This window comes from Tamandua tetradactyla, chromosome 1 (assembly GCF_023851605.1).
Source record: "Tamandua tetradactyla isolate mTamTet1 chromosome 1, mTamTet1.pri, whole genome shotgun sequence".
NCBI lineage: Eukaryota > Metazoa > Chordata > Mammalia > Pilosa > Myrmecophagidae > Tamandua > Tamandua tetradactyla.
The window spans coordinates 34,921,747-35,154,310 of NC_135327.1; the positions used below are offsets into that span (position 1 = coordinate 34,921,747).

At 45.1% G+C, this 232,564-nt stretch overlaps 3 protein-coding genes, 2 long non-coding RNA genes, 1 other non-coding gene and 3 pseudogenes across 13 annotated transcripts; 5 read left to right on the forward strand and 4 right to left on the reverse strand.

Moving 5' to 3' along the window:
• Positions 1–229: 229 nt before the first annotated feature.
• Positions 230–22,794, reverse strand: ENTPD6 (ectonucleoside triphosphate diphosphohydrolase 6). 7 transcript variants are annotated; one of them, XM_077114217.1, is made up of 17 exons: positions 22,655–22,794; positions 22,192–22,225; positions 21,390–21,490; positions 20,367–20,452; positions 16,748–17,069; positions 14,598–14,674; positions 13,354–13,497; positions 12,207–12,282; positions 11,513–11,548; positions 10,629–10,714; positions 9,816–9,895; positions 9,192–9,256; positions 7,137–7,238; positions 5,331–5,468; positions 3,762–3,818; positions 2,799–2,911; positions 230–2,542 (listed from the first exon to the last, which is right to left on the reverse strand). In XM_077114217.1, exons 4-17 carry the CDS (start codon positions 20,385–20,387, stop codon positions 2,444–2,446), a joined length of 1,416 nt encoding a protein of 471 aa, XP_076970332.1. In that variant the 5' UTR covers positions 20,388–20,452; positions 21,390–21,490; positions 22,192–22,225; positions 22,655–22,794; the 3' UTR covers positions 230–2,443. The 7 variants fall into 7 exon arrangements, with proteins under 7 accessions (XP_076970332.1, XP_076970324.1, XP_076970306.1 ...); XM_077114209.1 differs by lacking the exon at positions 230–2,542 and having other exon boundaries at positions 2,549–2,911; positions 5,331–5,465; XM_077114191.1 differs by lacking the exon at positions 230–2,542 and having other exon boundaries at positions 2,549–2,911.
• Positions 22,795–34,123: 11,329 nt separating this feature from the next.
• LOC143684024 (allograft inflammatory factor 1-like pseudogene) lies at positions 34,124–34,480 on the forward strand (annotated as a pseudogene).
• A 46,132-nt stretch (positions 34,481–80,612) lies between these two features.
• On the reverse strand, positions 80,613–81,933 carry LOC143680496 (uncharacterized; annotated as a pseudogene).
• A 29,925-nt stretch (positions 81,934–111,858) lies between these two features.
• LOC143644794 (uncharacterized) lies at positions 111,859–128,274 on the forward strand. Its single transcript, XR_013156874.1, has 3 exons — positions 111,859–112,128; positions 124,554–124,741; positions 127,911–128,274. It is a non-coding gene; the product is annotated as an uncharacterized LOC143644794 (long non-coding RNA).
• On the reverse strand, positions 118,473–123,531 carry LOC143678253 (RNA transcription, translation and transport factor protein pseudogene; annotated as a pseudogene).
• An 81-nt stretch (positions 128,275–128,355) lies between the features above and the next one.
• VSX1 (visual system homeobox 1) lies at positions 128,356–135,244 on the forward strand. The gene is made up of 5 exons (XM_077114248.1): positions 128,356–128,869; positions 130,985–131,063; positions 131,649–131,772; positions 132,713–132,893; positions 134,165–135,244. The coding sequence occupies exons 1-5, from the start codon at positions 128,443–128,445 to the stop codon at positions 134,434–134,436; spliced, it is 1,083 nt and encodes a 360-aa protein (XP_076970363.1). The 5' UTR covers positions 128,356–128,442; the 3' UTR covers positions 134,437–135,244.
• A 9,410-nt stretch (positions 135,245–144,654) lies between these two features.
• On the reverse strand, positions 144,655–180,090 carry LOC143644808 (uncharacterized). 2 transcript variants are annotated; one of them, XR_013156882.1, is made up of 4 exons: positions 179,397–180,090; positions 167,726–167,827; positions 167,027–167,148; positions 144,655–148,041 (listed from the first exon to the last, which is right to left on the reverse strand). It is a non-coding gene; the product is annotated as an uncharacterized LOC143644808 (long non-coding RNA). The 2 variants fall into 2 exon arrangements; XR_013156879.1 differs by lacking the exon at positions 179,397–180,090 and adding an exon at positions 172,432–172,539.
• Positions 145,435–145,541, forward strand: LOC143653133 (U6 spliceosomal RNA). The gene has a single exon (XR_013161119.1). It is a non-coding gene; the product is annotated as a U6 spliceosomal RNA (small nuclear RNA).
• ACSS1 (acyl-CoA synthetase short chain family member 1) lies at positions 172,448–218,608 on the forward strand. The gene is made up of 14 exons (XM_077114269.1): positions 172,448–172,757; positions 181,402–181,498; positions 198,786–198,985; positions 199,222–199,397; positions 200,314–200,466; positions 203,706–203,853; positions 205,062–205,199; positions 209,809–209,901; positions 211,012–211,124; positions 211,896–212,022; positions 212,668–212,795; positions 212,904–212,967; positions 216,012–216,130; positions 217,197–218,608. The coding sequence occupies exons 1-14, from the start codon at positions 172,469–172,471 to the stop codon at positions 217,371–217,373; spliced, it is 2,022 nt and encodes a 673-aa protein (XP_076970384.1). The 5' UTR covers positions 172,448–172,468; the 3' UTR covers positions 217,374–218,608.
• Positions 218,609–232,564: the final 13,956 nt, after the last annotated feature.

Here is a 232,564-nt window from a genome sequence, read left to right on the forward strand (position 1 = left end):
GAGGGTCCCTTTTGTGTTTTTACATGGCGCTGCCATGTGTACTTGTAGCTGTTTTTAAGAAACAAGAGGCTACTTTAATTATCCACAAAAGACAGAGTGGAGTGACTTGCACATTTTGCTGGGCCCCAAAACATTCCACGACTTATTGGGTGATCTTTTGAGGAACTTCCAATTATTTATACTTTTTCAGAAGTGGGATCACGGACATCCTTTAAATGCACCAAATCAATTTTCACTTTCGCCTAATGCATTTTTTATTTCCCAGGCCACAGAGTCCTTTAAATACTTAAACTGTTAGGCATTTTGGAAGGAAAGGGGCTGGGGATCTGCCAAAGCAGAGTGGCTAAGTGTGGGTGGGAAGAGAGGCTTTGCATGTCCTTGGCAAAGGGTTCATCCTACTGGGTGTTTAAACCTGGGGGAAGGCTTTTTCTGCTTCGTCATTCCCTGTATGGATTGTCCTCTGCCCGCCAGGTCTGTTTTGGAGAAAACCACCAGCAGGCTTTGCTGGCTATGGTTTGCATCCAGGGATCTCCCTCCCTCCCCTGGACTTGGGGTCCTGACAACCGCAGGCCTAAAAGTGGATGCCCCCTTTTCCTGTGCACCCTGCAGGCCCAGAGATGCTCCACCTTCATTTAGAGCCTTCTCCTGCCTCTGTCCCCAGGAAAGTTGAACTTCTGGGAGGTGCAGAGTGGACTCTTCCCTTGTTTCTCACCTGCAGAGCCTTTCTCTTCTCTGAAGGCCTCTCTTATGTGTGCTTGCTCACCCAGTCCTACAGTCCTGGGCATCCTGAGGTCCCAGCCAGGCAGGGTGCTGTGGGCTCAAGGGCTCAGCTTGGGCCTGGGCCCTGGGCATTCTGGATATACATCCCCTTCTGAATAAAAGCCAGGCCCCTGCCAAACACAAAGGGCCTACAGCACGTGCTCCACTGCTAGTGGAGAAAACCAAGCCTCAATATGACCCAAGGAGGTTGCTATCCCCAGAAGGGGGAGTCCGTAGAACCCAGAGGCTGGCTCTAGCTGCTGAGCAGCCTGTCCCCCATGGGCCCTGCTGGCTGTGCAAAGCAGAAGTACTCAGTGGCCAGAGGAGGATGCTGGGAGGGATAGATGGCCTCCTCCTGAGACCCCCATGAGGTGAACCAAAAGGCCTGAAAGTCACGGCACCCTCCGCCACACAACCTGGGCAGGGCTCTTCAAACGTGAGTAAACTGGGCCTTGCGTTCCCATGCCGTGGAAGGGACAGAATGGGGCAGCTGTTTGCACTAAAAGGGGTAAGAGAGCAAAAGACCCTCATTAACCTTTATTGGAGTGGAGCACACAGGCCTAGCTTATTCTGGGTCCCGGACATTCACAGCACAAGTGACCAAACAGGTCCTGGCAGAATTCATCACATCCCAGCCTTCTCCCGCTGTGGATGGACAGACTGGTCAGCCAAGGTCAAGATACCAGGGAGAGGTCCGGGAGCTGCAGCCCTGGCTTAGGATAGCAATACATTCACTGGATGAGGAATCGGGCAGCCTGGGGGGCTCAGAACAGTTTTACACAAGTACCCACACTGCAGAGACAACAGCCAGACCGGGAACCGGGGCAGCGTGGCTGTCGCGTACAGTAAGCAGCTCTCAGCACCTGGCATACGCTTTGAGGCTCTGTGGAAGGGCTGGGTGTGGCTCAGTGAGGACGTGGTGTGGCCCCAGCCCCTCTTCCTTTGTGAGCATGTGACTCTACCAGTCAACCCCAAACAAACCAGCCAAGGATTCCAGAAAAACAGACTCGGGGCATCTTGCCTTCCATACCCAAGGAAAAGTCAAACATAGTCAGTTCCAGAGCTCAAGGGGGCAACTCCTCTAGGGAGCCGTCTGTCTCAGGGTGGCTTTTCACCTGTCTTTCCCCAAGAGCAGCAGGGCCATCCATACGGCCTCCCCCCAGTGGTGGAGCTCGGCCCCTCAGGGAGGAAACTCCAGGGGCAGCATCCCAGCAGGAGCACCCCATGGACAGAGGGGCTGTGTTGGGGAGCCTGCCCAGTAGGGCCTAGGGCCTGCACACCAGCCTGGACGTGCACCCTTCATCCCGTCCACCTCACGGCCCACCTGGCGTCAAGGCAGGTAGAGAGGCATCAGGCAGGGGGCCTGCTCTATCTCCCACCGGGTCACATAGGGGTGCAGCCCTTGCTGCACAGGTGGTGCAAAGGCGCAGGCGGGCCCAGGAAATCTGAGCAGGGAGCGCAGGGAGGTCACGGGGGCCTTCTTCCTGCACCCTGGCAGCCCAGCCAAGGATGAAATCACAGCACTGTGGAACCAACCAGCCGGCCACAACGAGGAGGCTGTTCACAGGGAGATTGTCGCCATTTGGGGAAGATGCTTGGGGGTAAATCTGAATGTCCCACCATGCAGACTAGAGGGGCAGGAGCAGGGCAGCTTGGTGGCAGGACACCCCGCTGAGCTGGGCTGCTACAAGGCTGAGCTCTGCTGTCGGCTCAGGGAGTCGATGTAATGAAAAATGGCACCCAGGGCCCAGCTGGTCTCAACATCATTGATCTTCCGAGTCAGCTTGAAAACATAAAGGAGGGCAGACAGGGCAGTCACACACAGAGAACTTGGGGCAAGAGGCCATCATGCATGGAGGTGGGGGCAGGACGTCTCACATGCCTGGAAGCTGGGGTCAGGCGGGAGTGCACGAAGCAGCCCTAAAGCTACTCTGGGCCACTCCTTCTGAACTAGGAGCATGCTGGGGGACACAGCTCGGGGCCCCTTTCCCGGATGCACCATGCAGGTGGGAGTTGGGTGCTGAGAGGCCAGTCTGTACCTTCAGCTCTTTGTCCCCTGGGAAGCCGAGTGCGTGCAGCAGCAGGCTGATGTAGGTGAGGTCCATGCACGCGAAGGGGCTGCTCTGGGGACGGGCTTCCATCGTGCGACACACTGGGGGAAGGAAGGCAGGTTCCATCAGCGTCTAGAAAACCCATTCCCTGGGGTTGGGGAGCAGGCAGCAGCTCGGGGTGGGATGCTGAGCCCAGAAGGGACCCCAAGATGAAGTGGGCCTTGCTCCTTTAGTCTTGGTGTCCCAGATGCAAGGCCACCTCGCCTCTGGGACTCATCTTTGCCTGGTGACCCTGGTGGGGCCCAGCCCTTCTAGAGGAGGGGAGCCCAGGCTGGGTGAGGGATCCACTGTGGTGCTTGAAGATGACAGACAACCCACCCCAAGCCACCCTAGATTCTTCTGAGAAGCTGTCCCATGATGGAGTTGGTGTGGATGAACCTGAAGTGATGGGGAAGTTTCAAGAAAACTTTCCTTTATGGAAGGTGAACTTCAAATGAGAAATACACAAAGGAAACCCTTTTGATCTGTGAACTGGGAACAGTGGTCAAATGGACCTAACTCCTTTCTGGCCTTGGGGTGGGCGTGGGGGGACAGGGGCAGGGGAAGGCGGAGAGGACCCTGGGTGGCTTGGCTGCATCCTGGGATGCCCAAGGGCACAGCCTCCCCGTGACTTTGCTGGGACACCTGAGCAGCCTGACAGAGCGGCAGGAAAAACAGCACCCAGGGAGACTGTCCTTCACCCCAAGAGAGGCCCGGTCGAGGGGTGCACACAGCTGCGAGTCTGAGGCAGAGTGGTGGAGTCCTCCCCTGGTTAGGATGAGGTGGCAGTGCCCTGGAGGCCCTCGGAACATCCCCGCCCACCCCCCACCCCCACAGTGCCAGAGCGCCCCTGCCCTGAGTGGGAGGTCTCCACTGTACCTGCCCCTCTGAGAAAGAATCGCCGCCACTCACCATACTTAGCTGCGACGTCGAAGTCCCCGACCACCAGGTGGCCTCCTTTCTCAGCGTCTGTGGGCGAGAACAGACCCTGTAGCTGCCTGAGGACCACGACCCAGGCCCTGTGGCAAGCAGCCAGGGGTTTCATGGCAATGCCTCCCGCCTGGGTCACCAGGACGGGGTGTGTCCCATCTGCCGCAGGGCTACCGCACTGGCTGATGGAGGCTTGGAGCAATGGGGTCAGGGTGGGCGGGGTCTGCACAGGACTACCCGGGAGGGAGGGTGCCCTGAAATGTTCCTGAGAAGAGACCCACGGACCCATTGGTCATAAGGACCAAGCAGTCTGAAAGTTAAGAAAAGTGAAAGCAGAGAACTGCAAACGTTTCTGGAAGCCATGGCACTGCACTCAGAAATGCAAACCCAGATGGGTTTTCAAGTTTGAGAAAAAAAATTGAAGAAACCATGACAGAAGGTCTTCCTGGGAGGTGGCTGGGCTGCAGTGAGGGCCCTGCTGTCCAGGTGGGCTGCGGCATTTTCTTAAACACACCCAGAGCTCCTACGCCTGAGAGGATGCTCGCTTCCTGGTGGGTCTGGGGAGGCTTGCCCATGTATTTTTGGGCCATTCAACAAAATGCTGAGAAAAGGCAATCTCCTCCTGACCCCTCCTGGGCTTTAGGCACTGTCAGCTTAAGAGTGGATTTGACTTTTGCATCCCATGGTCTGGGAAGGGAGGGCCTGCTGCCAGGGCAGGCTGTGGTCCGACCAGATGCCAGGATGCCTCAGGTCAGGCGAACCCAGGGTTGCTAGTCCAGACCGCCCTGCTCCATCCTCTGGATGATGGGCAGCCCTTCGGGGTCTCACGCCCTCAGAAGGGAGCAGCAGAGCCTGGAGACACAGTGGAGGGGGCTCAGGCCTGGGGCAGCCAGGGAAGGCCCCTTCCATGCCATCTGCCGCTTCTGGGAACTTTGCATTTAAAACGCTAATACTCTGTCCTGGCGTCTGGTGTTTGCAGACACACATTCACACTGGTGTCTGCAGATCATTCTGTTAAAAAAAACCCTGGTTATAACATACTACAGGGACTTCACAGCCCTGTCAAGAGCTCCCACCCCATGTTTGAAGATTCATGGCCAGATGCTAAATAACTTTCATGCCCCCAGGTGGTCTTGTGCCGTGTGGAGGGCTGGGAACTAGGCCCTGGACCCCTTGGGGAGCCTGTGGGTGGTCCGTCCTCCAGTCTGCAGGGGACCAACTAGGCCTGGGCCCAGGGGCCCAGGTGGTGCCCGTCCTGAGGCAGCAGGCTCTGTGCAGGCCATGGCCAACCCACCAAAGGGCCAGGACAGTCCAGCAGGCCTCGCTCAGCTCTGTGGCTCCAGCTCACCTGGAGCAGGCAACATAACAGGGAGTCATTGCCCCTGCACTGGATAGAGTACGAGGCCAGGATGCAGGACATGCCTTCTCAGCAAGCAGGGCCTCCCACTTCCTGACCAGGCAAAGGGACAAGGAGCTCCAGGCATCTGTAGGCCGGACCCACAACACATCAGGCCCCACCCTCCTGCAGCAGAGCCCCGGGCAGCCCCCTACCTATGAGGCCAGCGCTGGCTGCGAGGTCGTGGTAGTAGGAAAAAGCATAGAAGTCCAGGTCCTTCACCTCATCTGCTGTATGTACTTTATTCCGGAGGACGTTTGCTACCTTGCTGGCGCACAGCTTGTAGAGACCTGCTGTAGGGGACAGAGGGAGGCCTAGAGCTGGTGGGCAGGTCAGTTCTAAGTACCTCAGGCCTACACAGCCCCTGGGGGCCACCCAGTGATCCCGACCTAAATCCGCAGGGGAGGTGAGACAGAATCTGTACCCCTGCACAGATCTGTACCCCAAGCACCACTCACTGGCTTCCACAGCTTCAAACATGAGCTCTAAAAGCTTGGGGAAAGAAGACTCCCTGTATTAGAGTGGCTGGAAAGAACATACCTGCCACAACTGGTGGCCTCCAGCTCCATGCCCCACCAGGGCCCCCCAAGGGGTGGCCTTGAACCCACTCAGCCACACTGGCATCTCCCTCAGCTGAGCCCCACCAGCTCAGCTCGGACCACATCAGCACCTCTGGAGATGGGTACTTTCCCTCCCTGCCTCCCAGGGGAGGACCCTGGGAAAATGGCTGGCCTGCTGATACCAGGCTGCCCTTGAAGTCCTTGAAGGATGGAGAAGGCCAACACGATGGGCATCACAGCTCACTGAGCCTCACCTGCAGTACCCAGCCCCCAGCTCCCGACCTGCTTCACACTGGCCCTGTCCAGCCAGACGGCAGCGCCATCCCTTGACTGAGTAGGCCAGAACCTCAGAGACTGTCTCCTTGCTCACACCCCACACCTGGTCTGTTAGCAGATGCTACCCTTTATAGTCTGCTCTAACAGCTTCCATTGCCCCAGTCTGGTCTCCCCATACCCTCCCCTCACCCCATCCCTGTCTCCCTCCCCAACTCCTTCCCCCAGGGGCCTAAGGTCTGCTGGCCCCTACCGCCTTCCATTCTCCTGGTCAGACGGGCCATACGGTCCCCTGTGGCTCACTAGCCCTGCGCCAGCCCGGCCACTGCCCCGGGGGTGTTGCATGTGTGGCCTGAGGTCTGCACAATACGCTCTCAGCCTTAGCACCTCCTGGCTCAGCATCACTGATCGAGGGCTCCCTCAACCGCCCTATTTAAAACTGCAGCCACCCCTTTAGGACTCCCTTCCTACTTCCTGGTTTATTTTTCTTCAAAGTGCTTCTCTGACGTCTAACCAAATGCACACTTCCGTGTCCAGCACGGCTGCCCCACTCCACTGCTGCTTTTTAAGTTTTCACTGTCCATCTCCTCCCATTAGAACATCAGCTCCACAGGACATAGATGTCACCCTATCACTACTGGGTGCTCCAGGCCCGAAAAAGGGCCTTGGACACCCAGTTGGAAACACTCCAGAGACCACAGAGCACAGGGAACACAGACGGTCCCCATGAGAGAAAGACTGGAGTGAGGGCTGGAGATAGGAGGTAGGCTCTGTGCCGAGGACTAAAGTCTATTTTCTCCTCCAGTCACCAAACTGGCCATCTGGGCATCCTGGGCTGACGGCTCAGAGATGGCTGTTTGTTTTGAGCGCTGGTGCTGTTCAGGCCCCTCCCAGGAGAGCTTGATAGGAAATCCAGCCTTTGGGAGGAAAGTATTGGGGGACAGCCAGGCAGGGGCTCCTGAAGGTGGGTGATCCCAGCATGCAGGCTGAGGTCCCGGGGAGCCTGGAGCATCTGCAAATCCAGCTCATCTGCATCTGCCCTGTCTGCCCAAGGGCATCTGGAGAGCAGTGGGCAGGGTGCCACTGGTCCCAGCCTCCCCAGGCTCCGAGGCAGTACCCACACCGTACCTGCTTTCTGGCCCGCAACTCTGTATGTCACCTCAGCGTGCTCCCACTCTCCTCGGAAACTGGGGGCCAAGCAAGGGCTGACCAATTCCCTCCCATCCTGAGCTGAAAGAGGATGAAAAGAGAAGGCTGTGAAACAGGAGCAGGCATGAGGCTCACACTCAAGCACCGCCAGGAGGGTGTGCTGCCCCTTGTCAGACGTAGTTAGACTTGTGGGTGCGTCCATCAATGGGGAGAGCCGCCCTCAGCTCGGATGCGACAGCCAAGCTGTGACTGGCCAGTCACATGGCCGAGCTGTGAGCACCCACATCCCTGTCGCTGATGACCTTTGGCCCCAGGTTCCAGCCCACTCATTACGCCTAGAAGGTGGGCGCTGCCAAGCCCCGACCTCACAGGTGAGGTGGCTGAGGCTGAGGCATTGGCCCCGGAGCCTGCACCTGGCTCTAGCACGAAGGAAGCTTGGAGTTGCCCTCCTAGCATGTCCTCCTGATTCTGGCCTGGACCTGTGTTCATGAGTAAACAGTTCAGGAAATGAGGTCATATGATTTCATGCAGGCACCATGCCTCCCTCTGGGCTGCTCTGCAGGAGAGGTTGTAGGGAGTCGGGGCCAGGAAGCCACATGGAGTGGCCAAGTTTGTACCGGGAAAGGCTGAGCTCCGTGGAATCACATGCCATGATAAGGTGACGGTTGAGCTGAGGACGATGTGCCATGTGACACGAGGTAGCCAGCCGGGAGATGCATCCCCAGGCAGAGGTGGCTCCATATCTGTGGCTTGGGATTGGGCTGTGTCAGTGAGACCCCTATTGTTGTAGGCTAAAACACAGGTGCCTTCTGTCCCGGGGTGTGGGGGAGGGTGTTTCTGAGACTTGGGCATATTTCCAGCTTACAACATAAGAAGGTATTGTTATAAGTCTAACCCTAGAATTGGAAAGAAACACATTGAAACAGGATGTGCAGGGAAAAAACCAACTTCCAGCAGAACATTCTAGTCTTGTCACTTGGGGGTATTGCACAGACCAGAGAGGGGCGTGCAGTGCCCAAGGGTGGGCGTGGGCTCCTGGGCCTTCTGCAGATGTGCTGTGGGGCCTTGGTGTCCACCAACCAGTGGGGTCAGCGGACAGGCCAAGGTGGTGGCAGAGTGCCCCAAAGAACAGAAGCGCCTCTGCTGGACAGGCATGCCCAGTGACTCCCTGTTAACCGGGAACCTGGGCCAACACTAAGCGCGGGCTCTTCTTTACACGGCCTGGCCAGTAGACGGAGAAGCCCTGGGACCCAATCCTAACAACACAACCAGGAACCGGCTTCACTCCAGCCAAGCACCATGTCCAGAAGGGCCAGTTCACGTTTATGATCTTCCACAGGGCAAGAGATAAGGAAGAGTTATCATGACACCGGAGTTATACAAACGAGAGAAATTTCTTGTGACTGCCCCACCCCAGCCCAGCCCCTCAGGGCCCCCTGTCAGGTCATGAGGAACAAAGTTCTCTCAGCAGCTCCTGCACATCCTTCAAGACAGGTCAACTCCAAACATTTTGCTGTGCTTCAGGCCCCCAAATTCTCCAGTTTTGTCCAGAAATGATGTCACCAGCAGGTCCTTCTTTTTAAAAATTAACTTAAATGTGCACAAAGAACACACACCCATTTTAGAAGAAGGAGAGGTGGATCAGTGGTTGCCCTTTGTACCTAGCACAGTGTCCACTGAGAATCCCAGGATCATCCTTTTCGCCCCGGCCCATGGGATTCTCTGAACCCTGCTCTAGGCCCTCTGTGAGCCCAGGGCAGGCCTTGCCATCTGTCACAGCAGGTGACAGGCAACCCCACACCCTCTGGGTGGCCAGCCCCACAGCCTGTGGGTAATAGGCAGCCCCATGCCCTGGGGGTGACATGTAGCCCCGCGCCCTGGGAGTGATCAGCCCCATTCCTCTAGTGGGGACCAGCAAGCTGCTAGGACAGCTGAAAGGGTGAAGGCAACTGAAGACCTCTTCCAAGGACTCATCAGTCCTGCATATAACAGGGGAGAGCTGCAGGGCAGGCCCTGGCCTCTGCTTTCACTCACCAGGCTTCCCTTCCACACCGCCCAGAATCGCCAGCCGTGCCGACATCAACCCGAGCCCCAGGTAGCTGTAGGAAAAACCCCAGTGAGGACCCTTGAGCTGCCTCAAGCCCTGCCTCCCCTAAGCTTTTCTGGCTTGGATTGAGAGAGGGTGGGAGAAGGAACCCTGGGGACAAGGCAGCAGGTCTTTCTGTCCTCCAGGAGCCTCTCTTGGTAAACTTAAGGGCACTCGATTAATTCATTCTACAAATGGAAGCTAATTTATGCGGCAGGAACTGGCCCAGGAGATGGACACCCTGTGTTTATACAGCATGTCACATTCCCAAAGAACCCACTTAAGATGCCATGTGGCAAGTAGACACTCCAGAAACTTCTTGCCAATCTATAGGCTCCTTCCTGCCCTCTCCAATCTCCTCCAGAGCAGGACAGTATAAGCACAGAAAAAACTGAATTCTACTGTGAGTAACATTTAAAGAGGAGGAGAGAAGAAGAAAGAAGAGGGGAAAAGGGTCTTTGAGGCCTCAGGTGGGTTCCCAGCACAGAAGACTCCCTGGTCCCTCCACAAGCACGGTCTGAGAGCATGTGCCTGGATGGCCGACCTCCCACTCCTTATTTCTCAGAACAAACCTGTAGGAATAGAGCCTGTAGGTTCTGTTGAACATCTGGAAGGATGTTATGTAGCCGGCTGGAGAGGTCTGAAGGGTGCGCTGGAGAGAACACACCATTACTGCCTCCTGCTTGCCCTTCTAGACAATCGTCCCCCACTCCCTTAGTCCATCGGGGGGACACAGCTGCTCACAGAGGTTACAGAGTTAGCTTTCACTAAGTCACATGCGGTGAAAGAGTCTGATGCAAGTGATGAAGAAGAAAACATCCAGAATGAAAAGCTACGTGTTCCTCCTTAGGACGTCACACATTCTCTCAGATAGAGCCCACCCAAGACAACTATACCAGCAGTAAATTGTCCTTCCCCTGAAAACTAAAGGGAAAAGAATACAAATGGGTGGGTGAGGAGGAAACATTTTCAAAGCACAGCCGCTCTCGATGGGAAGCACCTGCATCTCTTTAGAACGTGGCTTTGGAAAGGACAAGGAGTCCTTCCCCCGGGAAAGGGACCAGGCAACATCCACCGCTGCTACTTCCAGAGCCCTGTGGGAAGGAGCCTTGTTCTGTGGCCTCAAGGGGTCCAGTTACTGTCTAATTTTTCATCCCACTAAAAGCCCAAACAAAATTCATCTGCCAAATGGATGAAAGCCCGTGTTTCCTCATTGCAATTTCTGTTTTTTTCCAGGCAAAGCTAAAACTGAAGTAAGATGAGGTCACTGAATCTGTCCTATAGGAGAGCAGCTGACGGGGCTCGGATGGGCCCAGGTGGTGGGCGCCGCAGCGCCACATGCCCTGTGTCGCGTCCTTCTTTCCCATGCGGGGCCCTGGGCTCACCTCGGCTCTGGGCAGGAAGGTGATCTGGGTGGAACCGCCGCCCAGGTCCAGCATGCCCACGCCACCGCCGGGGGCTTTCAGACTGCCTGGAGCACAGGGAGCAAAGACCGACATAACTCTGCCACGTTCGCAGGCAGCCGGGAGGAAAGAGAAAGTCAAAGGGCCATTCAAAACTGGACCCTTTAGCAGGAAGGAAACTGAGGCAGAGAAGGGCTGCAGAAATTAAAAAATCTCCATCTAATGACAGTTACTCTTCATTACAGAGTGGACTGGACATACTGGCCTTGGGCAGACGCTGGAGGGAAGACCCGCTCGCTGTGCCCCTCCAGGTGGGCCCGTGGCACCCTGGTGGAGGCCTCTGGTCTACCTCTAGCACTGTCTGTCCACCTCCCCCGAAAGGGGGCAAACCTGCCAGTAACCTCCTTTTTCATACATGCACTGGGCATGCCGTTCATTTACATAACACAGATGTAATTTTTCAGTAAAGGAACAAAAATGTACAGGTACTGAAAATAACTGAAGAATATTACTCCTTTTGGCCAGTTTCCAAGTCCCCTGTCCTACTATTAAAAGGTGATCAGCCTTCACACCACATTTCAAACACGAACATGTTTTTCTCGCTGCTTCTCTCAGAAACATGGACAGCAGAACTTAAGAGGGAAGACAGGGCCCTGTAGGAGCTGTGGCAGGTAGAGGGGCAGGGGCACGCCCGTGGGGTCGACTCCACAGAGTGGCGGCCCTTTCCTAAGCTCGCTCCATGAGCCAGGTGGCCCTCCATCCCTCCCTGAGCTGCCTGCTTTGACCAAAGTGTGCAAAACCTGGGGGACTGACTTTAGGGTGGAAAAGAGGCCCCGCTCCCGCGGAGGTGGGAGGGACCCACGCACCTGTGAGGAAGTTGACGGTGATCCACGCAGAAACGCCTACGAGAGAGTGGTCACAAATGGGCAGTTTAGTCACTTGGGATCCTGCGAATGTACCCAGGGGGCCCTCAGGGGTTCTTTTCTGATTTTGGGGGTGCAGAGAGAACAAGGCTGACCCTTTCTCACCCACTCAGTGCCATATCATTTACAGAGCTGAGCAAGCTTCAGGAATGCACTCAGTGGCTCCTGGAAGACCATTCTAGAAAAGGCCATCAGGAAACTAGAGTCCTCTCTCCTAGAATTCACAGTCCCTCCCTCTTGCTCTTCTCCTGTTTCCATTTTTGGAAGAGGCAGGAAGTTCACATGCCGCCTCCCCAACAAGCCCTGTTTATGGTCAGGGGCAGTGAGGGGCCTGTGTAGCGTCTCCCTCTTAGAATTAGCAGGGGCAGCAGCTTCCTGAACATGCAGCAACTGGGGATTCCCTCTAAGTGTTCTTAACACCGGAAAGGTGACTTGTTTTCGGAAACTTCACCTGGGCCTGCCTCAGAACAGGGCAAGACGAGGGAGTGTCTCTGACATGGGGCCAGAATGGGACGGTAACCTTCATGGTTACTGGCCACTCGGCTGGCCAAGGGGAAGCTCCTGTGCATGGAACCCCAGAGAAAAGCACTTCACAGTCAGCGTGAATGTGGCACCCCTTGTCATGCCCTCAACCTACCTTCATCCGTTCCATTCATGATGGAAACACAGTCATCCCGGACAAGGAAAGGCGAAGCCTCAAATACTTCCTTCACCTACAGGCCAAGAAAGACACAGATTGAGCCTTTAGAATTGAAAATCAATGGTTTCCAAGAGTACCGGAGGGGCAGGTAATGAGCACAAGACCAAAGCTCTGTTTAAGCTCCCCTAATCCTGTGAGGGTCCTTCTCAGTTGACCTGACTCCTGGGTGAGCTAAGGCGGCTGCAGCCCTGGATGGGAAGCTCCCTAGGCCAAGGGTTGGGGTGGGCAGCATGCTGAGTGTGACTCTCGAGCTTCCTGGGCACCCACGAAGAGATGGGAATTGTACAGAGCAGGGAGCACCGAGTGTGGCCTGGCAGCACTGCCTCTCCGGGACACAGGGAACCTCCGGTGGCTGAGGGCAGGTGGAGGGGCTGTGGCACTGGCATGGCGTGCATGTCCTCCTTCACTTTCTAGCAAGTTCAGTGCAGAGGAACTTGACTGCAGCTGTACCTCCCCACTGCCCGTGTCCTGTCTTTGACAGGGGTACAACAGGCCATCATTTGGCAGATAGCTTACAAATGGTGTAAAGGATGAGGAAGCTCACTCTGATTGAAGCCGTTTCCCTAATTAACCCAAGTAAAACTCACCTAAGCATCTGGGAAAAACAGATTCAGGGAGCTCCTGGGAGCGTGAGGAGCACGGGGGTGGGGGGTGGGGGTGGTGGGGGGTGGTGGTGGTGGTGGTGGTGGTGGTGGTGATGGTGGTGGTGGTGGGGCGAAGTTCTTCAAAAGTACCACATACTTTAAAGTTGAAGTTGTTTTTCTTAATATGAAAAAGCCTCCTATTACCTAGAAATTATATTTATGAATTATATGCAAATATATATATATATATATACACACACATATACACTGTTATTTAAAATCTTATTTCTAGATTCATTCTAGAACAGCCCTAGATGTCAAGGAGAGAACTATCACTTGCCCAGGACCCCTCCATGCGAAGGGGGCGAAGCCTATGCTCACGTGTTTCTCTCGTAGGCAGCTTCTATGTAGTCTAGTCTGCCTGGCACATGCAGATGAGCTGAGGGTTCAGGGTTTGGGGTTCTGTTAACCACCCCCAGAGGGGAGGAGGGTGAGGTCACCTTTTGCAGTAGCTTCTGGGCCTTTTCTCCCGGTAACAGGCGTAACCCGGCCGTCGCCTTGAGGACCAAAGGAGTGGCCTTCCAGAAGTCAAAGGGGATTTCCTGTTTAGCGACATCCAGCAATTCCTGGATCCCCTGGGTGCTCTGTGAACATGGAGAAAAGAGAGTGTGGCTAACACACAGCCCCAGGGTAGCAGAAGCTTCCCCTGCCCTTTCGGCTTTCATTAATTTATAAATATTATTATTTTCCAACTAGAACACAGTGACTGGAGTGGTAAGGGTGGGAGTGGGCAGCCTCCGGGATGAATCCCACCCACGAGGGTCACCTATGGAAACGAGGAGGATTTAGGAATCCTGTGAGTCTACTCGGAAGGGAGCTAATTTAAGGGTTTAGCATGGCCACTCTAGAACTGCAGCCTTACTATGTCCTTTAACCAGGGAAGGGAGGCTGTAAAGACACCGTTTGGGTGCTGAGGCATCTGTGGGCCAGCATGCTAACTGGCTTACGATCGCAGGGTAGCTCAAATGAAAAGGAGCCTGCAGTTTGGGATGTAAGCAGTTTCATCCGCCCCAGCTGGAAATTCAGGGCACCCAAAAGCCTTATGGCAGTTTAAGAACTTCAGAAGCATAAATGCTACCAACGAACGAAAATCATTATTTGACAGTGTAATTAAATTTCTTTTAAGCTGTTTGGTTTTGTGAACTTTGCATAGTACACTTTGAATGTTTCATTTCAGTCATCTTTTGCCATCTTCCATCAGAGAAACTAAAACAAAAAATTAAAATAAAAATGCATCATGCAAAATTCACAGAACTGCATTTAGGTATAAAGGAAATTTAATTTAGTATAAATTTAAATTTAGTATTAAATTTAAAGGAAATTTAAATAAACTTTCAAATAATGCTTTCCATAAGTTTGTCATGTTACACTTCCAAATGGCACAGAGAGCTCTGGGGCAGCCTGTGTGTGTGTATGTGTGTGGGAGGGGGAGTGGGGCACACACGCTGGCAGGGTAAGACCCCGAGGCGTCTTGAGTGGGTGGTTGGGGGCTTGTCTCCTGTGGACTTTCTGGGCTGTGTCACTTTCCTCTGCTCTGTCATTTTACACGGCATGTAAATGCCCCAGGTGACTGTTGTCCCTTTGAAGATGGGCTACTGCATTTCAGCAGAAAGGGAGCGGACTAACCAATCAGATAGAAGACACATTTTATGAACAAAACTGACATCAGAAAAATCTAAGTTACCTTCTCTACATCATCAGCATAAGCAGAAAGGCCTGGCTTCAGTGCCCTGAAGGTTTCGTGGGTTAAGGTGGGAGTTTCTAAAAGGAAAATATCAAAAAGAAGGATCCAGCTAGAATTTTCTACCAAGGCAAAGCTGCATGAACAGCCAGGTATTTTAGAGGCACCTCCGACAGCACAGAGCCAACCCCAGGGTGCCTCCCAGGAGCAAACAGGATCTGATTTCTGAATTGTCTCAATTCCACCTCTTCAGTATGGCTAAATAAGGTATTGTGCCTTCCCTGAGGTCCTTAATGTTTTGGCCAGAATTTCACTTAAAAATGAAATAAAACACAAAAGAAACTTCAACTCTGTTGAGGTCTAATTTACATACAATAAACTATACCCACTTAAAGTAAGTTTTAACAACATTAATTCTTCTTGACTTGGGAACAGGGGAAGCACAGTAAATGATTCCACAATGCAAATACGAAAACCGCTTCCTCCACCCTGGGATGGATATATTACAGAGTTCTAAAGATTCTTCTTCTTCCTCTTCTTTTTTTTTTTTAAACTGAGTGTTTTAAATTATTAGGAGTCACTTAGATTCCTGTGCAGGCTGAGGGAAAGTGTTCAGGGGTCCTGTTGGCCGAGGAGACATGAAGACCCAGGAGGGAAAACTGTGCTGGAAAACCTCAAGGGGCAAACACCTTTTTCTAAGGACTTCCCTCCAAAGACAGAACACTGGAATAATTTGTGAACATGCAATGCCACCATGTGCTGAACACAATTTTATGCTCAAACTATTAAAGTAACTTAAACATACAAACAAAAAAACCTTTATGAAACTGGCATGCTTTCTTGGGAAAACTTTCTGTTTTCCCAAGAAAGTTAACACTCCCATATCAAACGAGTTTTCCTGATAGGACACTGCTTATCACTATATGAAAAAAGGTGCAGAACCGACTACACAGCATGCCACCAACTGGGGTCCAAAAGGAAGGGAAGGGAAGAAAACACATATATTTGTACTTATTTGTATATGGAAAAAAAAAAATCTGTGGAAATGGCAGGATGCTTTTATGCCTGATAATTATAAAACAGAGGCAGCTTTGTCCAATTCATACTTGTTAAATATTATGTAGCAACCTCTATGGCTTTTAGAATGGCACTGACTGTAAGACACAGTATTTTTTTTTTATGGACCACCAATCAAGGAAAAAATGTTATTAAAACCTATCTCTGAGAAGACACAGAGGAAACTAATAACAATGCCCACCGTGAGAAGGGGGTGGAGAACAGACTGCAGGGGCAGGGGAGACTTGGCCCCGCACATCTTTCCATGCTTTCTGATTTCTGAACCCTGTGAATGTGCTATTACATTTAAATAATTAAATAATACATTTATTATTTAAATGTATTAATTAGTAAGTAAAAAAAGCTGCAGATCTCGGGTCATTAAAGGACTACTTGTGCTGTCTTAAATGTAGCTTCCAACACGTTTTTAGAGGTAGGTACAGCACCTAAATATTTAGCTATTTTAATAAGTTGAAATATAAGGAATAGTAAAAAGTAAAAAGTGAATAAAATTTGCCCCATTAACTCTGCAAGGTGTCCAGGGCCACTACCTCAGTTAAATGCCCAGAAGGTCAATGGGATCAGCAAAGGAGCAGAGAGTCAGGACCCAAAGGAGCAGAGAGTCGGCACCTGGCTAACCTCACAGTGAGGGCAGGAGAAGCCATACCAGGAGACCCGGCCCTGGGCTGGCAGCACGGATGCGGTTGCTCAGGCATGTCCCAGCCCTCCTGGGACTGCAGCTCCCTTCTCCCTGAGCTGCCCACCCTGCTACCACTCCTCACTAAGGCTTGGTGATGTACCTGTTTTCCTGCTCTGACTCCCACCAGCCTGAATCTGGGGTGACTTCTTGCCTTAGCTCCCCATACACAACTTCTGCCCTCAGCCACGGCCCCCCTGGGGGACCCCAGTATAAGCACGAATAGCCTGGGGGTCCTGGAAAGCCTGGGCCCCACAGCACACATTCTCTCGGAAACTGCCTTTGAGTGGGCTCCCAGGTGAGCCCAGCAGGAGGTCACAGCACACTGAGAAGTCTCGGTCTTTAAAGCGCAAAAGGAAACTGCAGACCCTGTGGCCTGCGCCAACCCCGCCCTGGGTACCTCCAGGCTGCTGGGTGAACTGGAAGATGTGCACACGGGTGCCAGTGCTCCCTGCATCGAACATGATCCCATAGAAGACCCGGGGGCCCCGCGTGGCGGTCCCAGGGGCGCTGCGGGCAGGCTGGCCCCTCCGGGCCCCAGCGGCCACCTCGGTGATGCTGAGAAAGGCCTGCGTGGCAGAGGCCCAGTGCCACTTGATGTAGGCAACGTAGATGAAGAGGCACACGAACAGGCCCAGGGGGTACGCCACCCTCGTCATCTTCAGGTTCCCGCTGCTTGGTGTTCTTCTCATCTCCGCGTCCCGAGGTCTGTGGTCCCGCAGCTGGAGGAGAGGGAGAGGGCAGTGAGGACACGCTGGGCTGGCGGCACAGGCCACCACCCACTGCCCTGAGAGCCAGAGCTTCTTTCAATCGTCCAAACCATTTGGACGGCACAAGTCCCGTGGCCTGGAAGAGGACCCGAGGCTAAGGACCAGGTGGCCTGCCCCAGGTTTCAGGATGTAACAGGAACCTGGCTCTGAGGCTCAGTCCCCGTTGAGGGCTATTCCCAACAAATGGTGCTTGGACTTGTGCCTATTTATGTAAAAAAAAGCCATTCATAAGCTGGAGCCCCAAATGTGATAACAAATGTGTATCCAGTGCTTTCTTTCAATCCTCTTTTCCACTTTCATCTGTGTAACCTGTCAAAAGGTTTCAAACCCTGCCCCTGGGAATGACAGAGAGGTCAAGACAAATCTGAGAAATGAAGCTTGCTTTGGGATGTTTCACAAGAGGCCATTTTTCCATCCATATGGCACATTCCTGCCAGAGGAAATAATGACTATTTCAAGTCCTATACAAATTCTACCCAATTACAAAAATGAGTTAATTCAATACCATTATTTTTGGTGCCACACACCCCAAGATGGAAGCCTCTGTTCACGTTTCATGAGCAGCTCCTAGCTAGATACTGCCTGGGGACCTAACTCCCAGAGCCGCCCCAAACCCAGGAGCGGGTCTATCTGCCCCTCCGTCCACTGCCATCCTCCTGGGGGGAAGGCAATGGGATGCGGCTAGGCATGTTGGCTGAGCTGTAGGTCATGGGCAGTGGACACCGAAGCTGCCCTCACCCCGCTGGTGGGTGGGTAGGGGACGACTGAGAGGTGTGTTGTGGTCAGAACAGGTGCCTGGAAATGCATGGCTAGGTTGGTTGTACAGAGTGCAGTGGAGGCAGTGCCCATCAGAACTGGGCAGTGCCGAGCAGGTGTCACAGCCACACTACCTGGGGCAAGACTATGGGGCCTTGATGCCAACCTGGATACTTTCTAGGCAGAGGATGGAATCCAGGCCCCAGCCTGACCTGGATGCTCACAGGTCCTCGGGGGTCAGCCAGATTAGGGCTGCCACCTCTGGCACCACCTCTGTGTTCCCCACCCAGGAAAAAGGCTTTGCCAGTGGCCTGGTCATCCAAGTTGGGTCAGGAACAGGACAGAAGAGCCTGCTTACTTGTGCACCCACCAGGTATGGTGCCGTGGGAAGGGCACTCTCGGCAGGTGGGAGGTGCCAAGGGGCAGGGCAGCGTCTCTCCCCCACTCCCACTTACCTAGGCCCATCACTTGGGTGCCTGCCTGACCCTCACCCACGGTCAGCACTGCTGGTACCTCTAGCTGTGTCTCACTCGCTCACCCTCGCTCCCAGCACTCCATGAGCACAGTGCCTCTTTAGTACGCAGCTCCTCTCTGCCACAGGCCCTTTGCACACACTGTCACCCATTTCCCGATCTAGTCAGTGCCCCTCACCTCCAAACCTCAGCTGAAATGTTAATGCCACCATCTTCCCTGACCACCCTGGCTTGAAAGATGTTCTCCCAACCCTGAGCTCCAGCTCCCCCTTCCCAGCTCCACCACGACTTAGGATGATGTAGGAGCTTATGGGATCAGCTCCTGAGGATCCCTGTCTCCCCTCCAGGCCATGAGCTCCACAGCCCCCAGGCCCTGTCACACATGGGTAGCAGCTTCAGCGGCCTCTCCCCCGACCGTCCGCTCCCTCACCAGACCGGAAGCATCCCCTGCTCAGAACCCTTCAGTGGTTCTGAGGGTGGGAAGTGGCATCAAGGAGCCATGTGGGTGACAGAGGCAGAGGTGGGGAGAAGACCAGGAATGCATTGGCCCGAGGGTGCTCAGGTTCAGATCCTTTAGGCTGCCAGACATGTGGCACTCTCTCAACAGGGGGCAGGGCCAGGCCTGGTGCAGCTCCTTCTGTCGCAGAGGTTGTTTTATTACTATTTTTAAGCATCCTATTCTTTGGCCATTTCTCTGAACCCCTGCCAACCTCCAAGGACCTCCCCTACCTCTCTGTACCCTCCCCTTGGGGGCTCTCTGGAGGCTCCACGCACCTCTGCTTCCTCAGCAAATCCTACACTGAGTTCCCAGTTTATGCCTTTTCCCTCTGTGCACAGACAGAGCCTCTTGGGGAATAGGGATCAGACCACTCCTCCTGGAACCTCCAACTCCCAAGACAAGGTCTGGGCCCAGCAGCTGCTCAGCCAACCTGTGCTGCTGATGGAAGAGTCTGCAAAGTTGGCAGATGGCTCAGCAAATGCCAGGGCAAAAGGGGCGGCAAGAGAGAGACAGAGGCACCAACGTCTGGAAATCCAGGGGCCACGAGCAGGATCTGCTATCTGGGAGGGGCTGGGGTGGGAGGGTACAATGACCAGGTTTTCTACAGGCTGTGGAGGAGAGCAGGACATTCATCAGAAGTGGGACCAAGCCTCATGAGATGACAGGTTTGGGGCTGGGGAATGGTCTGAATTAAGGGAGTTGGCTGAGATCTGGAGAAAGAAACTGATGACAGAGAGAGGACCAGGGAAAGAACAGAGGCCAAGACATGGCCCTGGGTGTATCCACCCAGCCAGATTGCTTTCACTGTATGCCTGCTCACATTTGCTATAATATATTGCGGACCAAAGCTCTGCATTGCTATGTGATCATTAAATGTCAAATTAAATGGAAAGGATTCTTCAAGAAAGTTCCAAAGCAGCTATTTTGCAGGATGAATAGTGAGGACACGAAAGCATCACTAAAACCTTAGAAGCATGACAGTCAAGTTTTATCATGTCCCACACTAACTCTATGTGGTCAGATGAATGGGTGGTATATCAGTATTAGCAGGGCTTGAATTGCATATTCCACAGAATGCCTGTCCAATCCCACCCTGGTCCTGGGGTGGGACCCTTTGTAAACAGGACCACTTGAAGATGTTAGTTGGGTTAAGGTGTGGCCCAGGTGAGTCAGGATGGGCTAACCAGATTATTGTAGTCCTTCATAAGCAGAATGAAATTCAGAGAGAGACAGAGAAGCCAAGGGGAGCAGTCACAAGATGGAACCCGAAAGAGAAGGGACCATGTGCATTGCTACATGACAGAAAAGTCAAAGAACCCCAAACACAGCTGGCCAGAAGACAAGGACGCTGGGAGGAAGCACGTCTTCCAGCCTCTGAAACAGTGAGCCAATAAATTCCTGTTGTTAAGCCAACCCATTACATGCTATTTATTTTAGCAGTCAGGAAATTAAAACAAGAGGCAAAGGTCGCTCTTAATTACGGAAACAAACCAAACCCGGAGTGTTAATAAGTGGACTTGCCTGAGACTGCGTGGCTGGCATGGGCAGAACAGATGGAGCCCACAGCTATTGCCTCCAAATCCAAGACGGACTATCACTTCACTTCCCTAGAAATACCAAACTTTGTTTTTGGCAACCCAAAACTCACAGGACATTACATATGCACATGTTTTCCAAGGAACAGTCTAGCCTGGTGGCCCCCTGTCCAGCTCAGGTTCTCTTAATGGCCTCTCCCTCCCTTGGCCTGGAACACAGTGGTCAGCTGATGAAAGCTGAACACCAACAGGCTTAGGAGGATATAAGCAGAGCCCAAACAGAACACATTGAGGGATGGTAAAATCTGGAGCAGTTCGGTCACCTCTGTGCTGCTCCCCAAGACCCAAATGTAAAAGCCAACATTTCTCGGGGTTAAGGGTTTGTCCAGAGCTAAGACACCTGCAGGAGAGGCCCATCACGTTTCCACATGTACCACAGGACACTGCAGTGGGCACATGTTCATCAGATCCTCACAGAGGAAACAATGCAAGTTTAGTTGAATTTTGTGCTTTAGAGCTAGAATAGAGCCAGGTGTAGAGTGATGGGTGCACTGCAGATGTACAAAGGCAAGGAGAGGGGTCCGGCGGAGTAAACCCTGCTTCTGCCCTGGTACCTGCCATCTACAGGCAGTTGCCCTTTGACAGGGTGAGGCCTATGCCAGGAGGATGCCCTGGGTCTTGGAGCTAATGTTGTGCGAGGAATGCGCCTTGCCCCCTGGCTAGCTTTCTAGGAGTTAGGGACAGCAGGTCGGTTCTCAGAAACACAAGCTGGATTGGCAGCCACCTCATTTGCTGGCCACTTTCTTTAAGGTTTTCAGTTAAAGTTTATGCACATAACCCTCACACATGCTTTTAAAACGTACCTAAGAACAAAGGACACTAATAAACTACCACTCACTCTCCTGGCAGGTTTAAGCGGCTTTTCTCCCCTCATGGACAAAAACCCTACATTTCATTAATGATGTAGCAGGAGAGGCCAATCAGTCATTCACGGCCCATGCAACCCCACCTGTGGTTTCCAAAGCCTTTTCACAGAATGTGGTGACCCAAGGGAAGCACCTCCAGACTTCACAGTTGGGGTCCACTCCTCTGGTTCTTCACATGAGGCTCCTAGAGGAAAACACACACACGTATTTGCCAACCGACTCTTCTGAAAGCAGCAGTAGGAGGACAAAAAAAATGACTTCTGGGTTTCTGACATTACTCTTGCCAGATATCTCATGAACACCTATGTCACCAATACAATGCTAACACCAACGGGACAAATTCTAACCCCCTCCCACCCCCAATACACAATGGCTCTTGCCTGGTGGGTCTGAGAGCCTCTGTAGTGGCCATTCCCTCTCCCCAAGAGACCTCCCATTGGGGGTTTGAGATCTTCACTGCTGAGCTACAGGCTGGGACTCCATGGGTATCCTGCACTGCATGGGCAGGACATGAGGCTGAGCACACATATCCTGGAGGGACACCAGGACTGCCTACGAACTTCCAACAGACAGATTTACTATCAAGCAATTCATCCCCACCCCACACCCTCCAATGGCTTCTAGCTGCCCTTCAATTAGAAACTACTTTCCCTTCTGGGGTCTCCTGGCCCCTTTCCATCTGTCCCTCTTCTTCCCTACTCTCTACTGAACTGTTTGTTCCCCTCTATTCAGTTCCAGGCCTCTCCCTCCCTCCACCTGGAGCACTGGTGGTCAGCTCACGATGAAGGACCCTAACCACCTCACAAACTTTTCTCCTGGCACTGCTCCAATGTCAGAGATAATTGCCCTACCATCCTCAGGATTGTATGAATGGCATGTTCTTACCTGTTCCCTGGGCTTCCCAACTGCCCTCGGAGACCTGGGAAGGAGTGGAGGGGCAGGTCAGCAAATGCTGTTGAATGAGTGAATGAATGAATACAGCGGGTTGGACACTCCCTGCCGGTAGCTATCTTTGCTGCTTGCACCATACTGTAATCCAAAACACTGGACAATAATTCCCACCCCACCTGCACCCTCAAGGGTCACCTGCACCCTCAAGGGTCAGACGTCCAAGGGAGACTAACGCAGGGCGGACAAAAAGGCGGCAGAGCAGAGGACCTGTGCATGTCAGCGGCCCCGAGGCCGCCCTGCAGGCACTGGAATTCTGGACGGAGGCCCTGACGCTCTCAAGGCCCCGGTTCCCCGCCCCAAGGAGCCCTGGCTCGGGGTTCTGCGCTCGGGGAGGCCACGTGCACGGTCCGCCGGCCAGAGCACACCGCCCCCACGTAGGATCCTGCCAGCCGCTTACCCCGCGGGGGGCCACTCCTCGGAGGGGCGGTCGGGCAGCGTAGGCGGGAGATTCCTGGCCCTCCCGCCCCGTGCCGGCAACGCCACGGCCTCCACCTGCAGATTGCGACCCCGCCGGATCCAGGCAGCGAGCCTGGGCCCGCCCACGTGTGCGCCGCGTCAGCAGCCGGGCGGGGCGTCGCGGGCGCGGGTGCGCAGGCGCGGCGGGAAGGGCGGGGCGCCGTGAGCCCGGGTGCGCGGGTTCCGAGGTGGGGCGGCGTGTTTGCTCTGGGTTGGCCCGGTGACTCTCTCGGCGTTCGCTGGCCTGGTGGTGGCCGAGACATGGTCTCTCCTGGCCTAGGCCCTCTCCGTGCCCCTCTGCGTCCACACTCGGCTTCAGGCCCGGGGTCCGGGGCCTCCTTCGCGCCTGGTGAAGGGAGTGCCACAGTCTCACAGCCGCGACTGGGCCATGGAGCCCGCACCCCACGTTAAATTGCCCTTCTAAAAAGACCCTACTTGTAGGAAATGCAGTCATCACAAAGAGGTAGCACTGCGGTCCAGGCTCGCCCTCTTCCCGGGTCCCGGCGGTGAGGGAAGAAGTCTGGGGATCCGAGTGGCCGCCTGTGTGATCGTCGGAGAGTGCGGGCGGGAGCCGACGGGGGGGCGCGGGGCTGGGGGCGCCCTGCGGGCCGGCGTGGAGCCCGCTGGAGAGGCCTTCCTGGGGCGGTTGGGCGCTCGCTGCAGATCTAGCCTCCTCGGTCCTTTGGGGGGGGGCCTTTACGTCCCTTCAGTTGTCTGTTAGGGATAGTGCCAGAGGGCCCGGGGACCGACTCTGCACGTGTGGGTGTGTCCAGGAGGAATTCTCAGTATTGGTAAAGCAGGTGTACAACTCCCTTTTAAAAATAGGATTCCTGTGCCTGCACTGCTCCTCTTGAGTCACACCCACACTAGTAACGTGTAAGAGGGTCCATTTCCCCCATCCTTACCGAGGGTGTGGTTCCAAACCTTTGGATCATTGCCAGTCCATTAGTTAAAAAATTATAGGCAGTTTTAATTTACATTCAGTTCTCATTTTGGAACTTTTATGCAGGGGATTGTGGTGGTCCTGCTCTGTCCACCTGGCACTCCCAACATCTCGTCACTTGTGCCCCTTTTCTTCTGATTTCATTTTTAGAGTTTTTAGACTCTCAAAAGTTTTGCTAATATGGCGTTTACATATATATTCAGTGCCCTAAAGCTCTTCCACCACGTGCTCCCTTAGTGGTTCTTTCTCAGATGTTCCCACCTTAGGCCACCCTGTCAGGAATGAGTAGGTGACCTCCCTGCCTAGTCCCTGTTTGTTTATATTTCCTACATAGCACTTATTCCTACCGTCATCGTTTTATTTGTTATTTGCTCATTGGTAATTAGTTTTTAAGCAGGGAAATGGTCTGTCCTAATCGTATCTGGCTCAGAGCACATGCTTGTGGGGCACAGCCAGGTGCCTTCCCCCTCAGCCTACCTCTGACTCCAGCTCTCCAGCCATGGTGGAGAGGCTCCTCCATGCTCCTCCAGCATCTTCTTAGCCGCTGTCTTTAGAGCTCACTTTAGGACTATCGCTAGAAGCCCTGGGAGCAGGCACTGCTTGAAAGTCCAGGGAAGTTAACCTCCACAGGGGCAACCTTTAATCAGTTGGGGATAAATATCTCAGCCCCCACCCTTCAGAGGACCAGTTCTGAGGTGCATTCCACACCGGTTCTTAGAGAGTCTTCAGCAGGATTGAGCCTCAGCTGCCCACAGAGGTGACTAGCTCTGGTAGTTAGGTTCAGGTGTCAACTTGGCCAGGTGATGGTGCCTACTTCTCTTGCTTTGGACTGGAATTGTTAGCATGTGAAACTCATCCATGACTGATTGTATCTGCAGCTGGCTAAGGGGAGTGCCTTCTGCAATAAGTGATATTTAATGAGCTGGAGGCTTAATAGAGAGAGGTCAGAAGAAAGCTCCATGCAGCACAGCCCAAGCAGCTTGGCATACCTCATCTCAGCACTTGCCTCTCAGCCCAGACATTTGGAGATACATAAAGGAGTTGCTCCAGGAAAAGGTATTGGAACACAGAAGCCAAGAGAGAGTGTCAGCAGGTGTTCAAGTTTGCTACCTGCCAGAAGGCAATATACCAGAAATGAGTTGGCTTTTAAAAAGGGGAATTTAATGAGTTGTCAGTTTACAGTTCTAAGGCTTAGAGACAATGTCCTAATTAAAGCAAGTCTATAGAAATGTTCAATCAAAGGCATTCAGAGGAAGATACCTTGATTCAAGAAGGCCGATGAAGTTCAGGATTTCTCTCTAGAGTAAGAAGGCACATGGCAAACAGTCATAGTTTCTCTCTCATCTGGAAGAGCACATGGCAAGCACAGTGTCATCTGCTATCTTTCTCTCCTGGCTTCCTGTTTCATGAAGCTCCCCAGGATGCGTTTTCTTCATCTCCAAAGGTCACACTGGCTGTGGTCTCTGCTTCATGGTGCTGCAGTATCCTCTGCTCTCTCCGAATCTCCTTCCTTCTCCAAAATGTTTCTTCTTTTATAGGACAACAGAATCTTATCAAGACCCACCCAAATGGGTGGAGACGTGTTGTCACCTAATCCAGTTTAACAACCACTCTTGCTTAAATCATATCTCTGGGGAGATGATCCGACTACAGCTTCAAACATACAGTATTGAATAGGGATTGTTCTGCCTTTATGAAATGGGAATTTGATTAAAACATGGCTTTTCTAGGGGACATACATCCCTTCAAACCAGCACAGCAGACATCACCCTATGCCTTTCCATGTAAGAGAGAATCTCAGATGAAAGCTGCCTTTTTTCTGAAGAACTAAGTTTTTAACTAAATAAATCCCCTTTTATTAAAAGCCAGTTCATCTCTGGTGTGTTGCATTCTGGCAGTTTGGCAGACTAAAACACCAGCTCAGTAACATACCTTTGGGTTGGCTTCCACTTCTTCCTTCGTCCCCTCTCCCTTTTCCTCATTCCTGCTTCTGGGGACTGCTTCCCAAATAAAATCAACTGCCTACACTTATGCACTTGTCTTGGACTGTTTTGGGGTAGACCCAAACTATGACAACCGTTGAGTAAATACTTGTGGAATGCATGGATGAATTAATTCTGGTGTTTCCAAAGGAGTTTTCACTTGTCAACCAGAAGCAGCAGCTCAGTCCCACTGGCAGAAAATGATAGAAGCTGTTACTAAGGTATAGGTTCTAGGAGGACATGTGCACCAAGTGAGAGCAGTGAGGTATGCCTAGCCTGGATTTGGGGAATTGAGAAACGCTTGAAGAGGTGTCAGCTACTTCAGTTTACCCAGTGTGGCTAAGATTGGAGGGGAGGAAGCCCACCGTTGTATGTGGGTACCTGCTCAGATTTGCTGGTCTGTTCTCATCAATACAAGAGGATAGCTGCAAAGGTTGTTTTTTAAAGGAAGCAGTGTAAGTGGGCCCCATGGTATCCCTGGGAGCAGTTGCTGCTGGTACCTTTCTTGCCTTTGTATTTTTCAGTTCATGCTTAGGCGACCCCTGCAAACACCTGTGATTCGCCCCTGAGGGCTTTCTTTTAGCCTGAGTGTGCCCACACACTGGAGGTGCCGACGGCTGCCTTGCCTTTCTCTCCTTTGCCTCTCAGATAGGGTAGCTGTCTGGCAAGTTCCACAGTGGGATGGAACCCCAGTTGCCCACAAGGGATAACCTGTGTTGACTTGCTTCCCTTCCCTGTCTCACTTCCCCACTCTGCTGGTGTTTCCTGAAATCACCTCCCAAATACTATTTGCATTCAAATCCTTTCTCGGGATTTGTTTTGGGGGAAACTTGACTATAGAACCAGTATCTCCTAGGTCATTTTGATAATAACCGCAAATCAAATATCTTAGTTTCCTCCCTCCTTTCTCTTGGTTCCGGTTCCCTGAAGGCCCTAACCATAAATGACTGCCTTCCCCTTACCTGCTGATTTTCTTAACTGTTCTTGTGCAATCGACAGTGTGCTAACCTGCTTTTCTCTTTTTGTAAACGTTTTGCATTGTAAACTGTATTTCTTGCCTTACTGTATAGGAAAAGAAAAAAAGCTGGGTTTATTATTGCACATTTTAAGCTTTTATACCTTTATCTTTTGGAATGGTCAGATTCTAAACCAGACAGCCAGAACCACAAGTTTGCTGTTAAGGGATTTTAAATTGTGCATTTTTAACACTACAGTGAAATTATTTAAGATGTTCCTTGTGTTCATAGTATGAGGGGCTATTTTATGTCATGTTGGCATAAATTGTTTTGTAAAAGGGAAAGTGTAGTGGTGTCTCAGTGTTTTTGTTGATACAAAGTAAGTTATCACTTTGCACTAGGTGGTTTGGCCACTGAAAGAGAATTGCAAGAGAAATAATCTGATTTGTTTAGACAACAAACTAAGTTTTTTTCTTCACCTCTGTTGACTGATTTCTAATTGAGTATATGGTTCAGAGACTGGGAATCAAGAAGTTATTTAAGTAAGATAGGTAAACCTCAGCAACATGCACTCAGCTCAGCTGCTGTGTTAAAGTAAACATTTTAAATCCCTCTTTACAGACACAAAGGTACAAGTACATCCTTCTGGGTTGTAAACGTGTGGTAGTACCAGAGTATTATATAGTCAAAGTTAAATAAAAGCCAAAACTGGAATGTGCAGAAAATAGGATTTGGTCAATTTGTGGGCTCATCTTTATTTTTATCTTTGTTTAGCTTTTTTAAAAACAAGATACCTGAAGTAGATTGGTATATTCTGTTAAAGACTTATAGTGATCCACTCTGCTTACACTGTTGCATCACAAGGGACTCGCCCAGGGACCATGAGCTGCTGGTAGGTGTATATATTTACAAAAACAAAACAAACTGCCCGTTGGGATATAAGGTAGCAATCACAAACTAAAGACCGTGGCTTCTTGTTTAGGTGCAATATCCTGATTCCCAAAGTTAGTTACAGTGGGTCTTATTGTTTTTGTGACAGAAGGATTTATTCAGACTGCTGTACCCTTCATTTGATGTAACAAAATGTTATTAATCTAAATATTTGTAAATAAAGTACTTGAATCTAGATTAAATTAAAAAAAAAAAAGACCGCCTTCCCATCCAAATCCCATATCTTTAATTTCCCAGAAAAATCAGACTCCCTTCCATCATGCCTGGTCTTCTTATTTTCCGAAATTTAGTACACACAGAAGAATTTGAAGGGAACCTTACCTTGCCCAGGGAAAGCTGGCTTTTATTTCTGTGCTGCTGAGTTGGCCATTATCTGTGTTTTTCAGCTTCCTTGTGGAAAGTGTGATAGAGTTGACTTTGCATTGCAGTGATAATGTAGTTGGGACAAGAAGAGGTGCAGCTGTGCCAAAGTAAGGTAAAGTTTTGAGCGGCTGTTAAACATTAGAATAGAAGAGACTAGTGGGGATGACCACACTAGTGGTCCTGTTTAACATCCCGTTCAGTTCCTAGACTACCTGTTTATTTGCTATTCCACAAGCCCCTGCCCCACTCCACCCCCGTGCTCTCCCGAAGGCTTTTCACATTTTACCGTTAAATACGATGGTACCTTTTATCAGATTAAGATAATTTTCTTCTATTTCTAGTTTGAGTTTTGAGAGTTAATGGCCATTGAATTTTATTTAGAGCATTTCCCACATCTGTTGAGATGATTGAATGACTTTTCTTCATTCATTCGTGAATGTGGTAAATTAATTTCTAATGGTGAATCATTCCTGCCTTCCCAGGGTAAAGCACTTTTTTTTTTTTTTTTTTTTTTAACCCATTGCTGGATTTGATTTGCTAATACTGTGTTCAGGCTCTTTCCTTTTATGTTTATGAGAGAGATGGGCATCTACTTTTCTTTCTTATATTGTCCTTTTTAGGATATTAAAGTGCGATTGATTAGCCTTCAAAATGAGTTGGAGAATTTCTATTTTAAATAAGTGTTTACATAAGGCTAGAATTTTCTATTCTTTGAATATTTTCTGTGTAAACAATTTTAACTGCTGATTCTATTTCTAAGCATTCAGGTTTTCTATTTTTTTCCTAGGTAATTTAGTATTTTTAGAAATTTGCCCATTTCACCTAAGCTTTTAACTTTGGTTATTATTAATAAACACTGTTCATATCTTCTTACCATCTGTAATAATAGCCTCACTTTCACTCGTATTATTTGTGCCCTCTCTCTTTTATTTCTTGATCAACATATCGAAGAATTTGTAAATTTTATTACTTTTTTTTTTTTACCCCAAGATTTAACTTTTGGCTTTGTTGAACTCCTTTGTAATAGCTTTATGTTTTATTAATTTTGGGGATATTTATTATTGCTCTTTCTACTTTTTTTAGTCTATTGTTTTTTTTCTGTATCTATTGTAAGTAGAACCCTTATCTCATTAATTTTCAGTCTGTCTTCTTTCTTAATAAATTAAAGCTTTAAGTTTCCCCCTAAGTAACACTTGAGCTCTAGCCCACACAGTTTTTTTTCTGCATTGTATTTTGTAATTTGTTTGAAATTTTGCTAAATTCTATGAGTTATTTAGAAATGTGTTTAAGTTTTAAATTAACTTAAAATTAACCTTTTAATTAGTGAATTCTCACTTGATTGCATTGTGGTCAGGGAATGTAATCTGTATGATCCCCATTCTTTGAAATTTGAAACTAGCTTCATATCCCAGTTTGTGTCTACTTTTTGTATATTTACCAGGTTTATTTGAGAAGAACGTGTGTGTTTCAGCTCTTGGGTGAATAAAGTGTCCATTAATCACACTTAAGTGTCATATTTTAAGCAAAATCACAGAAACAGACCCCCTTGGCCTAAGGAATATAGAAGATGATTGCTCTCCGTATAATTGACGCAGGAGTGCAGTTCCAAGGTTGGGCAGCCCTCCTAGGACCCAGGCACATGAACTCTGCCGTGGTCAGCATCTTGGTGTAGATTCTGAACTTCCAGAAAGCAAGGAGTGTGCCTCTCTTTTTCATGCTTGTTCCTCAAGACAGTGCCCGGCACATAATAAACATTTAAATTTTTAAGTGTTTGTTAAGTGCATCAGTGAGTGAAGGAAAGATGGTCCTTTAATCAACCTAACAACAAAATTTAATTAACAGAATTTTTTCTTTTTTAAAGTTTTAATTTCTGTTTTCCATTGGAAATACATTACTTGGTTCAGAATTTAAAAGGTACAGAATAATATACAGTGAAAGTTGTCCCAGTCATCAGTTAAGGTTAACTGTTTGTTTGTATTCTCCAGTGGTATTTTATACATATGCAAGCATATATGCATATGTTTATAGCCTGGTTTCTAATATATTTTTAAATCGTGATAAAATGATTCAGTGTCAGTCTTATGTATCTGTTGTATTATTTCTGAATTTGTGCCATCAGCCTCTCTCAGGAGAATGTGTTCGGTTTCAGTTTCGTGGAGGAACACTAGGTGGCAGGATATTACCACTAGATGGTATGGGGGCATGGTTCAAAAATCAAATAGCAATTACAATTTTCCCCTGCTTAGCAGGTCTCTGAACTTCTCAGGGCTGCATGTGTCTGTCTGTATATTATATATATCTAACATAGAATTATATAATTGCATAATACATATTATATGTAAAATATATGTATAATATATATTAATTCCCACCCCCCATTTTCATAAATTAACAATATTTGACAGAGTTTAAAATCTATTATAAAATAGGGCTTTAGGCTCAGGTATGAGTTTGAACTGAACATGTTTACTTCTACTGAAGAAAACACAATTTAAAAATAGTTTCCAATCCAGACTGATTAATCTTTCTTAATTATGTACTTGTATATGCCGCATTCCTCAAAACTGTTAGCTTCAAATGACTTAAACCAAAATAAAAAATGTAATTTGTGATGTTAAAGTAACAATGGAAGCATGCTCCACTTTCCACATGCCCACACCCATTTAAAACACATAAAATGTAAATTTAAACAAGTATCTGCCTTTTTGGTCCCGCTACTTCTTCCTGTCATCTCTGTCTTTTATTTTCTGTTCTAATTCCTTTCCCTCCTTTGAATTCCTTTTGTTCTTCTTGTCTTACCAATCAGTACACTACCTCCACTGTTGCTTTTATATTTAAAGTTCCCCTCAGCCTCTTACACTAAAGTAGAGACCCTCTGAGGCCTGAACCTCGGCCTCATACCTCTTTGCATTCTGGTGCTTGGCACAGTGGCTAGAAAGTCCAGGTGGAATGAAATGTCTGTTGGATAAATAAATTTGTATGTTGACATGCTATACCCTTATGGGTATTAAAAATACCCAATGTCCTCAAGGATCAACTGTCCTCTGAACAGCTAAGCGACAACATTATATATAGTAATAGACTGTGTGGGGCAGACTTGAATTGCTTAGAAGTTTTATATAACTGTAATTAGCCTTCTTAAGGCATTGTGCCAAGAATTTTATGTACATACTCTTCCATGTTTTTATTCTTTTAAAATATCTAAAAAATTGCATGAATAATACAGAGAACTTCTGTATATCCTTCCCCAGATTCCTACATTTTATTACATTTCCTATCATGCTCTTTTTGTTTCCCCTCTATGTACACACACACGTACACGTGTACCTTCTTTATTTTTTTTCTGAATCATTTGAGAGTAAATTGTGGCTATGATGTAACATTATCCCTAAATACTTCATTGTTTATCTACTAAAACATGGGTATTCTTCTACACAGCCATAGCGTACTCAAAACATTCAGGAATTTAAGTGATACCATACTACCATCCAGTCCACATGTACCATTAAAATTGTACTGGTCATCTCAATAGTGCATTTTATAATGAAAGCAAAACAAAATTTTAATTCTTTTATCCCCCCTTTCTGGTCCAAGATACAGTCCTTGGTTGCATCTAGAACAGTTCCGTAGTCTGCCTTTATATTTCCTATCTTTGACATTTTTGAAGACTATGAACCAGTTACTTTATAGTGTATCTCTCAGTTGGGTTTGTAAGATGTTTCTTCATAATTCAATTTGGGTTCTCTATTTTTGGCAATAGTAACCCAGAAGTGATGCTGTGCTCTAAGTGTGTCATATCAGGATGTCGTTTTGTCCCATTATGGTGATAAGTTCAGTCACTTGGTTGGGAGTAGTATCTGCCAGGTTTCTTCACTTCTATTTTTGGTAAATGTATTCTTCAAATACGTTTAAAGATAGTTATAATCTTTATTTTACAGATGAGAAAACTGAGGCATAAAACCATAAATACCTTACCCAAAGTCATAAGTGAGAATGCTAACCCAGCTTGTCTGGCTGCAGAACAAATACTCCTAACTACCACACTGGAGAGCGATTTTTAGGGCTGGAAGACTTAATAGAGGTCTGCCTTTTGGGGAGCCTTGAAGGATGGTTAATTTTTGGGCAGGCAGAAAGGCTAATCCTGGAGTCTGCTTATCAGTGTGTCTGGCTTGGGGCATTGTGTCCTCCTGGACTACAGCATTACTCCATGGGTAATTTTTGCTAAGGAAGAATCCAATGTATGGCTGGTGCTGATGTGACCTTATCTCTCTGGAGTGCCGGGGATGGGCTGAGTTGAGTTTACTGCCTCTCCAAATCTCCATCCTGAGTGAAAGTTTCTTGTGGCTCTTGGGAGGATATTATGTGCTCCAAATCTTGAGTTTCTGTCTACATCAATGTGCAGCATTGTAAGAGTGTGGTGAACTTGCCATTATTAGGTTCATGAACAGAAAGAGTTGATCTGTATTTTGGAATGCCATGTTAACAAGAGCTACAGACCTGTTTCACAAATAAGTCCATGTCTTTTAGTGTCTAAGCTGACCAAGTTCTAGAGAGGCATTCCCTTGTGGATTTGTCTGAACAGACTTACTCCTGATTCTTTGTTCTTCTCTCTGATTCTTTTTACCTCTGTCCTTGCCCCTACCTTCCTGACCTTTGAAAGGCTCTTATTCATCTGCTCCCTTGCTACCCCGCTGCTGACCCATTGTGCTAATGTTGGGGCAAACTCTTGGCTATGCCCTCCTTTTCTAGGCCTGACATTCCTCAAGCTTTCTACTCAATCAAGTTTCCTCTGCTTCAATGTCTCACCAAATAGAGAATATTAATAAAGAAATATTAATTATTAAAAAGAACCAAGTATAAAGTCAAGAGTTGGAAAAGTACAATAACTAAAATAAAAAATTCACTAGAAGAAAACAACAGATTTGAATGAATGGAAGAAGGAATAAGCAAACTTGAAGATAGGTCAGTTGAGATAATCCCTTCTGTATTAGTCAGGATTCTCCAGAAATACTTCCAACAGGGTGTATTTGTAATATATCTATGCAAGTATGAAATTTATTATGGGAATTGGCTCACATGATTATGGAGAAATTCTATAGGACAAGTTTCAAGTTGGGAACTGTGATGAAAGTTTTGATGAATTTCCCAGGAGAGGCTGACTGCCTGCAGCAGAGATAGAAATTCTTTATGACTGCTGAAGTCATTATTTCTCCCTTTAAGACCTTCAACTGAGGAGATTTTTTTTTTACTGCTGAAGGCACTCTCCTTTGTTAATTATAGGTATAATCAGCCATGGATACAATCAACGGGCTAGTAATTTAAATCCACAAAATACCCTCACAGTAATAATAGGACCAAAATTTGCTTGACCAAACAACTGGACAACATAATCTATCTGAGTTGACACATGAAAGTAACCACCACACCTTCTGAGGAACAGCAACAGCAAAAAGAACGAAGAAGAATAAACAGAGCCTAGGAGAGTTGTGGGATACCACTGAGCATACCAACAAGGGAGTCCCAGAAGGAGAGGAGAGAAAGGAACAGAAAGAATATTTGAGGGAATATTGAATTTTATGAAGAACATTAATCTGTACATCCAAGAAGTGCAATGAATTCCAAGTAGACTTGAAGAAACACATCATAATCAAACTATTGAAAGACAGAGACAAAGAGGGAATCTTGAAAACAGTGAAGGAGAAGTGACTCATCACCCACAAGTGATTCTCAATAAGATTAAAAGATGATTTCTCATCAGAAATTATGGAGATGAAGCAGGCAGTGGAATGATATATTAGAGTATGAAAGGATTAAAAAATACAAACTCTAGATCCAGGAAAAGCATCCTTTAAAAATGAAGTGGAAATTCATATACTCCCAGATAAACAAAACTGATAACATTTATTGCTACCAATCCCTTAAAAGAAATACTAAAGGTAGTTCTTCAGGTTGAAATGAAAAGACACTAGACAGACTCTTGAATCCAAAGAAGAAATAAAGGATACCATTAACGATACCTACATAGATAAATAAAAGAGAGTATAATTATATTTTAAGTCTTTTCTTCACTTACATGATTTAAAAGAAAATCACAGCCCTAGGGTCCTGCCGCCACACACGGCAGGAGCTCGGACCAGGCACCTGTCCGTCTTCCTCGCCTTTCGTCACCCCCGTTGCCGCCATGGAGCCGGGAGCCAGTGGGAACCCAGCTCATCATGTTGATCATGCTCAGCAACAGGTTCTGAGGAGGGAAGGCTTTTGGCTTGCTCAAAGCCCGGCAGGAGAGGAGGCTGGCAGAGATCAACCGGGAGTTTCTCTGTTACCAGAATTACAGCAATGAAGAGAATCTGCTGGAAAATCTCACAGTCTTCAAGAAGTACATGGAGTTTGACCTGATGTCTTTAAAGATGATGATGGAGAAGCTTGGGGTCCCCAAGACTCACCTGGAGATGATGAAAATGATCTCAGAGGTGATAAGTGCGTTCAGCAACACCATCTCCTGCTGAGACTTTGTGAATATGATGCTGGGGAAATGGTCAGCTGTTCTTAAGTTAGTCGTGATGTTTGAAGGAAAAGCCAATAAGAGCAGCCCCAAACCAGTTGGTCCCCCTCCAGAAAGAGACATTGCCAGTCTACCCTGAGGACCCCTGCTGGACCTGAACCTGCCTTTTCTGGCTGCCCCACTCCTTACCCTCCCTCTGGACCTCCCTGGTCTTCTTGACTCGTTGTGATTTGTCTTGTTTGCTTGGTCATTGTGGGTTGGTTGGTTGTTTTTTTTCATGAGACAGAATCAGTGATCTTTTTGTAAAGCACAAATTATCTGCCTTGAAGAAGATTTAGATGGGGGGATCCTGAGCCTTCTGTTCTCTCCCTCTCTTCTCCCCTCCTTTCCCTCTCCTTGTGCAGAAGGGCTGACATCCAACCAAAAATCACAGGGGATGGGGACAGGACAGGGAGGCTGGGAGGCTTTGTTCCCCTCCTTTGAAGCTGGCACTGTCTTTCCTTCCAAGTCTCTAAGCCAACCCCAGACTTGCTGGCCTGGCACTGGTGGGGATCCTGGTTCACTTTCAGAAGGTCCTAGGGGAGGGACAAGGCTACAGGGCCTCATTAAGCTTCCTTTAGATAGCTCTGTGGTTCTAGTGTTCTTAGGTTAGCCTGGCCTCTATGGCACAGGCCTCTCAGTGTACTGCCATTTCAGCTAATCTCCCCTCAGTCCAGGTCTCTTCTCATCCTTGGTGAGGGTCCTCAGAGAGGTGACAGGAGGAGGGAAAGAGAGGGGTTTGACAGTTTGAGCCCTTTGAAGAAGGTACCAGAAGGAACCCCTCTGGCCTTGCCCCCCTGGTGGCAACCATACTTTTATCAGCAACTCAGTTGCTTACCATTGGCCCTTGCTGGGGCAGGAAAGGGCTTCAGAAGGAGAGGTGAGAGCAGGGACTTTGGGGGAGGGGTCAGCTCAGCCTAATTCCACCTTTAAGGGAGGATGCTGAGCAGGACAGGAGAATGAACAATAAAATACTCATGGCAAAAAGTCTGCCCCTGAGCCAAGAGCTGAAAAATAGAAGGTTGCCTTTCTGATCTCAGTCTGCTAAAACTTGACTACATTTCCTCCATTTGCCTTCCACCATTTAGTCAACAGATATTTATCAACAACCATTATTAGCTCTAAGTCTTCCCATTTTATCCCATGTGCAGTGTCTGCTGTGTAACTCATTTCTCCCTTTCCCAAACATCCAAAACGTTGAATCTGGAGATTGGATTGGGCACATCTGTATTTTTTATTAGACTCACAGGATTTAAGAGCCCAATCCACCTTGTTGGTTAGCTGAGCCAATCATCTTGCTTCATAGGTGAGAAAATTGGCAGTCCATAGGGACTAAGTGCCTTGCTCCAGGTCAGGGAGTTAATTTGGAGATGGAAAAGTCCAGACTAGAGGGTAGGTCTCATGATCCCCCTGCCCATGCCTCATGTCTTTTTTGGACTGCCTCAAGGATAAAAATAAAGAAAGGGGCAGTAGGGGCAGTCTCCTAGGTCAACACTTGGGTAAGATGTCTCTCTTCTGAAGGTCCTCTGTGAGAACTAACCCTCCCCATCCTTGGAGTTTGAGTCAGTGTCAGAATTTTTATAAAGACCAGGCCTGCCTCTGCAGTTCTGCATTCTGTCTTCAAGTTTCAAAGACACTTTCCTGTCAAACTTATCCCCTATTGGACTGAGCAGAGGCTTCAGCCTTGACTCCTCTTGTGTTCTGGAGTCCTTTACCCCTCCCTGTGCAGGGCTTATACACACTCATTCATTTAGCATATTTATGAAGCACCTGCTATGGGCCAAGAACTGAGACTCCAGCAGTAAAATAGGACAGACCCATGGAATTTAGAATCTAGAGTCAGATACAGGCAATGATGAATGTTAGGAAAATGGAACATTCTGGGATAATTCTGTAATTCTGGGGTGCCTAGGCCAGGCCCAAGACTGAGCTAGAATCTTGGAGAAGCCTTTGCAAAACCTTAAGTGGAATGATCTGGGAGCTGTTGGAGGTTGGGAACCCTGCAGGCTCCTCAGTAACCAATAATCAAGGCTCCAAGGTGCTGCCTCTATACCTTGAGGGGCTAAAGCACCTGGAGATTGGAAAATAGCCCAGTTGGATTAGTCCGCTAATCTCAACCAGTTCAGGAGCTAGGCTACTTGGCCATGACTGGCTGATCTTCAGCCTAAGGAGCTGCTTCAAATGCACAGGCCTAGTTGAAGATTAAACCTCAGCAAAACATTCATCCCTATAAATGTAAAATCCTACCCCCTCCACCTGCTGGCCTTTTTTTTTTTTTTGCTCCCTGAGATTATTAGATGAGCAACTGCCTGTCCTCATCTCTTCCCACTACCTCTCCTCTCTGGGACAGGTTGGGACCTCTGAACACAGTAAAGCCTCCCTTGACTACCCATTACATCCAATGTTCCTGTTTTACTCAGAGGGGAAGACAGAAATAACTTGGCTTATTTTAGTGGGTTCCATAGCTTGCAAGACAGCAGGAAGCCTTATGGAAGGAGTGCAAGCAAAGGCGTGTCCTGGCTTCAGGAAAGGGCAGAAAAGAAGGTGCTCTTATTGGATGGGGAAGAGCCTGGGAAATCTCACCAGTTCCTTTACCACTTTTTTGAACTCAACCCCTGAGGGTAGAGAGTCTCAAGAGTGGTCCCTGGGAGAGGGGGTCCGTATGTATTCCAGGTTGCGGCTATCAGTTCAAGGACTGTTACTTCTCTTGGTAAAGGCTCAGTTTGAGACCTCAGCTGTCTTATTTCTAAAAGACCAAATCTAACTAATGTAACCAATAACTAGGGCATGGGCAATTATGGTTTTGTCCCTATGACTCAAAAGGCAGGAGTTTGTCAGGTAAATTCAAGTGGATAAAGTATGTGTGCATGTGAGAGTGTGTGGTGTGGGAATATCTGCTCTATAGATTGGAAATAAACTAGACAAACTTAAAAAAAATCACATAAAGGCAGATATTCTATGACAAGTATAGCACAAAAGAGGGATGTAACAGAGCTGAATAGGAACAAAGTTTTGTATGCTAAAGAAATTAGTTGACATTAATCTGAACTAGATTATCTTAATATGTTGTAATTGCTAAGGCAACCAGTTAAGAAAATAACTCAAAAACATAATAAAAGAAACAATAGGGATTAAAATGACATATCAAAAACAAATAGCAAAATGGCAGGCCTGAATCCTACCTTATCAGTAATTACTTCAAATGTTAATGTAAATGGACTCAACACATCAATAAAAAAGGAAGAGATTTCCAAGTAAAGCATGTAAAGTGCAGCCTCATTTCTTTTTTTTCTTCAATAAATTGAGGATTCAACTATTGAGCAAAAAAGGAACCAGCACTTGATGAACTGAAAATTTCTCAGCCCATCCAGATAGCATGTCCAGAGAACTCCCTGATTTCCTGAGAGGTGAGTTGCCAGTGAACAGGGCTCTGTGAGAGGATGTGCCTGAACAACCATTTGCTAGAGAGATTAGGTATATGACTTATGGATCCAATCAGTCGTCTCAAGGTAAGTCAGGAATGGAATGCAATTATCCAGAAAAGATCTGTGGAAGATCCTTTGGTCTCATGGCTTGGGACCCCTAAATTTCATGGATGACTGACCAGGTGTTTGAGAATTTTTTTATATTGACCAAAACCACTGCCAGCCTGGACTGCAAGGAAAAGAGGTAGTAGAAAATTAAAGGAAAAATGATCTCAAGACAGGACGCAAAGATCTGGGGTAAAGGGACCTCCTTGGCGAGGGTACTGCAGTTATGAATGTGATTGATCCCATTGAATGATATGCTTGGGAGGGGGGTGGTGGGAAGATTTATGTCATATATATGTGTCCACAATCAAAGAAAAAGAGAAAAATAAAAGAAACTAAAAGAAAATGACAAGTGTAGTACATGATACTGAATGGGCTCTAGGAATGGAGGAGAAAAGCTCAAAGAATATACCTGGGACATAAGAAAATGGAATGAATAGTGTATGCTTTATGTCAATGTTAAATCTCTTGAATTTGGTAAGTGTACTTTAAAGTGATTATGTAAATGAGTGTCTGTGTTCGTAAGAAATGTGCATGGAGATATTATATATTCATGGAGTATGATGTGTGCAATCTACTCTCAAATGTTTAGATATAGATAGATGGATGGATAGATAGAGAGATGAAAGGTAAAATGATACATCAAAGGTGGAAGGCAGTTTGGCGGTTCCTCAAAAAGCTGAATATAGAATTGCCATATGACCCAGCAATACCATTGTTAGGTATCTACTCAGAGGACATAAGGGCAAAGACACAAACGGACATTTGCACACCAATGTTTATAGCAGCATTATTTACAATTGCAAGGAGATGGAAACAGCCAAAATGTCCATCAACAGATGAGTGGCTAAACAAACTGTGGTATATACATACGATGGAATATTATGCAGCTGTAAGACAGAATAAACTTTTGAAGTATATAACAACATGGATGGACCTTGAGAACATTATGCTGAGTGAGACTAGCCAAAAACTAAAGGACAAATACTGTATGGTCTCACTGATATGAACTGACGTTAGTGAATAAACTTGGACTATGTAGTTTGTAACAGAGACCATCAGGAGATAGAAATAGGGTAAGATATTGGGTAATTGGAGCTGAAGGGATACAGACTGCGCAACAGGACTGGATACAAAAACTCAGAAATGGACAGCACAATACTACCTAAATGTAATACAATTATGTTAAAACACTGAATGAAGCTGAATGTGAGAATGATAGAGGGAGGAGGGCTGGAGACATATTGAAATCAGAAAGAAAGATAGATGTTAAAGATTGAGATGGTATAATCTAGGAATGCCTAGAGTGTATAACAATAGTGAAACGTACAAGGTACAATTTTAAAAATGTTTTTGCATGAGGAAGAACAAAAGAATGTCATTATTGCAGGGTACTGAAAATAGATGGTAATTAATATTTTAAAATGTCACCTTCTGTGTGAGACTAAAGCAAAAAATGTTTGTTTGTTACAAAATTTATATTTTGACTAGTGCATTTCCTAATATAACTTATGTAGATAGTTTGATTGAACACCATAAGTACTTGGAATCTCAGGTAGGACATGAGATTTTGTTGGTTTGTCCAGAGTGATGCCCCGATGAATCCCAGAGTGATTCAATCAGTGAGTGGAAAAGTATCTGCAAAGCCCCCTTCGGGGAGTGATGAGAACGGGGAGAAATTCAACTTGCCCAAGTTGAATTCTTGATATTCTCACAAGCAGTGTGGACAACCAAAGCTATAGGCTGAGCCCCCAGTCTTGGGGTTTGTTCATATGAAACTTAACCCCGCAAAGGATAGGTCAAGTCTACCTAAAATCTAGGCCTAAGAGTCACCCCCAAGAGAGCCTCTTTTGTTGCTCAGATGTGGTCTCTCTCTCCAGCCAACACAACGAGCAGTCTCACCACCCTACCCCTCTCTATGTGGGACATGACTCCCAGGGGTGTGGACCTTCCTAGCAACATGGGACAGAGATCTTGGAATGAGCTGAGACTCAGCATCAAGGGATTGAGAAAAACCCTAGAATGAGCTGAGACCTAGCATCAAGGGATTGAGAAAACCTTCTCCACCAAAAGGTGGAAGAGGAAAATGAGACAAAATAAGGTGTCAATGGCTGAGAGATTCCAAACAGAGTCGAGAGGTTATCCTGGAGGTTATTCTTATGCATCAAGTAGATATCATCTTGTTATTCAAGATGTAATGGAGAGGCTGAAGGGAACTGCCTGAAAATGTAGAGCTGTTTTCCAGTAGCCATGTTTCTTGAGGATGATTGAATAATGATACAGCTATAACAATGTGACTGTGTGATTGTGAAAACCTTGTGTCTGATGTTCCTTTTATCTACCTTGTCAACAGACTAGTAGAACATATGGAATAAAAATAAATAATAGGGGGAACAAATTTAAAATAAATTTAGTTTGAAATGCTAGTGATCAATGAAAGCAAGGGGTAAGGGGTATGATAGGTATAATCTTTTTTTTTTTCCTTTCCTGTGTTCGGTTTATTTCTTTTTCTATTGTCTTTTTGTTTCTTTTTCTGAATTAATGCAAATGTTCTAAGAAATGATGAATATGCAACTAAATGATGATATTGTGAATTACTGATTATGTATGTTGTTTTGTTTCTTATTTTTTTAATTAATAAATTAAAAAAAAGATTGGTGGATTTGGGTTTCTGAGGGTAGTGGTTGAGGATATGTTGGGGTATTTGGAGCTTTTATTTGCAACTGTTGTGTGTTTGAAATTATTTAAAAATAAAAGTTAAAATAAATGGTATGTGTTAATGTTTGCATTTGATAAGAAAATACCTTTAATATACCAAAATGCAGAATATGAAGTTGTGCCATTCACAAGATATAAGATATTAAAAAGATTAATTTTTAGTGTCAGAGGTGTAATATGGTAATGGGATACAAACTGAAAGTTGATAAAGGACTTAAAAAAACTTATGATGGTGAACTCAGAATTACACTGTTTTGTACATAAGCTGGTGATCTCTGGAAAGTAAGAATTTAGAGGCCTGCAATGAGAGGCCCCAGCTCCCTGTAAGCTCTGACAGGGAGGACTCAGTGTGGATGGCCTCCCCACCATGTTTCACGAAGGCAAAGCGACAAGGCGAGGCCGTGTGTGTCTCCAGATCCCTGACCTGCCAGCCCCTTTGCCAGGCGCCTGACTCAAAGGCCCTTCCTTTCTCTCTGGTGCCTATGAATAACAAAGCTTCAACATTTACCAAGCGGGAGGTGACAGGTCCTTCCCATCTCTTTCTATTCATGACTTCAAATTAATAATTAGTTGTCTGAAAAATGAGCCAATCTGTTTCATGGAGGGGAAGAAGCATGAGCCAAGCCAATTAGCATCGGGTTCTGGCTGCCTGGGGAATCTAACTGGTCACACGGCCCATTTGAGGTCTCCAAATAGTGTTCGCCGAGAGGGCAGTCACGATTGTGAAGGGAGGGAAGCCCCTGGAGGCCCATATGCTGAGATGCTGCTTTGTTGTGTCCACATGTCCGTCCTATTCTTCTCAGAGGACCCAGCAGCTGGCTCTGGGTAGCCCAAACCTCAACCACCCGCCGAGGGAGTGGCGGCTGCCCCCAAATAGCTGCACACTTGAGTGGGCCTTTTGTCTTCTTAAAAGACATTCCAACTGCCCATTACCAGGCGGCTGCCCCACTGTGGGGGCCCTGGGCGGACAGCATGGCTGCACAGCCTATCGCAGGGAGATCTGGGTCCATCCGTTGTGAGGAGCAGCCGCAGTGCCAGGGAAGAACAGAAGCCGCGGCCAGGGGCCAGGGGCTGGGGGTGGGACTCACCTGGACAGTTGACATTAGGAGATCTAAGAACTCATCCAACCAACACCTTGGAGCTCCAGGGCACTTGAGGAGTCACTCTGGCCTCTTTTTGTCTCTCTCCAGAGCCCCATGATTTGGAAAGCTTTTGGAAAAGAGGCCTCCAGGTTTTAACTGTTGCTGCAAGAACATTCTTTGAGTCTGGCCTATTTAAAAACCTTCTTCTCTTTCAAGAGGCCATTAAGAACACCCTGAGAGAGCAGTGAGGGTGAGACCCTGTTAGAGGAAGAAGCCGAGAAGCCACCTCTCATGTGAAGATGTTTAGCTTGACCTGCATGTGCCAGCTGCCCACAGGACATATCCATTACCACTTCTGGAATTTAGGCTTGGTCGTAGCAGTGTTATCCCATACCTGCTGCCCCCTAAGTCTTCAGAGATAAAAAAAAAAAAAGGTAGTTGGTGACATGCGTGAGAGCATGACTGACAGAGCTCTGCTTGCAGGCCTGCCGCAGACTAATGTAGAGCCCCAAAATCTTCACAGCAGTCCCGGGAAGGTGCTATTATTATCCGCATGTTAGAGATGAGAAACTGAGGCTTCAAAAGGGCCAAGTGACCAGCTTACAGGCACAGAGAGAAGAAAAGCCCTGGGGGACCCCCACTCAAGCCTGACGGCACCCCCTTTATAGCTGTCTCCAGCTGCCATCTCTGTACCAGGGTATCATCTCAGTTGTCTGCAGACCTGGGAGTGGCAGCCCCAACTGTAGGGCTCTTCTGGGGGGTGGCACCCATGCCACAAGGGCTGCAGAGGTGCTGTGGATCATGGGCTTTGCGAAGACGCACCTGGCATAGGCCAGTGCACCCTGGCACACGAGCAGAGCCAGTGGAGCCATGAGGCTGGGCAGGGGGCTTCGAAAAACTCAGCACCCTCTCGGTGAAAGTGAGCCATCACAGAACAGTTTCAGGTGTCAACAGGTGGTGGAGGGATCTGTAGGCGCCAGATTTAGTCCCTAACATGTCTTGTCAGAAAGAGCAAGATAACATTATAGGAGAGAGGTGAAATCCAGGAGCTGGGAAGAAATGACTGTGGATCCAAGGTAAGGCAACAAGACAGAGGCAGGGGCAGGGTCCTATGGAGAGTGGGGCCCCAGCAGGCTGTGGTGGGGCAGAGAGAAGAAAGAGCATGGAGAGAGGGGACACTGGGATGTACATGTTCTGGGCTCAGGGAGCACTGCTTGGAACTCTAGACCACCGGCACCATCTGTGACACTCGGGAAATATTTGCCTCCAGTTAGTTGTGGGGGAAACCTGGGCATCAAAGTGGGTCCACAAACTCTGTGGGCGGCAAGTGCCTGGGCTTCTCTCCTCCTGGATGGCTTTGCTTTCACTGGGCAGTGCCCTCCCTAGGGAGGGGCTTGAGACAGCCCCTCAGATTACAGAGGCAGTGCTCAAGTAGTAGAAGTCACAGCATGGTCCCTTTTAGCATCCATACTTATGTGATAGCACCAGCAGCATTTCTACCTCCTCCAAGGCATAATTCACCAACACTTAACAAAAGCCAGAAGTGTCTATTACCATGACAGCTGTGCTTTCTCTCCTGTTGGCTTAACGAAGGGCTTCTTCACTGGAGAGCAGGACAATTTTGGACGAGAAAGGGAGTGAGGTGGGAGGCCTGCCCATGTGGATGGAGGAGGAGGAGGAGGTATGGAAATCTCTACTCTCTGGGCACCATTCGCCCTGAGAGAGCAGTGAGGGTGAGACCCTATTAGAGGAAGAAGCTGAGAAGCCACCTCTCATGTGAAAATGTTTAGCTTGACCTGCATGTGCCAGCTGCCCACAGGACATACCCATTACCACTTCTGGAATCTACACTTGGTCATAGCAGTGTCATCCCATACCTGCTGCCCCCTAAGGCTGCCACATGGCCCCCCATGCACTCAGCTCTGTAACTAATTTTTATCTGGGGAACAATAAAGAAAGGGGGGGCCATGGGGCAGTTTGGAGCCCCTGGGATGGGTGTGGGGCAGGGCCAGCTGTGTGTGTGGCAGGGACGTGTATGTACTGAGAGATGCAGGATGGAGGCAAGAGAGGACAGCTTCCTTCCTATATGGTTCATTAGGCCTCAAGAGGCAAAGATGATGCCTATGCTCTCGGGCACTCATTTCTGCTGAGGATGGCCAGGTGCCAGCTGGAGTAGGAGGCAGAAGATGGCCTGCAGTGCTGGAGGTGGCACGCATATGTCCTGTGGCCTGTCTACAGCCTCCACCTGCCAAGTCAGATCCGGGAGTGACCTCCCTGCAGTGAAGGACAGCACGGTGGGTACACATGTGGGTCTGAATCAGACTGTTCTGGGTTAGACTCTCGCTCAGTATGGTTTCAGTTGAGGGTTCCTTTAAGGCGGCATTGAGACAAAGGGTTTGGGTGCACGTGGTCAGTTGGAAATGATCCTGGGAAGCACTGTGAGAGATGGGGAAGAAAAAGGAGGCCAGGGCAGGGCACAGTGATGAAGAGATGGTTGGTGCGGGCAACTGGGGTTCAAGCCTTTCAGGGCCCCATGAGAGAGTGAGTTGGACAGGCTTAGTGTCGCTGCTCCTGGGGGGCAAGGGAACTGGGATGTATATTCACAGACAATGTCTTCTGTTGATTGAGGAACACAGTGGTGTTGGCTTCTTGGCACGTGCAGCCTGCCCTGTACAGGGCAAAGAGTGCCCTCTGTTGAACTCGCAGGTCCTCTGGTCAGGGAGCTGGGGGAAGCACCAGGCAGGGTGTCCACTGCACGGCTACAGTCATGTTCTTAGGTCCTGGATTCTGCCTGGCACCGAGGGAAGCCTCTCAGCCCCCAGGACAATGCCGCAAGCTTTGTGCAGGAGTCATCCCACCGTGTGCCTCTCTGCCTTCCTTCCTCAGCATCTCCATATAAAGTGTGAGTTTCTGGGTGTGTGTGTGTCGGGGATGGGGGTGGGTATGCAGGTGCCTGCTTGATGAGTGATGGTCAGGAACCAAAGGGGAATATTCCCTTCTTTCCAGGAGGCTCCTTCGAAGGCTGTTGGGGAGCTTCTCGCTGGCAGGATAGACAGAGGCATCCGGCTCAGTACTCGGCCCCTTCCTGTCCTTGGGACCCCTTCCCTCACACCCCACCTGCCAGCCTTGGCCGGGCTCTGCTCTTTGAGTACCAGCCAAAGTGGTGTTGACAAGGCCAGGTGTTTGCCTTGAAGTGGATAGAGGGGAGGCTTTGTGGGTGTGGAAGGAACTGTCTTCAAAGTCTTAAATGGTCTAAAGACCTCAAAGCTGGGTCAAGAATAATCAACATGACTGGTGGGATGTTCAAATCCTCCAAAATGTGTGGACAAAATGCCCACATTCACTTCAGAGGACTTTGTCAAAAGGGTAAAAAGGCAGCCAACTCAATGGAAGAAAAATTTGGAAACCATGCATCTGATAAGGGTTTGATATCTACTATATTTAAAGAAATCCTATAACTCAACGATAAAAGGACAAACAACCCAATTATAAAATGGGCAAAAGATACAAATAGACATTTCTATTAGGCAAATGGCTAAAAAGCACATAAAAAGATGATCATCTTCATTAGCTATAAGGGAAATGCAAATCAAAACCATGATGAGATATTCTCTCACACCTGCTAGAATGTCTGCTATTAAACAAACAGGAAACTACAAATGTTGGAGAGGATGTGGAGAAATAGGAACACTTCTTCACTGCTCATGGGAATGTAAAATGATACTGCTGCTGTGGATGACAGTTTGGCAGTTCCTAAAAAAAACTAAATATCAAGTTGCCCTATGACCTGGCAATACCCCTACTTGATATATACCCAGAAGAACTGAAAGCAGTGACATGAACAGACATTTATATACCGATGTTCAAAGCGGCACTATTCACAGTTGCCAAAAGATGGTAACAAGCCAAGTGTCTATCAACAGATAAGTGGGTAAACAAAATGTGGTATGTATATCCAATGGAATATTATGCAACCATTAAGAAGGAATGAGGTCCCATAGCATATGGCAACATGGATGAGTCTTGAGGACATAATGCTGAGCGAAATAAGCCAGACATAAAGGACAGATACTGTATGATTTCACTAATATGAATTAACTAGAATATGTAAACTCAGAGTCTTAAAATGTAGAATATAGGGTACCTAGAGATAGAAAGAAGCTAGAGAAGGGAAAGTGGCTACCTAATATGTACAGAATTTTTAATGAGGTTGAACTTAAATGTTTGGAAATAGAGGTGATGGTAGCTCATTATTGGGATTATAATAGTGCCATATTGTAGATGGATTTGGTTGAAAGGGAATGTTTAGAGTCATGTAATATCACCAATTAACACTACAAATATAAGTAAGTTCTTGCATGAACTAGTACAAATATATGCCATGTGTACAAGAAGTTAATAATAGAGTGGTATGTGGGGAAAATTACCTATTGCAAGCTATGAACTATAGTTAACAATAATACCTTAAAATTCTTTCATCAACAGTAACAGGTGCACCACACCAATACTAGGGGTCAATTGTGGGGATGGGAGGGATAAGGGATATGGCGTGTTTTGGCTTTTCTTTTTTTGTGACTGTCCGATATTATTTTTGGGACAATGAAAATGACCTAAAATTGAGTGTGATGATTATTGTACAACTAGGTGATAATACTGTGAGATATTGATTGTATACTTTGGATGGAATTTATGGTATGTGAATATATCTCTATAAAATCTACAGATAAAAAAAAATACCCACATTCAGAAGTCAGCAGAGAACAAAAAATTGCTGAGGGCTGTTGACAGGCAGCACTGCTTTGCAAGTTACAGTGAAAATTCAGGAAAGCATTGCCCGTTTGTTTTTTCCTGCACTGAATTCACATAATTCCAGGGGTAGGCCAGGGACTTGGAGTCAACACAGGAAGAACCACTTAGGGCCCTCTGTGATCTTCACAGGTTACGTTCAACACTGTTGAAAAGAGACCCAGTTGTTGGGTTTGTACCACTGCAAAGTGTCTACTTACTTTTTAACTTTTTATTTTGGGATAATTTTAGCTCTCCAGGGGTGTTACAAGGATAGCACAGAGTATTCAAATGTCCTTTACTTTTTTAGCTTCCCCAGATGCTGCAGGTTACATAGCTATAGTATGTTAGTCAAACTAAAGACTTTACGGTGTCACCCACTATTTAACGTTGGTTTGGGTTTTACCACTCTTCCACTCATGCCGTTTGTCTGTTTTAGAACCCACTCCAAGATTCATCCAGTCATCATGTCTCCTTAATCTCCTTCAATTTCTGGTAGTGTTTCAGTCTTTCCTGTTTCTCATGACCTTGAACTTTTGAGCAGTGTATGTTCTAAATAAAACTTTTTTAAAGTAGAGAAGTTGTAGGCTTACAGAAAAATCATGCACAAATATGAATTCCCTTATACCACCCTATTATTAAATCTTGCGTTATGTGGTATATTTGTTCAATTGACTAAAGAACATTTATATAATTGTACTGTTAACTGTAGTGCATAGCTCACCTTAAGGCTCACTGTTTGTGTTGTATTGTCTTATAGAGTTAAAAAAATTATTCCAGCATCATATAAACAACCCCCAATTTTCCCTTTTAACCTCATTCAAATATATAATTCAGTGCTGTTAATTGCATTCACAATATTATAGTGCCATCAGCCACCATCCATTACCAAAACTTTCCTATCAGTCCAAATGGAAACTCTGTACAACTTATGCATTAATTCACCATTTTATACCCTCACCCCACATTCTGGTAACCTGTACTCTAGCTTCTGACCCTATGAATTTGCTTATTCTAATTATTTCATATCAGTGAGATAATACAATAATTGTCATTTTGTGTCTGGCTTATTTCACTCAACATGATGTCTTCAAGTTTCATCCATATTGTAGCATGTATTCCTTTTTACAGCTAAATAATGTTCCATTATGTGTATATACCACATTTTGTTTATCCATTCATTAGTTGAGGGACACTTGGGTTGCTTCCATCTTTTGGCAATTGTGAATAATGCCACTGTGAACATCAGTGTACAAATGTCTTCTCATGGCTCTGCTTTCAGATCTTCTAGGTATAGACTGAGTAGTGGAATTACCAGGACATATGGTAATTCTTTACTTACCTTTTTGAGGAACTGTCAAACAGTTTTCCACAGTGGCTACACCATTTTACTTCCTACCAACAATGAACAAGTGTTCTTTATTTTTCCTTTTTTTAGTAGTAGCCATTCTAGCAGGTGTGAAATGGTATCTCATTATGGTCTTGATTTGCATTTCCTTAATGGCTAACGATGTTGAGCATCTTTTCATGTGCTGTTTGGCCATTTGTATATTTTCACTGGAGGAATGTCAATTCAAGTCTTTGCTCAGTGTTTAATTGGGTTGTCTTTTTGTTGTTGAGTTGTAAAATTTCTTTATGTATTCTGGATATTCAATCCTTATTGGATATATAGTTTACAAATATTTTCTCACATTGAGTAGTATGTCTTTTCACTTTCATGATAAAGTCCTTTAATGCACAAAATTTTGATGCAGTCCCTATTTCTTTTCTTTTTTTTTTTTTTAAATTTTTTTATTAATCAAAAAAAAGAAAAGAAATTAACACAACATTTAGAAATCATTCCATTCTACAAATGCACTCAGTAATTCTTAGTATCATCACATAGATGTATGATCATCATTTCTTAGTACATTTGCATCGATTTAGGAAAAGAACTAGCAAAACAGCAGAAAAAAATATAGAATGCTAATATAGAGAAGAGAATTAAAATAATAATACTAATAATATATATATATATAAAAAGGAAAAAGAAAAAAAACAAAAACAAAAGATACAAACACACAAACAACCAAACAAAAAACCATATTTCAGGTGCAGCTTCATTCAGTGTTCCAACATAGTTACATTACACTTAGGTATTATTGTGCTGTCCATTTTTGAGTTTTTGTATCTAGTCCTGTTGCACAGTCTGTATCCCTTCAGCTCCAATTACCCATTATCTTACCCTGTTTCTAACTCCTGCTGGTCTCTGTTACCAATGATATATTCCAAACTGATTCTCAAATGTCGGTTCACATCAGTGGGACCTTACAGTATTTGTCCTTTAGTTTTGGGCTAGACTCACTCAGCATAATGTTCTCTAGGTCCATCCATGTTATTACATGCTTCATAAGTTTAGTCTGTCTTAAAGCTGCATAATATTCCATCGTAGGTATACGCCACAGTTTGTTTAGCCACTCGTCTGTTGATGAACATTTTGGCTGTTTCCATCTCTTTGCAATTGTAGATAATGCTGCTATAAACACTGGTGTGCAAATGTCCGTCTGTGTCTTTGCCCTTAAGTCCCTTGAGTAGATACCTAGCAGTGGTATTGCTGGGTCGTAATCCATTCTGCCATTCTATGTCTTTTGATTGGGAAATTCAGTTCATTAACTTTTAGTATTATTACTGTTTGGATAATATTTTCCTCTACCATTTTGGCTTTTGTATTATATATATCATATCTGATTTTCCTTCTTTCTACACTTTACTCCATACCTCTCTCTTCTGTCTTTTCGTATCTGACTCTAGTGCTCCCTTTAGTATTTCTTGCAGAGCTGGTCTCTTGGTCACAAATTCTCTCAGTGACTTTTTGTCTATAAATGTTTTAATTTCTCCTTCATTTTTGAAGGACAATTTTGCTGGATATAGGAGTCTTGGTTGGCAGTTTTTCTCTTTTAGTAATTTAAATATATCATCCCACTGTCTTCTAGCTTCCATGGTTTCTGCTGAGAAATCTACACATAGTCTTATTGGGTTTCCCTTGTATGTGACAGATTGTTTTTCTCTTGCTGCTTTCAAGATCCTCTCTTTCTCTTTGACCTCTGACATTCTAACTAGTAAGTGTCTTGGACAACGCCTATTTGGGTCTAATCTCTTTGGGGTGTGCTGCACTTCTTGGATCTGTAAATTTAGGTCTTTCATAAGAGTTGGGAAATTTTCAGTGATAATTTCTTCCAATAGTTTTTCTCCTCCTTTTCCCTTCTCTTCTCCTTCTGGGACACCCACAACACGTATATTTGTGCGCTTCATATTGTCATTCAGTTCCCTGATCCCCTGCTCAAGTTTTTCCATTCTTTTCCCTATAGTTTCTGTTTGTTTTTGGAATTCAGATGTTCCATCCTCCAGTTCACTAATTGTAGCTTCTGCCTCTTTAGATCTACCATTGTAGGTATCCATTGTTTTTTCCATTTTTTCTTCTTTGTCCTTCACTCCCATAAGTTCTGTGATTTGTTTTTTCAGATTTTCTATTTCTTCTTTTTGTTCAGCCCATGTCTTCTTCATGTCCTCCCTCAATTTATTGATTTGGTTTTTGAAGAATTTTTCCATTTCTGTTCGTATATTCAGCATTAGTTGTCTCAGCTCCTGTATCTCATTTGAACTATTGGTTTGTTCCTTTGACTGGGCCATATCTTCAATTTTCCGAGCGTCATCCATTATTTTCTGCTGGTGTCTGGGCATTTGATCAGATTTCCCTGGGTGTGTTACCCAGCTGGTTGAAAGCTTTTTCTGTGAAATCTCTGGGCTCTGTTTTTCTTTTCCTGCCCAGTAGGTGGCGCTCGTGGCGCTCGTCTGTCTGCACCCCAGTCGGCCCGGGAAACCGCGCGTGGAGGTGGGGGTCGCTGGCCGCCGCGGCTTGGGAGAGTGCCGGTCCTAATTGCCCAGCTGGCCCGAAACACCAAGCGTGACAGGAGGGCCCCGCTATCCAACGTTCCCAGTCAGACCGGGGAGCCACGTGCGTGGAGGGGACCCCAGTCGCCAGCCGCCCCGGCCGGGAAAACGCGCGCCCCTCGGGTAGCTCACCGCAGCAGATTCTCCCTGCCCGTTCAGCTGTTCCAGAATGGGGTACGCTGTCTTTTTGGTCTCTGTCGTGACTCCGGGAGCTGTTTCGTATTGTTTCTGTTTCTTTAGTTGCTTTTCTGGAGGAGGAACTAAGACCCGCGTGTCTTACTAAGCCGCCATCCCCTATTTCTTTTCTTGTTGTGCTTTGGTTGTAAAGTCTAAGAAACCAACAAGATCTTGAAGATGCTTCTGTATGTTTTCTCCTAGTTTAATATTTTCTCCTATATTTAGGTCTTTGATCCATTTTGACCTAATTTAAATCCTTCTGCAGAAGGATGTGCCTCCTATTCTCTGATTCCCCATGTTCCAGCCTGGGGTGGTTCTCCCCTCTAGCCACCTGTGCAGCTTGCACACACTTTCACCAGGGAAGTCCCTCTTGGTTTACACTCCCTGACAGATGCCGTTGTAGGTCCCTTTGTGCTGGGTGTGAAGGTTGCTCCTGCCCCCTGGGGCCCCCTTTCCTCCACATGCACTGGAACCCACCTGGGTCTCTTGTGGCCAAAGTAGCTCTGCAGCATCTGCCGAAACCCACTTCCTTGGGATAGACCAGTTCTCAGTCTCTTAGAACCTCAGGACACCTCTTCCTTTAGTCCAGTTGCCCCAAAACAGAGCCTGAGACAAGGGCTCTGGGTCTCTTATCTGGGAGGCGGTCCTGGGAAGCAGTGGGACTTGGGGCAGGACAAAGCCCATTAGCAGTGTGATGGCAAGGAGTCCTCTGAGGGGTCCTGTGGAAGGTCACTCGGAGTCCTCTGGCCAAAGGATGGACCCCTTCCCTGGTCAGTGAGGCTGCCCTTAGGTGAGCACTGAGGACAGGCCCCCAGGCAGAGAGGCTGTGGAGTGCATTCCCCCACAGGTGGGCCAAGGGTTACAGCCCTGGGGTACAGTGCCAGGATAATCCGACATACTAGCTAGACTTGAGGGGCGAATGGCCACAATGACGTAACTGCCCACAGCTGCCATCCAGGGCTGGCTGGGGGGCCTCGGGCACCCATTGCGCTGTTTAGGCCACAACAGCCCACGGGCTCAGCTTCACCTGCCTGTGCTTTTCCAGAAGTTTTTACCTGAATCTAGTCATGAGGAAATACCAGACAATTCCAGAATGGGACATTCTGCAGGAAAATGTCATGAAAAAGGAAGTGGAGGTGAGTAATGCCCTAGATTAAAGTGACTGAGGCATGAGTGGGTGGCAGTGAGTGGGAGAGGAGGTAATGCTTAAATGGCACTGTTTGTATTTGAGGTGACGGAAAATTTTGATAAGGGGTGGAGGTGATGGTACATTGTGAATGCAGTTAACACCATTGAATTGTATACTTGAAAGTGGTTAAAACAGGAAATTTTAGGTTGTGTGTATGTTACCAGAATAAAAAAAACACCAAAAAACCCATAGAACTGTACAACACAAAGAGTGAAGCCTAATGTAAACTATGGACTATAGTTAATAATATAATATTGCTTCATCAATTGTAACAAAGTTACCACAATAATGCAAAATATTAATAACAGGAAAAAGTGTGGGTGTGGTACATGGGAACTCAGTACTTTCTGCATGATTTTTCTGTAAACCTATGTGCCAGTTTGAAGCTGTTGTGTACCCCAGAAGAGCCAGGTCCTTTTTCCTGATCCAATCTTGTACGGGCAACCATGTTTCTTTTAATCCTGAAGCAATATAGTAGGGTGGAAACTTTGGTTTGTTTCAAAGGAGATGCAACAATCCCAGCTGTGGGTATGACCTTTGATTAGATGGAGATGTGACTCCACCCATTCAAAGTGGGTCTTGATTAGTTTACTGAAGTCCTTTAAAAGAGGAAACATTTTGGAGAAAGGTCAGAGCTGACAGAAATGCAGATATTTGGAGATGCTTGGAATGGCAACAGAGAGAACCCAGACAGGGACATTTGGAGAAGCAGAGCCCAGCAGACTTTCCCATGTGCCTTCCCATGAGATGCTGAGTAAGTCAGAACCCAGAGTTGTGTCCTGGAGGAGCTAAGTGAAGGCTCACAGACATCTAGGGAGGAAACCACTGGCATCAGAAGCTGGAAGCTACAGAACCGAGGACAAGGATCAGCAGATGCCAGTCACACGTCTTCCGGTGTGGCAGATATTGGCTTTTCTTGAGTCAAGGTATCTTTCTCTGGATGCCTTTGGACATTTTTTATGGCCTTATAACTGTAAACCTGTAATGTAGTAAATTCCCTTTAGAAAAGCCAGTCTATTTCAGGTATATTGCATTTGTGGGAGTACTAACAAACTCAAACAACCTATAACTGCTCTAATTTAAAAAAAAAGATTAAAAAAGAGAGAGATACTGAAGACATACAACAACCAAAAGCCTTGTGTAAATCTTCATTGGCTTCTGAATTGAAGAGAAAAACAAAAGCCTATAAAATCCATTTGGGGGAAGTTTGGTTATGGAACTGAATTAGTATTAATTTCTTAGGTATGGTAACTAAGAAATATTTAAATGTCAAAATGCCCACAACTTTCATATAGTTTGCAAAGAAACACGTGGAGAGTGAGGGAGAGAGATAAAGCAAATGTGAAAAGAATATTAAGAAAAAAAAAGACTGGGCTCTGGGTGCAGAATTCTGAGTTGGAATCCTGGTTCCACCCATCAGCTTCTGTAACCTGAGACCTTGGTTGCAGCTGTCTCAAATGAGAGTGAGAGCAGCATCTGCTGGAGAGAGATGTGACGGAGTGAGGCAGTGGTGGCAGAGTACTTGGGCTGGCCCTGCTTTGTCACTGAGCCCTCCCAGATGTAGTGTTCCCTGTGAGCTCTGTTTTGGAGATGGTGTGAGTAAGGCTTACAAAGGGACTGTAGAGTCACAACTCCTGGCAAGTAGTGAATGGAGTTCGGGTGTGAACCCAAATCCAGAGATGAGGTTCTTAATGTTGGTATTTGCACTTTGAAGGGGAGCATCAGAGCTTGATCTCAAAAAAGTAAGCCATGGTGGAGCTGTGAGGGACGAAAAGAGACAGGGACAGGGCAAAGAGAGCAAGCAAAGGCTTTGCTGTGGGCCAGTCGGACAGCTGAGTCCAGACCATCCATATTCCTTACTAGTTAGCAAGGGAATTGACATCACTGAGTCTAATTTCTTCATCTATTTTATGTCATTTTTGTGAGGCTTAAATAAATAAGAATGTGTACCTAAACTGCCAGCATGTAGAAAGTGGTGGAATTACGGTGGTTTTGCCCTCATGTAACTCCCAACCCACAGCTATGTACTGCCTGTGTGCTATTTACATCTGGTGCTAGGGCACGTCTTCCTCAGTTCTTCCTTAGTGTTCATGTCTCTGAGGTATAGAGACCAGGCCTTGTCTTTTACAGGAGGAGCCTCACCCTGGCTCTTCCAGATGTTCTGAGGCATACAAACTTGGCAGGAACCCACATGGGAGATACCCTGTTCTTTTTGGTGCCTCACCTTGGTACATGTGATATGTTGGAACAGCCCATTCTCTAGTAGAGTCCTCAGAGAGGGGTCACTAAAACAATGTTCCCTGAGTGGTCTTTTTTTTTTTTTTTTGGTTCCTTAAACTTTTTATTTTAAGATAATTTAAAACTGATAGGGCAGTTACAAAATAATACAAAATCCATACAGAGAACTCAAATATAACCATCTGAAAATATTCAGATCTACCAATTTTAACATGTAAAATTGACTCATTGTTTGAGTCATTATTATAATGAGTCACATTTGACTCATTATTCCACCTATCCATCCGTCCATCCATTTATATATTTTCTAATATATATTTTCTAAACATTTAAGAGTAGATTGCATGCATAATGCTCTTTGGGCACATAATACTTCCATTTACATGTCCTAAGAACAAGGTTACACTTATATAGCCACCTGAGTTTTTGTATGTTGATAACAGTTTGCCTGTAACCTTTATATTTAAAAGCAATTCTACTGGGAATAAAATCCTTGACTCACATTTTCTTTCCTTGTGCCTTAAATAAATCACCCCATTTCCTTCTGGTATTAAGTGTTTCTGTCAGCACTGGTGATGATCTAATTTTTTTGCTTTTAAATCTCATGTTCTTTTTGCCCAGATGCTCAAAGGAATGATTTCTTTATCTTTTCAAGTTTAGTAATTTTACTGATGTGTTGGTGTTAGTCATTCTGGGTTGATATTCTCAGGCATTACAATGTGCTCTTTCAAGGTATTGTTTCAAATTTTTTTTTTTAATTTCAGGAAAGTTTTCTGTAATTATTAATTTCAGTGTTTGTTCTGTTCCTTTATATATTCCAGTTACACATATATTGGATTTCTTTTTTGCCAACTTGTCATTTATAACCATTTTTTGTCTCTTTATTTCCCTTTAATATAAAACATTTCCTCCTATATCTCTTGAGGAATTAACTATTGTGTTATTTGCTTTAATCCTCTTCTAACTTAGCCTTCATTCCTAAATGATTTTCTTTTATTTTGAATTCTTTCTTGAGGCCTTTATTTTCTGTGTTTTCCAATTTCCATTGCTTCCCTTTTCCCTATCCACTCAGATGTTGGTACCAGGAAGCTCTTGCAGCTACTGATGATTTGCCCTATTCTCTTATAATTTGAAGTTTGGGGGTACTCTATTACTCAATTTTGCAATGAATTTTCCCATGTATTTTGGTGTTTCTATCTAATTGCCATTTATTTTTGGGTAGGATTCAGGATGATTAAAAAATGATGTCGCTGCTGCTACCTCCCAGAACCCTTTAATCCTTATAGGACTGAAGACAGAAGGAGTGTCCCTGAAAGCCAGTCCCACGCTAAGACAGATACACATCTCAGCCACAACCAGAAGCAATAGTTACAGAGATGTGTCTTCCACTCACCTTCCTCCCAATGCCTGTGACCTCCCATTGCAGCTCAACCCTTGGGGACATGAGGGAGGCAAGTGGGAATAGTCTTGAGTGATTGTGGTGGCAGTAAATGCTGTTGCAGATTTTACAAAAACAGATGATCAAGCCCTAGGAAGGAGCATGTGTCCACCATTTTGGTAAAGATCGAGTAAGCCAGAGTACATCTGTTAGGTGGAATAGTGTGCAGCCATGGCAAATAATCTTTTTGAATTAAAGAAACATTTTCATAATAATAAATGTATATTACAGAAAATTAGAAAATAAAGACAATGGAAAATATACAAAATGAAAACATTGTGTTACTACCACTCAGAAGTTATCTCTGCTCGTGCCTTAGTATATATCCTTCCAGATTTTGAAATATTTTGATGAGTTAAAACTGCATGAGTTACTTAATGAGTACAGAGTTTCCATCTGAGATGATGAAAGAGTTGAGGTAATGAATGGATGTTGGTGATTATAGTACAATATTGTGAATGAAATTAATACTATGAACTGAACACTTGAGAGTAATTAGAATGGGAAATTTTGAGTTGTATATATGTTACTACAATAAAAATTTTTTTAAAGAAGAAAAAGCACATGAATAATGCAAAATGACAAAATCAGAAAGAAGTTGTACCTATGATATGATAGTGAGTTACAAAATTATGAATACATCATAACATTAAAAGGAAATGTACCAAAAATGTTAAAAGGGCCTATTTATACATCATATGTTTATGGGTGATTATTAATTTTTTTGTTTTCTGTGTTTTCCACAATAGAGATGCAGACTTTCATAATCAGAAAAAAATGAATTATTTTAGAATGCAGTTATAGTTATTCCAAAAGTGAGATGCAATTGTGAGTGTATATAAAACCACATAAACAGCTTATTTTGTGTCTGATGATTATGTGACTGCATTATGTCATTTCGGGTTTCCCCCCTTAAAAACAGATAAAATCCAATTGTGATTTTATTCCCTGATATTAAACATGAGCATCATAGGAAGGCATAGGTTATATAGGCAATTCGTTGGCATGAGGATTATGTCATTGGGATAAAATTGAAATTCTCAAAGTACTTTGCTCTAGTTATGAGGACTTTATATATCTGTAAGCTAAGGAGGGGATTGAATTCTCTAACAAAGATCAGAAAATGCTTTTAAGAAGATTTCTTTCCTATTAAGAATTTTCTTAAATTTGCAGTAAACTCTATGTTATCTGTCCATGCCAGGTGAAGCCTGCATTCAGGAAAGAATGCAACAGGATCCTTGGAGGAAAACGCTTTGCATGAGGACAAGGTTGAACATGGGCAGTCAATGTTACTGATGACATATTGGCAGGGTTCCTGGCACACGTCCCCTAAACCGTTTGAGGAATTTAGGTCTTTAATTAAAATCAGGGTCATGTAATTTGATTGTATTTAGCAGGCTGAATTTAAATGCAAATTCTGTGTTTGTAATGTAAGAGTTTGACTGGTTTTTTAGTAATGTAAATTGAAAGGGTTGGTACTTACCACCTGGGGGCCCTGGCTGGCCTGTATGCTTCGATGAAGACACCAGGTTGCTCCAATTAGCCCTGTGTTCCTTTCTTTGGGGCCACCTATAGTACCACACTGTGAGCAGTGAACTTGTACTAACAGACCCTTGACTTAGAGTTTCTTGAACAATTTGCTGCGCATTCCTGAGTATGATCTACCCCTTTAAGTTACTGGGGATGAATTAAAAAACCTGAAAAGCTCATGAATGAGAATTTCCGTACAAACCTCACTCTATCCTTAAGTTGCCCTAGAGATTTTCTAACCTGTAGGGGACCTCCTGGTAGTAATAGCGTCTCTTTATGGTCCTTTAAAAATGGGATCTCAATGGCATTGTAAGGGAAGTAGGTTTAGAGAATCCTGTGTTTGAATACTGTGTGTCTTGAGCACATCATTTAGCTTCTCTGAGCCTTAGATGCATCATCTTTAAAAAGAGGGTAATAAAGTGGGGTCACACTATAGGGCCATTTAACCTTTGTAAATATAACTATTCGGGCTTGCAAAAAGAGAGGAAGAGAGAGAAGAGGACAGGGAGCGGGAGACAGAAAGAGAATCAGAACCAACAATTTAAATAGTGGTGGCTTGAGCAGCACCCTTTCTAATGAACATGCCCCCAGAAAAACAGTGCTTTTCACTTGTTCATTCTCAGTTCCTGTACCAAAGCCTGTCATCACTGAATGTGACTCTAGCCTTTTTTTTTGTATGTGTGAAATATGCTGAGTGCATACTAATATTATAGTGCATGGAGAACTGTCTTCTTCACGGTTGACTTCGCGGAAAGATGGCATATCAGTCTTCCACATGGTGACCTCTCAAGGGCAGTTTTGACCATGTATGTTCTACTTAACTCAAGCCCTTTGGGATCCCATCTGTGGTAAGGTCTGACAGCACTATCTTGTCAGAAGCCTGTGCGCATACAGTTGTACTTACAGACGTAAGTGGCCAATAGATGTATGCTTTTCCTCCTAGGGCTAATTTTTTTTTAAATGTTAAAGGTGAAAGGATCACTAGCTAGGACTGTGGACTTGCACTTTGGCCCACCGTTTTAGTAGGCGGTATCTACTAAAACTGACCCTGGCCTGCCCTACGACCTAATGGTTCTTCTCCTAGAGCATGTGGGAGTTAGGCAATAGAAACACAGATGTGTTTACCCCACACTTCTTGGTGGCCCCAAACTGGAGAATGGTAAATAAACTGTGAAATACTGCTCTTAAGTAAAGTAAAATGGCTGTCTACCTCGGCTGTGGCCAGGAGGGACCCCTTTCCAAGAAAGGATTTTCCAGAAGACAAACAGCAATTGATCTGCAGAGGCCTCAGAGAACTTGAAAAGATGGAATGCACCCTACAGAACTGCAGATAAGCAACACCTGATGAGAGACCAGTCTCAGTCCTGTAGACAGAGCTGATCAGAATGAACATTGTAGCATACTTATCAACGTATAATTGCCTCCCATTTTGTAAGATCCCCCTCTGTAAAATGGAAAATCAATGTCAGCCAATCAGAACCTTTCCTCATTGGCTTCTGGGTTTGCCCAGCCTAAGCTCCCCCTTTTTACCCTCTTGGTAGAGCTCTTTTCCACATGAGCTGTGGATGCTGCTAGATCCATGAAATGTAAACTGCTCAAATAAACTCCCCCAAATAATATCATTCCTAATATTTTACCTCTTCATAGCAATGGCAATGAATGAACTACAGCTACACGCAAGAACATCAATGGATCTCACAAACATGGAGCCAGGAGGAAAATAATTTAACTGCATGATTCCAGTTATATTATATTCAGAAACTGACAAAACTAATCCGTGGTATTAGCAGTCAAGATAGTGGATTATCTGGGGACAGGTGAGGGGGTGCTTCTAGGGTCATGGTGATTTTCTATTTCTTTATCTGGATGTAAATTTTTTGTGAAAATTCAATGAGCACAAATTTGTGATTTGTGTACTTTTGTATAAATGTTACACTTTAATGAAATTTTTCTATAAATATATGACTGTGGCTCTTCAGCATATTTCCTACCAATTATAATTGTTTTTATGTTGCTTTTATTGGTTTTGACTTTCCAGTTATACTGTCCTTACAAATCCTTAATAAACATCTGCTGGCAAATTTATGGCCATTTCTGTAATAATGGAGGCATAGTCATTCCTCAGAAAAATAACTGTATATTGAAGCTTGATGAGTGGGAAGAAATAAAATGACAAAGCAGTTGCTTCTCTGAAATTCATTCCTGGAGCTTCTCCTTGGCTGAGCCCTCACCTCAACTAGCCATCTAACATGAACAAGGCAAGGTGGAAGAAACCAGATCAGACATGGAGAATTTCTAAGCTGGCAGGTTGTTAAATACTTTGTGTATTTACCTGTGAACACGGTGGCATGCTTTTTATTTGTGATCACATGAGGATAGTTACTCAATTTCACTTCACGGAGTGATTGTGGTGTGGATTTTGGAAAAAGACAGTAGTAACAGTGGTTCCAGAAGCTCTAGAAACACATGCCACAATGCCACTCCTTCCACTAAGAGAACTGATGCTGGATGCATCCCAGCTCTTCTGGCTCCTCCAATACTCTCTGTGGCTGTCTCCAAGCCAGGGTGTGTAGGCAGCAAGAATTTATGTCACCATTTGGGGGCAGTCGCAGCATCTGCTCACTCACCTGCCCTTTCCTGCTGATGCTTCCTGCACTGTGCGGGGTGCTGAGAGCTTCATGATGGACTGAAATAGATGTGGACCTGCCCTCTAGTTGCTGTGTGAAGACTTTCCTGGTGGCACTTGCCCCACTTTTGCCCATCTCAGGTAGTCATGGTCCTCTTCATGGCAACCAGAAGGGTCTTGAGACATCCCACAGTCATTTTTTTTGTGTAAGTCTATATAGACAAGGGAGCTCCAGGATCTTGGGATGTGGAGTAGTTTGCTTTTGATTGAGAAATGTGACTGTCTTACTATTTCTTTGTGCTGATGGCCAGTGTTGCTCCTACATCACTCTGTGCTACCCACAACTGAATCACATTGCATGTCTGTGATTCCTAATCCACTCAAAAATCTAGCCATATTTGTTCTCTGTCTATGACAACTGCATGGCACTTGTATTTACTGATTTTTCATTCCATAAATATTTCATTCTGTAAATATTTCCTCAGCCAGAATCGCTATCCAGATTCAAGCCTAGTGTGTGGTTAGTTTTGGGAAACTCATTAGGTCAGAAGGAAGGTTTAAGTCATCATGAATCCACTTGTTTGATGAACTTAAAAGCAGCTCTCTGGGTATTTCTGCATGCCGCATTTCAGTTTACAGAGTACAGACACAGCCCACGACATCAGATTTAGGCTGAATACCAAAGTTGAAACCAAATATTCGTGCATACCCAAAATAATAATTTTCCCTTACAATTTAAGTGGAAAGTAGCAAAAGTCACATTTATTATTGACAAAATGTACATACCACTAAGAAGATGTGTCACAAAGCTTCAGGGACCTAACTGGTTGTTGTCTGAAGACCTTCCCTTGACACTCTTTGGTAACATCAAAGCAACAGTATTGAAATCTACAGAATGGATGTGAACACTTTAGAAGAAAATCTAGGTGACATTAGTGGAGCACTTTTAAAGAAAGTCTCTATCACCAACACTGTTGATGGAACAGAAGATGAGATGTGTGGAAAAACATGGACATCAATGGCTCTAATCCAAAAAGAAAGTCAGAAGTTATATATCAAAGGACATTATCAAGAAAGTAAAAAGGCAACTGACAGAATGGAAGAAAATAATTGCTAACCATATATCTGATAAAGGTTTAATATCCAAGATACGTAAAATCCTACAACTCAAACGAAAAAACAAACAACCCAAATTTACAAAGGGCCAAGGACTTGAACAGATACTTCTCCAAAGAAGATATACAAATGGCCAATAGGCACATGAAAAGATGCTCAACATAACTGGCCATCAGGAAAATGTAAATCAAATCCTCAACGAGATACTACCTCATACCCAATAGGGTGGCTATTGTTTAAAAAATAGATAATAATAAGTGTTGGCAAGGACGAGGAGAAATAGGAACCCTTATACATTCTAGTGGTGTTCTAGTTTGCTAGCTGCCAGAATGCAATATACCAGAAACAGAATGGTTTTTAAAAAGGGGAATTTAATATGTTGCTAGTTTACAGTTCTAAGGCTGAGAAAATGTCCCAATTAAACAAGTCTATAGAAATGTCCAATCTAAGACATCCAGGGAAAGATACCTTGGTCCAAGAAGGCTGATGAAGTTCAGGGTTTCTTTCTCAAGTGCAAGGGCACATGGGGAACACAGTCACAGTTTCTCTCTCAGCTGGAAAGGCACTTGGTGAACACGGTCAGGGTTCCTCTCTCATCTGGAAGGGCACATGGCGAGCATGGCATCATCTGCTAGCTTCTTCTCCTGGCTTCCCGTTTCATGAAGCTCCCCAGGAGGCATTTTCCTTTTTCATCTCCAAAGGTCACTGGTTGATGAATTCTGCTTCTTATGGCTATGTCGTTCTGCTCTGCTCTCTCTGAATCTCTTTCATTCTCAAAATGTTTCCTCTTTTATAGGACTCCAGAAACTTATCAAGACACACCCTAATGGATGGAAACATGTCATCACCTAATCCAGTTTAACAACCACTCTTGATTAAATCACATCTCCAGGGAAATGATCTGATTACAGCTTCAAATATACTGTATTGAATAGGGATTATTCTGCCTTTACGAAATGGGATTTTGATTAAAACATGGCTTTTTAGGGTCCATACATCCTTTCAAACCAGTACAAATAGTATTGTAAATGGTATAGCCACTGTGGAAATCAGTTTGACAGTTCCTCAGAAAGATGAAAATAGAATTACCATGTGAACCAACAACCCCACTTCCAGGTATATTACCAAAAGAAATGAAAGTAGGGACTTGGATAGATATTTGTACATCAGTGTTCATAGCATTACTCACAATAGCCAACAGGTGGAAGCAACCCAAGTTTACATCAAGAGATGAATGGATAAATAAAATTTGGCATATATGCACAATGGAATATTAATCCCTATAAAGGAATGAAGTTTTTTTTATTAATTAAAGAAAAAAAGAAATTAACACAACATTTAGAAATCATTCCATTCTACATATGCAATCAGTAATTCTTAACATCATCACATAGATGCATGATCATCATTTAGGAATGAAGTTTTGACATATGCTACAACATGGATGAAACTTGAAGATATCAGGTTGAATGAAAGAAGCCAGACATAAAAGGACAAATATTGTATGTTCTCACTTCAATGTATGTTCCTATATGTTCTCACATATAGGAGAAGCAGATTTCACTGAGGCAGGCAGTAGATTATAGGTTTCCAGGAGGGGGAGGGAAGATGAGGGAATTTTTGCTTAATAGATACAGTTTCTGTTTGAGGTGTTGAAAAAGTTGGGTTAACAGGTTTTGGTGTCAATTACATTCACAATATTGTGAATGTAATTGACACTCCTGAATTGTATACTTGTAAGTGGTTAAAAATGGGAAGATTTGAGTTGTACATATGTTACTACAATAAAAAGTTTAAAAAGTAAAAGATGAAAAAAATTTAAAAGCTCACAATGAGATACCACCTCGCAGCTACTAGAATGGTTATTGTCTTAAAAACAGAAAATAATAATACTGGTAAGGATGAGGAGAACAGGAACATTTTTACCTGGTTGGTGGGAGTGTAAAATGGTGCAGTTCCTGTGGAAAATAGTTTGGTGGTTCCTCAAAAACTTAAATATAGAACTACCATGTGACCCCGCAATCCCACTTCTTGGTACATACGCAAAATAATTGAAAGCAGGAATATCTTGGACAGATTTTTTTCACACAAATGCTCATAGCAGCGTTTTTCACAACAGCCAAAAGGCGGAAGCATCTCAAATATACATCAGCAGATCAATGGATAATCAAGATGTACTATATCAACAAATGGAATTTTATTATCCAGTCTCAAAAAGGAATGAAGTTCTGATACATGGCTTACATGGACGAAACTTAAAGACATCAGTTTGAGAGAATTAAATCAGACACAGAGATAAATGTTGTATGATTACACTTATATGAAATAGCTAGAAGATGCAAACTCACAGAGCCAAAAAATAAAGCAGGGGGGCAGGGGTGTGTGTGGTACAGAGAATAGGGAGTTAATGAATAATGGGGTAGAGTTACTCTTTGGGGTGATGGGAAATTTTAGGTAATGGATAGTAGTGAGGGTACCACGATCTGCAACATTGTGAGTGTGATTAATCCCTCTGAGTGATATGCATGGGAGTGGTAGAAAAAAGAAAATGTATGTTGCATATATTTCCATAATTAAGAAAGAAAGTAGCAACTGAGGAGATAATGACAATTAAATGCAACACGTGATTCTGGACCAGCTGGAGAAGAAAAGCCTCAAAAGGACATTATTGGGATATATGAAAAACCTGGAATATAGACTAGTAAGCTTCATATCAAAGCTAAATTTCTTTAACTTGAAAAATGTATTTAACATGGTTATATAATTGAATATCTTTGTTCATAGGAAATTTACATGGAAGTATTATGTGATCAAGGAACATGATGTATGTAACCTACTCTCAAATGTTTGGAAAATAGATAATAAGATACATAGATAGATAGATAGATAGATAGATAGACAGATAGATAGAATGATTCAGCAAATGTGGCAAAATGTTAAAATGTATGGATCTGGATATCTGGGGGAGAGGGGTGGGTTGATTCTTTGCATGGTTGTATGGGTTTTGTATTATTTTTGCAACTGCTGTGTAAGTTGGAAATTATTTCAAATTACAAAGTTTAAGGAAAAAAATAATTCAGAGGTTTGAGATTATGAAGGAAAACAAATCTTAAGTGTCCTTAATCAATTTATTTCACTTCTGTTTTTTTTTCTTGTATGTTCAAGAGAAATATATGACACAAATGATTTATAAATAAATCTAAAAGAACTCTTTTTAATAAGCATAAAAATTTTCATGATTAGTAAAGCATGTGTCATAGTCATTTTTCTTCCTGGCAGTACATAAAATAATGGTGGGTGTCAATGAAAACCGGTAGTTATTGTGGTTAAGAGCTCACACCTCGGAGCCATTGTGTAGGAGCTTATAGTTCAACTCTGCTACCTTCTAGGTGTACCTGGTGTTTCTCTTTGTCTTAGCTTTGTCACCTGAAAAACGAGGGTAATAATGATGTCCCCCTCATGGGGATGTTGCAAGGATTAAATGAGATAATATATACAAAGTCCATTCACAGGGCCTGGCACACAGTAGGCATTGAATGAATGTTATCGACTTTTATATCTAAAATAAAAAAGAGATGGAAATACAAAGAGAAATGGACAAACCCACTATCATTTGTGAGATTTGCAGTGTACATCTCAAAAGTGAAAGAGATTGAGAAGATTAAAAATAAGCAGAGGGGCGGGCCGCGGTGGCTCAGCGGGCAAAGTGCTTGCCTGCTATGCCGGAGGACCTCGGTTCGATTCCCGGCCCCAGCCCATGTAACAAAAAACGGAAAAACAAAATACAATAAAACAAGAAAGTGTTTAAAGATGTTTCCCTTTCTTCCTTCCTTCCTTCCTTCTATCCTTCCTTCCTTCTCTCTGTCTTTCCTTTAAAAAAAAAAAAAAAAAAAAAAAAAAAAATAAGCAGAGCACCAATTGTGGATGTGACCTTTTGATTAGATGAAGAAAAGAAGAAAAAAAAAATAAGCAGAGCACCCAAATAACAGATGACAAACTGCATGTAATAGATAATACGTCTTTTATCAAGAAAGACATATCGATTTCAACCATACATAGCCATAGCAAGTCACAAAATTGGCCATATATCAACCCATAAAGAAACTGTCAACAAATTCCAAAAAGCAGAAATCATAATGTAGGTGCTACTCAATGACCACAAAACAACAAAATTAGGGATTGACCACTGAAGATAATACACACAGACAAAACATGTATATGATCAGAAATGATAAACTATCTAGAAGTAAATATACAAAGATGCAGATACAAAATTCATCATTGCTAGTAACAGAAAAAAACAGAAACAACCTAATTCTCCTTCAGGGAATGGTTGCATACAATGGTGCAGCCATACCATGCACCTCTGTGGAATGAAGAATTAAGAGGAATGAACTAGACTTATGTACATAAAAATGGAGTGATGTCTAGGACATAGAGAGAGGTGGAAAAGTAGTTAGAAGAGCAATGATACATTGATGATAAAATATATGTAACCCCCCCCACCCAAATGAAAGTACATTTCTCATTAAATGAAATCCATTTCATGCCTACGCATACGATATGTAATGTAAAGAGAAACTGTGAAGGAAAATCTTGGAAAATGCCACCACTGTGATAACAGCGGTTTGGTTAAGGAGGGCTGTTCTCTTCATCTATATTGTTAGGTATTCTCAGAGTGAGAATTTATGCATGCATTTCTGATGACATTTTAAATAGTTTTTAGTTAAAGAAGGTGAGGAAAGAAAAAAAAAGTTTGGGTACCACTGTCAAATGGGAATATGAGAAGATTTGGTTTTATTTTTCCTCTTCTTCTTTCTAATTTTCCTCCCTTATTGTCCTCTATCAATGCTTACAGAGTATCATGGGCTTGACCTGCCCGCTATTTCACATTTCCATAGAATGTTTTGTTTCTCTCTGTCTGTGGCAGCCAATCTCTATGATAGTCATTGTGCTGGTTTGAAAGGATTTATGTGCCCTAGAAAAGCCATGTTTTAATCCTAATCAATTTTATAAGAGCAACAGTTTCTTCTAATCCTATTCAGTACTAAATGTTGGAAACTTGATCTCCATGAAGATGTGACTCAATCGATTGTGGGTATTAAACTTGATTAGATGGAGGCGTCTCCACACATTCTGGATTAGTTGATTCGTGGGTATTGATTAGTTTACTGGAACCCTGTAAAAGAGGAGACATTTTGTAGAGAGTCCCTTTGAGAATGAGGAGAGAGCTGCAGAACCACGACAGAAGGACGAGAGAACCACAGAGTCCACCTGCCAGTGACCTTTGGAGATGAGGAAGGGAAATGCCTCCTGGGGAGCCTCATGAAGCAAGAGTCCTGGAGAGAAAGCTGGCAGACGCCACCGTGTTCACCACGTACCCTTCCAGCTGAGAGAGAAATGCTGAATGTCATCGGCCTTGTTACACCAAGGTATATTTCCCTGATACCTTAGATTGGACATTTCTATAGACTTGTTTTAATTTGGAACATTTCACAGCCTTAGAACTGTAAACTAGCAATTTACTAAATTCCCCTTTGTAAAAGCCATTCCATTTCTGGAATATTGCATTCCCGCAGCTAGCAAAATAGAGCAATGGTCCTGGACTGGTAGTAAGACCCTTGCACAGTCCCTTCCTCATTGAATAGGACTGATTCTCGGATCAATAGAATACTGTGGGAGTGATGGTGGCAAGGTTATAAAAGGCACTGCAGCTTCCATCCAGTTCTCTGGGCTCTTTCTGGGGGAAGCTAGCTGCCCTGATTGGGCATAATCCAGCACCCCTGTGGAAAGGCTCGGGGGGAGAGGCACTAAGGACCCGCAGCTAGCACCAACGTGGCAGTCACATGCATGAGCCATCTTAGGAGCAGGTACTCCAGCCACAGTCAAACCTCCAGATGATGCCAACCAGGCTGCTGTCTGGCCACAACCTCATGAGACCCTGAGGCAGAAGGGTCCAACTGAGCCACTTGTGGATTCCTGCTCCACAGGGAGAGATAATAAGTGATTATTGTTGTTTCAAGACATTACTTTTGGGGATGATTTGTTACGAAGCAGTAGGTAACCAATATGCTGGCTTTCTCTTTGGGATATACACTTTCCTTTCCATTTCATTATTTTTCTTCTGTGGGGCATGCCCTCCACCGCCATCCATTCATGGGCATCTATTTTAGCAGTCCTTGAATTCTCCATTCTCCAATCAGCATCTTCATTCTTGGACTCAACAATTCCAGGATCTACCTTCATTAACTCTGTTCTTGGCTCAGTGTTCTCATGTCACCCTGCTCACCTCTCTTTCAATCCCTCTGTGTGCTCTTTCTCTCAGCCAGGATAGGTTTGTAGACCAATCCTAGTGCTATTTGGGAGCTGGAAAGGGAGTTCCAATGAAGATGCAGCCTAGTCTTTAGGATTTAATTTTCTTTTTCTTCTCTAAGGGATGGACCAGTCTGGTGGGATGAGGGGGGACCTTTTGATCCAAGCATTTGCTTGAATGCATTTGAGTGTTTCATGGAATCAGCTTGGTGGTGGCCCTCATTTGGCAAGGGTAGACTTGACTCTGCATGTGTTTGCCCAGCCTTAGAAACAAAACCTTATTCAGGCCTTGTTTGGTTGCCAAGTTGCCCTCTGGCTGTAAAATGACCATCCCAGGTCTGATGTGAGAAGTAGTCTGTTTAGTGGGGGGTACTTCCCAGAGCACCTCTGGGTGGGGGAGAGATGAGGCTTCCTGGGTGATAGGGATGCCTGGCCTCAACCCACCTTGGGCAGGCTGAAAAGCAAGTTTGAATGGATAACTTGGATTTTTAGAGCTGGAAGGAACCCTGGAAGCTGCCTAAAATTACAGTGTATCCATACAATGGAAGAATTTTCAGGTCTTAAAAAAATTAACAAAAATTTACTGAGTCTGCTGATATAGAATAATCTCCAAGATGTACTACTGAGCAAAAAGTGCAAGATGTAGAGAAGTGTGTGTGGAAGCTCCTGTTTGTATCAATGCAGGAAACGATGTTTGTTAGTGAACGCAACACTAGGTGGTCACCCCTGGTGGTGGTGGGCGTAACGGAAGCGGGGTTGGGAGAGCAAAGACTTATGGAACATCCTTTTATAATTTTTTAAAAAAAACTTTTTGCATTGGATAGTATAAAAGAAAAGAAATTTAAAAAAAGCAATAATTTTTAAAACACTCTTCAACAAGCAGTTACAGGACAGATCCCAGAGTTTGTCATGGGCTACCATATAATCCTCTCAGATTTTTCCTTCTAGCTGCTCCAGAATATAGGAGGCCAGAAGGTTTAAATATTTTTTTATCATTACAATCAACTTTTTCCCTTCCTTTTTTTGTGAAAAATAGCATATATACAAAAAGCTATAAATTTCAAAGCACAGCACCATAATTAGTTGCAGAACATACTTCAGATTTTGACATGGGTTACAATTCCACAATTTTAAGATTTTACTTCTAAACTGCTCTAAAATACTGGAGACTAAAAGAGATAATAATTTAATGATTCAGTGTTCACATTCATTTGTTAACTCCTATCGTCTCTGTATAACTCCACCATCACCTTTGATCTTTCCATCCCTCTCTTTAGGGGTGTTTGGGCTATGGCCATTCTAAGTTTTTCATATTAGAAGGGTCTGTCACTAATATGGGGTAGGGAGATGTAACTATCCAATGTTCTGGAGAGGCTGGGCTAGGTTTCAGGATTTTTCTGGACGAGGGACTCATCCAGAGGCTATAGGTTTCTGGAAAGTTACTCTAGTGCATGGAACCCTTCTGGAATTTTATATATTGCCCTAGGTGTTCTTTAGGATTGGCTGGAATTGTTGTGGTTGGGGGTTGGTAGGTTATGATAGGTAGCAAGGTCTATGTGAAGCTTGTATAAGAGCAACCTCCAGAGTAGCCTCTCGACTCTATTTGAACTCTCTCTGCCACTGATACTTTATTAATTACACTTCTTTTCCCCCTTTTGGTCAGGATAGGATTGTAGATCCCATGGTACCAAGTCTGGATTCATCTCTGGGAGTCATCTCCCACATCGCCTTTCACCCCTGGATGTCATGTCCCATGTAGGGGGGAGGGCAATGATTTCATTTGCAGAGTTGTGCTTAAAGAGAGTGAGACCACATCTGAGCAACAAAAGAGGTCCTCCAGAAGTAATTCTTAGGCATGCCTATCGGTAGCCTAAGCTGCTCCACTACTGTCATGGTTAGGAACAGGTGTCAACTTGGCCAAGTTGTGGTACCTGTTCATCTGATTGGGCAAGCGCTGGCCTGTCTGTTGCAATGAGGACATTTCACAGGATTAGGTCATGATCACGTCAGCTACATCCACAGCTGATTCCATTTGTAATCAGCCAAAGGGAGTGTCTTCTGCAATTAGTGATGCTAAATGCAATCATGGGAAGCCTTTTAAGGAGGACTCAGAGGAGACAGGTTCCATTCCTGCTTTGGCTGGTGAGCCTCTCCTGTAGAGTTCATCCAGGCCATCCCTCGGAGTCATTGGCTTCACAGCCTGCCCTGTGGAGTTTGGACTCTGTGTTCCTACGGTCACGTGAGACACTTTCATAAATTTTATATTTGCAAGTGTTCCCTGTTGATTCTGTTTCTCTAGAGAACCCTAACTAATACAACTACTTACATAAGCTTCACAAGAATAAGCCTCATGATTGAGGGCATGGCCTATTGATTTGGGTGTCCCTAAAGTTTAACATGGTATTAGGGGATTCCCTGATGGTAAGGTTTAACAGTTCCATAATTTTCCTCCCATCCTTCAGGGGACTTTGCCAATACTTTTTGATTATCTGCTTAATATACTTTAGTATGTATCCAGGCATTACAATAATCTATACAGGATTAAAGGACCTCTTCCTTGTTCTGTGCTCCCTGTGTTTCAATTGTTCAAATGAGCTATACAGAGAGGTTGAGTTAGATTGTGCACCACAGAAAATTTCAATTCCAGGTCAAATAAACCTTTCTTCCCTTATCCCAAAGACCTAAAATCTAAGATATAGACATTGTCTTCCTTACCCTTATGTTCTGAAGTACTTTAACCCAAAACTGTTCAGCTTTGTTCTTATCTCTAAATATCATGTTATATATATATATAAAACAACCTCTCAATATCCAGAAATAATAATCACCACTCTGGACTTAATGTGTCTGCTCTAAAAACTAGATTGTAATCTAGGCCACTGTTTTCTTATAAGCATTTTATAAAGGTGACCATACCATTCTTGTTCTTTTGTTTCTGGCTTATTTTGTCTCACCAAATGTCCCCACATGTTCATTCACATTGTTACATGCCTATGGCTTTGTTCTTTTTTGTAGCAGCACAACCTTCGTTCATAAGTATACACCATTGTTCGGCAATCTACTTCTCCATCAGTGCATCCTTCAGCAACTGCCATCCATTGGGCATCATATATAGGGCCCAGAGTCCACAGTCCATCAACATTCTCAATTTTAGATAATTTCATTGTTCCCAAGAGAAAGAAAACAATAAGCACACCCATGCCAAATAGGAAATCTAAACCTCCTCTGAACTCTGTCCCTCCCCCCATTATTTACCTCTGCTGTCGCTGTGGTAGTGCTGATCGTTTCCTTTTGGACATAGCACATAGCATGCAATAGCAATTTTCCCCCTGACCCTGGACTTAAACACTCTTTATACAAGAGTCATATCTTTGAAGTAATTCTTTTGAGAACTAATTCACATTTCTAGTGTTAATTGGTGGGACACGTAGGTCTATACAACCCCTTTCAGTCTTGTTGATCTTCAAAATGGGAATATTACTTATAGATTAACTAGAGAACCATCTTCACGCCTATCAATTCCCTTACACTGGAGTTCAACCTCATTAGCTAATGGTTCATCCATCTCTAACTTCTATGTATCTCTAAGTCCCTTATATTCTGTATTACAAGCCTCTGATTATACCTTTATGCTGGTCATAAAAGTGGAATCATACAGTATCTATCCTTTTGTCACTGGCTAATTTCACTCAGCATTATGTCCTCAAGGCTCATCCATCTTGCCATGTGCTTCAGGATGTCATTTTGTCTTACAGTTGCATAATATTCCATCATATGTATATACCACATTTTGTAGATCCACTCGTCTCTTGATGGGCATTTGGTTTGTTTCTATCTTTTGGCGATTGTGAATAATGCTGCTATGAACATCGGTGTGCAAATCTCTGCTTGTATCACTGCTTTCAGCTCTTCTGGATATATACCAAGTAGTGCTATTGCTGGGTCATAGGTCAACTCGATATTTAGTTGAACCGCCAAACAGTCTTCCATAGTGGTTGTACCATTATACATTCCCACCAGCAATACTTAAGTGTTCCAGTTTCTCCACATCCTCTCAAACATTTATAGTTTCCTGTTTGTTTAATAGCAGCCACTCTTATAAGTGTGAGGTGGTATCTCATTGTAGTCTTGATCTGCATTTCTCTTATAGCCAATGAAAATGGTCATCTCTTCATGTGCTTTAAACTATCTGTATTTGCTCTTCAGAAAGATGCCTATTCACATCTTTAGCCCATTTAATATTTGGGTTTTTTGTTCTTTTCTTGTTGAGTTGTATGATTTCATTGTATATATATAGGAAATCAAACTTTTGCCTGATATGTGATTTCCAAATATTTTCTCCCGTTGAGTTGGCTGCCTCTTCATCTTTTTGACAAAGTCTTTTGAGTTGCAGAAGCAGTTGATTTTGAGGTGTTCCCATTTATCTAGTTTTTCTTTTGTTGCTTGTGCTTTGAGTGTAAAGTTTAGGGAACTACCTCCTATTACTAGGTGAAGATCTTTCCCTACATTTTCTTCTAGAAGCTTTATGGTGCCAGTTCTTACATTTAGGTGTTTGATCCACTTTGAGATTTTTTTGCATAGAATGTAAGACAGGGGTCCTCTTTCATTCATTTGGCTATTGCTATCCAGTTCTTCCATGCCCAATTACTGAAAAGACTATTTTGTCCCGGTTCAGAGGATTTGGGGGCCTTGTCAAAAATCAGTTGACTATAGATTTGGTGGTCTTTTCTGCACTCTTGATTAGATTCCATTGATCAATGCTTTTATCTTTGTGCCAGTATCATGCTGTTTTGACCACTGTGGCTTTATAATAGGTTCTAAAGTCAGGGAGTGTTAACTCTCCCACTTTGTTCTTCTTTTTTAGGATGCTTTTAGCTATTTGGGGTGTCTTTCCCTTCCAGATGAATTTGGTACTTAGCTTTTCCAAATCTTCAAAATAGGTTGTTGGAATTTTGATTGGTACTGTGTTGAATCTGTAGATCAATTTGGGTAGAATTGACGTCTTAACTATATTTAGCCTTCCTATCCATGAGAGTGAATATCTTTCCACCTATTTACATCTCTTTTTATTTCTTTTAGCAATGTTATGTAGTTTTCTGTATACAAGTCCTTTATGTCCCTGGTTAAGTTCATTCCTAAGTACTTGATTCTTTTAGTTGCTATTTTGAATGGAATTTTTTCCTTAACAGACTCCTCAGCTAGGTCTTCGCTTGTGAATAGAAACATTATTGATTTTTGCACATTAATTTTATATCCCACCACCTTGCTGAATTTGTTTGTTAGCTCAAGTAACTTTGCTGTAGATTTCTCATGATCTTCCAAGTATGTTATCATATTATCTGGAAAAAAATGACAGTTTTACTTCTTCCTTTCCAATTTGGATGCCTTTTATTTCTTTGTCCTGCCTGATTGCTTGAGCTAGAACTTCTAGTACAATGTTGAATAATAGTGGTGACAGTGGGCATCCTTGTCTCCTTTCGGATCTTAGGGGGAAAGTGAAAGCTTTCAGTCTCTCTCCATTGAGTACAATGCTGGCTCTTGGTTTTTCATGCATGCCCTTTATCATATTGAGGTAGTTACCTTTGATTCATATCTTTTGGAGTGTTTTTATTAGAAAAGGATGCTGAATATTGTCAAATGCTTTTTTAGCATCAATCGAGATGATCATGTAATTTTTCCCTTTCAATTTGTTAATGTGCTGTATTACATTAATTGATTTTCTTGTGTTGAACCATCATTGCATTCCTGGTATAAACCCCACTTGGTCATGGTGTATAATTAGTTTAATGTGTTGTTGGATTCAATTTGCTAATATTTTATTGAGAATTTTTGCATCTATGTTCATTAGGGAGATTGGCCTGTAGTTTTCCATTGTTATAGCATCTTTACCTGGTTTTGGTATTAAAATGATACTAGCTTCATAAAATATGTTAAGTACAGTTCCTTTTTCCTCATTTTTTTTGGGAAAAGAGCAGGATTGGCATTAGTTCTTTTTGGAATGTTTGATAAAATTCCCCTGTGAGGCCATCTGGCCCTGGACTTTTCTTTGTAGGAAAATTTTTGATGACTGATTGAGTCTCTTTACTTGCCATTTGTTTGTTGAGATCTTCTATTTCTCCCTGAATCAGTGAAGCTTGTTTGTGCGTCTTCAGAAGTTTGTCCATTTCATGTAAATTGCCTAGTTTGTTGGCGTATAGTTGTTCATAGTATCCTCTTATGATTTCTTTTATTTCTTCAGGTTCCATGTTAATGTACCCCTTCTCATTTCTGATTTTGTTTATTTGCATCCTCTCTCTCTTTTTTTATTTGTAAGTCTTGCTAGTGACCCATCAATTTTATTGATTTTCTCCAAGAACCAACTTTTATTTTTATTGATTCTTTCTATTGTTCTTTTGTTTTCCCATTCATTTATCTCTGCTTTAATCTTTGTTATTTCTCTTCCTCTATTTGCTTTTGGGTTAGTTTGTTGTTCTTTCTCAAGTTCCTCCAGGTGTGCTAAATCCTTGATTTTTGCTCTTTCTTGTTGTTTAATATAGGTATTTAGGGCAATATATTTCCCTCTCAGTACAGCCTTTGACACATCCCATAAGTTCTGATAAGTTGTATTCTCATTTTCATTCATCTCCGGATAGCTACTGATTTCTCTAGCAATTTCTTCTTTGACCCACTGGTTGTTTAAGAATGTGTTATTTAATCTCCATATATTTATGAATGTTCCAGTTCTTTGGTGGTTATTGAGATCCAGTTTCATCCCATTGTGATAAGAGAAGGTGCTTTGATTAATTTCAATCTTATTAAATTTACAAAGACCTGTTTTTTGCCCCAGCATATGATCTATACTGGAGAATGTTCCATGAGTGCTAGAGAAGAACGTATATCCTTGTACTTTGGGGTTCAATGACCTATATATGTCTGTTAGGCCTAATTCATTTATCAAGTTATTTTAACTTCTTTATTTCCTTGTTGATCTTCTGTCTGGTTGTTCTATCTATAGAGGAGAGTGGTGCATTGAAATCTCCTACTATTATTGTTGATACATTTACCACTCCCTTCAGTTTTGCCAATGTCTGTTTCATATACTTTGGAGGTCCTTGATTGGGAGTGTTCTGGTTTGCTAGCTGCCGGAATGCAATATACCAGAAACGGAATGGCTTTTAAAAGGGGCAATTTAATGAGTTGCTGGTTTACAGTTCTAAGGCCGAGAAAATGTCCCAATTAAAACAAGTCTATAGAAATGTCCAATCAAAGGCATCCAGGGAAAGATACCTTGGTTCAAGAAGGCTGATAAAGTTCAGGGTTTCTCTCTCATCTGGAAAGGCATATGGCGAACAAAGTTTCTCTCTCAGCTGGAAAGGCACATGATGAGCAAGGCATCATCTGGTAACTTCCTCTCCTGGCTTCCGGTTTCATGAAGCTCCCCAGGAGGCGTTTTCCTTCTTCATCTCCAAAGGTCGCTGGCTGGTGGACCCTCTGCTTCGTGGTGCTGCAGCATTCTCTGCTCTCTCTGAATCTCTCATTCTCCAAAATGTTTCCTCTTTTATAGGACTCCAGTAAACCAATCAAGACCCACTCAAATGGGTGGAGACATGTCATCCCCTAATCCAGTTTAACAACCATTCTTGACTAAATCACATCAACCAGGGAGATGATCTCATTACAGTTTCAAATATACAGTATTGAATAAGAATTATTCTACCTTTATGAAATGGGATTTATATCAAAACATGGCTTTTCTTAGGGGGCATACTTCCTTTCAAACCAGCACAGGGAGCATAAACATTTATGATTGCTATATTTTCTTGGTGAATTGACCCTTTAATTAGTACATAATGTCCTTCTTTGTCTCTTATCATATCTTTACATTTAAAGTCTATTTGCCTGATATTAGTATAGCTACTTGTGCTTTCTTTTTCTTACAACTTGCATGGAAAATCTTTCTCCATCCTTTCACTTTCAATCTATTTGTATTCTAGTGTGTAAGATGAGTCTCATATAAGCAGCATATAGCTGGATTATGTTTCTTAATCCATTCTGCCAATCTGTATCTTTTAATTGATAAATTTAGGCCATTAACATTCAAAGTTATTACTGAAAAGGCATTTCTTGAATCCACCATCATATCATTTTTAATTTTATTTGTCAGATCTACATATTCTTTTCCCTCTTTTTCTTTGTATTCTTTAAATTACCCTTAGTGGTACTCTTCAATGCTTTGCTCTCCTCCAGACCTCCTTCTCCTGCCTTTTTTACTCCAGCTGGCACAACTCCTTTTAGTAGCTCTTATAGGGTGGATTTCTTGATGACAGATTCTTTCAGGACTTGTTTGTCTGTGAAAACTTTAATCTCTCCCTCGGTTTTGAAGGAAAATTTGGCTTCCAGAATTCTTGGCTGGAAGTCTTTCTCTTTCAGGATCTTGAATATATCATCTATCATGGAGACCTTCTCATCCCCAGGGTGCTAGTTGAGTAGTTTGAACTCAGTCTTATTTGATTTCCTTTGTATGTAGTAGATTGTTTTTCTCTTGCCGCTTTCCAGATTTTCTGCTCCTCTTCAACATTTGACAGACTGATTAGTATGTGCCTTGGGGAAGGCCTACTTGGATTTATTCTGTTTGGAGTTCTTTGGGTTTCTTTGACTTGTCTATTTATGTCCTTCATGAGGGTTGGGAAGTTTTCCCCCATTGTATTCTCAACTACTCTTCCTAGCCCTTTACTCCTCTCCTCTCCTTCTGGGACACCAATGATTCTTATATTTGTGTACTTTGTTTTGTCTATCATTTCCCTGAGATCCAATACAAATTTTTCCATCTTTTTTGACCTTTGCTGTTTTGAGTCTTTGAAGTCAGTTATCCTGCCCTGTATATCACTATTCTTTCTTCTGTCTCTTCATATCTGGTGTTATGTGCCTCTAGTATGTTCTTCATTTGGTCAACAGAGTCTTTAATCTCTGTGATAAATCTGCTATTTTTCTATTTATTCCTTCTAATTCCTCTTTATGCTCCTCTACTGTCTTATTGATCTCCTCTATGTCTGTTCTAGTTTGCTAGCTGCCGGAATGCAATATAACAGAAATGGAACGGCTTTTAACAAGGGGAATTTAATAAGTTGCTGGTTTACAGTTCTAAGGCTGAGAAAATGGCCCAATTAAATCAAATCTATAGAAATGTCCCATCTAAGGCATCCAGGGAAAGATACCTTGGTTCAAGAAGGCTGATGAAGTTCAGGGCTTCTCTCTCAAGTGGAAAGGCACATGGCAAACATAGTGGTGTCTGCCAGCTTCCTCTCCAGGCTTCTTGCTTCATGAAACTCCCCAGGAGGCGTTTTCCTTCCTCATCTCCAAAGGTCGCTGGCCGGTAGACTCTGGTTCTCTTGTCTTTCTGTGGTGGTTTTGCAGTGCTCTCCTCATTCTCAAAGGGAACTCTCTCCAGAAGGTCTCCTCTTTCATAGGGTTCCAGTAAACTAATCAGGACCCACATAGAATGCATGGAAACACATCTTCATCTAAGCAAGTTTAATACCCACAGTTGACTGAGTCATATCTCCATGGAGATAACCTACTGACATTTCTACCTATAGTACTGAATAGGAATTAGAAGAAACTGTTGCTCTCGCAAGATTGATTAGGATTAAAACATGGCTTTTCTAGGGTACATAAATCCTTTCAAAGAGACACAGAGGCCTTACCTCTGAGAAGATATCCTCTTGTTGGTGCCTTAGTTTGGAAATTTTCATGGCCTTAGACTTTACTTGTAACTTAATACATCCCCTTTATAAAAGCCAACCCATTTCTGGTATATTGCATAAATCCAAATAGGGCCTGATATTTTCACTTTAGTATTTCCTGAAGTTAACCCTGGCATGGGGCTCCATGGGTGCAGAGGCTGTGCCAACACCAGGTAGACAGGGCCTGCCTTTCTCTGGGGAAAGCCCACCAGGACGAAATGATAGTGATGGTGGCCCCAGCCTGTGTGCAGGGCTGTTCACCTGCACATTCGTCCAGGTGGCCAAGGTAAGCAGGTCAATCAAAGGATGTCGACTGGTAGCTGGGAAGAGAGATGCCACCTAAATGAGGAACTGGAAAATGGAGTGGACACACATGGAGCTCCTGGTGGCTCAGCGTGTGTGCTATGGAAGAGACAGGCCATGACAAGGCAGCCACAGCTCACTGTCCCTTGGTCCCGGAAAGCACCATGGGGGAGAGGAGCAGCCAGCCAGCAAAGGGCAGGAACCGAGTCAGGGCACGCCATCATGTGCGATCCGCTGTGGGTGGGTGGCACTCCCCCATGCTCTGCAGGCTTGACCAGCAGCGCCCTGTCCTCCCTTGCTGCGTGCTCCCAGTGCTAGAGAAAATCCCTCTGGAGGCAGCTTCAGGGGTAGAGACCAGTGTGGAGGGGACCCACGTCTGGAGAGGTGAATTTTATCAATTCTGTTCCAGCACCGAGTCCAGTAATCCTTGCCACACCCCCCATAGCATGCACACTCAGGCTATTCTCATTTTACAGGCGAGGCTGTAAGGAAGGCACAGGGAGGCCCAAGGGCACCTACTGCACAGTGGCTGGCAGGGATTCAGGATTGTTCTCACCACTGCAGCTGCTTCCCACACACGTTCTGGGGACCACGAGGCAGCGGGAGACGGGGTCCCTGCATGGCCGCATGGTCCTGTGGGCTCTTTCCTGTGTTCAGGGCCCCTGCTCCCCCTCCCTGCTGTTTCTGACTCTACCTGGGACCCTCCCCACGTCCCACGCCCCATGCTCCTCGCATCTCGCCCCTTGCACCATGCCCAATGCCAACAGCTCAGCACCTGCTCCCTCTATTTCATGTGTGGCAGCTGTGACTCTCCACTTGGGAGGTGGCTGTAACTCCAGTGCACCCCTGTGGGAGTGCCAGAGCAACGTTCCCCTTCCGAGAAGGGGAAGATCACACAAGGGTTAAACACTTTATTTAAAGGGCTTTGCTTGTTGTGGAGAATTAATGGAAGATAAGCTAAAAGTTCATTTATAAGAGTATTAAAGGATAATTATGGTGGAGGAAATGCAGAGGGTCAAAAGGCATTATGGTGAACAGAATTTTAACACGGAGTAGGGAAAACAGGCTAAAACGTATTCAGTGATGTAAAGTACCCATCACTTCCCCACAAATTCCACCGTATACACAAGTCCGTCTCTCCCTCCCTCTCCCTTTTTCTATTTTAATTAAAAGTATAACAATTTGGCTCCTGATTGGGTCATTTGTGAACTTATAAATTGGTCCCAGGAACTCAGAGTTTAAGGCAGACCCAAATAGGTGACCTTTTAATTGCACCAAAATAATAATAATAAAAAAGATTTGGTAGAAATCTGCTTCAATCAGATTAGATGGAAAGTGGGTAAAGCTGCTTACCATCCCACTAAAGACAGCATTTGGGCGGTATTTGTATTAAAACAATGGCATTAATTCTTCTTTAACAAGTATTATCCGGAAAAATCAATAATTAATGGGCACTCTATACTGACTCAAAGCGGCATGTGGCGTGTGTGTGTGTGTGTGTGCACATGGGATGCGCTACAGGTGGGTCGGAAGGCACCTGGGCTCCTGAAGTTTCGGTTAGATCTGGGCGTGTTGTGGCTTCCTTCCTCTCTCCCTCCTCCCTTCCCTCTCTCCTTACTTCCCTCTCTCCCTCTCTCCCTCCATCCTTTCCTCCCTCCCCCTCCCTCCTTCCTTCCCTCCTTCCCTCCCTCCTTCCTTCCCTCTCTTCCTCCTTCCCTCCCTCCTTCCTTCCCTCTCTCCCTCTCTCCCTCCATCCTTTCCTCCCTCCCCCCACCTCTCTCCCTCTCTCCCTCCATCCTTTCCTCCCTCTCTCCCCCCTTCCTTCTTTTCTTTCTCTGTCTAAATAGCAGCTTTATTGAGATGTAAGTCACATACCATGAAACCCACCCCTTTAAAGCGCACAATTCAGTGGTTTTTTAATGATGTCGCGCATTATGGCCCTGGCAACATTCTCCAGACGCTGACGGAGGGGGCCATTCTGCATGACTTCAGTGCAGGCGCCTGCGTCCACGCGGGCTGGGCAGGAGCACAGTGCCTGAGAAGGAAACCCCAGCGGGACTCCTCTAACTGGAGGGTTCAGACCAGTGACCCCGAGAAGGTGTCCAGAAGTGTTTTGTTTGGCCCAATCCACATTAAAACAAAACTTTGTGCTACATTGGGAAGTGGATAAAAATTCTGGATTTCTGGTTTCTAATGAAAATCAGAGACTCCAGGCACTTGTTTCCACAGCGTCATAATGAGGTGTGGAGCTGGGACAGGGTGTCTCTGGGAAGAGGTGGACGTGCCCGCACCTCACCCCGTTCTCACCACTCCCTGTCATGCCCACACTGAGGCTGGGCAGGGACACCTGGGCAGCTATCTGTCCAAGAGGAGCAACACATTTCTTTGCACTCTTGCTGCTTTCAAAAGGGGGTTGTACAAGATAGGCTGGGAAGACCCCAGGATCATTCTCACACTTTCTTCACTTTGCTCACTTACCTTGCCTGCCTGGGCCCTGTGCAAAATTTATCTATCATCTATGTATCTATCTATCTATGTATCTATCTATCTATATCTATCTATCTATCTAATCATCTATCTATCTAACCTATCTGCCCATCCATCTCTATCATCTCGCTCTCTTTATCTCTCTATCATCATCTATCTTTATTTATCTATCTATCATCTATCTATATCTATTTATCTTAATTTTGAAAATTGGTCCAAGTTTACTAAGTAGTTTCCCATCACACTTGCTTTTATGATAATCTAAGAAATAAACAAATAGCAAGAGCCCATATCCCAAGATTGAAATAGGTATTCAATTAAAAATCTGGGATGGGTTAATGAGTACTAAACATAATATTTAGATCTAGAAAAATGAACACTGCAGAAAGGTGGGATTTCCTGGGTATAAGAGAGCCTCTTGTTTCAGTTTGCTAAAGCTGCTGGAATGCAGTATACCAGAAATGGGTTGGCTTTCAAAGGGGATTTGTTAGATTACAAATTTATAGTTCTAAGGCCATACACATGTTCAAACTAAGGCATCAATAAGAGGATGCCTTCACAAGAAAGTTTCATGGCATTTGGGGCTTCTCTGTCCCATGGCAAGACACATGGTGACATCTGCTCATCCTTCTCTTCTGGGTTGGTTTCAAAAAAGTCTCTCTCAGCTTCTGTGGGTCCTTCTGGCTTCTCCTGGGGTGTTTTTCTTTCTGAGCTCTCTTCCTCTGTGGGCTCTCTTAAAGGACTCCAGTAAAGGATTAAGACCCACATCTCCATGGAAACAGCCTAATCAAAAGTTCCCACCCAACAATAGCTCTGCCCCACAAGACTGGATTAGATGAACATATATAGGCTTTTCTGGGGCACACAACACATTCAAACTCACGTACCCCGAAACAGGGAGGATGAAAGAGTTTTGCAAATAGACGGTGGGGATGGTAGCACAACACCGTGAATGTATTTAACACCACTGTACCGTACACTCAAAAATGTCTAAAATAGCGGATCTCATGTTCAACTGATTTTACCACAATCACATTCTGGAATAGAGAGAGAGCCCCAGCCATCTCAGAAAGAAGAACCTCCCCGATGCCGTCCAAGGAAGGACGGGCTGTGCCGCAGTGGGAGAGCAGTTGGCAGGCGGCTCCCACTGGGTCAGGGCCGCCTCCCCTTCAGGGCGGCACCACAGAGGGCAACTGTAGGGGCTGGCCATTTGGACACAAGTGGGACCCCCACGGGGCCATCTGGGCTCCTGGCATCCTTGAGCCCTTCTTCCGTTGCCGAATTCTGCCAACTTCCCTTTCCTTTCACAGGAGTTGTACCCCCATTGGCATCTTGTACCCCAAAGTCAGTCAACTTTCAGGCAGCTGGGTTGCTGCACAAAGACCAGGAGTAAGAAAAAATCTTGTACTTTCTTTTTTTTTAATCACTAGTAAATAGAACTTCAGGATTTCACTAAGCGCTTTCTTATCATTAAGGTAGTACAAGTGTTTCTATTGTAAAACTGATGTGTAGCTTCATCTTTAGGGGACAGGACCACCAACCAATACATGCAGATTTTTTGGATTGTGGACAAAAGGTACTTTTTTACAATGCTGTGTGGTGGGGAGGGGGTCACATTTCATTCTTTTTCCATGTGACTGTCCCTTATTGAAGCACTCATTTGTTGAACTCTTTTTGGGGGGGGGTGGGGGGAGTACGTGGGCTGGGAATCGAACCCAGGTCTCCCAGATGGCAGGCGAGAATTCTACCACTGCACCTTTAGAAGATACTTTTGACATTCATATTTGCTATACAGAAACAGAATGCATAAATGAATTTTTTTTTTTTTTTTTTGCAAGAGGTAAGTTAAAGATTCAGTTTGATTCTTCCGGGGGCAGGGGGAGGAGTTGAAAGTAGTCATCATTTGTACGAATTTTTCAAATTGACTTGTCCATCCCCATCAATAGCTACCTCTCTGATCATTTCATTAATTCTTTATCTGTTAGTTTTTCTTCTGAGTTTGTCAAGAGGTTACCACTGCTATCCTTGTTAAAGACTGGGAATGCCTTGTGGATTTCTTCACTGTGTCTTTCATTTTTCTAGCCATCATGGTAAAAAATTCTGGGAAGTAAATGGTGCCATTGCCATCAGCATCCACTTCATTGATCATGTCCTGTAACTCGGCTTCTGTTAGATTCTGACCCAGTGACCTCATGACTGTCCAAGTTCCTTGTTGTGATGGTGCCATCACCATCTTTATCCAATAGGGAGAAAGTTTTCCTTGAATTCAGCAATCTGTTCTTTGGTCAGCTGATCAGACATGGTGCGAGCGAAGGGAGGAAGTACAGAGGCAGCGAGAGTGGCTGAGCCAGCGCAGGGACTGCGACCGCGGGGGCTGCGACCGCCGGGGTGCTTCCGCAACTGGGCAGCTGCTAGGGTGGCACGTGAGCTGTGCGCCCTGCCTCCGCCGCGGGCGCCTCTACCCAGTGAGACTCAGCACCACTGCTGGCCGTACTTGTGTTTAACAGCTGAAAGAAATCAATCCTTATTTCTTCCATCACTTTTTTTTTTGCATGGGCTGGCACCAGGAATCGAATCCAGGTCTCCGGCATGGCAGGTGAGAACTCCACCTGCTGAGCTACCGTGGCCCGCCCTCTTCCATCACTTTTAATTTCAAATATATAGAAAAACGGAGAGTCGTGCAAGGAACACCTATACATAACCTTCACCTGCATTCATCACTTAATAACATTTTGCCACCTTTGCTTTCTCTCCCCGACCCACTCGACTGCCAACTGCTGAAAGTTGCAAACATTTTGACACTTCAATTCTAAATACCTCAGCATATGTTTCCTAAGAACAAGAATATTCTACTGTAGAGCCCTTATGACATTGCCGTACTGATACAGTTATATTATCTATTATTCAATCTGTATTCAAATTTCTCCAATTAATTGTCTCAATAATGTCCTCAATGGTTTTTTTTTTTTTTTTTTAACAATTTAGGATTTAGTCAAGGATTGTGCATTTTCATTTAGTTGTCATGTGGTCACTATCTTTTGAATTTGTAACCCTTGCATCACACATTTAGACCTAAACTCAAATGACCCTCAGCTGGGCTTCATCTGTGTAATATCTTAGGTGCTTCATTTAATGCCCCTGTCTTTAGGATGAACAGTTGATTGACAGTTCCTCCCTGCTTTCCCTGTTCCCCCTTTCTGGAATTCTTGTTATTGGGCTATTGAACTTCTTGGGCTGATGGTATAATTGTCCTGCTTTTTCCTTCTACTATTTTCCAACTCTTTTTGTTTTACTGTTGGGAAGAGATTTCTGCATTTTTATCTTCTCAGCCCTAATTTTGAATTTTTCATTTCTTCTATTATGCTTTCAATTTTCACGAGCTCTTTTTGGTTCTTTCCTATTCCTTTTTGTAATTTTCCATTCTCATTTCCTGGATGCATTCTTTCCTCCTCTCCCCTTTCTGTTTCCTCCAGGCTGTTTGCCAATTTTGATCCCTGCTTTCCACTTTAGAGGTTTTCTTCAAATGTCTCTTATCTCTGGTTACTTGTTTATGATTTCAAGAGGGAGCTTTGAAAAGCTGATGGGAAGCCCTGGGTGGGGGGGTAGACTTTTGGAGTTTGAATTACGTTGTGATGTGACCCCACTGGTCATATGCTGGGGAAACCCTGGTGTCAGCACCTTCAGGTCTTATTTGGGGAGCTACTTGGATTCTTCAGCGACTCTTCTAGTCTCCTGCTTTAGGGATAGGGTCTGGCTGCCAATGGGGGAAGAATTTGGGATCTTACCCCGAAAGAGAGTTCAGGCCTTTGCTTAATCCTTCACAAAAGGCATGTTCAGGTCTCAACCCCTGGTCCTATGGGTGTGAGCCCATTTGTAAACAGAACCTTTGAAGATGCTGTTAGTTAAGGTGCCCAAACTGAATGAGGGTGGATCCTAATCCATGTGGCTGAAGTTCTTATAAGCAAAGGACATTAGACATGACAAAGAAGTCACAGGGAGCAGCCAGAAGTGGAAAGTCAGTAGAACCCAGAAGAGGAAAAAGACCGAAAAAGACGCTGCATGTGTATTGCTTTGTGATGGAAAAGCCAAGGAGCCCCAAAGATTCCTGGCCAGCCAGAAGATATGACCCTAGAAGGAAGCCAGCATTCCAGCCTCTGAAACTGTGAGTTAATAAATTCCTGTTGTTTACATGGTATTTGTTTTAGCAGCTAGGAAACTAAAACAGTTTTTTTGTGCTATGTTAGTGTCCATGTGTGTCACTGTGAGAGTGTGTATGTCTGTAAGTGTGTCTGAGTGTGAACATGTTTGTGTGTGTCTACATACATGCATTGAGCGTGCCTGCATGTGAGTGTGTGAGTGTGTCTGCATGTATCTGCATGTACGCGTATGAATGTGTGTTAGTATGTGTGAGAATGTGTGTGTGTGTGGTGGGGTGCCTGCAGGTAGCTGGGCTTGGAGCCAGCAGCCCGAGCTGGGAAGCTTTTCCCATTTGGGGTGCAGGCTTCCCCCACCCCCACTTTCCACTGTGCCTCAGCCCTGCCTCACACTGGACAGGGTGCCTCCACCTGGGAACCCTTTCTGCATGCATTTCTGTGCCAGGGGAGGTGGGGAAGACTCCCTGGGAGTATTCTCCTCCCACTCCCAGCCCTTCTTGGCACTTCCTGGCAGCTGGTGTCTGCAGTTCCTCCTTCCCACCCCGGAGGCTCACCATGGCCACATTTCCCCACTGTCCCCACCACAGGCCCATGGCCTCCTCTACTCAGCCACCAAGCCTGTCTGTTTCCCTTCTCTTTTTGAATTTCTTTGACCTTCCTTGCCTACTGTTATCTCCTCTCCCACTTTCTTTCCCTCCATGCACTTATATATTTCCCCCCTTCACTCTTATTTTAGCAAGGTTTGGGGAAGCAATGAAGATAAGAGCTCAGGTTCTACTCACCATATTTAAGCAAGTGTTCATTATTCTCATTTCAATAGTTATACAATAGCCAATCAATGAATTTATCATGGTTTATTTATTTGTCTATTCATAAGAGGTGCTTAAGTTGTTTCCAGTTTTTTTTTTTTTTTTTTTTTCTATTGCAGCCAATGCTTCAGTGAACCTCTGTGTAAATGGAACTTTTTAGCTCTGTTAAATTACTTCCTTAGGCTAAATTCCCAGGAGGAGATTATCATTCCAACATTGTGACCTGTTACCTTTTGCTGGTTTGCCAGCCACTGGCCTTGCCTGGTAATGTTTCCATGCCAATTTTAATTTTCACCCAGTATCTACTTTCTGCTCAGCATGTGTCCTCAGGCTGGGGTTTGGGGATGGTGCAGTGTGGGGGCTGCGGTGAGGATGTGGTTCACCTCTGGAGAGGGCCAGCAACCTGCAGGGAAATGCTGGCTCTGGACAGGGGGAGACCCTGTCAGCTCCAGGGGGAAAAGGGGCAGGCCGAAAGCAGATCATGTGGACAGAGGGGGACAAGTGAACCCCTCTGGGAAGGCAGCTTCTGCAACAACATTTAATCAGTGGACGTTAAGAGGTGACATCTGTCACTGCACCTCCCTGCAATGGGGGCAGGCTTGCGTCCTGGAAGGGCAATATGCGCCAGTCCACATAATCACTTGAGAAATACCTCTTTTGCAGAGGGTTCTTGCAGGTCGCAAATCCTTCTATTTTATTATAGAAATCCCAGGCAAATCCTCTAGTAAGGGGGACTTTTGATTAACACACAGCTGGTACACAAAAAATAAAGCAAGCAAGAGGAAAACCATACCAGATCCTAAATCATCACTCCCTGCCCCTGTGAACACGAAGCAAGTGGGCAGAGGAGAGGACTGCCTTCAGATTTTTGGGCAATGCTTTTCCAAAAAAGGCAAAACTGAAACCACTGCCCCGGAGCTACAACCGTTACCAAGGTCTCTGCACAAAAACCCTGGGAGGATGCCCAAGTAGAGGCGGCTCCCAGGTCCCTGGAACCCCACGAGATGGGGTCCCTGCCTTTGTCCACCCTTCTCTTCCCACCTCTCTCCTCCTGTCTGACTCTTGCTTCCTTTCTCTTTTTCTTACAAGGGAGAGAATTTGACGCACCTTGCCTCTCCGTAGACTCTGAAATGCCGTGGGAGAGGACTCTTGTTTGATCGCCCACCTGCAAGCTGCTGCTGCCCACAATGTGACGCCCTCTGGTCATGCTTCCCTCTGGCTTTTCTGAAGTTTCCCTTTGATTAGCATGCTATACACATAGATAACTTTTTCCTGAGGGATTGTGGTGACCATTCTTCCCTGGAGATTTGTTTATTTTGGTCAGTTTTTTTTTGAGGTTTAATTTTTCATGTTTTTTATTAGAGAAGTTGTAGGTATACAAAAAAAACATGCAGAAAATGCAGAATTCTCATCTAGTCCCCCCATTATTAACTCTTTGCTGTAGTGTGGTAACTTTGTTTCAGTGGATGAGAATATTATTATTGTAATTGTTTTATTAACTATAGGGAAGCACTGTGTGTGTTGTACAGTCTCATGAGTTTTAAACACTTGTTAATTCTAATATGTGGTTATGTTACAATCTAACCACGTTCAAATATGTAATTACGTTCACTATGTCGTGCGATCATAAACACCAGGCATTTTGAGATTTACCGTAAAAGCAATGAGAATCATCTTTTTAAACATGCAGCTGTGGGTTACAGTTCCATAATACCAGTCTTAGAGGTCCGTCTTTAGGGAGTCTCCGCCCTGGACTCAGGATTGTCCCTGGAAGCAGAGCCCGAGGCAGGGGTCTGGTTGGTTTGTTGAAGGAGAGGCAGGGGGCCTGGGCCCCACAGGGAAGGAGCTGTGTAGCCCCCAGGGGAGATTTATGGAGTCCTGCTTGGAGTACGGGGGCCTCACTCGAGCACCCATGTCACTCATGGGAGGTTCTTGCAGAGAGCGTGAGCTTTCCACACATTTTGGGGAAGGTGGCTCTGCCAGCTGGGCAGTCCCCAGAGGAGGTGCCCGTAAAAGGCATCTTTGAGTTAGAATATCTGATATTCACAAACCTATTCTGGGAAATGAGTCTGCCCTGTGCGTGCCAGCTCGGCACCCCCAGCATTCTGAGTCACCAAAAAGAACTGCTGAGTAGGCAGCCTGGGTTTCTGTGGGTTGCTTTGGGTGGTGCCCAGACAGAGGAGATGAGAAATTTCCCCTTCCCTTCGAAGGATCAACACTGTATCTTCATGCAAAAGAACATTTAAATCATTCATTGAAACTTCTAGGAGAAGTATTTCCATTGGCTTTTGTAAAAACTTGATTGCCAGAAACTCATACAATATAAAGTGTAAATGAAAATATTTTTTAACTGGGGTGCAAGTCTCCTGCAGCACTCACAGGCCATTTCTCTGCTCCATATGGGCACCAGGAGTGGGTGGTGGAATGCATTAAATAATAATAAAGCACTTACCAGCAATCACTGGCATCCTTCCCATAAGCCCAGATTAAAAAGCACTCCCACTAGGAGGACATAACACGTATATACACGTGCAGACAAACATCCTCCTAAAACATAATCTAGGAATCAATTCCCTCAATTTGAGAAAACCGGCCTCGTTTGAGTAGGATTAACTCTTCCCTCTCAGATATGGAGAGGAGGCTCTAAATCTGTCAGGAACATATCCATGAAGTCAATTGTATTAACCATGCAATGAAATTATATATATGGAAAATCTGTCCTTCTGTCACACATTTTTAAGACACTTTAAGATGACATATGAAATAGAAATGGCTCAAATATTTTCATTCTCATTCAGAGCTTACAGGAACATTTCTAAAATGTGTGTTTTGTGATTTTACTTCACTTTCATGGTTTTGTCCCTTAAATGAGTTGCCTCTGACAGATCCGGGCATATTACCAGATACACAGGGTACCTCTAAACGAGAGAATAACTGGTACAATTAGCAGTCACCTAACTTTTGAGCACTTAAGTGTATAATGAGAGCACACTGTACTTGGACTCGATTTCAAAGACCACAAGGAACACTGAGAGCTTATATTGGATTTCTTTCCTTGAGTGATTTGTTCTATATTAAGACAAGTTGATACTGTGTCCTCACTCAAGAGGTCTAACTAAAGCTTTTTTTGGTTATACTTGGTTGAAAATGAAAAAATGAAAGACTAGTAACTGGTTAAGAAATGGCTTTGATGTCAGATGGCTTCCTGTTGTTTTAACCATTTCCAGGAGTACCTGATTAAGTTGTTGGCTAAGAGATGCTCAAATGAGGGTTTGGGGCATGTAATTGGGAAGAGGGTCAAAGAACTGAGACTTTTCCATTTCTTTCTACTTCATTATGTGGACAGGGGGGTCTCAAAACTGCAGATGTAAAAACTGAAAATTTAGAGTGAAGGGGATACTGTAAATGATCTCAGATTAACAATAAGCAACATTCATCTGTGGAGACATGAACCAGTTGCAAAAAGTTTCATTTATCTCAATAAAAGATACATTTTTAATAACATTAAAATCTTCATATTTAATATTTATATATAATGATGATGTATTGCTCAATTGTGCATTAATAATGATTGTTACAATTCAACCTAGAGGACATTTAAAAATACATTTAAATATTTTAAAATACATTTAAAAATGGTTATAGGAGATCAAAGAAAAATTAAATGTATTTATTTTTGTGATAGAGACATATGTCAAAATGCTCAATGAAAGACTTCTAAGCACAAAAAAGTTACATAATATTAGGATCAGATTCTACGAGGGAAAAGGAATGAAAATACAGATTTAAGGAATAAAAGAAACAATTAAAACTTTCTGATTAGTGAAGGAATGATTGTTAATGCATTATTTAAAGTGGATGATGATAAGTCATTTAAATGACACTGGAAACAGTTAAAGAATACTATAATAATTTTATTTAAAATATTGATATATATTATGCTGGAAGAAATGTTTTGGGGGACTACTTACATTTTGGACATAAAAAAATTAAATGTCCACTATTTCAGTGATCTTTAAAAACCATTCCAAAACATAGTGTTTTAAAATGACAGTGAATTAACCCTCAACTTCCTGGAAACCTGCAGAATATTATGGAGAAAGTATGACCTTCAAGCAAGAGAAAGCCAGGACAATTCCACAGCCAACTTCGTTTGCTATGCTGCTTCAGGCAAGCACACAACCTCTCTGAGCCCCAGCTTCACCATCAAGGATGATGTGCCTCTGACGGGGCTGCGGAGAGGGCAGGTGGGCTGCCCAGTTGCTGTGGGCCTGTGCTCCATGCGGTGGCTCTACTGGGGAGGTAAGCACAGCTGCTAGTGGGGTCGTGGCCCAAGCTAGGAAGTGTTGGCCATAAGAGCAAGGTGACAAGTTTCCTCCAGATCTTCCTGATCTTCCCCTCCATATGCTCTCAAGGTGAAGGTGGGTGAGCTCTGGCCTGGGATTGGGGGATGGAGGACAGAGAAGGAAGGGATACTGGTTTGTGACTGGGGGGATGGTGGAGGAAGAACAGGGGGCAACTCTGGCCCCAGGATTGGGGGGAAGGAGGAGGGTGGCCTCTGGCCCTGGGTTTGGGGAGAATGCGAGGAGTTAGAGAAGGGGTACTCTGGCCTGTCAATTCTGCTTCCAGTTCTGTTTCTCCTCAGGAGGACTCCAGGTTATCCCCCGACCCATTTTTCCAAGAAGTCAGCATATGCCTCATCAAATGAAGTGGATGCAATATATACTAGTTTTATATGTAGGAAAGACTAATCCTTCTCTAGACTCACAGTTGGTCCTGGTAGTGGTCTCTGTACTTCTAAAACACCTCTCTGCATCTTTGCCTGCCCAGCATCCATCCCCTTCCTTTGGGCCCGGCCCGTCTTTCCTTCTGGGGACAGGACCTGTCCTCCGTGGTGTTGCGGTGGAAGTGCTGATTGAGGTGCCCTGCTCCCCCTTACAGCCCAGGCTGTCCAGCTTGACTCTCCCTAGGGAGTGGTGCAAGGATGGAGGGTGGTCAGGGCAGATTTCTTCCATCCTGCCCTAGACCAACCTGCTTCTGTTTCTGGGCTCAGAGCTGCCCCAGAGCCTCTGCTTCCAGAAGCCTTGGATTCTAGAACCTCCTGCCTTCCTCCACCATGGAGCTCCGACCCAGTCTGTCTCCTTCCCTCCTTCCCTTCTGTACAGTTTCACCTCATCTTTCAATAGATAGGGGTAGACAACAGGGGCCAGCCACTTTTTCCCAGGCCCCATCCTGGTCACAATGGGGCAGTCCACGGGGGCTTTCCAGGGGACCCTCCCCAGGAAGAGATGCAGGTGCATGGCCGCTACCACCTGCATCCTCCGCCCATGGCTCCTGCGCCTCACTGCTTGGATCCTTCTCTGAGTGCTCAGATTCAGTGACGACGTGTCATGAGCCAACGCATTCCAGTTTAGCCCCAGTTGTATCCAATTAGTTTTGAGACTTGCAACTAGAAGTGCCTTGGAATTTTTACCAGAAGGAACATATTTGACTTTCTTTTTTGGCAAAAATTGTGAACTGACAACGCTCCCAAAAAAAGTGGAATAAAATATAACAAGCATTCACTTAAAGCCATACTTTATCACACCATATGTAAGGGGGATTTACCAGGGGCCAAAAATGAAGAGGAAATAGAAAACCAGGTTAGTGGAAAGAGCTAGGTGCAGGCTGTTCTTTGTGGGCCAGCTTGAGGAGATAGGGACTTTTGTTTTCTTTTCCTTGTTGGTTTTTCATTGAGCAGATAGTATAGGTTCCTATATGCACAATCCCCATCCCCACTGTTTCCTTTATTACAAATGACTTGCATTAGTGTGGTACATTTGTTACAAATTGATGAGCCAATATTGTTACATTATTGTATTAGTTTGCAAGCTGCCAGAATGCAATATACCAAAACTGGAATGGCTTTTAAAAAGTTACAAGTTTACAGTTCTAAGCCTATTAAAATGTCCAAACTAAGGCATCCAGATAAAGATACCTTAATTCAAGGAAGACCAATGGGTCAGGAATACCTCTGTCAGCTGGGAAGTTACGTGACTGGCATCTTCTGGTCCCTTGCTCCTGGGCTCTGTTGCTGTGGGGGTTCCACCATGACCATATGCAATAGAATAGTTTCACTGCCCTAAAAATGTCCTGACTTCTTCATCCCTCCTTTCCTCCCCCAGAACCCTTGGCCACCATTGATCTTTTTGCTGTCTCTATAATTTTCTCTTTTTCAGAATGTTAAATAGTTGAAATTGTGCAGTGTGTAGCTTTTACAGACTGCCCTCTTTCAATCATTTTGTTCCTTGATAGCTCATTTACTTTTACTGCTGAGTAATATTCCATTGTATGCCTGTCCCACAGTTTAGCGCTTCACCTGTTGAAGGACATATCAGTTGCTTCTGGTTTGGGGCATATATGAACAAAGCTGCCTGCATATTCATCCACAGGTTTTTGTGTTGGTATATGCTTTCAACTCATTAGAGTAGATATCTTGGAGCAGGATTGATGGATCTCATGGTAAAGTTATGTTTGGTTTTGGAAGAAACTGCCAAACTATCTCCCTCAGTGGGCTGTACCATTTTGCATTCCCAGCAGCAATGAATGGAAGTTTCTGTGGCTCCAAATCCTCCCCAGCATTTGGTGTTCTCAGTTTTTAAATTTCTTTATTTTAGCCATTCTAATAGGTGGCAGTGGTATCTCATTTTTTTTGGGTTTCAATTCCCTAATGGCATATGATATTGGCCACTTATATGTCATCTTAAGTGAGCTATCTGTTCAGATATTCTGACCATTTATAATTAGGTTATTTGTTTTCTTACTAAGTTTTAAGAGTTCTGTAAATTTTGGATTCAAGTCCTTTATTGGATATGAGTTTTTGTAATATTTTCTCCCAGTCTCAGGCTTATCTTTTCATTATTTTAATAGTGATTTTTCAGAGTAGAAGGTTTTACTTTTTTTTTCTTTTTTGTTTTGTTTTATATGGGCAGGCACCAGGAACCAAACCCGGGTCTCCTGCATGACAGATGAGAACTCTGCCACTGAGCCACCATTGCCTGCCCAAGCTTTTACTTTTTTAAAAATATTTTTATTGATAAATCTTCACACATGCACAATCCATGCATGGTGTATGATCAGTGGCTCACAATATCATCACATAGCTGTATATTTATCACCATGATCATTTTTAGAACATTTGCATCACTCCAGAAAAAGAAATAAAAAGGAAAAAGAAAAAGCTCATACATACCGTACTCCTTACCCCTCCCGTTCATTGACCACTAGTATTTCCATCTATCCAATATATATATATTTTTTTTTTAATTTTTAATTTTTTTATTTTTTATTAACGGAAAGAAAGAAAAAAAGAAAAAAAAAGAAATTAACACAACATTTAGAAATCATACCGTTCTACATATGCACTCAGCAATTCTTAACATCATCACATAGATGCATGATCATCGTTTCTTAGTACATTTGCATCGTTTTAGAGGAACTAGCAACACAACAGAAAAAGATATAAAATGTTAATATAGAGAAAAGAAATAAAAGTAGTAATAATTGTAAAAAACAACAACAAAAAAACCCTATAGCTCAGATGCAGCTTCATTCAGTGTTTTAACATGATTACTTTACAATTAGGTATTATTGTGCTGTCCATTTTTGAGTTTTTGTATCTAGTCCTGTTGCACAGTCTGTATCCCTTCCGCTCCAATTACCCGTTATCTTACCCTGTTTCTAACTCCTGCTGGACTCTGTTACCAATGACATATTTCAAGTTTATTCTCGAATGTCCATTCACATCAGTGGGACCATACAGTACTTGTCCTTTAGTTTTTGGCTGGACTCACTCAGCATAATATTCTCTAGGTCCATCCATGTTATTACATGCTTCATAAGTTTATCTTGTCTTAAAGCTGCATAATATTCCATCGTATGTATATACCACAGTTTATTTAGCCATTCTTCTGTTGATGGACATTTTGGCTGTTTCCATCTCTTTGCAATTGTAAACAACGCTGCTATAAACATCGGTGTGCAAATGTCCGTCTGTGTCTTTGCCCTCAAGTCCTTTGAGTAGATACCTAGCAATGGTATTGCTGGGTCGTATGGCAATTCTATATTCAGCTTTTTGAGGAACTGCCAAACTGCCTTCCACAATGGTTGCACCATTTGACATTCCCACCAACAGTGGATAAGTGTGCCTCTTTCTCCGCATCCTCTCCAGCACTTGTCATTTTCTGTTTTGTTGATAATGGCCATTCTGGTGGGTGTGAGATGATATCTCATTGTGGTTTTGATTTGCATTTCTCTAATGGCCAGGGACATTGAGCATTTCTTCATGTGCCTCTTGGCCATCCATATTTCCTCTTCTGGTAGGTGTCTGTTCAAGTCTTTTTCCCATTTTGTAATTGGGTTGGCTGTCTTTTTGTTGTTGAGTTGAACAATCTCTTTATATATTCTGGATACTAGACCTTTATCTGATATGTCATTTCCAAATATTATCTCCCATTGTGTAGGCTGTCTTTCTACTTTCTTGATGAAGTTCTTTGATGCACAAAAGTGTTTAATTTTGAGGAGCTCCCATTTATTTATTTCTTTCTTCAGTGCTCTTGCTTTAGGTTTAAGGTCCATAAAACCACCTCCAGTTGTAAGATTCATAAGATATCTCCCTACATTTTCCTCTAACTGTTTTATGGTCTTAGACCTAATGTTTAGATCTTTGATCCATTTTGAGTTAACTTTTGTATAAGGTGTGAGATACGGGTCTTCTTTCATTCTTTTACATATGGATATCCAGTTCTCTAGGCACCATTTATTGAAGAGACTGTTCTGTTCCAGGTGAGTTGGCTTGATTGCCTTATCAAAGATCAAATGTCCATAGATGAGAGGGTCTATATCTGAGCACTCTATTCGATTCCATTGGTCGATATATCTATTTTTATGCCAATACCATGCTGTTTTGACCACTGTGGCTTCATAATATGCCTTAAAGTCCGGCATCGCGAGACCTCCAGCTTCGTTTTTTTTCCTCAAGATGTTTTTAGCAATTCGGGGCATCCTGCCCTTCCAGATAAATTTGCTTATTGGTTTTCTAATTCTGAAAAATAAGTTGTTGGGATTTTGATTGGTATTGCATTGAATCTGTAGATGAGTTTAGGTAGGATTGACATCTTAATTATATTTAGTCTTCCAATCCATGAACACGGTATGCCCTTCCATCTATTTAGGTCTTCTGTGATTTCTTTTAGCAGTTTTTTGTAGTTTTCTTTATATAGGTTTTTTGTCTCTTTGGTTAAATTTATTCCTAGGTATTTTATTCTTTTAGTTGCAATTGTAAATGGGATTCGTTTCTTGATTTCCCCCTCAGCTTGTTCATTACTAGTGTATAGAAAAGCTACAGATTTTTGAATGTTGATCTTGTAGCCTGCTACTTTGCTGTACTCATTTATTAGCTCTAGTAGTTTTGTTGTGGATTTTTCCGGATTTTCGACATATAGTATCATATCATCTGCAAACAGTGATAGTTTTACTTCTTCCTTTCCAATTTTGATGCCTTGTATTTCTTTTTCTTGTCTAATTGCTTTGGCTAGAACTTCTAACACAATGTTGAATAATAGTGGTGATAGTGGACATCCTTGTCTTGTTCCTGATCTTAGGGGGAAAGTTTTCAATTTTTCCCCATTGATGATGATATTAGCTGTGGGTTTTTCATATATTCCCTCTATCATTTTAAGGAAGTTCCCTTGTATTCCTATCTTTTGAAGTGTTTTCAACAGGAAAGGATGTTGAATCTTGTCAAATGCCTTCTCTGCATCAATTGAGATGATCATGTGATTTTTCTGCTTTGATTTGTTGATGTGGTGTATTACATTAATTGATTTTCTTATGTTGAACCATCCTTGCAAACCTGGGATGAATCCTACTTGGTCATGATGTATAATTCTTTTAATGTGTTGTTGGATACGATTTGCTAGAATTTTATTGAGGATTTTTGCATCTATATTCATTAGAGAGATTGGTCTGTAGTTTTCTTTTTTTGTAATATCTTTGGCTGGTTTTGGTATGAGGGTGATGTTGGCTTCATAGAATGAATTAGGTAGTTTTCCCTCCACTTCGATTTTTTTGAAGAGTTTGAGGAGAGTTGGTACTAATTCCTTCTGGAATGTTTGATAGAATTCACATGTGAAGCCATCTGGTCCTGGACTTTTCTTTTTAGGGAGTTTTGGAATGACTAATTCAATCTCTTTACTTGTGATTGGTTTGTTGAGGTCATCTATTTCTTCTTGAGTCAAAGTTGGTTGTTCATATCTTTCCAGGAACCTGTCCATTTCATCTAAATTGTTGTATTTATTAGCGTAAAGTTGTTCATAGTATCCTGTTATTACCTCCTTTATTTCTGTGAGGTCAGTAGTTATGTCTCCTCTTCCATTTCTGATCTTATTTATTTGCATCCTCTCTCTTCTTCTTTTTGTCAATCTTGCTAAGGGCCCATCAATCTTATTGATTTTCTCATAGAACCAACTTCTGGTCTTATTGATTTTCTCTATTGTTTTCATGTTTTCAATTTCATTTATTTCTGCTCTAATCTTTGTTATTTCTTTCCTTTTGCTTGCTTTGGGATTAGTTTGCTGTTCTTTCTCCAGTTCTTCCAAGTGGACAGTTAATTCCTGCATTTTTGCCTTTTCTTCTTTTCTGATATAGGCATTTAGGGCAATAAATTTCCCTCTTAGCACTGCCTTTGCTGCGTCCCATAAGTTTTGATATGTTGTGTTTTCATTTTCATTCGCCTCTAGGTATTTACTAATTTCTCTTGCAATTTCTTCTTTGACCCACTTGTTGTTTAAGAGTGTGTTGTTGAGCCTCCATGTATTTGTGGATTTTCTGGCACTCCGCCTATTATTGATTTCCAACTTCATTCCTTTATGATCCGAGAAAGTGTTGTGTATGATTTCAATCTTTTTAAATTTGTTAAGACTTGCTTTGTGACCCAGCATATGGTCTATCTTTGAGAAAGATCCATGAGCACTTGAAAAAAAGGTGTATCCTGCTGTTGTGGGATGTAATGTCCTATATATGTCTGTTAAGTCTAGCTCATTTATAGTAATATTTAGATTCTCTATTTCTTTATTGATCCTCTGTCTAGATGTCTGTCCATTGATGAGAGTGGTGAATTGAAGTCTCCAACTATTATGGTATATGTGTCTATTTCCCTTTTCAGTGTTTGCAGTGTATTCCTCACGTATTTTGGGGCATTCTGGTTCGGTGCATAAATATTTATGATTGTTATGTCTTCTTGCTTAATTGTTCCTTTTATTAGTATATAGTGTCCTTCTTTGTCTCTTTTAACTGTTTTACATTTGAAGTCTAATTTGTTGGATATTAGTATAGCCACTCCTGCTCTTTTCTGGTTGTTATTTGCATGAAATATCTTTTCCCAACCTCTCACTTTCAACCTATATTTATCTTTGGGTCTAAGATGCGTTTCCTGTAGACAGCATATAGAAGGATCCTGCTTTTTAATCCATTCTGCCAGTCTATGTCTTTTGATTGGGGAATTCAGTCCATTAACATTTAGAGTTATTATTGTTTGGATAATATTTTCCTCTATCATTTTGTCTTTTGTATTATATATATCATATCTGACTTTCCTTCTTTCTACACTCTTCTCCATATCTCTCTCTTCTGTCTTTTTCTATCTGACTCTAGTGCTCCCTTTAGTATTTCTTGCAGAGCTGGTCTCTTGGTCACAAATTCTCTCAGTGACTTTTTGTCTGAGAATGTTTTAATTTCTCCCTCATTTTTGAAGGACAATTTTGCTAGATATAGGAGTCTTGGTTGGCAGTTTTTCTCTTTTAGTAACTTAAATATATCATCCCACTGTCTTCTAGCTTCCATGGTTTCTGCTGAGAAATCTACACATAGTCTTATTGGGTTTCCCTTGTATGTGATGGATTGCTTCTCTCTCGCTGCTTTCAAGATCCTCTCTTTCTCTTTGACCTCTGACATTCTAACTAATAAGTGTCTTGGGGAACGCCTATTTGGGTCTAATCTCTTTGGGGTGTGCTGCACTTCTTGGATCTGTAATTTTAGGTCTTTCATAAGAGTTGGGAAATTTTCAGTGATAATTTCTTCCATTAGTTTTTCTCCTCCTTTTCCCTTCTCTTCTCCTTCTGGGACACCCACAACATGTATATTTGTGTGGTTCATATTGTCCTTGAGTTCCCTGATACCCTGTTCGAATTTTTCCATTCTTTTCCGGATAGTTTCTGTTTCTTTTTAGAATTCAGATGTTGTATCCTCCAAATCACTAATTCTTTCTTCTGTCTCTTTAAATCTATCATTGTAGGTATCCATTGTTTTTTCCATCTTTTCTACTTTATCCTTCACTTCCATAAGCTCTGTGATTTGTTTTTTCAGTTTTTCTATTTCTTCTTTATGTTCAGCCCATGTCTTCTTCATGTCCTCCCTCAATTTATCGATTTCGTTTTTGAAGAGGTTTTCCATTTCTGTTCGTATATTCAGTATTAGTTGTTTCAGCTCCTGTATCTCATTTGAACTATTGGTTTGTTCCTTTGACTGGGCCATATTTTCAATTTTCTGAGCGTGATCCATTATCTTCTGCTGGCGTCTGGGCATTTAATCAGATTTCCCTGGGTGTTGGACCCCACAGGTTGAAAGATTTTTCTGTGAAATCTCTGGGTTCTGTTTTTCTTATCCTGCCCAGTAGGTGGCACTCGTGGCACATGTTTGTCTACGGGATCCACCAGTAAAAGTTGCTGTGGGTCCTGTAACTCTGGAAAACTCTCGCCGTAGGGGAGGTTTGGCAGCCGAAGCATCTTGGAAGAGTGCCAGCCGGCCCAGGGGTCCGAACGCGGGGAGGGTCGCCGGCCACCGCAGCACGTGAGAGCGCCCGACCAAATTTCCTAGTCGGCCCGGGGTGCCAAGCGTGGCGGAAGGGCGCCAGCTGTCGCAGCCCAGGAGAGTGCACTGTTCCCAGGCGGACTGGGGAGTCATGTGTTTGGAAGGGACCCCCTGGTCACCGTTCTCTGCAGTCTGGGGATTTCTGACCCAACTCTTTCAGTTGGTCCGGGGGGCCTCGCGTGGTGGGGATGCCAGCCGCCGCGGCCTGAGGGGACTGCCTGCCCAATTCTGCCAGCTGGCCTGGGAAGGAGGAAGGGAGGGACTCCGGCCGCTTGCCGTCCCGCCCAGGAAAGCCCGCGTCCCTCGGTGTTCTCACCGGAGCTGGTTCTCCCAGACAGTCAGCCGTTCCAGGATGGGGTACGCTGTCCCTTTGATCTCCGTCGTGGCTCCAGGAGCTGCTCTGTATTGTCTCCACTCCCCCAGTAGCTGTTCTGGAGGAGGAAAGGTGAGGGCAGCAAGGCTGTCAAGGCTGGTGGTGGAGGAGCCAGTGAAGGCGGAAGAGGGCACCGTGGTGGTTGGAGAGCTGCCAGAGCAGGAGGGGGAAGAGAGGGGAGGAGGAGGGCGGGCAGGTTGGCTGCTGCAGGGCGTGGGTGCCGCGCGGCGGGCCGGCGGAGAAAGAGCAGGGAGGAGGAGGGCGGGTGGGTCGGCTGCTGCGGGGCGTGGGCGCCGCGCGGCAGGCCGGTGGAGAAAGAGAGGGGAGGAGGAGGGCCTATATATATATTTTTTAATTTTAACATTTGTTCCCCCTGTTATTTATTTATTTATTTTTAATCCATGTATTTTACTCATCTCGGTCCATATTGTAAATAAAAGGAGCACCAGACACAAGGTTTTCATGATCACACATATAGTGAAAGCTATATCATTAAACAATCATCTTCAAGAAACATGGCTAGTGGAACACAGCTCTACAGTTTCAGGCAGTTACCTCTAGCCTCTCTAATACACCTTAAACTAAAAAGGAGATATCTATATAATGCGTGAGAATAACCTCCAGGATAACATCTTGACTATGTATGAGATCTCTCAGCCACTGGCAATTTTGTCTCATTTCTTTCTTCCCTCTTTCGGTTTAGAAGACTTTCTCAATCCCTTGATGCTGAGTCCCAGCTCATTCTAGGATTTCTGTCCCACACTGCCAGGGAGGTTTACACCCCTGGGAGTCATGTCCCATGTAGAGAGGGGGAGGGTGGTGAGTTTGCTTGCCATGATTGAGACATTTATTTTGATGTTTTGTTGTTAGGCACATACATGTTAAGGATGTTATATTTCTTGTAGAATTGACTCCTACATCATTACATAATGCTCCTTTTTATCCCTGATAGCTTTCCTTGTTCTGAAATTTGCTTTGCCTGAAATTGATATACATCCAGCTTTCTTCTGAGTTGTGTTAGCATGGTATATCTTTCCCTTCACTCTACATTTATTCTATCTGTGTCTTTATATTTAAGGTAGGAACTGCCAAACTATCTTCCATAGTGGCTATGCCATTATACATTCCCACCAGCAGTGCAAAAATATTCCAATTTCTCCACATCATCTCCAACATTTATAGTTTCCTGTTTGTTTAATAGCAGCCATTCTTACAGGTGTGAGGTGGTATCTCATTGTAGTCTTGATCTGCATTTCCCTCATAGCTAATGAAAATGAGTGTCTCTTCATGTGCTTTTGAGCCATCTGTTTTTGCTCTTGATTCATTTAGTTGCTCTTTTGAATGGAAATTTATCCTTAATTGACTCCTCAGTTAGGTCATTGCTCATGTATAGAAACATTACTGATCTTTGGACATTGATTTTATATCCCACCACCTTGCTGAATTTATTTATTAGCTCAAGTACCTTTGCTGTAGATTTCTCAGGATTTTCCAAGTATAGTATCATATCATCTGCTAATAATGAAAGTTTTACTTCTTCCTTTCCAATTTGGATACCTTCCAATTCTTTGTCCTGCCTGACTAGCTAGAACTTCTAGTGCAATGTTAAGTAATAGTGGTGACAGAGGGCATGCTTGTCTCATTCCTGATCTTAGGGGGAAAGTTTTAGTTTCTCTCCATTGAATATGATGCTGGCTATGGATTTTTCATATATGCCCTTTATCATACTGAGAAAGTTACCTTTGATTCCTGTCTTTTGAAATGTTTTTTATCAGAAAAGGATGGTGAAGTTTGCCAAATGCTTTTTTCAGCTTCAATCAACATGATCATATAATTCTTTCCTTTTGATTTGTTAATGTGCTATGTTACATTAATTGATTTTCTTGTGTTGAGCCATCCTTGCATTCCTGGTATAAACCCCACTTGGTCGTAGTGTATAATTCTTTTAAGGTGTTGGATTCAGTTTGCTAGCATTTTATTTTGAGAATTTTTGCATCTATATTCATTAGGGAGATTGGCTTGTAATTTTCTTTTCTTATAGCATCTTCATCAGATTTTGGTATTAAAGTGATGTTAGTTTCATAAAGTGAGTTAGGCAGTGTTCTTTTTTCCTCAATTTTTTGGGAAAGTTTGAGCAGAGTTGGTGTTAGTTCTTTTTGGAATGTTTGATAAAATTCCCATGGGAAGCCATCTGGCCCTGGGCTTCTCTTTGTAGGAAGATTTTTGATGACTGATTGTTATCTCTTTACTTGTGATTGGTTTGTTGAGATCTTCTATTTGTTCCTGAATTAGTGTAGCTCATTTGTGTATATCCAGGAATTTGTCCATTTCATCTAAGTTGCCTAGTTTATTGGCAATTAGTTGTTCCTGGTATCCTCTTATGATTTCTTTTATTTCTTCAGGGTCTGTGAAATCATTTCTGGTTTTGTTTATTTGCATCCTCTCTCTCTCTTTTCTTTGTCAGTCTTGCTAGTGACCCATTGATTTTATTGATTTTCTCAAAGAAGCAACTTTTGGTTTAATTGATTCTTACCATTGTTCTTTTGTTCTCCCATTCACTTAACTCAGCTTTAATCTTTGTTATTTCTCTTCTTCTGTTTGCTTTTGGATTAGTTTGCTATTGTTTCTCAAGTTCCTCCAGGTGTGCTGTTAAGTCCTCGATTTTTGCTCTTTCTTATTTTTTAATATAGACATTTAGGACAATAAATTTCCCTCTCAGCACAGCTTTTGCCACATCCCATAAGTTTTGATATGTTGTATCCTCATTTTCACTTGTCTCCAGATTTCCCTAGCAATTTCTTCTTTGACCTACTTGTTGTTTAAGAGTGTGTTGTTTAATCTCCGTATATTTGTGAATGTTCTCGTTCTTTGGTAGTTATTGATTTCCAGATTCATTCCATTGTGGTCAGAGAAAGTGCTTTGAATAATTTCAATGTTTTTAAATTTATAAAGACCTGTTTTGTGCCCCAGCATATGATCTATCCTGGAGAATGTCCATGAGCACTAGAGAAGAATGCACATCCTGGGGTTTTGGGGTGTAATGACCTGTATATGTCTGTTAGGTCTAATTCATTTGTCAAGTTGTTTAACTTCTCTATTTCCTTGTTGATCTTCTGTCCGGTTGTTCTATCTATGGAGGAGAGTGGTGTATTGAAGTCTTCCACTTCAATTGTTGAAACATCTGTCTTCCCTTCTGTTTTGCCAATGTCTGTTTCATGTACTTTGGAGCTCCTTGATTGGGAGCATAAACATCTAGGATTGTTATTTTTTCTTTGTGAATTGTCTGTTTTATTAATATATAGTGTCTCTCTTTGTCTCTTATGATGTCTTTACATTTAAAGTCTATTTTGTCTGATATTAGTATAGCTCCTCCTGTTTTCTTTTGGTTACAACTTGTGTGGAACACCTTTTTCCATCCTTTCATTTTTCAATCTATTTGTATCCTTGTGTCTAAGATGAGTCTCTTGTAAGCAGCTGTATTAGTTAGGGTTCTCTAGAGAAACAGAATCAACAGGGAACACTCGCAAATATAAAATTTATAAAGGTGTCTCACATGACTGCGGGAAGGCAGAGTCCAAAATCCGCAGGGCAGGCTGTGAAGCCGACGATTCCGATGGAGGGTCTGGATAAAGTCCACAGAAGAGGCTCACCAGCCAAAACAGGAAGAGCCTGTCTCTTCTGAATCCTCCTTAAAAGGCTTCCAGTGATCAGATTAAGCATTACTTATTGCAAAAGACACTCCCCTTTGGCTGATTACAAATGGAATCAGCTATGGGTGTAGCTGACATGATCATGGTTTAATTCTATGAAATGTCTTCATTGCAACAGACAGGCCAACACTTGTCTAACCAGACAAACAGGTACCACCACTTGGCCAAGTTGACACATGAACCTGACCGTGACAGCAGCATATAGTTGGATTATATTTCTTAATCCATTCTGCCAATCTGTATCTTTTAATTGGTAAGTTTAGTCTGTTAACATTCAAAGTTATTTTGAAAAGGCATTTCATGGATTCACCATCTCATCTTTGGGATTTTATTTGTCAGATCTATATACTCTTCCATTCTATGTCCTCCTCCAGACCTCCCTCTCCTGTCTTTTTATTTCAGTTGGCAGAACTTCCTTCAGTATTTCTTATAAAGCTGGTCTCTTGTTGACAATTTCTTTCAGCATTTGTTTGTCTGTGAAATTTTTAATCTCTCCCTCAGTTTTGAAGGACAATTTGGCTGGGTACAGAATTCTTGGCTGGAAGTCTTTCTCTTTCAGGATCTTAAATATATCAAACCACTGCCTTCTCACCTCCGTAGTGCCAGTTGAGTAGTCTGAACCCAGTCATATGTGATTATCCTTGCATATAGTCGATTGTCTTTCTCTTGCTTCTCTCAGAATTTTCTGTTTCCCTTCAACATTTGACGAACTGATTAGTATGTGTCTTGGGGAAGGCCTATTTGGATTTATTCTCTCTGGAGTTCATTGGGCTTCTTTGATTTGTGTATTTATGTCCTTTATTAGGGTTGGGAAGTTTTCCCCTATTATATCCTCAACTAATCTTCTTAGCCCTTTACTCTTCTTTTCTCCTTCTGGGAGAAGAGTTGTGCACTTTGTGTTTTCCATTATTTCCTTGAGATCCAATTCAATTTTTTCCATCTTTTTTTTGCCATTTGCTGTTTTGAGTGTTTGAACTCAGTTTTTCTGTCCTCTAGTTAACTTATTCTTTCTTCTACCTCTTCAAATCTGCTCTTGTGTGTCTTTACTATTTTTTTTCACGGGCAGACACTGGGAATTGAACCTGGGTCTCTGGCATGGCAGGTGAGAGCTCTGCCTGCTGAGTCACTGTGGCCTGCCCTCTAGTATGTTTTTTAAAAAATTTAATTTATTTATTAATTAAAAAATTGACAATAAACAAAAACATTAACATATCATTCGGTTCTACATATATAATCTGTAATTCTCAATATCATCACATAGTTGCATATTCATCATTTCTTAGAACATTTGCATCAATTCAGAAAAAGAAATAAAAAGACAACAGAAAAAGAAATAAAATGATAACAGAAAAAAAGATTATACATACCATACCCCTTACCCCTCGCTTTCATTGATCACTAGCATTTCAAACTAAATTTATTTTAACATTTGTTCCCTCTATATTTTATTTTTATTCCATATATTCTACTCGTCTGTTGACAAGGTAGATAAAAGGAGCATCAGACACAAGGTTTTCACAATCACGCAGTCACATTGTGAAAGCTGTATCATTATTCAATCATCATCAAGAAACATGGTTACTGGAACACAGGTCTACATTTTCAGGCAGTTCCCTCCAGCCTCTCCACTACATCTTTGAATAACAAGGTGGTATCTACTTAATGCATAAGAATAACCTCCAGGATAACCTCTCAACTCTACTTGTGAGAATATCAAGAATTCAACTTGAGGAAGTTGAATTTCTTCCTGTTCTCACCATTCCCTGAAGGGGACTTTGCAAATACTTTTCCACTCACTGATCAAATCACTGTGGGATTCATCGGGGCATCACTCTGGTCAAACCAACAAAACCTCATGTCCTACCCAAGATTCCAAGTACTTATGGTGTTCAATCAAGCTATCTACATAAGTTATATTAGGAAATGCACTAGTCAAAATATAAATTTTGTACCAAATATCTAGTATGGTTTTTATTTGATCTACAGCATCTTTATTCTTTGTGATATCTGCTATTTTTCTATTTATTCTTTTAAATTCTTCTTTATGTTCTTCTAGTGTCTTCTTGATCTCGTTTATGTCATTAGTCATACCATTTACTTTATTTACTAGTGTTATATGTACATTGATTCATTGTTCTAATGTGTGTGTCTCCTCTGGTGTTTTAATTTGGTTGTTAGGCTGAGCTATATCTGTCTGCATCATATGCTTAGTGATCTTCTGTTGTCTTTGTGGCATGTAGATATCTTGATTGTTTACTTTGGAAGTTGGTTTCCTTCAGTAGACTAAAGCCTTGTATTTGGGGGATGGCTGTGGACAAGATGCAGGGTGTGCACAACAGTGCACAGAGCAGGGCACGACAGTGTGGTGATGCACTGTGGTGCAGGTATAGGCATAGGTTGGAGATGCTACCCTGGTGCCTGTGAGCATGGGTGTCCAGTGGCGGGGAGGATGTGGTTGTGCAGGTGGGAGGTGGGGCCTTGGTGGGTGCTGATCTAGGGTGCAGGGCCCTTTGTGTACCTGTGCAGAGCTCAGGGCAACAGGTTGGCACTGTACCAGTGTGAGTGGGGGGCAGATGCAGCCTGGCTGTGCAAGTCAGGGCTTACCCAGAACTGTGGGGCATGACTTGGGGGTTTGTGTACATGTGCAGACCAGGGAGGGCTGTAAACTGATGCACATATAAACTGATATATCAGGGTGGGGGCGGGGTGGGGTTACACAACTATATGGGGTGGGAGTGGGTATAGTTTGGGTATGAAGGTAGTGCCCGTAGCCTTTATGCACTGGAAGCCTCCTTCAGGGGGTAGGGAGGAGGAGGTAGGGCTTGAGAGGGGTAGGGTGAGACTGCACTTGCACAGGAGAGGTGGGTTGGGATGGGGCAGGCATGCACACTTAGGGTGGGAGTGTGGGGTGGGTGTGCCCGAGGGTTGGGGGGAGTTGATGGGGTGGGGGCACTTGGAGCACAGGGAGGGGGTGCAGGTGACCAAGTTCAGGTGTGTGGGGTGTGGGGTGAGTCACAGGTCACCGGGCTGCACTGGTGAGGGTAGCAGGTTCAAGGAATGCAGCTTGGCTTACTTTCTAGTCACCGTTTCCCTGTCTGTGCACTTTTGAATGCTCTGGGCTGCTGTGTTAGGCTGTTTGCACAAGCTGGACAGTCTCCAGTTTTATGCTTCTCAGTTCCTCAGCTTTTGCAACCAGGGCCTCCCTATGTGGTGTAGAAGACTCTCTCAGGTCACTTACACCCTGAAATCGCTGTCTCAGCCACCTTCCCATCTCTTCTCTAGCTGTTTCTTGGAGCAGGGGTGAATTTTAAAAAGCTTTCAATTTAAAAATAAGTTTAGACTTGTGGAAGTATTGCAAAGGTAGTACAGAGAGTTCCCATACATCCTTCACTGAGCTCACATCTTACATAACCAGGGTATATTTATCAACACCAAGAAATTAATATTGGTGATGAGCATTAACTAAATGCAAACTTTATTCAAATTTCCTCAGTCTTTTCACAGATGTCCTTTTCTTTTCCAGGATTCAAGCCAGGATACTATATTTCATTGAGAAGGCTTTTTGTTTGTTTTAGAGTCATGTGATTATATGAGGCTTTTATTTTAATAGGAGGAAAGTACTTGGCCTTTGTGGAACAGTGCAAGGGTAAATAAAAGTAACTATAGGGAAAAGAGACCCTTTTGCCTCCTTTTAGAATGTCCCTTTGTGGGACATTGTGGGCCTGAGCCCTCTCTCTGACCTGTGGAATGTGGACAGATTTCCTCAGGGACAAGAAAAGCAGTCTTCAGTTTTACTGTGCCAAGATTTCTTCTAGGTGTTTGGTCTCATAACCCCTTGAAATGTAAAAACGAATCCCAACATGGGGGCAGGGAGAGGGATCTTTCCCACAGCCAACAAGAGGCTAAGGATGGTGTGAAGCACTCCTGCATCTGAGAGGGAAGAGATGAACTCCTAGGGATTCATCCAAGTATAGGAGTTTATAATGTTTACTGCACTTGAAAAGCTGACATCAATATTAAATTAAATAACAACCAGTAATATCAAAGACTGAAGGAAGAGACTGTATGCTTAGGATGGCTGAGCACGTGGCATCTGACACTGGACATGGGAATAGATGACAGTCCAGGGGAGGTGGACACCACAGGCCATGCAGAGCCCCACAGCAGTACATGCAGGGTCAAGTGTCCAAGCGGGGCCTGTGGGAGGTAGGGTTTTTTTTATTTTACATGGGCAGGCACCGGGAAATGAACCCGGGTCCTCTGGCATGGCAGGCAAGCATTCTTGCCGCTGAGCCACTGTGGCCCACCCGGGAGGTGGGTTTGTAGTAACAAGGGTGTGGGGTGACCCTGATTGAATAATTCTGAAGCCCCTGCTCAGGATAAGCAGGAACTGTGCCTGTAGCACATGAGAAGGAGGCTGGGCTGGGACCTTCTCCTGCGGGCAGAGTGTGGAGGGACACCTGTGGTCCTCAAGGTCCCCTAGATGTCAGGCCTGCACAGGATCTTGGACCTGCACCACAGCCTGTTAAATGTGAGAGGATCAAGAACATAAACCACCATGATGGGTAGAATTGTGCTCCCCAAAAGGATATGTTGAAGTCCTAACCCCCAGTACCTGTGAATGCACCTTATTTGGAAATATGATCTTTGTAGAGGGAGTTATTGAAGTTAAAATTAACTGCTTGCGTCTGTCTAAGAGTACTGTGACCCTCAATCCAATGTGATAGGAAAAGAAGGAAAAGTGGTATCAACACAGGGGAGCAAGCCATGTGATGACAAAGGCAGCGGATGTTGTTGGAGTGATGGCACCACAAGCCAAAGAATGCCAAGAATTGCCAGCAAAGACCAGAAGCTATAAGAAGCAAGAAAGGAAGTGTCTTCCATACAGATCTCAAATGGAGCACAGCCCTGCCAGCACTCTGATTTCAGAGTTCCAGCTTCCAGATCTCTGAGGCAATGCATTTCTGTTGTTTTCAGCCATCCCATCTGTGGATCTTTGTTATGGCAACTCTAGGAAACTAAGACTTGGGGTACTCTTTCCCTTTAGTACATGAAAGATATGGTTACAGTTGTAGCTTTAGGAATGAGATTTCTCAATGTTTGCCATTTCCTCTTTCTCTGAAGACTGAACTTGGAATAGAGGCATCGTTGTTTTGTCCCAGGCAGCCAGTAGCTGTGATCAATGGTTCTCTCTGTCATCCTCCTCCTCTACTCTTTCATGAGGGTTCCTCTAACTGGTCCTTGGAGGTCACAGTGTTGCCTGGATTCCTGCCTGAGATTTCCTGTACTGTTTCAGGACCCAGAGAGAAAAGACAGATCTAGGGCACGTGAGCCTCTCAGGCATCTACCCCCTGCTGGTGACATCCCATCATGCACAGCAGACAAGCAGTGTGTGACAGAGGCCTTTGCCCATCCAAACATTGGAAAATGAAAACCAAAAATGGTACTAAACACTGGACCAAGCTCAAGGATCCCCCAGCACTGCTCTTTCCCCATCATGACTTCTGTTCTTCCAGCCTAATGGCCAAGCCTGGGTACTGAGCTCACCACTGGTCACAGGTTTGGGCCTCAGATTTTGCATCCACAAAATGGGGTGATGTTAGGCCCTCCCTCATTAGAGCTGTCATGGCATTGAATGAATGGATAATCTGAAACCCTCAGCACAGCACCTCACACAGGGTGGGTTTTATGACTACTATAGATATTTGATATATAAAATATGAAAATTTTCTTTTTGTATCTTGAATTATTGGTACCCTAAGCCCATGCCTGGCTGCTATCTGCTATCTTAGCAGCTAGATTTGAGCATTGCCCCTGGCTCCACCTATGTATGGGGACAAATCAGTTCATATGTGTTTAGAACATACTTATTAAATAAATAAGGACATATGATTCACGGGAAGTTAATAGACAGTGTGGTTCTCCTGAGTGGGCCCCAGCATCCCTCTGCACATAGAGCCTGTGGGGGTGAAGATAGGCATAAAAGAACTGAAGAGCAAGACGAGGTGGCGTAAGGATGACGAGGTCCTAAGAGAGTTCAGAACGGACTTTTCTGTCTTGGAGAGGGAAACCTGTGGAGGACTCATGGAGAGGAGGCTTTGGGCTGGGCCTTCCTGGGGTCATACCCACGATGTGGTTCTCTTAAAACAACACTGCTGTAGAGATGTGGGGCCTGCCCCACCCCCTGCTTTCCTTGAACCTCAGTGGGTTTGTGGCTGCTTAGATCAGTGAACAGGCCAGCTTCTCTGCAAGGCACAGCAAGGCACAGGGCCAGGGCCCAGACTTCTAGGAGCCAGTGAAGATGTTTCAATATGTTTTAAAATCAGACAAAAAAAAAGGAATATAATACCAATTGAGCATGTAATAGTGAATTTAAGATGGATTATGTTCACCTTTATATTGATGCAGTCACAAAATATAACTCTTAATATTTCTACGGAGGAAGGGTTCCATGGCTGCAGATGTGTTCACCAATGTCCTTACACGGTCTTGCCAATCAAATATGATGAAATGTGACACCATGTGATGACTGAGGCTGGGTCAGAAAAGGCCCTGCAGCTTCTACCGGTTTCTCTGGGATACTTGCACTGTAGGAAGCCAGCTGTCTGTCCTGTACAAAGTCCCTGAACTCATCAAGCTGGGGAGGTGGCAGGTACATCAACTGCCCGCCACGTGTATAAGCTGTCTTGAATGCCCAAAAATTAACCCTTAGAGCTGACATCTGATTGCAGCCACCCAAGGGACTCCAAGTGAGAATGGTCCAGTCAAGCCCTCCCTGAATTTCTGCCCCACAAAACTGAGTCTATAATAAAGCAGCTTGTTTTAAGTATCTACGTTTTGGGATAAGTCATTACACAGCATATAGTGATCAGAACATTTAGCCAGGGAAGGGAACTCAAGTTGGTGCTCTCATGGAGGAAGGGGTGGTAAATGGGTAACTATTTCCTGAGCTTAGTATCTCCCACAGTATATTCGTTTGGGTCAGTTTTATAGTTTTTTTTTTTTTTAACTTTTTAAAAAATTATATAGTATAATATACATACAAAGCCAAGAAATAAAAAATCAATAATTTTCAAAGCACTCTTCAACAAGTGGTTACAGGACAGATCCCAAAGTTTGTCATGGGCTACCATATGATTCTCTCATATTTTTTCTTCTAGCTTCTCCAAAATATAGGAGGCTAGAGGGTTTAAATATTTTTTTATCATCACAATTGACTTTTTTTTTTCTTTTTTCTTGTGAAAAATAGCATATATACAAAAAAAGCTATAAATTTCAAAGCACAGCACCACAATTAGTTGTAGAACATATTTCAGACTTTGACATGGGTTACAATTTCACAATTTTTGGTTTTTACTTCTAGCTGCTCTAAAATACTGGAGACTAAAAGAGATATCAATTTAATGATTCAGCATTCATATTCATTTGTTAAGTCCTATCTTCTATGTATAATTTCACCATCACCTTTGATCTTTCCATCCCTCTCTTTAGGATTGTTTGGGCTATGGCAATTCTAAATTTTTGCTACTGGAAGGGTCTGTCACTAATATGGGGTAGGGAGATGGAACTATCTGATGTTCTGGAGAGGCTGGGCTAGGTTTCAGAACTTATCTGGTGCAGGGATCCAACTGGAGATTGTAGGTTTCTGGAAAGTTACTCTAGTGCATGGAACCCTTGTGGAATCTTATATATTGCCCTAGGTGTTCTTTAGGATTGGCTGGAATGGTCCTGGTTGGGGGTTGGCAGGTTATGATAGGTAGCTTGCATAAGAGCAACCTCCAGAGTAGCCTCTTGACTCTGTTTGAATCCTCTCTGCCACTGATACTTTATTAATTACACTTCTTCCCCCCTTTTGATCAGGATGGAATTGTTGATCCCACAGTGCCAAGTCTGGATTCATCCCTGGAAGTCATCTCCCATGTTGCCAGGAAGACTGTCACCCCTAGATGTCATGTCCCATGTAGGGGGGAGGGCAAGGATTCACTTGCAGAGTTGGGCTTAGAGAGACTGAGGCCAACTCTGAGCAACAACAGATGTCCTCCAGAAGTAACTCTTAGACATGCCTATAGGTAGTGTAACCTTCTCTGCTATTTACATAAGCTTCACAAGAGTAAGCTTCATGATTGAGGGCATGGCCTATTGATTTGGGTGTCCCTAAAGTTTGACAGTATCAGGGGATTCCGTGATGGTAAGGTTTAATAGTTCCATATTCTTTCTCCCCTCCCTCAGGGGACTTTGCCAATACTTTTTGATAATCTGCTTAATATACTCTAAGATGTTTCCATTACAATAATCTATACAGGATTAAAGGACCTCTTTCTTATTCTGTGCTCCCTGTGTTGCAGTTGTTCAAATGAGCTATACAGATAGGTTGAATTAGATTATGCACTACAGAAAATTTCAGTTCCAGAGCAAATAAAACTTTCTTCCATTGGTTCCAAAGGGTATGTGTGGTTCTAAAATATAGACACTGTCTTTCTTACCCCTACGTTCTGAATTACTTTAACCCCAACCTGTTAGACTTGGTTCTTATCTCTAAATATCAGGTTATATATATAAAACAGCCTCTCGATATCCAGAAATATTGATCACCACTCCGGACTTACTGTGTCTGCTCTAAAAGCTTACAACCTAGGCCATTGTTTTCTTATAAGCAGTTTATAAAGGTGACCATACCATTGTTCTTTTGTTTCTGGCTTTTTTTTATCTCACCAAATGTCCCACATGCTCATTCACATCATTGCATGCTTCATGACTTTGTTCTTTTTTGTAGCAGCACAACCTCCATTCAGAAGTATACACCATTGTTTGCCAATCTACTTCTCTGTCAGTGCATCCTTCAGCCACCTGCATTCATTGGGCATCATGTAGAGGGTCCCCAAGTCCATCAACATTCTCAATTCTAGATAATTTCACAGTTCCCAAGAGAAAGAAAACAATAAACACACCCATGCCAAATAGGAAATCTAAACCTCCTCTTAGCTCTTGTCCCTCCCCTCATTATTTACCTCTGCTGTTGCTGTGGTAGTGCTGATGGTTTCCTTTTGAACATAGCTCATAGCATGCAATAGCAGTTGTCCCCCTGACCCTGGACTTAAACAGTCTTTATACAAGAATCGTATCTTTGAAGTAATTCTTACAAGAACTAATTCATATTTCAGGTGTGAATTAGTAGGACACATAGGTCTGTCCAACCTCTTTGAATCATGTTCATCTTCAATAAGGTAATATTACCTCGAGACCCACTAGAGAATCACCTTCACTCCTATCTATTCCCTTACATTGGAGTTCAACCTCATTAGCTAATGGTTCACCCATCTCTAGTTTCTATGTGTCTCTAAGTCCCCTATATTCTATATTATAAACCTCTGATTATACCTTTATGCTGGTCATAAAAGTGGAATCATACAGTATCTATCCTTTTGTGTCTGGCTAATTTTACTCAGCATTATGTCCTTAAGGCTTATCCATCTCGTCATGTGCTTCAGGACATCATTTGTCTTACTGCTGCATAATATCCCATCACATGTATATACCACATTTTGTTGACCCACTTGTCTGTTGATGGGCATTCGGTTTGATTCCGTGTTTGGTGATTGTGAAAATGCTGCTATGAACAATGGTTAGCAAATGTCTGTTTGTGTCATTGCTTTTGGCTCTTCTAGGTATATACCAAGTAGTGCTATTGCTGGGTCATAGGTCAACTTGATATTTAGTTTCCTAAGGAACCACCAAACAGTCTGGTGGCTGCACCATTACACATTTCCACCAGCAGTTCATAAGTGTCCCAGTTTCTCTACATCCTCTCCAACATTTATAGTTTTCTGTTTGTTTAATAGCAGCCATTCTTATAAGTGTGAAGTGGTATCTCATTGTAGTCTTGATCTGCACTTCCCTTATAGCTAATGAAAATGAGCATCTCTCCATGTGCTTTTGAGCCATATGTATTTGCTTTTCAGAAAAATGCCTATTCATAACTTTGGCCCATTTAATAACTGAGTTGTTTGTTCTTTTGTCGTTGAGTGTTGGGGCCCCGGTCAGGCAAGGCCCTGGCAAGGCCACATCAGGATAAACTTGGAGGCACGGCCTCTTGGTCTCCTGTGGAATGAGGTCCGGCCTGGGGCTGCACCTTATCTAATCCGGCCTTAATGTGGGAATGTTCTGTCTCTGCAGTTTTGAGCAGGCTAATTAATGTTCACTCTGTTCTCGAGAAAGTTCTGTATCCCTATTCATTATGTCAAGCACATTCTCATGGACTGACTGCCTTATCTAGAATTCTATTGTTAAGCAGTATAAAATAAACTTGTGCTGGCTTCTCAGGGTTGTTTGCCTTCAGTTAGGCAAAGAACCAGCTAACCTCTGCTTTCTCTTGAACTCTGTTTTGTGTTTTTCTTAAATCTCCCACTGCCCCTTCTGATCCTGTTTGAACTGTTGCTTGAACTGGACTCGGCAAGCGGTGCCCTAACAGGGACCTGACAGGGGAACTCTTAAAGTGTAAAGGAAGGAGACGCTCCAGGGACATCCACTACAAATACTACAGAAAGGTAAGGAGTGAATTGGATAAGCTAGGTGTAAAACATGGGTAATTCAGGTTCATCAGAAAGGAAACCCTATACTCAAATGTTAAAATCTATACTATCTACTAGAGAAACTAAATTCTCTCTGTCTCAGTTAGAAACTTTTCTTAGTCATGTACAGGACTAAGTCATGCCCATGGTTTCCAGAAAAAAGTACGGTTAATCCTCAAACTTGGGCAAAGGTAGGAGAACAACTGAAAAGCAGATATGAGACCCTTGGTCTTAAGCATACTCCAATATGTACTTTTACTTTGTGGATGTTAATTTATGATCTGCTTTTTCCAGATCATGAATGTATCAAAGTGGCACAGTCAGTACAAGAATCTTCATCCTCGGTTGCCATTATTGACCCTCCTAATTCTACAGCAGATGATAAAAAGAGGAAGAATGATAAGCCAGGAATAGATGATGCCCTTCCTCTGGCATCTCCTTTTCTTCCTTTAGCATCTCTTGGTCCTCCTTTAATGACTTATCCTGATTTGACCATACTTTCTATAAAGGAGACACCACCTAATTTATGTTATGCTACTGCTCCCCCAAATGTGGGCCCACCTCTTATGAGGCTGCAGTGATCCAGGGAAAAAGATACTACTGAAATTGTAAAAGGAAACTGGATTGTTCAATTATTAATTTTACCATATTATAAAATGGGACATTCAGGAAACAAAAAAATAAGAAAATTTAGCAATATTGAAAAACAAGATCTATATTGGCAAGAGTTATTAAAAGAGGAAGACCTGAATGCATTATATGGATTGAAGGTAAATCTTTTAAGGGACTTGTAGATACAGAAGCAGACATTACTATCATTGCTTTAAAATACTGGCCATTAGACTGGCCTCTGCAAACACTGAGCCAGCCTTTACACGGAATTGGCATGGTTAGCACTGTCCAACAAAGTATTAATATCCTATCTTGTAAAGGACCAGATGGTCAAATAGGAACCATTCAGCCTTATGTTCTGGAAATAGCAATAAATCTCTGGGGTAGGGACTTATTAGAGCAATGGGGAACATATGTTAACATTCCATTCTTGGCTCCTGCAGTAAAGGACATGATGAAAAACATGGATCACAATTCACTTCAGAACCTCTCACAAAATTTTAATATTCAAGGACAAAGTTCTTGCAAAGGCCTTGGCTATCCAAATTTATAATTGGGGCCACTGCTGACATTACAGCCCAACCCATACCTTTAACTTGGAAAACAAATGAGCCTGTGTGGGTTGAGCAGTGGCACTTATCTAAAGAAAAATTAGAGGCTCTAACTCAATGAGTAAAAAAACAAGTTTAAAACAGGACATATAGAAGAATTTCATAGTCCTTGGAATTCTCCAATATTTGTTATAAAAAAGAAGTCAGGAACATGGTGAATGTTAACTGATTTGAGAAAAGTTAATGCTGTAATTCAACCTATGGAGTCATTACAACCTGGCTTGCCCATACCAGTTATGATTTCTAAAAACTGATTTATTATTGTGATAGATTTAAAAGATTGCTTCTCTACCATACCTTTAGCAGGGCAAGATAAGGAAAAATTAATTTCTGAGCCTGTTCCTATTGAGCTGCCTTCATATAAAAATTCATATACACCCGAGTCAGAGAATATTCTATGGGAACAATGCCATGCCGAACAAAAGTCAGTACTCATTAATGGTTCCTATGGAATTGTAATGGATTGGTCCCCTAAGGGGCATGCAATTCAGAATTGTAGTTCTGACTCAAAGTGTTTGGTTAAGTTTACTCTAAATAATTATTCTACTGAAATTTATACCAATGTTACAAATAGAATCTTGTGGTAAGGAATAGGAATGGTAGCCCCATCTCCTTTTCTTAACTCAGGATCCTTGACAAACAACAATTTGGAAACTGGCCATGAGTCTAGCTCCTATTCATATTTGGAAAAGAAATATATTCAAAAAACTTTAAAAAAGTGAAAATTCTCATTAAAAATTGTATATTGATGTTTCAAACATGCATTGACTAAAGCATTTTAAGTATTTGACATTATTCTGACAAATTTAATTTTGATGATAATTGTATGCGGTGAAATGTTTGCTTGAAGTAATGACTGAGTATGAAGGATATAAAGGATGTATTTTTATTAATAGGAAAAAGAGAGTAGTTTTGTCCTAAGATAAAATGAATAGGTGTTACAAAATGAGGAAAAATGTAAGACAAAGCCTAAAGTAAGTTGCTAAAGGTTTGTGGAAATGGAAATTATAATCAAAATCAGGAAAGATTAAATGGGTATATATAATTTTTAAAAAAACTTTAATATCAAATATCATAATGCAAAACTAAAGTTTAGTTTTCTCTCTGTTAAAATGACAAAGTTTTCTTGGACTCCTAGCCTGTTCTCATGAAAAGTTATAAAAGAGAGGATTTACAAATGACACCACTCGGATTCCTTACCAACACCCCCCTTTTCCTTATTGTGTCAATAGTACACATACTGTTCTTAACCAGCATCCTCCATGGGTTGAGTGTGCTCAACCCTTTGCCTCAGAACATAATATCAGTTTAAGTGGTGAAACCTTCATGGTGTTAGATTGGGCACACGGTTTAAATAATTTATTTTCCCACTCCAACCCTCAGCAACTGGGAGGGTTTGTTGCTGATATACTTACAACTAAAGATGGACATTTTGAAAAGGGTCTGTGGAGATTAGTTGCTGCATCTCGGTCTATTCAACTGTCTTGTCATGGCAATAATGCATTATGCAGAAAAGATAACTGTTATGCTGACAGAGAGGAGTTTTGCTGGAATTTATTTAATGTAACTGCATGTGTTAACCCTCCTTATGTAATCCTTGCTGGAAATTTAATTGCAATGAGAAAAAATGGCATGTTTACTATTACTTGCTCTAATTGCAATTTAACAAATTATCTGTCTATACATAATGCTGGCCAAGACATTCTTATACTTTGTCAGCCTGCTTTTGTCATGCTGCCAGTTAATTTCAGTGGTCCCTGGTATTCTAATCTGGGACTGCAAGTATTAAAAGAACTTCATTCTGGACTTACTCATTCAAAACGAGTAATAGGGAATCTGCAGTGTTTCAACTTGGAGGCCAAGGGGTATAGGCTGTCAAGGAGACAGATCAGACCCTCTCCGGGGTATTGCCCCTTCCTCACTTGCACACCTCATATCACCATCCTTGGCCTTGAAAGATGACTGGTTAGCTAAAGATGGGTAAAGATTCCTCAGGGGAGGAACAACCTAAGACAGGCACAGTCACAAAGGGGCCTTCAGGAGAAAACTTGGGACTCTTCTTAAAGAATAAAAAAAGGGGAGATGTTGGGGCCCAGGTCAGGTTTTTCATGAAGCAGGCCTCTGACTGCTGGCAAGGCCATGTCAGAGTAACCTTGGAGGCATGGCCCCGTGGTCCCCTGTGGAATGAAGTCCAGCCTGGGCTGAGCCTTATCTAATTCAACCTTACTGTGGGAATGTTCTGTCTCTGCAGTTTTGAGCAGGCTAATTAATGTTCACTCTGTTCTCAAGAAAGTTCTGTATCCCTATTCATTATGTCCAGCACATTCTCATGGACTGCACTGCCTTATCTAGAATTCTATTGTTAAGCAGTATAAAATAAACTTGTGCTGGCTTCTGGGGGTCATTTGCCTTCAGTCAGGCAAAGAACCACCTTACCTCTGCTTTCTCTTAAACTCTGTTTTGTGTTTTTCTTAAATCTCCCACTGCCCCTTCTGACACTGTTTGAACTGTTGCTCGAGCTGGACTCAGTAGTTGAGTTGTATGATTTCTTTGTATATACAAGGACTCAAACCTTTGTCTGATATGTGATTTCCAAATATTTTCTCCCATTGAGTTGGCTGCCTCTTCACCTTTTTGACAAAGTCCTTTGAGGTGCAGAAGCATTTGATTATTTTTTTAATTAAAAAAATTTTTTTTAAATACCAAAAAAGACCAAACAAATGCAAACATTCTTAACTTTTGATCATTCCGTTTTACATATATAATCAGTAATTCACAATATCATCACATAGTTGCATATTCATCATCATGATCATTTCTTGGAACATTTGTATTTATTCAGAAAAAGAAATAAAAAGAAAATAGGAAAAAATTCATAATACCATACCCCTTACCCCTCCCTTTCATTGATCACTAGCATTTCAATCTAAATTCATTTTAACATTTGTTCCCCCTATTATTTATTTTTATTCCATATGTTCTACTCGTCTGTTGAGAAGGTAGAGAAAAAGAGCATCAGACACAAGGTTTTCACAACCACACAGTCACATTGTGAAGACTATAGCATTATACAATCATCTTCAAGAAACATGGCTACTGGAACACAGCTCTACAATTTCAAGCAGTTCCCTCCAGCCTCTCCATTATGTCTTGACTAACAACATGATATCTACTTGATGTGTAAGAATAAATTCCAGGATAGCCTCTCGACTCTGTTTGGAATCTCTCAGCCATTGACACTTATTTTGTCTCATTTCACTCTTTCCCCTTTTGGTCAAGAAGGTTTTCTCAATCCCCTGATGCTGAGTCTCAGCTCATTCTAGGATTTCTGTCCCATGTTTCCAGGGAGGTTTATACCCCTGGGAGTCATGTCCTACATAGACAGAGGGAGGATGGTGAGTTAGAAGCATTTGATTTTGAGGCATTCCCATTTATCTATTTTTTCTTTTGTTGCTTGTGCTTTGGGTGTAAAGTTTATGAAGCTACCTCCTATTACTAGGTCTTGAAGATGTTTCCCTACATTTTCTTATAGAAGCTTTATGGTGCTAGTTCTTATATTTAGGTGTTTGATCAACTTTGAGTTAATTTTTGTGTAGGGTGTATGACAGGGGTCTTCCTTCATTCTCTTGGCTATTGATATCCAGTTCTTCCATGCCCAATTATTGAAAAGACCATTTTGTCCCAGTTCAGAGGATTTGGGGGCCTTGTCAAAAATCAGTTGACCAGGGCCATGGTGACTCAGTGGCAGAGTTCTTGCACGCGATACCGGGGACCCAGGTTTGGTTCCTGGTACCTGCTCATGTAAAAAAAAAAATCAGTTGACTGTAGATTTTGTGATCTATTTCTGCATTCTTGGTTCAGTTCCATTGGTCAATGCTTCTGTCTTTGTGCCAGTACCATACTGTTTTGACCACTGTGGCTTTATAATAGCTTCTAAAGTCAGGGAGTATTAATTTTCTCACTTTGTTCATCTTTTTTAGGATGCTTTTAGCTATTTGGGGTGTCTTTCCTTTCCAGATGAATTTGGTATTTAGCTTTTTCAAATCTTCAAAGTAGGTTGTTGGAATTTTGATTGGTACTGTGTTGAATCTGTAGATCAATTTGGGGAAAATTGACATCTTAAGTATATCTTAATATCTTTCCACCTATTTAGATCTCCTTTGATTTATTTTAGCAATGTTATGTAGTTTTCTGTGTACAAGTCCTTTGTGTCCCTGGTTAAGTTCATTCCTAACTATTTGATTCTTTTAGTTGCTATTTTAAATGTAATTTTTTCCTTGACTGACTCCTCAGCTAGGTCATTGCTTGTGTATAGAAATGTTACTGATTTTTGCACATTAATTTTATATCCTGCCACCTTGCTGAATTTGTTTATTAGCTCAAGTAACTTTGCTCTAGATTTCTCTGGCTCTTCCAAGGATAGTATCATATCATCTGGAAATATTGAGAGTTTTGCTTCTTCCTTTCCAATTTGGATGCCTTTTATTTCTTTGTCTTGCCTGATTGCTCTAGCTAGAACTTCTAGCACAATGTTGAATAACAGTGGTGACAGTGGGCATTCTTGTCTTTTTTCTGATCTTATGGGGAAAGTTTTCAGTCTCTCTCCATTGAGTACGATGCTGGTTATCATTTTTTCATATATTCCCTTTATCATATTGAGGTAGTTACCTTTGATTCTTATCTTTTGGAGTGTTTTTTTATCAGAAAAGGATGCTGAATTTTGTTGAATGCCTTTTCAGCATCAATTGAGATGATCATGTGATTTTTTCCTTTCTATTTGTTAATGTGCTGTATTACATTAATTGATTTTCTTGTGTTGAACCATCATTGCATTCCTGGTATAAACCCTACTTGGTTATGGTGTATAATTCTTTTAATGTGTTGTTGAATTTGATTTGCTAAAATTTTATTGAGAATTTTTGCATCTATGTTCATTAGGGAGACTGGCCCTTAGTTTTCCTTTCTTATAGCATCTTTACCGATTTTGGTATTAGAATGATATTAGCTTCATAAATGCGTTAGGTAAAGATCCTTTTTTTCCCCCCTGCTTTCCCCCACTTTATTAAAGAAAAAAGCAGTGATGGTAAATCTCGAGAACAGTCCATTTTCTGGGATTCCCCCCTTGAAAATGAGACATTTAATTTCTAAACAGATGCCTGATGTATACATGTTTCCCAACTGCACTGAGTAAGTGAGAAGGCTGAAGCCCTAAAGTGTTCATCTTCCAACTTTTCCCAGTCTGTGGTCTGTCTTTGGATCAGCAATAATTGCCTGGACAGCGACTATGGCTTCACTGATTTTTGTCTATAGCTCTCTGAGCTCTTCTAAATGCAACAATCGCAGAATTTGAGCAGCTTCATTAAGAACTGCATCTTCTGTGTCAGAACCAAGAATATGCTTGTCTAAAGCAACAGGCAAGCCCTCTTTTGTTTGATTTGCTTTAGCAACTGCATCCTGCATCAGGCACTCCTGAACCAAAATGCGAATTGCCTTAAGCATCACCAGGTAATCATCATGACATTGAATCTGAAGACAGTTAGCCAAAGCCATTACAGCAGCTTTAAAATTAGGATTATTTACATCCAAATTGATCAACGGCCCTGCATTTTTAGTTGCACTGTCAGCATTTTTTGTATTATCCAGTACCAAGTCCTTGTATTTTTTAGCATTATCTCCGTATTCTAGTCTAACAGCTAATCCAAGAAGCCAGTCAATTGCTCCTTGTAGCTCTTGAATCTTGAAATGACAGTTAACATCTCAGAGATACTTTTCAAAGAACTTGGGCTGGTTGCTGTTGTAGACGTTTCTTAAATTATGTCTGTCTTCAATTTTGTAGTGTCTGATTTTCTGATCTTCAAGCCAAACAATAAAGTTTCTAAATTCTGTTTCATCTCTGCAGTTGAAGCTGGCAGGGTTGTGGTAGTCGAGGACTGTCACTTGAGTTGGAACATGGCTCCGGCTTCTCGCTCGGACCTGGGCCTCAGCTGGGAGAGAAGTGATGAGGCGCAGATTGCTGAGGCACCACGAAGTGGTGAGGGGGCCAGTCAAGTTCCTTTTTTCCTCAGTTTTTTGGAAAAGTTTGAGCAAGATTGGTGTTAGTTCTTTATGGAATGTTTGATAACATTTCTCTGTGAAGCCACCTGGCCTTGCGCTTTTCTTTGTAGGAAGATTTTTGATGACTGATTGAATCTCTTTACTTGTGATTGGTTTGTTGAGATCTGCTATTTCTTCCTGAGTCAGTGTAGCTTGTTTGTGTGTCTCCAGGAATTTGTCTATTTCATCTAAATTGTCTAGTTTGTTGGCGTATAGTTGTTCATAGTATCCTCTTATGATTTCCTTTATTTCTTCTGGGTCTGTGGTAACACACCCCTTCTCATATCTGATTTTATTTGCATCTTCTCTCTTTTTTCCTTGTTAGTCTTGCTAGTAGCCCATCAATATTATTGATTTTCTCCAAGAACCAACTTTTGCTTTTATTGATTCTTTCTATTGTTCTTTTGTTCTCCCATTCATTTCTCTTTGCTTCAATCTTTGTTATTTCTCTTCTCCTATTTGCTTTGGGGTTAGTTTGCTGTATTTTCTCAAGTTCCTCCAGGTTTGCTGTTAAGTCCTTGATTTTTGCTCTTTCTTATTTTTTAATATGGGCCTTTAGGGTAATAAATTTCCCTCTCAGTGGAGCCTTTGCTGCATCCTGTAAGTTCTGATAAGTTGTATTCTCCTTTTCATTCATCTCCAGATAACTATTGATTTCTCTAGCAATTTCTTTTTTGACCCGCTGGTTGTTTAAGAGTGTGTTATTTAATCTCCATATATTTGTGAATGTTCTAGTTCTTTGGTGGTTATTGAGATTCAGCTTCATCCCATTGCGATCAGAGAAAGTGTTTTGAATAATTTCAATTTTTTATATTTATAAAGACCTGTTTTGTGTCCCAGCATATGATCTATCCTGAAGAATGTTCCATGAGTGCTAGAGAAGAACATATATCCTTGTACTTTGGGGTTCAATGACTGTATATGTCTGTTAGGTCTAATTCATTTATCAAGTTATTTAACTTCTCTATTTCCTTGTTGATCTTCTGTCTGGTTGTTCTATCTATACAGGAGCATGGTGTATTGAAGTTTCCTACTATTATTGTTGAAACATCTATCACTTCCTTCAGTTTTGCCAATGTCTGTTTCATGTACTTTGGAGCTTCTTGATTAGGAGCACAAGCATTTATGATTGTTATATCTTCTTGGTGAATTGACCCTTTAATTAGTATATAGTGTCCTTCTTTGTCTCTTATCATGTCTTTACATTTAAAGTCTATTTTGCTGATATTAGTATAGCTACTCCTGCTTTCTTTTGGTTACAACTTGCATGGAAAATCTTTTTCCATCCTTTCACTTTCAATCTATCTGTATCTTTGTGCCTAAGATGAGTCTCTTGTAAGCAGCATATGGCTGGATTATGTTTCTTAATCCATTCTGCCAATCTGTATCTTTTAATTGGTAAGTTTTGTCCATTAACATTCAAAGTTATTACTGAAAATGCATTTCTTGATTCCACCATCTTATTTTTTTAATTTTATTTGTCAGATCTACATATATTTTCCATCTTTCTCTGTCTATTCTTTAAATTACCCTTAGTGGTACTCTTCAATTCTGTGCCCTCCTCTAGACCTCCCTCTCCTGTCTTTTTTTTCAGCTGGCAGAACTCCTTTTAGTATTTCTTGTAGGGCCAGTCTCTCATTGACAAATTCTTTGAGGACTCATTTGTCTATGAAAACTTTAATCTATCCCTCAGTTTGAAGGACAATTTGTCTGGGTTCAGAATTTTTGCCTGAAGTCTTTCAGGATCTTGAATATATCATATCCCTGCCTTCTTACATCCAGGGTGCTAGTTGAGTAGTCCGAACTCAGTCTTATTTGATTTCTCTTATATGTAGTAGATTGTTTTTCTCTTGCCGCTTTCCAGATTTTCTGCTCCTCTTCAACATTTGACAGACTGTATGTGCCTTGGGGAAGGCCTAGTTGGGTTTATTCTGTTTGGAGTTCTTTGGGTTTCTTTGACTTGTATATTTATGTCCTTCATGAGGGTTGGGACGTTTTCCCCCATTATATCCTCAACTACTCTTCCTAGCCCTTTACTCCTCTTTTCTCTTTCTGGGACACCAATGATTCTTATATTTGTGTACTTTGTTATGTCTATCATTTCCCTGAGTTCCCAGCCAATTTTTTCCATCTTTTTTGCCATTTGCTGTTTTGAGTCTTCGAAGTCAATTATTTTGTTCTCTTATTCTTTCTTCTGTCTCTTCAAATTTGGTGTTGTGTGCCTCTAGTATGTTCTTCATTTGGTCAACAGAGTCTTTAATCTCTGTGATTTCCACTATTTTTTATTTTTTCTAATTCCTCTTTGTGCTCTTCTACTGTCTTCTTGATCTCCTTTATGTCATTTTCTGTCCCACTTATTTTATAGAGTAGAGTTGCATGAACATCTTCGATTAGTTGTTCCAGTGTCTGGGTCTCCTCTGGTTTAATTTGGTCATTAGGCAGGGCTGTATCTGCCTGCATTGTGATATGGTTAGTGATCTTCTGCTGTCTTCATGACATGTAAATATCTTGATTGGTTTACTTTGGGAGTTGATTTCTTTCAGTAGTCTAAGGCCTTGTGTTTGCAGGATGGTTGTATAGTAGGGAGCAGGGTACGGGGTGGGGCACTCAGTGCAGTGATTTGTTTCAGGGCAGATATAGGCACAAGTTGGAGATGTTACATTGATCCTTTTGAACTTGGGTGCCCAGCAGCCAGGGAGGATGTAGCTGTGCAGGTGCACCGGTCTGGGGGCCGTAACCTTGGTGTGCACTGGTCTAAGGCATGGGGTCCTTTGTGCTCATGCTTAGAGCTGTGGCAGCAGGTTGGCATTATGTCATCATGGACTGGGGGCAGATGTGACCCAGCTGCATAGGTCAGCACTTTCTCGGAGCTGGGAAGTATAGCTGAGGGACATTTGCATGTCTGGTTCTAGGACTGCTGTAAAGTGCAGTTCCTAGAGCTGAATGACATGATTGGGGGCCCATGCACATGCGTGGGCCTAGGCGTGCCAAAAATGGATGCACAGATCTCGGGGGGGGGGGGTCAGGGCTAGCCTGGGTATGGAGGTTAGTGCCCGCAGCCTTTATGTACTGGCAAAAGCTTGCAAGGAACAGGGAGGGGGAGGTAGTGCTTGGGAGGTGTGCAGGAGACGTGAGTTGGGCTACACTTGGGGTAGGAGTGGGGGTCAGGTACATGCACTAGTGGCAGGTGGGGTGGGGGTGCCTGGAGCATGGGAAATGGGAGTGGTGACGGGGTTCGGGTGCATGGGGCATGGGGTGAGTCCCCGGTCATGGGGCTGCCCTGGTGAGGGTGGCGTGCCCAAGGAAAATGGCCTGGCTTGCTTCCTGGTCCGGTCTCCTGGCCGTGCACTCCCGCGGGCTCTGCGCTCCATGCCAGGCTCCAGCTTTCTGCTTCTCAGTTCCTTGGCCTCTGCCACCAGGGCTGCAGCATGTGCTGTAGAAGGCTCTCCCAGGGCAGCCACACCCCCGAATTGCCACCTCAGTCGTCCTCCTGTACCTTCTCTAACTTTTCCGTGGAGCAGGGCTAACTAAGCTCGAGCTAGTCTATTCAGCCATCTTCCCGGAAGTTTCAGTTTTATAGTTTTTGAAGAACTGGATCTGTGAGAGGAGCAGTGTGAAGGAAGGAAGCACCATTTAGCAAGGAAGGTAGGGGATGTGGGGGGAAGTTCGGGCTGTGGGTGGGGTTGGTAGGTGTGAAAGGGCTGGGGAGAGGAACCCAGGGGGTGGAGTCCAAGGACAGATCCTGCCATCTTATGCAGATAAAGAGCCAACATATTGAAAGATCTTGGCTTGGTTGTTAGACTAAATGGAAAGTTGGGAAGGGGCAGGACCACAGCTGACCAGGCAGCCCGTTTGAGGCCTTGTCATGCCTGAAAATGACACCTGAGCATGTCTTCATGCACTGAGTAGTGGCAGGACACTGGCCTCTGCTGCAGTGAACTTGACTGCCTCTCCTTGAGTCTTTGTCCATGTAGGAACTAGGGTCCTGAATGGTTCGGGAGCAGGGCACAAAGCATCCATCACCCTGTGTTTGCTTGGGGCCTCCTCTTTAGGGTACCTCCATGAACCCTGTACTTGTTTGGATACTGAGTAGTCCCAGTCTGAAAAATAAGTTCCACTCTGGCAAATGAGGCATTGACCAGACCCAAGGTGTGGCAGTGGGAGGGGAGAGGGAGCCTGCTTCGAGGGAGACACAGGGTGGCAGTGACCAGGAGTCAGGCTTTTGACTGATACAGCGCAGGTCCAAGCCCTGGCTCTGCCCTTGCTAGTGGGGTGACTGTAGACAATTTGTTGCCCTCTTGGCGTCTCTGTTTCACTATCTGTAAGATGGGGACGATGATGTCATCCACCCTTGGAACTTTGACCAAGATAGAATGTGGTCCTATAAGAGGTGTGTTACTTTAGTTACGGTTAGTGAGTAACTGGAGGTAAACTTGGGGGGAGGTTAGTCGAGGTTGATGCTCAGGCTTCCGTTCGGGTCAACAGGGGGCCAAGAAGCCATGGGGAATGGGGGCTTGGGGGATGATGCTGCCTCAGCTCTGGATGGGCTGTGTCTCTGTGCTCCTGGCAGACTGCACAGAGGTTCAGGAGCCATTGGATATGTGGGCCTGGGGTTCAGGAGCCAGTCCTGCTGGGAGGCAGATTGGAGAGTTCCGGGCAATTGTGCATGGGATTTCAGGTGAGGGAGAGAGAACAAAGTCTACCAGGAGCCCTTGAATCGCAAGTGCTTTAGTTTGCATTTCTCAGGTGATATAATTGTATAGAGAAAGCCCAAGGGACCCCTCAGAGCCAAGGGAAGAAAAAAAAAAGAAAAGAAAAAAGCCCTTCTAAGTTTTTTCTTTCTCTTTTTCTTTTGAAATTTGAAATCCCCACCAAAGCAATGACCCTGATAGCCAATCAAACCTCTGGCTCATTACATTTGACCTATACAAAATAAAGTCCACCTGCCCTAAACTCACCTCTATATGCCAGACAAACCCTGCTCGGATCCGTAGAAGTCAAGCTAACTTCCTTCTTATGTCTATAAAAATCGTTGGCTATCCCTAGAACCCAAAGCTAATCCTGTTCTGGCTTCCTTTTCCACAGCAGAACTTTGGTGTCTGGAATAAAATGCTGCAGTCTTCAAACTCCCCTCCCATTTGTCTTTCACACCAGAAACAGTCTCTCAGCCAAACGTTTTGGGGCAAGTTATTTATCTGGGAGGTGACTTCCAGAAACACTATCAGGATGGAAAGTGCCTGAAGCCGGGGATCCTTAGAGGCCAAGCTGGCAAGGTGAGTCTCCAAGTGGCACAGGAGAGTTACGGGGTAAGGGGTTAAGGAGTTGAGAGGCAAAGAAGGAGGGGAAGGAGCTGAGAGGGATGGGCTCTTAGGTCAAGTCACATCTTGGCCTGACCTGTGAGGGGTGGAGGTTTGAAGCAGAAATGGCTCTGCAGAATTATCCCCTTTCCAAGTCAAGGCATAGCCTTTTGTACCTAGAGTTGGGCAATCAAATACTGTCTGCAAGTTCAGTGGGAGGGGGATGGGGTGGGGGTGCCGGCTGTAACTTCCTCGTTGAGGGGCTTTTGCCAGCAGAGGGCTATTTTCCCCAATAGGGGGCAGAGGTGAGCTGTTAGCAGCCGCGTCCACACCCGGGATGATGCTGGAAGGGGGTCTGGGTGCGGAAAGGGCAGCATCCAGGAAAGGAGCAACACGGGATGTGAAGGCTAAAAGTTTACTAGCGTGGATAACTGCAGCTCGATCCTGCAGGGGCCCACTCCCAAGAGATAGCCGCCCAGGCTGCTGGAGCTGGGAAATTTTACACTCTTAACTCCGGTAGGTTTTCCTAGGGGCCGTTCATTTTTGACTCCTTTGCTTGGAGGTCAAAAGCCGACTGGAAACTAGAGGAAGCCCTCAGACGACCTCCTCTGCTGGGGGTTGGTGCGCGGCAGCGCCTGGAGTCTGTGGGGTGTGGACAGGAAGCCCAGGAAGCAGGGAAGGAGCAGCCAGAAGGCTCAGAGGAAAATCAGGCGCACAATGAAGTCACCTGATTCCTCTGTGCGCGCGCTCCCATGGTGAGACGTTTAACCCGAGTGTGCTCATCCACAGAAGGCGGACTTGCCGAGCATCAAGGCCAGCTCTGAAAACCCCAAGGGGGATCGATCTCTCTGTGGATCCCCCCACTTTCCCCCCACCCCCGGCCTTGTCTCAACTGGGAGGCGCGGGTGGTCCTGGCAGTGGAGGGCACACTGGCGCCTGGCATTAGGGAGCCCTGCCCTGGAAAATAAGGAGCAGAGACGCTTTTACTGATTAGTTAAATCCAGGATAATCCCGGCTGATGAAGACCCATTCGGACCCCTTAACGGATTCAGGGTTCCAAAACGACTCCGGGGGCTGGTCCAGGGCGGGGCGGGGCGGGAACGCTCCGGAGGGCTCAGCCTCTGGCAGCGGATTTGTTTGTGCGTGTGGGGGCAGGGGTCTGGGAGAAGGTCATCCTCTACCCCGCCAGAGCGCAGAGGCATCTCCTTTCCAGGTCTCTTAAACCCACCAGAAGCGACTAGACGCGCTCCCCGCTCCTTGACCCATGCTGAGCGAAGCCCTTCGCCCTCCTGGCTCCAGCCGCTGCGCCCCCACACCCCGGTGCCAGGGCTCTGAGCCCATCCGGTCCCACGCGCTAGTCGAGTTTTGATTCCGGGCAGCGACCTGGATTAGCGCGAAGCGGGGCGGGGAGGCAGTGAAAGTGTCCTCGGGTGCTCCGCCACGACGCTGCCAAAGTGGAGGCACCCTGGGGTTCAACACGCCTCTTCCCTGCGGGTGGAACCGGTGGAGGCGTTAGGAACGCTCTGGTCCAGGGTTCCCCTTAGAGCCCCGGCGTGACAGGATTTATAAGCCTTAGATACTCTCATCAGTAAGATGAGATTTTAAACTCCCTCCTCCTCCAAGGGGTTGGAGACCTAGGCCCACGTGATCAGTCGGCTTGGGGGGCCCGAGGTTGCGCCCCGGAATCTCTGGGCCCTGACACATCTACTTGGGGTCTGTCTTTTCTCGGTGATCTCCTGCTTCCACTAGTAAAAGTTTGGGGGAGGGAAACCCCAACATCCCTGCCTGGGCGAAACGTCGCGGACGGCACGTCCAGGTTGCTAGCAACTTGTGCTTGTTCCCGCGCGCAGGCGGGCGACCTCCTACACCCTCCCTGCGCGGATGACCTCGCTCGGACCCTTTAGGGCCGACTGTTCCACCTGCCCATTCCGGACGCGGACGAAATGTGTGAGATCTAGCTCTGTCCCTTGATTGAGATCCTAAATCTGGATTTACAAACGAGTTAAGAACGCTGCCTGGCGAAAAGCCAGAACACCTCCGCTGGGGCCTGTGCCTCAATGTCTTCCCCTGAACCCAGAGATAAACCTTGGGGAGAAATTCCTGGCTGAGCCCAAAAGGATTGGGTGTCTAAAGCAGCCCACCAGCCTGGGCGAATCAAATGACAGTTATTCCAAAAGAAAGTTATTGTTTTGCTAATCCGGGGAACAGCTTGTGAGGGGAGATTTGGGTCTTCCTTTAATAATGGAAAGTTAATGCACAGTCTCTCGTAATTATCTTTATCAGAAGCCCCTTGTATAATCTGCATGCTTAGCTGCAGAGGACCCAATCCAAGGCGCAGTGAGAGTTCCACTTTACGTGCCCAGGCGAGAGCTGTGCGCCCGTGAGCCGCGCCGCCTCATCGAGGCTCTGACAGTTGTCCCTTTCCTCGCTGGGTCACTTCGGACTGTCAGGCCCCCGAGAATGGACTGCAGAGGGAAGGATAGGCTCGGGGGGAGGTGGGTGGAATGGACAGCGAGGAAGGCAGAAGACAAGAAACAAAAATAAACGAACAAACAACAACAGCAAAAAATGAGACTAAATTTAGACCCATTGTCTCTACCAGCGGTCTCAAATTCCGGTGGGTGAGCTAGGCGTGGCTTGACCACGTGTTTTGTTTGGCCCACAGAGTCTCCTAAAAATAGCTAAAATTTTAACAAATACCGGTATTTCACAGGGTGATCAGGCTGTTGATAGTCATAAACCCTGACAGTTTATTAGCCCGGGCACCGAGGGCTGCACCCCTGTAGACAGGCCCTATTTTTCAGCCCCGCCCCGCTTCCCACCTTTAGGGTTGTTCTATAAATACTGGCTCACATGTATACCAAAAATTCACTGTTTATATGAAATTCAAATTTAACCGGGCCTCTTCTATTTTTATTTGCTTTGAAATCTGACAACCCTATCCTCATTGTCTTAGCCTTTCACCCCGTCCCCTTCCAGCTTGTCACCTGCCTCTGGTCTTTGCCCTTTTCCCACTCCGTCGGAGATTTTTGACACCCCGCAGCTGGGCCGCTAGAGTGCTGGGGACAAGGAGAGGGATCTGGCTAGAGGGCAGAGTGGCAGTGGACTAAATAAACGTTTTCACCTTTTTTTTTCCCCCCCTTAGGGATCCCCTGGGAAGGCCTCTTTGGCTCCTACGGAGGAGTCGGAGCGTCCAGCGGCAGTGGTGGAGGTGTGGCTGGAAATTGGGGTTCTAGGCATTAGTGGGCTCCTAGGCAGGGCAGGAGCCCTTCAGGGCAGGTGGGAGGGACATCCACCTGCAAAGTCGGGGAGCGAAGGGAAGACCACTCCCTCCGGGGTCTGAAACCCGCGGCTTTTAGAGCGACCGGCAGACAAGCGGGCTTGTTGTCCCCTCCCTCCTTCCCTTGCCCAGCTGGAGAGGAGAGGGGAAAAGGAGGGGGACTGAGGGGACTGCAGCTGGGAGGGCGGTGACCTAGGGGAGGGGAACCGGTGGCGTCCTCATCTTGTGAGGTCCGAACCACGGACGCGCCCGCGCCCGACGCTCCCGCGCCCAGCTGATTGGCGCTCTCGCGCCTTCCGCGCCCGACGGAAGGTCCAAATGTATAAAGGGTCTTCTGAGCTGGGCCCCCAGCGCAGAGAGGACCCGGAGGGGGTCGCGCTTCGCCGGCTGAGAAGACATGACCGGCCGAGACGCGCTTTCCGACGGGCGCGCCAAGAGCACTGTGCTGGTACCCGGTAGCGCCCGTCCCGGCCCGCGCCCGCGGGGCTTCGCCATCACCGACTTGCTGGGTCTGGAAGCCGAGCTGCCGGCACCGGTCGGCCCGGGGCCGGGATTGGGCTGCGAGGGCCCGGCCACGCCCTGCCCGGACACTGGGCTCGGCGGCCCCTGCCTGGCACGCGGTACCCTTCCGTTGGGGCTCAGCTTCCTCTGCGGCTTCGGCGCACAGCCGTCCGCGGCCGCCGGGGCTTCTTGCCTGCTCCTGGCCGACGTGCCGTTCCAGCCGCCCGGGGGCCCAGAGCCAGCCGCCCCGCAGACCCCCGGCCGCTCGCGCCCACCGGCCCTGCTCGACCGTGAGGAGCGCAGCGAGAGCGTCTCGGCGTCCGGTAATCAGTCCCCTCGTCCTGCACCTCACCCTGTTTCCCTGGGCTTTGGGCAGTGCTAGGGTAACACACTGTCTCCTCCCTACGCCCTCACCCCCAGCATCTCGATTCAAGGAAAGGCGGGACTCCAGAGCAGGGTCCCCTGGCGAAGGAAGAGTATCCACGCAACCTCGACCAGTCCACGCCCCATCGTCTCCTGCCCAGATGCCATCTTTCCCGGGATCTGGCCCCGGCTGTGCTGCATGCACCACCACCACTGGGTTCCGGGCCTACCTTGGGGGTCCCTGAACCCATCAACCAGCTCCTTTCCCGAGAGTCCCGGCGCGAATTTAGGCCTTCAGGAATAGCGTGGGTCGAGAAAGCGGAGGGCTGTCTTGTTCACCAACAGAACAGCACCTGGTACCCAGTGGGCACTCAAATGTTTGCTGAATTGATTGAATCATTGACCAGTCCTTGGCGAGCGCGCTTGCCAGAAGTCCTGGAGCTGTCCGTTCACGGCGTGCTGAAAACAGGGTTCTGGGTTTTTCCTTTCCTCAAACCCCCTACACATAGGAAGGAAAGCTACCCGGCGGGTTTCGTTGTACTTATGCATGGCGTTTTGTTCGCAACTCATCTATTGCCACAAAGAATTTGCCACGGGGAAGGAGAGGGAAGCAGTGGTATTCTATAAAGGACAAGGGCCAAGAAATGGAGAGGTGTGGGGTACGGGGGAAGAAAAGGGAGAATTATATAAGAAAACGTGGTCTGAGGGAAACTATGTCATAGAACCTAGAGCTGAGCATCCAGGCAACCAAGGCAAAAAGGGTACATTGGTTCTCTCTGACAATGAAAGAAAACAAGCCAGGTCAGCAATTGGGTGAGGATTTGCCCAGAAATGAGTTCTAACAGGAATCCGTTCATAAGTCTATATGTAAGATAATACGAAATTCCCTTTTAGTTGCGTCACTAAAAAGGCAGAATCTACTTTCACAGTATCCATTCTTTTTTCTAAGAGAGCTGATAAAAGGCAAAAGGCAGCTAAATCCTAGTCTGTTGGGCATTTTTGGAAGAGTGGCATCATCCAATAGAACATGTGAGCCAGTTGTGTAATGAAAATTTTTCATGGCCACATTAAAAAATAAAAAGAAGTGGGTGGAAAAGATCTTAATACCATATTTTATTTGACCCAATACGTCCAAAATATTATCATTTTTCATGCGATCAACATAGATTTATTAATGAGATGTTCTACCTTTTCTTTTTGTAAGTCTTTTAAATCCACTCAGTATTTTATATCTATAGCAGGTCTCACTTTGGACTAGCCACATTTTAAGTGCTCAATAGCCATGCAAATGGCTGCCAAATTGGGCAGTGCAAACATTAAGTATGCTAATCCAAGCATACAGGTTTTTTTTGTGAGCTAATTGATATAGGAGCAAAACTGATATTTGCCTTTCTTCATTAAATTGTTAATATGTTGAAGACATTATGCCTTATAACAATGAATGGCAATACCTGTCTCACTTTCCTTTCCTTCTACATCTTTTGATATGACAGATTTAAAAAGATAAAGCCTAGTGGAGTGGTTATTAAATTTTAGATTGCATATGAATTCTCTGGGCATATTTGTCAAAAATGAGTTTCTAAATTTGTAGGGCAGAGCAAGGGGGTGAGTTTCTGACTAAGATTCTGATGATACAAACCTCAGCCTTCCCTATGAGAAAGCCTGGTGTTGGGGCGGAGGTAAGGAAGGTGGAGGCAGAGGGAAGTGGATGAATTGGAAGCTGTTTGGGGGAAAGAGAATGTAATTGGTGACCAAGTAGCTTTGTCATTTGTGATGTGAATCCCAGCTTCACCATTTGTGTGACCTGTGTGATCTTGGGCAAGTTACTTAACCTCTCTGTGTCTTGGTTTCTTCATCTGTAAAAATAGGATAATAATATCCCATTTGTAGTTTCTTTATTTGATGAAGAATAATTGAGATAATTGCCTGGACAATGCTAAGCATTGTTTGATGCTTTAATTGTTCCATGTTTATATTCCTGGACAGGCTCACAGCTCCAACCCCTTGATTCAAATCTGGAAAATAACATGAAAAAATACACTCAGCTTTAAAGTCCTCTCTTTGTGTCCCAACAGATGAAGACAGCTTGTCAGAAGGCAAGAGTGACCTGAAAGTGTCCACCACCCCAGGCAAGCGGAAAAAGCGGCGGCACAGGTAATGTGCTGACCGTCCTCTCCATCCCATCCACTGCTGTCTTGGGACCCAGCCCCCAGTACTGTGGGACCAGCATCTGGGAATTGATGATCCTGGATCATGACAGCCCAGAGGCCTCCTAGTGGGAATGAGAAGGGCAGAGGGGCACGTGAGAACATAATTATGCAATTTCAAGTAGGCTGCTGGACAATCTCCATGGCATTTCTAAATTTTATTTTGGTGCCTGGTTCAGGAATTGAACCCAGGTCTCCTGCATGAAAGACGAGCATTATACCACTGAACCACCCATGCACCTCAATCTTTATGGCATTTTAAAGACCCAATTTTGCAGGTCTTTGAGATGGGTCTTTTTAGCATGAGCTGATAGAATTCATTGAGGAGAAAAAGGAGTTCAAAAACTGTGTTTCATTTGAACTGAACTTCTGGACTTTCCACAGCCTAACTGCTTAGGACAGTGCGGTGTCCTGCTGTTATGAGGTAGCCTTTTAGGGGTGGATGGCAGGGAAAGTAGGAATGGGTGTTCTGCAAGGCTGGGACACCCAGGCTGGCCCCTGAGAACAGATGCCCACATGTGTGTCCTGGCAGGACTGTGTTCACCGCCCACCAGCTGGAAGAGCTGGAGAAGGCGTTCAGCGAGGCCCACTACCCTGACGTGTATGCCCGGGAAATGCTGGCCATGAAAACAGAGCTCCCCGAAGACCGCATACAGGTATCAAGGGTTCTCTTCCTCCTTCCCACAGATGCCCTAGATGCCACTAGCACATCATTCTCCTCACACACAGTCTCTCCCAAAACACCCCAACACGTTCTTACTCACACCAAACTTATTTGAAGACATCACAGAGCTAGGGCTGCCACTTCTATTTATTTCAGAGGGTATCATCTCTAACCTTCATGCCCTTTTCCCTTTAATTAATTGTCATTTGTTAAAATTATCCATCAACAAGTGTGCTGCAACTAGCAACCATACAAAGATTTATCTTTGTGTCTCTCATAGGACTATTCCTCCACCTCAAAGGAATAAATACCAATAGCCTAAGGTGACTTTCCACATCTCTCTATTTCGTATCTATCTGTCTGTCTGTCTCTCTATCTGATCATCTATCATCTGTCTAGGCTTCATGTGGATACATCAGATTTTGCTCCTTGTTTTTACAAGGTGGTCTCATGCTACACCCATTACCCTGTTCTTGCTTGACAACACGAATTGGCCATTCCTCCAGGTGAGAAGATTTGCTGCCAGCTCACTCCTTAATGGCCAGACCATATTCCACAGTGCTCCTCTATGAAGATAATGTTTTTCAGGAGAAATTTCTCCAGGAAGGGCCATTGTCCCAGTGAACTCTTTACGATCGAGGAGAAAAATTAGCAAGCATTGAAGTCCACTTCTTTATGCAATGCTTGATAAAAGTACTTTGACTCTATTGATTTTTCCATTCCTGGCTCTGTGGCAGACTCCAGCGGGAAGTGATAGCATGAATCCCAGGACAATGGGCCACTGTGTCTGTGTGAGCAGTGGGCTCTTTGCCTGGAGGGTCCCTGTACCTGGGTGGACACCTGACCCTTTTCGGAGGAACTCCAGGGGTAGGGAGTTCAGCTCCGGGGAGTGTCCCTCTTCACAGGTCCCTTCCCTGCCTGCCTCCTGCCAGGTCTGGTTCCAGAACCGCAGAGCCAAGTGGAGGAAGAGGGAGAAGTGCTGGGGCCGGAGCAGTGTGATGGCCGAGTATGGCCTCTATGGGGCCATGGTAAGGCACTCCATCCCGCTCCCGGAGTCCATTGTCAACTCTGCCGCTGCTGGCCTGGTCGGCTCCTGCGCCCCGTGGCTCCTGGGTAAGAGAAGCACCCCACGGCGAGCAGATGGGGCTGAGAAGGGGGCAGGGGAGGAAGGGGGCATGGCTCCCTATTTTGGGCACTGTGCAAAGACGAAGCCATGGTAGTTTATCCACATTCAGACTCGGAATGTTACATGTGATTTCAATTAATTGCAAGGCTTAGCGCATCTGGAAAATCGCCTTGTGTTTTCCTGGAACTGTGCAGGCAGCATGTGGAAAGGCCATGTCAGTCTCTTGATACCGTGGAATATGTATTTGGGATCTAAGTGGGGAGTGATAGGCTTGCATTATGTGAAATGTGTATTTCCAAAATGTCAAATGCTATTAGAATTTCTGGAAACCATACAACATGAATGTTCCAAGACATCATAAAGGAACCCTGTTGAGAATCTTTTGTAAAGTGACTCATCGTTTCTTGTTCTATCTTTTGGGTAAATCTGGACATAATGTTTGCTTAATGGGAAGCCGAGCACAGGACGGTGCCGAGTAGCGAAATCTGGAGATAGTTAAACCCTCTCCTGTGCGACTCAGGAGACCTGGCTTCACGTCTTGGTTCTCCGTTAGTGACCTGCCACGTGGCTTTTCTGCCCCTTGGTTTTTCAGTCTAAACTAGTCTGCCAGGGTGAGGTGCAATCTTTGGGGCTGCGTGTTCTCAGGAGGGTGTTGTCCTTGTTTGCTGTTTCCAGGGACAGACTTGGCAGGGCTCAGCTGTGAGGTTGAGTCACAAAATATGCACCTCGGGGGGCTCAGAGCTTGGGGGAGTGGATGCTGATGGAGGCACTTTGGCTGTCAAGGGAAGGCTCCAACTAGTGAACAGTTTTTGATCACCAACCCAATGGAAACTATGCCAGAGACAGAGATACCCAAAATCAATAGATCCTGACTCTGCCCAGAAGGGCTGAAGGGACTAGAGAGACAATTGGAGACAGGGAATCCAGCCCGCCCTCTGAAATGACACCAGCTCGGCAGCCTTGCACCAGGGCCAGGCACTGCAGGCGTGTGAAGGTCAGTCACCACCTGGTTATATATGAATAATCACTGAGTCATCCAAGCAAATCACCTTTGCTGGTTGCATCCTGCTGGCAGACACCAGTTCGTGACCCTTAACAGGGTCGGGGAGGGGGACTACACACCTTTTCTCCTGTAGGCTCAGGACATAGGGCACCTCCAAGGATAGTTCTAGTGGGCTTTGGGGGACAATGATAAGAAATTTACTTTAAAGGTTATTTTAATTTTTTCTTGTCTCTCTCTCTCTTTTTTTTTTGCAAGGAATGCACAAAAAATCCATAGGAATTAAAAGAAAACCAGGAGGCGAAGAAAAGACAGCAGGACTCTGGGGCTCGGACCACCTTCCAAAGCACTCCAGCCCCAGTCAGGCGGGATCCCAGACAGGCTCAGACAAAGCGAGCCCTGAAGACAGCCTGGAGGAGGTGGCAATGGATCTCTCCAGCTCCACATGGCAGCAGAGAGCCCGTGATCAGGGCTGTTCAGACCCTGCAGGGCTGGAGGGGCCCCAGGCTGGGAAGATGGGGACCTCATGAGGCCTATGGGTCCCACTGCATAGGGGGGAAATGAGCATGTGAAAAAGACAAAAGTCGTCCAAGGCACATATTCTCAATCAATTTTCTTCTCCTTATGGAGTCATGATAAACTCAGTGCCACTTGCATTTAAAAGTGATTCTGGTGATTTAGGGAGAATTCCATCTCGTTCTAGAATGGAAACCATTCCTTAAAGGCACTAGAAACAGTTAGTTTGGTGTAAAATATTTATTCTTTTTTATAGACCTTGAGGAAGGAGGATTTAAAGTTCAAAAAGCATTTTTACTGCTGGGCATCATCAAATTTGGTTCAATATATTGCATGGGCTAATAGGTTTATGTCTGATGTCTTCATTCTGAGTTTGACAGTATAAAATTATTTAACTTCCAGAAGAATCAGATATCTTTATAAATAGTGAAGACTACCTACAGCCATATCAATGAATAATAGTGTCATTTACATTTTTTACCTTGAACTGGGCTTTGGACATTTTAGTGTTCTTGTTATGCAATTGTTTTGTGTTCTCCTGAATGTCATTTGATAGATTATATGTATGGGAACTCATAAATAAGCAATAAAGAAAGTCAGACTTCCTTTCCCCTTTCTGAGGTAGCATGGGTGATATTCAAGCGATTGTTGAATATCTGTAAAACAATGTTTAAGCTCAGTCCAGACTCCTTTATTCTTTATATTTATGTCTGAAAGCACTTTAGTAATTTGGATTTTAATAATTTTATTATTTTATTTTCTGTGTCTCTATTGCCGCTTATTTATTATTTAAAAATAAAAAACACTAGTCAGTGTGCTTATTTCTCTGTGCACTTCTCCTCGGACACACGCACACCCCACGGTGGCTGGTCCAGACACAGACTCTCCCCTTTTCCCTCTTTTCAGTCTTGAAACCTCCAAGGTACTGTCTGCTCCTGTCCTGCGCAGACTCCCTCCTAGACTATAAGTTCCTGTGGGACGGGGCTGTGTTTCATTCATCTTTTGGAATTCAGACGTGAAAGAGAGATTGCAGGGCATGGAGGGAGCTTCATGAAGGAGGGGCGCAGGTAGAGGGAGAGTGGGAACAGCTACTTCCCCAAGGTTTCCCTGTGAAAATGACCACAGGACGTGGCCCTCCCAGATCTTTAGATGTGAAACGTTTCTTTGGTCTCTTTTTCTCATCCCATGCGTGTTTTGAACTGTTGTGAAAATTAAATATCATTTACTCTTTACTGCAGAAACAGAAAACAAGGAGCCCTCTTTTCTTTTCTCCAATCCTGGCTAACAGAGTTCACAGCTGAAACCCGAGACTCAGCTCCCTTGAGCAGCTGTGGGCAAAGAGCACTAGAAGAAAAGAGGACAGACCAGCCCCCAGGCTAAGTGGTCCCACTGTTCTGGACCATCTTTGCCCCCTAAGGGGCTCCCACACATTTCTTTATGCTCATTTATCAAATTCTTGCTTTCATCTCTCTGTCGTGGTTTATCCAGGGTTGCTGAGTTTGGAAGAGGGAGCCAGTAACCTAAGCAAATTATATATATACATTACATTCATAAAATAAAATATCTTACAGTTTCTAAAAATGATAACAATAAGCCATATTTACTTACATGGAAAGAGGTTCATGAAATGTTGTTGAGTGGAGATCTCCAAATGAAAGAAAAATAAAAAAAGATATAAGCAGAAATAAAAAAAAATATGTAAAGCAGAACAAAAATGAAATAATAACTTTAACAACCTGTTCTACAAAAAAATATACAAATAAAGGACAAACTTCTATGCACTATCATAATGAAAAAGGAGAAAACTGAAAGATGCAAAAGAAAAAGGGGCTAGAGCTGCTAATAGAGACTATTATAAATTTATAAGAAAATGCTCTTCATAACCAAAATGCATATTAATATGTTTTAAAATCTCCCACAAGAGGATAAGTTACCTGGGAAAACACATTTTACTAACGTTCAATAAGCAAGAAATATTATCACTAACCAAGAAAGTCATAAACAATTATACTATAAAATGAGAAGGAGTTAACAGTGCATTGAAGTTTTCAACTCTTATTGTAGAACTGTTTATTTCTTCTTTCAACTCTGTCAATATTTAAAACTTTTTATTTTGAAATAATTTCAAACTTACAAAACAGTTGCAAAAATAATCCAAACGTCATACAGAGAATTCCAGCATACTGCCATAGTCCATAAAATTTTAACATTTTGCCAACTTTGTCATATTCTACCTATCTCTCCACCTCTCCCTATCTACCTATCTAAACTATCATCTATCTATGATTTATCTATTTTCTGTACATTTGAGAGCAGAAAATGTTTGTTTGTTTGTTTTCCTTTTTTAGCACAATATACACTATTTTATGGAGGCAGACACTATTAGTTGGCTGGTCAGCGGCCGCTCGCCTTTCTTCCTGGGGTAGAGGAGCTCAGGTGCATACTGTTACAAGCCAAACTGTAACTCCTTTTACACATATTACTTATGTGAACATTTCCTAAGAATGAATGAGGATATCACTTATGTAATCATCTCAGGTGCAGTCATTAAGCTCAAGAAATATAACATTGAGATAAAACTTACATTCTACATTCCAATATTTTCTTTTACCCCAATAATGTCCTTTCGAGCCTTTTCTCCTCCATTTTTAGATACCATCCACTATCAGGCATTGCCTTGAATTGTCATCTCTCTAGTTTCTCTCTTTTTTTAACGGTGGACACGTGTACAACATCAATCTTTCCATCCCAACCCCCCCCCAAGCACCACTCAGTGTGACTAATCACATTGGCAACGTTGCAGAACCCTCACCGCCTTCCATTACTAGAACTTCCCCTTCACCCCAAACAAAAGCCCTACACTCATATTGCAGTAACTTCTCACTGCCCCTGCCCCTCACCTGCACACTGCTTTCTGTCTCTGTGAGTTTGCATATTCTATGAGATTTTTCTTTCTGGTTACGATGGGGCTAACATTTAACAACCAAATCTATAAGAACCTCGTTTGCTTTGGTATCGATTTAGCGCCTATTTAGCCGTCTCCAGCCCCACCACCTCAACTCATTCCTCATTGGTCAGAACAGCCTGTGGAGCTCAGGCCTAAACCAATCGCCAGCCAAGAGCACAGATTTTCCTGATTGTTTTAGACCAATGGAAATTAATCTCTGGGACTGGGCTGTAGCTGAGCTTTCCCCACATTCAGTTTGGCTTGTAACAGTATGCACCTGAGCTCCTCTACCCCAGGAAGAAAGGCGAGCGGCCGCTGACCAGCCAACTAATAGTGTCTGCCTCCATAAAATAGTGTATATTGTGCTAAAAAAGGAAAACAAACAAACAAACAAGGAGAACTGTGTCTAGATTAGATGACTATCCTTTGAAATATTCCTAGCATTTATCTTTGAATCATGGATAGAAACTTTTTTACATGGGCAGGCACGGGGAAACGAACCCGGGTCCTCGGGCATGGCAGGCAAGCATTCTTACCTGCTGAGCCACCGTGGCCCGCCCATGGATAGAAACTTTTTGTCTTTTTTTCCCCATATTTTCTAAGGTTTGTAAAATCAGTATGTAAAAATAAAATAAAAATTTATTAAAACATTAATGCCACTTTTCTCAATTTAGGTTTAAGTACACACAGAACAAAAACTCTTTAAAGAATACGGTGTGAAAAGTTTCCATGAAAAAGAATCCATACTTTGTAGTGTTTTCTGTGTGATTCTCACAAGTGCCAATTTGATAGAAATGATACAAGCCGGCTTTTCCCACACAGGCCTTCTAAATCCTTACTCTAATTGAGCAGCAGGTCAAATTGGAATCTGTCCACAGGCTGACAGCAGTCCTGAATCATTTCCAGTTTTCAAAATTAATTGTTTGCCAGCTGAAAGATGACCATAAAAGTCCAAAAGGAGCTTTTCTAAAAATAACAATTTTAGCAAGGCCAATTTGGAAAGATTCCCAAAATGAAGCAGTGTAATATGCCAGGCTGCCCTTTTGTGACAGGAGGCAGCACGTTAGTGGATGAGAAACATTTGTGAATTAAGGAGATATTTTCCAGAAATGACAGAAGAGCAAGAGATAGGAATCAATAATCTCTGTTGTCCCCTGTGAGCTACAAATCATGTCCATATGCATTACTTTTTTCAGTTCTCACAGTGGGTGTGAAACTGGGGGCAGAAAAATGAAGTGGATTTGTTCAAGGCTACAGGGTCCCTGAAGGACATTTCAAGAATCCCAGAGCATTCTCAAATTTGTAAGGGAACTCAGAGCCAAAAATAACTACAATACTGCTGAAGAAGATGGAACAACTTGCTTTACCAAATATCAATACCTTGATAAAGCTGTAGTAATTAAGATTGTATAAGAGCTTATGGAACAAAAATAGACCACTAGTGAACTGGAATAAAGAGCCAAGGATCACACACACAAGGATATAGAGATGGCATGGCTGACAAACCAAGGGAAGCATTGACTTTTTGTTAAGTGATTTGGGAAAATTGTTTATCCATATAGGACAAAATGAAATTAGACCCCAACATGAAAACACTTCTAAGTGGATCAAGGACATAAATTTGAAAGGCAAAACTACAAAGCTTTTAAGACAGCTCTGTTTATATGATGTTTCTTAGCATGCCAAAGCTTGCATACATCATCTGCCCCTTTATCTCTTGGTACTTCAGTGTGTATTTCCTAAGACTAAGGACACATTCTTGTATCCAGCCTGGGAACAGTTGTCATCTTCAGAAATTTGAATTCAATACATCAATCTAAATCTGAATGCACTGTTCTAAATCTGAATCGAATGCAGTATTTTGAATTTGAATACAACTTTTATCTGTTGCAATATTCTAAAGTTGAATACAAGACTGTAATCCACCATTCATGTTCTGGTTTTGATAATTGACCCCATAGTGTTCTTTACAGCCATTTTCATTTGTGGACCCAATCTAGAACCACGAACTTCATTTAGCTCCTTTAACCTGGATTATTCTTCATGTTTCTTTGTTTTTCATGGCATTGTCCCTTTTGAAGTACACAGATCAATTATTTCATAGATTTGTCCCCTCAGTTTTGGTCTAATAGCACCTCATGATTGGGTTTCAGAAGCTGGGGGTGGGAATATCACTGCAAAGAGCAGCAAAAAGGATTTAAAACGTTATCTCTGAGAATAAAGACTGGGTGGGAAGTCGCATGTCAGGGACTATTGTTTACTGTTATAAATCCTATCCTTATGCATTATTAGAGTTTTAAATAGGAGGTATACAATTATTTGATCAAATTTTTAAAAATAAGGGAAACATTGGAAGGAACATTTTATATAAGCAGGTGAATTGTTTTTCAAATCTTTGAAAAGGGTATACACGATCTGGGAAATAATCACTTCTATCTAGGAAAGGACATCACTTTCCAGCATTCAGGCATTTACAAACTCCTCCAGTGGGGGGCCTAGGGATCTAGGCCTGAGGGTTTGAAGGTCTGGAGACCAGCATACCGTGGGCATGTCAGGCTGCTAATGAACCTGGGACACTGATTCTGAGACTGCTTCTGAGATTCCTCCACGGCTTCTGTGCCTTGGTCTGGAAGCCCAGTGGGAGAACTTTGCAGGGGCAGCAGAAACCTGGGAATGGGACGGCAGTTTCTCCAGCAGTCCAGACCAGCCTTTTCAAGGCTACAGGGTCCCTGAAGGACACTTCAAGAATCCCAGAGCCCAACTTAAATTTCTGCTCATGAAAGCAACTGTTTGCAGGGGTCTTCAGAGAGCTCGCAGGCTCCTTCAGACCCTGCTTAGGTGGACAATCACTTCAGCTAAACTCTCCAATGCTTGAAGTTTGCTCTTCTCAAGAACTACTCAAGTCACTTTGTTCTGCTGAAGAATGCAGAGTTTCTTTTGTAATCACTGATTTTCACAGTTACCATTTTCCAGTTGCAGGGATCCCCGTATGCAAAGCAATAAACCTCAACCTTGGAACTGAAAGCACTGATTTCCCAGGCTTATTAAATTCGTTCCTTATCTGTTACCCAGCTGAGGAGAATAAAATCACATTCTTGTCAATTAGGTTCAAGTTACAACCTCCGAACTGGTCCTACAGGGAATGATCATACGGAGACACTTCTTATGAAAGAGCTCTGCTGGTTACTGTGTAAATTGTCTGTCAAGTGGGAACCTTAGGCACTTGTTATAAACAACACGGTGGTGCCATCTGTTGGCATCCAGAGTTGACATGCTTTTGTCCTGGAAAAAACCCACAAGTTGAAAATTTCTATGTAGATTCTGGCTTTACTAACTTACGGAAGAACAATTCATTTCTCTCTTATGCAGGGGGAAAAAGAGGAGAAGATGTTTGGAGGGGGAGATGGTTGCATTTGCAGAAGAGGACCAAAAAGATGCAAGAAGAGAAGGAAAAAGATTTCATGTATAATTCCTGTCATTTTCTAATTCACGCTCTAAACCACCAGCTGTGGCCATATCTCCTCTTTGACCTCAGTTCTCAACTCGGGCTTTGAAATGTTTTGGTCACATAACTTGTACCCTTTCCCACCCTTCCGACCAGTGCACAGTTGGTTCAGTTTTGTGTTCCGATTTCAGGACTTCTCTTCTACCTGCTACAACACTGTCAGTTTTGTCCAATAACTCAGGTTTCATTCAATCCTGAGAAAAGGAACTGGGGCGTGGTGGCATCAGGTGGGAGAGATTCTGGGATCTCTCTCTAATATCATGTGTAGGGGCCCCAGGGGGGCCAATACACCTCAAGCCCAGTATTGCAAGAGAGTGGTGTGGTAGAAATCCATTCATTTTACCAAGTAATACAATAAAGAGTCCTTCAAGAAATTTCTGAATGGGACACTTCTTGAACATCTCTTGCTCCAGCCATTGCTGTGGAAACTGACTTTGCAAGTTGTTCTCCTCAACTACAAAGGGCAACTCTTGCTTTCTGCCCTGGGGCTTCTCCTACTGTGAGATGTGAGTGTCTTTAGGAACTGCCTGGTACTTTCACTCGTGAGACCTAGAAGTACCAAAAAGTTAACACCACATAAAGCAACTTGCAACCAGTGGGGGATGGAGTCCCTGCTGGTAAATGCTCCCCTTTTCTGTCCTTATGATGGGTAATTCAGAAGTGCTTCTACAGTGGTGACAAAACTGCGAAAAGTGTTCTTGCTTCAGTGCTTCCCTATTCTCAGCCTCCCATGGATCACCTTCCAAGCCCAGCCACCTGTACACAAGCTCTCATCTCAGCAGAGACAGGTGGACCCAATGTTCTTAGGTGAGCAGGAATGTATCATGGAATCTGAAAGAACTATTATGTCTTAAAACTCCATCTGCACACACCCTGGGCTTACTGAATTCAGTTTTGTAAACAAAGTTCAACTCCAAGGAAACAGCCATGTTTGTAAATCTAAATGATATCCAGTCACTATTCCAATTTTTCTGAGGCTGTTCTGGGATTGTGTATACATACTACGAAAACATTATAAAGGTTAGATTGTCAGTTTTTCTTAGTATTTCTGTAAATTGTGGCTTTATATTTTTGAAGTTGTATTCTTAGATATACAGAATTCCTAGATCATCCTAGTGAACGCAACATTTACCACATGTAGTTTCCCACTTTTAAATATTTGTCAGACGTTGATTTAGTTTCTTTTAGGTAAATATCGTCTATCCTTTTACTAGTAAGATTTCTGAATATTTATGTTGCCGGTTTGGCTACTTCCTGCTAAAGAATTTATAGTTGTTTTTTATTCATTCTAACCATTTTTATTTTCTTCCTTGTAGAGTTTTATCTCAATTTTTCTTTGTGTGTACTTAAAAAAGATTCCCACGGTTTATTTGTTTCTTTTAAATTTGTTTCTCCCTTATTTCCTTTTGAAGGATGCCTGGATTTTTCTTCTTTCATTTCCTCTCCTCTATTAGATTAAAAGGTATATATTTTGGTTCTATTATTTTGTGGTTGTGGTTAATCCAGAAATTGTAACATGTATATTTAATTTAAACTTAAAACTACTGCAAATGTTTTGCTTTGTTCCACTGATGTATATATCTATCTCTGTCAATGCTACACTGTCTTAATTAGCCTATCTCTTCTGTAAGTCTTAAAATTGGGTAGACTTTCAGGAAGATGGTGGAATAAAATAGGCTGAGTTCACCCCGTCTCTGTGGAACGACAAGAGAAAGAACAGAGGAAAAAGACCAGGGCTGCAGTTCCAGGGTGACCAGAGACAGTTTCTACATTATATCGGGAGGTCCTGTACAAAAAAGTGGAAACATTGAGGCAGAGAGAATGGGGTGAGTGAGCTCAGGAGCGACCCCACTGGGGGCAAATGGCAGCACATAGGTAAGTGAGGGTCTGAAGGAGCAGACCATCTGTCCACTCCAGCCTGCCTTGTAGCAGCTTAGGGGATTTTCCTATGCAGCTCTACAGCCAGAGCTCCTGTGGGGAACCCAGAAATGTGCCTAGCCACCCGCTGTAACCAGCCCCTCGTCAGGTGCTGTGATCTGCCGCCCTGTTGGGCACCAGGACCAGCCGCCAGGCGTTTCTGGGCTGGCAGTGGGCATGGGCAGCTGAACCAGCCCCATAACCTAAGGTAATGCCAAGCAGGAACCTGGGGGCTGCCAGACCTATGGGGCCCATAAGCAGAGTCTCCGCCAAGGTACACACTGCTCGATCCCTATCCCCCAGGTTGGCGGCTCTCAACACACACGCCAAGCGCACGAGTTCTCCATCTGGCTCAGCTGGCTGCCGCAGTCGGGGAGGAGCAGGCCGGAGGGGAAGAGGAGGCTCAAGAGCACCATCTGCTGGGAAGCCTCAAGTAGACTGCATCCTTCCGTGAGATCTGAGCCTTCCAAGCAAATACAAACTTTACACAAGGGAAGGAAAAACTTGCAAAACAACCTTAGCAATACAATCAAATCCCCTGAACACAACAGAAAACCACAAAGCACACAAAGATTCAGGTAGATTATGGCCCAGCTAAATGATCAAACTGAAACACTGGAGGGGACATGGAATTTGGAACAACTAATCAAGGATGTTCAGAAGGACATAAGGATATCAAGAAGGCACTAGGAGAGCATAAAGAAGAATTTGAAAGAATAAATAGAAAAATAGCAGATCTCACATGATGAAAGATACTGTAAATCAAATTAAAAATGTACTAGAGATACACAATAGCAGATTTGAAGAGCTGGAAAAAAGAATAAGTGAACTAGAAGACGGAACAATTGAACTCAAGTGTACAAAAAACAAATGGCAAGGAAGATGGAAAAATGGAGCAGGATTTCAGGGAATTGATTGACAACATGAAGGGCACAAATATAAGAATCATTGGTATCCCAAAAGGAGAAAAGAAGAGTAAAGAGGAGGAAGTTTAGTTGAAGAGATAATGGGGGAAATTTTCCCTACTATTATAAAAAACCTGAATATGCAAATCAAAGGAGCTCAATGAATCCCAAATATAATAAATCCGAATAGGCCTACTCCAAGACACATACTAATCAGATTGTCAAATGTGTAAGGGAAGCAGAAAGTCCGGAAAGCAGCAAGAGAAAAGCGGTTAACTACATACAAGGGAAACCATATAAGACTGTTTTTGGACTACTCAGCAGACACCATGGAGGTGAGAAGGCAGTGGTATGATATATTTAAGATTCTGAATGAGAAAGATTTCCAGCCAAGGAATTCTTTATCCAGTCAAGTCATCCTTCAAAATTGAGGGAGAGACTAAAATCTCTAAGCAAAGATTTCTGTCTCTTGACAAAGACTGAGAGAACTAGTAAGCAAGAGATCTGCCCTATAAGAAATGCTAAAAGGAGTTCTATCAGTTAAAAAAAAAAGAGACAGGAGAGGGAGGTCTGGAGGACACAAAAGTGAAGAGTACTAATAAGGGTAACTGAAAGGATAAAAAGAGAGAGAAGAAAAACAGTATGTAGATCTGAAAAAAAAAACTAAAGGAAAAGATGGCAGACTTAAGAACTGCTCTTATGGTAATATCTTTGAATGTTAACAGACTCAATGCATCAATTAAAAGATATAGATTGGCAGAATTGATTAAAAACATAATCCATCTATATGTTGCTTACAAAAGACCCATCTTAGACACAAGGATACAAATAGATGGAAAAGATGGTCTATGCAAGCTGTAACCAAAAGAAAGCAAGAATAGCTATATTAACATTTGTTCTAGTTTGCTAGCTGCTGGAATGCAATATACCAGAAACAGAATGGCTTTAACAAGGAGAATTTAATGAGTTGCTGGTTTACAGTTCTGAGGCCAAGAAAATATCCCAATTAAAACAAGTCTATAGAAATGTCCAATCAAAGGCACCCAGGGAAAGATACCTTGGTTCAAGAAGGCCGATGAAGTTCAGGGTTTCTCTCTCAAGTGGAAAGGCACATGGTGAACACAGTCAGGGCTTCTCTCTCAGCTGGAAGGGCATATGGCGAATACGGCATCATCTGCTAGCTTTCTCTCCTGGCTTCCGGTTTCATGAAGCTCCCCAGTAGGCGTTTTCCTTCTTCATCTCCAAAGGTCACTGGCTGGTGGACTCTCTGCTTCATGGTGCTGCAGCATTCTCTGCTCTCTCTGAATCTCTCATTCTCCAAAATATTTCCTCTTTTATAGGACTCCAATAAACCAGTCAAGACCCACCCAAACGGGTGGAGACATGTCATCACCTAATCCAATTTAACAACCACCCTTGACTAAATCACCTCCTCCAGGAGATGATCTCATTACAGTTTCAAACATACAGTATTGAATAGAGATTATTCTACCTTTATGAAATGGGATTTATATTAAAACATGGCTTTTCTTAGGGGGCATATATCCTTTCAAACCAGCACAACATTAGATAAAATATGCTTTAAATGTAAAGATTTCATAAGAAACAAGGAAGGATACTATATATCAGTAAAAGGGACAATTCACCAAGAAGAAATAACAATCATAAATGTTTATGCTCCCAATCAAGGAAATCTAAAGTACGAGACAAATATTGGCAAAACTGAAGGGAGCAATATGTGCTTGCATTATTATCACATATACTAAAACTGGAATGATACAGAGAAAACTAGCATGGCCCCTGCACAAGGATGACATGCAAATTCATGAAGCATTCCATATTAAAAAAATACTGAAGACAGCAATAAACATTTTAAAAATAATGGAGGGAGACTTCAACACACCACTCTTCTCAATAGATAGAATAATCAGACAGAAAATAAATAAGGAAATAGAGAATTTAATGTGATAAAGGAATTAGACCTAATAGACATATATAGATCATTACACCCCAAAATACCAGGATATATATTCCTCTCTAGTGCTCATAGACTACTCTCCAGGATTAAATCATATGCTGGGCCACAAAACAGGTCCTTATAAATTTAATAAGACTGAAATTATTCAAAGCATTTTCTTTGACCACAGTGGAATAAAGCTGCAAATTAATCACCACCAAAGAACCAGAACTTTCAAAAATACATAGAGATTAAACAGCACAATCTTAAGTAACCACTGGGTTAAAGAAGAAATTGCTAGATAAATTGAGAAATATCTGGAGGTGAATGATAATAAAAATACAACATTATCAGGACTCATGGGACATGGCAAAGGCAGTGCTGAGAGAGAAATTTGTTGCCCCAAATGCCTATTTTTATTGTGATGTATAACATATATACAAAAAAAGCAGTAAGTTTCAAAGTACACTGCAACAATTAGTTATAGAACAAATTTCTATATTCTATTTTCTATAATTCTATCTTCTATTTCAGAGTTCGGTATGGGAAACAGTTCCAGAATTCAAGGTTTTTCCTTCTAACTGCTCCAAGACAGTGGAGACTAAAGGAAATATCAATGTAATGAACCAGCAGTCATACTCATTTGTTAAATTTTATCTTCTTTGTCGTAACTCCACATTCTTCTTTGATCTTTCTCCCAATCTTTGGGGGGTATTTGTGCTTTGCCCATTCTAACTTTTTCATGTTGGAAAGAGGTGTGATAATATGGGATAGAGGGATGGAACTAGTTGATGTTATGGAGAGGCTGGCCCCTCAGGGTTTCAGAATTTATCTGGCTTAAGAACCCATCTGGATGTTGTAGGTTTCTGGAAAGTACTCATAGGATGTGGAAACTTTGTAGAATGTCAGATAGAGCCCTAGGTGTTCTGTAGGGTTGGCAGGAATGGTTTTGGTTGGGATTTGGCAAACCATGATAAATAGCAATGTCTAGCTGAAAGTTGCATTAAGAGTAGCCTCCAGAACTACCTCTCGACTTTATTTGAACTCTCTCAGACACTGATACCTTATTTTGTTACAATTTTCCCTCCTTGGGTCAGGAAGGCATTGTCAATACCGTCGTGGCAGGATTAACACCCTCGTGTGTCCCTGGGAGTCATATCCCTTCTTGCCAGTGAGAGTTTCACCCCTGGATGTCATGGCATGCATAACGGAGAGGATAATGATTTTACTTGCAGAGTTGGGCTTAGAGGGAGAGAGGCCACATCTGAGCAACAGAAGGGGTCCTCTGGAAATAATTCTTAGGCATAATGATAGGTAGGATGAACTTCTCTGCTACATAAACAAGCGTCACAAGATCAAGCCTCAAGATCAAAGGCTTGGCCTATTGACTTTGCAGTCTCTAAGGTTGGAGACATTTTTAGGGGTTTCTGTAGTGGTAAAGTTTAATAGTGCCATATTGTTTCTCTCATTCCTCAAGGGACTTTGCCAATACTTTAAAATTATCTGCCCAACATACTATGGGATGTATCTGGGCATTACCTTAAGCTGTACCGAATTACGAGTCCTCGTTCCTATCCTGGGCTCCATGTGTTTGGGTTGTTTAAATGATCTATAGAGACAGGTTGAGTTAGATTGTGGGCTAAAGAAAATTTAGGTTTTGGACAAAATAAGCCTCTCTTCCTCTGGTTTCATAGGGGAAGCACAGTTCTGAGATACAATGTCCTCCTCACCCTGTATCCTGATTTACCTTAGTTCCAACCTGATTGGCTTGGCTCATATCTCTAATTGAAGCCTATTCTCTTTTTCCACTTCTTTAACTGCTGTATGTGACAATGCTGACTTTCAGATCTGCACAGCTCCTACTCTGAGTCTTAGGTGTCACCCAGGTGCCCAAAGTTCCAGGAAAATAAAAGGTTATACATGTAAGGTTTAGGAGGTGAAAGAGAGAAGAGGCAGACCAAAAAAACTTAGAGTGAGAGAGTTTATTCCTGCACTCCCGGACAGAGCTCACAGAACCCAAGGTAGAGAGTTGTGAGCTCACCGCTGGGTCCTGGTGCAGGAATTTTTTAAGCAAGAGGGTTAGGTGACGTCTAGAAGGGGCGGCACATTTCACACAGCTCGAGTCATGGTGACCTTCCCTGTTCGCCCGACCTAACATTCCAGCCATTTTATGATAATAGAGTGCCGAGATCTTTCTGGCTACTTCCTGCTGCGTTGGGGCGGTGTGGGGTTATAGGCCGGAACCGTCATAGTCAGGAGAGTGGGGAGGTTGGCTCTAGGAATCTGATGAGGAAGGCAGGCAGTGATAATGATGTAGGAGCATTTGGTTGATTGCCACCCATGACAGTTCTCTTATGCGTTCTTGAAGGAAGTTGAGGAGACAGGGAGCTAGGAGAAAGAAAAGACAGATTAGAATAATTGGTCCTAGTAGTGGGAGGATCCACGTCACCAGGGGCGAAGAGAACCAGGTTAGGGCAGAGTTGGTTCCCTGTTTTGTATGGGAGAGATTTTTTTTAGTTTGTTTAGGGTGTGAACGTTTTGTTTTAGTATACCCGACTTATTGATGTAATAGCAGCATTTTTTTTTTTTGGAGGAATATGCACGTCCCTCCTTTTTCGGCTGTTAGCAGGTTTAAGGCCCATCGATTTTGAAGAGTCACCTGGGCCAGTGAGGTAAGTTGATGTTGCAGAGAAGATAGGGATTCTGATGTTGTTTCTAGGGCTACCTGTAGTCGAGTCTTGAAGTTTTGAGAGGTTAAAATACCATGTCCTAGCGCTCCTCCCGCTGCTGCTGAGGCTGCGGCTGAGGCAGCCAGGCTGATGCCTACCAGGATAGGAAGGAAGGCAGCTCTCTTGGAGTGAAGGGAGGGCAGTAGCCAAGTTAGCTTGGATTTACCGTAGAGGGTTAATTGAGGAATTATGGTTACTAGGAAGCACCGTCCTGGGGTAGTGGGGTTGAGGCACTTGGTAAGAGTCCCATTACACCAGAAATATTGTCCTTTAGGGGCGTGGGTGGAGTTGTGGATGGTGACATTAGTTTGGCATTTGCTATGGAGCTCTGCTTGGCTTACGGTTGTGTGGGTGAGGTAGCAGAGCCTTAGGGGGTAGGGAAGGTTATTGGGCTCTGGTTCCCATAGGGGGATGTTCTTTAGGGTGGTATGGCAGGAATCAGGGTTATGATTGTGTATTTAGGTAAGATTTATAGGGACAGCTGCTAATAGGGGCCTTCCCAATGAAGCACAAAGGAAACAGTGGATTATGTTGGGAAGTATTTGTGTTTGGTTGAGGAATTGTAAGGTGTGTCGGAAGATTTGGAGCCATATTTGAGGTGCTGTTGGGGCAGAGAGTTTGGCGAGGTGGTTGGAGAGGTTCTGCTTTGCTTGTAAAATGTTGATAGACACCTGAGTATGAATATTATTCATGAGGATATACTCACGATGTATTTTAATGGTGCTTACTGGGTACCGGAACCAGCCGCTGTAGTATAGTTTGCCTTGAACCCCCGTCACCCATCTAGTGTCCCAGGGATTTGTAATATTTATGTAAAATCATTTGGAACTGATGTAGAAGAGTCCTGTCCCATCATCGGCATCATGTATTTTGCATGCCTAATAGGGGCATCCCCCATATATATTGTTATACTTGTCCTGGTTGCAGTAAGCTTTAGTTTGATCGTATGGAAAGCAGACAAATGGCCCCTGGTTGCTAGTGACAAATTTAGGAGTTATGGGGATGGTTAAAGATTGGCTACAGCCTGCGAGAGGGCAGTCTCCTGCACCAATTATATGGCTAGTTGACTTGCCATTTTGGTTAACAGTTTCCTGGATTTTGAATTGCCATATATAGGAAGTGCCCTCAATGGGGGTTAGGAGGGTGAATAGTGCGAGAGAGGCAGATCTGAGTGGGCCCCAGAGGGTGACAGGTGTATGGGCTCTCATTCTGTTTGTATAGCTTGACCCATGACAGGTGGTGCCAAGAGGGGTCACCCAGAAGTTTTACCGCCATAGGAGTGACAAGAATCACTGTGTGTGGGCCAGTCCACCGTGGTTGGAGTGGTCCGGGCTGGAGCTGTTTTAGGAGTATTTCATCTCCTGGCTGGAGACCATGGGGAGGATCAGCGGGATCAGTTTCCCTGGGTTTTGGCAGGAATCGATCAGTGTGTTCCCGCAGCGAATGCCTGATTAAGGAGAGATATGGTAAGTAAGAGCCCAGGGGAGGGGGCTGCACTGGCAGATGGTGATTGAGTAGGAACAGGTGGCCGTACATGAGCTCAAAAGGGCTTAAGAAAGTAGGTGCTCATGGAGTGGCGCATAGTCAGGCAAGGGCCAGTGGAAGGAGGTCTCATGCACTGTCATAATTCAATGGCTAGTTTGGTTATTGCGTCTTGATAAGACTATTAGCTCGTTCTACCTTACCCGAGGATTGGGGTCTGTATGGGATATGTAGTTTCCAGTCTATTCCCAAGGCAGATGAGGCCTGCTGGACCACCTGAGAAATAAAAGCTGGGCCATTATCGGATTGGATGGAGGTAGGTAGTCCGAAGCGGGGAATGATTTGTTTTAGGAGGATGCCAGCCACCGCATCAGCAGTCTCCCACATAGTAGGGAAAGCTTCTATCCAGCCTGTCAAGGTGTCAATCATAGTTAGTAGGTATTGGAATTTTTTGTGAGTGGGCGTGTGCGAGATCAATTTGCCAGTCCTGCCCCAGAAGGTGGCCCCTTAGTTGATGGGTTAGGAAAGTGGGGCGCAACCCTCCTTGAGGGTTTGTTATCTGGCAAGTGGGACAGGAGGAGCAGACCGACATTATGAGGTGAGTTAGGGATGGGTGATGGAATAAGGGCTGGAGGAACCGTGTGAGGGCCCTGGTTCCAATATGAAGTGACGAATGTACCTGAGAAAGAATATCGGAGGCCTGTTTGGTTGGGAGAGCTACCTTGTTATTGAGGAAGATCCAGCCTTTCGCTGTAGTAGAGCCTCCCTGTGCAAGGAGGTTTTCATGTTCCCTGGAAGAATAGGCGGGTTGGAAGGAGGGGAGAGTAAAGAAAAGAATTGGTGCTGGAGGGTTTAAAGGTGAGGGTTCTCTGGTCAGTTCTCGTGCAACAGCTTGGCCCAGTTATTTCCGCGGGTGACTTCGGATTGATCTGTCTGGTGTTCTTTGCCATGGATGATGGCCACCTGTGATGGTAACTGAAGTGCTAGAAGCAGGCGCTGGATAAGCTTAGCCTTAATTAGAGGTGAGCCTTTGGTGGTAAGGAAACTTCGCTCCTTCCAGATGGCTGAGTGGCAGTGTGCAACCAGAAAAGCATATTTGGAGTCTGTGTAGATGTTGGTGGATTTCTTTTCAGCTTGGTGTAAGGCCCTGGTGAGAGCAATTAGTTCAGCCTTTTCTGATGTGGTTCCCTCCAGGAGCCGTACAGCTTCAAGTATTTTGGTGGGAGAAACTACAACGTATGAAGCCCTGCACTTTCCCCGTTGGTCTATTATTGAGCTTCAGTCAATAAAGAGGGTGAGGTCTGCCTGTGACAGGGGTGTGTCTGAGAGGCCCTGACTTGGGGAGGTGAGCTCTTCCATGATTTCAGTGCAAAGGTGAGTGGACTGTGGAGAGGGGTTTGATAGGGGGCTGCGAGGGAGAAGAGTAGCAGGGTTGAGGCCAGGTGAGACAGAGAGTGTGATATCCAAGTTTTTTAGGAAGAGTAAGTGAAATTCCTGGAGATGGGAAGGAGTGAGCAGCAAGAAAGATTTATGGGATAAGAGGTTTTGTAAACAGTGGGGTGATGGTACTTGGAGAGGCCTACCCAGATTAAGTTTAAGAGTTGTACGAGTTAGGGTGGCGGCCGCAGCCAGCGTTCGGAGACAGGGAGGCCACCCCCAGGTGGTGGGGTCCATTTGCTTAGAGAGGCAGGCCACTGGAGTATAAGTTGGTCCCAGGGTTAAGACTCCCACCACTATTCCTTGTTTTTCATTGGTGAAAAGGAAGAAAGGTTTGTCAGGATTTGGAAGAGCGAGCAGGGGAGAATGAAGTAAGGCACTATGGAGAAACAGAAAAGCTTTGTCTATACTAGAGGGTCATTCAGGGGTCCTGTGGGTGTCACCTTGGCTGCTTCATAAAGAGGCTTTGCTAGGAAGGAAAAGCTGGGGACCCAGTGTCGGAAGAACCCCACAAACCTAGGAAGGATAAAATCTGTTCAGCATTTCCTGGAGGTTGGAGTTCTCAGGCTTGCTGTCTGTCTACTGTTAGGTGTCGGGATGTGGGAGGGAGGCGGAGCCCCAGGGAGGTGACGGTGGAGGAAGAGAGTTAAGCTTTGGCGGAGGAGACTCGATATCCTTTGTCAGCTAAAATATTCAATAGGGTGGCTGTAGCCTTTGTGGAAGTTTCTTCAGAAGGGCTGCAAATTAATAGGTCATTACGTATTGGAGAAGGATACTGGGAGTTAAATGGCACCCTATTAGGTCCCTGGCTAGGGCTTGGCCAAAGATATGGGGGCTGTCCTGAAACCCCTGAGGTAATACCGTCCATGTAAGTTGTTGGGCAGCCGAAGAGTCCGGGCCTTCCCAGGTAACGGCAAATAAATTGTAACAGGCAGGGTCTAGAGGGATTGTAAAGAAGGCATCTTTGAGGTCCAGGACAGAATAATGAGTGGTGTGAGGGGGATGTGTGAGAGAAGAGTATATGGGTTGGGAACTACTGGGTGGATGGGATGACAGCTTCCTTAATTAGTCAGAGGTCTTGGACAATAAGAACCATCAGGTTTTTTGACAGGCAAAATAAGGGTGTTATATGACGAGTTAGTGGGTATGAGGAGTCCCTTTCCCTTGAGCTGGTTAATGATGGGTTGGAGTCCTTTCCGATGGGTGATGAAGATGGGAAATTGTGGCCGAGATGGGAATGAGGATCCTTTAGCTGGATAAGAACCGGTTTATGATTTGAAGCTATTAGGGGAGTTGAGGTATCCCACACCTTTGGGTTCACTAGATGAGGAGGTAGAGGAGATGAGGGAAGGGTGGAACCCTGGGTAGAAGTGGAGGCCACACATAAGGGTAATAGTAAATTTGCTTGAGGTTTTTGTATCCAGTGAAGTGAGGTTCCTAACTTGGTGAGAAGATCCTGCCCCATTAGTGGGCTGGGGCAGGAAGGCATCACTAAGAAAGAGTGTGTAATGGGGTAGCCGTCTATTAAACACGTAGGTGGTCTGATAGTTAAGGGGTGCCAAGGATGGCCATCTATGCCCATAGCTGTGACCTGGGAAAGGAGAAGTTGACCCGAGTAAGAGGGGAGGACGGAGAAGGTAGCCCCCGTGTTCACTAAAAAGGATGTGGACTTACACACTACCTTGATTGTTACCCTGGGCTCGACGAGGGTGATCAGGGTCACTGAGGCCGGGCGTCATCTGTCATTGGCGGCCAGGCCCAGGACTGCCAGCTGTGGGTCAGGGGTTGGAAGGATGGCCCTTCCACGGCTGGGCGCCGAGGGGCAGTCACTTTTCCAATGTCCCTTTTTCCCACAGAGAGGGCATGGTCCCTTGGGTGGTCGAGGATTGGGGCGCTGGCGGGACCAGTGTCCATCGAGGCCACGTTTGAAGCATTTGTCTGGTGGCGGATTAGTCTTAGCCGGCTTCCTGTCAGTTGAAGTGGGCTGCAGGGCCACAATTAGGCATTGGGTTTGTAAGTTCGCCCTTTGGCGGTCCGAGGACTCTTTTTTCACCCTCTCTAATTCATCACAAATATTGAAAATTTTAAAGGCTGTGTTTACCAGGTCACGAATAGGGGCCTGAGGACCACCCTCGATTTTTCTAAGTTTGCGCCTTATATCTGGAGCTGACTGGGATATAAAATGTGTGACTAAGACAGTTTTACCAGCCTCCGAGTCAGGGTCTAGGCGGGGCAGGGCTTCTGTGAGCTGGTTTAGAAAAGCGGCAGGATTTTCTTCAGGACCTTGAGTAATTTTCCTTAGCTTATGAAAGTTTATGATTTTATGGGAAGCTTTTTGCATGTTGGCTATGACGCACATAAGCATTTTGTCTCACCTAATCCATTCATTTCTCCCCACTAGAGTGTCAATCTGATAGTCCCACTCTGGCTCTTGATCTGGTACTGCCTCGGCCCTTACCAGCATGGTGTGGTCAGTTATATGCACCTGGTTAGCATGAGCCCTGGCCGCATTGAAAATTCGTGGTCCATTTCATCAGTAGTGAGGGAAGAAGAGCAGATTACATGGATATCATGCCAGGTAACGTCATAGGTGTTAGCCAGATATTGGAATTCTTTAGTATAGGTAGTTGGGTCATTGGAGAAAGAGCCCAATCATTTTTTGATGTAAGAGATCAGCCAGGGAGAAGGGAGTGTGTGTACTCAAATTAATCCTTCAGGTCCTGCAACTTCCCTGAGGGGACAGAGTAAAGTACTTTTTGAGCGGGTATGGGAGCTTACAGGTGAGGATGGCAAGGCTATTGAGGATGGCGAAGGATTAGGCAGTGGCGGAGGAGCCAGTGAAGGGGGAAGGGGGCACAGTGGTGGTTGGAGAGCTGCTGGAGTAGAAGGAGGAAGGGAAAGATAAGATGGCGGCTGGAGTGCCGCTGGCAGAGAAGGGGAAAGAAGAGAGCAAGATGGCGGCAGGAGCACCGCCGGAGGGAAAGGAGGGTAGAGTGGGGGAGAAGAGAATAGTTTCCCTAAATATGGGGGAGGCCCTGGTCGTTTAAAGGAAGATGAATCAAGGGGGTTGGAAAAGGAGGAAGTTTCATTGGGATGTTTGTCCAGGAGCGAGGGCTTGGGGGTTTCTTAGGCTAGAAGAACCTGAGCCATACAGCAGGAAGTGCAGAGAGAGGGGCAGGAGTGCAGAAGAAAAAAAGCCTGGACATAAGGAATTTCGGATCATTTGTCATTCCTCTGGCAAAAGTTGCGGAGGTTTGTAAGGATATTAAAATTGAAAGCCCCATTCTCAGGCCAATGAGAATTGTTGTCCAATTGATATTGGGGCCAAGCCCTTTTATAAAAGTTAGTGAGGCATTTTGACCGGATGTCTGGAAGTAAATCCAGTGTCGATAGGTTAGTCAGGAGACAACCCAGTGGGGTAGAAGGTTTAGTTTTTGAGGACTTGCTGCCCATACTGATGGGTCTAAAGGAGAAAGGACTGGCCCTTTAGGGTGTCGGCATCCCAATGCCCTGAGAGAGTCCTCGGAGCTCTTACAAGCGGGGGCTCATCTCCCCAGGGGATGTCTCACCCTGGTTTGAGGCCCTTTCAGGTCCTGGACCTGAAAATCAGGAGGGAAATGAGAAGTGGGGCATCCCCACAACTTTCCAGGTCCTGGGAAAGGGTATGAGGTTTGTGGGCATCCCCATTCACCTCAGCCCTCAGAAGAGAACCTGACGTGAATTCACGATTTTTGGAGGGTAATTTACAGACAGGCTCTCTCGGAATGGTGAGACCTGACAGCAGGGCTAGGAGGGAAGGGACTTACCCAATCTGTGGTGGGTGTGGTGGTGGGCCTAAGGATCCCTTGTCACTAGATATGTGGAGAAAAGAGGAGAGAGGAGGCTGGGTTGCCCCTGGCCAGGCGGGCGGCACCTGTGCTCTCCTCCTGGGTTTTGGCACCAAAATGTAAGGTTTAGGAGGTGAAAGAGAGAAGAGGCAGACCAAAAAACCTTAAAGTGAGTGAGTTTATTCCTGTGCTCCCGGGCAGAGCTCACAGAACTCAAGATAGGGAGTTGTGAGCTCGCCACTGGGTCCTGGTGTAGGTGGTTTTTAAGCAAGGGGGTTAGGTGATGTCTAGAAGGGGTGGCACATTTTACACAGCTTGAGTCATGGTGACCTTCCCTGTTCCCCTGACCTAACAATACATGTATAGCACAGCTCTCAAAATCTAGAAATAATACTTATAGTTCCAGACTAAATGTGACTGTCGTAAGAGCTTACAATCTAGGCCCCAATTTTCTTATAAGTATTTTCTAAATGCAACCATACAATATTTGTTCTTTTATTTCTGGCTTATTTTGCATCACATAATGTCCCCCAGGTTCATTCACCTCATTGCATGCTTCACAACTTCATTCCTTTCTGCAGCAGCACAATATTAGATCATATGTATACACCACACTGTGCTGTATACACTACTTCTCAGTTAGTGTATCCTTCAGTCACCTCCATCTGTTGGGCGTCATGTATAATGTCCAAAGTCAAGTGTCCATGTCTCACATTTTCTTCACTTAGTTGTATAATCATCAACACTCTCAATTTTAGACAATTTGCATTGCTCCCAAGAGAAAAATATCCAATAAATACAACCTCATGAAATAGAAAATCCAAATCTCCCCTTAACTCTTGTTCCCCACCAATTACTTATCCCTGGTATTCCTGTGGTACTATTGATGCCTTCCTGTTAAAAATAGCCCACAACATATAATAGTAGCCTTCCCCCATACCCTGATATTATTCACTCTTTGTACAGATTCATACCTTTGAAGTAGTTTATGTAAGAACTTATTTATATTCATAGTACTAATTGGTGGGATACATGACTTTACAACTCACCTTCAGTATGGCAATATTACTTATACACCCACTAATGAACTGCCTCCACATCTACCCAGTCACTTACATTGAAGTTCAACCTTATTAGCTAACCGTTCACCCATATCTAGAGAAACATCTCCATGTATCTCTAGGTTCCCCATATCTGTATTATAAGCCTCTGGGTATACCTTTACCAAGGTCATAAAAGTTAAATCATACTGTGTTTCTTCTTCTGTGTCTGGCCCATTCCATTCAGCATTATGTCCCAAGATTCAGCCATATTGTCATATGCCCCAGGACCTCATTTCATCTTACTACTGCAAATATTCCATTATACGTATATACCACATCTTGTACATCCACTCATCTGCTGATGGGCACATGGATTGTCTCCACCCTTTAGCAATTGTGAATAATGCCACCACGAACATCGATATGCAAATGACTGTGTCACTGCTTTCACAAATTCTGGACATATACCAAGCAGTGGCATTGCTGGGTCATAGGGTAACTTTATTTTATTGTATGCTGTATGGCAGGGCCGTATTTCATTATTTTTCCATTTGAGTATCCCATTACTGCAGCACCATTTGTTGAATTTTTGTTTGTTTTACCTTTTTTTTGGGGGGGGGGGCTGAGGGAGGTACATGGTCCAGGAATTGAACCTAGGTCTCCCTCATGGAAGGTGAGAATTCTACCACTGAACTACCCTTGCACCTCACCGCCCCCCCCCCACAAGGGCAACTTTTCATTAGATTATCTCCACAGAAATGTGGCATGCCCAATTGTAGGTGTAATTTTTGGATTAGATGGTGATGTGGCTCCACCCATTCAAGGTGGGTTTTGATTAGTTTACTGGAGTCCTTTAAAAGGGGAAACATTTCAAAGACATTTGGAGAACAGTTGCTTCAGAGCTGACAGAGATATGCATGTTTGGAGATGTTCGGAGTGTTGACACAGAGAGCAAAGGCTTGGACATGGGCAGCATGTCACCAGCAGATGTCACCATGTGCCTTCCCATGAGATGCTAAGCAAGCTAGAACCCAGAGCTTTGTCATGGAGGAACTAAGTGACCCACAGATACTTAGAGAGGAAACCACTAGTATCAGAAGTGGAAGCATCAAACCAGGATAAGGACCATCAGACACCAGCCACAAGCCTTCCCAGCTGATAGAGGTGTTACAGATGGCATTAGCCTTTCTTGAGTGATGGTAACCTCTTGTTGGTGCATTAATATGAACATTTTCACAGCATTAGTACTACAAACTTGTAATTTAATAAATTCCTTTTATAAAAGCCATTCCATTTCTGGTATATTGCATTCCACCAGCTTAAGAAACTAATATACTAAGGAATCACCAAACTGTCCTCCACAGGGGCAGTACCACTGTACATTCCCACCAGCAATGCACAAATTTTCCAATTTCTCCATATCTTCTCTAACATCTGCAGTTTCCTGCTTGTCAATAGCAGCCATTCTAATAGGTGTGAGGTGGCATCTCACTGTAGTCCCGACCTGTATCCCCCTTATAACTAATGAAAAGGAGCATCTCCTCATTTGCTTTTCAGTCATTGGTATCTGCTTTTGGGAAAAATGTCTATTCATATCTTTAGCCCATTCCACAATTTAGCCGTTCTCTTGTTGAGTTGCATGATCTCTTTATATAAACAGGATATCAAACTTTTATTTGATATGTGATTTCCAAATATTTTCTCCCATTGAGTTGGCTGCCTCTTCACCTTTTTGAAAAAGTCTTCTGAGGCCCCAAAGCATTTGATTTTGAGGAGTTCCCATTTATCTATTTTTTTTTTCATTGCTTGTGCTTTGGGTGTAAAGTTTAGGAAGCTACCTCCTCTTACTAAGTCTTGAAGATGTTTCTCTATATCTTCTTCTAGGAGTTTTATGGATTTGGATCTTATATTTAGGTCTATGATCCACTTTAAGTGAAATTTTTTTGTATAGGGTATAAGGTAAAAGTCCTCTTTCATTCTTTTGTAAATGTCTATATTAAAAAAATAAGAAAGAGCAAAAACCAAGAGCTTAACTTATGTTGAGGAACTGAAGAAATAACAACAAATTAACCCCAAAGGAAATAGAAGAAAGGAAATAAAAAGATTAAAGCAGAAATAAATGAACTGCATAACAAAGATATAATAGAAAGAATAAACAAAACCAAAAATTTGTTCTTTGAGAAAACCAATAAAATTGATGGACCCCTAGCTAAGCTGACAAAGAAAGAAAGAAAGAAGATGCGAATAAACAAAATCAGAAATGAGAGGGGGGTCATTACCAGGGATCTCGAAGAAAAAAAAAATCTTAAGAGAATACTATGAACAGCTATACACCAATAAACTAAACAACCTAGATGAAATGGACAAATTCCTAGAAACACATGAACAGCATACACTGACTCAGGAAGAAATAGAAGCTCTCAACAATGAATTAAAAGTAAAAAGAGTCAATCAGTTATTAAAAATCTTCCTACAAAGAGAAGTTCAGGGCCAGATGGCTTCAAAGGGAAATTTTATCAAACAACCCAAAAAGAAATAACACAAACCCTGCTCAAACTCTTCCAAAAAATTGAAGAAAAAAGAACACCACTTAACAACTTTTATGAAGCTAACATCACTGTAATACCAAAACCGGATAAAGATGCTACAAGAAAGTAAAACTACAGGCCAATCTCCATAACAAACATAGATGCAAAAATTCTCAACAAAATACTAGCAAATTGAATTCTCAACAAAATACTAGCAAATTGAATACAATAAAAGAATTATACAATATGACCAAATGGGGTTTATATAAAAAATGCAAGGTGGTTCAACGTAAGAAATTCAATTAATGTAATACAACACATTAACAAATTGAAAGGGAAAATCACACGATCATATTTCTTGATGCAACAAAATTCAGCATCCTTTTCTGATAAAAACATTTCAAAAGGCGGGAATCAAGAGAAAGTTCCTCAATATCATGAAGGGCATGTATGAAAAACCCATAACCAGCCTCATACTTAATGGTGAGAGATTGAAAGCATTCCCCCTAAGATTGGAAATGAGACAAGGATGCTCATTGTCACCACTATTATAAAGCATTTTACTAGAAGTTCTAGCTAGAGTAATCAGTTAGGTAAAAGGAATAAATGGCATCCAAAGAGGAAAGAAAGAAGTAATACTTTCTTTATTTGCAGATGACATGATCCTATACTTGTAAAATCCAGAGAAATCTATGACAAAGCTACATGAGCTAATAAAGAATTTCAGCAAAGTGATGGGATACAAGATTGATGTACAAAAATCAGTAATATATCTATACACAAGTAATGACCTGAGGAGTCAATTGAGGAAAAAAGTCCATTCAAAATGGCAACTAAAAAAATCAAATATCTAGAAGTATACTTAACCAGGGATGTTAAGGACCTGAATACAGAAAACTGCAAAAACACTACTGTGTTTGTTTGAAAGGACAGAAAACCCATGTCCTTTAATCTTGACTCAATATTGTAGGGTGGAAACCCTTTGGACTAGATTATCTCCACGGAGATGTGGCATGAGCAATTGTGGATGTGGCCTTTTGATTGGATGGAGATGTGACTCCACCCATTCACGGTGGGTCTTGATTAGTTTACATGAGTACGTTAAAAGAGGAGATATTCTGGAGAGAACTCAGACCTGAGCAGATGCAGATGCAAATGCATTAAGAGCAGAAGTGACAGAGCTGACAGAGCCAACCTGATACCCAGACGTTTGAGATGCAGGACCCAGCAGACATCACCAACTGCCTTCCCATGAGATGCAAAGCAAGCCAGGACCAGAGTTGTGCCCCGAGGAGCTAAGTGAATGCCCACAAATACTTAGAGAGGAAACCACTGGCACCAGAAGCTGGAAGCAACAGAATAAGGAACATCAGATGCCAGACACCTGCCTTCCCAGCTGACAGAGGTGTTCCAGACAGCATCAGCCTTTCTTGAGTGAAGATAACCTCTTGTTGATACCTTAATTTGGACATTTTCATAGCCATAGAAGTCTAAACTTGTAACTTATTACATTCCCTTTTAAAAAGTCATTCCGTTTCTGGTATATTGCATTCCAACAGCTTAACAAACTAATACAGATTTCAGTACCAGGTGTGGGGTGCTATTGCAGTTTGCAAATACCATACATGTTGGAATAGCTTTTTAAATAGAAAAGGGGAAGATTCTGGAAGGACTGTGATACGCTTTATAGAAAAGGCCTAGAATGCTTTGAAGAAACTGTAGAATTGTGCACTCTAAGGATACTTCTGATGAGGCTTTAGACAGAAATAATGTACATGTCATTGCAAACTGGAAGATGACCCTCGTTTTCCAGTGACAGAAAATTTTGGCAAAAATAGGTACTGTTTTGGATGGAAGACAGAATTTGAGAGTGATGAACTTGAATATTTAGCAGAAGAGATTTCCAAACTAAATGTGGAAAATGCAGCCTGCTTGCTCCTTGCAGCTTATAGTAAATATGAGAGGAAAGAGGTTAGTTAAGAACTCAACTCTTGGGTCAAACAAAACAGAAATTGATGGTCTGGAAAATTCTGGGCTTCTAGAAAGTGAGACCCCAGTGAATAGGGCCCCACATGCAGATTTAACCAAACATGGAACCAGTCAGCCATTTTAGGAAAAACCATGAGGATTGGAAATGGAGTTATCCAGAAAGGATTTGTGTAAAGTCCTATTATCTGATGGTTATGCTCCCTACACATTACATAGAAAACCAACAAGAATGTTGTGGGATCTATATAAATGGAACCACTGCCAGTCTGCACTAAAAGGGACAGAAAAGGGACAAACTGAAGGAAAAATGATTTCAGATGCCGAACCATGGAAGCTAAGGTCTGGAGGTAGGAAATCTTGGGCCAGGCAAGTGTACCCACACAAACATATGGAGAGGGTGAGTTTGCCCCAGAACCAGAGGGCAGGGCTTTTGCTTTGATGCTCAGGAAGAGTTGCGCTGCCTCAGGCCTCAGAGAGAGTGGGGAACATAAACCAGGGATTGAGGGGCTGGGTGTCACACTATTGTTTTGGAGAGGTTGAGTGTGTGCCCCAGAGATGGCAGAGAGCCTGGATATTGCCCCAATGTATGGAGAAGGTAGAGCCAAGGAAAAGGTGGTCCCCCCAATGAACCCTAGTATTGTAATTCACCCCAGAATTCAGAAAGAGAGCAAGGCCACTACATACACCCTTGGAAAGGGTGGGACTGCCACTTTTTAAAGATCCAAGGATAAACGCCTCTCTGATTTTGAAATCCAGTAGAGTCTGCCTTGTAGATTCTCAGAACTGTTTGGATCTGGTGACCCCTGTTTACCTTTTGATTTCTCCCTGTGGCAATGGAAGCATGTATTCGATGACTGCCCCTCCTTTATATATTGGCAACAGATAACTTGATCTGAGTTTTTCAGGTCCAGAGCCAGAGGATAATTTTTTTGCATTAGAACAGATCATGCCTGTAGATGACTTTGTCGAAATTTTATATTGTTTCTGACTTTGTCTTGTATTTGTGGTTGTTACTAAAATGGTTTAAGGCTTTGTGATATTGTAATGGAATTAATTATTTGGTATATGGAAAGAACATGCCTTTTGGGAGTCCAGAGTGTTCAGTGTGCTGGTTTGAAGGTGTTGTGGACCCAGAAAAGCCATATCCTTTAATTCTGATTTAATATTGTAGGGTAGAAAACCTTTTGATTATATTATCCCCATGGAGATGTGGCACTCCCAGTTGTGGGTGTGGCCTTATGATTAGATGGAAACGTGACTCCACCCATTACAGGTGTGTCTTGATTAGTTTACTGGAATCCTTTAAAAGAGGAAACATTTTGGACAGAGCTCAGAACTGAGCAGATGCAGATGCTTGAAGAGCAGAAGTGATAGAGCCAACACGATACCCAGATATTTGGAGACGCAAGGCCCAGCAGACATTGATTATGCCTTCTCACCAGATGCAAAGCAAGCCAAAACCCAGAGTTGTGTCCCAGAGGAGCTAGGTGAATGCCCACAAACACTTAGAGAAGAAACCACTGGCATCGGAAGCTGGAAGCAATGGAACTGGGAACAAGGACCAGCAGATGACAGCCAACTTGGTCAAGTGATGATGTCCAGTTGTCTGGTCAGGCAAGCACTGGTATGACTGTTGCTGCTGCAAAGATGTTTCATGGCTGCTTGTTAAACCTGAAGGCTAGTGTATTAAATCATCATCAGTTAACTGCATCTATGGCTGATTATATATGCAATCAACCAAGGCATCTCCCACCAATGATATAATCCAATCAGTTGAAGACTTTTAGAAACTTTTTCACTGCTTCTTCAGCCAGTGAGCCCTCTCCTATGGAGTCTGTGCAGACACTTCATCGGAGCTGCCAGTTTCACAGCCTGTCCTTATGGATTTTGGACTCTTCCATTCCCATGGTTGCATGAGACATCTTTATAAATCTCATATTTACAGATATCTTCTATTGGTTCTGTTTCTCTAGAGAACCCTGACTAATACACCCAGCAATACCACTACTCATTATGTAACCAGAAGAGCTGAAAGCAGTGACGTGAACAGACATTTACACACCAATGTTCATAGCACACAATTTACAATTGTAAGAGGATGGAAACAATTCAAGTGCTTATCAACAGTCAGGTGGATAAATAAAATGTGGCATTTTCATATGATAGAATATTATGTAGCATAAGATGAAATGAGGTACTGAAGCATACGAAAACATGGATGAATTTTGAGGACATAAAACTGAATAAACAAGCCAGATACAAAAGGACAAATATTGTATGATTTTACTATTATGACTCTGGTAAAGGTAAACTCTGAGGCTTACAATAAGAATATAGGAGACTTGTGGTCAATAGAGGCTAGAGATAGATGAATGGTTACCTAAAGTGGTTGAACTTAAGTGTAAGGGAATGGATAGAATTGAAGGTAGTTCATTAGTGGGGTTATAAGTAATGTTGTCATATTGAAGGTGAATAGGATTGAAAGGGGTTGTATAGCTTCATGTATCCCACCGATGAACTTTACAATTATAAACAAGTTCTTGCACAAACTATTTCAAAGGTTTGATCTTGTACAAAGAGTCAACAATAGGCGGACATAGGGAGGAAAAAATAGAGCATGCTATGGCCTATAGTTAACAGGTAGACATCAACAGTACCACAGCAATACCAGGGGTAAATAATTGGGGTGAAGAGACAAGTGACAAGGGGGGGTTTAGATTTGATATTTGGTGACTTTGTGTTTATTGGTTCTTTATCTCTTTGGACCAATGAAATTTGTCTAAAAATTGAGAATGATTATACAGCTAAGTGAGGAAACTATAAGACATGGATTGTTTATTTTGGACATTATTCATGATGCTGAATAGATGGAGGGAGCTGAGGATACAATGACCGAGAAGCAGAATACTATGAAATGTGGTACATACAAATGATGGAATATTGTGTGGTGTGGTAATTAGATTCAGTTGTCAACTTGGCTAGGTAAAGGTGCCTAGTTCTGTTGCTGTGGAGCCAATGGTACATGAACCTCATCTGTTGCTGATTTACATCTGCAGTCAGCTAGGAGATGTGCCTGCTGCAATGAATGATGTTTGACTTAATGGGCTGGTGCTTAATGAGAGAGCTCAATGTAGCACAGCCAAAGCAGCTGAGTGTACCTCATCTCAGCACTTGCAGCTCAGCCCAGGCCTTTGGAGATGCAGAGAGAAATCACCCTGGGGAAAGTGGTTGGAACCCAGAGGCCTGGAGAGAAGGCTAACAGAGACCATCCTGTGCCTCCCCATGTAAGCAAGAATCTCAGATGAAAGTTAGCAGCCTTTCCTCTGAAGAGCTAATGAAATAAATCCCCTTTTATTAAAAGCCAATCTGTCTCTGATGTGTTACATTCCAGCAACTAGCAAACTAGAACATGTGGTTACAGAAGGGGACAAAGTCAAGAGGCACACAACAAAGTAAATGAAACTGTGGACATTGTTTTATGCAAAATAAGCCAGAAACAAAAGAACAAATATGGTATGGTTTCTTTCAGAAAATACTTATAAGAAAATTGTAAGTTTACCATACAGGCTCCAATGTCCACCCCTGAGACAGGCTGCCGCAGGTACTTGGTTTATTTCAGTAGAGACTATAGGGCCTTCCCCCAGGGAGGAGGGAGAAATGTAGAGTGCTGCTTGTCCAACAACCGGCCAGTGAGAGGGAACTGTTTTGGGTCCCAATATCACTCCCTTCCCCCCATGGAGGCAGTGACCTCAGGTATACATGGACAGAGAGATGAGACCAAGGAAGCAACTCTATCAGGGAGTCTGGCTGCTTTTGCCTTGCCCTCCCTTGGAGGGTCATGAAGCAAACCCACTGCAGAAAGGGCCCTGTAGCTTCCAGAACAGCATGCTGCTATGAGCAGGCTTGGTGCTGGCTTAGCCATCCCAGGCTCACCTCCTGCCTCTTCTCACTCTGCCTGCTGGTTTGCTGTGCAGTGATGGGTTCACCTGCAGGGTCCTTGGAACTGTGATGTATGAGGCAGCGCCAGTGTGCAGCTGCATAGGGAGCAGAATTGGATGTACCCATCCTCTTACACTTCCTTATTACCATTGAGTCCTTTTCCCATCCAGAAATGGAGTGGGAAGGAGCCATGAGTTGGTCCCCTCGTAAAGCCATTCCCAAACTCCCAGCCAATTGTGTTCTCACCTTCTTCTAACTCTCTTCAATGCTTTTATTTTGTTTTATGCTGTTGTTGTTTTGCTTTGCATTTCTGTTATTTGAACTTGTGCCCAGCCTATCTTCTCCTATCCAAAGGAAGGGGATAAAAACCCACACAAACACAAAATTGGGAGACTAGACTGTGGACATCCCAGATTAAAAAAAATGATTCTTTGTGTGCTCAAGGAGATGAAGAAAAATATAAAGAAAGAACTAAAGGACATTGGGAAACAAAGAATGAACAATATGAGCATCTCAATAAAGAGATAAAAATTTTAAAAAGGAACCAAAATGAAAAATTCCCTAGAGGGTTTCAACAGCGGATTGAACCTGGCAGGAGAAAGAATCAGTGAATTTTTCTATACCCTGTCCCACCCAGCTCCTAAATGGGGCCCTCCTTGGTGTAGAGGCTATGTTTGGTTTCTCTTTGTGGAGCAGAGAGCCCTCAGCACTGGGACATGCACATGGGGGCACTCCATAGCCCCCTTTACCCGTCTCTAACATGAGTGCAGTATACTCAGGCAGCAACCTCAACACAACTCCACTCTGAATAACAATGCACAACTAGTCACATATTCCAGGAAGACACGGTTGGACCAGCAAATCCCACTCCTGACACCAACTCTGTATAGTGCAAAAGTACAATGACTTCAGTATAACTCAAGTCTGACTTGAGCCCTACCCGGAGTTGGGTCACACTCTACAGTTAAGGGAAATCTTCGTCAAGACTGCCCTGGAGGTACCAGCTGCAAGGTTGGAGGCCCAGGTTGCCTGCACTTCTGATTAACCAGCTATAAATTTGGGGATTCCTACCACCCCTTTGTGTTCAACAATTTGCTGGAATGACTTACAGAACTCAATGAGAGAGCCAAACTTACAATTACAGTTTTATTATAGCAAAAAGGACACAAATAAGAGAGGCCTAGAGTGAGAGTCTCAAATGCACACTTCCATGTCCTCTCCATATGGAGTCAGGATGTGTCAGCTTCCTTGCTTGGCTATGTGTCTTTTCAATCATGGAATTTATTTAAGCTTCAAGTGTCCGGAGTTTATACAGGGTTCATTACACAGACATTACAAGTGTCCACGTGGTTGAACTCAGTCTGCAGCCCCCTCCCCTCCTAGAGGTCAGCTGACCTGTAGTGGCTCAAAGCTCCACCCCCTAATCACATGGTTGGTCTTTCTGGTGGAGCCTGTCCCCACCTCAAGCCTGCAGGTGTGGCCAGCACCTCCCTGTGAGCTCACTGGCATGTGAACCATCAGATCTGGTCCTGGGTCCACCAATCGGGAAACTCCACTAAAGACTTAGACGTTATACTCCCCTCTCCCCACCCCAGGAACTGGGGCAAAGACCAGACCTCTTTTTGGAGGTCAAATTCACTACTATTCACTGTCACTGAAAGAATAAATGCTAGAGTGTGGCATAATTTTATCTTGGCCTGATGGCTTAGTCTCTTTCTCTCCCTCCCTCGCCATTTTGGCACGTCCGGTTCTTCTAGACCTCTGAATTACAGGCCTCACCGGCGACTAGTGATGATGAAGTCTTGTCTCTCTAACCCTATTGGTCTTCTCCTTAGTCCTCCACCTACCCAACATCCTCTGCTATGGGTACACTCAGGAACAGCATCTCTATGGTCACAGTCACTCATCCGTCCTCCCTGTGTGATTGGCTACCCTCCCCTGGAGGCCACACCCTAACTCCGCCTCTCCTCAAACTGTATATAATCCAGGGCTCGTCAAGCCTCGTGGTCTTTAGCTTCTGGTGGCCCTGGCATAAGCGTCTACCAACAATAAAGCTACCTCGCTTCATGCCTTAATTGACTCGGCCTCCAGTCCTTTAGACCCGCAGCGAGGTCTCCTGCGCGCGCCCCTTGGACCCAGACCCCCGGCTCGAGCCCCTTTTCTGCGTGCGGCAGTGTCGTCTAGCAAGCAGTGAGAAGCTGAGGAGTAGAGGGTCCCCGATAGTTTAGCGGTTGGGCCAAACCGCACTAGAGAAAAAGGGAAAGAGAAGTGAGGAAATGAAGAAGAAGAAAAATGAGAGAAGTAGAAAAGGAGAGGAAGCAGAGAACCTTGTAAGTTCTTTGGAAGCAACTGGCTTCCCAGTAAATGGAGTTGGTGACTCAATCCTAGGTTTTACTGACCTGGGAAAGGTGGTCTCCAGGGTGCCGTGGGGTGTCTGCCATCAACAAAGACTGTTTCTTAGAAGTATTTGAGTGTTTGGGAATCTTCCCGTGGACTCTCTGGGTAATGTGGGTGGTAAGAGCTATGAGGGCAAAGAGCAAGAGCAGTGACAGACCACATTCCTAATGTTGTTGAAATTATAAGCTGCATTCTCTTCCTAGCTGTGTGACCTTGGGCAAACCTACGTTCTCTCTGCACTTAGTTTCTCACATGGAAAATAAAGGTTGTGAGGATCAGGAATTGTGGCAATCACTATCATCTCTGTTTGTCCTGAGATACAAAATTAACCCCAGGTTCCCAAGGGAAATCTTGCCAGGCCCATCCTACTTCTGGTCACCGGCACCTGCAAACACACAGCTTTCAGGACCAGCAGTTTCTGCATGGGCAAAGGTCAAGGGCTTCCCAACAGATCTGAGCTGGGAAGATACGTGAGCAAGCTGCTGGATGCCTGGGGGACCCCAAATTGCTGGGGGGCTAACAGGAGAACCACCTTGTGGGCACCCGGCCAGACTGGGTGTAGTTCTACCTTGTTTCAGGTCTGGAAGATTTGGGCCTGGCTGCTGAATCTCGCGCCGCGTGCCCGTCTTTCCCCAGGGAGGCATTGGAGACAGCTTCAACCTCAAGGGTTGAGACACACGGGAGGAAGCTCCTAAACTTACCTCTTGGGCCAAAGTGGGGTAACTTGGCCACAGGAACTGCAATTCTGCCCCAATCGTATCTGAAATATTTTGTATACACACGGTCACTTCTCCTGATCCAACCTGAAGGAAATGCAAACTATTTATTTCTTTATTTTAAAGTAGGGTTTAAAATACCCACATGTCCCATTGTAAAAGTATAGAAATTGAGAAAAGGAAGGCAAGAGAAAGAGGGGTATCATCTATGGGTTCTCCATGGTGATCATTAAGGTGATTTTGTGTTTAGTCTTTTTCCATTTATTCAACACTTATCTACAGAGTGCTTATTATGTGCCAGGCTTGGTTCCAGGTGCTGGGGGTATGGTCATGAGCGAAGCAGCAAGTGTCTCTTTTCTCAAAGAGCTTTCGTGCTGGGGAGGGTGTCTGGAGCAGATAAGTGAGGGGAAAATGGGAGAAAGTGGGACCCCTGAGGGGTTGGGCTGGGCCAGGAGAGCAGCACCTCTCCAACTTGAATGTATGTTGAAATGCAGGTTTTGATTCATTTGGTTTGAGATAGGGCCTGAGAGTCTGCATTTCTAAGGTATACCCAGGTGATGGCAATGCTACCAGCCCATGGACCATACCTGGGAAGGTGAGGGTGGGTTGAGGATGGAGCCTTGGGGTCCAGAGTAAGAGCAAGGTGTGGCTTTCACTCAGAATCATGAAGGCTTTGGATTCTCCTCACTTGAAGAGTAACTTGATCTGGCCTGTTTTAAAGGAACTGTACAGCCTGCTGTGGGGCTAGACTGTATAACAGTGTAAGCCATTAAAACCTATTTCAAGGCCTCAAATAGCCAAAACAATCTTGAAAAGGATGACCAAAGATGGAAGACTCACCCTTCCTGCTCTCAAAACTTAATACAAAGCTGCAGCAGTTAAAACAGTGTGGTCCTGGCATAAAGATAGGCATATAGATCAATGGAATAGAATTGACTGTCCAGAAATAAACCCACACAGCTGTTGATTGTTGACAAGGGCTCCAAGTCCATTTAATGGGAAAGTAAATGCCTCTTCAACAAATGATGCTGGGACAACTGGAAATCCATCTGCAAAAGGTGAATCTGGACCCTTTCCTCTCATCATATACAAAACAAGTTAACTAAAAATGGAGCAAGGATATGAATGTAAGAGGTCAAATGATAAAACTTTACAAGAAAACACAGGGAAATATTTGCAGGCAATGGAGTCTCAGATTTTATACCAAAAGCATGAACAACAAAAGAAAAAATAGATAAACTGGACTTCATTAAAAAAAAATGTGCATCAAAGGACATTATCAAGAAAGGGCAAAGACAACCTATAGAATGGGAAAAAACATCTGGAAATGATATATCAATCTGCTAAGGATTTAATATCCAGGATATAGAAAGAACGGCTACAACACAACAGAGAAAGGACAGAACCCATTTGAAAAAATGGGCAAAGGATCTGAACAGACATTTCCTCGAACAAGTTATACAAATGGGCAATAGGCACATTAAAAGATACTCAATATCATTAGCATGATTACTTTACATCATTAGTTAAAGAAATGCAAATCAAAACACAGAGAGATACCACTTAATGCCCACTAGCCTGGATATTATTTAAAACACACCCACACCCACACAGAAAATAACGTATTGATGAGGATGTGGAGAAATAGGAACCTTCATATACTGTAAAATGGTTTCAGGCCCTCTGGAAAACAATTTGGAGGTTCCTCAGAAGGTTAAACATAGAATTACCTGGCAGACTCTGAGATTCCCCTTTTAGGTATCTATGTTACTAATGATAGCGGCGACTCAAACAGATTCTTTGTGCACCATTGTTCATAGAGGCATTATTCACAATAGCCAGAAGGCAGCCACCCAAGCGTACAGGTAAAAAAAATGTTACCTGTACACACAATGGAATGTCATTCAACCAAAAAAGAATGAAGTTCTGATGCATGCTATAACATGGAGGAAACCTGAAGACATTATGTTGAGTGACATAAACCAGACACAAAAGGACAAATATTGTTTTATATCTCTTACATAAAATACTTAGAATAAGCACATTTACAGAGACAGAAGGCAAAATAGTGGTTACTAGGGGTGGGGAGAGGGAGAATGGGAAGTTATTGCTTAATGAGTATGAGTTTCTGCTTGGGATGATGAAAATGTTCTGGAAATAATAGTGAAAGTTACACAATAGTGTCAATGTACTCAATGTCACAGAATTGCTCATTTAAAAATGGTTAAAATAATTTTTATGTTATGAATATTTCACCACAATGAAAAAAATAATAAAAATAGCCTATTGCAATAATCCAAAAAAGAGATGGGTGTGGTTTGGACTGGGGGAAGCGTGAGGGGTGATGGTGGGAGAAGAGTCCTGGTGCTTCAGGGATCTTGAAGGCAGGAACCAGGCTTTGCTGGTGGACGGCACATGGAAGGTGAAAGGTAGGAACCTAGGGATGACAAGGATTTAGGCTTGAAACAGAAGAAAATATAATGTCCACTCCCTGAACTGGGGAGGGCTGAGGGAGGATCAGTGTTTGAGGGAAGAATCCATGAGATATGATGCATTTAAGATGGTAATTAGACAGGACTCAAATTTGGAGAAAAGATCAAAAGGAAGAGGGAGAAGTTTGAGGGCTGAGCGCTGGGACACTCATACTTTGAGGGCAAGGAGATGAGGAGTTATCTGTAAAGAGGATTGAAAAACAGTGGCCACTGGGTAAGAGGAGAACCAGGCATTCCTTGTTGTAGTTGTATCGGTTATCTACTGCTGCATAACAAACCACCTCAAAACTTAGCTGCTTAAATCAGCAACTCTTTAGTAGTTCTCACAATTCTCTGGGTTGACTGGGTGATTCTTCCATTCAGTATGGTGCTGCCTGGGGTCCCCAGGTGGCTGCCTGGTTGGGGGCTAGAGCATCCGAGATGGCGTGCTTATATGTCTAAGCTTATATGGGTGGTTCTGACTGTCTGTTGGGGTGGCTCGGTTCTCTTCCAGGTGGTCCCTTTTCCTTCAAAAGACCAAACTAGCTTCCTTACTGCATTGCAGCAGGACTTGAAGAGAGTGAAGCTGAAGTTGTTGGGTCTCTCAAGGCCTGCTGTTGGAGCTGTCACATCCTAGTGGTCAGAACAGTAAGGCCAGGTCAGGTCCAAGGGAGGGGAGACAGACCCTAATTCCTGATGCATCAACCTTCCATCAAGTATACAGGAGGGGGTGAATTGCTGGTTGCCATTTCATTTTCAGAGACTAGCCATCACAGATATGACTGCTCTCTATTTACAATTTATATACTCTACTAAAATGAGAATTTAGGCCAGCAGTGCAGTAGACATTGAAATAAAAACTGGAGGGTGCTGGGTGCCACTCTTGGTCTTCCATGAGCCAACCACATGACTTTCAGCACCTCCTTTCACTTGCTTGGGCCTCAGTTTCCTCATTTGTTCCAAACAGGTTTTTCAACACAAAGCCAAAAAAAAAAAAAAAAAAAAAAAAAGCAAATGAGCACTTGGCACAGGTGCAGGGCACAGCCAAGTGCTCAGGAAAACTCTCATCACTTTCTCCAGTCTTCAAAGTAGTCTTCCACCAGAGGCAGGCGTTCTATGTGCAGGGGCTGGGGAAGCTCTGGGGAAAAGCATCTCACTCTGCAGATTTCACAAATAGCAGGAAGGAATCTTTCCCAATTCAAAGAACTCAACAAATCTCTTTTCCAAAATGCGCTTTCCTCTGTGTTTGTCTTCTTTGTTATGGTTAACTTCTTGGGTGTTGAAATATTTAAGAATCTGGCAGAGGGAAGTTTTTACAGAGTCTCCTTCTGTCTTTTCTGGCTGGATAACAAGAACCCCACCACCTGCGTGGATTGAGCATCCAGGTGCCAGTTCTGGACTAGGCGTTTCATGGAGCTTATCTCATTTATTCCCCACCGCAACATGACCAGGGAGGTATCATTCCTGTGTTGCAGGAAAGCAGACTGAGGCACAGAGAGGGTAAAGAACTTGCCCAAAGTCACAGAGTTGGTAAACAGTGGGGCCAGGGTTTAACCCCAGGCCAGAGATGTTGGAGGAACCAGAGAAAATTCCCATAACCCAAGTCAGTGGAAGTCTGCAGGTCTGTGTGCTTCTCTGGGGAAGGGATACCTCCCGCCAAGGGCATGGGGTGGGAGCCAGATAACGGACCTATGCCTTCACTGAATCTGGGTCTAAGGGTCCTTGGTCAGCCCATTTAGCCCAAGGGGGACGCGTCTGTGTGTGTGTGTGTGTGTGTGTGTTTGCGCGCGCGCGCGCGCGTAGAGTACAGGCAGGCCTGGTGGAACGAGGGGTTCACTCATGGGTGCGGAAAAACAGATTGACCCTTCGACCCATCTATCACTTGACTGGGCAGATCCCATCGGGTTCCCGCGGCGCCCGGCCTCTGCGTCCCCTGGGCGCACAGCCTGGGTTGATCTCGGCTTGGTGCAGCTGCCGGAGTTCTAGAAAGCTCCCAAATCGAAACCAAAACCCGCGGCGCCGGTCTGGGCTCTGACAACAGACCCCGGTCCTGTCCTACCCGCCAGACACCCCGGGTGCCAACATCCACCCTGCGCCCCCTCCCCTTTCTGGATCAGGGCAGTCTCCAGGAGGCGACTTCCGAACGGGAAGGGGCCCCCAGGAGTGGGCCGTGCCGGGGGCGGGGACAGGGGCGGGCCCGCGGGACACCCAAGAGCTCACCCTTCCGCCGATCCTCTGCAGCTGACTACCCGGAGGGATGGCAGCGCTCAGCCTTGGCCGCGGCGTCTCTCGGCTCCTGGGCTGTCTGCACCGGGCGAGTGCGCCGTGGCGGGCGGTCTCGGGGCGCATACGCGGCGCCCCCGACGCAGCGCAGCCCGGCTCCTACCTGGCGCTGAGCGCGCAGGCGGCCCGGGAGCCGGCCGCCTTCTGGGGGCCGCTGGCAAGGGAAACGCTTGTGTGGGACACCCCCTACCACACCGTCTGGGACTGCGACTTCAGCAGCGGCAAGATCGGCTGGTTCCTGGGAGGCCAGTTAAACGTCTCGGGTGAGTGGGCTGTGCGGGATCCCGGGCGCCCGGTGGCAGCAGCGGCCCCCGGGCCGAGCGGGTGTCACCCGGCGACGGGGCCACCCCGCGTGAGCGCCCTTCCGTTGTTCTGTCCGCCGACTCGAAACAGTGATGCCACCCGCTCCATACGCCCACCGGCCCCGGATCTCATCCCGGCCAGAGGCTCCAGTCCCCCGGTGCCGAGTCCACACCCGCAGAGACTCGGCGTCCCCCTGGACTCGGCTTCTCTGTCTGCCCTCTCCCAAGTTGAATTCTTGGGTTTCACCGCGCCAGGAGGACAAGCCTGCGAGGTGCAGCGGCTCACTCCTGGGTCACAGGGGGCTGGGATGGAGGGTGCGGGGCGCCCTGGAGTACGGGTTATCCAGCTCGAGTCCCTGGGGCCCGAGGCGAAAACGAAAGGCTTCCGGCGGTTGTCACTGTCAGCTGCTTCGCAATCGGGCGGAGTCGCTGCCTGGGAACTATGTCCACGTAAACAAACCGGCTCGTGGAGGGTGGCCCGGAACGGGACAAAGCCCGGCCCAGCCTCTGGAGTCAGTTACTTCCTTGCTCCCGGCCTATGGGCGGGAAGAAAGGGGCAGCGGGGCCTCCCTCTTGCCGGCAGCAGTTGCGCCCCAAAGCCCCAGCGCCTGCCTTAGACCCGGCCTCGAAAGAGACTGAATCCACCGCTGATTTGTTAAGATTTGGGGTTTACAAGGACTGACACGTATCCCCACCCCAATAAACGGGGCTAATTTGGCAGCAAGGCGAGGGCGCCCAGGAACTGGGGACAGTGGCCAGTTGCCTGGAGCAAGGCTTGGGTGTCTGGCCTCTGGAGGAGGGGACTGCAGCCAGGTAGTAGGAGGGGGTTGTGCTGCCCCGAGGCTGGGGACCAGGGTCAGGTGGGGGTGCTGTGGGTTAAGAAAAGGACTGGCATGTTTTCATGGCATAGTCATGCTCTGACCTAGACCTGTCCTAGTTATTCTACTCCTCTTAACCCCTCTTTGTGAAATGGGGGCAATAATGTCCACCTCTTAGCATAGTTCCTAGCACTTATTGGTGATCAATAAGTGATCAATTTTAATATATTATATTCAGAGGTGGCCATAAAATTATGGGGAGTGTCTTGCAGTTATTTTTCTAATGAAGAAATTTAAGGAAACTTTGGGCCAGTTTTTTTTTTTCTTCATCCTGTGTCTTACTTGGCTGGTTTAATCAGAATTGGTCTCTTACTAGATAAGTGTGTTTTCTCTGAAATTGAGTCAGCAGCAGTATCTCTGAAAATTGCTTAGGTTGGCAGAGCTGGGAGAGCGTGCCCTTGAGGGAGGAGAGCTGCTGGTGAAGGATGGGGAAGGAGTGGGCAGTTCCTTGGAGGTTGCTGTGGCGACTTCTTGCTCTCAAATAAAATGTACTGGACCTCTGGGCCCTGCTCTGTTCAGGATCACGGTGTTGTCCACAAGTGATTCTGCCTTCCTATTTCCACCATTTATTTCCTCCAAAGAAGAGGTGGTTACCTTACCCAGAAATTGAGCCTCAGAAAACTGACTTGTAGGATAAAACCCAGCTTTTCAGCGCCATTCTCACCTCGAAAGTGTGTGCTAAACACCCACCTGGCCAGGAATAACCCCTGCCTTTTGCCAGAGGTGACAGATGAAAAAGGACCAGTCCAGTCCATGACTGCCCTGGAGGACACCTGGAAAGGTGGGACAGATGTGAACTCTTTGGCCTGATGTGCTTGTCCTGTGGGATAAAGTCAGCCTGATGGGGGCTTGTCCAGGGGGTGTCACATTAAAAAAAAAACTTTTTATTTTGAAATAACTTCAGACTTACAGGAAAGTTGCAAAAAGTGATGCAAAAACTATACAGAGAACTCCAACATACTCTCTGCCTAGTCACCGGATTTCTCAACTATTAGCATTTTGCCACATTTGTTAATCATTGTCTATCACCTGTCTTCTAAACCTTTAAGAGAGCAAACACGCTCACTTATGTAATCACCTTAATTACAGCTATCAAAATCCACAAATTAAACATTGATGTAAAGCTGACAGTCTATTCCAGCTTTTCACTTGCCCCAATGATGTTCTTTTGGGCATTTTCTCCTCTATTATTAGTTTCAGCTCAGGTTCATGGATTGCACCTAATTGTCATTATCTTTTTAATCTTGTTTTTAAATTGTGCCAACAAACATGTGCTAACAAATATAACATAAATTTCCCATCTCAGCCATCTGCAAGGGCATCAATTCTTTTTTTTTCTCAAGCAAAACTATATATTTTTTGAGCATCTCACAATTAACAACATATTCCTCATTGAGTCTTACTCTTTTTTCCTCTCTTTGACCTCAGATATATAGAGAAATTGGCAAAAGATAAATAGTATTCCTGGTTCATAGGTACTGGATAAAAGGCCCCCAGTAATCAGAGTCCTTATTCTTAGGTAGGGAATTACAAAAACTTTATTCATGTGATTGCCTAATAATAATCACTCACTCTTTCAATAAATATTTACTATGTGTCTGATATGAGCCAGGCAACCTGATAAGCCCTGAGAACACAGCAGTGAACAAAGCAAGAAAAATTTCACAGGGCGTCACTTCTGAAACTTCCATTACCCCTTCAGGAATACCAGGGGTTCTCAAACTGTGTTCCTCCACCAGCATCATCTGGGAACTAATTAGCAATGTAAATTCTCAAATCCACCCTATACTCCTGGAATCAAAAACTCTGGGGACAGGGCCCTGCATCTGTTTTAGCAAGCCCTCCAGATTACCCTGATACATGCTGAGTTTGAGAATCACCGATCTATATACCCCACACCTGAGCAGTCAAAGACACTTCTAAAATGGGCAGAATTGGAGTCAGTGTCCCAGAGATAACTCCATTAAACAGACAAGCACACAAGCAATTTGTACTGTCTGGATGGTACAGTCGAGTTTAGTGGTCAACAGTGGGTCCTTGGAATCACATCTGGTTTGAATCCCAATCCCTGCTCTCTGTCATTCTTGGCATTCCTTTCCGCTTTTGTGAAATAAGGACAATATGTAACCGAATTCTGTTCTAGTTGTTATTGTATCAAACCACCCCCAAGAGGAGGGGCATAGGGCGACCATTTTATTTACTCTCTCAGGCTCTGCAGGTCAGGACTTTGGACAGGGCCCCCGGAGTCTAGCTTGCTTCTGTTGCTATGTGTCATGGAGCTGGAGTCCTCTGAAAGCTTCTTTGTTCACGTGCCTGGTACTGAGGCTGGGACCCCCCTAAGGCTGGCTTCAGCTGGAACTCTGGCCCAGAGCACCTACCCAGGGCTTCCCCGTGTGGCTTGAGTGGCTCACAGCGTGGTGGCTGGGAGAGCAGAAACCTGGGGAGACCAAGGCTGGGGCTCTTAGGCTCTTCTAAGCCAGCCTAGTTTGACTTTGGGAAGGTTAGGAGACCTGCTTGCATTCGTTTTCTTATCAATAGCCAGGGGCAGTTTTAGGATGACAAGAGAGAATGCTCACAGATCACTGTCTTCAGCACTGTTTAAGCATCCCTTAACTGGCTCTTGGTATTTGTTAATGAACTGTTTGTGGAGGTGGGACTGTGTCCTCTGCTTTGGTCTTTGGAAGGGTTGTGGGGGAGCTGCGCTTCCTTTGAGGAAGACAGGGTGGGTCTGTGCAGCCTGGTAAGGTGGGACACAGGCTTTGGGTAGATGTGCGTGGGAAGCCCACTCGTAGGCTGTCAAGTGGCTCTGTAGGCGCCACAGTGTTCTGCCTGCCCCAGAGCTCTGGGATAGCCAGGTACCAGCAGGACTACAGTGTCAGAAGCCAGGCACAGGCCTTTTCAGGGGGGTGGGAAGAGAGTCTCTAACCCCTCTAGGGGCTTGCCTCTGTTGCGTTTATGTACAGCTGCTTTGTAGAAGGTTAATTGGGAAGTCAAGTTCTAAAAAGAATCCTTTCCAGTCTTTGAAATTTATCTTTGTCATCTGTAGGCTCAACAGGTGTTTCTGCTGTGTGGTGTGTAAACTCAAGACTCAAGAAGTTACAAATGCAGAAGTTGAGAGTAACGATGTGTGTTATTTTCAAAATTTGCAATTTAGCTCTATTTTTCCACACCCCCCCCCCCCCAAATCTGACTCTGACTTTTAAAAAAAGTATGTATATTCTTACTTTCAAGCAGGGTGTAGAGAAACTGTTTTTAGCCGAGCGTTAACAATTGAGAATTTTCTGGAGGCTTTTGGAACACATTGCAGGAATAGAAACCATTTTACTGCAGCTTTCTTTCTCTGTGACTTGCCTGACAATAACTCAGTCTGGCAGATACACAGAGAACGGTCAGATGCAACCCTCTGAGCTTCCTTCCTCTGTCATGATTGAAGTAACTCGTGACCATCTTTAAGGAAGTCTACAGGAAAATGCAATCCCAATCTCAGGAAGAGGGTCTTTTAGGAGAGTTCTCCCCAAATAATCACAGGCATGTCTCACTTTAAGGAGCAAATGTTTCTGAAAAGTTGGCAAATACAATTTTTGTGACTGATGTAATATCTTAAAATGTGCCAGGGAGGTTTTCCAGTTACAGAAAAGACATTGTGAATTTCTCTTGATTAAAGTGGAATTTCTGTTATGTTAAAGTGGGGAAAGGGCATATTCAAATAACCAGAAAGAGTTCTTGAACATTTTTACATAAGTGTGCGTCATTTTTTCAATGGAAATGATAAAGATTTTAATACTTTTTTTTAAAAAAAAACAATCCCAAGCCATGAACCCACACAAGCATTTGCTTAAGTGCTTCCAGTTTTGTGTAGGGGCCCGAGCGGGGTCTCTGCTTACAAGGGCCTAATCTCATTTAATTCTCAGGACATCAACACAAGTGGCAGTTGGTCCCATTGTGCAGATTTGGAAATAAAGGCTCCAACTCACGTAGAGCGATGACAGTCTAGAAAATGCCCCAGGTCCTCAGAGCCTCCGTTCTCATGAGGAGGTGGACAATAAACCAGAGAATAAGTGAGCCCAGGCTGGAGTGACTTGAGGAGAGGATGTCCGTGATAAAAGAATCTTTAGGGCTGGCTCCCTTCCTTGGGTGGGGGTTGGGTAGCAGGGTGAGCACTGTGTCAGTGCATGGACCACTGGCTAAGTGTAATCATGGGATGAAAGAGGAGAGATATTCTGTGCTGGGAAATTTGGAAAAAGATTAAGATAGGAGGTTGGGTTTGAGCTGAGCCTTAAATTATGCTAGGCATCTTGCCCAGCTTCTCTGGGAGATGTTTGGAAGTGGAATTCCCTAATCCAGCTGCCAGGTTCTTTGGGTGGAGATTTTTTTTTTAAGTGGAGGTGAAAGAATTTGCTCCTTCCCTCCCTTTTTCCCTCCCTTCCTTAGTTGTTTTTCTCCCTGCAATGGACGTACCAGCAAGACCATGAATATGTTTTAAAAGCCAGCATGCCTGGTGTTCTAGGGCTCCCATCACCAGGACCCACCCTGTACTTTTCTTAGGAGTCTCTTTGCAAACATTTCCTTTGGGAATGCTGCAACCCTATCCTGCCCTGTATTAGGAAGCTTAATTCTCAAAGTCGTGCTCAAATCAGGCATGGTTATACCCACCCTGTGGATTAGGGAATCTGAGGCTTAGTTTAATTAACCGACTCAGTGTCTGTGGGTGGTGGTTGGAATGGGCTGACTCCAGCCCATGGTTTGTACCCATGATGGCAGGCTGTCTGTCTGTCAGGGAGGGGCTGCCAGATATCTTAGGACACAGACACACTCAAACAGACACAACAGACAGACAAACACTGATGTCAGGTATATTGTATATAAGCAGGTTCTGCTAATGAGTCCCATATCCTCAATTTGTTTTCTTGCTTTTTTCCCTCACTTCTATTTTTGGGGCATTTCTTCTCTGTCATTTTTCTAGTAGTTCAAAGACTTTCCTGGTGCCAGTAAAAGGTAGTATTCATTTTTTCCCGGAACTTATCTTTATTTATGAAAATTTTCGACGTACAGCTTACATAAGGTGAAATGCACACGTCCTCAGTGCCAGTTTGACTAGTTCTGATGACTGCATACACTCATGCACCGTGCGCTAACCAGACTCGGGACACTCCCATCATCCCGGAAAGCTCCTCCTGCCCCTTCCCCGCAGCCTCCCTCCCTGAAGCAACCTCACATCCATGGATTTCGCATTCCAATGTATATTCAAACTTGAAAGTAGGTTACCAAAAGTAAAGGTAACCTTAGCTGATAAATTCTCAGCCATCTAATGTCCTTTTTAAAAACAATATTATAGTAACATACATAGAACATAAATGTGTCATTTTCTCCATTTTTAAGCGTACACTTTGGAGGCATTAATCATGATCACGAGGTTGTGCAACCACGGCCACCACCTATTACGGAAACTTTTTCATCACCCAAAGTGGGAACCCTGAACCCTTTAGGCAATAACTCCCCAACCTCCCCTCCCTCAGCCCCTGGGACCTGCACTCTACCTTCTGTCTATGAATTTGCATTGTTCTAGTTTGCTAGCTGCTGGAATGCAATATACCAGAAATGGAATGGCTTTTAAAAGGGAGAATTTAATAAGTTGCTAGTCTACAGTTATAAGGCTGAGAAAATGTCCCAATTAAAACAAGTCTATAGAAATGTCCAATCAAAGGCATCTGGGGAAAGATACCTTGGTTCAAGAAGGCCGATAAAGTTCACGGTTTCTCTCTCATCTGGAAAGGCACATGGTGAACACGGTCAGAGTTCCTCTCTCATCTGTGAACACTGTGTCATCTGCTAGTGTCTTCTCCTGGCTTCCTGTTTCGTGAAGCTCCCCGGGAGGCATTTTCCTTCTCTATCTCCAAAGGTCGCTGGCTAGTGGACTCTGCTTCTTGTGGCTATGTCGTTCTGCTCTCTCTGAATCTCTCATTCTCCAAAATATTTCCTCTTTTATAGGACTCCAATAAACCAATCAAGACCCACCCAAATGGGTGGAGACATGTTGCCCCTTAATCCAGTTTAACAACCACTCTTGACTAAATCACATCATCCAGGGAGATGATCTCATTACAGTTTCAAATATACAGCACTGAGTAGAAATTATTCTACCTTTATGAAATGGGATTTATATTAAAACATGGCTTTTCTTAGGGGGCATACTTCCTTTCAAACCAACACATGCATATTTTAGGTATTTCATGAAAGTGGAGTTATACGATATTTGTCCTTTTGTGGCTGCTTATTTTACTCACATCATGTTTTCAAGGTTCATCTGAGTTGTAGCATGTGTCAGAACTTCACTGCTTTTTTATGACTGAATAGTATTCCATTGTGACTGCTTTAGCCTGGGAATCCAGTACAGGATCAGATGTGCAGGGTGTGCATTTGGGAAAACACCTGTGTGAGGAAAGTGGGAGGTTAGCTGGGCAAGCTGGGAGAGCATCAGCCCATGAGTCAGGTCTGGCCCAAATGAAAAGGAGGTGGGTGTGTTCTAGAATGTTCTAGAAGGCCATATTGCCTGATGGATCAGTGGAGCCAGCTAGAATCCTTGAGCCACCATCATTTCCAAGCAGCTTGGCTGCTGCCCGAGCTGCAAGAGCATGTGACCTAAGCTGGGCTGTCTGCCCTCTAGTTGGCTGCTCCTGGGATACTGAGGCTATGGGTGTGGGGTGGGGTGGGGTGGGCCCCACTGGAGATGGATTACCACAGCCTGAATTGACGTGGTGCTTGTTAGCTGGAGCCCCGGACACTGGGTGCCCTTGAGGACCAGGTGTAGATGGTTGGTGTCCCCAGAGCTGTTCCTGGTTCTCATTTCCCTGCACACTTGGGTACTCAGCAGGACAGACCTGGCTTGGCATGGGCAGGGCTTCAGCGTCACCAGCTAGAGCAAAGCTCATTGTGACATCAACATCAGATAAACAGTGGACAGGACATTAGCCAAGGTGCCAGGAACACGATCTTACTAAACCTGAGGCTTATAGTAAACTTGTGGAAGAGACTCTCTTGTTTGTGGGCAGGTCATGTAATTTGAGCTTGCATAACCAGAGGGGGCAGGGAGCAGAGTCTTCCGGAAAATGAGGCTGGCATTTTCCCCTTGTTGCATCACTTCTTGGAACTGAGGTGTGGTGGCTATTTACCTGGTGGGGGATTTGGGTCCTGGTTCTGGATCATTCCACTCTGAAGGGGTGGGAGGCAGATGGATGAACCCTAGATACTGCGAGAGGTAGCAAGAAGGCCAAGGAATAAAGCAGGAGTGCCCTGTGTGCTGGGAGCATCCTTTCCCATGGTCACCAGCTGCCCCATCCAACCTTGGCTACAGGTTAGAGCTCCAGTAAACTTTGGAAGCAGCGAGGTCCCAGTGCTGCCCTCAGCTGCATGAGTCAGAGTGACTGGGGTAGGGGAAGGCACTTTCCAAGGTTCTCCGGGGGGGTGCCATGTGCCACCAGGGCTGAAACCACAAGCATGAAAGGACTGTGTTCGTGGAAACATCCTTGCACCCTATTTGTGCAGAGCCCACACCTGTTCTCCCAGGTTCTGAGTCACCCTTCTCCTTGCAAGGAGATGAGGAGAGACACACTGTTTAGTAGGGAACAACCCTCTCCATGGATGTTAAGCCCCAGCAAACAAGATATTCCCCGATGTTATTCTCAAAAAGCCTTAAGTGTGACGTCGTGAAACCTTTTGTTTCCCTGCAGTGAACTGCTTGGATCAACATGTTCAGAAGTCTCCTGAGAGTGTTGCTCTGATCTGGGAGAGAGACGAGCCTGGGACCGAAGTGAGGATCACCTATAGGTATGGGGTACCCCTCTGTCCTTGCTGCTTCTGGTCTTGAAAAGCCCTGTTTCCTAGCTGTGGCCTGCATCTTCATGGAGGAAGTCTGTGGCAGACACATGTGCTGTACCTCTTGCGGGACAGGTCTCCCAGCTCAGAAGGAGGCTGGGCTTTTTCTTGACTTGGCTTGGCAATGCTTGGTGTCTGTAAATTCCAGTAGAAAGAGCTGGGTCTTCTGAAATAAAGGTGATGAATGTAGATGCAAGGTTTTTGGCATGAACCCATGGGCTTGTCTGGCTCTAGGGAGGGGACATCTGAGTCCTGGGGAACAGGTTTCGGCTTTGCCAAGGTGCTCTCATCCCAAGAAAAGCAAGCTTGGGTGCAAGCAGGATAAAACACACTTGGAGCAAAAAAATCCAATCTCATGCTCTCAGTGCACTTATCAGAGTGGGATGATAAATACAATTGCATCTTTTTTACAAGGGGGGCACCTAAAATTTTTATCCTTCCTTTCCTTAAACAAGTCCTTTGTGCATTCTACGCCCCTAACACCACTCTAGACACTGTGTGTGAGTGCGGAGGGCATGTGTGAGGTCAGGGTGAAATGAGCCCATTGTCCAGTAATAGGAACTGGCCTTCCTAAAGCATGGCTTCCTGCAGGGGGTCACCTTGCCCAGATGTCTCATTTTTTTCTGGGGTTGCAGGGCACTGGTCTTTCCTTCACTTTGGGTAGAGCTCCCTTTGCTTAAACCTCAATTTGCCTTTCCAATGCTACCTCAGATCCATGTTGTAACTGTGTGTGTCTTAACACCACACCTTTCCCTCCCCTCATCAAGTACAATCCCTCTGCTCCTGGGTGGCTTGGCTTTTCTCATCCAGTCATTCAACAAGTTTTCACTGAGCTCCTTTATATCAGTCAGGCCAGGCTGGATGCATTGTTGTAACAAACAGCTTCCAAGCGGACAGTACAGTGTGGCTTGCTGGTCAGGAAGGCCTCCTAAGGAGGTGACACTGAGGTTGGGTACTGCTGGAAAACAAAAAGGACCAGCCATGAGAAGATGGTGGGGGCAGGGACACCCCAGGCCCAACCGTACAAAGGGACAGAAAAGAGAGGCCTGTGGTTGGGGTGATGGACATGAGGGGGTATAGGCAGAGGGGTGTTTGGAGAGGCAGGTCCAGAGCTGGGGGCCCGACAGCAGCAGGAGCCCCCCCTACTTGGGTACTTACAATTTCCTGTTTGTTCTCAAACTCAGACCAAATCCAACGAACTTGAAGACCCTGTGACCTATGGATAGGGTGAGATCCACTGCAGCTCACAGTGTGCCTTGCCCGCTCGTCCCTAGGCCCCACCGAGCCCCTGTGGCCCTGGAGCCGCAGGGCCTTGGCCACTTCGCGTTGGTGCTGCTCCTTTGCCGACTTGCTTCCTGCGTCAGCCTGAGCTCAGGGACTATATGAATTTCTGTCTCTCTGGTTCCTGGTTAGGAGGCAGGAAATCTTGCTTCTCTGGGTGGTCCTTGGTGTCTTGGGGCACCTGGGCTCCCCTCAGACCAGCTCAGGCAGATCCCCAATGTTCCATGCACTCTGCAGCTTGATAAGCAAACAGATTCAGCTATTTCTTTATAACTTGATTTATTTGTGAGCCTAACTCCCCCGGAAGTGGATTTGGGGTGGTGGCTGCCTTGGGAGCCCTTTCTGCAATAAAAGATGGGGAATGTCTGCGTCGGGGGGAGAGGGCTACGGGGGCTCCCCAACTGGAGCCCGGGGAATGGAGCTGCTTGGCAGTGGTGACGTCAGCCTCGGTCTCTGGGGGCAGGTGCTGGGGCGCTGCCCCTCTTGGCTGGAAGAGCCTGGGTGAATCCTGAGCTCGGCTCGGACAGGCTTGGTGGGAAGGCGGCTCCTAGAAACCGTTGTGTGCTGGAGCCGAGGCCTTCTCCTCTGTTTCACTACAGCAGCCCCCCCCGAGGGACAGACCCATAAGAGTAGGCAAATCATTTTATTATTTTCTCTCTCTTTCCCAAAAATAAATGGGCTTCTCCTAGAATGGCTTTACAGACCTGGCAGGTCTCAGTGTTGGGTAATGAATTCTATTATTGTTTCAATGACCTGGGATGGAGCCCTTCAAAGTAGGGCCACATCAGCGTCTTCAGCCTGATGTCCAGCTCCTAGAGCGTGGCTGTGTCCCTTCCTTTTTCCTCCCGCGCCCAGAGCTGCCCATGCCTGGTCAGAGCAATTCTTTTGATGAGGTGTGATTCCAAAAAATCATTGTAGACCTTGTCACCTGGCCTGGCAAGTCCTCTCCCAGCAGGCAGCACTAGTAGGTGTCCATCTGGGCAGATGCACACACACATGCACACTCAACTGCATAGCACCCCTGTGCATGTGTGTACGTACACTGGCACATGCACACACAGATGCATATGCATTTCCAGGGGTGCTCCTGTCCAGGCACATTCTTGCCCCTCACCCTCCAGGATCTGGGATGCATCCTCCCAGTCACTCAGGCTCCCTAACAGCGAGTGGGCAGCCCAGGAATCACCCCTCACCGCCTGATGGTGGACCTTTATGTGGCTGTCAGTACTTGGCTATTCTGAAGACTAGTGTTTACTTTTAATCTTACTTCACTTGAGCACAGATCTTTCAGTGGGGCATGGGTGCGGAGGCCTGGCAGGTCAGCTCGGGGACCCCCCCCCCACTTCCTCTTGTTGCTCACTTCCTGTTTCCTTCCCTCTGGCCTCATGAGCCCAGAGCAGAAAGGTAATACTAGGTGGAACCAGTTCAGAGAAGCAACTGTGGGATAGGACCCAGGAGGCTCCCATGGGGTCCCAGATGCCGCCACTCAAGCACTCAGGTCCTTGTATCTACACTGGCTGTCGGATCCGGTCAGCAAGCTGACCTGCCCCATCTCCAGCTATCTTTTGCCCAGAGATGGACATTGGGAACTGGAGCAAGCCCAGCCCTCGGCCCCCACTGACAGGGCCCTGTGGAACCAGATGGCCAGGCACGTTCTGGTGGGAGTGCAGTTAGGTGGTTACACCTGCCCATTGTCAGCATGGGCTTCTGGACCTGTTGTCTATATAAAAAGGCTTTTTTCCCTAGGGGTGGGATGTGCAGATACAAGCTCCTTTCCTTCGGGAAGGCAGTGGCTTTAGGTCTTCCTGCCTGGAGGCTGGGAGTCTCAATGGTATAGCTCCTGGGTGTGGTAAGGGGCAGTCCTTGGGGACCTTAGCCCAGTGTGTGTGTGGATGCTCTGGTGTCAGAGGGCACAGGAGGTTGAGGTGTCGTGGTTCATCTCTGCCCAAGGTCACTGTATTGGGCTCTGAGTGTGAATTTGAGCCCAAACATGACCATTTCCATTAAGTGGCAGGACCAGAGTTTAGTGGCAGGTAGCCCTGTGACCTTGGGACCCATGACCTTGGGCCTTGGCCTATTCATGTAAAATGAACGATGAGATGAAGGCAGCCATTCAAACCCACCAGCAGGGTGTGTGATCAGCACAGTGGTCCTGATTGCCCCTATACAATGTGGTGGAACAGAGCTGGACACCTGGGCATGTCCCGGGAAAGGAGCACACATGTCCCAGCCATGACCTAAGAACAGTTTCTGCTGTGGCTGGGTGCTGGAATGGCTAGTCTGAGTGTCTGAATTGGGTGGATTTTCCGCCCCAGGTCTTGGGGATGAGGGATTAGAGGTGGTTTGTGCACTGTGAGAACCCCTCAAGGGAGTGGCATTGGCTGTTTGACTAGAGGGACGCAGAAGGGGTAGTGACAAGTGGGCCCTCCAGGTGGGTTTAGCAGCTGAGGGTCCTGAAGGCTGCTTGGACGCGTCTCTGACCCACCCCCCCTCCCCCGACTATGTGCAATATAACTGTGTCACCTTGCTGACCCAAAGGGAATCACAGCTCTCCTTCCTGGGCTGCCGGCTGCTGCAGAAGTTCTGGGACCAAGAGCCCAGAACAGTGTTTGGGTTCGTGTGGCCCAGGTAGGGCCGGTGGAGGACTTTAGATTTGGTGAAGGGCTGGGCACGGTGGCTGGGGTCAGTGGCCGTGGGTCGATGGCCTGGGGCGGCTGGGGCCAGCAGAGATGGGTGGTATTTTTCAGGTGTATGAGGAGGGACTTCAGCCAGGAGGGTGCATATCTGCTGAAAGGCTCTCCAGGCCCCATGTGCCTGACGCTTGCACTTTGCCCTCTCCTGGCCCCTGAAGTAATTCTTTCAGCCAGCAAACTGCTTTATCAGAACACTGGGCAACTGAAGAGAAGGATGATTAACCGACCTAAAGAGGTAGTGTGATAGGGCTCTTGTGGGCAGGCAGCCCCGTGACCCCTCCTGTGTGGGGCAAAGTCACTGCCCAGTGGGACCTCCCTCTGGATGGGGCAAAGCAAAACTCTTGGTTTGTGGCCCCCTTCCCACCTGAGAGGACCTGACCCATTTCTTTCTTTTTTATTAAAAATTTTATACAATAAAAAACCAACAGTTTTCAAAGTACACTTTAAAAAAGTAATTATAGAACAGATTTCAAAGTTTGGTATGGGTTACAGGTCCACAATTTCAAGTTTTTCCTTCCAACTGCTCCAAAACATTGGAAGCTAAAAGAAGTACCAATATAGTGATTCGGCAGTCATACTTGTTAAACCCTATCTTCTCCGTTACAACTCCTCCTTCTCCGTTGATCCTTTTCCCAATCTATAGGCCTCTTTGGGCTATGCCCATTCTAACTTTTTCATGTTGAAAAGGGTATCTTCTATATAGAACAGGGGATGGGAATTACTTGATGTTCTTGGAGAGGATGACCCCTCTGGGTTTTAGGATTTTACTGGCCTAGAAACCCTCTGTAAGTTATTGGTTTCAGGAAAATAAATTTAGTCCATGAAACTTTTGCAGAGTCTCAGTTAAAGTTCTATGTGTTCTTTAGGATCAACAGGAATGATGTTATTTGGGATTTGGCAAACTGTGGCAAGAAGCAATATCTAGCTGAAGCTTGCATGAGAGTGGCCTCTAGAATAGCCTCTCTACTCTATTTGAACTCTTCTAGGCATCGATACCTTATTTTGTTACACTTCTTTTCCCCCTTTTAGTCTGGAAGGCATTTTTGATCCCTTGGTGCCAGGATCAGGCTCAACCCTGGCAGTCATGTCCCCTGTTGTCAGGGAGACTTTCATCCCTGAATGCTGGTCCATTTCTGTCCTCCAAGTGACTCAGATGGCGAAACTTTGAGACTTTGTCCTAGAAGCCAACTGCTAGCTTTCTGAATCTGGCAGGAAATGCTGCATTAACTGGAAGGTCTTGTCCTTGGGACGTTGGCTGATGTTGAAGCTCAGAAGTGCCTTGAGCCTTTCTATATGTGATACCTTACTTTCCCCTGTCATTCTTTTGGGTGAGCTCAAGTTCTTCAGATTTCATATTTTAAGATGTCTGTGTCTTGGGATTACAGTTTGAATTGTCCTTCCTGGAAGGTATTGAGCCAAACCACTTTCCTGGGTCTTCCCAAGAATTCTTGGGGTGCCCACAGTGGTAGCATTTCCTCTCTGCTCCTGGAGACACCAGATAGTAGGGAAGGCTGCATCAGAGCCCGTCTTGTGGCCCTGCCTTGGGCCTGGGCAGCCAAGGGGCAGGCTGGTGGAAATTTTTTGTTTCCAACTGACTGGTGGAGTCTCTATTCTGGACACTTCCTGAGCACCCCTTCCTCCTCCTGGGTGGATAAGCCTTACATGGCCTTGGGCATAGATGTAGAGGCCAACTGACAAGCAAATGCATGACAGAAACATGAAAACCTAGCAGAAAGGAGCAGTCTCCTGCTGCCTGTCCCCCGCATGGGGCCCATATGTGGGGTGAGGATGGAAGGAGGCATCCCCAGCCAATGAGAACTTGGCTGCAGCATCTTTTTTTTGCCTTTGGCAGCATGGAACAGGGCCAATGCCCAGGCTGTAGGGATCTGACCCCCACAGCAGGGCATGGGAGAGGAACCACAAGGAAGTGTATGTATCTGCCTGCTCCAGGGTGCTCTCTTCCTAAGCTAGGGCCCCCACACCTGAACGACCTCCTGCACTTGAACCTCAGCACCTTCCTGTACCTGGCTCCCTTGGGACCTGGTCCTTTACACTTGGTCACCATCAGCACTTGGCACCCTATTGCACCTGGTTCCCCCAGTCCCAGACCTCCCACCTGGCATGTAGCTCCCTCCCTGTACTTGGACTCCCTGGCCATGGCCTCTCAGCATCTGGCTCCTTGGCACTCAGCCTCAATCTGGCCCCCAGCCCCTCAGCATCTGTTTCCCTAGCATATGGCACCCGGCCCTCAGCACTGACTTGATATGCCTCTTGTGTCCCTGTTCTAGTTTGCTAGCTGCCGGAATGCAACACACCAGAGACGGATTGGCTTTTAATAAAAGGAGATTTATTTTGTTAGTTCTTCAGAGGAAAAGCAGCTAACTTTCCACTGAGGTTCTTTCTTTCATGGGAAGGCACAGGGTGGTCTCTGCTGGCCTTCTCTCCAGGCCCCTGGGTTCCAACAACTTTCCCCGGGGTGACTTCTTTCTGCATCTCCAAAGGCCTGGGCTGAGCTGCAAGTGCTGAGATGAGGAATGCTGAGCTGCTCAGCCTGTACAACACTGCACTCTCTCATTTAAGCACCGCCAATTAAGTCAAACTTCATTCATTGCAGCAGGCCCGCCTCCTAGCAGACTGCGGATGTAATTAGCAACAAATGAGGTTCATGTACCATTGACTCATTTTCGCAGCAACAAAACCAGGTGCCTTCACCTGGCCAAGTTGACAACTGAATCTAACTACCACAGTCCCAGCCTCTCTGCCAGCCAGGGCAAGGGACAGCAGGACAACTCCTGGTTTCTGTAACCAGCGGCCACATTGGCTTTCAGGTGCAGTAGGAGGGGCTAGGAATCGGGGGTCCTGGGTTAGCCCTAGTCTTGGGCAGCCTTCGGGCCTTGTCTCCCCAGCCTGACCCAGCTGCAGTGTATATTTACTCCTGCAGTGTATGTTCACGGCTGCCCTTGGATCTAAGGATGAGGACACTGGGCAAAGAGAGCTCCCATCGCTTCCAGGGTCACACCACAGTGAGACTGGAGCTAGGGGTCTGGCTTTGCCTGACTGGGGCCTGTGCTCTCAGCTGGCTCAAGCCCTGCCTCATGGCTGCAGATGCTGGGAGGAGGGGCAGCGAATGGAACCTCACCCCCATCTGCCCCAACTTGGCAACAGTCTCCACAGGCCCCAGACTCCACAAGTCTTGCCCCGGACTCCACAAGCCCTCTCAGCAAATGCCCTTTGCAGGCCGTGTGTTCTGAGCTCTACTATGCAGAGACAACACACCCTTTCAGCCCAGGTGAATGTGCCCCCCCACCCCCCAAGACAAGGTGGTACCCAGGAGGCTCTGACAGCAGTGTTAGAGGAGGGGCATTGGTGCCAGAGGGCTGAGACGGGTGGGGCGCAGGTAGGCAGGGCTGGGGTACACTGGAGTAGTGGGGGGTGACAGCCCCAGGGGGAAAGAGAATAAATTGAGGGGGGGGACTTTGGGGGGCTGGATAGGCCTCGGGAGAGCCTGGGAGCCATAGCAGTGTGTGTGTGTGTGTGTGTGTGTGTGTGATGGTGGTGGTGGTGGGGTGCTTGAACGTTCTCACCTGTGAATCCAGTGAAGCTTCCTCCCAGAGGCCTGGAGAGAGGTTCTCCTGTTGCCGTTTCTGTGGGCTTTTGGCAGATCTGGTGACCTTTCTGTGTTCCCTGGGAATGGGCAGGGAAAGGGCTTTAGGGAAAGCGAGGAAACCTGGAACAGTGGATGAGGTCCTGTGGATGTGGAATTTAGAAGTCCTGTGGGATTTTAGTCAAATGTAAAATCTTCAGAAATTCCTCGTGGCCTGCAGAGATGCCTGAGAGGGGAATTCGCACAGCTTTAATGACTTTGTATCACTCTGGCAGGGACCCTGAAGCCATGGCTTTCTGCCAGAGGAAAAGATTTCTAAAATCCAGCATCCAGGCCCTTTCTCAGGCCTGCTGAATTGGGATCTCTGGGTGGAGCCTGGGGGTCTGCACCTGATATGCTTCCCCAAAGCGACAGAGGCGGAAGCCACAACAGACCTTTTAAATAGAGAGGGTGTTTTCAGAATGACCTGAAGCACACTCATGGGCCTTGTTCATCCTGAACCAGTGACTCAGGCAAATCTGCCTTCTCGCTGCTGGGCACTGGAGGTGCCCACTTTTGAGAAGCCACCAAGTTTCACTAATTCTCTACCCCATTTGTTACCCTGCTTTTTTCTGCAATGTTTATAGTTATCCTCTGTAGGATACCTTTAAATAAGCTGGGACTTCACATTTGGGCCTCATAACTGCCACTTTACATATGGGGCTATCAAGCCCCAGGAGTGCGGAAGCCTCAGGGGTGAGGACCCTGTGGTACTTTGGAGCTGTTGTGTACCCCAGAAAAGGCCATGCTCCTTTAATCCATTCCTGTGAGGGCAGACCTTCTGTAGGTAGAATCTTTTGGTTAGTTTATTTCAATTGAGACCTGACCCACCCCACTCAAGGTGGGTCTTACTCCTTTTATTGGAGTCCTTTATGAAAGAATAAAACACATGCAGAAGGAGAGAGAGGAAACCAAGAGAAGCTCACAGAGAAAAAGTCCCCAGAGGAGCTGAGAGAGGAAGCCACTGATGCCAGAAGCTGAAAGCAACAAAACCTGGGAGAGAAGGGCCAGCAGACACCAGCCATGTACCTTTCCATGCGAGGGAAATGTCTCAGATGCCAGCAGCCTCTCTTCAGAAAAGGTATCATCCTGTTGATGCCCTAATTTGGACATTTTCATGGGCTTAGAGCTGTAAATTTGTAAGCTAATAAATCCCCATTGTAAAAACCAGCCCATTTCTGGTATATTGCATTCCAGCTACTTTAGCAAACTGAAACAGACCTTTTCTCTGATCACTCTCCTGCATGACAAACTCTCTGGATCCTGAGCTTTCCACAGAGTGGAGCAAAACCTCAAGGAAGATATATTTATTCTCTGTAAGAAACGTAGACAACATACAGCTTCAGGGACCCAGGTTTACTGATTGAGCTGGGTGTGACCTGCCAGTGATGATGCAGTTTTGGTCTCAGGTGAATCCTGACTGTGTCTGGGTCCTTTGGCAAGGAGCGGCTTAGAGGAAATTTTTCACATCTGAGTGTGGTGACTGCTTTGTATTTTCAGGGCAGCCTCCTAAGATTACATGTCACAGTCACAAAATCAAATGAATTTATGAGCACATTCAGGTGAATTTCCTGGGTGGATAGTCTCTCAGTAGTAGAAAGTGAACAAAACTTTGTCACTGTGAAATCTGATTCGATGGGTACCACGATGCAGGGTCAGAGGAGTGTTGGGGGGTAGAAGGTGCTCATGGGCCTGGACCGCGAGGCCTGCATGGCCTTCCACATTCTTCTTCTTTTTTTTTAATTAATTTTTTTTTAAATATCAAAAAACACCAAACCCAAACATTTGTAATTTTTGATCATTCTATTTTACATATATAATCAGTAATTCACAATATCATCACATAGTTGCATATTCATCATCATGATAATTTTGGAACATTTGCATCTATTCAGAACAAGAAATAAAAAGACAACAGAAAAAAAAATTCATACATACCATTACCCCCACCCCTCCCGCTCACCGTTCACTAGCATTTCACTCTAAATTTAACATTTGCTGCCCCTATTATTCATCTTTATTCCATATGTTTTACTTGTCTGTTGATAAGGTAGATAAAAGGAGCATCAGACACAAGGTTTTCACAATCACACAGTCACACTGTGAAAGGTATATCATTATACAACGATCTTCAAGAAACATGGCTACTGGAACACAGCTCTACATTTTCAGGCAGTTCCCTCCAGCCTCTCCACTACATCTTGAATAACAAGGTGATAACTATTTAATGCATAAGAATAACCTCCAGGATAACCTCTCGACTCTGTTTGGAAACTCTCAGCCATTGACACTTATTTTGTCTCATTTTACTCTTCCCCCTTTTGGTCGAGAAGGTTTTCTCAATCCCTTGATGCTGAATCTTAGCTCATTCTAGGGGTTTCCTCAGTCCCTTGATGCTGAGTCTCAGCTCATTTCAGGATTTCTGTCCCACGTTGCCAGGAAGGTCCACACCCCTGGGAGTCATGTCCCATGTAGACAGGGGAAGGGTGGTGAGTTTGCTTGTTGTGTTGGCTGGAGAGAGAGGCCACATCTGAGCAACAAAAGAGATTCTCTTGGGAGTGATTCTTAGGCCTAATTTTAAGTAGGCTTGACCTATCCTTTGTGGGGCTAAGTTTCATATGAACAAACCCCAAGATTGGGGGCTCAGCCTATAGCTTTGATTATTTGCATTGCTTGTTCCATGTTCTTCTTGCTTGACACGTCTTCTCACCAACTCAGTCTCTCAGAAGTGGCTTGAGGATATGGCCTTGAGGATGTTGGTTGGATAAGTTACTGAGGTCTGGGCTTTGCAGAGCAGGTGGGACCCAAAGCTGCATGTCGGCCTTTGCTTCCAGAAGATGGCCCCTGGGATTATAGCCAGACCTTACAGATAAGCCTGGCTCTACTTTGGGGGAGGTTTCTGAATTTTTAGGAAAGATGCAGAGCGTTGTGGTTCTCTGCCCCTCCCTTCACTAAATATGGATTTAGTATTGGGTTTCTGTTGTTCCTTCTGTGGCCAGAGCTGCATCACTGACAGTCTCTGTGATGGGGAGATTGATGCAGAGCCTAGAGCTCTGGAGCTCACATGTGGTGCAAGTTTCTGGTTGTGGTGTATACCAGCTGGGCTGTTGGCAAAAGGAGTGGATAATTTTTCAGGTACTTCATCACTATCAAACACCCCTTGAGTGGACAGATGAGGCCCTGCCTGGAGATGTGGGTCCTGCTCCACCCTGAAGAGGGACTAGTGCCTTAGAGAGAGTTGGCAATTCAGTTTCCCTGGATGGTCCCTAGTAGGATGGAGAGGTTGGGACAGGTTGATTGCAGAAGCTCCTTCTTCTACCCCTTTTCCCCCCTTCCTGGTATCCAGGAGGAAGTGTGTGATGGGAGCTGGACTCTGTGTTTAAGAGAGATCCAGAGATACTGAGGAACAGAGGGAGTGATATGAGGGTAAGGGATGGAGGAAGAGGGACAGGGACAGCGATGGGGGAGAGAAAGGGCACCTGGTTTGCAGGTGCTATTGGTGATCAGTGGGGCGTGAAGACTGTTCTTCTGCTGGTGAAAATGACTCAGTCCCCTTAGGTGCCCCCCAGGAAGGCAGTGCCCTGGGACTGGGCTGCGCTGGGTCTGGGCTGAGCTTTGGGAACTGCACTGTCCATTGGGGCCATCATTTGTCCCATGCCCCTGCTTCCTGTTCCCATGGGCTGGGAACTTGGAAACTGCATTTCCAGGATCCCTTGTCCTCAGGGTTCCCATCTAGATTTGATGATGAGTACAACTTGCAGGTGGCTTGGGAAGAAATGGAAGCAGGCCTGTGGGCTTGGGTAGGTAGCAGGGTGGGGTTATGCAGTTGCTTCCAGACTTCCTCTGCTAAACCCCAGCCAGGATAAATGGTGATGCTTTCCTGAGACTCTTACCCTTTCCCATTGAGTGTTGGCTTTCCCTGACCTCCATTCCCTGATCCTTTCTCCGGGTTTTTGCAGATGGCCAGTTCCTGCAATGAAGACCATTCCTGCAAAGGACACCTACAAGAATTTCTGTTTTCTCATAGAACCCTGACTGGCATAGCCTTTTCCATAGTTTCCCTTCATTGCCAAGATTTGGAGTGGCAGGTAGATTTATTCCAGTTTTCAGACGAGGAAACAACTCCTGCATGCCTCATTCTCTCTGATGCCAGAGTCTGGTTCTCAGTCCTAAGCCAGGAGCTGGAGTGGCACCACTCCTGTAGCTCATTCTCTTTGATGCCACACACAGACTGTCTGGGCAGAACCAGTTCCAAAGGGTGGATGGCAGCCTTTCCCTACTCAGACATGGGAAGCTCTTGTTGGCTGTTCATTTAACTTTAGCAGCCTTTCCTTTACAGTGTGAAGAGAGAGGTAGCCAGAGGTTGGTTTATAGTGTGGGTGGCCCTTCCCATTTGGTGTCCAAAGGGTGGGATGTTTCATGGGTTGATAGCCAGCTGCATCCTCTCAGGTACAGGAGCATGTGGGGGTCTGAAGATGGACCAGCATTCATTGCTGGGCACCCAAACTCTGCATTGTCCTGTGCCATGCCTGAGTTCTCAACCCACCATACTTACCTGCTGCTTCCATTCATTCAACAACTATTGAGCACCTTCCATAGGCAAGGCTTGATTCTGGATGCTGGGAATAAAACAATAAATAAAACACTAAAATCTGCCCTGTTACAGCTTGTATTCTAGTGGGGCAGGTGGACAATCTAGAAGTTGAGTATGTTAGCTAGGGTTAAGTTTATTTATTGAATTTTACCAGCCAGAGTAATTGTAGGAAACAGTTCATGAATGCGACTCATGTATTCCTCATTTGTTTATTGCTTAAGAACAACAATGAACAAAGACAGCTTTTCTTACTTCCCTGGCTTCAGGGAAACGAAATTCCTTCGTCAGGAAATGCTAGAATCGAAAGATACTTCCAAATATTAACCATGAGAAAAATAGCTTTGCTTGGCAGATAGATAACTGAAGTATATTTCTGTCACGCCTTTCTCTGAATGCTGTTTCCAGCTGTTTCCTCTGTTTGGGACTAAACTTAGATGCTCAGGCTTGGGGGCAGCGGATGTATTTATATGAACTGGATTTGGGCCATTGTGATATTGGTTTCAAATACTTGCTGTTGGATTATGTCTCGAACATTGGATAAGTTATTCCCAGTTGTTGCTTAAGAGTTGGGTAGAGAAGACCCCTTTCACCCCTTCATGTCCAGTCAGCCAACATTTCATCAGCATAAGCACCATAAATACAGAAGGCCAAATTCATGTATTTGTGCATGTCACTTGTGTATGTGTACATTGAAAGCTGGCCCGAGGAGTCTCCACTACAGACAAATGTAAATATCTTGTTCATGACCTGCATGACAAATACTGTTTTCCTCCTTGCACTTAAAAATATAACTCTACCCATTTTAGCAAGTTTGTTTCTCAAAAAGCTGCATGTCTAGGGTGCTAAAGAAGAACAACCTCCCAGTGACAAGGAAGCCAGTATGTTTCCTATAACTGCAACCTAAAGCACTAGCCATTGGAAAGACCGCATTATCTTTTTAATATGAAAATTGCATTTTGGCACGTGGAAGTCTCTGAGAAGTCTCAAATATCTGAGAACATGCTTTTGAATAGTTTCTGGGTACCTAGAGTTACAGAATCACTTGGACAACATTTATTTTTTAGTGATTTGAAGACCTAGGTTTGCTGATCATATTTCCAAGGGTACAAGTCTGGAGATGACTGCTGTGCTGGTTTGAAAGGAAGTATGCCCCCTAAGAAAAGCCATGTTTTAATATAAATCCCATTTCAAAAAGGTAGAATAATCTCTATTCAATACTGAATGTCTGAAATTGTAATGAAATCATCTCCCTGGATGATGTGATTTAGTCAAGAATGGTTGTTAAACTAGATTAGGGGATGACATGTCTCCACCCATTCAGGTGGGTCTTGATTGGTTTATTGGAGTCCTATAAAAGAGGAAATATTTTGGAGAATGAGAGATTCAGAGAGAGCAGAGCAGAATGACATTAGCCACGAGAAGCCGAAGTCCACCTGCCAGCGACTCTGGAGATGAAGAAGGGAAATGCCTCCCAGGGAGCTTCATGAAACAGGAAGCCAGGAGAAGCTAGCAGATGATGCCATGGTTGCCATATGCCCTTGCAGATGACAGAGGAACCCTGAGCCTGTTTGCCATGTGCCCTTCCAGCTGAGAGAAAAATGCTGAGCATCGCTGGCCTTCTTGAACCAAGGTATCTTTCCCCAGATGCCTTAAATTGGACATTTCTATAGACTTGTTTTGATTGAGACATTTTCTCAGCCTTGGAACTGTAAACTAGCAACTCATTAAAGTCCCCTTTTTAAAAGCTGTTCCGTTTCTGGTATATTACATTCCAGCAGCTAGCAAACTAGAACAACTGCTAATGTACTTGGTGAAAAAATCAAGTTTAAGAAACAATTAGCTAGGTAGAAAGATAAGTCAAAATTGAGATGGAATCAAATAGGGATAAATGGAAAGTTTACATTGAAATTTAATTACATGTTGTGGTTGCACAACATTGTGAAGGTACTCAATGCCACTGAATCTTACACTTTAAAATTGCTAACATGGTACATTTTATGTTACATCTTTTTACCACAATAAAAGCTTAAATCCCATGACCATAAAATGAGAAAGCCCTTGTTTAAAAGGAACTGTCCTGGGGCACTATGGGGCAAGGAATCAGTGAACTCATTGAATTTGAGCCATCTGGGTTAGGTATTGAAAATGAATGCACTTTTAACTTACATTATTAAAACAAGAGTTGCTGGTAGGGTCTGGGTGCCCCCAGTCTGCTCTGAGCTGCCCCTGGGGTGTGCAGCTCCATTTGGTAACTTGGGGTTATGGAAGGTCTGGATGAGAGAACCTGGGAGCGGAATGTCTTTGAAAGGGGCATGAAGGGGTCTTCAGTAGCTGACAGGCTGTCACTGAGTGACAGATTTATTCTGGACAGCTGCAAAGGGTGGAGCTAGGGCCACAGGGTGGACTTTGAAAAGCTGCAGATCCTGGCCCAATTTTTGGAAGACTGTCGCCTTATTAAAGTAACCAAAAAAGGGGTATCTGTGGGAGGCAGTGGCTTCTAGCAGTGTGATGTTCATGCAGAGGCTGGATGGCTGTGGGGCAGGAGAGTGGTAGCAGTCTTCCAGAACCCCAGGAAGGCTCTACTAGGGACCTTCAAGGACCCTTCACTTCGAGGTTCAGGGCCTTGGCAGAGCAAATACGAAGGAGAGTGAGCACTTGGGCTTTACCTGCTTGCCTGGAGTCTGGACTTAACGCTTTATCAGAAACCTCTCCTTGAGACAGCAAAAGCTCTGGGTGCATCTCTCCCTCCAGACATCCCACCATAGCAGGCCGGCTGCCCAGCCCACCGCTGGGGTGGCCTTTGTCTTTTGCTCATCCCTCGGGATAAGCTCACTTATTCCTTTACCCTCTTGCTGCCTCTCCCATCCTCCACAAGCCGATCTTTGTGAAGAGCTTCCCTTGATCATCCTGCCACACAGGATCCATCTAAATAGAAGAGACAAATGCCCTCCACACATCTCCCTTCCTTTTTCCCAGATGTAGCTGTGTTCCTGGAGAAGGACACCTTCCCTTTTATTTGGTGTGCCAACACCCCCCAATTCCTCCATGGTGCCTAAAAGGTAATCTTGAACATCACAGAAATTCTCTAAAAATGAGTTAGCTGATTTTAGTCATTTTAGGAAATGATCTCTTTAAAGTTTTTGGGAGTTTCCATTGATGGGGAAGGCTATGCCTACTAAGTGTCTGGCAGGGTTCCCGGTGGGTCTCTCTTCTCATGAATACTTGGAACAGTTATGCATGGTGGATGGCCCTGCTATTGTTCAGACGTTTAAGAGGAAGCTAAGAGAGGTGAGCCCCCTGCTTGGGTAGCTACATATATGTTCTATGGATGTATGTACATATTTATAGTATATCTAATGCAGGTCTCTCTGCCTGGAAAGTCTCTCCTCCTTAACTTCAAACTTCCAGCAATGTCCTGAGGCTCAGGTCCTCTGAGCAATGATATGCTCAGACAAAATTTCTCCCGAATGGGAGATGTGAGTTATTGCTCTGCCACAACAAGTAACTCATATTACTCATTCCTTGGAGCCGCGGGAGTGATTCTGGGTCCTGGATTCCATGGAGTTCTGGGTCAGAAACTGCGGGGACGCTCCTTGTTTAATCACAAACTTACACAAGGGGTGGGGTGGGGGGGGCACCCCTGGATGGTGCCTTCGTTATTCTCATGAGTGGTTGGAGGGGAAAAGCCAGAGACCAGGCCCTCGGGCACCGAGTGAAGTCAGATAGCTGTGGCAAACAACGAGCCTGAGCTTCCTCCGGTGCTGGTTTCCCTGGCTTCCCTTGCTGAGCATCGCGTTCCTCAGGTGCCCCGTCTCTGAGGACCTTCTGAACAAAAGGAAACTCTGCAAACGTGCATCCAGGGTCTCACGGTGGCTCCGGGGAGCAGGGGCAGAGGGCAGGCCTCGGTCTGGGTCCTGTGGAACTGTCCAGAAATGGAACCTGGGCTTCCCCGTCTCATGTCTTCTGTACTTGATCTTCTTTTCATTGGAAATAATACAGTAAATTCAAACTACGTGAAATAAAGTGGGAAATGATTGGCAAACAAACTCCTGGAGTAAGGCTGGAAAAGGGGCTGTGAGGGCGTAGAAGGGAAATGTCCACACCTTTTGCCATCAGGGCCGCTTTCTCTACACGCGGGTCTGCAAGTTCCCATGTCCTTCCGATTGGTTCGACTGTGGCCACGTGCCACCCTCTGAGCCAATTATCTAGCTCAGTGACAGGCTGTATTCTGATTGGTGGGTCCAAACCTCGCGATAACTCTTGGAGTGGAGGGAGGGGCCAGCTCACCTATGCTGTAGAAACAGAGCCTGGCAGTGGGGGTCATTTGGGGGAGGTGGCAGAGGTATTCCTGTGTCCGGGAGCTGAGGGAGCTGGTGGGCCCACTCCATCTCTCATCCCAGACGTTCCCCTTCCTCTGCTTTGTGTGGGGTGAGTGGCAGGAAGCGTTGGAAGAAAAGTAGGGTGCTGTCAGCACCCCGGTGTGTCTCTGCGCTGCAGGGAGGGCCTCGTCCTCCTTCCCTCTTTTCTTCCATCACTCCCAACTCCACTGTTGCCTTTAGGCGTGGAGTAGGTTGAACACCACGTGGGCCATTACCACAAGAGCTAGCTCGGCTCTGGTGTGCCTTAAGGCTCCCCTCCAGGGGACGCATCTTCCTAATGAAATCTGTCATTCGTGGAGGAGGCAAACACCTTCAGAAGTCTTGGCAGTAATATGCTTTGTACAATTTTGGTCTCTGGTAATGAAGGCTCCAACCGGAGGCCAGGACAGAGTCCTCTTACCTCAGCCACGTGGCCATAAGTCTGTCAGTACCTTTCTACACTTAAAAATGTAACTTCAGAAAGATTTTTTAAAAATTGGAGTCTAATTTAATGCAGGAAAAACAACAAGCACTTGGGAGCCTGTCCTGCACTGTGCTCTGGGCTGGGCGTTCCGTGCTAGGTGTTCAGTTGGCTGATCGCACTACCCCAGGTGATGCTGGGTTTTGTCCCTTTCCCACCCCTTATGCCCTTCACCTCCCTGTGCCACAGGGAGCTGCTCGAGACCACTTGCCGCTTGGCCAATACACTGAAGAAGCATGGAGTGCGCCGAGGAGACCGCGTGGCCCTCTATATGTCTGTATCCCCACTGGCTGTGGCGGCGATGCTGGCCTGTGCACGGATCGGAGCTGTCCACACTGTGGTCTTCGCAGGCTTCAGTGCGGAGTCCTTGGCTGGGAGAATCAATGATGGTGAGCACGTGAGCAGGGTCAGGGGAGTCTGAGGTCTTATGGTCCTTGTCTTCAGGAACTTGAAGTCATCATTGTTAGCTTTGAAGGCCTGCTCAAGTCGGGAGTCACTGGTCACTCTTACTCAAGACTGGGCTTGCTCTATCCCCCTCCTAGGCCTGGAGTACGTAGCTGTAAGTCCAGGCTCTGTGGGTCAGATCAGGGAAGGGAACAATCAGGAATGTCTATTGTCTCCTTAGCCAAGTGCAAAGTGGTGATCACCTTCAATCAAGGGCTCCGGGGAGGGCGTGTGGTGGAGCTGAAGAAGATCGTAGATGAAGCCGTGAAGCACTGCCCATCAGTCCAGCATGTCCTGGTGGCTCACAGGACAGAGAACAAAGTCCCTATGGGTGACCGAGACATCCCCCTCGAGCAGGTGCGTTTACCTCCACTTTTCTTTTCTTTTCTTTTTTTTTTTACATGGGCAGGCACCGGGAATCGAACCTGGGTGCTCTGGCATGGCAGGAGAGCATTCTTGCCTGCTGAGCCACTGTGGCCCACCTGTTTACTTCTACTTTTAGTCTGGGTGGGGCAGTGGTCACTGGGTTAATTGACTCTCAAACTGTGAGGACAGTAGTTCCCATTCTGGGTTCCCCAGAGGTGCCCAGGGTTCCCCTACAGTCTGGCTGACTCACATTCTGGTTGGGATGCTTCTTAGTCTGCGAGGGCTGCTGTAACAAAACACCACAAATGCCAGGGGCTTAAACAACAAGAATTTATTGGCTCACAGTCTGGAAACCAGAAATCCACCCTCAAGGTTTCTCAGGTTTTCTCTGGAGTCTGTGGTGTTCTGGTGGTGTCAACTGACCCTCTCTCTCTCTCTCTCCTTCTCTGGATTCTCCTGATTGACTGTCTGAATTTCCTCTCCTTATGACTTCAGCCATATTTGACCAAGGTTCACCCTAATTTCATCTGGCCCCATCAAAATAGACTGTTTGAAGATCCCACTTAAAAAATGAGTTCACACCCATGGGCCAGGGGTTAGGACTTGAACATACGTTTGTAAGTGACAGGATTTAATCTGCCACGGAAAGGTAGCATCCAAGAACCACACACATACTGGGACACTGAAAAACCCCACCCTACATTGCAAGTGAATGTGATAGAAAAGGCTGGACCATGCCTTTCATTTGGTGTCTTCTCTGCCTTGGAACATGGGCAAGGCCAAAATGTCAGCTTTGACCCTGTTCTGCTGAGTCCTTCTCAGTAGAGGGGATGATGGTCTGGAGGCAGCTGGAGGGAAAGAAGGGCTGAGCACCCTGGGTGGGGCTGTTCCTTTTGTCTTCCTGCAGGAAATGGCCAAGGAGGACCCCGAGTGCACCCCGGAGAGCATGGGCAGTGAGGACACGCTCTTCTTGCTGTATACCTCGGGGAGCACCGGCATGCCCAAGGGGCTCGTCCACACCCAGGCAGGCTACCTGTTGTATGCTGCCCTCACCCACAAGGTAGGCCTCCCAGCTGAGAATACCATCAAGACGCAGCACCTTGCCTCCTAGAGTACACCAAACAAGGCCACCGGGATCATGGCTGCCAGGCAAAGGGGCAGGTGGGAGGGCAGCTGTGCCCCATCTTGTGGAGAGGGTCTGAGTCTAAACCTGCGTCTCACTGCTGACTAAGCCCTTTGCTTTTATGTACCTTGCATCCACTTGCTCCATGGCCTGCAGAAAGTGGTGTGAGCAGCCAGGCTGCCCCTGCTTGACAGCAGGGCTGCGTTCTAATATTCAGGGACCCTGGGTGAGCTCGTTGGCCTTCACAGGTTCTGCCTCCCTCTTAACGTATCAAAAATTATATTTATAACTGCATTGGCTTAAAGACAGATTAGTATTATACACTAAATCATTTTCTTTGACCTAAAAGTTCAGTTTTTGGAGGTCCAATTTTAAAAGAAGTTAAAACACTTTCACAGGCCCCTAAAAGTGTTGTGGGCTCTAGGTTCTGTTCACTGGGACCATATACAATTAAAAAAAGGATGTTGTTATTTCATAAAGAAACATAGACTTAGTACAGGGAAACTGTGTGACAGTGGACCATGCCTTAGGGACTGTAAAACAAGTGATATGATACATTGTTTTATCCCAGGAAATGTCTTGAAGCACCAGTCCTTATTTCAAGGTGGATGGGTAGAGGGGATGCAGTTTAATGAGACATCCCTGGCTGTCTTGGGGCATGGCTGAAGCACCCAAGTGGGATTGTATTTCCAGATAGCATCCGTGAACCAGACTCTGTTGCAAAAGACAAAACTGAACTCAAGCTGATGTCAGCAGCCAAGGGGCCTGCTAACCCAGGTGTCCAGAAATCCCAGCACATTTGGGTTTGGACAGTGTCCAGCTTCAGACAGTGTCCTGGTTTTTGGGCCCCCTTTCACCATGCTGATAGGTCCCTGGCCAGCCAGATGTTCCCCAGTTTAGTTACCCCCAGGAGCTGGAGAGAGCCTCTCTTCTAACTATCTCAGCAAAGTCCCTGGCTGATTGTTTCTGGCCTGGCCCTGGGCCACGTTCCTGGCCTGTTTTAGTCACGGATGGGGCAAGCGGGGCCCTGTGCTAAAGCCGGAAGGGTAAGCGTGCCTGGGGTGTGTCCCTACAGAGCGCATGTAGATGGCCTTGTTCAGCTCTGTGCTTGCTTTGCCATTTCCCAGAGGGCGAAACAGTAGAAAAGGGTGGGAGTGTGAACTCACCTCCAAAGTTCAGGCCCAGCTTAGCCTTGTAGTGGCCAGTTTATGCTGGGATAGCAGCTTAAGCCCCAGCCTCCATGTCCCCAGCTGTACAACAGGCCAAGAGTTCCAGAACTGGAGCTGCTGGGTAATCGGGGACAGTGTATGTGTGTGTGTGTGTGTGTGTGTGTGTGTGTGTGTCTGTGTTTATAAGTGCTGGGGGCACAGTGGCAATTGATATCATTATCACTGAGATCTTGGCGGGTGTGTGTGTGGGTGCATATAGAAACATGGATATATTTGTGCAGATATGTGCACATGCGTGTGCACGTATGCACATGTACAAGTATGCATGCATCCATGCATGTGGACACAGAGAAGTGTGTTTGTGTGTGTGCCCACATTGTGCATGTGTGTGTGTACACATTTGTGTGTGTAAATGTGTTTATACATGCAGAGGGTCTTACAGGCTCTCAGTTTCTTCAGGGAAAAGCACCATTGCCTCTGAAATGAAAGGGGATTGGTGAGGGAAAGTTGGTGGGGGCCGTGGGGCGGGGGCTCTGGCTGTCTTCTTGGCCCTTTGGGGAAGGTCTTCTTACTGTGTACTGCCCCTCTGAGAACTACAGACAGACTGGGCATTTAGGATCCAAGTTGTATTAAACATTCTTTTCAGTTTCCAAATACTCTGGGCTTTGGGACATGAGGTCTTGGCTTGCCAGTGCATATGGTTGTGAGAGAATGGTCCCTGCCTTCCTGAGATGTGCTCCGAGGGGCCCTGGCAGTCTTGTAGCCATCGCCCTGCCGCCTGTAATATTTCTTGGAGAATCTGAGCACTTCAGATTCTGCAGCAGCTGGAGACTGGGGCCTACTTCTCCAAAGATTGTCTCAAAAATTGTTTCTGTTGTAAAATAGAACATGGAGACAGAAAACCAGCCAAAGCAAACCTATGGCTTATGGGGTTATTGTAGGGCAGACACCAAGAACTAGAACGGTGCCTGCCATGCAGAGGCCCCTCCCACAGCCCATCCCCACCATGTTCTATCTCTCTGGGAGATGCTCTACTGATTTTTATAGAGATCACTTCCCTCTGTTTTTCTTTTTAAAGTTTTTGTCACTCAACCATGCATCGCTAGACACTATAGTTTACTGTTGTCCATTAAAAACACGGTTGTGTCTTTTTACATGTATTCATCCCTTTCTTTTCCTTAAACTTTTGTCTGTTGTGAAACCTGGGCTATTTGTCCATGGTCTGGGTTTTGCTGACTGTCCCTCTGTCCTCTGTGATCCCTGCAAACAGACAGTGGGATCCAGGCACCAGATTGGACTCAGGTTAGGTCCCTTTGCGAGAATGATGACAGCACCCATGTCTCTCTTCTGTGGTCTTGGGCACTGATGATGCATGATGTATTCCTGGGTCCTTTTGGCTTTTAGTTTTTGTAACTTTAGAAAGATTGTTTTTTTTGGCATGAGCAGGCTCCGGAAATTGAACCCGGGTCTCTGGCAGCAGACGAGAATTCTGCCACTGAGCCACCATTGCCCGCCCAGAAATAATTTTAAAAATTGGAGTCTAATTTAGTACAGAAAAATGTACACACCAAAATATAAAACTCGGTGAGCTGTTACCTGTGGACACACTTGTGTGACTGCACATCTTGAGACCTGGGTCCCTTTTGGCTCCCTGGGGGCTCTGGTGTGCTATTCACCCCCACTCCCCACTGGCATTCTCCACCACACACCTCCCACCCATAGATGAACTTCATCTGGCCTTGAACTTTACACTCTGAATATGCACTCTCCAGGCTGGTTCTCCATTCCCAAGCTCCTGGGGAGGCTTTGTACATATTCCAGTTGCTTCCTTTTCTGCTGTATGTGGGGTCACTGCACATAGCCCCCGCTTGCCCACTCATCCTGCTCTCAGTGCTGTTCAAGTGGCTGCGTTTGGCTAAAGGCTATTTCTTGATGATGTGCAGGAATGGGGGTGGGGGTGAGGGTGCCCACGCATTTGATGTCCCCCTCCACCCTCCCTGTCTGCAGCTCGTGTTTGACTACAGGCCGGGTGACGTCTTCAGCTGTGTGGCTGACATTGGCTGGATCACAGGACACAGCTATGTGGTATACGGTCCTCTCTGCAATGGAGCCACCAGCATCCTCTTTGAGAGCACCCCAGTATACCCCAATGCTGGTGAGGGGCAGGGGCTGGAGGCCGATGCCCTGGGAAGGGTGTGGGTTTGTGGTTCCCATTGGACAGATGCCAGGTCACGCAGGAGCTACCTGACCCTGAGCCTCTCTGGGTGGATGGGTGGGTATCTGGGTCTGGGGTAAGATCACAGGTGCAGGAGGAGGCTCCTGGTGAATGTCTCAAGATGGCCCTTCTGGCTTCCTGTCCCTCTCCCTTAGGCTGCGTCCTCAGGCCATCTTCTTAGCATTGTCCCTCTTACCTCCATAGCTGTCTGACCAGACCTTGTTCTCCTCAAGTCCCAGGCCAGGGCCTCCCCATCTCCCCAGATGGAACTAGCTCTCCGACTCTGCTACCTGGGCCTTCAGGGCCCTTCTCCCAGGTGGTCATTCCCACAGACTACATGGGGTGTGGCCTGGGGCTGCCCCCATGAAACCGAGACTGTGCTGAGGATGCAGCCTTGACTTGCTTTGCTTTTCATGCTCTCTCCCTTACACACAGCATTATGTCCCCAAATACCTGTTTGAATTTAATTGGGCCCTGGTGGCTCTGCCAGGAGGCTCTGGCCCAGGGATTCCCTGGCGTGTAAATAACCCACATGGAGTTTTCCTGCCCTCCTCTTGCTTTAGGGCAGGACCCCATCATGAGGACAAAACATGAGGCATGTGGCTTAGGGACTTGGAGCCGTGTCTTTGCCTCCTTCGTAGGCTGACTTTGTAACCTCTTGCAGCCCAGTGCCCAGCCTTAGAGTGGAATGCTGTGAGCTGTGTGTGTGGGGGTGTCCTTCTCTGATACCAAGTGTGTGCCTGCCCGTGGGGCCCCCACTGGGGTGGCCGCTGCTAGGCCCAGGGATGTCACCAAACTACCAACTCAGATTCTTTAAATGAATTGGAGCAAAAGTTCTGTTACTGCCAAAATGACAGCAACATCCTGTGAACCAGTTCACTGCAGTAACAGAATCTGCTGAGGGAATGCAGTGTGCCAAAATCCGGCAAGGCCGTTTGCCAGGGGCCTGCGCAGTGGGCAGCATGTTGTGTGAGAAGCCTTGGACAGCTTCTCCCTCGTGGCTGGGATCCTCCCCCAGCAGCTCCTAGTGAACGAGGTCCAGTCCTATGTGGACTAGCATGGGAAGATGCCCAGCCCATGGTCACCATAGGCATGTCTCGGGGCCATTCGGTGGGCACTCAGGCTGACTGGGTCTTGGCTGTTCCTAGGTCGGTACTGGGAGATGGTGCAGAGGCTGAAGATCAACCAGTTCTATGGTGCTCCCACGGCCGTGCGGCTACTGCTGAAGTACGGGGACGCTTGGGTGAAGAAGTATGACCGCTCCTCCTTGCGGACCCTCGGCTCAGGTGAGGCCGGTGCTGCACTTGCTACCATTGGCAGAGCTGCCACCGCTGTAAGCGGTGGTCATCATGAGTGTGCCCTGGGCTTGTACGCAGTGGAGTGTCCCAGCAAGGCAGGACCATGGCTAACAGAGCTGCTGTGCCCTGCTGTGACCTGCAGCCTGCCCCCTGCCTGCAGCCTGCCTCCCCACCCACTCCAATGGCCCTCAGCCCGAGTTTTGCGGCTTGACCTTTAGGACGGACACTCCCAGCCCACTAAATGCAGGCCCACGGTTCTGTGTCTGTTGCATAAGCTTGAATTGCATGACTGCTTTAATTTATAGATCGTCCCCTCTGGTTTATATCCCCAAATATGTGTTATGAAGGTCACTCTGCGCTGTGCACTGTTCTTACTGTACCTGTTTCCAGGCAGAGAGCTACTCCATTTTTAATTTTGACAGATATTGCAAAATCCTAGGCCAAGTCCTTTTGGAGAGGGGCTGTGTACTGGTTCAGCAGATTCAGGTATTGTACCTGTGCCAGTGCCTGCTGCCTGCCAGGGGCCTGGAGGCATCTGCTCTCCTCTCTCCTCTCCCTGCCTCCTTAAAGTTCTGCTGTTGCATATATTGTCACATGTGGCCAGTCAGGAAAAACAAGGAGGTGAGAGGCCTCCAGGCTCATTGAGTGAATATGTAGACTTGCTTCATGGTTCTCATGGGCAAGCGCATAGGCAGTTAGTGCTGCCTGTTTCTGCTAAATGCATCAGCAGAAGGGGGAACTTGTGTGAGTGCCTATTGCTAGATGGTGACTGCGAGACTGTAGCGTGGCCCAGGCAGACAGTGCTGGGATTTGGCACAGCTCCTTGAGCTGCTTCCTTTCCTCCCAGGGGATGCTTACCTCTTGTACCCACATGAAAAATGGGCACAGGCCTCTCCTGCAGGGCTGTGAGGACTCAACAAGACAATATATAGCGCTCCTGATGCATAGTCAGCATCCAGTAAACATCACTCTCAACTCCCCTTTCTTCTTTTCCTTACCTGCTTAATGTTGGAAATGTTCTGTTTCCCAAAGACTGTTCTAAATTAAAAGACAGAAGGGGGTTGACTGTTGCTCGAAAGAGCACATGTTTATTAAGTACCTCCCTCCTCCCGCCGGTCTTGTGGACTCCACCCTGATGCTGCCCCATGTAACAGAGATGGAGATAGAGGCATGGAGAGACTGTGCTGCTTGTCCAAAACCACCCAGCGAGGAAGTAGAGACCAGGTGCTGAGCCTGGTGCCACAAGCTGCAGTCCTCTCTCCCTAGTCCCAACCTGACGGGCTCTCTGCACCTCCTCCCGTCCCCACCAGCATCCCTTACAGGTCTTCAGGGCCTGGCTAGCTCTGCCCCTACTTGCAATACCTTGCTCTCCATGCCCCCCCTCCTCCTTGAAGGGCCCTGGCCCTCCCTCGGATGTCTCTGGGCATCTTTCCTGGTGTACCTCCTTGGCCACAGTGGCCCTTGGGCTGTAGCTTTTGCCTGACTCTGGGCCCCAGTCATGGGCTTGGTCCTCCTGCTGACTGCTGAGCTGGGCAGTGAGGCCTGGATGTCGCAGCCATGTGTCCTCTGTGCCTTGAGGTCCATGTAGCGCCTGACCTAGAGCAGCCCCCGAGGTTTACTGAACAGAACATGCTGCTCCTGAAGTTCTCAAGGGCCATGAGGAAACAAGCAGGAAGTGAAATTCACCTTGAGCAACTGTAGCTGGCATGACTTTATAACTTAATCTTTAAGCAGCCCACGTTCTTTTCAGAATGTCCCACCTCCCTACCCAAGGGAAATTCAGGACAACAGTAAGTGACATTTGTTCTTGTGCATCAGGCAAAAAGGCTGCCCTGAGGAATGGCAGGACAGGAGGGGGACACTGAGTGGTCAGCCTGGAGCAGAAAACCTGCTGCCACCCAGAGGACCTGCACAAAGGCTTTGGCTTTGTGAGGGCAGAAACCGCTAGGCAGTGATGCCCTGCCCAGCGTGGGCCTGGGTGCGTGGTTCATCTGCCCACCTGTCCCTGCAGGGGCCTACCTCTTGGTGGGGCTTAGTATGTGTCTGAATGCCTGAGTACCTTGATCTTCTCAGCTGGGGCCAGCAGAAACAGGGGAAATGGGAAATCATTTCAGAGTGGGCCTGCGGCTCCTTTCTAACAGGGAAGTAATCACTGATACCTGCATCGGTGCTGGGAAAGCCAGGCCTGCCATTTCTGGCTGGTGAGCCTAGCTTGAATGGAGAGGAGCTGCTTTCATGTAGGGGACCATGGTTCTGCCAGGACCACCAGCACTCACCCTGACCCTTTGTGTCTGGGCAGGATACTATAGCCTCCCCGCCAGTGACTCATACTCCCTGCAGGCCAGAGCTACTGCCTGCAAGGTCACCTGGCTGGGTGGCTGGGGAGGGTGTGGTGTCTTCCAGGGAGTTTGAGTGGAAGTAGGGAAGAAAGGCAGGACTTGATTTTCTATATGCACTGGTAGGAAGACTCCCAGGACCCAAATAACAAAGATTCCCACTTTGCAATTCATTTCAGGGAGAGGATGCACTGTAGCAGTTGTACTTGAGCAAGGATGCATGTCCCTGCCAAAGGTGACCTCAGCAAGGTCTACGCAGGTGCCCATTCTTTCCCCTGCAAGGGCATGCCAGATGTCCTTTCTTTCTTGAATCATGAACACCTGAGGTGTACACAGACCCCTCTGAAACATGGCTTGGCTGAGGTTTTTATATCTCCTAGTAATGGAGATATGTTCCTGCAACATAGCCAGCCCCAGCGGCAGAGCCCTGCAGTGTCTCACTGAGACTGTCATCTGTAAACAGTGCTGACAGGCAAGCACAGATACCCCTGAGCAGCACTGATAATTGACATGGCCCAGTGCTGGCACCACTTGGCTCAGTAGGACAATTCAGGACAATTCTTGTCCAGCTGGGAGCCTCTCTACAGCACCCCAGGTGTAGGGGACATGGGCTTCACTTAGTCTTACCAGGTGGGAAAATCCAGCTAACTCAAGACTTTTGTCCCTAGACAAAATTAAGACTTTTGTCTTAATTTTTTTTTGTCTCAGTTTCCTAAGTAACACATGAATATTAAAGTGAAGAGAGGATTCTGGCACACTGCAATTCAAGCTGAAGTCCCCCTTGACCGACTCCCTGGAGGATACCCTGTGTGGCTTCCAGCCCTCTTTCTGCCTCATATATTGATGTGTAAAGAAACTTCAGTGCTGCTTAGTGACTTTCTCCTTAGCCTGAATGCTCTACATGTCATCCCATATCTTTAACTCAACAGTATTTCCTGGGAGCTTCCCACATCAGTCCACATGGATCTGTCCCTTCTTGTTGAAAAGTTGCTTGTGTTCTGTTGTGGAATTGCTGTGCCGTACAGGTGGGCAGGTGTGGTACTGGAAGTTTTCCGATGCATCAACCTGGCTGTGGTGGACCTGTTTCTCCTGGCCTCCTTTGTTGTATGTGAGTGCAGGGTGATGTCTGAAACACTTCATCATTGGCAAAAGTGGCACCGGCCACGCCAAGGCAGGGAGCAGAGAGTTGTGGAGTTGTGAGTCTGTGGGCAGTCATGAGTATATCTGTATTTTGACAGCTTGTGTGTTTAAGCTGGCACTTGGTGGCTGATCGTCAGCCACCAAGTAGACAGGGAGAAGCCGGGTTATGAAGTTGTGGGTATAAGCACTTCTAATTTTTCTGTTGAGATTGTAGAACATACAGTAAAACACATGAATCTGAAGTGTTCAGCTTGAGGGATGTTATTTAAATATATTATTAAATATTATAAATACATTGTTTAAATATATATTAAATATATATATATATAATACCACCACCACCCAGATCAAGATGGAGAAATTCTGGCCACCCGAGACTCCATGGTGCCCCTCTCAGGCAGAAGCCCTTAACCATCCCACCACTCTCACCTCCATCGTGTGGATTCGTTTTGCTTGTTCTTGAATCTCTTATACTTGGGACACTTCGATGAGCCCCTTTTGTGCCTCTTTCTTTGCTCAGTGCTGTGACTCTTGTGATTCATTGTTGGTGTGTATAGCAGTGGCTTGTTCTTTCTCCATGCTGTGTGGTTCCCTTCTTCATGTAGAGACCACTGTTTATTTATCTATTCTCCTCCTGACAGACAGGTTTTAGTTTGAGGCTTTTTTTGAACAGAGGCATGGACACATCTTTGGCAAACCTCTGACCCCCTTTCTGCAGAGTGTGTTCCAGGAGCAATATTTTTGGGTGATAGGGTAAACGCGTGATTACCTTTTTAGAGTAGCTCTGTTGGATGTGTGCACTTTTAAATGTTAAATGTCGAAGTGGTGCCCTAAAGTTTCTGCACCAGTTTCTACTCCTTCAGTGTTGTGAGCATCCTCTTTCTCCAACATTCTTGTAAATTTTTTTATTTTTGACTTCCTTATGGTGAAAATATCTCATTGTGACTTGTAATGTTTTAGATGACCATGAATATACCATAGCTGACTGCTTTTTCAGGTCTCCTTTTATAGCCTCCAGAAAAATTATATAGTGTTTATTTTTCCCCGTGAAGATCTTTCCCTTGGGCTTCAGTGTACTGCAAGGTCTGCTAACATCTTTTTCTCTCATTGGATGGTTTCAGTGGGAGAGCCCATCAACCAGGAGGCCTGGGAGTGGCTGCACAAGGTGGTAGGTGACAGCAGATGCACACTGGTGGACACCTGGTGGCAGACAGGTGAGTAAGCCATGGGGGGTGGCGGGGCCAGGACATCCAGGTGCTGCTCCTGCCTTGCTCAGGTGTCCCTCTTACTGCAGGCATGATCCAAGTTAAAGGGAGAGTGTGTGGCTGCACAGGGCCTCTGGAGCATGAGGTGTGAGCGGGGAGAGGGTTTAGCTCTCAGTGCCTAGCTGAGGCACTCATGGTTGGCTCGGCTGCCGTTCTTCACCAGCTGCAAGGGCGGGATGCTCTGAACCTCAGTTTCCTTGCTAGTGTAGTTGGGTGCTCCCTTCTCGGTGAGAATTAGGGGGCTAGAGTCCAACTAAAGCCTCTTGCTCCTTGAGCAAATACTTGCTTACCTGTTCTCCTTTCTTCGTGGGGAACATTTTCTGATCCCAGATCTCTGACTGGGATAGGCCCCCTTATATAAGGAACCATACATCTTAGTTTAATCTTTAGTGGGAAAAGAAACTTTTTTCTTTGGCGTTTTGTTTCCATTCTTCCTTCCTCTGTCAGGAATCTGACTTATTAGGATATTTGGTGGACAGAGACCAACATGATATCATAAATGAAGCTCTTGTCCTTCTAGAAACCAGAAAGTGATAGTCTCCCAGTATCTCAGGCCTCATCCCCTTCAAGTAGGCACATGCAGAGGTTCTCTGCAGTCATGTCTTCCCACATGTTTGTGGACAGACTGACAAAGGTGAGTGTGGCAAAAATGTCATGAAGGCGACCCGTGGGCCCCTCCTTCCATGATGTGGCTGTGGCCGTCTTCGCAGAACAGGCCCAGCGCCTGGCAGCTCTGTGCTGTCATCCTGTGTGGGCAGGTGGGCCCCACCCTGAGGTTCCCGCTGAGAGCTAGAGCCACAAGTAAGTGGAGGGAGACTGTGAGCACTAGATACCCAGGCCGAATCTTCTGCCTCTGGGTCCTGGTGCCCTTTCCCACTTAGGGGGCCAGAACCAGATCCATTTTCACCTCAGACAAACATTTAATCACCAGGAAATAAGCTCGCTCACCATTCCCTGGTTGAGGAACCTGTGAGTGTCCTGGCTCAGCCCATGGTGATGTGTGGAGAGTAAATAGCAACTCCTGGGCCAACCTGGCAATGCTTCTCACTCTTTCTGCAGAGACGGGTGGCATCTGCATCGCTCCGCGGCCCTCAGAGGAAGGGGCTGAGATCCTACCTGGCATGGCCATGAGGCCCTTTTTTGGCATCATCCCCATTCTCATGGATGAAAAGGTGTGTGATGGCCATTACTGCATGGCCCCTCCTCTGCTGTGCCCAGTTGGGCCATGCCCAGCTCTTCTTCCTCCTCTTCTCGCTGAGCTGTACCCAGCTCTCCCTCCTCCTCTTGCTGTACGCAGCTCTCCCTCCTCCTCTGGCCATGCCCAGCTCTGCCTTCTTCTCTGGCTGAACCCAGCTCTCTCTCCTCCTCTGGCTGTGCCCAGTTCTCCTCCTCTTGCTATACCCCAGCTCTCCCTCATCCTCTTGCTATACCCAGCTCTCCCTCCTCCTCTGGCTGTGCTCAGCTCTCCCTCCTCTTCTTGCTGTACTCCAGCTCTCCCTCTTCCTCTGGCTGTGCCCAGCTCTCCCTCCTCCTCTGATTGAGCCCAGCTCTCCCTCCTCCTCTGGCCGTGCCTAGCTCTCCCTCCTCCTCTGGCCATACCCAGCTCTCCCTCCTCCTTTGGCTGTACCCAGCTCTCCCTCTTCCTCCTCTGGCTGGGCCCAGCTCACCCTGCTCTTCCTCTGGCTGAGCCGGGCCTAACTCTGTCCCCTCCCCGCTGTGACCCTTCTATTCCCAACTCCATGGGTCCGATTGGTAACTCTGCTGGTGGGGCCAAGCTGGGCCCTTCCTTGAAACTGCAGTACAGGGCTTCTCCTAGAAGAATGCTCTGCTGAGATCTCATGGGGGGGCATGGTGGGCTGTTTCCTTCCTCTGGCCCGGCAATCACTGCTCTCAGGCCCTTCCCAGCCCACCACACTCTCACACTTGTCTACCCACATCTGTAGGGAAATGTCATGGAGGGTGGTGACGTCTCTGGGTCTCTGTGCATCTCGCAAGCCTGGCCTGGCATGGCCAGGACCATCTATGGAGATCACCAGAGGTTCGTGGATGCCTACTTCAAGGCTTACCCAGGTGAGTGGCTACTGGGGTGCCACCCTGCACCTTTGGGCAGTGAGTTGGGAGCATAGTCCCCAAAAATGGTGTTAAATTGATGCTGACTGTGATGTGGTTTAGTCAGTGGTGAGGAACAGACTCGTTAAAGGCGGAAGTTTGAGTCCTGCCCCTTGCCCGTTCCCAGGCCTCCCTGGCTCTCCTGGTGCCTGGGGAGAGAGGGTGTGGGGCCTGGACCACCTTGGCACAGAGCCCAGCTCTGTGGTCGGCTCTTGAGAAAAGAGTGGAGAAGCTACCTTGGAACACTACTGAGTCAGGGACATTTACTTTTCATTTCATTTCCTTTATAACTACGCCATGTCTTACATCTTACCACAACTGATAGTATTCTGTCTCAAACTTGCCAATGAGACTCATTCTTGGTTTCTGGAAGCTTCTTGAATTGGGCTGCTCACGTACTTCTGCTCTTTGACTGGCACCTGGCCAGGCAACACCGTAAGGAAGCCGGTCCATTGGAACTTGTCAGCAGGGCTGGCAGGCAGGACCTAGCCTAGTGCAGTCGGGATGTGGTCACCCCTGGGCCCCTTGGAAAAGGTAGGCCCCTCACTGGTCTGGGGATAAGCCCGAGGAGGTGCTTTTGGCCCTAAGTTCCCCTCGCTGGTGCAGGCTATTACTTCACGGGTGATGGTGCCTATCGGACCAGGGAGGGCTATTACCAGATCACGGGGAGGATGGATGATGTCATCAACATCAGTGGCCACCGCTTGGGGACTGCGGAGATTGAGGATGCCATGGTGAGTGCAGACGGGCTCTCCTTCACCCTTGTGGCTGGCTCTGGGGGCAGCATGTAACCTGAGCTGGCCATCTCACCTCTTTCCCCTCTTGTTCCCTGCCATGCTTAGGCGAATCACCCCGCTGTGCCAGAGACTGCCGTCATAGGCTACCCACATGACATCAAAGGAGAAGGTGAGTGTCCAGGAAGGAGCTCGTCTGGGCATCCACAGAGGGAAATGGGTACCACGGTGGGCACGGGGTCTAGGAGGCCTGGCTGTAGGTCCTCCTTCATGTGGTGATGTGGTGGTGAGGTGTGTTAGGGTCAGAGGTGAAGGCCCTGGCTTTGTGTGCCTGTAAGAATTATCCCAGTGAGGGCTGAGCAGCCCTCGTCCACCGGTAGCCCCAGCCTCATTTGGCTCCAGCTGAGTATGGCGAGTTCTCTCGCCTGCCCTTGGCAGCCTGGTCTAGGGCACATGGAAACCTGTTCCAGAGGGTTTCTGTAGCTAGATGCCCAGCTCCCTGCATGTGCCCCGTGCCCTACTTGAGTGTTCCTCTCCTGAGCCTGGGCATGGTGCAGGGGGCCTCGCAGCTGCTGCTACCTCGTCAATCCTGCCCTATGTAGCAGGAGTCATTTTGGAGGAATTTGACCGTAGTGTTCGGGGGCAGAGCAAGGGATGAGAGAATCTTCTTTCTGAGGACACCCATGACCCAAATGCTGCTGTATGCAGAGTGGGGAGGGTGTGTGGAAAGGGTAGGAGCCCCATTGTGGAGATGTCCAGGTCACACTGGCCTGGCTACAGGAACCGAGTACAGGCTGACCTTACAACAGACCTGGACTGGGGCACCCTCCCATCTGCTGTGGCCATGCCCAGTGCCCCAGCACGTCCCCAGCTGCATGCCACATCAGTGTTGCCCCAGCTCTATTATTTACTCAAATGTATTCTTTAGAGTGGCCCATCTTAACACTGAAAATTTATATGAATGCTTTAAAAAAAAAAGCATTTTCGCTTTCTCCAAGAAGATTTGAACAAAGAGAGATTAGGGTGTCAGGAGCTGCTGAAGGCTGGCACCCAACCGAAGTGAACTCCCAGCCTCGATCAGAGGGTGGAGAGGGGGCTAGGGGGGTGGTTTCCCATGTGTGACTCGGGAGCACACAGTGTCCCACCTAAAGGCATCTTGCACCAGTCTGGGTCTCATGGTTGGGGATCCCCGCAATTATGGGTCTGGGGACCTGGAGGGATTGGGGTATTCTCTGGTTTGGAACATCTGACGCTTGCAACTGAGACCAGAACTCTGGGATCAGGAACCAGTCCAGTGGAGGGTGAGAGCGGGAAGGGGAAGTGGCAGCCAGGCCCTGGGGGTGCCCCAGTACTCCCTGAGAGAAGCGTGTGGCCCCAGGCTTTCTATCCTGTTTTAGGCCTCATCAACTTAGATGAGTCCATAAAATAAGTGTAAGACTAAAGGTACATTGGAAAGCAAATTTTAAACAAAATTTGGTGGAGTATTAAAGTCAGTATTAAAACTTTGGGTTTGGCCCACCTACCTGTCCCCGTGCTGGAGCATGTGGCCACAAGAGAATGCTGTGGGCACCCCATTTCACAGGTGGAAAAAGGAGGCTCAAGGCTATGAAGTAACTTGCTCAAGGCCACTGAGCTGAGCCCGGTGCTGACACCAGGTCTCTCTTTACTGCCCAACTGCCCTGCCTCTTGGGGTGGATGAAGGAGAGAGGCAGGGAGGAGAGGCACAATTCTTATTTTACATGCTTATACTTCGTTTTCACTTCAGGAAGTCGGTATGTGTTGCTTTAGGGATTTTATTATTTTGATTTCAGTGAGTTGAACCCACATGAACCTCTCTCCACAGGCCTTCCTGTCTGGTGCACATGCCAGCTTTGCCCCCTTCCTCCTGAGTCACTGTGTTATTGTGCTGCCTGCCTGGCATCACAGTGACCAAGATGAGGAAAGTGTGGTTCTTGCTTCTGAGGATCCACAACCTGGCAGGGGGCAGGGGGAGGGCAGGAGGGACGACACAGCAAGGCTTCACAGAGCTCAAGGCAGCTGAGCTGAACTGGGTCTTAAGGGATGAATAGGAGTTTTGCCAGGTGGAGACAAGGCAGGAGGGGCATGGGCTTTCAGGCAAAGGTTCTAGGTCTCCAGATTGTAGCTCATTCAGGAAACATTCCTGGATTCATTCAGCAAGTGTTTCTTGAGCACATACTATGTTCTGAGCACGGTTCTAGTTGTAACAGTGAATAAAACAAACAGAAGTCCCTGGATTTCTGGAGCAGACACGCTGGAGGGGTCAAGGTGGAGGAGAGAGAGAGATGATAAACAGTAGGCATGGCAGATGAGGGGGCTACTGAGTCTGCAGGCGACAGGTGGTGGGGAGAGAATTCAGTAGATGAGGAGGGGATACACTGACAGAGGGGCAGCCAGGGGCCCTGCACATGTGTAGAAGCCCCATCCCTGAGAGAGGGGACATCACACACTGGGGGTCAGGCTATTCAGATGGTGTTGTTGTGGAGGAAGAGGAAATTAAATCTTGAGTAACATGGTACTCGAAACTTAATTCCAGGTGGAGTAAAATGAAATGTACTTAGAGATCTGCAAGCCACTGCACATCCTTTCTGGGATGTGGGGGGTACAGACAAACACCAGGCAGCACTTGTGCTAAAATGTGGTTCGGCTGACACAGCCCTATACCTGTGCAGGGTGTCAGACAGCCTGAAATGGGGCTTGGGCGAGTATTCAATTGAATTTAACTTAAATTATTTTATCTTTAAATAGTCACTGTGGCTAATGCTCCCATGCTGGAGAGTGCAGGTTTAGATGTGACATTGGGAGCAAATATGCTCCCAGAATGTTCACAGTTGGCAGTGGAGCCCTTTGCTGAGGAACATCCTGACAATGGCTTAATCGGCCTGTGCTGTGTTCTTGGGCCCCTCACGTAGTCTCCCAGCCGCCTACTAATGGGCTCCTTCACCGCCCAGGGAGCAGGAAGAGAGGCTGCATCATGTGTGACAGCCTGACCCGTGGCCAGTGGGAAACGGGGCCCACCTTGCTGCCCCACCAGGATCCCACCTGAGATGTCACTTTCACCTCGAGTGGAAATGGCAATCCTCCAAAAGGCTGTGACAGTGCCACCAGCATATGGCTTGAAGGTGCTTTAGAGTGATTTGTCAACATGGCTCTGCCTGGGGAGAGCTTCCTGGTCTAATCCACCCCTCCCAATTCCAGCTGCATTCGCCTTCATCGTGCTGAAAGATGATAGGGACGACGCTGAGAAGGTGGTGGAGGAGCTCCGAGCAGCAGTGGCAGCTAAGATTGCCAAGTATGCGGTGCCAGACCAGATCTTGGTGAGCAGGGCTGCCCCCGTGGGCTCACTGCCTTTTGGTGCCTCCTTTGCCCCTTCCCACAATCAAACAGTAACAGTGATCACTTGTGACCCCTTCCTGTAGATATCAAAAACTGGCATGAGCTGTTTGATTTTTTCTGGGCAGTAGGTGAGGATGGGGCATGGCTGCATTGTTGGGGGGCCCTGTGGGGGAAGAGAGGGTAGAAAGGAAAGAGAGGGAGGGAGGGAGGGAGAGAGAGGAGGAAGGAAGAAGGGAGAGTTGGACGGAGGGAGGGGAAGGGGTGGGGGCGGAGAGAGAGAAATGTAGAAACCAGAAGTGTGTAAGACAGTTCTAGTCAAGGTTTGATACTGAACTCCTTGGGAGATGAGGGCAGAAGCACATGTGAGGGAGTCTGTGTTTGATTCAGTTCCTGGGGAAGAGATGGGCCACCTTTCAGCCCCATTGGCTTCGCCATGCCTCCTTCTATTAGTCCCCCACCATTGTGATTCCTCGGTTTGGTGGTGGTCTCCCAGGCAGGGGGGCCCCAGCTTCACTAGGTGTGAAAGTTCAAATCCCAGGCCCGTTGACTGTAGTTGCAGGGTCATCTCGGGTGAACCCAAGTATTTCAGAGATGGCATCGCCCCTGAAGGTCCCAGACGTAGCCCTTGACATATCACAGCTAACCTGTATTTTGGTTGTTTGAAAAATGCAAACTGTTCAATTTTCAAGTATTGCCAGACAAAATTCTTCTCATAAGCAGCTCTTACCTCTTAGGTAAGAGAACAACAAGTGCCCGGATGTGGTGCCAGGCCACCGTGTCCAGAACGTCACTCCCTGGAGGGCTTCGCAGAATGTAGCTGATGCAAGCCACTGTTGTTTGGGCAGCAGTCGAGCCCCGGGCAGGGACCTTGGACGGGTGGAGCCTCAGGCATCACTGCCTGCAGGGGCTTCCGTACAGCCTGCGTGGCTGACATTATGTGTCCTGAGCTCAGGGGGTTTCAGCTTTAGGTGCCACACTCAACCACAAAGCGCCTACGACGCCAGCCCGCGCCATCACGCCATGCTCTAACGCTGCGCTTCTTGCCAGGTGGTGAAGCGTCTCCCCAAGACGCGGTCCGGGAAGGTGATGCGGCGGCTCCTCAGGAAGATAGTCACTGGGCAGACTCGGGATCTGGGGGACACCACCACCCTGGAGGACCCCGGCGTCATCACAGAGATACTCACTGCCTACCAGAAGCACGGGGCGCGGCGGCCTGCCAAGTAGCAGGGACACTCCACCCGCGAGCCTTGGACCCGACCCAGCGCCCCCTGTGCCTCCTTGTCCTTCCAGTACGTGGCTTGAGGCTGGCTGCTTCCTCCACGTCCCGCACGCAGCCTTCGCCATCCCCGGGGAGGTCCACGCCCACCTTCCCTTTTCTGTGGGGGGCCCCGGAAACGGAAACGCAGCCCAGAGAGGCAGACCCCACGTGTCCTGCTCATCCCGAATCAGAAAAGCCATCCCTGCTTGAGCGTCCTCTCATGAGCAAGGGGAAGACACAGCACCTAGAAGCAGTAAGGTCTTTTCCCTGATGTTTTTACATTCAAAAGTCAAGAGATTTTATTTTTATACTTTTATATTTTATAAGAATGTGCTCAAGCCCGCAGATGTAGTGTGTGGGTCCACTTGTAGTCACTCTTTATAACACTCAGTGTTTGTAGACCATTTTTCTGCTTTGAGGGGCGGACAGTTGCCCAGGAGTCAGCAGAAGCCCTTGTAGTGATGCTTTAGCTGGGAAGTCTGGATAGGAAACTCTCGTGTTTGTGTCAGAACGTAGCCAGCTGGGGAACTGTCAAACCCACAGCATCCTTGCGTTGTAGGTGTGCCTGTAGTACTTGGTGTGTGTTCTGAGATGAATTCCTAACTGCCATGATTGGAATCGGCTGCTCACCCTTTAGTCCTAAAGCTTTCTCCAGGAGAAAACGGGTTCTGTTTTTCTCTGAGCTGTAACCTGGATGCCCCTTGGCAGGAGGTGCTGATGCCTCGGCGAGGGATGGGGAATCCCAGGCACTGCCCTGGCTGGCACTGGCTTCTTGCAGACCCTGCCCTTCCCTTCTGCTGTGGCTGGGGCTGTCAGGACTAGCCCCCTGACGAGACCTGGAGCTCTGACTCAGGGTGTTCTTGTTCACGTGCCTTATGTCCCCCAAACAGCAAGATGAAGTAAATTGCTCAGCCACACCAGGCTTCTTGACAGGAAGCCTGTGGCTGTGCAGGTGGTGAGGTGGGCATGCCTGGGCGGCCTGCAGCATGGCTGTGCCCACTCTCACACATGGACTTGTGGTCTTTTGTGACAGCCCTCAGGCCTGTCTCCTCTGTGCGGGAATTGGGGCCCGTGGTTGTGCCGCTGTTTATGAAATGGCTTTGGCTTCCCCATCATGTGGTGAATTTGGGCGGCAGCCCAGGGGCTTGCAGATGGATCTGCAAAAGAGTTCAAATAAAGCTGTGTTTTGTTTGTTGTCTTCTCTGTATTGTGATGTTTTTGATCAAAGAGTGCTCTTCTCTCATGCTAAATGTAATCCTAAGGACAAAGCTGGAAGGGGTCCTCACACTCAAAAGAGAACCTTCAAAAATAAAAATTCACCTTCTTGCAGGGAGGAAATACATGTGGCTCTTTAGATTAAAGTGAAATTAAAAATTAGGGCCCTCAACCTCAAAAGCCACATTTCAATAACTCAGCAGCCTCGGGTGGCTGGTGGTGCAGCCTCAGACAGTGCGGAGAACATCCCCCTCGCCACCGAGTCCTCTTGGTCCACATTGGGGAAACCCACATGAGAATGAGGAAACAGGAATGACCTCTCACAGCCGGCCCTAGGCTCACAGACACCTGAAGGGGAGCCCGGCTTTCCAGTGAGAGGCATCGCATAATTGATGTTTCTCCACCTTACATGGGTGAAATTTTCTGTCTCCCTCACCAAATCCAGAGACAGGTCCTTTTGCAGAAGTGCATAGTGAATTTGTGCTGAGAAAGGTGGAGTCCAAAGACCTGACTCCGTTCCTACAGGACTGGCACCAACTGCTACTGCCCTCCAAACAGGTGTCAGGAACAGCTGTCTCCAGAAGCAGTGGTCTGTGCTTGTGCCAGGGAGCTGGAGGGCCCTGGGATCGAGGAGGAAGGAGATGGGGTGGGGGAATCTCCCAGATGTCCTGCTGAGGGAGATTCTGAATGTTTTGAAAGGCAGCTCAAGGGGAAAAGACAGACATGGAGCATCTCTGGGCTGGGAATTCATATCTGCTTGCTTCCTCCCATACTGAACCAGTTAAGCCACACGCCCTTCCTAGGTTTAGCATCAAGGTCATGTATATAATTTTAACCAGTCAGGGCACCTGTTTTCTGCTCGCCTCTCTTCTGATAAAGAAGCTGTGATGAGTGTCTAGGGGACCAGTCTCTCACCTCTGGCTACAAGTTGGGGAGTGTTCAGGACACCACACTTCCCAGCCTAAGTGACAGGCTCAGGCCACACCTGTGACATCGTGGGGGGAAACAGACCTGGAAATGCCACTGGGAAAGGGCCTGGGTGTGAGCCCAGGGGGATGGAAGCTGAGTGGCGGGAGCCGTCACCCCTCCAGACAGTGCCTGTCTGTGGAGGAGATGTGCAGGGGAGGCAGAGCCTGGGCCTGAAACAAAGTGTTTGTGGTGCTCAAAGGGCACATTCAGCCTTGAAGCATGGTGAATTTCCTAAGGGCTCAGTGTTCATGTATCAATGCACACAGCCTGAAAAATTGGAAACCATGGCTAGTATTGTTATCTGACAGTATGTGTGCCTAAAGCTAGATTATAAGATGACATCAGGCCACCCTCACCCTTTGATTTCAGGTAAGTTTAGGGTGGAGAAAAGCTACTGTGTCTTTCACAGCCTCACCACCGTTTCCTCTTCTAGGTGGATAACTGGTCTTTCTGACCAGTCAGGAGATTCAGGGTACAATAATGTGGAGGTTAATGTGAGTGCATTAGCCCTCTCTGGAGAAGAGGGGTCACATTGAGGGCTGACAGCTTGTACCCATCAGCTGCCTGCCCCACACGCAGTGCATGTGCCACCCTCCTACCCACCCGATGCGGTGCCATGAGCCACCCTACCCCCATGCAATGCCATGTGCCATCCTCCCCTGTGTGAAGCCACACGCTGCCCTCCCCCATGCAGCGTCATGCCTGCCCACCCCTCTGATACAGTGCCATGTGCTGCTCTATCCCCATGCAGTGCCATGTGTCGCCTTCCCCATGCCCAACACACCCACTGCCACGTGCTCCTCTCCCATGCCCAACATGCAGAGCACCACATCCTGATATCCCCACACTCTCACACTCACTGAGCGACACACACCAGGCCCTGTGACAGACACTACGTCTCCATGACCTCATTTCATCTTCACATCATCCTTGGAAGTAGGTATCGTTACTCTCACTTGGCAAAACAAGTGGGAAAAATGAGAAAGCTGGGATGTGGACTGAGCTGGTCTGGCTCATAGGGTCAGATCAAATGTATGGATATCTAGTCATCCAAGGTGGCAGTGTGACAGTCCAGTGTCCCTTTTCCCAAGAATATCTGAATAACTAGCCCTAACAGGCAGAGCCATCTTCCTCAGAGCCACAGCAAACAGTTAGAGGGTTGCAGAATCTGCATGAGTGCCTAACCAAGAAAACACAACTAGAAAATGCCCCTGGCATGCAAGAAAATCTGTTGTATAATTAGCTGGACACAAACTTGAGGAACAGAGAGCTCAGGGACCAAAATTTCCAAGTTAACACATATAAATATTAAAATGAAAAAGGTACAGCAAAAGATTATGAGACAAAGAAACAGGAAACGATGATTCATCCGAGGAAGAAAAGATATTAGAAACAATCAAAACAGATTAGACTTTGGACACAGACAATGACTTTAAAAAATGATCTTAAATACGCCCAGAGAACTAAAGGAAAACATAGGGAAAGGACTAAAGGATATCAGGAAAATGATATGGATAAAATGACAATAGCAATAAAGGGACAAAAATTATAAAAAGGAATCAAAGAGAGCTGAAGACCAAGTAACTAAAATTAAAATTCCTTAGAGGGGTTCAATAGCAGACTGGAGGTGGCAGAGCAAAGAATGGTAAGAGAAGATAATACAACTAAAAATTTTCAGGCTGAGAGGCAGAAATAAAAAAAAATAATGAAGAAAAATGAACAGAGCCTAGGAGATCTGTGGGATGCCACTGAGCACACCAATGCATGCATTATGGGCAGTCCCAGAAGGAGAAGAAAGAGAGAATGAGGCAGAAGGAATAGTCACAGAAATAATGGCAAAGAAAGAGCCTCAATTTAATGAAAGATATGAACATACACATCCAATGAATGCCAGACAGGATAAACTTGAAGAGATCCATGCCCAGACAAATTATAGTCAAACTGCCGAATGCCAGAGACAGAGACTCCTGAACGCCGCAAGAAAGAAGCAATGTACCATGTATAAGGTCCCAATTAGTTTAAGTTCTGATGTCTCATGAGAAATCACAGAGGCAGGAATGCAGCGGGATGGAAAATTTACAGAGCTGAAAGAAAGTAATTGTCAATCAAGAATTTCATAGCCAGTGAGAGTCTTTCAAAAGTGAGGGAGAGGTTAAGGCATTCTCAGATGAACAAGAGGTGAGGGAGTTTATCACCACTATACCTTGCCGTACAAGCAAGGCTAAAGGGAATCCTTCAGACCAAAAGAAAGGGACACTAGACAGTAGATCAGACAGTATAAAGAATAAATACCTCCAGTAAAGGTAACCATGTGGGAAATTAAAAATGCCAGTACTATTGTATTTTTGGAGTGTAACTCCAGGTTTTGCTTTCATTTTTTTATTTTTTATTTTTTGCATGGGCGGGCACCAGGAATCGAACCTGAGTCTCTGTCTGCCATGGCAGACGAGAACTCTGCCTGCTGAGCCACTGTGGCCTGCCCTTTATTTTATTTTATTTTTCAGGTTTTACTTTTAATAGGATCTAAATTGCAAATGCTTAGAAAGTAATAATGAATCCATGGTCTTGGACACACAATGTATAAAGATATAATTTTTGAGAAGAACAAAATAAATAAGGATGAAGCGTTACAGGACATGTTTTGTATTTGCCCTTGATTGACAAGATGGCTATAGATTTAGGGTGTTTAGGATGTTAAATTTAAGCCCACTGCCAACTACAAAGAAAATATTTGAAAATTATATGCAGAAGGAAAAGATAAAAGACTTTAAATATTTCAAAAGAAAAAATGAAATAAACACAAAAATAGGCAGTAGTGGAAGAATTGAGGGACAAAAAAGGTTTAAGACTTACAAAGACCAAAAAGCAAAATGGCAGAAGGTCCTGCTTGTGGTTACATTACATATAAATTGATCAATGTGGGAGACCTGGATTCGATTCCCTGTCCATGCACCTTCCCTGCCCCCCCCAAATGTAAATTGATTAAACTCTCTAGTCAAAAGGCAGATATTCACAGAATGTATAAAAAAGCATGATCCAACTATATGCTGTTTACAAGAGACTCACCTTAAATTCAAAGACACAAGTAGCTTAAGGGTGAAAGGATGAAAAAATAATCCATGCAAATAGTAAATAAAATAGAGCTAGGATAGCTATACTATCAGATAAAACTGACTTTTAAGTCCAACCAAATGTGTGGCACTTTCCTGGCAGAGCTTCTGTGGAGTATGACAGCTCTTTATTTTATTTTGAAGATCTCTTACAGTTGAACTAGGAGTAGATCCAGGAACTGGCATCTGAATAGGAGAGAGAAGCAGCCTAAACCAGGAGGAAGCATTCCTTTTTTGTGGTGGGAGGAGGTGCCAATTTGAGTTTTAGCAACCTCTGAGTTTTATAATTCTTCTTTTATCACTGTTTGGGAATTTTGCTGCATAACAGAATTTAACCAAATAAATATATAACCTCTGAGTCGGTGAATGCCAGTTAGTTTTTATCTAGGGTATCCAATATTAAAAGTAAAACCACCTTTCTTAGTTCATTGGCTAGAGGGAGTGTGTGTGTGTGGTGGGGGTGGGTGGGTAAAGCAAGGCCCTTTGGTCTGCCCCATATCTGGACTATGAAGAGAATTGCTAGGATAAGCTGCCTCCCTCAGATGATAGATGGGGAGAGAAAACCTAAGATGTTGTGAGCAACCGTGGGGGCCACTCCGTTTCCTGCTGCGATGCTTCCTCTGTGGGGTAACTGCTAATGGTCACCACAGAAATAATTAACAAGCAGAGCTGCTTCGGGGCTTCTGGCAGGCTCCCTCTTTCTCCACCTTCCTGGATTCCTTTTTATGTGTTTATTTGGCATCAATGCAACACCCCTTGATATTCCACAAAGAAACTACTGCAAGAGCAGAAGGGCTGGATGTCTGACCTGCCCTCAGCCGACCGTGTGGCAGGTTTCAATCAGCAGTAGACACTGCCCTTTAGGGGTAGTATGTCTGACCTCATCCTTGGCATAATATAAAACATTTTGCTCAATTAAAAAAAAAACTGGGCTCAGTGAAAACAATGTAAACAATATAGAAATTCATAAACATAAAACTTCATGATCCCCATTGAATCCCACCCCACCCGGGTTGAACCACAAACTCTTTGGTATAATAAACACACATGCACAGATATCTGGGAGGTTCTCTGCTACATTTCTTCCTGTTTTCTTTTGAAAAAATCTATGGCAATGTTATAGTTTCACTGTTCTTTATTTGCAAACTGCAATTCTGAAATCTAAACAACTGTAAACAAAACAAAACAAAACAAACCCCAAACCAAACCATCAATCAAAATTTGCTTTCCCCTAAAATTTTTGCCTGAAGCTCATTTGAATTAAGCCTGGCTTGACCTTCCGTGAGAGCTTCTTATCTTTACCTAACTACTTGCTGAGAAGATTCATGTGTTTTGCTCCAGAAATAAGAAAATAATTGAATTGAGGTGCTGTCTTAGCCCCCCTGGGGATATTTCATATATTATATACTTACTACCTTTCTTTAAAAGTCTCTCTCTCGTTTTGTTTTTACATGAGCAGGCACCGGGAATCAAACCTGGGACTCCGGCATGGCAGGCGAGAACTCTGCCCCTGAGCTACCATTGCCCTAAAAATCTCTTTTTAAATATGAAAATAACACACAGACAGGTGCACAAAGCAAAAATGAACACGCCACTGATTTATCACAAAGTGAACACAATCGTTTAACCTAAGTAAAAAAATAGAGGATTGTCAGGAATCCTGAAGGCCCCTGTGCCCAGTTGCTTGCCCTCCCTTGGCCCAAAGCTAATCTTGAGTCTGAAATTTATGTTAATCACTTTTTCATTTCTTGTTATAACTTTACCTGGCTAAGCATACACTTTATATGTCACATCTAGTTTGGCAGTTTTTTATAACTTAGTAGAAATGAAACCAAACAGCAGATTAAACAGTGTGTCATTTTTGGTGTCTGGTTTCTTTTGTTCAATGTTATACTTAAGAAATTCATCCAAATTATTGTGTGTACCTACAGTTCTCATTTTCATTGCTGTATGGTATTCCATTATGTGATGATGCTGATTTTATATATATGTAGGTGTGTGTGTGTATTATCCTTTCTACTGGTGTTTGACATTTCGTTTGTTTGCAGTTTTGGCCTGTTTTGAATAAGCTCCTCTGAAAATTATTGTGCACATCTCTTGGTTTGCTTATACACACAGTTATGCATATGTCCAGTTTCAGAAGATAGCAGTTTCAGAAGATAACACCAAAATGTTTCCCAAAGTGATTGTACTGATTTATAATCCCTCCAGCAGTGTATGCGTTTCCATTGTCCAGATCCTTGTCAACACTTGATACTATCCATCCATTTAATTGTTGCCATTCTGGTGAGTATAGAATGGAATCTCATTGTATTTTAATTGGCATTTCCCTGATTAACAATGAGATTGAGCACCATCTCATTTGTTATTGGTCTTCTCGCTAAAATGCCTGTTTAAATTGCATGCTCACTTTTCTATTGATTTTTTTTTTCATTTATTTGTAGGCATTCTTGAAGTACTCTGGAGAAACTCTCCTTCCTAAGGTCATGAAGATATTTTCCTCCTGTTTCCTTCTAGAAGCTTTCTTGTTATGCCATTCATATTTGAATCTTCAGTGCACATGAGTTGGTTTTGAATGGGGTTTGGGGAGTAGTCTCCTGTTTCCTTTGTTTCCAATGAACTCTGCACCATTTTTAAAGATCTGTGGTGCCACAAATCAAAATTCCATCAGGCACTGGGTTATATACCAGTTTTCTCATTGTGTTTTCCTTTTTGGCGATTCTTGGCCATTTCCGTTTCCATATGTAGTTTAGAATCAGCTTAAGTTACACACACACATGTGCACACATTGTTGGGATTCTGTTTGGGATTGCTCTGAATCTATTGATCACTTTAGCTGGAGAATTGGCATCTTTACAATATCGAATCTTTTAAACTCAATTAATACAGATCCCTCCATTTGCTTAGACCGCTTTAATTTCTCTTAATAACATTTTAAAGCTTTTGGCTAGTGAGTCTATGTCGAAACTCCTTCCTAGAATTTCTTGGGAAATTCATATTTTTCTAATTCTAAGAAAAATAAGTTGAGGCATTAGGAAAATGAGAAAAAGTGTAATAATTCCTTTAGGAGAGTTAAAGCTTAAATAATAACAGAGAGACTCTACTTGTTCAAGGAATCCACTGATGCTGTGTGGAAAGCAAGAGCAGAAAATACTGACCATGGGTTTGAAGGTCAGACCTGCATTTCCTGGTAAGAATAGAAGCAGGTTGCTGCCTAGTCCTTGCATGTGCCTGTACTGTGGTTTAAGTGTGTGCTCCTGGCCCTCCCCAAATGCTGAGTCGTTCTTGCTAATACAATAAATATTTTTTGATCCATACTACACATTATACAAATTCTACACATGATCCTCCAAAAATGGACAAGTTTTGAAAGCAAAATAAGTCCTTATATTGGCAATTTCAATGTGTGTTTCTTTGAACTTTGCTAGGAGATCTGATTGTTAGGTTATTTGAATACTACGTAATAGTGTTTACTGGGTTTTCCAGTGTTTAAATATATGCCATATGCTACACTTGTTTGTGAATACTATGATGCTTAATAGTTCTTATTTATTAAACATTTTTTTCACATATCCACAATAATGAGCAAATGAGTAGAGAACATGAAAACTGTTGTAAATTTTTAAAGAACAACTTGTAATTTCAGGAATTACAAAGAGTTATATCTATTGGTAACTTGAAAAACACTCTTCTGACATCATGTTGGGTAAGAGATTGATAGCAAAGACCCAGACAACCGCCACCAAATTCATGCTGTGGCACATTGCCAGCATGTCAGAAGCCGTCCCTCACCCACTCCTGATCAGAATCTGTTTTCCCACTCGAGAAGACTGCCCTCCAGAGCCCTGCCCCAGAGGAGGGGTGTTTCATTGGGGTCTCCACCTGCTCAGCCCAAAGCTGCCTCTCAGGCTTCCAATGCAATGTGGCAGTGGTGGTTTGCCACGGTTTCTTTTCGTGGGGATACTGAACTCTGACCCCAAGAGTCCAAACTGGGTGACTGTACATCTTTCTCGATTTCCTATTTCTTCTTTAAGCAGTGATGCTCAATTTTAGTTTTTGAAACTGCCAATGCCTAAGCCATTCCCCAGGGCAGTGACATCTGAGTGTCTGAGTCGGGATGGGGCATTGGTATAGTCTGAAGCTGCCCAGAAGACTCCAATGTCCAGTCCAGGTTGTGGACCCCTGTCTCCACATTCAGCACGTGAGGGACACAGATGAACTCCAGCCACAACTCATTATTCTCAGCTGAGACCTGCGTCACCACTGCCCAGCATACCCGATTATTCAACTTCCCATGTATTCTAGTTTGCTAGCTGCTGGAATGCAATGCACCAGAAATGGAATGGTTTTTAAAAAGGGGAATTTAATAAGTTGATAGTTTACAGTTCTAAGGCCAAGAAAATGTCCCAATTAAAACAAGTCTATAAAAATGTCATCCAGGGGAAAAAAAAATGTCATCTTGAACCTTGGAGATGTGATTTAATCAAGAATGGTTGTTAAGCTGGATTAGGTTGAGGTGCATTTCCGTCCATTTGGGTAGGTCTTGATTAGTTTCTGGAGTCCTATAAAAGAGGAAACATTTTGGAGAAGTGATTCAGAGAGCAGAGAAGAACAACATAGCCACGAGAAGCAGATAGTCCAATCAGCCAGCGCCTTGGAGATGAAGACGGAAAACGCCTCCCAGGGAGCTTCCTGAAAGGAAGCCAGGAGAGAAAGCTAGCAGATGATGCCATGTTCGCCACATACCTTTCCAGATGAGAGAGAAACCCTGACCCTATTCACCATGTGCCTTCTCACTTGAGAGAGAGAGACCTTGAACTTCATTGGCCTTCTTAAACCAAGGTTTCAAGAAGTTTCAAACATACAATGCTGAATAGGGATTAGAAGAAATGGCTACCTTGACAAAATGGGATTAGGATTAAAACATGGCTTTTCTAGGGTACATACATCATTTCAAACCAGCACACCACGTTATGCCTTTCAGTCCAATAGCTGCAACGGCCATAATACTTTAATTAGGGAGTGCAACATCTCTAACAGTCCTCCTGGCACAGGTGGCTTAAGAGGAAGAGGACAAAATTGGAAAGCAGAATGGTGGAGTGGGAGACGAGGAAGAAGTACTCATCCATCTTGCTTTGTCTTTCTGGTGTGTGAATGTTGGACAAAGAATGGAAAAAAGTAACTGTGTCCTTGAAAAAAATGTAAATACTTAAAGTAAGTTTCTGAATTCAGGAGACTTTCTCTCCATAGATTCTAAGTGCTTGTGTTCCAATCAGACCCTCTCCCCTGTAGAATGGGAACTCTGTGTCATTTACTGAAATGAAAGTGGTGTTCACAGCTTGCAGCTGCATTCACTTACTTATAAGCAATACAGATAACACTAGAAGGACCCTTGTTCAAAATTATCTTCACTTTCACATCCAGCTAATAGACAAGTCACTCACAAGGCCTCAGAGGAGTTGCCACTAGCCCATGCAGTAAGCCTACTAGTCACAGCTTAGTGTCATTGCTTCAATCCCTGACCACCTTTCGTGAAGCAGCAAGACCCCCAACTCCCTGTCCTCTGAGCCCCTCTGTGAGGTATGCATTTTCTGTCTTCCAGGAGTGACCTCTGAACCTGTGGTCAGAATGGTGCCTGATATGTGGAAAGTGTTCAATATTTGTTGAATGAATGAATGAATGTCACACTTGTCACACTGATGTGTGTAAAGAATGGAGCTTTGGCTTGCACAGTGCAGAAAGGCAGTATAGATAGGTGCCAGGCTCAGGTTTTGGAATTCTGTGGGAGGATGAGGAAATGACCTGCTGCCAGATAAATACAGCAGAACCATGCAGAACCTAGCAATGCCGACCAACCCCTGTGGGCTATTGGGTGACCCACCCTCTCCTACCTGCTGCTTTGGACTGCAGGTACCATCATGGGGGACTTGGGGTTCGTTGGGAGATCTGAATCTTAGTCCACTTCTCCAACTCCTGCCTCCTGTTTAGCTCAAGCTGCAGTTTAGTTTTCATTCCAACTGAATTGACCAGGACTCATTCTGTCCTTGCCTGTCCTCTCTGGGGGCAAACAATGGGATGGAAAAAAGTTGTGTCATTCTTTTGCTCAGTTGCCCACCCTCTTCTTCTCCTTTATCCTAGACATGGGGGAGACTCAAGGGGATATTCCAAAACTTGTTCCCTACCAGCCATGCAAAAAAGTCCTCTGTTACCCTCTAAAGTCACTGTTTGTGGATTCCCTGCACCTACATTTGAGTCTATTAAAGTGGCTGTTGCTAAATGTAAAGCTGAAACTGCCACCTGCCATAGTCTTAGTGCCAAACAAAGAAGGAGTTGGTTAGTGACCCTGTACCAGACAAAGGGCTGCCAAGGTAGGCTAAAGTAGTGACATTCTAGAAGGCAAGAATCCTAAATAAAGACATTGAAAAGGGAAGAAAACTGGGTGTTGGCCATCCTGGTACATTATCATTGTTAATGAGCCAGGAAACATCTAAGCATCTAAGATGCTTCCAAAACCTGTTAGAAAATCAATATCACCATCTTTTATTGAATTTTCACCCCTAGCTGGGTGATTCTGGATTTTCTAGTCTTTCTGCCACTCAGCCTGGGCTGATTCCTTTACTAAAGAAGGAAATTATCTCACCCAAACATCACTCATTTCTTATTACTGAGAGTTTGAAAAACATTTAACTTTTTTTTTTTAAAAATATTTTTACTGATGAGTTTTCACATACATATAGTCCATACATGGTGTACAATCAGTGGCTCATGATATCATCACATATTTGTGTATTCATCACCATGATCACTTTCAGAACATTTCCATCACTCCAGAAAAATAAATAAAAAGAGAAGAGGAAAAACTCATACATCCCATACCCCTTGCTGCCTCTGTCTCAATGACCACTAGTATTTCAGTCAACCCAATTTATTTTTCCCTTTATCCCTCTTGTTGTTTATTTTTTTGACCCATATATATATATATATATATATATATATATATATATATATATTTTTTTTTACTCAGCTGTCCATACCTCGGATAAAAAGAGCATCAGACACAAGGTTTTCGCAGTCACACAGTCACATTGTGAAAGATACATCATTACGTAATTGTCTTCAAGCATCAAGACTACTGGAACATAAGTCAGCAGTTTCAGGTACTTCCCTCTAGCCACTCCAACACACCATTAACTAAAAAGGGATATCTATATAATGCAAAAGAATAACCTCCAGGATAGCCTCTCAATTCTGTTTGAAATCTCTCAGCCACTGAAATTTTATTTTGTATCATTTCTCTCTTCCCCCTTTTGGTTAGGAAGGCTTTCTCACTCCCATAATGCTGGGTCCCATCATCATTTATATCTCTGGGAGTCATGTTCCACATAGGGGAAAGGACAGTGAGTTCATCTGCTGAGTTGGCTTAGAGAGAGAAAGGCCACATCTGAGCAACAAAAGAGGTTCTCTGGAGGTGACTCCCATGCCTAATTTTAAGTAGGCTTAGCCTATCCTTTGCAGGAATAAGTTTCATAGAGGTGAACCCCAAGATTGAGGGCTCAGCCTATTGGTTTGGTTGCCCCACTGCTTGCGAGAAGATCAGGAAATCTCCAAATGGGGAAGCTGCATATTTCCTCCTTTCTCCCCAGTCCTCCAAGGGGACTTTGCAGATACTTCTTTTTTCACTGCCTAAATTAATCTGGAATATATTGGGACATCACACTAACCTGGACAAAGCAACAAGATATCACACCCTATTCAAGATTACATGTACTCATGGTGTTCAACTAATTAGGTAATGCACTACCCAAAATATAAATTTTGCATCGAATAAACATCTCTTCCTTTGGTCTCACACAGAAGTTCAAGTTTTAAAATATGGATGATAAAATTCTTTACCCTCTATTCTGATCTACCCCAGTCCTATCCAGATCAACTCCACTCATACGTCTAGTCAAAGTCTGATCCCTTTTTCAACTTCTTAAACAGGAACATTTAACTCTTAAAAGTTTGTCCTACTGGAAGGAAAAAAGCAGGGCAGCAATTGTCAAAAGGAAAATGACTGCGTTGCCTTCAAGTTGTGGTTTCTGCGTGTAATGAAACACGTGCTTAGTAAGTGCCTCTTGCCACAAGGAGGGCCAGCATTAAGATTCCCAAGGGAACAGTGCTGCTGGCGAGTTCACTTTGCAGCAAGGATCATGGATACACGTGCCCAGATCCGTGGTAGACACTGACTGCAGAAGGTCTTTCCTGCCAAGTGTGGGTGGACCTTCAGAATCCAAGAATTTGGACTTGGGACAAAGACTGTGTGATCAATTGTTGTAGGGCCCTTGGAATGGAGAGTCACGAAGCACTTGAGGCAATAATTTTCTTCATGGACACATCAGAGCAGAGACTGCTGGCGTATCAGGATGCCTTCAGATGTGAATGTAAACTGCTCAACTGGTAGGGACTTGAATGCATAGGGTGTTATTTTTCTCACGTAACCAGAAGCCCAGAAAAGGTGGTTGCTGGCAGGGATCAGCAGCTCAGTGATGTCACCAAGGACTTAGGTTTTCCTCTCCTCAGTGTGATCATAAGCTGCTGTGTTCTGAGTGTAACTCTCAGATCCAGGGTAGGAATTAGGGGGCAGTGAGCAGTGCCAATCACATGTCTCTTCCATCAGGAAAGAAAAAACTTTCCTAGAAACTCTTGGTAGATTTTTACTTTTATCTCATGGCCAGAAAGTTGCTCAGGGCCACCTCAGCTACAACAGTAGCTGGAAAGGTGACAATTTATCTTCCCCAGGTTTTAGGCCAGATGGCAGCAAAAGAGGAGGAGGTCAGCCAAATGACGGGATTTGTCATGGGAGCATGGAGAGGACACAGAGACAAGCACCATGAGGCACCAAGGAGGTGGGCTCTAACTTTGCCCTTCTTTCCAAATCCTGGTTTCAGTTCCTTATAAGGCCTGGCTGCAGTTTCTGTGCTCGAGTTCCATAATGAATCCCTATTTCCTTCCAAGAAGTCCCTTATCTTCACCTGCTTTTTTGTGGATGTCTGTTTCCTACAACCAAATGAGCTTTGTCTAAGACATTTTCCTACTGTGAACAAGCTGTTTGACATTCTCTGAATGCCCACTCTCACTGTCCCAGAGTTTCCCATCACAACACAGCAACTTAACTTGAAACCCTTTTCAAAGTCAGCCACTCTTTCTCCTGCTCTCTAGATGCATGGACAGAGGAGGAGCCAGTAGAAGAAGAACCTCAGCCGACTTCTTGCTCTTTGCTTCTTTCAGACTCTTCTTCCCTGATGACTCAGTAACCAGGATGTCTACCTCTGATCATTTCATCTTTGTTTACCAATCCCAGGATATGCCACACTTCCCCTTGAATCTACTGTGTCCTTCCTTGACCCCCACCCCACCCCATAGTAATTTTATCCAAGGTCTGGTTCACATGCCATTTCTTCTAAGATGCCTTCTCTGATGGCTCTCCGCCATGGGACTAGATCTTCCTTGTGACTGCAAGGAAGCCTGAGCTCTTCTGTGGCCCTGTTTTATAGTGGGTGTGATGCTTCTCATCTCCCCTCCCAGATTATAAAGGCCCTGCAGCTTGGCCCACCTTATCCCACCTTTGTTTTGTCACAGCATGTAGCTGAGTGTCTCTCGAAGGCTTTCAGGAGATATCTGTGGGAGAAATAGAAACAGCATGGTATTGGGGAAAAAGCCCTGGATGGAAATAGGGTTTGGTTTCTAGTTCTGGCTGCAAGGCAGACTGCTGGCTGGACACTTAGACTTTATTTCCTTCTTCTTCCTTGCTGCCAGAACCCTGATTTTGTTGTGGTAAATGCCCTTGTGTTAACTATTGCTGCAGTGGAAGTGGTTTCATT

Coding starts and splice junctions, on each gene's coding strand:
- VSX1 (XM_077114248.1), top strand. CDS start 128,443: ATGACCGGCCGAGACGCGCTTTCCGACGGGCGCGCCAAGAGCACTGTG. Junction 131,064..131,648: donor CGGAAAAAGCGGCGGCACAG/GTAATGTGCTGA, acceptor GTGTCCTGGCAG/GACTGTGTTCACCGCCCACC. Junction 132,894..134,164: donor CTGCGCCCCGTGGCTCCTGG/GTAAGAGAAGCA, acceptor TTTTTTTGCAAG/GAATGCACAAAAAATCCATA.
- ENTPD6 (XM_077114191.1), bottom strand. CDS start 20,387: ATGCCAGCCACGCAGTCTCAG. Junction 17,070..20,366: donor TGCCAGCCACGCAGTCTCAG/GCAAGTCCACTT, acceptor CCTCTCCTCCAG/CTGCGGGACCACAGACCTCG. Junction 14,675..16,747: donor GTTCACCCAGCAGCCTGGAG/GTACCCAGGGCG, acceptor TTTTCCTTTTAG/AAACTCCCACCTTAACCCAC.
- ACSS1 (XM_077114269.1), top strand. CDS start 172,469: ATGGCAGCGCTCAGCCTTGGCCGCGGCGTCTCTCGGCTCCTGGGCTGT. Junction 203,854..205,061: donor CCCAGTATACCCCAATGCTG/GTGAGGGGCAGG, acceptor GGCTGTTCCTAG/GTCGGTACTGGGAGATGGTG. Junction 211,125..211,895: donor CCATTCTCATGGATGAAAAG/GTGTGTGATGGC, acceptor CCACATCTGTAG/GGAAATGTCATGGAGGGTGG.